This window comes from Colias philodice, chromosome 15 (genome assembly GCF_061535455.1).
Source record: "Colias philodice isolate Cphi_HAF_F1 chromosome 15, ilColPhil1 Martin Lab GWU primary, whole genome shotgun sequence".
Classification (NCBI taxonomy): Eukaryota; Metazoa; Arthropoda; class Insecta; order Lepidoptera; family Pieridae; genus Colias; species Colias philodice.
This window is the reverse complement of record NC_143100.1, coordinates 12,152,761-12,441,118: the sequence shown is the minus strand read 5'-3', so window position 1 is coordinate 12,441,118 and position 288,358 is coordinate 12,152,761. Positions and strand designations below refer to the sequence as shown.

Below are 288,358 nucleotides of genomic sequence, written 5' to 3'. Positions count from 1 at the left end.
ACATATTCAAGTCAATGGCGGTGCAGCCGTTCCGTAACGTCATTACGGAAATTGGCAGATGTTGCCGCTGGATCTCTTAACCTAGCTGCTTCGGTCCAGAGTAGATATACAGCGAAGCTATAGATATTTTTGGTAGATAATGTTGCATATAGATAATAGTGATAATTATATTATTTGTGGTTATACTAATAGGTATGGCGGGCATTTCAGGAGGGTCGTGTGACACATTCTAATCTATCGCTCGAGCGATGCGGAGTGTGATTTTCCAGAAAACCCTATAAAAAATAAAAAATAAAAGTTGAAAAGTGGGAATACAAGAGTTGACTCCACTGACTCAAATCTTCTCGTTCAGATAATGAAAAATCAGTTTCCTTGAATTTTTCAAAATTTGACAAATATTGAAAAATTCAAGGGAACTGTTGATTTTTTCATGTGTTTTTAGAATTAGGTGAATTTATCATGTTAATAATTTTCATCCTTTAAGCAGATGATGAGCAAAAAAACGAACACCTAAATAAATAGTCTTTTTCTTATTCTCAATTGTAAAGTTTGTAAAGAAAAGCTATGAATAATAATAGTTCACAAAACAAAAGTTACGTTTGCAGAAAAATCAAATCAACATTGTGCGTATTTTGTATATTTCAAGATCTTATTTATTCTTCAAAGCCTCTTTTAGAAGCGTACTTTAATCACAACGAATAAGAATTATGTTTCACTAGGGAAAAGCTATTGTTTCTTTAAAATATAAATATTTCTCATAATATTTTAGGTAACAACAAAGAAAATATTTATTCGCATTCTATTAGAAAGATGCGTTAATCCTATTTAGTTTAAAATAAAGAGGTCTTGAAAATACTAAGTACAAAATTTTATTATTCTATTAGAACAAAATCGACTCTGAAGTAAAAACGCTTAAAACATTCGTGAATTATAATTAATAATACGTGCAGATATTATATTCCTCAGCATTTTCAGCATAAGACGCAAATATCTTACATATAAATCTTCTAAATTGAAAGAACCTGCTGCCAAATTTTCGTGCTTAAATTTTACAAATTATTTTCTGTATGACCATATTTATATTTTTACTGTAGAACTAGGTAGAGTCCGCGGCTTCGCGTTGTATTATTTCATTTCCATTAGGTATCACTACAAGATGTAAAACAAAGTGCCTGTCTGTTTGCGATAAACCAAAAAACTAAGGTGCCCTTTCTTTATCTCTGTTTTCACCAACAGGTAGCTTGGTATCCGAGAAGAGTTTTAGTATATTATATTTTGTTTGGTTTTAGAAACCGCGGGCGGAAAATTATTATTAGAACAAGCTAACTACATAATATAAAGAACCATAGACCTCTTATCGGTAGACATGCAAACACTACCAATAGACGCTAGACATCTTAATATTGTATTTCTGCAGTTCCATCACAAAATGCATCGATCACTGTTTGACTCGCGATGATTGAGCGAGGTATACATCAATATACCGAGTGCAGCTAATGCACTGACCTCACGGACTTTGGTCACTGTGACGTAATACTATTATATACCTACCTACATTATTACTGTTTTGGAAAGCAATGAAAATGAATACTAATATTTTTATGCTTAAAAATGTGATGAAATTAACGTGAAGCTACAAGTCAAGGAGGAAACAGTTTAATTTTGGGATTGATAAAAGGAAAATCTGATGCTATTCGTAATTTCCATGATTTTTACTAAAACCTTTGTGATTACTCTTACTCTTATCGGTTAACACATTAGAAGCGTACACTATTTAAAAAAATACACGTAGCCATGTAAGATTTTGTTTTTATTTATTGTGTAGAAAACATACGATATAATTTACAAAATTGGCAAATCTTAATTTAATCACGTAAATGGAAAACGAGAGCACATGTTTCCGAAGTAAAACGCTCACAAAGTCGTAAAACATTCCGCTTTTATGGCACTTTATTACTTGGTATGGATACATCGCTTTACAATTCAAATTAGAGCGATTAATAACGTAATTGCTTTTAAAAACGTTGTGCTTCAGATATGAGAAGTGGAAACTTTTGAAATTCGGACGGATAAAGTAATACAGTAGAATGTGCAGGCTGCAGTAGCAGGGAGTAGATATGCATTTCGTAATTATTTCACTGATCCATGTTCTTTACGAGCTTAAAGTAATTACCATGTTATACCCAGTCATTGCTTTTGCTATTTTTCGAAGATAAACCTAAGTTTATAACAAAATAACTGCATTTTAAACGCGGATAATAAGTATGTCTGAGTCACTTTCCATCCCTGTCTATTGTCGTTAAAATTTAACAAGCCTGCATGTATGTAACAAGATGACTTCATAAAATACAATTACGTGTATGTAATTATGTATAATAAATGACCATTAAATGATTTTAATAAGCCATAAATACAGCTTATACATCGTTCTCGAGTCATTAAAAATAAAGCATACAAAGCAGATTGCCACTTAATTCATAAAATCGAAGCCACATTTCAAATAAACCGCTTTCATTTACAATAACTATAATCCATTTATAACCATAAATAAATAAATGCCTCGTTTTTAACTGGATTAACGTAATGCTTTTAACTACTGCAGTTTCCACGGATTAATGAATTTTTAATTTCATTCTATATCGTTGAATCACTTTTTATGGTTTAAACTAAGGTTTTCAGATGTTATGACTTATGACTGTAATCACTGTTGTGAAGTCATGTATCCTTATGAGGAAGATTCATTATAAAAATATCTGTTTAATTGAGCCATTTTATTTACTGACAAGAAGAATTAATTTTCTTTTAATATTAATACCTAATAGGTTCTTTATAAATGAAACACATACCATAGTAGGTTATCGACTTTTGGACCTTCGGATATCATATTATAATGTCTTAAATGCGTTCAAAACGGAACTTTTTTCAATAGAACCCTTAATGGAACATAAAATAAATTTTCCACACAGTTAGAGCTGAAATTGTAACACACGGACAGTTGAAAAAGCGAGAAAACTTTTTTAATAAATGCTCGAACACACGGAAAATTGTTGCGTTTTATTTGAAATTCTAACTCAATCGACGGTCGATTAATGTTTTCATGAGAAATTTGACATGCCGCAAGGTGGGTTTCATTTGTACCTACTTTGATTAACAAAACGTATCGGATGTTCTAATGAACGAGAGCTTATCTATAATAACGTTTAATGTAGGTAAACATTTTATTTGCAATGAAAGCCAAATAAAATGTTGGTTCAAAATTCACAAGCTTTACATGGAATAAAAATAATGTTATTATTAACTTGGAAAAATTTAACGAGAAAACACAATTACTCAAATATAAGGTAAGTACTCCATTACTCTACTAAACCAATGAGCGTACATTCCTCAACGCCCTCAAATTAAACACGAAATTACCGTCTCGGAAACACTTAACCCTAGCAGCTAGCTACTGTTTCACTGCTGAACAATTCTAGAAAAATTCCTTTGTAAGCGAAAGTCTGAATTCGTTAAAGTCCGCCACTAATTGTATTACCGAGTGCGGGCAAAAGTTTTAATTAATATCGGATTCAGTTTCCACGCCTTTTCACTTCCAGAAATATCTGCTGCCGACTTTTATCCTATAACTTTGAACGAATTAAACTTACCTGCGCGGTGTACGTGTTTTGTCTATTTTATGAACAATTTAAAACTGTGGCAGCCGTGAATGGTGGCTTTATTTTATTTTCTATATTTTTTTTGGAAGTTGTAAGTGGGTTGTGTTATATTATTCTGTATTTACATCCAATATTCAATCGTGATCGTTATTGGTATTGAAAATATTTTTATAAGAATTATTAAAAACGTATTGGGTACAATACTTTCTTCAGGAAATACCTAGACTGTTACTGCATTCGCTCGAAACACTTAAAAATAAACACAATAACAAGTTAAGTACATAAAACCACACAAAAGACTACATCTTTTATCAGTCTCCGACATTTTAAAGACCCTGGAGTAAAAAATAATAATAATGTCTTCATTCACAACGATCGCTGTCTGAGAGTTTCGCTCGTCTTTTGTTATTTAATAAGAAAGCAACTTACAGAAATCCTGCCAACACGGAAATAATAAGTATTGAAGTGGCTGTCGCTTCTTTATGTATTCCGTCACTCATTTTATAAGGAAAACATTGGATAAGGACCAACCGCGAATATTTTAATTTTCAGGCGCATGCAAACTGGACTTCTGTTTTCCGCTTAGGAGAGAAGTTATATTTGGAAAGTTATGTTTTAGTGTACACGAATTGAGACTATTCAAAACTCTAGGTAGGTAAAGAAATTTCATAAATTCCGTAAGAAGGAGGATGGTACTGGTATAATTAGAACTGAACATCCAAAATTATGAATAATGCCTGTTCCATTTAATTAACGGTACTGCCATAACCTACTTAGTACTTACCTACAAGCATAAAACACGTTTTTCTTCATTTTCTTTCTTAATAACTGCCTTATTACGTCTTACAAATGTGAAACATACCATGTACCATAATTAACAATATTCGCATAAACAGCATAAATAAAAAGCGTAAAATGAACTGCCGTGTTTTAACCGCAAAATTCGAAATTCAGCCTCATTATTTTGAACAAAACAGCCCGCTACGTGTTCGCGTGCGAAATTTACATAGTTCGTTGTAAACCACTGTGGTACATGTCTAATGCTTGAAATACCTTGTGGTTAAGTGTTGATATCACTTGATTTGTTACCTACTACCACATTTACAAGAGTATAAAGTGGCAGTAGACTTAATATTATACGAAAACTAGACTAAGATGAAAAGTAAATTTTTAAAAAATATTTTTAAACGAGCACATCCAGGCAACTTTTTCAAAAAGTTCTCAATGTAATCTAGATTCTTAAACGATTATATCCTTAAACTTGAATACGCTACTCTTTTAGCAGTCGCGTAATATCCATTACATCTTCATAACGCTCATCCACCCACATCCTTTGATGAGAAAACCTCATCCCGTTCACATTAAGCGGTAATAAACTTACAGAATACAATTCACATTAAATGGATTGTGAAATAACGAGGTTCGGGTCCCACCTGCATTGGAAATTAGGCAACTTCCCGCCATAATTCCACTGAAAAACTTATTTTGCACTTTGTTACCGCGAGTTATACCCAATCATATTCTTGGCTTTCATCCAGTTTATTTTATATTTGCGGTTATTATGAGATAAAGTATCCTGTATAAAATAATAGCGCTGAGAAATGAAATTTTCGGAAGTTATTACGTGTTGTTATTACAATGTTTGGTTGTGGGATTATGCTTGTTTATTCGTTCCGTTATTGCAACACTGTTTGCTTTAGTTTTATTTATAACTAGCCGCTCCACGCGGTTTCACCCCCGTGGCTCCTTTCCTGTTGGTCGTAGCGTGATGGTATATAGCCTATAGCCTTCCTCGATAAATGAGCTATCTAACACCGAAAGAATTTTTCAAATCGGACCAGTAGTTCCCGAGATTAGCGCGTTCAAACAAACAAACAAACAAACTCTTCAGCTTTATAATATTAGTATAGATAACAACGGGTCACCATGAAATTTGACTTTGATTGCAAAGCATTAAATTTCGTAGTTTAGGTCGTAATTAGACGGAAAAAAAAATATATGGCATGAAAAACTTTGCTTTTGTGCTTAGAAGACTGATTGAAGGAAATTTTTAAAAATCTCGGATTTTAATTTTTTATTGAAAATAAAACTATTGAAATAAAAATGTTTATTATTTTTATTAAGTTTTACTATCAAATTAGCTTACAGAGAAGTGGAAAATAACTTAAAAGTGCACACTTTTACTTTTTCTTTTATGTTCATAGCTACTTTCTCTCTATAAACCCCAAATATAGTCGCCCATCATGTTTTCATTGTATTGGCCTTGATAGCGTTGTACAAAATTCATGATGTCCTGATGGAAACGTTCTCTTTGCTCTTCGGAATAGGCTCCCATATTGTTTTTAAATTTATCCAAATGAGCATGCAGCATATGTACTTTTAATGACATCCTGCAGCCCATGGTCTTAAAATTTGTAATTGGAATTTGCCTTTCCTTCCAAACACCTTTTACAATATCTACAAGCAACATGTGGAGCCCATGGCTTATCTTGATTCCGTACAGGACAGTCAAAATATGCTTCATAGGCTTCACAGAGAACGTGAGATGTCTTTAGTTCATATTTCACGTCTCGAACTTTAATAAATTGACCACATATAAAACAAAATGCATCAGCATCGTATTTGCACTTTCGTGACGACATTTTAAGTTATTCTGGGCTTGTAAATAATACCTGATGGTTGTTTATCACTCGGGTGCCATCTAGCGGCACAGTGTAAACGTTAATATCCCACTCTCACCGCGCGGTCTTTTTAAAAATATTAAAATCAATTAAAATTTATGAAAAAATTGAAAAATTAGTATTATTATTATAACTATCACAAAAGCAAACTTTATACCGAAAAAAGGTATTTTCTTTTCGTTTTTGTGCATAACTAACTGGAAAATAATAGTATAAACTTTAGGACAAAGAACGAAAATTTTTTTGTTGAGTCGTAATTTTCGATTATAATCGTCGATATAGCTAACTTTTAAATTATAGTAAAGAACAATAAACAGGTTATGCTGTTACTCGCGTTGAACAAGTTTTCTGTTTAGAACTTAAATGTTTCTGGTATACTTTTATGGCTTATAATTTTAAGGTATTTTTATCTTCTTACCAAATCTCGTCCAAATTTGTTAAGACGTTTAGGTTCTCACGTATTTTCACCTGAAAAATTAATATACTGAGGGAAATAATGCATTAGACATTTCAGTTTAGTTTGTTAGACACTGTTAAAAGGAATATAGTATAAGATAAAAGATAACATAATATTATCATAATAATTATATAAAAATATAATTAATTAATTTAAAAAAGAATTTGATTTAAATGGAGTAGGTACTGCATTTTCATTGTTTTGTACTTTTTAGTCTTATTTCAACGCAATACGCAATTGAACTCTATAGATAATAAAAATGTTCATTATTCGATGCGAAATTAATAGTAGAATAGAAATCTATATTGAAGTGCTTGGAATGTTTTTTAATCTACAATATTGACCAATATCCTCATACATAAGCAGTATCAAGAGAAAAATATTGTTCAATACAACTGCTTTGATTTACACCAAACAGATAAAACCGCACTCAATATCGGGAGCTTCAATACAGACATAGATGGTAAAATTCACGATCCTCGTTTGCCTGTTAATAAATGCTATAGATTCCCAGACATTCCGCTTCTTAAACCCACAAGTCTACGTTACGGAGGTTTAGAACAAACGGGCATGGTTAGGGAGCCAGGTGCAAATTTGGTTAACTATTTCCTCTCAAGAGATAATTCGTCAGACGCATGAGAGTATAGTATTATAAAGCCTCGTGAACGTCAGCTGGCGCTTGGTTGGGGGGGTGAGCGGTTGTAGCCTCCCACGCACATAGGAAAAAAAATACATTCATTCATTCATTTCCTCTCAGCTAAAAATTTGTCAAATTGTAGCTAACCCAATATCTCAACGAAAAAAAATTGTCAGCTGGTTACAAATTGAGTATGGTGTATTATACGTCAAAATGGTGTATTATACGTCAGCTGGTGTCTCGAACATGAAAGTTAAATTTAAAGAAAAATTTATTTTCCGTTATTTCCTCTCAAACAAAAATTTACCTGATGATAGCTTATATGTAACTGTGGATAAATATATATGTCAGCTGGCTGTATCTTGGTGGAAAAACCGTCAGCTGATACGGGAGGCTACAACCGCTCTTCCCCCCAACCGAGCTCCAGCTGACGTTCACGAGGCTTCATAATACTATACTTTGATGCATTTTACTAATTACCGCTTGAGAGGAACTTGGTCATAAAATCTGCTGCTGGCTCCCGGACCAGCAGAACGTAAAGTTGTAACGAGCAATCAACTGCGCGTCATAAAGCGAGCGTCTAAAATCTTTTATGTACCCTCGATTCCCGCTTTAGTAATGATGATATAATGTTGAGATTATATCGCTATCTGTGTATTAAATCTTTACACACTCTGGTTATATATCTGGATATTAGTTTTCTTCTTTTATTTAAGCATTTTATGACAAAACTTCTCAATTATTTAACTAAGTGTAGAAACGATGCGAATTCGAAATAATGTGGTTGTTAAAAAGTTATTTTGAGCGCGACTAAATGTGTTCTTCGAGATGTCTTCGCGGTAATATAAAACGTCCGCGTCGATTAAAACATGACATCAATAAACAAAGTATTGAAAAAACTCCCCATTTCTCACTTTTTCCATCGAAAATTTCTAAGGTTTAGAACTTTTAAATAATATAATGTAATACATAAAATTACGCCTTGAATTCGCTTCTTAGTTTCCACATAATTAAAACACAGCAAAAGGTAAGCCCGTAAGCAACATAAAATACCTGCAAACATTAGAGGACCACATAGTTTCCTATCAGATGACCCGAGCACTTTACACAAGTTATGTGGAGCCTGTTAAGATATTATCACAATTTTCCAACTGAGTTACCATTTACTTAACATACTTGCCAAGTTGTAGAATTAGCAAGAATCTTTGTAACTAAATCTTCATATTATAATATCAATGCATCTATTTATCTCCTGGTTGTGACAAAATACAACAGGTAATACACCTACTTAGGCCGGTTACAGAGCTTCACCATCAGTGCATACCATCGGCCCTGACGATACGCATTGACCGACCGTCAGTTTGTATCATTCAGTGCTCTGCGTACCAGTAAACTGACCAGACCTGTTCAGTATAGTCAGTTTACTGGTAGTCAGTGTACCGGTCGGTACAGCACTGAACGCGTTCATTTGTTTCCATAGCGCGTCAGTCGACCGACGCTACGCACGCGCACGCGCTCGACCGACGGTCCTCGTACGCAGTGCGTAGCAAAATACGCGTGCGTATGGTCGGTCTAGCACTGTACGGTTTATGAATTTCCATACATATGACAAGCGCGACTGACGTACTGTTAGTTTGTGGTGTATTTGTGTTTAAAAAAAAAAACAAATATAGTAAAAAAAATATTTATTTTTCACAACACAACACAACTTTTATTCACAATTATTATAACACAATAATTTACTATTTAATTCACACAGTATAGAATTTAATGTATTCTATAGGATAGGGATTCGTCCCCTGCACCCCGCGCGGTTACTGGTACTGGTGCTCCTCTCAGGCTAAGCCGGTGAAACCGTAGCTTAGGTGGTTATGCGACCATTAAGAGAGAAGCCCCTAAACTAAGAAATCAACGTGTTATATACGTACAATATTGCTGATACCGCGATATAGGCCGGTGGGGTTTATAGCCCAAGTCAGCAATATTGGACAATGTAACACAATGTAACAACAATGTAACACCTCCCTCCTTTAAAACGGAACATCCTACAATAAAAGGATGTGAGTAGAAATAGTAAACAAGAAATAGTAAATAAGAGGAGGTAGGGTGTTGAAATTGAAACAAAATAATCTCGAAAGATCTAAAGTACTGAAATTGAAATTAAAGCAAAATTGAAATAGTAAATATAAAAGAAAAATAAAATTTGAATAATGATGTGGGGATGCAGAGAAGAATACGTGACACAAAAAAAATAATCAAAATTTAATCAAAATAATACAGAACAATAGTAATTTTATGATGTAGGAACTAGCATAATAATAAAAATAAAAACAACAATGTAGAATTGAAATAGCACAACATTTATATAATATAAGAATTGAAATGGCATAACATTAATTTACGATGTAGAAATTAAATCATTAATGTAAGATTTAGTAATAAAATTAAACAATTGAAATAAAACATTTTACAATTAAAACAATTTATGATTTAGAAATTAAAATAAGAATAACATTATTCTAGGATTTAGTAGTAAAAAATTGAAATAGTATAACATCAATTTACGATATAGAAATTTAATTAAGATAACATTAATCTAGGATTTAGTAGTAAAATAAAAATACATTGAAATAGTACAACATCGATTTACGATTTAGAAATTGAATTAGGATAATAATAATCTAGGGTTTAGTAGTAAAAAATAAAAATTTGAAATAGTAATAACACATCGATATTGGGTCTAGAAATAAGATTTAGAAATTAATATAAGCTAACATTTATATAAGAAATGGGAATAAAAATTAAGGCACATAAAAATAATATGAAACTGGATGTAACAAGATTTAGAATGGCAATACAATGATATTTAATTAAATTCTAAATTTCTCCTTATAGATCTAGGAGAAGAAGAGTCATCAGATACTTCATTCATTTCAAAATGTGTTGTTCTTGATCTGTGCTCTATGGCTGTTGTCGATCTTGTATGAACACGATTGAAGATTTGTACACAACAATTAGAATTTTGTCGACTTCGAGAATTACAGAAACAGCGATAAAGTTTATATGAAATGAATGAAAATACTGTTATTGATAATAAGGTAGTTATAATGCTAAAGTAATAGCCGTAACGAATGTGATACGGTTGGTTTTCTATCTTTGTTAATTCGTCGCTATTCTGATCTAATCTATGAGAAACATATTGTAAAGAATCGAGATTGATGTGAGATAACTTTATATGAGTAAGATTAGGGATGCTGTTATTGATTCTAGTTTTAGAACAGCAATCATCTTCTATAATATTGAAAGTAGGAGTTTGTATATGAATTTTAAGTTCAAATTCACTAGAAGGCGTGAATTGTAATAATTTATGAAATGCTTTACAATTTTTAGGCACTTTAAGAATACCGGATCCAACTATATCATAATCGTTAATAATATCATCACAATTCATTGTTAACTTAGAAATATTTGATTGTACATATACCCATCTATTATTACTAATTTTCTGCCATATATCTATATTACCAAGAATTAACTTATAGTCACAATTAGTGGGGAGTTCATGAATGTATTCCGTAAGGATAGACACTTCACACGTGGGGTTAGAAACACTGGACTCAATATTACTGAGTTTACACACATAAGATTTGCTCGTTATCACTTTACACTCACTTAGATTGTCAAACGCAAAGTAAGTTAACTTGTCCGTGGTTATTGCCAAGTATTTAGCGTTAGGTTTTATCATTGCAAAAGAGTGCGGGTTATTGATGTCATGAGGAGTTGGTAGAGCGTAGACATGAAATAGATTGTACTCTGTAAGTGTAACTAAAGGAATCTTAACAACAAAAATAAGCTTACTGTCGCTCATAAATGAGGAAATATCGGCAATATCAAGAAGGACGTGTATATTATTTAATGCGATAGGTACTGGAAAGTTGACATTAATTTTATTTAAGCTAGATGTTAATTCTTGAAAAAGTTGAACTGGACTTAAAATCGAAGGATGAACTACATTCAATTTGCCAAAAAGAATAGCATCAAGTAAGTTTCTAAGATTGGAATTTAAAATCATAAGGGAACTTTCGAGAGCACTAAACGTCATAGCGAGATGAGAATTGACTTGGAGTTTATTTGTATTCTCAGAAACTGATTCGAATATTTTGTTTAGCTTTTCCATATTTTCATTTAAAGTTAGTTCATTGTCATTGAGTCTGTGAATAGTTTGATTAAATGTGGAAATAGAAGAAGAGACGATATGTATATTAGATTTCATTAACGTGGCCAAGTGTCTTTGATCATCTTGGACTGCGTTAATCGCGTCAGTAAAAGCTTTTGCGTCGTCTTCGTCGAGAGTACCAAATACTTGTTTCAGTATGGGACCTCCGAAACCTAACCAAGCTGTTCTTTTAAATCTAGACTTATTAGATGAAGTGAGATGAGACAGAGAATTGAAGTTATTAAAAACATTAATATATAAACTTTCTAAAGGACTAAGGACATTTGTGCAATCAATACGCAATTGGCTAGAAGGATGATTATAACAAATAGATTTAGCAGTTTCAAGATTATGTTTAAGTGTTTCAAAACGAGGTTGCAAATAAGAAATATCAGAAAACGTTAAGATTTTGTAATAATCGTTAGAGTATTTCACGGTACCGATAGGATCAAAGAAGAGACCGGGGCTGTTGATGATAGGAGTCGTTGGATTTGACGATGATGTCATGATTCCTGGCGCGATGGCCCTGGAAGAGAATTTTCATGAGCTAGTTTAATTTCGTCAACGTGAAATCTAGTATGTTTGCGATTGATGAGAATAGTAACGTTGTTGTTGTTATGAACTTTTACGATTCTGTACGGGCCTTTCCAGATGGGAGACAGTGCTTTACGTAATCTATGATGATGTTTGATATATACCATATCCCCGACATTATAAGATACTATTCGCGAATGCTTATCATAATACTGTTTCGATCTTTCTTTACTTCTAAGAATATTTTCACGAGCTAAGTTTCGAGATATAGAAAATTTATGCTTAAGTGTTTTAATATAGTCAGGATAAGTAAAGTCAGGTGAAATGTCATAAATTGAACTTGGAATATGGGGCTTACAACCAAATAAAAGTTCGTGAGGAGTAAAGTTAGTAGATGAATGAACAGCGGAGTTATAAGATATTAGAGCGGTAGGAAGATATTTATGCCAGTCATCTTGATTTTCACTAACATATGATTTGAGATATTCTTTGAGAGTTGCATGACTCCGTTCGAGAGCACCATTAGTTTGCGGATGATACGGAGAAGAAAAGAGATGTTTAATCTTAAAAAGGGAAACAACATTTTTATAAACTTCAGCGATAAAATGGACACCTTGATCAGACAAAAGCGTCTTAGGAATACCGAAATGAGAGATAAACTGAATAAGACATTGAGATGTTTGTTCTGCCGTAGAATTCTTTATAGGATACGCCATAGAATACTTAGTTAAATCGTCTTGAAAAGTGACAATGTAGCGATAATTCTCAGGACCAGATTCTGGTAATGGACCAACGATGTCAGTCGCAATTCTCTGAAGAGGCTCATGGGAAGTAGAAGTTATTTCCATGGGAGCACGATTAGTAGCACGTAACGCTTTGTTTTGTTGACATTGAGGGCAATTTCTAACATAAGACTCGATTTCGGATCTCATATTTTTCCAGTAATATAGTTCTTTCAATTTACTATACATGCGTGCAAAACCAGAATGTCCGCCTACAGGTGAGTCATGATTGTCTTTTAGGATAGTTGGGACTTCAGTAGGGGTAGGATAGATCATAGATCATTTTGTTATGATAAATATTAATCTTAATTCCAGTTTGATTAAAAACGTAAATAATCATCTCATAAATTAATGGAAATCTTAGTTTGTCAAAAGGATTTGAGAAATCAGATATAGAAATTTCTTTTACATTAGGATGATATATAACTAATTGTTTACGTAATTCTTTTAAGACTAAAAATATATCTTTATAAGATGCAGATTCAAAATGATGGACCTTTGTAAAAAGATGAAAGTAAATCTTGTTATTAACTTTTGAAATTTTGATTTTATGCAGTTCCTTTTCTGATAGTATAAAGGACTGTTTGTCATCTAATAATTCTAAGATATTATTGCAATAAGGATTTGAGTCATCTAGATCGATTGATGTTGGATAAGCTATAACTGAACAAGTTGTCTTTAAAAGATTTTCATTATGTTTAACAACTTCGGTATCACACATTGTGGGACTAGAACGGTTTCTAATAAAGGATTCATAGGATAGGTTGGTGATAAGTCTTGTACCGTCAGTGTCGTTGATGTCGTTAATAGCGTTAATAGGAGGTCGAGATAAGGCATCAGCGTTAGAATTTACTCTACCAGGTTTGTAAATAATTTCATAATCATATTCTTCTAACTTTAATCTCCAGCGCACCAGTTTACTGCTGGGATCTTTGCAATTAAAAAGCCAGACTAATGGGCGATGGTCGGTGACAATTTTAAATTTCCGACCGTAAAGATAGGGTCTGAAGGTTTTAACACCAAAAAGAATTCCTAACAGTTCTTTCTCAGTTGTACTGTAATTACCTTCGGCTTTATTAAGTGTTCTAGAGGCATACGCGATTGGGAGATCTTTACCAATATCACCTTGAGATAAGATTGCGCCTAATGCATAATTAGAAGCATCTGTGGTGAGTATAAAATCTTTAGAAAAATCAGGATATTGGAGAATGGGAGCATTAGTCAACATGGATTTAAGGGATTCAAATGCTTGAGTTTGGGATTGAGACCAATTGAATTCAACATCTTTTCGAAGTAAGGAAGTAAGTGGCTTTGTGATTTTGGAAAAGTCTTTAATAAACTTTCGATAATAGCCTACTAGGCCGAGAAAGGATTTTATATCTTTAGGATTTTTAGGAATAGGATATGAGATAACAGCTTTTACTTTATCGGGATTAGGAGATACACCTTTATCAGTAATAGTATGACCGAGATAAGCGACTTCACGACGAAGAAATTCGCACTTATCTGGTTGCAACTTTAGATTATGTTCTCTAAGTGCTTCGAATATGAGTCGGAGTTTGTGGATATGGGAAGACAGATCGTGGCTATAAATTATGACGTCATCTAAATAAATAAAGCAGTGGAGACCTTGAAGACCAGAGAGGACTTGGTTCATTAACCTTTGAAATGTAGCAGGAGCATTTTTCAAACCAAATGGCATTCTTGTGTATTCAAAATGACCATTGGGAACTGAAAAGGCTGTTTTTGCAGCGTCACTATCACTCATACATATCTGGTGGAATCCAGATGCTAAGTCCAGGGTACTGAAATATTTGCTATGTCCTAATTGGTCAAGGATATCAGTTATATTAGGAATAGGATAGGCGTCACCGATTGTAATGTCATTGAGTTTCCTGTAATCAATTACGATGCGCCATTTCTTTTGGCCAGAAGCATCTTGCTTCTTAGGAACTACCCAGATGGGTGAAGACCAGGGAGAATTAGAAGGCCTAATGATTTTTTGATTAAGCATTTTGTTAATTTGATTATTAACTTCCTCTTTGTGGCATTCAGGGTATCTATACGTTTTTACATGAATGGGTTGAGAGCTAGTAGTTTTGATCTCATGCTTAAGAGTATTTGTGCAAGTTAAAGCATCACGTTCAAGATGGAACAGATCAGAAAACTCGGTACACAGATCAAAAAGAGCTCGAGTTTCCTCAGGATTAAGATGTGATGATCTTATTTGTTCGTGCACCCTATTTACTCTCTCTAAAGATGTTTCAGAAACCACATTCGTGTTTGAAATTTGGAATTGATCAATTAAATCACAGGGATTCAACTCAACTGAAATAGACTTAATTATAACGTCAGAGCTAGTAGTATTCGGGACAGACACATTAACGTGATTATTACTTTTAAGTGAAACTAGACAACCGGAGATGAAAATTCCATTCTGAATTTCGGTTTTTTCTACGAAACCAGTGGTTACTTTAGGATTTGTGACATTACACTCAATAATCATTTCGGATCGAGCCGGAACAGTGTATACAGGTTTGGTAAAGTGGAGAGGAATTGAATAATTATCTATCTTCAGGATATTGGTCTCATAATCGATTTTAGCATTTTTAGACTTAAGAAAATCATTGCCAATAATTCCATCAAAATTAATATCAATAGAATCAGGAATTAAATTAAAATCAGTGATAATAGAATGATCTGGGAATTTAAAATCAAATTTAATTTGACCAAGACTTTCAGTATACTCAGATTGTTTATCGATACCTTTGAATTTTATAACTTTAGGTATCAATTCTGGTTCATATTGCAAAGATGATTTTTTCAAAAGTGAAATAGCTGCACCAGAATCAACAAGAAGTACTAAAGGCTTGTCTGAGTATGAGGATTTAACATAAACATGAGGTAAGTGAATTTTACTATTATAATTAATTTCATAAATAGCTTCAAAAGATTCTGAATTGGTATTGTTCTGAGTTACTCTATTTGGAAGATTAATAGTAGAATTGCAAGTTGTCTTAACTGAATTATTAGACCGATAACCTTTCGATATAGGAGGATTAGGAAATGTAGAATAGGTAGATTTAGTACGGGACTTTTTCGTGTTAAATGATTTAGGAGTTACATTTGACTGAGGAGATTGAATTGATACACGTGATTGAGTCGACTTAGGAGATTGAATAGATACACGCGATTGAGTCGATTTTCGAGATTTAGTAGATGTAGGAGATTGAGACGATTGAGTCGATATAGGAGATTGAGACGATTGAGACGATATAGTAGATTGAGGCGATTGAGCCGATATAGGAGATTGAGACGATTGAGTCGATATAGTAGATTGAGGCGATTGAGCCGATATAGTAGATTGAGACGATTGAGTCGATATAGTAGATTGAGACGATTGAGTCGATATAGTAGATCGAGGCGATTGAGCCGATATAGTAGATTGAGACGATTGAGCCGATATAGTAGATTGAGACAATTGAGCTGATATAGGAGATTGAGACAATTGAGCCGATATAGTAGATTGAGTCGATTGAGCCGATATAATAGATTGAGACGATGTAGGAGATTGAGCCGATATAGTATAAGATAAGTCATAAGTCACGTCGGTTTGAGTCGATGATTCCGTACGACGCGGAAACGGAATCCTTCTTAGTTTAAAAACGAGTCATTGTTACTATCTTCACAAATCACATGAACTTTATGTTCAGAGTGATTTTTTCGCCGAGAATTATTATATTGGCGCTTACGACATTCCGTAATATTATGGCCTGCATGCTTACAATATCTACAAATTTGAGAATTAGAAAATGGTGCAGTAGTATTTGAGCTAGTTGATGGCTTTGCATCATGCGAAACAGTGTGAATGACGATTCGAAAGTGCTACTAAATAGTAGTCTAATTGAATAAATGAATGTTTGAGTTTGAGTTTGAGTTTGAATATTACGTTTAAATTGACGATTGAGGAAACAGGACCTTTCTGTGTGACCTAGTTTCCCACAAGAACTACATTTGGGCCTCTGTTCAATAGTCTTTGATGACTGAACGTAGTTGTACAATTTTTCTTCTTGCACCGCGAGATTTATAGCATCACCTAATGTCGTAGGGTTACGACATCGAACAATTGTGGATATATAGGATGGCAACCCTAACAAAAAGGTATGTAAAGCAAGGTCTTCCGTGCTAGCTATGCGCCCTTTTAATTCGTCCGGATTTTTAGTTGAATGCGCGATATCAGTTTGAAGACGAGTAAGGAATGTCTCCAGTCTTAAGCTATATTGCGAAACAGTTTCAGTTTGTTTTTGTTTGCAATTCTGAAGGTCTAATAAAAGGTGATCTCTGTGTTTAGTCTCACCGAAAGTGGCCTTTAAAAATAATTTTAAGTCCTGCCAACTATCAAAAATTTTCAGTGAACACGCTAATTCAGCTTTTCCCTCTAACTGTGATATAATAAAACGATATAGTATGTCTTTCTGCCTACTGGATGCAAGGCTTATTGCGCTCTCGCAATTCTTAATAAACGACGATAATTTTTGTCTATCGCCGTCGAAAGGTTTTATAAATTTAAGTAAGACATTAAGAGGAATATTTTCGGTTTCAGACATAACGGAACACTCAGACTTAGTCTCGTTTTTGGACATCTTTTACAATGATAAAATATATTATAACGTAATAAAATAAATGGCAATAAAAAGTAACGAAACACTCACAGGAATGCGGCGATGACGACACGCAGCGACATATGACACCCTATTGTGTATTGTGTCGGTGGCGCGATGTATTCGTGTTACCGGGTTTCGTAATACACCGGTATAGCTTTTGTGACTCGATGGCGAGCTATGAGGCTTGGGCTGGCTAGCTGGCTGGCTAGCTGGCTAGCTGGCTGGTTGGCTGGCTGGCTCGGTGGCTGGCTGGCTGACTCGGTGCCTGATAGGAATCAGACACAGTGGAGCAGCGACGGCAGCAGCTGGTAGCGGCGGAGGTACAGGTGCCGGGCAGTGAACCCTCGGCACAGGGAGAATCCTTCTTCAATTTGCAGCGGGCGGTACTAGTACCCTCGTGAAGGGCGTCGTAGTGAGCCCACCGTGTGAATCAGGTCGACCTTGTCAGGGTATGGGCGACCAAGGGATGAAAAATCCCCTTTACTTCTGACACCAATGTTAGTTTGTGGTGTATTTGTGTTTAAAAAAAAAAAACAAATATAGTAAAAAAAATATTTATTTTTCACAACACAACACAACTTTTATTCACAATTATTATAACACAATAATTTACTATTTAATTCACACAGTATAGAATTTAATGTATTCTATAGGATAGGGATTCGTCCCCTGCACCCCGCGCGGTTACTGGTACTGGTGCTCCTCTCAGGCTAAGCCGGTGAAACCGTAGCTTAGGTGGTTATGCGACCATTAAGAGAGAAGCCCCTAAACTAAGAAATCAACGTGTTATATACGTACAATATTGCTGATACCGCGATATAGGCCGGTGGGGTTTATAGCCCAAGTCAGCAATATTGGACAATGTAACACAATGTAACAACAATGTAACAGTACGCACTGACGGTCGGTGAAGCTCTGTAACCGGCCTTAATAACTCAGGCCCCGGAATCACAGACACAATAGAAAATCTATTGTGTCGTGGACCGATCGGGCCGTTCGGGGCTCAATGGGTTAAAGTTTCGAAGTAGGAAGACATTTGTATAAATTATTACGCAGTCCATAAAGTTAAATGCGCGATGTACGTAAACAAAACTTATAAATAGGCAATAGCAATTTAATCCTTTAAGTATTTTGTAAACTTAATTACGAATACATTTCTTACAACAACAAACAAGCTGCCCACAAGTTTTCTAATCCAATCATTAATTCTAAACCAATCTAAAACTTAATTAATTGGGTTCGTCAAAACTCTATAGCTCTCCATTGAACAGATCTCATAATAAGTATAATTGTGGAATAACAGGAACTGTTTTAAATGTAACTAATTGAATCGCAACTGATGTTGAGTAGCGTCTGAAAGCCGAAGGTAAACTTTAGTAACATTCTGTGCAGCGTTGTAGGGCCAGCACCTAATTAGTTACGTGGCTACGAAACGGATTTCTGTTTTACTTTAACTAAATTTTGAAGTGAAAACTTCTTTAGCGGCGTTGAGCACTTTTTCTGTAATGGGTATAAAATCTATGTTAGTGAACTTAGCAGATCATTTTTAGCAGATCAAAAAAAAAATTTTGAGTTCTTATCGCGTACAATTGAGTTCTACAGTTCCTGATACTTTTTAGAAATAGTTCTGGCGTTTTTACCTTAAAAAACGACATTTGAAAAAATGATCTGCCAACTTCCCGTAGCAGATCATTTTTAGCAGATCAAAAAAAAAAATGTGAGTTCTTATCGCGTGCAGTTGAGTTCTACAGTTCCTGATACTTTTTAGAAATAGTTCTGGCGTTTTTATCTTAACAAACGACATTTGAAAAAACCCGACCTGGACGTAAGACGATGCTAAGACGTAATGCTACGACGTGATGCTACGACGTGATGCTACGACGTGATGCTACGGCGTGATGCTACGCTGTGATGCTACGGCGTGATGCTACGGCGTAATGCTACAGCATGTGTTACGGCGTGATGCTACGGCGTGATGCTACGGTGTGATGCTACGGTGTGATGCTACGGCATGATGCTACGTCATGATGCTACGGCGTGATGCTACGGCGTGATGCTACGGCATGATGCTACGGCGTGATGCTACGGCATGATGCTACGGCGCGATGCTACGGCATGATGCTACGGCATGATGCTACGGCAGGATGCTACGGCATGATGCTACGGCATGATGCTACGGCATGAAGCTACGGCATGATGCTACGGCATGATACTACGGCGTGGTGCTACGGCGTGATGCTACGGCATGGTGCTACGGCGTGATGAAATATGACATAAATAAATTTTCTAGTGTTTCATTTTACGCGAGTATTTTTAAAAAGTATCAGGAACTGTAGAACTCAACTGCACGCGATAAGAACTCACATTTTTTTTTTTGATCTGCTAAAAATGATCTGCTACGGGAAGTTGGCAGATTATTTTTTCAAATGTTGTTTTTTAAGGTAAAAACGCCAGAACTATTTCTAAAAAGTATCAGGAACTGTAGAACTCAACTGCACGCGATAAGAACTCACATTTTTTTTGATCTGCTAAAAATTATCTACTACGGGAAGTTGGCAGATCATTTTTTCAAATGTCGTTTTTTAAGGTAAAAACGCCAGAACTATTTCTAAAAAGTATCAGGAACTGTAGAACTCAACTGCACGCGTTATGAACTCACATTTTTTTTTTGATCAGCTAAAAATGATCTGCTACGGGAAGTTGGCAGATCATTTTTTCAAATGTCGTTTTTTAAGGTAAAAACGCCAGAACTATTTCTAAAAAGTATCAGGAAAAAATAAAAATGATCTGCTAAGTTCACTTACATATAAAATCTTTTGAATAGAATAGAATAGAATAGAATAAGAATTTATTCGCAGTAAAAATCAAACACATAAACAAAAAAAATACACAAGAAAAATAACAGTTTACTACGAAAAGGCTATGGACTCAGCATATGGTGGAAGCAATGACTAAAAGGCCAGTGCTTTCACCGCTGTTTTTCAGCCATAGCCTGTTGTAGCCACAAATGTCACACGAGTTGATACAACAAAAATTTTGTTATTAAAATAAAAGTATACAAACTAACAGCATTTCTTATAAAACAAACATGCAATACATTAGGAAAACAGGTAAAACAATAAAAAATAAACAACAAAAAAATGGAAAATGAAAGGAATGCAGGATGTTTTATTCCGTTTCTACCGGTGGGATACATCGATACATCTTATATTAATAATAATTAATCAACCACACAATTATATCTAATAGCCAGTTCATTCATACCCGGGTGAAATAATTACTATTGAAGTATTTAAATATGTAAAAACACAGTATAAAAAAAATATATATATTATAAAAATTACCCATTCATCAACTAATTCACTGGGCACTGCTCTTTTTGTTTTATTAATAAATAGCTTTTTAGTTTAGCTTTGAATGTACCAAGACACCTTGATTCGCGTATAGGAGGAGGCAGGTCGTTCCAGCATTTACTAGCCCGATATTTAAAACTACCTCTAAATGCAGCTGTTTTATACTTAGGTATTCGAAAAACACAAGAGAAAGGCCTTGATTTGCAGAGCTTTTGGCTTCGTGACCAAGTTAATTTCTCATAGAGGTAAGGCGGTGAATGGTTATTGACAACACCATGCAAAAGACTACAAAGATGGAGCTGTCTACATGCTGACATCTTTAGTATTCCTGCTTTATTTAAGAAAGGCGTAACATGCGTGCGAGGTGGGATCTGGAAACAGTAGCGCGCACAGGCATTCTGAATCCTTTGAATGAGACGCTTACTTCTTGCCAGACAACAGCCATCATAAACAACATCGCAGTAATTAAGCTTTGATAGCACGAGTGAGTTACAAAGCTGAATACGCAACGGCTCGTTTATGTAATTTCTGATCTTATATATAATTTTTAGACGGTAGAAACAGTTACGTGCTACTTCAGCTATGTGGTCTTCAAAGTTTAGTGACGAGTCCATTAGTAAGCCGAGGTTTCTTGCTATCTGAACTTGCTCTAATTGTTCACCATTAACTTCAACCTTAAGACTCATTTCATTTATCCTATCTACCTGCTTTGGAGAACCAAGAACTAAGAATTTAGATTTAGATGGATTGAGAACAAGTTTATTTCTTTTCGACCAATCGCTTATATTAATAAGATCGTTGTTTAATTTGTCTACAACAGATAAAGAGGAAGATGGTGGAAAGCTTACATATAATTGTAAGTCATCTGCGTATATATGATACGAACAATATTTAATAGCGGCGGTAATGTCGGTACAATAAATGATGAATAAAATCGGACCCAATATAGAGCCTTGTGGCACGCCCCTTTCCACAGGTTTCAATGAAGAAAAAATATAACCGTGAGCAGCATTTACACGAACCATTTGATATCTATCCATTAAGTAACTTCTGAAAAATTTTATTGAATCTTTTTGAAACCCGTAGAAATGGAGCTTCGAGAGAAGAAGCGAAATATCGATGCAGTCAAAGGCTCTAGAAAAATCGAGGAGGGTTAATATTGTTCCCTTGCCTTCATCGCGTCCTGTGAGAATATTATCAACAACATCTAAAAGCGCTGTTGTGGTACTTTTCCTCTTTCGAAAGCCCGACTGAAAGGATGGAAGAATATTGTTTGTTTCGAGATATCGAGTAAGTTGTTCACATACTACACGCTCCACCACCTTAGAGAGACACGGTAATATGCTAATAGGTCGCAAGTCAGTTAATACAGTGGGATTACTATTTTTGGGTACTGGCTGAATGATAGAGGTTTTCCAGCGGGTTGGAAATGTACTACTGGTAAGTATTTTGTTGGTTAAAGATGTTATTACAGAGAGAGTTCTTGGTAAAGTAAGCAACAACATATCTATGGATATATCATCACATCCTCTAGCCTTTGTTTTAATGTGGAGCAGATATTTAGAAACAACTGTTTCATTCACAGTGCTAAGCTCAAACTTTGCTGGCCCATAGAGGTTATTTTCGAAAAATATTTTTTCATTAGAGTTATCAAAATTTGAACAAGGCAGTTTCAGGAAATGGTCATTAATGATTTCAGGGTCAGACAAACAATCGGGAAGGTCCAGCTCAGGTAAATTATTAGGCATTATTGACATTTTTAAACTCTTCCACATTTTTTTTGGATCGTTAATATTGTTATTTATGTTGTTATCAAAGTATGCCCTTTTTTCGTAAAATAATGCAGAATTTACCAAATGTTTCATATCTTTGTACTGGGTCTTATCAATATCCGATTTACTTATTTTATACTTATAAAATGCTTGGTCTCTAAGTTGCATCATGAGCTTGACATTATCCGTTAGCCATGGTGTAATTACATTTTTTACGCGCGAGGTTTTATATGGTGCATGATGTTCAAAAAGACCGATTATGTATTGATTAAAAGTAGAAACCATAGCGTTTATGTCGCCTAGGGCTAATATCTCTTCCCAGGGTATCAAATCTAAATGTTTATTAAATTCAACCATGTCTATTTCCTTTAAACGTCTGTATGTTACGAAACGTGGAGGCGGTTTCTCTATTTTAACATTAAATTCAGCAACAACAAATGCATGAGCGCTCAGGTCCGGAATATGGTTAATTTTTATGTCTTTTATTGTGGCGTCAGTACAAATCAAGTCCAAAGTAGTTTGCGAGGTTAAAGTAAAGTGCGTGGGGCCATCAACGTACTGATTCAAACTGGTTTGCTTTAAAAAAATGTCAAGATTCCTGTAATCTGATGTACTCCTGTTACTATAATCAATATTAAAGTCACCCAGTAATATGACAGAATCGAAATTTACAAAGGAAGCAATAGACTCGGCTAGCGCATCAAAGAAGGTTTCTGCACAAAGCCATGGAGGTCTATATGCAGTACCAATTATAATGCGACGTGAATTAATATTAAGGCTTATCCACATTTGTTCAACAACATTAGAGCGAGGATGGTCATGTTTACGCACTTTTATACCTTGCTTAATGTAGAATCCCACACCTCCACCACGTGATCGGATACTTCTTGGCCTAGGAATATGCTTAAGCATATAACCAGGTATGGAAGGCGCTCTAGCCTCCTCACCTGGGCGGAGCCACGTTTCGTTAACAGCAACAATGTCCACAGAAAAGTTCAATACAGCGGCTTCAAACTCATCATGGTGCGTCCCTAAGGACCCAGGATTGATTAAGGCCACTTTTAGACGTTTCATCTTCAGGACGAATTGATAAGCAAAAATAAATATTAAGAACAAAAATATTGAATCAATACAGACATTACGGATATATCCACACCAGTAAGGGAATAACACTAAATTACATCTATAGTAAAAATAATTGTTTGCACTATTTTTATGCATGGAAAATAAAAAAAATAAAAAAAACTCTAATATAAAAGAAATAATCACATTCAACGATAATCTTGTATATAGCATCAATCTACATAATATGGTTACCCCTGGCACTGAACCTCTTAATGCACATTCCGGACATAATATTTTTACGTTCCAATGGAGAATTAAAAAATATTTAACAAGATACAGCCATAATATTATGTCCGTTAGCAAACTTAATGCAATTACCAAACTACTAAAATGATATAATGAAAAGCAATCACAATACATAATTGACACACAGCTAGCACCAAAGCAACAAAACGAGAACATTGCATGATATACAAACATTATTCCAATCATAATCACAAAATGATTAAGTTCAGCTCCTAGTAAGGATATGCAAACATAACATAATATAAAACAAAAGTAGTAATACTCAGTATGAACGGTTAAAAAATACACATTAGAACGATTAAATTTCACTAGAGTTAGTTGTTCCCATATCAAAAACACTGTCCAGGTCAGAATATTTACGAATACAGATTGCATTTTTATTACTTTCCTGACGAATAAAGATTTTACCGCCCTTTGTCCAGGAATACTTCCAGCCTGCCTTTTTACAAGCTTCACGCGATTTATAGAACAATTGCCTGTTGAATTTCGTGAGGCGCTCATTAATAAAGAAAAATTTAGTTTCACCTGGTATTATGCCTGCGGTGGTAACTCCTCTGCGAGTTCGAGCATTTTTTAACAGATCATCTCGTATAGGGCGACGTGCTAGGCGTACAACAATAGGCCGGGGTCGGCGGGGACCGTCGCCGATCTCGCTATGTCGCGGTCGTGCTCCGGCTCTAAATGCGGTTATAACGTCGCGAGAATCAAGCTGCACGGCAATTTTTGCTGCTATCTGAGTGACCACATGATATAAATTCTCATTTTCTTGTTCCGGTATACCAGCAATCTCAATATCATCCATTAAAAGTTCCTGATCACGGGATTGTAATTTGTCCTGCAGCTCGGAAATAGTAGTTTCGAGCTTCTCATAGGACTGTGTGCCGTCTGACCTACTAACTTTACTCATGCCATCTTCCAAAACACCTACTCTGTTCTCCAGAGCGTCTAAGCGACTTTCAAAAGAAGTAAGTGAAATGGTGAGACCGCTCATCTCCTGTCGAAACTCCTGTAACTCACATCGCATAGTTTGCATTTCCCTTCTAAATAGTCTAATTTCTTGACCTACATTAATTGAAGGAGAAGTATCAACATTCGTGATAGATTCAAATGAATCATTTCCCAGAGAAGGATCATGGGGTTTTGTTTGACAGTCCGTCGTGATGTTATCTTCGGAATTTGTGGATGTGGAGGCAGGTGGGCTTAGAATTTTTTTTTTACACGGTGGGCATCTCCACGTAGCCGCAACTTGCGTGCGCGCCGTCATCCCAAGACAAGCCCGATGAAAGAAAGCATCACAAGTTGAACACTTAACGCCATCTAGCGCGGAGAGGAATTTCCCGCAAGAAGTGCATTTAACCATGATGGATAAGTTTAAAGTCAACAACAGATGGCGCTACTGTGTAGAATAATTTTATATTATCTTTTCAAATCTGTGTAGTCTGTGCCAAGAGTCTGTGACTTAAATATTATCTGTTATGTTTATTTTCGTAGGAGGAGGGTAGATACACTATAAATTGTTCAAACTTCGAAATATAGATTCTATTTTGTTATTATAATAACGTCAATAGCACGAACTTCACTTGTTTATTTCAGTACATATGTAAATTACACAGATTAGTGACACTTTCCGCAAGGTTAAACTGGATTTACTATAAGAATTTAATTTAATTGGACCCGAGCATAAAAAGTACGTATAAGTCGTATGACATTCATGACAACTTCCCCGAGGACACGGACCTGATCGAAAAAGCGTAACCAAAATATCAAACATGCTCAACGTTAATAATCAAGTTTTCACTTCTGAAGGCACTCCCGGGGTGCAACCCGTCTTTTTTATATTTAAAACTAGCTTCCGCCCGCGACTCCGTCCGCGCGGATGTCGGTCTTCGCGTGGATGGTTTATTTCTCCATTTTGAGTAACTCTGACAATAACATCTTATAAATATCTATTGGACTCAAATACGGCTAGGCCTATAATAATACCCAACGTGTGTTCGCTGTTCTACAGAACAACGTCTATGGATAAAACTGAAAAATTAAGATTATTTTTTTTCTTCGTATTTTTTCAGGATAAAAAGTATCCTATTTTACGCCCAGGATAATAATTAATAAGGTATAATTACACCAAGTTTCATCGAAATCGAACCGTTAGTTTTCACGTGATGTCTTCACATACATACAGACAGACAGACAGACAAAAATTTTTTTAATCACATATTTGGGTTTGGTATCGATCCAGTAACACCCCCTGCTATTTATTTTTTCAATATTTTCAATGTACAGAATTGACCCTTCTACAGATTTATTATATTACTAGCTAAAAAACCCGGCTTCGCCCGGGAGTTGATATGAGATGACGTGGTAGAGTCGAAATAAAAAAATAAACTATGACGTAAAAAGTAAAAAAAAAATTTATTGAAAACGTTTTCTCATTATTTACAATACTTGTTTATAAACAACATTTTTCATTTTATTGTCCGGAGTATATATACATAAATTTTTCGGATTTCCTACTCTTGAAGCAAGCTACATACCTATAGCTGACCGTGAGAGAAGCAGGATTCTTTGAGGTTAATGCCACAATATTTTAAAGATTGTCCTTGCGCTTTGTTAATTGTAAAACTAAAGGTTAATTTTATTGGAAACTACAGTCTTTTAAATTGAAATGGCAATTCCGAAGAGATCAGTGGTATTCTAGGTATAAATACTGTCTGTCCTTTGGTCTTTCCAGAAATAAGTTCAGCTTCAATGATATTATTCGATAGCTGTTTTACGATCATTCTAGTTCCATTACATAATTTTGGGGAGTTGAGATTTCTGAGTAGTATGATTGGAGTTCCAATTTTCAGACGAAGGCAGTGTAATGGCATTCCTGGTACTTGTAAAGAGTTTAGAAATTCAGTGAGGAAGTTGACACTTTCTTCAATAGATACCATCGTGTCGATCGATTTATATATTTTCTCTTCATCAGGTATTTTCTTCAGAATATTAAAATTGATATCGTCAACAATATTATTTTTAGTGGCCAAAATTGCTCTTTGAAATAACCACTCTGCATTAGTATAGTTCTGAATAATATTTGGATAAATTTTGTCAATTAGTTCGTCTTCAGTAGTGGCTATATTACAGAAATCACTGTTAAGTTCAATGAGGCCGGTCGTTTGGTCAGTAGGATATGTACCTTCGCCGATTTGTAAAAGTATTTTAGCAAATTGTGCTGTTGTTTCATCTCTTGATAATTCAACTCTCATGTTTTTTGTTAATTGCAGTATTTGGACTTGTAGCCAGAGATGTGATTTTTTCAAGCATGCATTGATATCGTCTTCTGATGTTGTCTTGGGAATAACTGGAAGTGTTTGTCGAAAATCTCCTGAGAGTATGAGTAGAGCTCCTCCCATTATTTCAGAGTTTTTTCGCAATTCTTGTAATGTTCTGTCCATGGCTTCTATAAATTTTTTATGGGCCATGGTGCATTCATCCCAGATGAAAATTTTAGCTTGGTTTAGAATTTACCACGTCCAGATTTTCCTGAAATTTTACATACCGGGAATTGTTGTTCGGCTATATTCAATGGTAGTTGTAAGGCAGAATGGGCAGATCGTCCTCCTTCCATAAGTGTGGCTGCAATGCCAGATGATGCTAGTGCCAGTGCGATGAGTTTTTTAGCACGTATTTCCGCCAGTATTAGATTTATGAGAAACGTTTTACCGGTGCCTCCTGGTGCGTCTAAGTAAATAATTCCACCAATATCGTTATTTATCCGGCTCATTATAACGTCTTAAACTTTTTTTTTATTGTCATTGAGAGTTGTGAGCATTGTATTCAAGTAGTTGATTGATGTTGTAACTTTTTTCCTTCATAATTTCGTAGTTTAGCACACTAAAAGCATTTCTTTGTGGTGCTGGCATTCCAAGTTCTACTTAGGCTTGATTATTTATTGCTAAACATTTATCTTCTAAGCGAATGAGTGTTTCATTGAAGATCTCGTCATTGAATTCTATAGTCAGTTCAGGATTAGCTTGTCGGACTTGGTACAATATATCATCACTCATACTCCTTTTGAAAGAGTCCCATAGCTGTTTTGGGTTTGATGGGTTACATGTTGTTAATATTATAGGGAAATTTCACGAAAAAAACCCACAAATAACTTATTTCTATTTCGTTTCAAAATCGAGAGTTAATTAAACACACTATTAAAAATACTCACACGTGATACTTCTAAATAAAGGCTCACAGATAACTTCTCTTATTTTCGTTTTGAAATCGCTCGTTTCGCTGTTCAAATTAAACTAACTCTGGTGAGCGACACCGGGCTCTTATATATTCAGAGAGCTAGGCTCTAGAATATTCGAGAAAATTTGAAAATATTTTCTCTCTCACACCTTCTAGAGTATTCTGGTCACTATCGTCCGCCATAATAAAAGGTTCTATAGCGGTAGCATTTGTACTAAAAGCGCGAAATTTTAAAACCTAAATTTTTTAAGGTTTTGAGAACTAATTTGGATAACTAAAATTATGTCGCTTTAACTCCAAAATATAAGTTAGCTAATGACGTACAAATACACAAAATTTAATAACTTTATTATAGCATCAAATTAAATTTAAGACTTTATTGAAATTTGCTCGCAACGCTTTTGGAAATGCAACCCAAACAATCGTTGTCCTGAATGAAGTTCAAATATTCGATAACAGATGGCGCCACTATGTAGGGTTGGAAAGTTCCTTATATCTTTAGAAACACGCCCTTAGATTAAAACGGGAACTTTCTAGCTTCTGTAGCGGTAGCGTATGTAGTAAAGGCGCAAAATTTAAAAACCTAAATTTTTTAATACTTTGAGAATTAATTTGGATAACTAAAATTATGTCGCTTTAACTCCAAAATATACGTTAAATAATGACGTATAAATACACAAAATTTAAATTTAAGATTTTATTGAAATTGGAATTTTAAATTTCGCGCCACTACTACACATGCTGCAATGGCTCACAACTATGGAGACTACACACTATGTCTATTGGAGTGTAATATAGTCTCCGAAGTTCAAATATTCGATAACAGATGGCGCCACTGCACTTAATTTCCAAGTTGAAGGGTCGGAAAGTCCCTTATATCTTTAAAAACATGCCCTTTAGATTAAAACGGGAACTTTCTTGTTCGAGGGGGGATAAAGGGCTATCACACCACATAAGTCCCTTTATCGTGTCGGGACTCCTTTTTAAGTTTTATCGGCACGCACATTTTATCGACTTAGTTTTATTATATATATAGATGTAGATATAGATACGGTTTCAAGTTTAAACGTAGCGTAGGTTACTTGTTTACAGCAGTGTAAGTAACAGTTAACAGGATACTTGAATCGCCTGTGCGTACCGTAATGGGAGAATGGCCCAACTGTTACTAACCAGTTATTCTTAAAAATTAAAATAACTATTTACTTAATCTTTTTACATAATTAATTATTAAGTTCAACATTATTGTTACAATAAAAATATAATTTGGTTAATATCCATCTATTTTCTATTACAAATTGCTACCTACAAATTTAAGTTTAAGTTTTAGCCTAGTTCTTCTGATTTATCGTATTCATCGTTATTAGCTCTATATCGCAGCTAGTAAAATAAATGACTGTGCTTTAATTTTTTTCTTCAATTATAAACAGTAAAAACAAAAATTTGGACAATTCGTGTACTATGTAAGTAAACCGCTAGTTTCCCGGCCCCACCGCGCGGCGACGACAGCGCGAGACCAGCGCTTTTTATTCGCAAGAAACTTTCCAATTTCCTTCAAGAATTCTCTAAAGTTTTTCTCTTTAAATTCTCGTGAATATAAAACGCTCTATAAAGGTTTTCTTATTCAAACTACACAGTTTCCGGCTTTCAGTTCCACTTGAAGCATTCATTTATCTTCGTATTAGTATTTAAATGGAATTTTAATTTCTATTTCTTTTTATTAACGTTGTACATTTTATTGTGATTTCCGTGTACTTACAGTGTTCGCGTGGCTTTTTATTACTACCCACATTCAATGTGACCTTTATAAAATACTACAAGATTTATTTTCCTTTCATAAATGTCGTAGTTTCTTGTACCGTTTTATCTGAATTTACAAGAACGTTCTTTAACTTTTCATTTTTGCATTTGTCGTTATGTTCGTGGTCGCATCACATTAATTGGTATATTATTTTGACATATTATTATTATACATAATTTGATCAATAAGACAATTTTATTTTAAAACGTTGGTTGCAACCGGTATTGTATCAGTGTTTAATTAATTATTTCAGTGAAGTTAGTATTTTCTAGTGTTTAATTTTGCGCGAGTATTATACATTTAGAAATTAAAGACTTTTTAACGGATTTTAAACACGATTTATTCATTATGTTATTTTCCCGACGCGACGTTTCGAACACTTTACAGCGAGCGTGGTCACGGAGAAACATCATATTTTAATTGAATTTCCGTAAATCATTGGCAATAAATTGAAGACCATCGGGTATTAAATCAACTATCAAGCACCTTCTTATTCACTGAAAATTAGCAAGCTCTTAGCATAATATACTCGTAAAGGAATCTGGTCGCCTTAGGGCGTTTGTCCACTACAAGGAATTTTACGGTCCGGCATTCCGATTTTTTACGGTCCGGTATGGCACGCCATTAATCTATATACTAGCTTGTGCACTATACGTAATTTTACTGTCCGACATTTTACTTTTCCCTATTCCGGATGGTTTTTTGTGTCTACGAGTCGCTGTAGGTATAATTGTTTTCGAATGCCCACTTGCTTGGATTTTACTGTTTTTACTGCATATGCCAATTGAAAGCAAGCTCTTGTTTTACTTTCTTTTAGTTGGCAATGAGATTTGAGAAGTCGGTATCGTTATTTTATATACATTGACCAAGCATTGACCTATAATTATTATCTAAGTAAGTGTTGGTAAGATAAAGTTCAAGTGGGAATAGCTTTAGCTCCTCGTCACCGATTAAAATAAATAAGTGAAACACGCATTTTAAATCTCTTACGGAACTTTACTTTTTATTATAACGAAGTAATATAATATTTCACCTTCTATATTGCACGCCTCATAAGCGAAGCGTTGAGGTGGGTACTACTGTCACTTCGCGCAAAACATCTGATTTTTCAAACTTAAAATGTCTTTATGTATCATACATTGCACTTGTAAGATAATACATACACACACATATTAAGAAAAAACACTATTTTTAACATTCATGATATTTTTGATGTCATTTTTGTTATTTAAACTAGTTAAAAAACAGTTTAAAAAAGTTCTGTCATGGACGTCCGTGTGTCTGTATGTGCGGAGGATTTTCTTGTTAACACGATAGCGACCGAAATACTTTACTAATCGAGTCTTTTTTTTTCTCTTACGCTTGAGTATGCTCAGGAATAGAACCCTTTCATTTTTCAGGGTCTGATTCGATGTGGTTTAATTGTTATTAAATAAACAAAAATAATAATTAATAAATAATTAATAAAAAAAAAATTATGAGGCGTGTACTTTTGGATTTTCCAAACTATTTTTTACTCGTTTCTTGTAAAATGCAAACACAATCATTTATGATAGCATTATACCGCCAAACTTCCTTGAACTGTACCGCACTGATCCGAGTAAAGACGGACAGGTGCACAAGCAATTCATCGGTTTTTTCATGCCACACCGGACCGTAAAAAATCGGAATGCCGGACAGTAAAATTCCTTGTAGTGCACAAGCGCCCTTAGGGCGTTTGTCCACTACAAGGAATTTTACGGTCCGGCATTCCGATTTTTTACGGTCCGGTATGGCACGCCATTAATCTATATACTAGCTTGTGCACTATACGTAATTTTACTGTCCGACATTTTACTTTTCCCTATTCCGGATGGTTTTTTGTGTCTACGAGTCGCTGTAGGTATAATTGTTTTCGAATGCCCACTTGCTTGGATTTTACTGTTTTTACTGCATATGCCAATTGAAAGCAAGCTCTTGTTTTACTTTCTTTTAGTTGGCAATGAGATTTGAGAAGTCGGTATTGTTATTTTATATACATTGACCAAGCATTGACCTATAATTATTATCTAAGTAAGTGTTGGTAAGTTAAAGTTCAAGTGGGAATAGCTTTAGCTCCTCGTCACCGATTAAAATAAATAAGTGAAACACGCATTTTAAATCTCTTACGGAACTTTACTTTTTATTATAACGAAGTAATATGATATTTCACCTTCTATATTTTTTACTCGTTTCTTGTAAAATGCAAAAACAATCATTTATGATAGCATTATACCGCCAAACTTCCTTGAACTGTACCGCACTGATCCGAGTAAAGACGGACAGGTGCACAAGCAATTCATCGGTTTTTTCATGCCACACCGGACCGTAAAAAATCGGAATGCCGGACGGTAAAATTCCTTGTAGTGCACAAGCGCCCTTAATATATAAAATCTCATACACAAACGTCATCACATAATCTATAACAAGTAAGGAAATGATCTGACGCGTTCATGTTGAATCGAAGTCTAATTTCCTGCAACTATGGGTACAGAGTACAGACTACAGAGTTACCGCGAGGCGCTCTCAGCTTATATCCGCTGGGTGCGTGCATCCGATTATATTTTATTGAATATGTACTTGTAGTTAGAAGAAAATATAATAGATTGTGTTTTTCATTATTTAATTTCTCTCTGGGTATAATACCTAGTATGTTTATCTATGTACATAGACGGTGACGCAATAAATTCTGTATGAATTAATAATGAATCAATATTCATTTAATATCAATCATAATAATATTAGGGTTGTTTCGACTAATAATTTTAAGCCCTCGCCAGCGGCCTGGCTCGAATCAGTTTTGCTGCAACTTGTATTGCACTTGTACCTGTTTTAGTTGTACAGTAAGTAACTATTAACTCATATTTTCGAAAAAAGCACATGCTCTAAGTATTAAGGAACTGTTTCCAAGATACATCAAATAAAATAATACTGAATTGAATAACTGAATTTAGAATTGTCGATTCCATCCAACTTGTAAAAAGTTCTGTAAAATCTGATAGAAAGAATATTCGCCGAAAGTTCTAATTTTCAAAGCAAAAACTGTGCGACCAAGGAAAAGACGTCTTGGTCACAAAGGCTTCATTACTGGTTTCTGTAATCTTCACAAGACGGAATGAAATTGCTTCCTACCTCCATCGCCTGGATGGAACTCCGCTATCTTTTAATAAACAGTTAAGCTTAAGCGTGTGAGGTGAACTAAATGTTCCTTTTATACTCGATCGATTTATACTAAATCGAAAGATAGGTTTTGGAACTGCGGTATGAACGATGTAAATCGGATTGGTCTTTCCTAAGGCACTTTCGCTATTTTTATAAAATCTGGTGCAATTTATAAGATAACATCAATTTGCAAATAATGCTTGGATATACCGACAGTAGTCATTTTATATTTAGTTAATTTTGGCATTTAAGACACTGTACAATATAATATTATGATCTTTTGATTCTAAAGAATAAAATAATGGAAATGCCAACACAAAGACAATGAAGCTATAGGTACTTAATACGACAAAAAACAGAGTTTTGGCAACATTTTAATGGTTCAGACCTTATTCAGTTAAAATTGACTTAAAGCTGGTGGACCCACAAGCCAAGCTCTTCCAGTTATTCAGTATTCACGTCAAAAAGCAAATGGCTGAGGCTATGCAACTGGTGTGTGGAGGCGTTTGTAATGGCGTCGCGAGATTAATGTCCTTTTAATTCTAAGCTAAGGTTTAGGGTTAGTGCTACGAGAATTTATACTGATCAAGTTGCTTGCAGTGATTCAAATAGTTTGCAATAATAATTAAAATTATTATGAACATTTAATAATTTTGTTGAATTTAATAAATTTCTAAGAATTAGTGGATAAAAAAGGGCAATAATTTGACGGGCATCTTATTTAATAACCAAAAACAAAATAAATTAGGTACTTACGATCAAATTCGAATTTAAAATTTCTTGTATTTTAAATCTTTCCGTTTACCTCCACTTTTCTTTTATTTCTATTGATTAATTCCGATCGAAACCTGGGTTTTTTACTTACTGGTTCTCTACGAGTAAATTGTGTACCTTCTAATCGTCTTTTTTCCACTACCATACACTGATTTTTTAGCTATAGAAGTTTAGTAGTTGGAAGTTTCTAGAATATATTCCATAAAGCCATTTTACATGTCGGTTCACAGACTTCACTAAATGCTGCTAATTTCTTGGGTCCATGTTTCCTCGTTAGCGGCGCCGCGGCGTCCCGACCATCCATCGTAGTATTAGGGCAACCATTTAGCTCATTAACCAATTTTTAACTACCCTTCGTAAGTACTTCATGCTTTTTTTCTTTGAATGATTGGATTGAATAATAATTATTAATGTGTTAATAAAAAAAAATTATAAATGTTTGCGCCCTATTTTTTCCGAAAGGAAAGGTTATGAAATAGACAATTAATAACAAAACCAATACTGGTTTAGAACCAATTGTTAATAATGTACTTCATTATAATAGGAAAAAGGCGAAAAGCTGCTGCTTACAGTATTAAATTAAATAAATAAAAATTATCAAAACATTGTTAAACGTAACTATTATCAACATCAATGCACAAACACGCAATGAAATTATTAAATCATTTAATTTTTTCCGTATACAAAACCGTAAACCCGATTGAATCATGCGGCATGCCCATGACATATCGACCGTATCGTCCAATAATTTTAAAGTAAGCATAAAAGTGCACGTCTCTGCACCAGAGCGCTTCACTAATGGAATAACCTGTCCTCATATTATAGCTACGATTCTTTATACTAAGCGATTTTTAAATTTAGAGAGAATATCTAAAAAGTAGTCATGCACTAGCTGTTCTTCTGTCCTATAGGTTCGTACCTACCTTGTAAAAGTTTGTGTTCCCAATGAGATCAATTAATAACTAATAACTTGAGTTGCTATATTTTTAAAAAAAAATTTGGAAAATCCAAAAGTGCACGCCTCATAATTTTTTTTTAATAAATATTTATTAATTATTATTTTTGTTTATTTAATAACAATTAAACCACATCGAATCAGACCCTGAAAAATGAAAGGGTTCTATTCCTGAGCATACTCAAGCGTAAGAGAAAAAAAAAGACTCGATTAGTAAAGTATTTCGGTCGCTATCGTGTTAACAAGAAAAAGGATCCGCACATACAGATACACGGACGTCCAAGACAGAACTTTTTTAAACTGTTTTTTAACTAGTTTAAATAACAAAAATGACATCAAAAATATCATGAATGTTAAAAATAGTGTTTTTACTTAATATGTGTGTGTATGTATTTATCACAAGTGCAATGTATGATATATAAAGACATTTTAAGTTTGAAAAATCAGATGTTTTGCGCGAAGTGACAGTAGTACCCACCTCAACGCTTCGCTTATGAGGCGTGCAATATTGCGAGAAAAAATTAACGGCTGGTTCGAATTTTGTATCAAACTGAGGTATCAAAGCTAAGTGCGTTCTTCACCAAACGTCACAGATAACATTATTATTATATTGCGTTATATTGACATTGTAGATACAGATAAATAAAAATCATTATCGCCGTGTAATCGCCACAAGTGTTGAAATATAAAAAAAAATGTTGTGTGGTTTTATGAAACCACGGTAAAAGTGAAACTGTTCGAACGGTTCCGAACACTGCTTTGTGTAGCGCATGTGAATGTCGCGTGACGGTCGGCTGCCGAGTAGGTATACCTACTCGGCAGCCGACCGCGATACTAGCGACATGCGCTACACCAAAGGGCGTATTCAGAAAGAAAGCTTGAAACTTATAAGCGCTTATCGGCGCTTGTCATGTTCATATATTTTCCTGCGCGGGTTACCAGCACTGACAGGAAAATATATTCAGAACATGACAAGCGCCGATAAGCGCTTATAAGTTTCAAGCTTTCTTTCTGAATACGCCCAAAGAATATACTACTCTCTACCGAGAGCTCTCTGCGCTACACAGACCAAAAAGTTTGAGACGATGTAATAAAAGTTTCACTTTAAAAAAGACGGGTTGCACTGGGGGAGTGCCGGCAGAAGTGAAAACTTGATTATTAACGTTGAGCATGTTTGATATCCATCTGTCTTACGCTTTTTCGATCCTGGTCACGTACGTCCAAAATCCCGGTATATATACCAGTATGGTATATATACCGGGATTTTTTTAATTTCCATTTTTAAGATTACAAGTCAGGATATATTTAGAAGAAAAAATGTTGTGTGGTTTTATGAAACCACGGTAAAAGTGAAACTGTTCGAACGGTTCCGAACACTGCTTTGTGTAGCGCATGTCGCGTGACACAGACACGCACGCGTACACAGACCAAAAAGTTTGAGACGATATTGTAATAAAAGTTTCACTTTAAAATTACTTATAATAATATGAATCGTTTGTCGTATCGGATATTGCAAGTAATCGTATTGACGGTTCAAGCCCGATCAAAGAGGAAACGTTTTTATGAAAAGCGAAATTGATATTGCGGTCAGCGGTGACAAGTTATAGTTTTCTACCGTTCTTTATTTTTTAATGCTTTTTGAAGGTATACCTATTTTATATGGAAGCGGATAAAAATAGGAAATATTCGGGTCGTCTTTGTTGTTGGTCGAACATTTTGAAAAACTACATCAAACTCATTTAATAATTATTATTATTACTAACAATAATTTTGTTTATAACTACGATTCCACATTTAGATATTATATTGGAACAAAGTTAACAAAGAAAGGGGGCTAGACGGAAAAAATTCTTATGAAAAGTTGTCACGACTCTTTTTGCTTGAGTTGTAAGCCGTGCGGCGTGCGCGTGGTTCTCTGTCTATCTCTCTCTAACTTAACACTTCGTTCCATCTGGATGTCCCTTGACATCGCTCAAGTTTTTATTATAATATTGTTTGATATTAGATACCTATCTGTAATAATTTCTTATATTTATGTTATTTCACCATAAAGAAAATACTATAAAGATGAAACGCATTAGAAATACACGCTCTCTAAATTTTCACAAAATATTATAAAAAATGACACTTCTAGCGGCAATCGGCATGTAACTGTGGCCAGAGGCGGCTCGTGACAAAATTTTATGGGTGTTCACTTAAAATAAAACACTGAAAATACATGGTGTAAAGCAGTACATTTATCAAAAAAATTACTTTTAAAGGAAATACATAAGTCTTTCTTTTTGGTGTGCAAAAATATCTATAACTTAAAGCGACAAGACATTCGTAAATGTATGTTGTTGTTTTCATCACAACCACACAACCACGGTGTTTTCACATAATGTTCAGATTTAAACACACGCGTATATGTTTTCGTTTTTGTCGTACATTTTTGCGTGATCAAGTTCAGGCCGTGGCGGTCCCTTAGCTTTACATTCAAGCCGAATTTGTAACGTTTTATCACACTTTTTAATGAACGCCACATTATAATTATTGTTCATTTTAACACTCACAAGTAATACTGATAACTACAGGCTATTTCAACACGTATTTTATAATTTTAATTAGAAAATTGCATGAATCGCGCGCGTGCATTGAAGTTGACTCGAGTGTTTGTTTATATTATAGAAGTGGCAACTTGCAACGTCGCAATCGCTGTCCTGCCGGGCGGTAAAAACGAACCGGCAACGTTTGCGGGTGCGGCGCTCCGAATTTTGCTACTTTTCCATAGAAAATCTTCTGTTTCACGCGCAGGGCTCTGACAAAACCCTCTCTTTCACTCCTATTGGATTTCGTATTAGGAAATGTACTAAATCTTTTTTCATTGGAGCGCAATCGTGAGCGCTCCGCTTCGCGCGTTACATAATACAGTAGGTATTATACAGGTGTATGGGATGATGGAACGATGGATATATTCATGGGTATTAACAGTAGTTTTAAAGATTACGATTGATTTTAAATAGTAATAATTAATGTTAATAATTAAATTAAGGAGTATGATTTTATTATAATTATTTATGGGAGTTCACTGCACCAGCGCTCCTTAGGGCGAGCCGCCTCTGACTGTGGCCCTGAGTGAAATGTAGATGGAATTGCTGTACATGTTTTCGGAAGCTCTCGTCACACTATAACAATAATTATTACTCAGATTTCACTTCTGGGAAGATATACGCTGGCATTAATAAAATCCGCAGCTTATTTATTGTATAATAATCTGTTTTAAAATAATCAAATAGTTCAGTATTATTACCGTCCAGATGAAAATGGATAAAAGCAAACTGTCATTGAACATGACAAAGTTGACAATTGACATCCGCAGTCGGCTGATTTTTAAATATTGTTGTTTTTAACTTTTTTATTTTCTTGAAGTGTTGTGGAAATGTTTATTGGTTTATCCTATACAATACTATTTGGTATAGAGTAACTTATATTATATAAGTTAAAGGATAAATTACCGACAAAATGCGATACAAATGTGTAAATTGTGGAGAAGGAGCCGGCGCCCTGTACAGAACCTACGGACCCTCTGTGTTAAAATTAACGAAATGCGTAAGATATCTTGCAGTATAATTTAAAACGTAGTATACTCAAACATTTATTTATTCAACAATTATACTTGAATGCCTATATTTAATTTGTTAGCTTATTTGCAACATTTAGTTTGAAGGATGTGTAATGCCATTCTATTTCAAACTCAAACATTTATTTATTCAATAGTTAAGACTTCTTATAAAAGCACTTTTTAATCGTAATAACATTTTTTACATTTACCACCGATTCGAAAAGCAGTATTTATGGAGAAGAACCAGCAATAAACTCCGTAGTTGAGTGTAATTTCAACTCTGTGTTCAATAAAGTTAATTTTAAATGAAAATGTTCTTTTATTTTCAGGTAAAATGTAATGGCATAGTGGATAAGTACATAGAATATGATCCCGTTATAGTCATGATAGATCTAGTCCTAATATCAAAAGAAGCACAAAGGCATATTATATTCAACACTGATTTTAAAGTAAGTAATTTTTTATGAATTTAGTATTTTTTTATTATTGAGTATCTTTATTTAACTTTCACATTGACATTAATTTTGCTCTGAAGTTCAAATTCTTTTCTGAAAGTCATGTTTCTAAACAATAATAACAATATTATTAATTTACCACAATTCTTATATTTCAGTGAAGTCCATTATTTCTTCTTTTATATAAAAAAAAAACTTATTATTGCTATGATTTAATCAAAGCATTTTAAATATGTTACAGGCTTATTGGAAGCTGCTCATCATATTGATGATGCTGGAGACATATGGAGTGTGGAGGAACGATAGCTTATTTAACATCATGGTCAACTCTATCTGCGACATACAGAACAATAGCACAATCAATAATTCTACGCACATGTAAGTTGGTTACTAAGTACCTTAGTACTTTCATTGAGAATAACACTTACATATTTAGTTTTATGATTATAATATATTGTATACTAATATTATCAAGCTAAAGAATTTGTTTGGAACGCTAATTTCGCGAACTACTGGTCCGATTTGAAAAAAAAAATGTGTTAGATAGCCCATTTATTGAGAAAGACTATTAGGCTATATATCATCTTACTCAGGCCTACAGGAGTGTAGCAATGCGGGTAAAAACACGGAGCACAGCTAGTATAACATAAATCCTGTTTTCTATATACCTTTTAGTTATATTAGCTTCCATTATGGGGATTGATTCCTTTGCGGACAAATGCCGCTAGAAATAGAAATTACTAGATTCTCGCCCGCGTTTTCAAAGTAATACCCGCATAGTTCCCTTTCCCGTGGGATTTCCGGGATAAGACCCATCCTATGTGTTAATCCAAGTTACCCTCTATATGTGTGCTAAATTTCATTTTAATCGGTTCAGTAGTATTCGCGTAAAAGAGTAACAAACACACACACACACACATCCTCACAACCTTTTGCATTTTTTTGCATTTATAATATTAGTAGGATATATTTTTAATATGTAACTTTACAGGAAAATATTCATTCAAACAAGCATTTAAAGATTTCATCTAGCCCTGTTGGTATCTCACATGTATGACAATTTAAGACTTTAAAAAATATGTTTACTTCAACACTATAAATGAATGACTTAGTTTGAGATTCACTACTAACAAAAACATCTTGGTTTGCCTAACAAAGCTTTTCTCTACCAAACCAAGAATTGTTTGTAAAGTACAAAATGAAAGCATAAAATGAGCATAATATGAGGCTCATTTGTTTTAGACTATGTATTTATACTAATCTTTGCATTGTTCTTTAAAATTGCAGTCTTCAATCATCATCATCAGTATTAAACCTTCAAATCTATACATTTCAGAAAACTTCCAATTAATATGACATTAAACCATGTAGAACCATTAAAAAGTGATTGTTTGGACTGGGCGCATGAAGAAAAGGATGGAGTCGACCTGTTTATATGGGAGAAGGATTTCTATATACAATTCCTGTCTACATTTGCAGGTAAGCTGATGTTAACCCGGCGTCATTGTGGTAGAAAACAGATACGCGAACGTTGAGGTGGGTCAAAATTACCCATATATTTTATAGTTGATATTTCTAAACTTTTGAAGAAAATTAGTATTCTGTGTTATTATTATAGGATAAAGGTAATCTGGTTTTGATAATATAAAATAAAAATAATAATGAACTACCTAACATCTTTGTAAATCTACATTCTGCAAATAAAGAAATTTGAATTTGAATTTGAATTTGAACCAACGTTTTATTCGCTTTAATCAACTTTGACATAAACTCATAAAAATAGGAACAAAATATAGACATCTTACGTTTTCATGTCATTATTACACTATTAACCAGTAATTTTGGCTACAAATAGCATTTTTATAAACATAAGTCTAATATATTAGAAAAAAACTTTACCAAAGCTAATTAGAATCTTCGTTGTAAATGAAATCAATACAGAAAGAAACGATGCGTTCAGGACAAATAAATTTAGGGAAAGCTTGACCAAAATGTTTTGTTTTACTATTTTTTTTTCCGGAGACTCTTATCATCTTTTGCGGGAATTGCAGGTGCCTCCTCTGATGATCCACCAATAAATTCTCTGATTCTTTTGCCCATTTGTCCTTGCTATCGATTCAATTCCCGGTGAATTTTCAAATGTTCTAAGACCAGATCAGACCTAGGTTTATCAAAAAATTACGTCTGTTATCGCTTGGTTTGTTTTTATTTATGCGACGTATTATAAACGCATTAATTCCTGTGTGTCCAACATGGCATAAAAATTGTCAGGGGCCACCTTTTGGAGTTACGACTCACATCACATGAGGCGCAAAGTTCATCAGCGACGTCCACCCCATATTTAGCTTTATTGTAAAAGGTATTGAATTTGGGTTTTCGCTTTTCTCCACTTGAAACATACTCCGCACTCTAACATGATCCTCTTCTTCAACTTCATCACCATAATAAGGTAAGTCTGAGTCAGACAAGAGTCTAAACCCGCCATGATACGTGATATTTTCTATTCTATTCGTTTATAGTACCTATTTTATAATAAGTACCTGTTGGACAAACAAAAACATTAAATTCACATAAACAAGCAAAAAAAATGTTTGCAGACACCAAGAAATCATACACAACAGTAATAATCGATAACTTAGCCATGGCGCGAAATTGTTACATCAATTGTGAGGATGGGTCATATTTACCTTTTTCGAAAATACACGCGTGTAGCTCCCAGTACACTCGACTTCGAAAGGATTTTACTTCCAAAACGTTTAATGCACATTGTTAGCTCCAGCTACTACAAAGAACAGCACAATCGTGCACGTAATTACAAAGATATTGTAAATTATAAACAAGCCGGGTCATTTTGACCCAACCTCAATGACGCCGGGTTAAATATCACAATGTGTATGAAAAATGAAAATGAAAATGAAAAATATTATATTTATTTCATACACACAATTTTCAAAGACAGAAAATGGATGAGTCCTCCTAGTAAGTTTACAAAAACCTGTGTCAGGAGGACCCAAAAATATTGTATACTTATAGTTAGAAAGAAAGAAGGAAGAACGAAGAAATAAATTTTGTTGAGCTATTTGAAACAACTACACGATGGACCACAAATAAATGTGGCTATTAAGCAAAAATTTTTATAATGGGACTTTTTTGATGATAAATGTAAATATTGACATGTATAATAATTAATAGATACTTGAACTAAACCACAGAATACATAATAGTAGCTAATCGCTACAGAACGGACACTCTCGTGCTCGTCACAAATGTGCCAACCATAAAGCGTTAACACACACATTTGCAGTCTCTACAGTGTGACTGTCACAACGATAATTTTGTATGGAGTGTCCGGGGTGTGACTAAACTATAATAATGTTTATATAATACATATAATTTTTTGTAGTGTACCTAGTGTAGTGTAATTGGCGAATGTGCTGTACTTTCCTTATTGTAATAACTTGTAAACCACATTTGAGCAAATAAAGATATTATTTTATTATTATGTCTCTCTCCATAATACACGGGTACCACCAGAAGGAAGATACCCGGTCCTTTGGAAGGCTTACGTGGGGACACAAGTCCAACACACAGAGGCCCTTTAGAGAATTTAATGTGTTGTGGGACACCAGCCGCAGCCTGCCCATGACTGCACTATAGAGATACAGCCCTGGGCAGTCCGCGGCCCTTAGATCATTAAGTAATGGATGGAGCACGCTGGCAAATGTTCTAACTAAACTTTCTGCCGATTTTGGTGCGGGGAGGGTAACTCACACTTTGAAAAACAATCACACATTCACAAAAATAATTTGTGTCTTTACAAACTCAAACTAATACAAAATTGGCAGACTAGCATGTTTTTGCACACATACATCGATTACACAGAAAAATCTCTGTACATATACGTAATAATACAATCGCTATAAAGGGATGTAACCATATCGATATTACAAAAATAATAATTTTGTTGAAATTAGAAATAACATTAATATTATATTCATAAAAAATACTACATAGGTCATTTGTAACGTTTTCATCATTATTATATATGTATACGAAAAAACAATAAAACGCCATTTTATTTGTATTTGAATATGTATTTATTCAAAACATCACATATTATATTCAATAAAATAAATATCGGTACAGAAATTTTTATTGAAGTGAATACTTCTTTAGCGGCGTTGGGTATAAAATCTTAAACTCGCGTCAGGTGACCTGATCGAAAAAGCGTAAGACGGACTTTTTTTTTTAGCCCTTATATTCCATGCGTAAGGCGGATACCATTCCAAAATATCAAACATGCTGAACGTTAATAATCATGTTTTCACTTCTGCCGGCACTCCCGGAGTGCAACCCGTCTTTTTTTGAAGTGAAAACTTCTTTAGCGGCGTTGGGTATAAAATCTTAAACTCGCGTCAGGACACGTGACCTGATCGAAAAAGCGTAAGACGGCCATCCATCTTACGCTATATATCAAACATGCTCAACGTTAATAATCAAGTTTTCACTTCTCCCGGCACTCCCGGAGTGCAACCCGTCTTTTTTTATTTCTGTACCGAGGTGTCGCTACAGATATAATAAAAATTGTAATTCGATTTTTTGTAAATCTGAAATATACGCAATATTAATACATACATATAAACAAATTACATAATAGAAAGGTTACAAGATTAACATTACAAAAAAACGGCTAAGTGCGAGTCGGACTCGCGCACGAAGGGTTCCATACGATTAAAATGTTCTGCCAGTTAAAAGTAGCCGAGCGTAAATTTTAATAAATATATACAAGATTTACAAAATAAACATTATACTCCTTTTTATGCAGTTGTGTTAAATTGTAATATAATAAAGATTAATTCTCATCTCATTTCAAATTATACTTAGAAAAATATTTTTTTATCGACGTTCAACTTAAAAGCAGTCCGTCACTTAGAAAGTCGTAAAAATTTACGACCTTTTAAGCGACGAGTTTTTAAATTCAACTCTATCACTAAGTTCATAAAGATTAAATTTGAATTTCTCTTCAAGATAGTCTCGCTACATCAGTTTATAGTCTCGTGGGGAGTGCGGTTCAATATCGCGTTCTAAATTCAACTTTATCGCTTAGTTCATAAAGATTAAATTTGTATATTTTTTCTTCAAGATAGTCTCGCTACATCGCTTTATAGTCTCGTGGGGAATGCGGTTCAATATCGCGTTTTAAATTCAACTTTATCTCTTAGTTCATAAAGATTAAATTTGTATATTTTCTTTCCATGATAGTCTCGTGAAACCGCATCAATGATCGAACACATGACTCGATTATTTGTCTTGATCATATCGCTAAACGATACATCGACGATTATTAGAAATTGCATTTAATTAGAAATGTACGTTAAAAAAATAAAAAAATATACACAAATGAAAGGTTATTCCATCTTTTTTAATATTCGACATGTTTGAATTGCTTCTGCAAGGCTTGACAGTGCAAAACGGCATTTTTAGCGGAGCACTCGCAGACGTCCTTTCGATGTTTTACGAATACGCAGAGTGTTCGTAATCGATTACGCAAGTAGTTTTTATGAAAGCATAAGATTTTTCGATTCGAATAATCTTATACCTCGGCAAAAGGGGAAACGCCTGCGTGTGTTATCCATTACTTAATGATCTAAGCCGCGGCCAATGTAGGACTATTGCAGAAAAATGGAAATGAACAAAACTGGGTTATGGAAGGGGGTGTTAGATGGACTGGTATATTGGTTCTATGGGGACTATGAACGTCTGCTTTTTCAATATTAAAAATTGAAAATAATGGCAGACGGTGACTCGCCAGTTCGGTCGATGGGCTCCCAAAAAGGTTACCGAGAATGGCAACAAGGGGGCAACATCAGCTGAACGGCTAGGGGTGTAGAGAGGTGCGGCACCGGTTTCACCATCGCGGGCCCGCGGGCCCGGAGCGGGTTTCCCCGCTATTACGCCATTAGACACTTCCACCCCCGAGCATATAGCTCTGGCGGCTCCACTCTGGACAGCCAACAAAGGCAAGCCAGAGGTGGGGGATCCTGAACCTCGTCATTGTTCACTCCGAACTGCCACTGGGACAGTCCAGAGGTGAGGACAGGGCCCTCCCCCGGGAGCGCTCGGTTCCCGCGGGGTCGCTACTCACCGACACCTCGCCACAAGGTGCCCTGCGGGTGACTGACTGCACGGTTGGGATATCTATTGTAGATATGCCATCCGGGGGCGATGGGGTCGTCACATCCCTACGCCTTTATTTTATTATTATTAATATAATAAATTTTAAATTAGTAATTAGTTAGTTTATATTTGGCTTTACTCACATGCTGCCAAAAGCTTTTTCTTTTATTGCGGTTTTTTTTTAAATTGATACCTGTGAACCACTGTTCTCGAGGAAGGCCTTTTAGTATACAATATATTAGGTTTTAGACAAAGTTCCCTGAATAAAACTTTTTAATATTATACAACTTTTACTAATTTAATTTTTTTTGTTAAATTTCAGGCATTTTTGTTTTCATAAACATCACTCATAGCGCAATGATGCTATTGAAAGGATTTTCCTTACAAAATGAAGGTGTGTATCATTTCCCAATTACGCAGACTGTATTTGAGAGTAAAATTTGAAGGTCACGTCATGGTAATGCCGTAACATCATGCAGTAAGGCAACGGTTTTGGTGTCTTTGAATCTTGCCAAAGAAGTTTCACTTCTGACACGTGTGCTCGGTTTAACTATTCCCACCACCTAATAATCTATACTAATATTATAAAGAGGAAAGGTATGTATGTATATTGTATGTATGTATGGTTTTCACGCATAAACTACTGGACTGATTTTGATGAAATTTGGCACAGACAATCTCTAGACCCTGAGAAAGAACATAGGCTACCTTTTATTGCGAAATATGTACCACGGGCGAAGCCGGGGCGGACCGCTAGTAATTGATAACTAAAGACAATATTAGATAATTATTTTATTTCCTTTTTTATTTTAGTGGACATACAATAATAATATTTGTTTTTTTAATTTCAGTGAGCATTCTACAGCTACTTAAATCATTTTCGCTAGCAAACATGAGTCTCCTCCTAACATTACCGATGTTAGTATGGGGCTCCGGGGAGACAGAGCCGAGTACGAGGCTAGTGCATTACGCACTCGTATTCCTGTATATGTTTGCCGTGTTTTATAATATGTTCAGTGGTATGTATGAGTTTTTAATACTAGTTGAATATAATTTAATACATACTTAGTTAATTAAAACTGCGATGAAGTTATGTGTATAATATTACTTACAGTTTTATATTTCATGCTGATATAAGAAAGTATATGTGACTATGAAAAGAAACAAGTTTATTGACTAACATAACTGGTTGAAAATTAATACTGCAACATATACTATACAATGTTTATTAGCGTAATGTTTTTAGTCCGTAGTTTGTTGCAAAAAATGGCTGCACTGAATTTATTAATTTGAATTGACAGGAAATAATCTGAATTCCTCTTAGATCATTAAGTAATGGATAACACTCGCAGGCGTTTCCCCTTTTGCCGAGGTATAAGATTATTCGAATCGAAAAATCTTATGCTTTCATAAAAACTACTTGCGTAATCGATTACGAACACTCTGCGTATTCGTAAAACGTCGAAAGGACGTCTGCGAGTGCTCCGCTAAAAATGCCGTTTTGCACTGTCAAGTCTTGCAGAAGCAATTCAAACATGTCGAATATTAAAAAAGATGGAATAACCTTTCATTTGTGTATATTTTTTTATTTTTTTAACGTACATTTCTAATTAAATGCAATTTCTAATAATCGTCGATGTATCGTTTAGCGATATGATCAAGACAAATAATCGAGTCATGTTTACTCGATCATTGAGGCGGCCCCACGAGACTATCATGGAAAGAAAATATACAAATTTAATCTTTATGGACTAAGAGATAAAGTTGAATTTAAAACGCGATAATGAACCGCATTCCTTACGAGACTATCTTTTAAAGAAATACAAATTTAATCTTTATGATCTAAGTTATAAAGTTGAATTTAGAACGCGATATTGAACCGCGATTGAACGAGACAACTTGGAATAAAATACAAATTTAATCTTTATGAACTTAGGGATAGAGTTGAATTTAAAAACTCGTCGCTTGAAAGGTCGTAAATTTTTACGACTTTCGTGACACAAATTATTTTTGTGAATGTGTGATTGTGTTTCATCAGTGTGAGTTACCCTCCCCGCACCAAAATCAGCAGAAAGTTTAGTTAGAACATTTGCCAGCGTACTCCATCCATTACTTAATGATCTAAGGAATTCCTATACATAGGCTACTCTATCACGCAAATAACCAATAACGACATTAGGCGTAGGTATGTTTTATCGTGATACGTACAAAGTATAAAACAAAGTCGCTTTCTCTATAGACTAAAACCTTCCTCTTGAATCACACCGTCTATTAGAAAAACCGCGTCAAAATTCGCTGCTTAGTTTTAAAAATTTTAGCATACATAGGGACAAAGGGACAGAGAAAGTGACTTTGTTACTATAATGTAGTGATTAGGTTTTAGACAAAGCGAGCGAAGCCGCGGGTGGTAAGCTAGTTTTAGTATAAAGAAAATAACTTCAACCCTCAGATGCTACTTGCTAGTAGCATTAAAATTAAGAATTCTATTGCTGTATTTATATTTTTTCAGTTCTATACGAGAGCCCAAGGCTAGTTACAATAATGGTACTGCTGGCCAGCAATTTGTTAAAGTACATGATCACGTTTCACGCCACACCATTCATAAGAAGGATGATAACTTAAAAACCTACAACTGTCTAGGAAAAAAAAATAATATTTATTTTGAACGTAAAAAGGAAACTATGTCAAGGTCCAAATGATGAACTTTTCCAAATAGAGAGTAAGACTTCAACATTAATATTATGTAAATATAGATTTAAGTGATAATTTATGAAATGATGACTGTTATTTAATATTATTTATAGAAATAAAATGTAAGTCTAATACATACAATATCAAATTTACAGATTTTTTATTAAATGCGTGTTAAATCCATGCATGTACACCGGCAAACAATAAATGATTGAGTTAATTTTATGTGGGTTCAGAAATATTAATTTAATTTAATGTTTAAAAACAAAAGATTCTAGTATTCAAAATCAGGTTCGTCTAACAAAAATGCACAAAAGTGAACGAAGTTGCGGGGTACACAGGTAAGTAACATTCTCAAGTCATTTCCAAGGCAAATAGTTTTGAAAGAAATACAGTTCAATATTTTCTAATAGATGTCTGCTTTAATTGATGTATTTGATTACATTTAACAGTACTCTAGCTACACATTCAATAAATACCACGGTACAATAGTATATTTATTGGTGGAACACAGATAATCACTACATAGTATAAAACAAAGTCGCTTTCTCTGTTCCTATGTCCCATTGTATGCTAATCTTTAAAACTAGTACGCAACGTATTGATGCGGTTTTTTTTTTGATAGAGTGGTTCTCGAGGAAGGTTTTAGTATTTATTAGGTTTTAGAGAAAGCGGGCGAAGCCGCGGGTGGAAAGCTAGTGCTCTATATGAAGTAGATTTGAGTTCATTTGTTACATAAAATAGAAATCTTTTCTCTGTCTTATATTAGTGTAGATTATATTTTAAACAAATGGTCAGCAATGGATAATAAATAAAAATGCACACAAAATATCACAGAGTATTTATTCTCAAAATATATTTATTTATTATAATTTACATATTTATATTAATCTAAATACACGAAGACAAGAAAAGCACATGAAATGAATTAAAAATATATGGAATGTTGAAGTAATTATATACTTCAATAACACAACCTGTATGCACAATGATTACACTCCAATTTGCATGATGGCAAGCTTGACGGTGTGTGGAATCCAAGAAGCTTATATTTAATACACTGGAGATTTCAGTATGAACATTAAATTGTAACAAGAAAATATGACGTTGAATGACGCCTTTATGTTTTTTATCCCTTTCACACCTAACTTAGCAAGTTGGAATCTCATATTACGGTGCATTTACCTAGCGAATGCTCATTCTACATAAGTCAAATTCTTTAAGTGTAAACAGGCGTAGAACATTCTTGCGTTGTTCTTAGTGCATTCGAAAAGATTCCATGCAATGTTCTACTATGGAACAACACTAATTAATACCAGTTTTCGTTTAGGTACACTAAAAGATCGCGAATAATGCTCTTGATCTAGCTTCCTATGCTCTTGCTCTAGCTTCTAATTCCAATTGTTTATTTTTTAATGCATATTCATTAACTGATAAACTTGATCATATAGTTTTATAGTGCACTATGGTAAATAAGTTTAATATGAAATGGACACTGAATTATTAGGTCTGCTATAAAGAAAACATTAAAGTTCCTTCATTTTTTTTCTGTTGAAAGTTTCAGTAGAAAATATCATGCAAATTGGAGTAACTTAGTTAAAAAAAAATAATGCCTAAATGTACTGCTGTGTTGTAATAAAAATATATAAAATTCACTTAGATCTCCTTTTATAGTTGTATCAGGTTGACACCCCTTTGTGCATTTATTTTTAAATTGCAAGTGAATGGATTACTTCCAAAATATAAGGAACTCATAATAGAATTTTCTAACATTGCATATAATGGAAGTTTGCCAAAAATTACAATGCATGTTTTAATAAAAATAATATCTTTATTTTAAACAATGTTTCAATATGAGATGAGGAAAACTTAGATATTTTTTTACAATTAATTATGCGAAAACATGTTGTTTTTGTATTGAAATTTATGATTAATCCTACAAAAACAATTACCTTGAAAATGAAGATCTACCTGTAATTAATATTTGTAATTTATTTTATCCGTTTAACATAATATAATGAAAGTAATAATCATAGGGAAAAAAACTTAAATGATCAACTAATTCACTTGAGCCTTAAAATATCATGCTGTATAATGTAACATAGTAATAAAAATAATCTAATGGCTAACTTCGGCTCACACTTTTTTTAATAAAAAAAAATACGTGTGGCACTCAAAGACTGCCGCGGTAAAGCTATTGCAAAGCTTCGCTTTGCTGTGCCAGTTGGAGTGGGGGGTGTTAGGTTTTTTCTTTACGGAATTTTTACATTCGGTCGCCGCGCTCAGTCTGAGATAAAAGCTATGCAATAGCTTAAAAGAAACTTAACTTGCATATAGAAGTTAATTTGTAGCAATTGTTGTTGTATTATCTTCTAGGTACAGGATATTTTTTCAAATTTCCACAGTAGGTTTAGTATCAGTTTTGAACTTTTCTTATGTTTTTCGTTTTAATTATTTACTCAATTTATTCTTTCAGGAGATGCAAATTGAATTTCAATTATTATAAAAAATTAATAATAAAATAAAAAAATAATTGTGTAATCAATAACCTTGCCTAATTGAAAATGGTAATTCCTGTACTGTCTGCAAAAATACCCTGTATATAGGTAAAATATAGAACCATAATATAAAGTATAAATAGTGTGAACCTTTACTAAGGAACAAATTTGAACTTTGAACTATAAAAAGCCAAGTTCCAAGAAACATTATTATAAGTCATACATCATTAATATGTTTACAGGGTTAGAACAATATAAAGATACATTAAAAAAGAATAACATATTATGCTTAAACATTCAGTCTTTGGCGACATTGAGCATAGACAAACAATATTATAAAATAAATTTAACAATATTGAAACTTATTCAGATTCTTCTGTTGTACCACAGAATATATAATGTTGTACCACACAATATAATAATATTATGTAGTTGTTCTTATAATGTGTGTTTTTTCGTACATTTTATTTCACTGGTTAATTTTGTGACTATAAACAAAATCAGAGAATGAGTAGCTTTTCTGATGCAAATAAAATAAGAGCGTGTATTCTGAGCACACGTGTCAGAGTTGAAACTTCTTTAGTAAGATTCAAAGATACGAAAATCGTCGCTTTTCTCCATGGCGTCATGGTATTGCCATGACGCGACCTTGAAATTTTACTCTTAACACACCTAAAGAAGTGTCATTTCCATAATGATTGAAATGGTCTGAATTGTTCTTCATTGTGACTCACATCAATGCACCAAGAAAATATCACTTACAGATATCTACAATGTTTTTCAAAACAAGATCAATAAATAAACAAATACAAACACAGCAAATAAACAAATTAATATAAAAAATAGAAAACTTTATTATTAGAAAAATATTATGTTACAATTTATGTTATTTTATCGACCCTATAAGAATGTTCACATGATTATAATTGCACATTAAAACATTCTGTATTTATGTACAATGTTTTGTACAGCAATAAACATTCATATCACATTTATTTATGAAGGCATTTAATATATTATTATAGGTATTTTATGAATGCGAGATATTTTATTATGTACAAGAATTACTTCAATTTTGTTACCCGAATAGACACATCAACATGTATTATAATGCAGTATTATAATCAGTATTATTATTAGTTTTACAAAAATTTGATAATAAAGTGAACAAATATGTTAATCAATATAATGAGTAATATTTGTGCAATCAATGACAATATTGATACAAAAAATATTGTGAGAAGATTAAAGTAATGACCTATATTAAAAATATATAAATTTCTTGACATTCCTATTTGATTGCTTCCATCATAATATTATGTTTACAAATTGGTGTTTGAGAAGCCCACAGTTGACTGTTACAATATGTCCAGAATAATACGGGCATTTCTCCGTAATATTATGTTATTTTGATATGTTATAGTCAATCCCAAAACACTAATCTCTTTGCGGAAGGACTGTTTTATCTTAGAAAGCAAAAGCCATCGGGCAATCTTTGAAATATATTTGAATTTCACCCTTTGAAGTCAGCAGCAGTTTCGGCCGTAGGCAAACACAGTATAGGCATCACACGCGCATAAGACACCTCAGCTAGACAATAACTGATGAAAATTGTTTAATAAAAGGTTGAAATATTACATTTATTTGGGGTTTGACAAAGTCATTATGCCAGACCTGAGGTTTGACCAGTCGAACCTAAGAGTGCCCGAGCTTCTGGGTTTGACTATAACAGATATTATACACAAAGTAATAACTTAATGAAGCCTAAAGAATGAAATGAGTATGAGCTTAAATAACATATAACAATAAAAAAACTTAGAAGTCAGAGAGTCAAAATACCCATTCATGATAAAATACACAAACTGAAAGTGGGTATATATTTTACAAAACAAAACAACAATATCAACAATATTATTTACATTTCTGATGTCGCCTTGTAAAACATTAGAAAAGCTAATCTTTACTAGACTAAGGACTTAATGGGGGATCATCTTGCCCTATCATAACGTCTTCATACATAACATCGTTGTTTCTTCTCAAGTCAATCTTCTGCCTTATATACTCAATTAAATTGTATTTCCTTATAACTAATACTAGACCGACGACAACAAGCGCTATAGTAAAGATGGATACAATAGCAGCAGTGACGTCGTGACTAGCAGCCGAGTCGGGGGTTGGGAACAAGCAATCTTCACCCTCCCTCACTAAGTCGTCAGGGCATACGCACTGATCGTATTTACATACTTCGTTCTTACCCGGACACGGCTCTAAACTGCTCGTATTGCAGGACAGGATGTGCTCTGTTAAAAAGAATAAAGCTCTAGAATAACACGAGCCGGACGAATTGATTCAATTAAATAATAGCCTACTTACCCGTGTTCGTGCAATGTATGAGATTTAGTAGTATCGTTGCAATTATTTCGATGACCGTTATACCCATTGTTTCTGGATAGTTTAAGCTTCGGTTATCACATCACAAATCGTTGGAAAGTATAGAAGTTTTTGGCTTATTTTGCTGCCGATGAATCCAGCCTTGATTCGGATCGCGCAAGCAAAACAAAAGTCAAATGTCAACTGTCAAACAGCAAAGCTAACGTCAACGTTTGTTGTTGTGTCATGTTCAAAGGCAAGGGCCTTGAACATCACGTCATAACGCGTGTTGTGGCGTAAATACATAGATTATTTATTTATTTTAGTTTAAATAAATAAAACAAAGTATTATTTTATTATTATTAATTTATTTTCCATGTTACAAAACAATATAAAATATAGTGTTGAACTTTATACTGTTTCACAAAAACTCCAAAAGAGGGCGTTATTTTAAATGTTGAACATTTCTTTGGTACCAACGCAAGAAATCAAAAATTCTTATTTTTTACATTAACTACATACTTTCAATTGCTTATCAATTATAATTACTTAAAATTATATTCTTCCCCTGTTCCATACGTATATTTTTCTGGTAGAGTATAATCTGCTGGATCATAACCAGAAACTTCTATGTTGTGGTCATTCGGTCCTTCTCTGTAAAGGAAAGAATAATAATAAGTAACTTTCAAATAAATAATAATTGTTAGGTAATTTTAATGATTAGTCATGGACTTATCATATCCATAAATATATTCAGTTCAAACTTTGAATATTATTAAAATGGTTAAAAATTTAAAATATATCATAGGCAAGCGTTTGCGATAATATTTTTATAAGTGGGCATTTCCAGTAATAAAATCATGTTCAAAACATCATAATAATCCTAATATTGCAAATAGGTAAGTATCATAACAAATCATACCTGAGTTCCTCGTGGTTCTTTTTTTTCTTTGGTCTTTCCTCTGCTTCGTGTTCTTCTTCGTCATTTTCTGGTTCACGATATGCATCAGCTGAAGAAAAGTTATAAGTATTATTATAAATTCAAATTTAAATTGATAGCGTCCCGCATATAATAATTATTAATTATGTATAGGTATCTACCAACAAATCTTATGTACTAGCCACTAGGTATAGGTACCTAACACTATTTCGCATACATAACGAAAATAATTCTGTGACTAAAAGAATACTGCTATATTCTCTGTAACTCTCATTAATGAAATGAATATTTTTTTATTACTACCTAGTATTATATAATATGTAATAATAATTCTCTGTATCACCTTTCCTCTCATTCTTATGACTGTGAGCGCCAGCCTGTCCCTCGTCTTCTAACCCATAGGAGTCTTGTTTTTCAAACTCGTAGTTGTCACCCGCCTTCTTATGGAACGAGTCAAAATGTTGATAGCCTTTCTTTCCACCGCCTGTCTTCTTCCGTGAGTAACCTATCTCACCATCACCTTCATTTTCGTAGGATCTGTGGTAATCTTCAGGCTATAAAAAAAGCAATATTAGGTAGAGTTTATTTTGCACGCGTAGTTATTGAAGAGAACAAATGAAAATCAATTATAGAAACAGATGTGTATTGTATTACATAGTGTCCAGCAAAATAGTGTAGGTAATATATCTTTATTAATAACATCCATCATCTGGTTTAATCTGCTATTTGATTGAATGACTAGCGTGTTCATTGAATGACAACATTCAACATAAACACTGTATGCTTACGAATATACGCTGCTCAAAAAGTACTTGACCGATTTAAAAAAAAACATTACCGTTATAAAGTTACTAACAACGGTCAATCCGGGCGAAACCGGGACAGAGGCGTATAAAAGCTCTTTATACCTAGTAATACGAATGATTCATAGTAAGTTACTTACCCCCGCAGACCGAGCTGGTCTAATGTAGGTGCCGACGGTGTGGGAATCGTCTGCCAGCATGAGGTCCTGCAGCACGGGCGACGCTACCGCCAGCTGTAGTAAACTTAGCGCTAATATCTTTAACTTCATGTTTTCTGAAAATTATTATTGTTAGTCAATTTAAATTCGAAGATTTTAATAATTATTAATTACCTACCTAGGTGTGTGTATTTCTACTTTAATTTTGAAGCGACGGAATACTTGTATGATATTTTACAGGAATAATAATTTAATGGCAATTTATTTTCATTTAATTTGCTGATCTAGGTAGGTACCTAAATGTTAAAAGCTCGGTTCCTTTGATATTACCCAATAGAGCAATGGTAAATCTAATATAATATTATAATATGTGAATATCATGATAACATTAAAAAAAACTATTCTATGTACGTATCTATAATATATTTGTAAACTTCATATTAATTATAATATTTATTTCTTTTTTTAAACTCATATAATTATGAGCTTCCTTTCACAGGAAAAGAGCGCCAAGAAGCGTCAAATTTTATTTTAATAACACAAATAGGTTATGTCTTCAATGTTCAACATCTCTGTTCATTTTAAGAATTAAAAAAAACTGATAAAAAATTCCATTACACTGTTTGTTAAATAAAGTAACCAATCTTATTACTTACAACAAAAAATTCTCTCCGACCCAACCGTCAGACTAGCTCATACAAGAAACCAACTCTTTTTATATAACAGCTGATTGCAACGATTTATCTTTCCCAATCTGAACTACAAAATAATTCATTTATGGTGTTCCAGTATTCAATGGCTATATAAAAATTAAAACTATGTTAAACTGAACCTAATATAAAAAAAATAAAATAACGCGCAAAAAATCATGATCATCGGCTAACATTAATTAATTTAGAATTCATGATAATTAAACCAGCTAGCCGCTGTGGCATAAGTTTTGCATACTTACAAGCGTAAGTCCCAGAGCCAGGTTTAACAATATTATCCTATTTTATTAATTTGAATATTGAAAAATAAATTTTCATATTTGCTAAATATGAAAATTTAGAACAATTCGGATCTTATGCTTATAAAATAACCTATCCACGATAAGAACATAATATTAATGCTCTCTAATGCTCGTAACATTTTGAACCGTGAAAAAAAATGGCGTTAGTTTTTTGCCCTAACGACAAAATAAAGCCAATGAACTGATCTAAAGGTATAATTAGATAATTAACTCATTCAAGGATCGATTTTCCAGTTACATGCACAACAGTCCGATACTTAAATAGCTTTTTATTTAATTTCAACAACGGTTGCTTCACTGCGTTGCCAAAGGTTCAGGTGAATCAATATAGGTTTCTAAATTATCTTACAAACGGTTTGAATTAAGATCTTTACAAAACTGTTTTTTATCGTTGAAATAATTGGAAGTTTAATGAAAATGTAAAACTATTTTTTAGATTTATTGTTTGTTGTTAAAATTAAATAAGGTGCATTGGGGTATTATATCTTACTTAATTTTATTCTATTAGCACTATGCACATTAGGTTTGGATGCAGGCAGTCGTAGTAGACGAAATTTTATAAGTAAAGGTACTTATCATCGTAATTTAAAACTAATAATAATCAAAAATAATAATCAAATCGTTTTGAACGATTTTGAATCAGATGAGTAATCTATTCATACTAAACTATTTAAACGTGTTGTGGTCGTAACGTAAGCTTCGGTTGGATAAATACAAAAGATTTATTTTCAACACTAGTTGAGTCATCAAGGTACCATTGCACGTATTCCTACAAAAGATAGTAGAATGAAATGTAAGTTTTTGTGTTGAAAGTTCCTTTGTTATGTTCGGTGTAGCGTAATATTTGCGGTCAACGTTATTTTAAGTTTAAATTGATTATTATTTTTTATGGGAATAGAAACCATACAACGCATTATGTAGATTAATATAATATGATAGAAAACGTATCTAATTAATATGGTTTTATTTTCTTGGTCTATGGACTGGTTTTATAATATTACTTAAAGTAAACAATTACGGACAGCTGAAATTTTTGTTACAATTGCGCGTTTAATAAATCGCCTTATAAACATCGTTAATTGCTTAGGTTAATAGAATCATAATAGAATATCGTTTATCATGAAAATCTGTGTTAATTTAACTCATCTGAAAGTTTGTTATCATGAGTAAAAGCCTGTGCCTTGATTATAGTGGACACTAAACTTTGCGCGTTTTGGATGGGAAGAAATTGATGATAATAATAACCTTCACTTCTTTATCGTAGGTTGTATACGTAGTATATTATTATTAGTCTGTGTCGTAGGATAAAAAGACGAATGAAATTACTTTAATCGAAACAAATATTGTACCTATGGGGGAGATAAAATTAAAATGCAGCTGTATTAAAATGGATTTTATTAGCAGCCGTCAACAATACATAGGTAGGAATTATTTTCGTAAGGGAAAAGCTGTGTAAACAGTGATATGATTTTTCGCTTCAGAACTCTGCACTTCACCTTTGTCTTCTTTTAATGTTTCTTTGACGCACTCTTTGATTGCGTCGGGTTGGACTTCGTAGGAAAATTCCCATTCCTTCTGGAGATTCAGGCTACTGAGAGCTTTTGTTCTGCAAAAAAATGTCACATATTGTATACCTACTTTAAACATTAATAAAACAATGACTAAATTAAATTGACACAATAAAAAATGGCCTCTATTTATACGTCTTTGTTTGTGTATCTTAAAAAAAGTAAGTAACAACTCTGATCTAAAATAAATATTTTTTTATCTTTTATCCTGCCCAAATGAAAATAAGATCTATCAATGAATACTCACATAGATTCATTAGTAACATCAAACCGGACGAGAGGAAATCCCGTGTCCCGACCTCTCTGTAGCGTATTTCTTGCTAGCATTAGTGCAATCTCCGCAGACTTAGGAGAATCTGGAGGTATCATCAGAACTACCTATTGAAAATGGTCATGATTATTTATTTGCTCTTAAAGAATCACTGTAGTGTGTAAAGCTATTATTATTTTGCATTACATTGCATTTTCAATTTATTACAATTATTGTAGCATCAAAAGCCAATTATTTTAAGTTACCTGGAGTTTGTGTATCTGAGCTATTTTATCGAGTGAGTAATGTACCTACATACAGGATTCAGTAAACGATAGATTGTAACTATCTCCATTTTATTATAACACACATACCTGCATAACAGTATGCACATTGTATTTATCATGCAGCCCTGGGGCTCGCAAGCAGTGCGCAGTGAACATCATGAGCTGCCTGGACTTGGTGCAGCGCACGCAGCGGGCCCACTTCTCCAGGAGTGTGGCGTCCCAGGGACACACGGAGGTGCTGAGGGCGAGGCCACGGATGGTGCCCCAAGTGCGTTTGGCCTCTTGCTGCTCGGCTAGCATGGAGTGACCTGGGAAATATAAGGCTTTGTTTATGGTAGAGCAAGCAAAGGTAAGTTTTAGAATTTCCGGAGTATTACATTTACTTGTCAAATATTACTAATTGAAATAATATGATGTTTCTTTTAATCAGCTTAAAGAACAAACGTTTTTGTGAAACTTTTAAACATATTGCATTCAAACTAAAAATATAGAACGACTTAAAAAATCTAACATTGTTAGATTTTTTAATTCAACAATATCATGAAATGACTACTTCACAGCTTAATTCCTCAAGTTAATTAAAAGCATCAAGAAAGCTTTAAGTTATCTATGAAAAAGGAATATTGTATTTTAAAAGTAACCTTGAGCAAGAGTCCTGGCGACGAAGTCTCCCAGAATCAAATTATGTGAGCTGTTAGGTGTTAGGTTTGGCCACGTGACCCGGGCGTGTTCCTTGACGAAGCGCAGAATGCGCGGCACGTCGGTTGGCCGTGCTCGCCGGACGCGGATCCTTTCTTCATTTTGTGGGACCTATGCGAATATAGAAGTAGTTGCTTGAATAGATATAGTTTTAAAAACGTTGTGGCTTTGTTGATTGTATATCTATACAAATATTATAAAGAGGAAAGGTTTGATTTTTTGTTTGTTTGTTTGTTTGTATGAATTGAATAGGCTCCGAAACTACTTGGCAGATTTGAAAAATTCTTTCACTGTTGGAAAACTACATCATTTCTGAGTGACATAGGCTAGGTTTTATCCCGGAAATCCCACGGGAACGGGAACTATGCGGGTTTTTTTTTGAAAACACGGGCGAAGCCGCAGGCGGAAAGCTAGTTATATAATAAGTATAGATGGTAAATTAACTTAGGCATCGTCTATTGAATCATGCGCATTATTGATATAATAAGAGAACTACTTAGAGAGTTACCTAACTTACTAATTTATGAAATAAATAATGTTGAACAATGGATTAAATGTTTTTTCACAATGTTAAAACGTGACAAAATCATAGCCCACTCGTTATGTTATATTTAACTAGCTGTGCTCCGCGGTTTCACGCGCATTGCTCCGCTCCTGTTGGTCTTAGCGTGATCCTATAGCCTTCCTCGATAAATGGGCTATCTAACACCGAAAGAATTTTTGAAATCGGACCAGTAGTTCCTGAGATTTTTGCGTTAAAACAAACAAGCAAATAAATAAATAAACAAACTCTTCAGCTTTATAATATTAGTATAGATGAGATAATAAGTCCTACCAAGTGTTTAGAAGATGAAGGTGCTTTCGGTTTATCAGCATAATTCCGATAGTTCAACACATGACAGGAGCACACAGCCGGTGACTGGACCCTCGGAGACAGCAGTCTGATTAGTTTGAATGCTATTGACATATTGGTGGAAAAAAATGATATTAATTGGAGCGATTTTCCTTCACCGGCTTATCATCTTGACGGCTGTTTATTTTTGTATAATTTTATAAAATACCGAAGTAGTACAATGGTGGCATGGTGACGGCTGGTCTGACGGTTATGTGTGTTTTAAATTGTCATTTGTATTTAGCATGAAGGTTCCATTAAAATGAGAAAAAATAATATTTATATACCTACTTGTTTATTAGTTAACATCCGGATAATAAAATATTATATTGAGTTTCTCTACTAGTTAGTTTAGTAGTAAATTCCACAAGAAGATTAAGACGCTAAGATGCAAAAGTTTCGACACATTAGTCTTTAAAATAATCCTTTAAATTCTTCTTTGTAATTATTTTTCTTTCTCAAACGCCTTGTCAGTAAAAAATATAATTTCTGTCACTATTTGAACATGTTTTGCACATAAAAACACAAATTAAAACCACCTAATCGTTCATCTAAAAATGCCGTATAAAAAGTGAATTAACTATCCAAAAAATGTTGAAATAGATTATTTACGTCGTCACAAACAAAATGAATTGCATTAAGTTGTTGGGCCGCAATGTTTTAAAACTATCGAGTATTCCGCGCCAGTCTTGCAATCTGCAGTTCAAAAGATTTAGAAAACCATCTCCTTGCGATGTCTGTCTATTTCCTCCAGAAAAGAAACCAGTTAGTATCTACATATCTACTGTTTAAAATATAAAAAAGACGAATGAGTGTTTATCAGTGACTTATAGCTGTACTCCGCGTGATGATAACCTTCTTCGATAAATGGGCTATCTAACACCGAAAGAATTTTTCAAATTGGACCAGTAGTTCCTGAGATTAGCACTTTCAAAAAACAGACAAACTCTTCAGCTTTATAATATTAGTGTGGATGAGATCATCATCATCATTGTTTTTTTCTAAAAAAATACATGTTTCCTGCTTCGGAAAGAGAGTTATGAGGGCTACTTAGTCTGATCTAAATATACTTACTAAATCTTAGTTTATCTGCTAATTGTTTCATTGCAAATAAGATAAAGATTCAGTAAATAAGCTGTAAGTTGCTGCTAATTTCACAACGATTAATGTATATTTTTTAATAACATCTATCATTTATTATCAGTGCTTCGACCTCCGCAATGTTAGCATCGAGATTGGAGGCAACAAGCACGGCAAGATCATCCGCTCGTTTCTGGAGAACCAGTACTGGCCCCGCGAGCCCAGCGTTGTTGGTCTCTGGATGTGCCACAACTCTTCCTATCTAGATGTCCTGTCTGACAAGTATGCGCATTCTGGTAAGTGGTTTAACTGTGTTGTGTATGATTTTTTTTCTCTGTTAGGAAAATTAAGCAGAATGAATTGTAGGTACAGTAATATTAGGCTCTTTATTACCGTAGTTATATATGACGTTCTACAACCACGGCGTTATGACTGATTAAAAAAAAATATATCTACGGTTAAAGTTGAACCAAAAATTTTACGAAAGATTTGTTTTATGCAATTTCAGTAACATTGATAAGCTATGATATTGAAAAGCATTAAAGAATAGATTATCAAATGTTAAAAAGGTAGAGGAAATCTTCTTATCTTCATAATATTAGTTACGTTCCTCAATTAAACTTTCCTTATCAGGTGATCGTTTCCTTGCCTGGGAGTACATTCCAAGGACAGGAGAGAACAAACTGATTGGAGTATGTGTGGCAAACAAAGTGTTTCCCTGGGCAGTTGACGAGTTAGAGGAGTGGGCACATTACACTGCCTCGAGGCCAGAACGGAACCGCATGTACTTCTGTGCGCATTGTATACGGAGCCCTAACTTGTTTAAGAAGTTTAATGTTGCGTATTTGTATGATGTGAGTGTGATTTCTTGGAAATAAAACTATAATAAGGCAAATAAATGAAGATGGGCTACATGATTAAACTATGATATTTCAATGAATCTTTTCATAAATTGCCGGCGGATGATAAATAGATAATTAACATTGAATTATGGTAAATATTTTATCGATTACTGATATCTATTTAATGATTATCAGGTTGAAGTTCTTGGTACTGCTGCGGAAGTATCAGGTCAGGGTGTGGGCACGATGCTTCTACAAAAGGTTTTAAATCAAGCAGAAGAGCTTCGGCATCCTCTTGTCCAGGTTGTGGCCGTCAGCCAGTACACGTAAGTGATATAATTTAGTAATCTTTCAGGTAAACAACTGTTACAACTATTCCGTCAAACAATCTCATTGATTTTTAGCAAGAATTATGAAAAACATTTTTAACCTATCAGGCTTTCTAGTGTTAAAATTGTTAATTTTGCATATTGCTGTAAAGTTACGCTATGATATTTTAAATTATATTTAATAGTGGGCTAATTTTACTAGATATTAAAGTCTTTGTTTGTATTTTGTAAATAAATATTTTTTTTTTATTACAGTGCAAAAATATGCGAGAAATGCGAAATGAAAATGGAATGGTCCATGGACTATTCCGAGTTCATAGACGACTCTGGCCAGCGCGTGTTTTTCCCGCGCAGTCCGCACCAAAAAGTTTCTATTTACGTGAAATACTTTGACCCGAAAATTGGCGGGAGACAGCCATGCTTACCTCCGTTCTGATTTTTTATCATGTATCTTGTAAAATTTACAAATTGATTAAACTGTATTTTAAGATTTCTATAGTCGTTTTATTTCTTTCTTTGACTATTGTTTAAAGTTTATTTCTTTATTTTACAATGATATCATAAATCATAATTATTAAAAGAATAGTTAAACATGCATAGCACATAAGGCAACCTTATCGCTTATAAGCGATCTCTTCCAGGCTTAAGTTTAAACCATTATCGAGCTGAAGTAATGTAGTGATTTAAATGCTATCTATAATTAATTATTGAAAAGCATTCTACAATGATGCATAGATAATAGATATGACAAATAAATAATACTTTATAGGAGCTTAGTGATACAATTATTATAGACCCAAATATACGGTTTTTGTTTCCTAGTAACTCTCAAATTACAACAATTACTCAATATTTTGAATGACTTGACTATTCAAGCGATTTATCTTTCCTTTCTAAATACCTAATGATACTGTGTGAAACAAAGGGTATTTCCATAGAAATCTAAATAACAAGACACTAGAAGTCGTAAGCGTGCGTGACCTTGTCGCCACTCAGGTGATTTGCACATCACCAGTGCATTCGTCACTGTTCAGTTGCTCTGGAGACGTATGAGTGTATACATGGTGTGTTTCAGCAATTCCCATTGCGGATATTCTTCCACAAGTTGTAATTATACTTATAAAGGAATAATATTTCATCGGAAAATATTTTTTTTTAGAAATAATGCCGTTTTTCCTTAAAATTATAGAATATTTACAAGTATTACGAGTGTCACCATAGTAATCGAAATAACAATGAATGACACAGTCGACCATTCTTATTATCACGTTTGTTCGTATTGGACCAAAAAGTCTCATATACTTAGGGATGTTATTCTAAAATAAACCGTAAATTCGTGCGTTAGGATACATATTCAAAAGCTTAATTTAATAGATAAGTTAGTTTTCACTAAAATCAAGCTGTCCAATAAAAGGCATAGTTTACTTGTGTGTACTGTTTAGCTTTCGGTTTGAATGTGTTGATTTTGGCGACAGCGGTTTTCATACGAATTATGACATTACAGCACTTCTATGTGTCTTGTTATTTAGATTTCTATGGGTATTTCTTTTTCAACATTGGATGAGTAAGGAATTGTTTAGCGATCAAAGCAGTATTTTTAAATGTTATTGGTATAGGCCTTTTACTTAATGTAGAAATGAAACCATAAAAATGAGGCACATATTTATTATTTACCATTTTATATTATAAAAAATACAAAACCTGTGTAATAATAATACTGGGATAGGCGAAATAATTTATACTTATAAATAACACCCTATACACTTCAAAGCAGGTTGCGTGATCTCATGGCGAAAAAGTATTAAAAATTAAAATTATTATAGTACATTTTCATATGCCTTAACTTCTCAAAGTTCAAGGAAAGATGACAATTAAAGATTTCATCAGAAGGCAATATTTATATTCTTTAGAAACTTAAACAAATAAAAGACAAAATGAAACTGTATCAATAGATCTAGTGCAAACAATAGTAGATCTATGTCTTAATATTTAAATTGCACATCGAGAACACCTTGAGGTATTTCTGTAACAAAGTGTACACAATTGCAACCTTTCTAAATAATAAATATTTTCAAAGGCAACCTCGCTGCCAGCCATACTTATTTCATTAAATATGTATTTTCTGAGCCAGGAACAATAACCTCTAATCACAATACAAATAATAACCAAAGCTTGCTTAACACCAACCGTATATCTTATCAAATGCTATGCTAATAATTATTGTGGTATATATAAGGAAGGGTGATGAAGGCTATTCTCTATTCACTACATCAAACACAACACTAAACTTAGAAAATGACGCAAAGAAGTAGATAACCTAATGATTGATTGATTTTAAAGAGATTGAAGTTGGATTAAATTTATAAGTACTTCATTTTTGGAAAAATCTCAATCAGCAAGATTCTTTTTTCAGACATCTCTTTCTTAATGTTACCTACATACCACAACAGGGAAATCACAGACACAGAAAATGTGCAGCAAAAATTTGACACAATCAAATTTATGGGCTTGAACATTTTCGCTATATGGTTACAATATTAAACCTAATCACTAGGGGCTACAGTCTAATTCTTCTTAGCATATCCCCACTGGGAGCCGCCTTCCTTCGCGCCTTTCTTGCCATGCTGCGAGTGGTGTTCGTGGTGGTCTTCGTGACCGGCTTGACCTTTGTACCCGCGGTGGTCGGCGTCTACGTGACCCTTTTTACTGTTGGAAAAAGTATAATAATTTTAGTATTTGTTTACGATTTGGAAGCTTTTAATTACATAATACACTTTGGTCTATTTTTGATGATTTAAATTTTATTGGATTTATCTCCATCTGGATTATACTAATCACTACATAGTATAAAACAAAGTCGCTTTTCCTGTCCCTATGTCCCTATGTCCCTTTGTACGCTTAAATCTTTGAAACTACGCAACGGATTTTGATGCGGTTTTTTTTAATAGATAGAGTGATTCAAGAGGAAGGTTTATATGTATAATAACATCCATTAAATAGTGGAGATGTACTGTTATTTTTGAGGTTTCTAATGTGATGTCGTAAAAAATTACATTGTTTCCGCTTATATTGCAAACGCAGGCTGAACCCTACGAGTTTTATCAAAATAATGTACTAAGTATTATACACATTGAAAAGGTCTACAGAAAAGTCCGCGATGGTATATGTCTATCTCTTATGGATAACCCACAATAACATTTTTTTGTCATTTACTTTTTACGACAAATAATAGCTAATTTTCGAAGCGATTTTCACCAATACAGCATTAATCCTTAACCAATTAAATACCTTGAATACATTGTTCATTTAATATAGATCTATATGGCACTTTACACCGTATGATAATTTTCGAAGATATTACAGATTTAAAAATTGCGGGACGTAGCGTTTGCGGCGGTACCGGCCGGCCGGCCGCTATGTTTTTATATACAACGTTCACGGGGCGGGTCGCTAGTAATAAATAATTAAAGTAGCCATAAATTAATATTAAAATATTAAAGTGCAAAGTTCGAGTCAAGAAGATTTCCATACACTTCAGTAATTAGCAAATATTAAAACTTTAATATTTTTCAACCTACAACCTATATAGAGATTAAAAGCACACACAAAACTCAAAGTATGATGATGTAAAACAAAAAAGGTTCGACATAGTAATATAATGCATTCCTTGCACGACCTTGACTACAGTCTAAACCCTCATTGCGTTCTTCCTACAGGAACAAACATTTATGTTTTCTCACCTATATCCATTCTTGCCCTTCTCCACAAAGTCATGACCAGCGTTCACGTGGTGAGCCTTCTTCTTGCCGCTCTCATTGGTGGCGTGGCGGGCGTTGAACTTGCCGTAGCGGTGGTGCTCGCCGCCCTTGTGGAAGTCGTCGTAGAACTTATGTTCCTTGTGGAACTCGTCCTTGTGGTATTTGTTGTGGAAGCCTGGGAAGTGGAACGTTGTTGGATAAATCTAAATTACACCAATTATTTCGTGTACGCTCGTATATATCTTATTGGATTAAGGTGTACGTTCGTGTCGATGTGATGCTAATTTTGAGAAAGGACATTATGAATAATTAATTTATATCCAAAGTAGATAATCATGTTCAGTCCAGTAGATAATGTTTTGCTAAATGAAAATGAGGATGATGATGAGGACGTAGGATATTGGCTTCTTGAAAATGTTGAATTTGCATCCATTCCACTCGTACGTAGGTACCCGGCTTATTCACTGATCATAAAAATCGCAATCGGCAATCGCATATTAAATAAAATTATTAGCGGTACATATCAACGTTTCATTCTTAGATAATTTACTACAAAAGTAAAAGTATTTTTTTACATTTTTCATTAATTTAAGCATCTTTAAAAAATCATCTGCAAAAGCATCTGCAAAAAAGGCTATACACGTTACGACTAGTTAAAAAACCTATTTTTATCTAATAATTATAATAAGTATGTAAAATGTTTATTTTTTTAATTACTTACTCACAAGTCACAACTCACTAGATTTTGTTCTTTCTGTAGATCTGTGTGTTCACTGTTCAACTATTTATTAAGTGTTTATAGAACAAAATGATAACTACTAATTAGCTTACACAAACTTTTGGTTAATATTTTTTCAGTATTATTTCAGTAGTTAGATTTACATGATTGAAGCTTCATCTAGTTCAATCATTCTAGAAGTTTAGAAGTTGGTATGAAGGTTCTCGAACGAGATCTCTAAATTGCAAGGAGCATTTCGTATTTTCGATCGTTTTATATGTCGTCAGCTCGCAAGTGACTGCTGTGCAATAATTGACACGTTTTGAACGCATTCTATTCTAAAAGTAATTGCATACACAATAGTTATGCAAATCTCACTCGCAATATCAATCACGAAATATTACCATTTAATAAATCTAGCACGTTACCCAGTCTAGACCGAGTTACCAAATATTGCACCGACCGCCGCTTTTTTTTTCTTCCACATTGAACTGTATTGTTCTCTTTTGTTATTTTTGCGGTCAAAGTGAAAGTGTATCACCTGTTATATAAAGTTATTTTGTTACAATTCATTGATTATTGACCTCGAGTCTAATTCGGTTAAAATTTCACGGACATGGAAGTTGTGATGTAATCGAAAATTCATTTGTAACGAAAGTTTTTTTTTTAATATTCTGGAACGCTAATTGATTACAAATTTAATGAGAACGGTTGGAGTTTGATGGAAACATTTTACACAAGTTACTCGGTCATTATACACTACAAAACTTCGAAGACATAACAAAAATAAAACAAAAGGTTTGCTTATTAGATCATAATTATTGTGCTAAGAAATATTTTTCATATTAGTTGCTTACATAACTTTCATGTTATGTCAATATTTCAGAACCGATATTTTTAATGTTTTGAAAATAAAAATCAAATTTTTAATTGATTTAACACATTTGACATTGTACATGAACAACTTCATGTAATAAAGCTTATAAAAGTTAATAATTTTAGATAATTTTTACTATTTTGCAGGATAATAAATCTGGTAACTCACCCTTTGTCTTATGTCCTTTTCTGTGTCCCTTTTTCTCGTCAAAGTGCGCTCCCCTCTGTCCGAAAGCCTCCTCCTCATGACTGCCCTTATGGCCAGCATGGTCGTGGTGCTTTCTCTTCTTTCCTGCTGCTTCCTCGTACTCCTTGCGGTGTAGCTCATCAGTCTTGTGTCCCTTACCACCTTTGTCTAGGTAGTGGTTCGATTTGGAACCTTTGGTTGACTGAAATGGAATTTGCTTCGCCTTAAGTTCTGTTATTTATAAATTATTATGTGTCGGGACATCTTTGGGTCATCTTGTATGTATGTATTTGAAAGTGATACCTCTTCATATTAGGATGATTTTTATTATTCAAAATATTATTATCGAATGCAGAATTTCGGAACGTAGCTATTTAACATTTTTATTTTATGAAAATAAAACACGTGAATTCATGAAAACATATAAAACTATTCTACGTAGTTGGAATACGCGGTAGAGAATCAAAGCAAAATTTAAATGTTATAATTATTTGTCTTTTTTTGTACCTACTAGTTTCAATAATCGTATTATTTAAGTAAAATATAAATAGAGATTAAATTAATATAAATAGAAACTTTGCCTTCTTATTAAAACTTAGTTTTCGATAGGTCCTAATAGGTCCCATAGGTAAGTAACCAATGTTAGAACTTAATAAAGGCGCGGATAAAATTTTAATTATTGTTGAATATCAGACCATTGAAACAATACGTAAACAAGTACTAGGTAGTTAATATTTGTACGCATTTCATGGTAAATTAATTTTGTAACTAGTAAAGTAGTTAACATAGTTACTTAACTTGAAAGCAACTATTAAAGGCTTTTATTACTAATTGTAATAAAAACTAAGTAACTATATATACAATTAATTTTAGAAACAAATGAGGTAATCTTGATCTGTTACACTTTCGTAGTTAACAAACGGATCTGATTTTCTTTCATACATATTAACTTACTAATATGAGAAAGTTATACTATACTATCTGTGGTATTTAGCTTTCTTTTATTTTCCCTATACTTCTACAAAAAATACTTGGAATCATATTTTCAATTATAATATTCTTACAATATTCATTATACACACTTCCACATCCATAAAATGATTACTACTTACTTTATTGAATTGAAACAATTATCAATAATTTACTTTTTAATTATTAGGTAGGTATCAAATAATTTCAATCTTGAACTTAAACTCAAAAATTTCTTAAATAATGTAAGTGCTTATTTACATTTATTATAATAAAATATGTCTTCTATCTTAAACAGGGATTATAATATCTCAATTCTTATAAACAATTAATTGCATGTGCATATTTTTGTATAATTTATCATTGTTAAAACATTCGTTAATTTAAATCCGAATCTTTCAGATTACGCGAGACGTTTAAATGTTTGAAAAAATAACTACGTTAAAAAAAACCGACTTCAAAAACGAAAAAGTAAAAATTAAGAAAGATTTGATATCATTAATTACTACATAATATTATTTAGATCTGCTATTTATTAAATAGGTTTGATGATTTATCCCGGAAAGACCACAGGAACGGGAACTATGCGGGTTTTTCTAGGAAAACGTTATATATATATATATATATATATATATATTTTTAACGAAATGTGTGGAAGAGAAAAAAAGTAGTTAAATAATTAAACTTTTTTCATTTATTTTATGCACATGATCAGTCACGTGACAATAATTTCCAAAAAAAGCTTCTATACGTCCAAAAGCTCTGACCCACAACCGTATTTTATACTACAAAATAATGCAAAATATATTGTTTTTTGATTTTGGAGTAGTTGCAATTAATAATATTACTATCTACACTATTATATTAATTGAAAAATATATGCATATTTTAAATATTTATTTGAGAAAAATAATACATAATTAATTTCGATTTCTCAACTATAGTGTCTGTATATTTTGAAACTAGATTATCGCCATTCAAGAAAAAAAAATGTTTTAAATATCAGATCAATTACGAGTTTCGCAATTTAAACTATTTTTAATTTAATATCTTAACTGGCTAAATGTCGAACTTTCTCTAGATCATATTTAAATACCGGATATTAGTTACACGAAATATCACAGTATTGCTGACAGCTAGGGCATGTAACTATCGATATAATAATTACATGCCTGTCTAGACTTGAGAAAGTAGACAGATAAACAAACACAAGTGTTAATCTCGTGACTGTTAAATGCTATAAATACATTCATCTGACGTTGCCAGGTGATTTTGTGACGTTATTGTCGGCCATTGACCATGGCACATTTAGGGACGATTTATTTTTAGGAAACTCATATTATTAAAAAGAAAATAATTTGGACGTTCTTATTTCGTTGTTTTTTTACTTGATTTTCATAAGAATTAATGTAATTTGCTATTAGATTATTATTTTATGTCTCATATTGGTTAAAACAGTAATTCTTAGACATTACTTTATCAGACTAAATTCCTTAAAATAGATAAGTACTTACTAAATTGAATATAATTTGAATAACCTTTTTTTTATATATGTATACGGATGTTTTATTATTTACTTAAAAATTAAAAATAAGCTTTGATAATAATTAGTGTACAGATTACCAATAATGTCAATAAATGATTTATCATATAACTGCATAATGCATTTCCAAATTGAGATTTATATAGTTAGACCGTACATTCTATAGTTTTTTTTATATATGAGCAGTGTTCACGTATTAGATAAATAGTTAAATTTCATTTCTATGATTATAATTAATATTAAAATATTAATAATTAGGTACCTTTCCTCCATGATCAGCGAAATGACTTCCACCCTGTGCATGTCCGAAGCCCTTTTCATAACCAAAAGCGTGAGGCTTGTGACTTTCAACATGGTGTCCAGCTGCAGGGGCCAAGTCTTCTTTCTGCTCTTGAACTATGCCTATCGACGCAGGCTGATTTGTGAATTGTACCGGATTAAAGTTAGCAGGCGCAGGAGCAAGATTCACCGGTCCTGGGACAATTTCTATGGGGTCTGGATGAACACCAAATGTCAAAGGACCCGCGTCGATTTGCGTATTCAAATGCCGGGCTACACGTGCGTTAGGGGGTAGATAGACTTTGTGATAATGTTCCGCACTCGCTGCCAACATTTCCTGGTAAGATGGCGCGGGATAAGAGCCTTCCTCGAAGGGCTCGTATACTTCATACTGATGTACGGGCTGAGCCGATCGTTTTGCTCTATTCAATTCTGTGCCATCATCGTGACAACGTTTGACGCGAACGTGTTCGTCATACGGCCCTTCGACGTGCACATCACGTTTCTCCCTATCATGATAGTCTCTGTAATCGCTGTAGTCTTGTACGTCCTCCTCTTCGACCCAGGGTTCAGCTTCACCGAAGACTTCGGTTGCCAGGGCGACGGCGACGGCGACGACCAAGAGTGCCGCGCGCATTTTTTCTCCGTGTGTACCGCCTTTCACTGTGGAATCGTCGCGGTGCTGCCGGCGACACGACTTTATACCTCGGGGTGGGTAAACACACTGTTTGCTGCGTTTGCGCAGACCGACCGCGGTAGAGGAACTACGGAGTGTAGAAAGCGTTCATAGCCACGCAAATCGGTTCCATTATTCGCGGTTTACCGAATTTAATAAACGTTGACCGTGAATCGGAAAGATTAGATGGATTTGCATAAGATAATATCATTATTAAAAGCACAAAGAACTGTTTGGCAACTGGTGTTTTGTTTAATTCACATAAATTAAATGTTGAATAACGTTTCCGTTCGAATTAATTGTCCGTATTTAAGCAAAAAGGAACCACCCAGCAAAAACGCACTTCTGAGATATCAAAGGATTTACAAAAACATTTGCAGCTCTGTTAGATGAAGTAAAATTAAAATTTATTTTATTTAAATTCATTGATAAATTACTTATTTAAGTATGTGTATATAAATTTGCTCTGAATATTCTTAAACTTTCTAGATAATTAAGAAAATGTGCATGTGGTTCCTTTTAACATTTATCAATTGATAGGTTTTCTCTTATACAAAAAGGAACCACATCCCAGGGATTTAATGATATAAATGAAACTATGTATTTATAATATCGTAATTAAAGCTTTAATTAATAAAATATATAAAATAATACTTATATAGGACGTTTATTCGACGTTATCATCAAATTGGATTTCGAAATCCACCGTGTCTAGTCCATCTATGTGGTCTTCTATTGCATCATCACTAATGAGACCGTTATAAAAACTGTGCATCTTGTGGAATGAGATGTAATATGGACTGAATATCGCTAGAAGGTGAAGAAAGCTTCTCCAGAGGCAGCGACGTATAAGGTTCTTCGTTATCTTCTGTAATCAAAAGAAAAAAGCTTTAAATCAAAATAATAAAGCCGCGTGGCTTTTATACGTAGGTAGGTATATGGCGACAGCAAAATATTATTAGTTCTTATAAAGCCGTGTCCCTACTAGACGACTAAGTATGTTGTATGTACATGCGCCATGTACAAAAAACTGGCTAAGTGCGAGTCGGACTCGCGCAACGAAGAGTTCCGTACCATTATCTATAAAAACGGCAAAAAAATCACGGCTTATTGTATGGGAGCTTCTTAAATATTTATTAAGCTATTGCATAGCTTCTATCGCGGGCCTTGAGCGCGGGGACCGAATCGAGAAATTCCGTAACGAAAAAACCTCACGCTCTCCACTCCGACGGGCTCGGAGGTGTGGCTTGAAGGCATGCTATGCAATAGCTTTACCGTGGCAGTCCCCGAGTGCCACACGTCTTTTTTTATTCTGTTTTTTTAGTATTTGTTGTTACAGCGGCATCAGAAATACATCATATGAAATTTCGACTATCTAACTGTCACGGTTCATGAGACAGAGGGATAGACAGACGGACAGCGGAGTCTTAGTAATAGGGTCTCGTTTTACCTTTTGGGTACGGAACCCTAAAAATCAAACGCAACAGTGGCAACCCTAGCAAAAAATTAAATAAACTTGTTAAAATTTTGAATTTCGCAGGCTAGGGCCTTGTTCCGGTCAAAACAGTAGCCGCGCGAGTTTTAAAATCAAACAAATAATTATATGCGCTGAATGATGTGGCTGAATGTACTGTACTGAATCTAAACGTATTTTACCAAAATAGTAGGTAGGTACCTAGATCATCGACAGTTATTTTTAAAACAGGGTTTAGACTTTAGTAGTTTCATCTCACAATGACAGATGAATCGTAACAAAATGATCTCTTAATTCGACTCGCCGCGCCTTCGTGTACATTGTCGTTAAAATACGTAAATCCACAGAGGATTCCTCTTGTACTTACTTAATGAACTATCTTCTTAAAATCACACCACAATCGGGAATGAATCAAAAGTGGATAAAGCTTACCTGCATCTCAGATTCAATAAGTACTTAAATGCATTAAATAAAACTACTTACCCGTTGTATCTTCATTATTACCTTCGGTGTTCGTCTCCAATGCTTTTCTTACCAATTGCTTGCTTATTTATTTATTACTAAACATTTTCACATTTAATTTTAAAGGTAATTAACAAAAACAATAGAACTTACTTCGCGGAGGAAAAAAACACCGTCACGTATTCGAACTACTTCGCTGAATGTCACCTATATTGACAGATGTTCGACGTTTTACTTAAAAAATTGGAGTTTTGCACTTAAGTAATGAAATACGTTGTTTAAAGATGAGAAGCATTGTAACAAGTCAAGGCATTTGGTTCCATATAGCGATGATGGGTTTCAGAATGTTTTACAATATTTATTTATGTATAATAGAACCGAATGCTTGTGGTTTTATTTTGCAATAAAAAATTACAATTAAATTATGTATTTATTTTACGCATAACCATACCACAGAAACCTGGTTCCATTTTGTGTATTAAAAATAATTGTTATTAATAGAAATATGTGTAATGTATAATGGTACCAAGTAGGTGTGGATCTGTTTTGTATAAAATGACATGATAGTAATATCGTTTATTTGTTTGAACAAAGCAGTCCCGTGGTGCTGTGGTTCGGTTTTGCTTAATATGGTATTATTCGTTGTTGCTGGTGGTTCCTTTCTGCTTTTAGTATACCTTGTTTCCAACTTAAAAATCATGTGGTTCTTGTTTGTATAAGAATTTAGACCACTTTTTAATGAGTATTCTTCAATAAAAGTAAAAAACGAAATTTGTCGAGTGGTTCCATTTTGCATAAATACGGACAATTATAATATGGTTATCTATACATATAATAAAATCGTAGGAAAGTCAAAACTGTACATTGAATATTTTTTTAAAAGAATACATAATCCATGATCTATAATCGATATAGAAGCCAAAAATATAGTTTTTAGAATTTTTGTCTGTTTGTCTGTTTGTCTGTTTGTCTGTTTGTCTGTATGTTTGTCCGAGCTAATCTCGAAAAGTACTGCATAGATTGACTTCAAATTTTGCATGAATATTACTAACAGGTCGTGTGAGGTTTTTTTAAACATATTATCATGCTATCACCTCCGGGGGAGGAGCTGTGAACCTTTACTTTTCTTACGTATTCCGTGAACTACGACAGCGTACAATCTAAAGACTCATGTTTAAATGTTGTTTTTGAGTAAGCCATGCTATTATCTAGCTTTACACTATAAAAACTACGTCATTTACGTTATTTGGGCAGAGAAACTGTTTAATGAATCTTAGTACTATAAAGACAAATTTGATTCAGCGCCATCTATGAGATTTCGTAAAAATCAAATCAATTTACATGTTAACACTACTGAACACAATGTTAAAAATTAATAATTTAAATATAATTATGTTATTTATTTATTTAACTCTTTAACCCATAATAAATCTTCCCTTCCCTATAAGGTGCGCTTATATAATTCGTGTGAATATACTACATTTTTAAAAGTGAGGGTAGATGTATATTATTTTAAGTCAAACTAGACACCATTACAGTTAATCTAATATTGATTGTGTTCATTGGTTACATTTTTAAAAATCTTCGTGTTTTAATAATTCGATCACGAGGCGGGACTCTAATACAAAAAGGTTAGTTCGTTGATAATTATTATTCCTTCATCATTTACACGTTGTTAGTAAAAATATACTTTGACTGTTAATACTTTTGTTCAGTATTTATCTGTATGATTATTGCTTGGTAATTAATATATTTTCATGTCGTATACCTAATTATAAACATAAGTGTGATGTGAAACTAGCTGGATTTATTTTTACACACTCACAGTCTTATATTTTGTGTTAATGTTAAAATAGTATTAATAGTGTAAATCATAATATTTTTTCAAAGTTAAAAATATTTCCTTTTTTCTGATGGTGTTGCCATCGAATTAAACCGCGCTGTCGTTTCGTTCACAAAAAGTCATGTTATTAGGACCGAATATGTAGCCGCCTCAACTTACGGAAACGAGAGTAACCTGCGTTGTCTGTTAGTTATTATATAGTCGAATTTAACGTTACATGGAAATTGGAATCTAAATATATGTATACCTACTTATATTAAATCTGTAGAGGTCAATTCTGCACATGAAATATATTTCCTAAATAACTATCACGAGGTGATTAGAGATCGACATCGACGTCAAAAATGTTTGTCCGTCTGTCTGTCTGTATAACCGTTATAGAAACAAAAACTACTCGACGGATTTAAACGAAACTTGGTACAATTATTTTTCATATTCGTGAGCAGAGCAGCAACTCCATTTTAAAGCTTTCGTCGCGTGTGCGTTCTTAATGCGTGTATCTTAATGGTTAAAGCTACACAGAAATCAAGTATGAAAGAAATGTTCTCCATATTATATAAAAAATATCTCCCGACATCATAAATGTCTATCTTTTATGGTTGAGCTTAGGAGTTCAAAGCTTTCTGATTATATTTGTCTACTAGCTGTCCCCGCGACTTCGTTCGCGTGGAATAGTGACTATGGGACCTATGACCATGGGCTCAGGGTGGGGCAACAATAAAAAATCATTTTTATTTTCATGCTCCCACTCCCGCGCCCACTCGCACTCCCACGCCATATGCCACGTTCAGTCCCAATCCCACGCCCACGCCCACTCCCCTTCACAATTAGTACCTACCAGATCAAAGCCAGGGTAAGCGCCCCACCCAGCCCCACCGTGGCTACGCCCATGCTGAATTACTACTTAACATACAATTATTGAGTAAATACGTACAACCATACTGTACTGTTGTACTACCATAAATAATTAAAAGAATTGTTATTAAAATTTCTTACTAAACTGAGCTAAAAAACTTACGTACCAAATTATTAAAGAAAATCAAGAAATGAAATGCCTAACCTATACCAAATAGTTACTACATATTGTAATTAAAAATTATGATTAGTATATAATATCGAAAATCAAAAAAGAAATGCCTAACTAATTCTACGTAAAATTTCTTTTAAATTATGTCATATTATTTTTTAGGAACCAGGGGGGGGGAGAGGAGCAAATTCTATTTCCTTCCTTTCTTAAACGGATGTTTTTAATAATCTATGGTGTAGCCAGTAGCCACTGATCAGCTTAATCGATACTCAGTTTTTATCAAATCCAGAAACAAATCCAAATTAGATCTTTCCTGTCTCACGCACGTAACTAAAGGCTGAAGAGAGAGAGAGCACGTAACTAAACCGTTTAGACGAAGAAAAGTGTATAGAAAAAGGAATAAATAATTTCATAAACTTCCCGACGATCTTTAAAAATAAATTATAACTTTCATTTTTTTCATTCCCACTTTTACCCCTATGTAGGTATAATAAGTGGATGAACCAATTTTGATACACTTTATCTAAGAACCAGCGTCGGAAAATATTCTGCCTAACAAAAAAAACCGCATATAATTCGGTTTACCTGTTAGCCAGCTACGGTGCCATAGACAGACACACACACACACACACAGAAATACATAGCGGTCAAACACATAACACCAGTCTTTTTGCGTCGGGGGTTAAAAATATAATACGACATAATTTAAAGGACATTTTATGTGGAAAATTTACCTATACACCAGGGTAGATAATTTTTGAAACAAAAAAAAATCGCAGTAGGATGAAACCCATTAGAAAAGGATATGATAAAAATGTAAGGAAAAATAAATTACGGTCAATCGGAGTTCGGGAAGTGGGAGGGGGGGAGCTTTTAAGAGAAAAAAATGGTTTCTCTCGATTTCTCGATAATAATAACACCTGCTAATTTTTTTCTACATATTTTAATTGTACAGACATCACTTTTCCACAATTTTATTATATGTATTGATGATGATGATTGAGATTATAACACTCTTAGTCCGTTTTAATTTTTATTCACCCGCATCAGTGCCACCTAAAAAATCTTTATATATCGAAATTCGAGCAAAGTTAAGAAAATGAGAAATAAGAGTTCTCAAGGATCGTTAGAGATAAGAGGCTTACTATTGACCGAAAACAACATGTGTTATGCCGAACCTGAAACCGCTTCACAACGAGAATTGCGGCTCACAGCTGACCGCGAACGGCATGTACTATCCTGTGAGACCGAAACCTTCACTGAGGGTATATATAACGTCTCACAGCTGATCGCAAATGGCATATTGTACTATCCCGTGAGACCGAAACCCTCACTGAGAGGGAATTACGTCTCACAGCTGATCACGATCGTCATATTTTATCTCGAGAATTCTGAAACTTTTACTCAATATGAAGACCGTTTGACAAATAATAGGGTGCACCATAATATTATTCGATCTCTCGAAGATGAACATGAGCATAAGCAATGACTAGAGTAGGGACGCGAATATTACCATTATTTGAGACAAGAACGATTAATAAGTTTGTTTAATGAAAGATTAAGAATTGAAACTATTGGTCTCTTTAAACGGACGAATAGCGAGAGGCCCGTCTTATTGCAAACAGATTTCGACATAGTCTTAATGACTTAGAGGTAAACATAGAAGATCAATCTACAAATTCGGTGGTGTGGTCCGACAAAATAATATAAAAGTGGGTTTGCTTATAACCTCACAATTGATTACAGATCATCTTCTGTATAGGTGATATTAACGTAGTATGTTCTTTTTGTAATGCTTTAAAGTGGAGTAAGGAGTCGGCTTTCGTTTGAAGATACGCCGGAACCTTTGAAATCACTACTTTTAAGTTTTAGAGGAACATGTGCAATCTAAACAGTTCTTAGACAATATTAGCTCTTATAGTATTGCGTTTTAAATGATCCTTTGGTGCTCAACAATTATTAGATGCTCCTTTCATTCTTACTTTTAAGATACAAGGTCAAGTTTATCATTTGATAGGATCCCTTTTGCCTGAAGGCCAACCTAAGTTTCTTTAAATATATTTTGTATTCGACTACGACGAATAATCGAATACAAGAAATCAATATTTCTCGAATTTAAAACTGAACTCATTTCACAATTTTAGAACATGTTAATTCATCAGGTTAATCCGTATATATGCGTTTTAAATCGACATTAGAAGCTTTTCCTCAAGATGGTGATATTAATATAAAATTGGTATAAATGCCGATAGACGGAAGTCTATCAGCACTCAGGAATTCCCTGAGCGTGTTATAACTTCCAGGCCGCAGTATTACAATTTTTCCTACAGTAGGGCGACGAATGTATTTTCGCATAGCAACGGAGGGGAACTCGTGGGGGGAAAAGTGACGCGGGCCACGTACCACAAACATGTTTAGTTTGTGGTACCGAGCGCGATAGAAAGTCATCGTGTTTTTAGTAAAGTTAAAATGTAAACTAACGTAATTTATTACTTAGGTACATATTCTATAATGGTGCGCTCGAACTGTTAATCTACATTTAATTTAGATTATTATTTTAATTACTAAGAAATGTAGAATTTAAATCACATTCATTCATGTTTTCCTCAGATATTCGATGTCTATGATTTTCGATGATTTTAAGATTTTCTTATCAGAGTATTCAATTTTAATGTAGTTAAATTTTATAAGAGACAATTAAGAACATTCAAAAATAAAGTGTCACGTATTTTTTTTAAACGACGAATGACGAAAAACGACCGAATCGTGGACGAAGTCGCGGGCAACAGCTAGTAAAATATATAACTGCAGAGTTTTGAGCTTTAATCAAAATTATTTAAGAATATCATGCTTTTAAGATTTTAAACTTAGCTTTTAAATGTTCTAAAAAATATATTTTACATATTTTATACATCTAGGTAGTTAGGTAGCAAATCTTTACGATCTCTAATATTTATAATTAAATATTCGTTCAAGTCTAAAGTGACAAATTATTCTGCAACAATCCTTGACCAGTGTTCTTTGATATCATTGTGTAATGATTACCTTCTCATTGTAATACTCTATTTTCTTTACAGGTCATTCTATTAGATATCGATAATGTTATGAAATTTGAAAATTAAAAGCTTACGTGGAATAATGTCATTTACCTATCTTATAGTCTACGAATAGTTTGTTTCTTTGAACGCGCTAATCTCAGGAACTACTGATTCGAATTGAAAAATTATTTTTATGTTAGACAGCCCATTTATCAAAAAAAGGTATAGGTAGGTACCTAACTAATCATTTAGCTAGTGGAATTTATTTTTTACGTTTTCTTATTTTACCAATAAAAGGAACATTTCTTCATATTAATTTTCACTGCACAATTTAATAGTACCTATTGTAATAGAAAAAGTTAGGTCTACCGTCAAAAGGAAGCTACTCAATTATAGGTACATCTACAATTAGCTTGATAGTTATTTATAAAACAATGGTCCAGTTAACCCCGTCTATACTAAAGCTTGTATTTATTTTATAATAGATATTATTACCTATGTACTTATAAAGTAAAATAAATAATTCTAATATATCAAAGTGTCTCACATCATAGTATGATTAATGACTCTCATTTGCTCTCATTGCTATTTAATTGTTAATAATTATTTTTGACAGATAAAATGACTCTTTACAAATTGAATTATATTTCTTTTGTCCTATAATATCACCCATGTATCAATGAACAACACTGCCATAGAAAGTGATATTATCACGATTTAGAAAGTCACATAACAGTCAGAATTTACGAGAAGCCGTGATAAAGATGTACGTCTACTCTCGATAAAATCAGCAATTAGCGAAATGTAACATTATGTAAACACTTTCATTACATTATGTACGTGCGTTTTGTAATTTAATAGATAATGCGTTTGACACGCTTTTCATGATCTTAGGCTTTTTTAAGAGGATGGTGAACTGTGATCTATATCTATCTATCTACATGTACATTGTACATATAAAAATGAAACCCGTTTTCCTTGGTCACGGCATCACGCGTGAACGGGTGGACCGATTTCGATAATTCTTTTATTATAATATTCCTTGAAGTACGAGGATGGTTCTTATCGAAAGAAAACATAAATACCCACGGGCGAAGCCGGGACGTACCGCTAGTTCAGAAATAAAAACAGTAATTTTAAACTCCATGAAGGCGAGTAAAGTATATATCTATAGGTTCAACACGTTTTAGTACCTTCACCTGTATGTTTTCATGTAATGGCTCCTTGACTCGACATCGACTAACAATAAATAGATAAAATTTGTATTGTTTATATTTTAAAATAGTTTAAAATTGTTTATATTTGTATTGTTTTTTATGTATGTGTGTTGGATTAAATGTATTTTCTTTCTTTCTTTCTTTCTAAATTTAATTCAAACTTTGTACCAGGCATCGGTGACAATACAATAAATTCATGAATTCATCATAAGCAATTAAACCATAACATCATTGCCCTGAGCACTGTTTTAACCCTTAATTACTCGCGTCCATATTGTTACACTTACGCTCGCGTGGGGTATATTTTACCCCAATTTTAAAGGTACAATAAAACATATTTTTAATGACATACTTTTATTTTTATTATTAAAATTAGAAAGAGACAACATTGTTCTAAATTATAATACTTTCTTTAAAAATGGTACCTACGTAATTATTACTTTTTAGTCAAATTGAAGGTAACTAAATACCATTTTTTCGATTTAGATTATTTTTCTATTAATTTAGTGCATTAGCAGACATCTTGTTGCCATTTCACAATATTGTAAAGTGTTTGATTATAATTTTTTACGGTTAAATTTTATAAAAAAGTGATAATCTTACAAAATCCCTAGATTGCTACGCATGACCTTGTTCACTGTTTTAATTATTTTAAATCAACAATGTAATTAAGATTTGATACAGCCTAGCTGTTATTGGCGACATCGTCTTTTTTACAATTGAGGAAATGTTAGTAATAAAAAATAATATAACATGATTGTCGTTGTTTTTGGTTGCCTAGATAAAGACATATTTTTTTCTATTTCCTAGGTCATTTGCTTCTCAATATAAGTCAATAAATTACCAACAATGCTAAAAATTGCTTATATAGGCGATTCTGTATATCCTAATTTTTTTCTAAATAAAGCGTTACGACCTCACAGCATCATAAAGTTTCGAAGGAAAGGAAAGGTAGGTACAAATTAAATATTTACCTATTTGCAAAATTATTTAAATTATTATTATAGGAAAATAAAACTCAAGAATAATAGCGTTCATTAATTTTATTCCAAATTATTTAGTACATAATATAATTCCTATGATGTCTTTTAATTTACAAAATGGTTGATGTAGCTTATATTAATTAGGTATATTTATTTGTGTAGTATTTCCAGGTATGTAGGTATTTTCTGTGGTGTGGTGGTTTTTTATGTTTTCATGGACGTATAAAAAAAGACGGATGCCGTATTACGAACAAACAACGTGAAGCCACAATAGTAAGCTAGCGATCGTGTAAAGACAATGAACACGCACACACTCTCACCATAGTAAGCTAGTCGGCCGCCATTACGTCGTGAACTACCGACCGATTAACTGCGTCACTGTTTCACAAAAAATATTTAAAATGCTGTCTTGCGTGGTTAAATGGTGTCGCAACAGTACAATTTTAAATAACAAAACACAAGGGATTACATTCCACAGGGAAGCAAGTTATTTCATTAATGTTTTAATGACAAAATTATTACGGCAAAATTTATAGAAAAAAAATACAGCCGCCATTGTCATCAGGACAGCTGTTGCCATGGCAACATGGCACACACACATGGATGTGTCGCCGCCATTACTAGGCTTCACTCAATGTTTAGGCGATATACCGTCCGCCTTTTTTTATACGTCCATGTATGTTTTCATTATAATATGTTTTATGTTAAAGGATACATAAGAACAAATAAAACTTCTCATCTTATTATGATTGCGTAAATATAAATTCACAATATTATGTTGAAGAAAATATATATTATATTAATGTTCTAGTCTGTATTTTTTTAGATCATACCGTAAAGTAATATATTCATATTATGTTTTAAATGCTGTCTGTATAAAATATGATGAATATTTTAGAATATTGTGTATTAACGAATAACCCAGTTTTTAAACCGTTCTTATTTCGTATACGGTACCTACCTACGTGTTGTTTTTAATCTTCGATTGAGTAAAATTAATAACATGTAATGTCAAGTAAAATTATTTACATTATTTGTCAATTGATAAATAATAGTCAGAATCTTAAAATTATTCAATTCAAATGTCTTTGAACTAGAAGAAAAGCTTAAATTTTCGATATTAAAAAGAACACGTTGCGATGAAAAATAGTATTTCTATCATTGAGATAATATTTTAATATGGAGACGACACCGCCTACATCACTTATGTTCCACTCAACATACGTCATGTGACGTATGTTGAGCGGTATTTTTTAATGGTTTTAAAGTGAAACGCATCAAACATGCCTTCGTGTGTGTTACGATATTGCACAAATAATACAAATAATACGGAAAAGTGCAAAGGAATAACTTTCATCGATAAGTACCTAACTAGATAATAATTTTTAAAACTTAGTTAGAGCAAAAAAATGGCGCACAGATTTTGTTCGTGGTGTCTCCTCCATACGTAGTAATATTATCTCAATGATTTCTATTGATTTTATTATAAACTTTGTAGGAGATGATACCTTATTTTAATTCTCCCATTCATGGAAGCGTATGTCATAGAGTCACGTTAATACTTTTGAAATAAAATTCAAACTCATTTATTTACAACAAAAATTAATATTTGAAATATAATTATGTATTAAGTACCATTTGTTTTTACATGTTTGTATTGCTTAGTGTGACCATTTTATTGTTATTATTAATTTCTGTCTTATCATATTATGTCATGCGTAAACGCTCCATGAATGGAAGCTTTATTTTTTTCTTTATTCCGCCATTCACGTCAATAAGTTTTAATTAAATGATCCGAAACTATGGAAAACGGGTCGGGATCTTTTATTTTCTTTTTATTTAGGGGACAACTTTTCTGTTTAGTGGTTTCTGACTTGTTGTGTGTCTGTTTGTACGCGATGGGTATTGTGTTCTTTTGGCAACTGGGTTTCACTAGCACTTCACTTGGTAATGTTCTATAGTTTTTGCTTGGTGACACGTTTGGTGACGCGTTTGGTGGCACTTCTAGTTGGCTGTGATGGAGACACGTGGACTTCACCTGGAAAGTGAACGGATATTATGTTGACGCTTTTATTCGTCCTTTAAAAAAGTTCAGGATGTCTATATTTTATTTGTAGTTGGCATTATTCAAATTATTTATTGATAATTTTTGTTAAAATTTATATTTTAATCTAATGGTAAGTTTATTTTTTGGATTTATTTGAAAGAAATTATCCCCTTAATAAAATATTAATTTAAATATTTAACATTTATGATTAGGTTCATGGCTCTCTGTAGCATAATGTTCTATTTGTTTGTGTAGTCGAAAGATTTAATATTTTTTAAGAAATTAGGTCAAAAACTATCAAATAGGCTATTTTCATTGATAGCAAGCGGGTAGAATCGGTTCAAAAATATTAATTAGCCAGTAGTATAATTATTTCTATCAATAAAAATCGATATCAGTACAAAAGTACTAACATTTTTTTTTAATTAATACCGTGTATTTAATTTGAACAACTCAACCCATAAACTTAGTATTCACGTAATAATTATATTACCTGCGTGGCTTTCGCGTACTTAGCAGCGCGCGAAGCCAGCTCCGCCCGCACGCGCAGTGCGGCGGCCGCGCGCCGCGCCCCGCCCGCCGCGCCCGCGCGCTGCCATCTGCACACACATCATATAATATTATATTATATCAAAGAGAATACAAATACTACGTAAGTAATATACATTACTGCTTTGAGCCGCTAACTACACACACACACACACATCTATACTAATATTATAAAGAGGAAAGTTTTGTATGTATTTATGGTTTTCACGCATAAACTACTGGACCGATTTTAATGAAATTTGGCACAAACACGCGATTTTATTTTGTTAATATTGAAAGAAACAATTTCTATAAATTACATTATCTACTATACATATAAAAGTCATACTTCTTAGAATTTGGTGAAAAATTTAAGTATGTTTAGGTATCTAGTAAGTACCATGAATATTTTTAAATAAAATAATTTTTAAACTGATAAAAATAAATCAAAACCTCAATACACATATATTATCAAAAAACAAAAATACAGGTAACTACTTTATCCAATTTTGATTGAAATAAATAGTTTAATATTTTGAAACATTAAATGCAACTATACAGGATGGAAAATAATCAGCACAATAAAACAAACCACCTTATAAGCAAGTGCAGCAGTCTAGCTCGCTGTCCGGCCGCCCGCAGCAGCACGCCCGCCGCCCGCAGCGCCGCACTCCCCCCGCCGCCTCCATGTGTCACACCACTCGTGTGTGCGGCGTGTGTGTGTGTAGTGTGGGAGGTGTGTGTGGTGTGTGTGCGTGATACAGCTAGTGCGCGGACGTAGTAGTCGTATGCGAGCGGCCATAGACCTGTGGAATGTGGGTATATTTGATAAAAAAAATTGCAATTAAAAAAAAAAGTACTTTTGGAATATGAGGTAAATAATATTGTTTATAACAACCACTTAATCCGAAAGTTCTCGTTAAACAGTTATTTTATTGCACAAACGAAAAAAATATTCCTACTACCACTATTTTAAGTATTAACTATTATCACTTCCAAATTATATTTTTTTGCTGTTTTGGTCCAATGTATTATACTTTCATTTGGTATAATTTTACGAATTTTCTTTTTACATATAAAATATTGTGTATCCAGTGATTTTTCGTATAAAGAAATATAAATTTGATAGATAAATTTCTTTAAACAATCCTCAGTAGGTGTATTTGATAAATTAAAAAATGGGCTATAACTCTTTGTTGTATAAAATATTGTGCATAATATTATGAGCTTCATTAATTTAAAAATTACAGCATCAATGTAACCCTACTAAAAAATATTACCTACTAATGTAAGTAATATACTTATTAGTTTCAAGTTACAAAAGCAAAATTAAACTCACCTCTCCCCTTCAACCAATTCCCATACAAATAGTAATGCTCCCAGTTCCTCGGCTCCAACTGCAGCAGCTTGTCCAACACGGCTCGTTTCTCCCGCTCCGGTACAACAAGGAACAGCTCGAGGTACGCTTGCACGAAGCGAGGCTCGAGAGTGATGCAACGCTCGAGCATTTTTAACGCGTCTGATATGCGGTTTTTCTTGCTGGAAATTATTAACCGACTTCAAAAACGGAAAAGTAATAAATAAAAAATTGGTTGTTTTTAACGCAGTTATTTTTATTAGAATGTAAAAGTTCTGAAGAGTTATAGAATAAAAATGTTTCTCCAATAAAAAATTAGAATAATAACACAGAACAGTAAAAACAAATAGAAGTGTGATGTGGGCGTCGCCCACGTGTCAATAATAAGTTAAGATCACCTAACTTGCTCCCAGTTGTGCGCAGAAAAATATTCGAGTCGGTTGTCAGCTTTCAAACCTTTTTTCCATATTTTATTCATTAATTAGGATGTTGTTCGGTTACATTAGAGTGCAAAAATGATAGCAGACGAAATAATATCAGCAATGGAGGCATTTCATACCATCGGTAAGTCTTATTTTTATTTATTTTACATATATTTTATGTTATAACTTCGCTTGTCGTAATTTGTCAAAATTTTATACAAATATCTAGTCAAAATGAACCTTAATCCATAAGAAATTAGGACTATTATAGATTGAACTGCAAACAAGACTTTCTGGAATATTATTGCAATAAACAAACGAATGTCGGTTTAGTGATGCTTGTGGCGCATATCGACAGTATCGATACTTTAGAAAAGACAAACATTATAAATATTAAATTTTATTTTATTTTTCCTTAGCTTTCATTTATCCAATTTATTTATAGATTTCCCAAAGAGGCTAATTTAAAAGAGAAATGGATAAATGCAACGTGACGAGTTAACTGGATGCCGAACAGCACTAAGCAGTCTAACAAAGGCCACCGATACATCAAACCTACGGCAGTTCCAAGATTTAAAATAATGCATATTTTCTGTTTGTATTTTGTAAATATAGATTAATACTATTCTATTCCGTTTTTTATTTAATAATCATATTATATAAAAAGACGTACTTAGTAGTAATAAACATACTCCAAAATGTGACACATTATACTATACTCATATAATAGATAGAAAAAAAAATACACAAAAAAAATTTATTTGTGAATTATCGATAACAAGGCTGACATCCCTCAGGGCAGGCATCAGATAAATATCAAGTTAATGTCATTAATGTTGAGTGACACAAATTTCAACCTTATCTCTATGTGTTGAGGTTCAAAGTTATATCTATCGAAAACTAACGCCCTCTGTTGTGGAATAGCTAAATGTTTTCGAATTTGGAATTTCTGAGCAATGAGAACCAAAACAGCTTATATACCTAGGGATGATATACCTACTAAAATAAACCGTAACATGGTGCGTTCGGGTACATATTGAAATGCTGAATTTATAACCTAAGTCAGTTTTTACTCAAATGAAGCTGTCCAATCAAAGGCATAGTTTACTTGTAGTGTACCGTATAACTATCGGTTTAAATGTGTGGGTTTGGCGACACTGGTTTTCATACTAATTATGACATTATAGCACTTCTATTTGTTTTTACTGTTCTATGAATAACTAGCGGTCCGCCCCGGCTTCGCCCGTGGTACATAATATTTACGTTTTCTCTACATAAAAACCATCCTCGTACTTCAAGGAACATAATAAAAAAAGAATTATCGAAATCGGTTCAGCCGTTCTCGAGTTATGCGCTTACCAACACATTTTGCGATTCCTTTTTATATATAAGATAATGAATTGTCACCCATGTGTATAAATAAATATTTTTAATGACTGACTGAGATGATAGTAATAAGCTTAGGAAAAAAAATATAAAAAAAAATAGAAAAACAAAATACCTACTTAGGACGAAGGAAATATTCGACACGAGGTAAAGTAATAATAAAGTCATTATTTCATTCTAAATATAATGTATCAGTTCACAGGGAGATTCTGGCCAATAAATAACACAATAATATGTGATAAGAGGTCAACCTTATTATAATTTTGCATATAAATACTGGACGATTCAACGAGCACGTATCACAGTGTTTCAAACCCGTAAAGATGTACCGCATATTTGTTTTGCTGTGTACATTCCATTTGTCACATGGCTTCTTTTTCTGTTACCAACTGCAGCTGCAAGCGGCGCAACTACAGCAAAGCGTCAATAACTTGCAGGCGCAACTGGCGAACGAACGTGCGTCCTACCAGCGGCAGGTAGCGCAAGTGCAGCAAAATGCGGCTGTTACATCACAGAACGCACAAACACAATTAAATCAGTGCCACCAACAAAAGAATCAACAGGCTGCGACACATCAGCAACAAGAACAACAACTTAAACAACAGATAACGCAACTACAAGCGAATTTGGCTGAACAACAACGGGCCGCACAAACAGGAACGCAATGCCAGCAACAGCTAGGCGCTTTACAGCAACAAGTTAACACGTTGCAAGCAAAAGAACAAGAACTTAAAAAGCAGATAGAAGAGCAGCAGCGGAAATTGCTTGATCAAGAACAAAACACAAAATTACAACATGATCAGTACCAACAGCAACTACAACAACAGATCGCGTTGCAAAAAGAGCTAGAAAATAAAATGAAAAATCAAGAACAACAGTCACAGAAAAACTGCGCAGAAGCTCAAGAAAATATCACACAAACAGAACGAGCTAAGTGTCAGCAAGAACTACAGAAACAGCTAGATTTACAAAAGCAACAAGAAAACACAATGAAACAACAAGAAGAAGAGTTACAAAAGCGAAAAGAGAGGATGCTCGAGTTGGAAAAATCTTTGTCCCCCAACAAAATGCCTCGAAGCAAAACTTTTGATCACCTCGGCTCGTTTTTGAACGAATTGGACTTTTTACAATGTAATATCGACGTTTCCACAACTGTAGCTCAAGATTCCTATAAACTTACTTACCGTCTGCCGAAAAAACTCACCGATGACGATATGGAAGTTAAAATAAATAACAGAGTGATTTACGTAAAGGGCAGTGAAGGTTCCACAGTTTTGTTTGAAAGCGTTGAATTATTGCCGGCCGGTTTAGATGTGAAATCGACCGATTGGCAGATACGGGGAGATAATATGGAAATATTTATTCCATTTAACCTGTCTGAAACTGGCAATAAAATTAAATCATGTGTTGCTGATAATCCAGCGATTACAATAGAATCTTCAGAGAGTACTCTTATCTTCAGTTATAGAAAGAAACCAGAATAATACTGAACTTATAGCATGGCAAATCATTAAAAAAAGATGGCTGATAAATCTGAATTCATATTTTATACTCTCTTTAATAAAAAGTATAAAAGCAAAAATGTGAATTATTATTTGAATATTTATTAATCTTTTACATAATCTTCCAGTATCGTTGACATTTTCATTTGATATTGACCTTAAATATATTTTTATATAAATCTAGCGGTCTGCCCTGGCTTCGCCCGTGGTACATGTTTATGTTTTCTTTTCATCAGAACCATCCTGGTACTTCAAGGAATATTATAAAAAAAGAATTATCGAAATCAGTCCACCCGTTCACACGTGATGCCGTGACCAAGAGAAATAGGGATTCATTTTCATATATAGATTATTACATTTCATTATTACCTACCCACTATATTTTTATATAAATAATGAGTAAGAACGCTAGTTGAAGCGATCAATCTATTTTCCAAATTAAGCTAAGGTTAATTGCTACTAACTGAATTTTTTTTGTGTTCAATCTCAAGATAATTATCTAAATTATTCGAAAAAATATTTGTCCTACAAAATCTATGGTTTGATCAAAGAGTCCCCTCTTTCCAATATGTATCGTTAACGAGGTCATCATAACCTAACCTAACCTAACCAGCAGATTTTTTTGTTTTCACTTAGTTAATATTTATATAATTCAACAGACATATTGTCCTACAAATTGCGTAATAAATATTTGAGACCCATCAAATCAAAATATTTTATCCTTGTTACCTCTGTAAGCTACCACAATCGAGAGTTTCGTACATGAAATTATTGGGCGTCTCATCAAAATAAAGCTACTCACGGAAAATTAGCTTGATAGTAATCACTTGCAAAAATGGGCGAAGGATCCTGGACTATAATTAGTTTTTTAAAGATGCAGTTAACATGTTGGAGTTATATTATATTGATTAATGTTCTTAAGTGTCCCTATCTCCGCTTATTAATATTATTTTGAATAGCATTATCAGAATATTAACAAAGCCATTACCGATCTCTGGAAAGTCCAATATGGAGGTCACATAATATGTATCACGATAGTGATAAAAATAACTGCGTTAAAAACAACCGACTTCAAAAACGAAAAAGTAAAAATAAAATAGATTTGATATAAGTATTAACACTGCACCGACATCAAACCTTTTTAGTAAATAGCACATCTAAATAATATGTAGTAATAATTAATAATATATTAAATTCTATTTTATTTTTTACTTTTGCGTTTTTGAAGTCGGTTGTTTTTAACGAAGTTATTTTTATTTTAATTTTATAGATATAGTGTTGTACGTTATGTTAAATATCACCTAGCCTTTAAACTGCGGAGTTTAGATATGAATTAGACCACCAATAGGAACACTATAATAGTGCTATAAGTTTGTTGAAATCAGTGTGTATAAATAAATAGTCTTGTACGCTATGTAAAATATCACTAGCCTACCCAAGACTGTGGAAATCATATTATAATAAATGAAAATATAAAATATATAATATATATTATAACTAATGAAAATAGCGCTTTAAGTTTGTCGAGTCGCTCGTTTCTTTTTCTCCTCAAGGTATAGTATGATTTTTATTATTATTTTTTTATTTTTTTTTATTTATTGCACGCCTCATAAGCGAAGCGTTGAGGTGGGTACTACTGTCACTTCGCGCAAAACATCTGATTTTTCAAACTTAAAATGTCTTTATGTATCATACATTGCACTTGTAAGATAATACATACACACACATATTAAGAAAAAACACTATTTTTAACGTTCATGATAATTATTTTTGATGTCATTTTTGTTATTTAAACTAGTTAAAAAACAGTTTAAAAAAGTTCTGTCTTGGACGTCCGTGTGTCTGTATGTGCGGATCCTTTTTCTTGTTAACACGATAGCGACCGAAATACTTTACTAATCGAGTCTTTTTTTTTCTCTTACGCTTGAGTATGCTCAGGAATAGAACCCTTTCATTTTTCAGGGTCTGATTCGATGTGGTTTAATTGTTATTAAATAAACAAAAATAATAATTAATAAATATTTATTAAAAAAAATATGAGGCGTGCACTTTTGGATTTTCCAAATTATTTCTTTAATTCAGGCAACAAATGTAGTTACAGTTAAAGGTCTTAATATAACTTAAAAAATACGGCCCATATGAACTTAAAACTACTTAAATACTAAATTAAATTGAATCATAATTTTAGATATTATATTGTATTATTTGATAATAATTAAGTTAATGCTGCATTTTATGTGGTAAAGTAGTTGGATCTATGACGTAAATTTACCTTTTTCTCGTATTTAATTTCTGAACGTTTGTGTAATTAAGCTTATCTCTATACTAAATAGCGAAGCTCATATAGACATAACATTGACGTCAATCAAAGTTCCTTTGTTACTTGTGTGTCTTTGGCCGATAAGTATTTAAGTTACACTTTTTGCATAGCGTACACTTGACATTGCAACATCCTTTGAATACAATAAACAAGCATTTAGAAATAAATATTAACTTGATAGTACTTTTATATTAATTAGTAGAAATGGTATTGGGGCTATTGGTTCAGAGTACCATCATTTCTGTGAGTACTGTGAGTGAAGCGAAATTGAACCAGCGAGGGGCTGAAAGGTTGATCCGCTGACCAGCCCACAACAACACTCAACGGCCACACCTGGTTAAGCATCCGTGTGCAGCCGGTGTCTGTTAATTTTTTGATGTAATAGTGTTTTTTCTAGCTTAAGATATATAGAATGTACAACTGAACGAAACTTGTTCCCACGTCATAGGATATCCTGTGTGACTAAGGGTTCTTAATTTCTTTGTATCATAATATTTTGGAAAATAAAATTGTTATCTATGGTGTGCGGTGTGCAGTGTACGGTCACAGAATAATAACTAGTAGCTGGCTATTAAGTGTTTGTAGTTTAGTTTAGTTTTAGTTAGTAGGTGTTTGGTGTCTAGTGTTTGGTGTGTAATATGTAGTGTTTGGTGTCTAGTGTTTGGTGTGTAATGTGTAGTGTTTGGCGTCTAGTGTTTGGTGTGTAATGTGTAGTGTTTCGTGTCTAGTGTTTGGTGTGTAATGTGTAGTGTTTCGTGTCTAGTGTTTGGTGTGTAATGTGTAGTGTTTGGCGTCTAGTATTTGGTATGTAATGTGTAGTGTTTGGTGTCTAGTGTTTGGTGTGTAATGTGTAGTGTTTCGTGTCTAGTGTTTGGTGTGTAATGTGTAGTGTTTCGTGTCTAGTGTTTGGTGTGTAATGTGTAGTGTTTCGTGTCTAGTGTTTGGTGTGTAATGTGTAGTGTTTGGTGTGCGTTGTGTGTGTGCACTCACCGGTAGAGCTTGGCGAGGTTGTAGTGCGCGTTGAGGTGCCGGCGGTTGTAGCGCAGCGCGAGCAGGAAGTGCTGCTCGGCGCGCTCGCCCGCCGCCAGCGCGCCCAGGTTGTTGTGTGCGCTCGCGTAGCTCGGCCATAGTCTGTTTTATGGGAAATTTTGTTGTTATTGCATAGCTTCTATCACGGGCCTTGAGCGCGGGGACCGAATCCAGAAATTCCGTAACGAAAAAAACCTCACCGACCCCACTCCGACGGGCTCGGAGGTGTGGCTTGAAGGCATAGCATGCAATAGCTTTACCGCGGCAGTCCCCGAGTGCCACACGTCTTTTTTTTATTGCTAACATACAGACACGCATATGCAGTGTCAAAATTTGTAGTGCCATCGAAAGGGGGATGTCATTTTTACAGATTTTTGCCGATTCAATTCGAGTATAATATGTACATCAACAGAGTCTAGGGATATTTTGACTTGCATCAAATATTTAAAAAACTATGTAGAATTTTGTCATATTGTAACGTTTTTACAAAAAATAATAAAATTTCATGTTTTTATAAGTGAAACTTTATTAGTCGAGATTGAGACTAAAATTTAAAGGTCGCGTCATAGCAATACCGTCGCGACATGGAGTGAGGCAACGATCGTGGTATGTCTGTTCTTTATTCGTGCAACTTGGTATAATAAAATTGCATATTTAGCTGAACAATCAAATATATTTTTGATATATTATTATGTCACTCACAGGAGATGGCCATCAATATCAGGCCAAAAATATCTACCAATAAAGAACTTACTTCAATGCTTCTTTATAATGTTTGATCGCGTTTTCCTGTTGCTCGATATCTTTTAAGAAGTTTGCAAAATTGTAGTGAAGTTTTGCATTATGCGGAAGAACTGCGAGATCGGCCCTGAAATTGTTAAAATAATATACTTATACATTATTATCATTATATTTTGGTTTATATTTTTTTATTAGAAGTATTTAGTCATGAACCTATGTTGAGTTATGAACCTACTCATAAAGATGTATAAAAACAGCATATAGCTAATTTATAGCAAAATATAAGATAATTCTTGTTGCTAATATTATCACGTAGGCGTTAGTTTTTCATATATTATTAGATATTAGATACCCGATTGTTAAACTTTAGACACAGATCGCTAAATATTAAGTAACCGATACATAGGTACATTCCAACAAAAAAAACCCTAACAATAACGTTCCAAACTTAAAATGTTGTCGCAATTAATTGCGCGCAATAAGGTTTAATTTAATTCGAGCGTCATTCCTTCATTTTTATACCTCAGCATTTTTCCGACCTTACCAACTCATAAGTAGTCATAAGCAATTTTATTTCAAGCTTGTTCTTCCACGTACTGACTTTAGCAGTTTAAGGAATAGATTGTATTATTCGTTTTTTTTTACTAATTTATAACTTATTGTTGTGTATTTGTGTGTGTGAAATGTGTTTGTGTCTCTCACATACCTAAGCAGTGTCTCCCGTGTGCGCCAGTCGCGGTTCCGCAGGTGCGTGCGCGCGGCGCCGCTGGCCACGAGCGCGGCCGTGCCCAGCGCCGCCAGCCGCCGCCCGCGCGCACCGCACCCCCACACTAGCTGCACGCCGTATACCGTCACTACTAGTGAGCCCACGCTGCGTAGTCAAGACAAAAGTAAGTAAAAAAAAGTAAAAAATATTTATTCAAAAATCAAGCATACAATCTCGTTGAACTTATTACAATAAGGCTGTTAACACAGTAATTACGTAGTATATACTTACATCATTTGAACCAAGATGCCCACACTAGACTCGTGGCCTGTATTGTGGGCATCAATACAAAATATAAAGAAACAAACAAAAATAGGCAAGGATGTAAATGAAATGTCGATTTATTAATGTATTAAGAATAAATTGCAATTCATGTATTATATTATTCTTAATGCTTTATTTTATGAGGTAAAACTTAAATGAACAAAAAATAAATAAATATCAAAGATAATAGAAGAGAAAAGTATACAGAGATATTATGTCCGTTGAATCTGCTGTGATTGAATGACTAGTGTGTTGAATAAATAAATATTTCAGGACAATTTTTCACACACGGCACGATCTGATCCCATAAGCTTTCGCTTGTGTTATGGAAACTAAATGGCTGATAAACATACATACATAATTTTAAATAAATTCTTATAATATAGATAATTAACATTCAGTTGAATGACTAGGCCAAACGTTTATTTAACAAGCGTTACCCAACGTCCAATTAGTTAGCAGATTGTAATGTCATCTCTCTCTGAAGTGGATATTTCGCTGTCATTTGGTTGAATCTGCTATTTGATTGAATGACTAGCGACTTGGTCCTTAAGTCATTCACTTAATTAATGTCGTCATTCAATGAACGCGCTAGTCATTTAATCAAATAGCAGATTCGACCAGATGGCTGCGACTGAAACATTATAAAAGGTGGAAATTTTCTGTGGACCCTGGAGGAAAAGTATTAACAAAAAACAGATATATAGCAAATTTTGCTGTAAAGAAATATGCCGCTATTTGGAAAAGGAAATAAAACTGCCTTTATAGATTTTCGAAAATACGCTTGCGCCACGTGAATCAAACGAACTGTACATTTTATTGTATCGATCGTAAGAGCCAATAAAATTATAAGGATGAAACAAACAAATTTAAAGCTAAAGCTATGTAGAAAGAACTATGATAATAATAAATTATACCTACATTAACAATTTTACCAATACTCAGATTTCAAAGCTTAATTTAATGAATTAATTCAATTGATTTCTCTTAGTGTTAAATTCTAATCATTTAGTGGGTAATTGCCGCACCTAGTTATAAATTATCTTAACAAAACTTGTTCCTTTCGTGACTAGAAAGTTTTCCTGGAAAGTTTGTATTGTAACCCAGTGAAAGTTACAGATAAAGACACAGTTTAAAACAGTTGTCAAAATTGCGTTCATGGAAACAATAGTACTTAGGTATTCTATCCTAATAGCATTTTGAAAGCGAAAGTTTGTGAGAATGTATGGATATTAGATATTTATGAAATTTTGTACAAATTTAGATAACCTGGATTATCATATAGCTATAGGTCGCTTATTATCCGAGTATCACGCAAGTTATGCAATGGACAAATAGTTATTATATAAATATATACTTAAATAAAAATAAAATATATATAACAAACACGTTGAACACAAAAAGTACGAGTAAAGAATATCTTAATACAAATTGTCAAAGAAAATATTTTACTTCATTCTGATCCTGTTCAAAAAGCATTTACCACAGAAAAAATATTAGTTAGGTAAGTACTTATATTATTTTTACATACTTTTTTGTATGATCAAGGTACATACCTAGGTATATAGAGCACTCGTTCGGCGACCACGAAGCCAACAGTCACCAGTAAATTGGAAGCAGGTAGGTATGGGATCACCAACAAAAGCAATCCCACCACTGCTGGCGTGTGCCGTTGTAACTGAAAAAGATAAATTCTTTGTTTTACAGGAGTATTTTTTTATTTATTTTATTTTAAGCTGTAAAATAATTATGGACTATTCATCATTGAACAAATTGCACGTGAAAAGCTTTCGTTCTTAAAATAATAATTATAGATCGTTTATGTTTCGTGAGCATGTAAATAAAACAAAACTAATTGAAATTGAATTCGTTGTAAACAAAATCAGAGTAAATTTATTTAAAGGACACTAGAATTACTTAACATACCTACATCAAATGAAATAATACACAACATTATGAAGCGTGCAATGCAACACACTCACACACGTTCTTATAAACATGCACACAAACACTTAAACAGCCCTAATTATATACACACCTAACGAACGCACACACCTGCCCGCCCACGCACACACTCACCTCCAAGTCCATAACACATCTATACGTCAAAGCAACGAGCGCCAACAGCGCGGCGCCGGTCAACAGATTCCTCGCGTCCCACAAACTGGTGACAAGCGGCACGGACCCCATCTGCCAGTCGTGGCTGAGCGTCCACGGGCAGAGGAGCAGCCACCAGTTGAATGCCGCGAGATAGCAGAACGTCATGAGTCTGGAAACAGCGGCTTTTTTTACACGCTTTTTATTAGCTTCACCTGTATGTTTGTTTGTAACCGACTTCTTTGGGCACGATTTTGACCCTTTTTAAACGGCCAGATTTCGTTCAAACTTTGTAGATTTATTGAGGACCGATGACAATACACTAATTTGATAAAGCGTGTTTTTTAGGTTTTTAAGCTATTATTTATTTAAGGACAATAGTAATAATATTGTATGTTACATAGAAACAGTTACATCACCGCCAGAGAAATACAAATATAACAGCATTATCATTATATAGTAGGTAAAGTAGTGAATATGTTCGTTCTTATTAAAATGCTAAGAATAATCCTGTTATAATTTACACGCTGTCTAAATATATTAGTTAGTTAAGAAAAAAAAATATCAGGTGTAAGTATTAGCTATCACCGCTCGTTATAATTTTTGTCCTTTCGGTTAATAGCTTCGGTCGTAACAAATTAAACGTAAATCTTATATAATACCTACCTACTATCTTCTTTTTAGCTTCGCTTATGTTCGAATGTAAATTTAAACCATTCTTCAATCTGAAGACGCTCAAAAAATTTAATTAAAATCGGTTCGGCCGTTTAGGAATTGCGATAAACACACGCACACAAGAAACACATACACTTATATAATTAGTATAGGTACATAATAATTACCTCACGCTAAAAGAAGGATGAAAAGCAGGTGGATTGTCTTGTGGTGAAAACGCTGGCAAAGATCCCTGTAAGAGAGTCAGTCTTGCTGCAGCTAAAATGATCAAAGCTGCAAGACCTCGACTGACTCTGCTGCAAACATTGTCCCCTTTCCATCGCCAACGTACCGGGGACCTGGAAAAATTACGAAGAGAATTGTTAATTTAGAACAAATAAACCACAAATACAATATAACATTTTCTGTATGTCGAAAGGAAAGTTTTTAATCTTACCAGTTACCTTGTTATTGTATGGTTAATGTAAAAAGTATGTGCTATAAGTTAATAAAATAAATCCGTGCAAAAGGAATCACAATAATGTTTTATCATTTTTTACAAATGAAAACATTTGGAATTTATATCACGTGTGCGTAACATGATTCAAAATAAGTTCTAGAATTTGATTTGTTTTTTTTTTTCTAGGTCATATGGCAGTAGGTCTAAGCAATAGGTCCATGATTTAAGAAAATTATAATAATAATATAATTTTAATAAAGATTAAAAGTAAAATTATATCAACTGATTATTGTAAAAAAATATCGAATTCAATTTAATCATCACTATTAATTAATGTTACAGATTAATTTTTAATTTAACATTTTGGCGCGCCCGCACTATTTTTAAATATAGAATGTTCACGTTCGTTTTTTTTTCAGTGCGGCCACGTGCGGCTTATATTGTGTTTTTACCTTTTCAGATATTACTATTTCGTTATTTTAAATTAAATATGTTTTGTTTTACTAGTTATAAAATAAGCAAACATTAATCATAAAAAAAAAATCATATAGGTAGGTATTTACTTTAAATTATTTCTAGTTTCTGTGATCTGTGATTATTTCGGACAGTTTAATGTTAATTTTGGCGCCGTAAATAGAATAAAGCGCGCTGCGTAAGGGCGCGTTCCCACTATGTCGTAACGACTAATTTATCGTTCAACGACTGTAGTCTCTACCTGTTCCCATTATAACGATTGTTTGTCGTCAACATTTTTTATCGTTTAGTGACTGTCGTATCTAGCTGTTCCCATTGGATCGCTCAGATCGCTCGCATCATCAGCAAGCTACAAATCTAGTCGCCTCTGCGTTCGCTTGGGTAGGGAAAAGCAAACCGAGTACAGACGCGAGGGGCGCGCGGGTGCGAGAGGGAAGGGAAAACACGTGTTCGTCTACATAGAGTTGCCGTCCACGATTTTTTTATCGTTTTACGACTGTCGTGCTTGCCGTTCCCACTGTCACGACAAAGTGTCGTCACTGCAAAAACTGTCGTAGACGACAGTAAATTGTGTCGTTCTAAATGTGAACACCTCCATTTAAACATATAAGCCACGACACTTAAAACTACACGATTATCTGTCGTCACGACCCGGTGGGAACGCGCCCTAACTATGTATTTACTATTTAGTAATCTGTGGCGCTGCGTTGATACAATATTTTGGCTTGCTGTGATAATATTATTATTATGTTCCAGATTTAGTTATAATTTAAATAAAAATTACCTACATAATAGTTGTCTTACACATAAGAAGGTTAAAAAGTAAATACCTGCTTAGAGAGTTCCAGGATCGATATAAATCGAAGGCAATGTTAAAAAGCAGTGCTGTGAGACCAGTCTCCTTCGCCAGCATGCTGAGAGCAGCCAGGACTATGCTGGACATCACTCGGTGTCTGCCTGCACAACTGAAACGTGAAATAACTTATTCAATATATTTGTTAGAAACTGGAATTAAATGTACGAATTACATATTTTTGTATGCGACCTTGATGCAGTGGTAAATGTATGTACATAATATGGTGTAAAAATTAGCCTCGATCTGGAGGAACATGCTATTAATAATTATTGTCTTAGTTCATTGTTCTCTAAAAAAATTAGATTGGTGAAGTAGTAAATAAAAATTATATTTATTGCAGATTGCAATTTAGACTAACGTGCGATGTTAACTTCTGATTTTATTTACACGCCGTTATTCGTAACATTGGACATTCGTATTTATTTATTTATTTATTCAAATTTATAATTATTATTTATAAACATTAGACTAGTTACATTATGAATATCAGCGTTTTAAATTTTAATACAGTACCGCAAACAATACTGTCCACAGAATTTATCCATGTGCCCGTTTAAAATCACCAAATCCGTCATATTGATGTACGGCCAGCATACCCGCGCTAATAATATAATCCCCTAACAATTGAACGTCCCCAGGGCCCATAATACGCGACAAACTTTCGGAGGCCTTTATCCCAAAGTCCCAAAACAAGAAGGAACTCAGTAACAACATCAAGACTTGGGAACTATTCGCACGACGTTACTTCGTTTACACTTTATAAAGATGTGAGTATGATGTGAGTGACATTATGTATCATGATTCATTACGAGAACTAATAGTTGGGAAGTCTAGATTATAGCTCTCTTATCCATATCTTATTATGGAGAAATTGTCTATTAATCGAACCAATTTTTATGTAATTTTTTCATGCATACCTAGGTAAATAGTTTAAGCATAAGTAGTTTTACTTTTACTTCACTCACTTATTGTTTCAAATTCAACCAAATAATGGTACTGTGCTTTATACAGTTCAATAGTACACAACATTCAATCCTTTTTTATAAAATTACAATATTCCTAAAAATAAATTGAAATACCTATATTAATTGCTACAACAAATACCATATCAAATTTACCGGCTTTGAAAGACAGAATGTATTCGATACATCATTACCAACGTATTGTATTACGAAACATACCATTTCAAATCTGGGATACGTAATAAGCGATATGATGCCGTGCCAAGCGATGTTATAGCTTTCATAATATTATCAAAGTCGCATTAAATCGTATCAAGCTGCGACATCGTACCGATTGTCATCACATAACATGTTCAACCTCGGTACGAATCTGCCACATTTTTCAAGTTGCCAAAATGGCTGACAGAATAAATTTGTTTAAGTACATGCATCTAGCAGGTGAAATTTATGCTGAAATAGGACACCCTTATTTATCACACCTAAAATATATCACTAGTTAACTATTCTCGGACTTTCTTCTGATTTGTTGCAAACACTGTGAATAGATTAATCTCAAGGCATTTATTGAAATAAATAAGAAAAAAACTTACCCATGATACATTAGTAAAGATGATAGAAAGAAGAAGCAGGCTAAGACATCAGCCCGACCGACCACACCAGACACCTGAAACAAAAATAAATTATGTAACATAAGTACTACATTTTTCTAATTTACCGCAAGATTTTCATAATCTGACTACTACCGTAAAGTAAAACTATTCAAAGTTAAAAATAAACAAATTAAATCTCTTGATACTTTAGTATATTTTATCAGCAAACGAGTGGGAAAGAAAACCCGAAGCTTTTAGCTTGTAACGTTGTTCGAGACTCGTAAACCTTGGTCCTTAAAGAAAATCGATCAATAAAACACATGTCAACGTCTCATTTCAAAACCCTACAAGGGCTCTCAAGTCTCAAGTATTTATACCGCAGAATCAGAACAATATTGTAATATTTATATCAAATCTATATGTCGGCGCAACGACGAAAAACGACTACCCTCAAACTACTAAATAATTATAACTAGCTAAAGTTTACTTTGATCTTTTTAAATAAGTGGTTGATTCATTAATCAACCACTAATGAAATAATTAAATTAACGAAATAATTAATCTTTGTTAAAAATGATAAAAATTCATCGTAAAAATTCGAGTGGCAACACTCAAACTAATTCTTGTGAGTCATGGTTTGCTTTAAATGCGATCGCCCGACGGCACAGAGCACATTCACTCGCCGGCCGTTGGAGCGTTCGGAGCTCTCTCTAAAATTAGTAATTTCGACGTGGATTAAAAAGGCAGTAAAAATACCCACGGGCGTTCTACTTCGAGTATGAGCGCCTGCCCTGCTGATGGTGACGTCGGAATTGCTGACGTCACTCTTTTTAAAAATAGCCTGCGGGCCCCTTTCTTCCGTCATCAGAAGTGGGATAGAATTCAAGCTCTCAATTTTTAAATGTTAACGTTTACGTAGTTTTGTAACGGCATACTGGCGTTTGTGTTTTTTCGTGCGTTGTGTAAAGTAAAAGTTTGTTACGTGGATTATTGTAACGGGAGTGTAGTTCATGGAAGGAATTGTGTGTGTTATCTGAGCTGCACCTCTCTTTGTGATAAGCATAAATCTACGAGAACCTCCGAGAAATCTACGAGAACCTCCGAGAAATCTACGAGAACCTTCGAGAATCTGCCTATATCACAAATGAGTACGTGTTGACCACATGATACGCGAACGGACTGTGTCTGTCATGTGGAGTGTTCAGTATTCTGAAAGGTCAGTGTGGCCGAGGCAGTGTGTTTTTGAAATCCCGAGATGAACTACCGTAGTGTTGTAATACGAGAAAAGACGTACGAGGACGTACGATTGTCAGTATGGCCGTGTTAGACTTAAAATCTACGAGAACCTTCGAGAAACTACGAGACCCTCCGAGAAATCTACGAGAACCTTCGAGACTTCTTCTTTGTCGATTCACTCTTGGCAGAGTGGTCGTGGTCACGTTGAGACATCCACATTGGTAGTGGAGGCGGACACAGCTTTCCGCACGATCTCCCGCCATGTCTTCCTGTTACTAGACTGTCTGGTGCAGTCTGATACACAAATTCCTATAGCAGATTTACTTGGTCAGTCCAGCGCATTAGTGACCTGCTTTTACAACGAGACATTTACAACGAGGCTGGTGCAGAGCGCGCACCGCCTGTCAGTATGGCCGTGTCGGCGCAACGACGAAAAACGACTACCCTCAAACTACTAAATAATTATAACTAGCTAAAGTTTACTTTGATCTTTTTAAATAAGTGGTTGATTCATTAATCAACCACTAATGAAATAATTAAATTAACGAAATAATTAATCTTTGTTAAAAATGATAAAAATTCATCGTAAAAATTCGAGTGGCAACACTCAAACTAATTCTTGTGAGTCATGGTTTGCTTTAAATGCGATCGCCCGACGGCACAGAGCACATTCACTCGCCGGCCGTTGGAGCGTTCGGAGCTCTCTCTAAAATTAGTAATTTCGACGTGGATTAAAAAGGCAGTAAAAATACCCACGGGCGTTCTACTTCGAGTATGAGCGCCTGCCCTGCTGATGGTGACGTCGGAATTGCTGACGTCACTCTTTTTAAAAATAGCCTGCGGACCCCTTTCTTCCGTCATATACTTTATAATATTATAAAGCTGAAGAGTTTGTTTGTTTGATTGGTTGGTTGAATACGATCATTGCATCGGATTATGTTCATATTTCGTTATTTTGTAATTAAACCTTAATTCCAAAGGACAAATAAACGACCATAAGTATCCAACTTCTGCGATATAGATTATAGACAACTAAACAAAGCACAACTCGTTTTGTGTAAACATATACAAGTATACAAGCAAGGCTCTATCTTGCGAAATTACATAGGATTGGAGGCTGCGGCGGCTCCTAACGGCGAACCGCAGGGCTTAAATATAACGTTGGCAGCCTGAAGCCTCTCTTCTGCACAATTATTTGAAATAACGTTTCTGTATCTATTGAAATGTTTCTGTCTATTAGACAACAATTTATATTTTAATCGTCTAACTACATTTTTATAGTAGCCTTCAAACGTTAAAACGTTTGATGAGATGCTGCAACTATGGCTTTCATAATTAGTCATTAAAGAACTAAAGAAAGAAAAGTAGAGAAGGATAGGAACGACTCTATCAAATTTTATGTACTAGTAATATCATAAACGTAATGTAACACATTCTATAAAAATATTTTTTGAAGAGAAACTTCTTTAGGCGCGTTCAGAGTAAAATTTCAAGGCGACGACTTCGGTACCTATCTTTGAATCTTGCCAAAGAAGTTTCACTTCTGACACGTGTGCTCGACACACACGCTCTTTTTTATGTTGTTGAAGGTCCGACGTGTCCCGGTGGTACTTTATATATAGGCAGACGAACAAAAAAGTAAGCATGGTTTAAAAAGATTAAAAACTCTTTCAGTCGTTTAACGCCTGGTAATAACAACTTTAAATTAATTCATCTATTTTCAAACCATTATGGATAATATCGTTAGAAGTTCAGCTAGTTACGGTAATTATTTCCACTAACTTTGCGTTCATCTTCTACCGATAAATTCCGATAAAATTCCCGGTATAGTTGTGTTACAGCGGTTTATTATTCCATCATTAAGTTTTTATACGTTCTAACAAGATTTACATTACACGTAGAATAATTTCTAGTTACAATATTATTATTTTAGACTTGTTGTGCTCCGCTGTTTCTTATGGAGGCGATCCCTCCTGAATTTTTACAGCTTAAAATATCAGTAATTTGTTGATGAACGGCACACAGGCGTAGAATCATAAACCCTTTTTTATTTTAATATTGCATTAAATTCAGTTTCATTTATAACTATACTTGCTAATATTTAAATGTCCCACCAATGATAAAAAAAAAAATGTGTGCGTGTACTAGTGTACACACGTAAGAAGTGAAACTTCTTTATGACCTTATTTTTCAAAAAATAATTTACTATATGCAACTTTACAGAAATACGTCGAATCACGCGTGGTAGGGATAAGTAAAAGATGGCGCGTAACGGAAAAATGTCACGCGTAACGAAAAAATATTACACTAAATTTTTTTCCAACCCCGATAAAGAAGTTTCACTTCAATAAAGAAAACACGAAATCAAAGCTGAATTGTGAAATCAAATTACTGAATCAATAAAGCAACTTACTCGGTTCGCACGAAGAATTATTGAACTTGTATGGTTGCCCTGCCTAGAAACATAATCTCAGAGCAAACGCAAAAACTTGCGATATAAAATATCAGAACATTCAATAAAACTCCGTAAATATAGGAAATTCGATCGGCGGAGAGAATAACAGAAAGATTACTTGGGAAGCGTAGAAGTTTGATCTTAAAAATATTTTGTAAGAGTACAGCACTCTTCGGATAGGATGATTTTATTAGAAAAAAGAAAGAAAGAAGTTGGACGTATTACAAAAAACATTTATCAGTGGAATGATGTTAATTTGGTTTGGTGAGTTTAAATATTTATTTAAAATGCGAAGGACGAAGTCAGGGTGGAAGCCTATGCCAACTAATAGAAAAAAGCTCCAGTCTTGCTAAAAGAGTTGAAATATTTTGGTCAAATTTAATACACATTACACACGCAACATTTAAAATATAGCATGGACGTGATCTATCCCGAACGACATGTTTTTCTAGTCCTGTGTTTTCATGTACGCCACTGTATGTTTTTACAAAAAAATAACTGATAACAGTTGTCTATTTCCCACAACACGTAGTCTGGCGTAGTTAGAATAATAGAGCAATGCAAAGAAAAATGTTTATGATATATTTTAAGCTATTGCATAGCTTCTATCGCGGGCCTTGAGCGCGGGGACCGAATCCAGAAATTCACGCAGGCACGCAGGTGTGGCTTGAAGGCATAGCATGCAATAGCTTTATCGCGGCAGTCCCCGAGTGCCACACGTCTTTTTTATTCATAAAATATCTAATTATCAAATCTTGTATATGATTTTATGAGCGCATAAACTCGCCCGAACGATACATCAATATCTGATTGGCTGTGAAGAATAATCCGTTTAATAAAACATAAAAAAGTGCTAAAATAGTTTACGATTTGTATCGTAGGTTTATCTGAGAGGGTCGTAAAGTTTTGATGGTTGGATATTATGAAATATCTGTGATGACCTCCGAGGGGCTGATAGCTACCGAAATGATGGCACCATCATCTAAATAGCAGTAAACTATAATCTGTAATAATGTCCCGGGACAAACTTCGGCTATAGATTCAGTCATCAATAATTTTGGACGGGACTAATCCGTTTAGCTATGTATAGAAAACTTTGGTAACAGCTGGCGATAGAATTTATTGAGATGGAATATAAAATATTTTAACTATATTATAATGTTTATAGTGTCTGAGTTTTTGGTGCTTTTTTCGGTATAAATATCTTTTTGTGACTTACTCTTTATTTAGTCATAGATTGTAGTCCCAAGGAGGGATCGGATTCCTTGTTAATAAGTCGCTTGCAAACAATATTTCTGAGATAGGAAGCGTGTCCGCTAGGGTAGCATATCTTACACTCAAAATGACCAAACGGTATTCCCTGAAAGTAATACAAGTATATGCACCGACGACAGCTTATCCAGATGAAGAAGTAGAATCCATGTATGAAGATATCGCTAAAGCCATTAACATTGCTAAAACATATTATACTGTGATCATGGGCGATTTTAATGCGAAAGTGGGCACAAAGAATGCAGACGAGACAAGGATTGGACTTTTTGGGACGGGAGTCAGGAACCCCAGAGGACAAATGCTTTTGGATTTTATGGAGAGAGAGGGCCTGTACCTGATGAACTCATTCTTTAAAAAACCGAAGCAACGAAAGTGGACCTGGATTAGTCCGGACGGATCTATTAAGAACGAAATTGATTTTATTCTTTCCACGAAACGACATATATTTAACAACGTCTCAGTGATTAGTAGGCTTAAAACTGGTAGCGATCATCGTTTGGTTAGAGGAACGTTAAATATCAATGTTCGGATGGAAAGATCGCAACTGGTCAGACCCACTTTTCGTCGTTTAAATCCAAGTTTCCAAAAACAAGAAAGCTTTCAGCTCGAACTTCAGAATAAATTCGAAGCGCTACAAGACCTTGATTCTGTCGACGACCTAAATGACTCCATAGTAAAAACTATATATTCAACTGGTTTGACGCATTTTAAGACCCCCCAAAAAACTAAAAACCAAAAGATCTCGGAAGTTACTCTAAAACTCATGGAAGAACGTCGCCAAATGAGGTTACAAACGTCGACGGACAAAGAACATTACTCACAGCTTAACAAGCAGATCTCCAAGTCACTGAGATATGATATTAGAAAAGCTAACACGATCCACATACAAGATACAATTGAGCGAAATAAAGGCTCCAAAGTATTTGCAAGGGATCTCCGTATCGGACATAGCCATATGACTCAGCTGAAGACCGAAAGCAATGTTCTTGTCTCGTCCAAGTCAGAGATGCTAGGAGTAATTGAAAGATATTACAGCAATCTATATGCTTCACAGATCCAGCCGCCAACGAATGAAAAAGATAAAAGAGCCAAGCTTACTCGCCATCATACCGATGATATCCCAGATGTTAGCTTGTATGAAATTAGATCAGCTCTCAAACAAATGAAAAACAACAAAGCCCCAGGGGAAGACGGTATTACAACTGAACTACTTAAAGCTGGTGGAAAACCAATACTACAAGTCCTACAAAGGTTATTCAATTCCGTTATCCTGAACGCTACCCCACCAGAGTCGTGGAGCAAAAGCGTAGTGGTTTTGTTTTTCAAGAAGGGTGATAAGACACTCCTAAAAAATTATAGACCTATCTCACTTTTGAGCCACATATACAAGCTTTTTTCCAGAATTTTGACAAATCGCATAACACGAAAATTGGATGACTCCCAGCCTCCCGAGCAAGCCGGTTTCCGCAAATCATTTAGTACCATGGATCATATCCACACGCTGCGGCAGATTATACAGAAGTACGAAGAGTATAATCTGCCGCTCTGTCTAGCATTCGTGGACTACGAGAAAGCGTTTGATTCGGTGGAAACCTGGGCTGTACTTCAGGCTCTCCAACGATGCAGAATAGATAGTAGGTATATCGAAGTACTGAGAGGATTATATAACAAGGCCAATATGACAGTCCGTCTCCAAGACCAGAACACAAAATCAATTCCTATACGGAAAGGCGTACGACAAGGAGACGTGATCTCACCCAAGCTCTTCACTGCCACCTTAGAAGACATCTTCAAACTTCTGGATTGGAAAGAATCAGGAATAAACATCAATGGGCGATATCTCTCTCATCTTCGGTTTGCAGACGATATAGTTCTCATGGCGGAATCTCTTGATGACCTGAAGAAAATGCTAGAAGACCTCCATAAAGTATCCCAACAGGTAGGCCTAAAGATGAATATGGATAAAACAAAGATTATGTTCAATGCCCACATCGAAGCTAAACCTGTCTCTCTGGGATGCTGTGAACTCGAAATTGTCAAGGAATATATATACCTGGGACAAACGATCCAGCTAGGTAAATTCAATTTCGAGAAGGAGATAAACCGCCGAATCCAACTAGGGTGGGCAGCTTACGGGAAGCTACGCACGATCTTCTCATCAAACATACCGCAATGCCTAAAAACAAAAGTATACAACCAGTGTGTGTTGCCAGTTATAACATATGGCGCAGAGACATGGTCGTTTACAAAGGGCCTGATAAATAAATTAAGAGTGACCCAACGAGCTATGGAGAGAGCAATGCTCGGAATTTCTCTGCGCGACAAGATCCGCAATACGGAAATTCGCAGACGAACGAAGGTAACTGACATTGCTCTCAGAATCTCCAAACTAAAATGGCAGTGGGCAGGCCACATAGCCCGCAGGACCGATGCTCGTTGGGGAATACAGGTCCTTGAATGGCGACCAAGAACCGGACGGCGCACTGTTGGACGCCCTCCCACAAGATGGTCGGATGATATAGTTAAGACAGCTGGGCGCAGATGGTTAAGCAAAGCCAAAGATCGGCAACTGTGGCACAGTATGGGGGAGGCCTACGTCCAACAGTGGACTTATCCGGGCTGAATGGATGGATGGATGGATGGAGATTGTAGTATAATACTATCATACACTATAATATTATTCAAGTAACGCAATTTAAATGTTAGAGTTATAAATTAAGTTTCCTAAAAGACAAGCGCAAACGATAATTAATATACCACATTAAAAACTACAGTTCTATTCAGTCTTCACGACTAGGTGTGCGTTTGAGGTAACTGAAATCTGTTTGAATTATTATTGATAACTATATTATATACATAGATATATCGATTACTCATATGTTTCTTAAACTTCCGTATTGGAAGTGGCTAACTCATCATTGGAACCGCAGTCTGACCTCACGATGATTGATGTCCCTTTTCAAGCTTTAAACGTTCCGTCTTGTCACTTTTTCGGGAACATTCCTTGAGCAGGAAAACCGTTCGTTTGACGATGTTTTTGTCTATTTCCTTTTTTCAATCGTTTGTTTTCTCGGTTTGTAACGCTGGATAGATTATGCCTGTCACGTTCTTAATGTAATGATTATTTATGGTGCTGCTAAGCTGTTTTTTAATAGTAGAGTTATAATATCGTGCGTGTTAATATAGTGTTCTATAAAGGTATTGCACATGTTTCGTATTTTTGTGTAAGTATGCAAGATTATCAAATTTAGGTGTGTTTCATCATAAGCGGAGAAAAAGGGGCAATCAAGATGGGGATGTTTGTTGAGTTGTAGGAATACACAAGAATACAGATAGATAATCATAGATTTTATGGTCTGAAATAGAAAAAAACGAAGGATTGGATTTTGATACTGCAGGAAATAACTTTTTCACTTAATTAGGATTCTACCTACTGCTCTCGAATGGCGCTGGTAATCAATAAACGCAAAGGTTAATTATTCTACGTTGATAAAAGAATTTCACGCATGTAAAACAAACGACAATCAACTATTGCAAAATACTTGTAGTATCTTCGTGTCTACCGCCGTCAAGTTTTCTTGGCAGATGTCACTGCATGAACAAAGAAATATTGCTCTAGTAACGTTACAATAACGTAAATCTACGTCTACCGCTCAATCCTCAAAAATCATTGTTATTGAAGTGAAACTTCTTTATCGGGGGTGGACAAAAATTTTGTGAGACATTTTTTGCGTTACGCCGCGCGCGTTACATTTTTTGCGTTACGCCGCGCGCGTTACATTTTTGCGTTACGCCGTACTCGTGACATTTTTTTTCTTATCCCTACCACGCGTGATTCGACGTATACTTTCTCCAGCGGAGTAGGGATATCGTATCGTTTTAACGTACGTCCTACCACTTTACTTGACCGTTTTTCTATTGCACTCGTATTTATTTCCAACGCTCTATGGTGACGTGATAATATTATATTAAAGTGATCAGCACAATCAAAGTGTTTATTTTAATTATTCTAATTCCAGTGAATTTAAAAAAAAGTAAGTAATTACATATCTTTTTCTAATACTTAGGTGTAATTATGGTATTTATTTTTCTAAGTTATTTAAAATTAACCTCACTTTTTGATTGTATTTTTCAATTTTTTCAATTTTATTATAATATGTATAGATAATATGTATAGATACACTAGCACGTGGGTGGAATTATGTATAAATTTTTTCTAATACTTGAATGTTATTGTGGTACATATTTATTTTTCTAATTCTAAAATATTTACAGTTATTCTCAGTTTATGATTGAATTTTTTAAAACACCAACACGTGGGCGTGATCATGTTATTTATTTTTCAAGTTATTTAAGCTTAACCTCTGTCTTAATATGTATATATTATGTACTATGTGCGTCATTAATTTCTGACTGTTTCGAGATTTGATGCAAAATAAAACAGTGTGTAAATAAAATTAAACAATTGAGTAAAAGTATAATTTCATAGATAACACGTTGAGAAGTTCCCTGTATAAATATATATACATATCTTGTATAAATACATACATAATATGCCTATAGATCTTTACTCAATTGTTTTATTTTATTGATTTTTTACAAATTTTATTTACACACTATTTTATTTTGCACCAAATTTCGAAACAGTCAGAAATTAATGACGCACAATATATTATATTATATACCTACGTTTTAATATAGAATATTTTTTATTTTACAACCTTTACAACTTGATCATTAGGAATTTATTACCTCTATTGTTCGATCAAAAATAAGTTACCGACTTTAAGAAAGTGCCGACAATGTAAGTACACAATTGTTTCTTATAAAATATTTTAGGAGTATACGATAATAAATCTATGACTCACGTAAACACGTGTTTGCTTGATTGGTGTCAGGTGTTCAATTATAATTTTATGAATTCAAAATTTATAAGAATAAACCTCAAACTCTCTGTCCAATCAAAATCCGCCTAAGTCGAAATCCTTTATAAGCTGAAAACGGCAGTGGCCGGCGTAAATATTCAAATAGGTAGCGAGGAGCGAAGCGACGAGCATCTTAGGTTAACTTTTGAATTACCGCACGAGCCGAGCGAGCGAAGCGAGCGAGTTGCAGCAGCGGCCGGTGTAAATATTTAAATAGGTAGCGAGGAGCGAAGCGACGAGCATCTTAGGTTAACTTTTGAACTACCGCACGAGCCAAGCGAGCGAAGCGAGCGAGTCGCGGCAGTGGCCGGCGTAAATATTCAAATAGATAGCGAGGAACGAAGCGACGAGCATCTTAGGTTAACTTTTGAACTACCGCACGAGCCGAGCGAGCGAAGCGAGCGAGTTGCAGCAGCAGCCGGTGTAAATATGTAAATAGGTAGCGAGGAGCGAAGCGACGAGCATCTTAGGTTAAACTCAAACTCAAAACTCAAACAAACTCAAACATTTATTTATTCAATTAGACTTCTTCCAGAAGCACTTTTGAATCGTCATTACATTCTTTAAATTTACCACCGATTCGGAAAGCAGTATCTATGGAGAAGAACCGGCAAGAAACTCCATAGTTGCTCTTTTAAAGTCATGTCCATATACAATATAATTTTACATTACATGTTACTTACATCTAACTACATAATATTATATATTATCATAATATGCCAAAGAACTGTCCTGTTATTCTTACGCGACAACCCTCCATGGATTTTCATCTTCCATATATTCCTTAATGCTGTAGTAGGCTCTCTGAACTAATACATTTTTTAAATAAGTTTTAAATTTAACACTACTAAACTCTTTAATACTATGAGGAATTCTATTGTAAAAAGTAAAAACGTATACCTTGGCCCATAAATGAATTTTTAACTTTAGCTAACCTATAAAATGGCATTTCAATTTTATTTCTATTCCTTGTGCCATAACAGTGTCTATCTCCTACTTTTGTGTGTAAGTTAACTTTTGAACTACCGCACGAGCCGAGCGAGCGAAGCGAGCGAGTTGCAGCAGCGGCCGGTGTAAATATTTAAGTAGGTAGCGACGAGCGTGTGACTAACGTATTTCTTTAATATTGTATATAGTAAATTATTTTTTGAAAAATAAGGACATAAAGAAGTTTCACTTCTTACGTGTGTACTCTAGTACACGCACACATTTTTTTTCTACATATGCCATTTATTCATCATTAATTGTGTTGAAAATTAAATAAACATTTCAAATAATAAAAATGCCTGTTTGAAATAATTCTCCAATTACCTTGCTTCATCCAGCGGTTTTTCTCGCACACTACACACACGAAATATCTTTAAGCCTATCACTTGTCAATTAAATCAATTCAGACATATTTATCTTTTATTCCCACTTATAGAAGCTATTAGTAAAATTAGCACTACCGATAATTCAGTAAGTATACTGTAAATCACAAACAAAATTACGTTCAAACTGACGCTATATAAAGAAAACGCGATAAAAGTCTGTACAATGGACAATCAAGCTACAGAGCTATACAATAGCACTTGTAGAACACTTCACAGAGACTTTAGCTCTAAGTTCGTTGGAGTTAGCGGATCTCTACTGAATTTTACAAGATATTTTTGATATAACTGCAATGGACTGGACGAAATAATATGTAATACGCTCTACTTGGTATGGATAAGTATTCATTTCGCGAAATACGAGATGTTAAATTAGATTAGGTACCTACTGTGATGACTGATGAATATATTATTTAAGTCTGAGTTTCTTACATGAATTTTATGCACCTATTTTTGACATGAAATTGATTTGTAATTCATGGTTCCGTATCAATGTGGTATCAACGATTTAGTAATTTTTAATCTTAGCAAAAACATATTATTATTATGTCCCTCTTTTAGTGGTAGAAAGGAATCAACCAATTTTTGTGGTTTATTCTACCACAAAGATTCATTCATAGATTTCTTCTAATATATTATTCTCTCCAAATATTTATAAAAATATAAAAAAAGAAATTCAAATCTTTGTCACCGTTATCGAATCTAAAGAACAATCATGAATGTTGATAAAATGTATTCAATTCAAATATGAACACAAATACCTACAAAGAAATTTTCAGCATTCAAATTACGATCTCGGCAGCAATTGCATACACGATGCACAATGTTGCAAACATTAGCACAAATGCCGCCTTTATTCCTTTACTAAAACGGTTCAATGACGCAGAATATTCTGCAATATCTAGCTTTATTCCAACAGCACATATTCTCTGCAGCTGGGAACAAACTAGCAGTTCCTAACTCGGGAATCAATTTCCTATGATTTCGTTAGGAACAAAAACCAAAATAGTCTTGCTAATAAATCTTTAGATTTTCTTGAAGTTCTGCTCAGGGCCAAAAAACTTCTACAATTTGTAACTGAATCAGAAAAAATTACACATGACATGGTAAATATAAAACAGCAACTATAGAATTTCTTGCCGGCTCTCTTCTGTAGAAACTGCTTTCCGAACCTTAGGTAAATGGAAAAACGTTATTCTAGAAGTTCTCAATTGAATAAATAATAAATGAGTCTGATTTTTGCGTTTATTAAAAGTACTAATAAGTCTAATAGAGACGGATTACCAAAATGAACCTAAAGCATATCAAACAGTTCTCGAACTAAATGAGCGAGTATTCCAGGCTTGAGGAATGTACCACGAATGCAGACCGAAACAATGCGCGGAACATGCTGGAACATTATACGAGTTTAGGAAGAATTCCGAGCATTCGCTTTGCTGAACTGACTACGTGGCATTTGCCTTTCGTGCGTTGAGGTTGATACCTTCGTGTGGGCTGGTAAAAGAAATTTATATACTTTTATGAATGTAGGTAATCGTCGATGTGTGAAACGCATGCAAAAGTGTGGAATGAGAAGGTCGAATTTTGCCCAAGAATTAATAATAACATATGTATTTTAATAATTTTCGAATATCAGCGCTCTAAATTCGTGCAAACTGCTTGTCAAAATACGTACTTTTACAAGCCTACCTTTCTAGAAGACATAAAAATACAAAACACCATTCTTCCATATTACTGCCAATACAGTATTTTACCTTCCTTACCTACAATAAAAGTTTGTAACCTTATTTACCGTAAGAAAAAAACAAGCGCTTACCTACGTGACTCAGTGGAAGTAGAACAGTACAACGAATTACGTACAGACAGCAACGTAAGTCAATCAACAAAATATAAGACAAAAAATCACATAAAATTGAAAGACTGAAATGGTTGTAAAATATTGACGTAGTAATAACTTGATATTTAATTAAAATTTAAATTGCTTTATAAATGAGGATTTTAAGGAATAGAAATAAAACTTAGCTTAACATCTACCTTCTAATAAATTAGAAGATACACGAACATACTCTAATAATATAGAATTTACATGTTTAATTATTAGATTTACATACATAATATTATAAGTTGAGTGACTTTTTTGCTGACCGTATAGGAAATAATATCATTATACGTAAGCTCAATAAATAGTACATTAGTAAGTGCTAAATGCTAGGCGCTGTTATCAACACAATTTATCACCCGGATTTACTCGTAAATTCACAAAAACCACCGTTAAACATAATGTGAAAATTGTTTATTTTATAAGGTTTATTTGTTTAATTATGCTGTAATTTCATTTTTGATATTTTTACCACCGGAATGGTTAGATAGACAGATATAATATTATGTATTAGTCATATCTATATTAATTAGTAACTAGGGATAAAAAGGGAAATCCCATTATTAAATTGGATAGGGTACCCTACCATAATTATTTTGAGTTTACTTTTTCTACTCGATACGGTCTACATTTTTACATCGTTATATAGTAAGTGTAATACTAATGTTTTATGTAGGTATACAACGTATGTATAATAAACTATACATAAGACTGAAGATGAATAAGATTTAATACAAATCTGGATCGCATTTTATTAGACATTAAATAAAATCGCAAAAAGAAAGCGTGTTACGATAATATTAAAAAAACCCGTCATCCCGGACTCAAACATTCCATAAAGTTGAATATAATGAACGACAACACAGGCCAATGAAGGGTTTATATAGCGGAATAGCACACAAACACAACTTTTTAGCCGTAAAATTTAATATTGTTTGATTTTCCAAATATTGCCAAGAAGAAACGGAAACTCGGGCCAAATAGGGACGCTAAAGTTACTCGTGATTAGGCAAATTTTATTTGCCTGCGAATCAGAAAGACAAACCCTGGTGGCGTTGTAAGGGGTTTTGTTTAATTTTCATAAGTATGTAGTGTATAAGGTATACACATGCACGTTTAGATATAGGTCGAATACCTTAATACATTGTCTTTTTCTGTAAGAGTAGAAACGTCCTAAGTCGATTTTGGCATGAGCCGGCCGCTATTACAGTACGATTCAAACTTAATGGCGGCTCGGAACATCGTACGATCCGAAGCGAAGAAAACAATTTTAGATATCAGCGGGACGTTAAGGGACGGATACCTACGCGCATATGCATGCGTAACTAACTTCCGAACCGCCATTAAGTTTGAATCGAACTGTACCCCGCGCTTTCCATACAGTTACTTAATTCATTTAATTTTATTTATTCAGTTATTCGTTAAAAAGGATTTGTTTTAAAAAAAATTACTCTTAAGATATTATTAGTTAATGTTTAATGTGTATGTGACGTTAGTTAACAGAGTTTAAGTGCATTAGTTAAATATCAATTAAGATCAAATTGACGAACGTTTCTGAGCGAGGCGGTAAATATGTTAATCTTGCACGTAAACATAATATTATACTAATCTCCACTAAAACGTAATCGAATCGTACTAAAACATATTCGTGTTCTGTTTCTAGTTGAATTTAAATAATAATAATAATAATAATACGGGCATTTCTCCGCAACTCGACGTCAAGCGCCTATTTTGCGTGAGAGAGGGAGGTGGGGGAAACCAGCTAAAATTGAAACCACCCGAGCTCCTCCATGAAGCCAAGCAGCTTGTGAGGGCTGCCAAAGGCTTCGGGGAGGGACCCGGGAGACCCCAGGTGTCTTGCCCTGTACTCCGCAACCCCCTTACATTCCATGATGACGTGGGCTGCCGTTTCCTCGGTCTCCATGCATGCTCTGCATAGCGGACTGTCTGTGATCCCTAGATTGAAGAGATGTTTGTTAAAGGGGCCGTGCCCTGTGAGGGTCCCTGTTATTACGCGTAGTTGCACTCTACGTAGGTTGAGAAGCCGACGTGCAAGTCTCGAGTCAATGTCCGGTAGGGCTTCTCTGGCTTGCTTGCAATCAGATCTGCATGACCATTCCGCTCTCTGAGCAGTGCTAGTGAGCTGGGTAATCATCATCCGGGTCCAGCTAGCAGGTAGCGGTATAATGGGAAAAGGTCCCATGACCGGTGTTTCAGATGCCCTTCTGGCTAGTATATCAGCAGCATCGTTTCCACGTGAGCTACTGTGTCCTTTTATCCATTGTAATACTAGGGAATTTCCCAGGTCACATACCTTAGTGAGGGCTAAGTGACACTCAAGGGTCAACCCTGAAGTGAATTCATGGCTTTTGATTGCCATGAGTGCTGCTTTACTATCCGATAAGATCCGAATCGAATAGTTTGTTACATTTCTTTTAATTATGGCCGAAGCTGCAAGTAGAAGTCCTAGGCATTCAGCCTGAAAGACTGTATTATGGGGTCCCAAGGGGTGCGAGATGTTAATGTTTAGGTCCTCAGAGAAGACCCCAGCACCCGTGCCATTTCCAGTCTTAGACCCGTCCGTGAAGATTAGTAGGTCTTCAACGCTGTTGTGTTCTGACGTGTATTCACGTAGCTGTATCTTATATTTCTTGTCAAAGATGAATTGTTTTGGGATCTTATCACTTATGGCAAGGAGTGAGGACTCCTTCTCAGCTGCCATAGTTAAGATCTTACTGTGTGCTGTAGGCACCATTCTCCATAGGTTTTGTGTCTTTAACCTTACAGCTGTCGCTAGAGCTTCTTGTCTTACAAAAAGATGTAGGGGTGGCAGGTCGAGCATTGCCTCAATCGCAGCAGTCGGTGTTGTGCTCATGCGTCAGTGATTGCCAGACAGGCGAGTCTTTGAAATCTCTGCAGTTTGCTTATAGCCGCCGATTGTTGTGTCTTTGGCCACCAAACCACAGAGCCGTAAGTTAGCATTGGTCTTATGACAGTTTTGTAGAGCCACATTGTGACTTTCGGGGAGAGCCCCCATCTATTACCAATCATTTTGTGGCACTGCCAGAAAGAAATGCTTGTTTTTTCGATCTTATTCTCAAGGTGTTTGTTCCAGTTGAGTTTATCGTCTAAGGTAATCCCGAGGTACTTAACCTCTTTCGATAACTGAAGTACGGAGCCAAATAGCTTTGGTAGCTGGTAGCTTCCTAGAAGGCGTCGGTTAGTGAATAGAACAAGTTCCGTCTTGCGCGGGTTCACTGAAAGGTCATATTTGTTGCACCAGCGCTCAACTATTGATAGAGCTCTCTGTGTAATTTCACAGACAACACTCGTGAACTTACCAGAGATAAGTATTACTAGGTCATCTGCATATCCAATGGTATGGAATTTGTTTTTGTTTAGTGTGCTGATCAAGTCGTTCACAACTAGGTTCCACAGGAGCGGTGAGAGAACTCCCCCTTGTGGGCAGCCTCTGGTGACCAGCACTTTCTTTGTTTTATCCTTGCTAAGTTGTATCTCTCTACTGCCTAGCATGTTTATAATCCATGAGACTACTGTGGGGTTAACCTCATGCTGTGATAGGGCATTTTGTATACTTGAGTAGTGTGTCTTATCGAAAGCTCCCTCAATGTCTACGAAAGTGCCCAAGCACATTGATTTTTCTTGTAGGGCTTCTTCTATTTTGGACACTACACAGTGTAAGGCCGAATCGGTAGATTTACCGTGGCTGTAAGCATGTTGGTTCCGATGTAATGGAATACGCACGAGGGCAGTATCCCTAATGTGTCTGTCACAGAGCCGTTCTAATGTTTTGAGTAAAAAGGATGTGAGGCTGATAGGTCTGTGGGCCTTCGCATCCGTGTAGTCTGTTTTCCCTGGTTTAGGAATGAAAATAACATCAACAGTCCTCCAGCTGGTCGGTATATAGCCGTGAGCGAGGCTGGATGTCAGAATGGCAGATAGGTGAGACGTGAGTATCGGCCCCCCCCATTGTAGTAAAGCCGGGTATATACCATCTGGACCAGGTGCCTTGTATGCTTGAAAGCTGTCGATTGCCCATTGTACTTTTTCCTTACTGACTATGAGCTCAGCAGTACTCCAGTTGAATTTTCTAATATCTATGTGTATATTACCAACAAAGTTATCTAGAACATATTCTATTTTTTAGAAATAAGTTTTCTTTTTTTTTTGTTTCTGTATCTTTTATATCGCGTAATAATCCAACCAGTTTACATAGAGCCTAATAATTTTACAAATAATTAATTCTAGATATTATACTTACTAAATTTATGTTTTTCTTAGTCTATACGAGTAATGTAAAACTGGATATGTACTTGTTATATTATGTGAGTATACATAATATTATTATACAAACCTAAAAATTCATACCACAATAATTAAGATAAAATCTGTGAACTATAAATAGTACAAGCTATACGCTAAGCTATTAAGCAGGGTTTCTTTCAGCGCACAAACGCGCCCATTTTCTGATTTATACGCGGAGTTAAACAATGATAGCAGAACTCAAACTAGGCGATAAACAATGGAACGGTTTTGAGAAATTTAATGGCTGCTTTCATCTCGCGAAAGCGCTAATTGTGCCCACATCGTGACCCGAATTTTCATGAATTAGACGAACTTAAGTTCACTTAGTTGGCCAACTTTCAACTTATTCAAGTTAGTTAAGTATAGTGAGACTCTAGTCTTGGAAACGGATCTTATACTTTATGCAAAGATTGATATAGTTACATAGTAGGATGTTGTGGCAGTTTACTTTGTACAGTGTTAATTTTAGATATTGTTGTATTATTGGCAACATGACTTGAGTTCAATCTCCAGCAGAGAAAATTTATCAAATTTGTCGATTTCTATTATATACAAAAATAGGCTGCTAGGTTCACGTACTTGTTCGTAAACAGAAACGACAATTGAAATTATCCTATAAACGATATGCGTAAAAAGTAACTATCTAGCTAACTAGATCAATAGTTACGTCCCAAATAACATTCGACGTCTAGTAAAAACGCATGCATCTCTACCCGATAAAAATTCACGGCCCATCAAGATCAGGCAAAATAAAAGGCTATAGGAAGGCACCAGCGCTGATCTAATAAAAGCCTCCAACACTACGTCACGATGAATATTCATATCTTTTTATTACGGTTCTTCCATTTAAGGGTCGATTGAAGGATTAAGAGCTCCGAGCGGTGCTTTGTAAATAGCATCGATTGTGAGGAAAAATACAGTATATCGGCTGAAAGCTTTTGAGAGACAGCCCTGAGTAGGTATTAGGGTTTACACGGAACGGAGAACGCTTTTAATAATGTATTTTTGAATTATTTTATATCGATAGCGAAATAATTATATTATAACATATTATTAGAATGATATAATAATATAGGATCTTCACAGTAAATTTCTTAATGACGGCATGTTATAGTTTGGACAATGTAAACAGCATTAAAAGGCATAATGTTCACAGCACACAGCGAAGTAATAAAGTGGGGTAGTGCTCATAAAAAATCCATCCATCGCGGTCCGCAAGCAACAAGTACCATTCTACACTACAATGCTTCTTGAAGTGGCCCTTCAGATCTTTATTTTAGTAAAGGAATAAATTTATTTATAAAGTTTTTAGAATCTGAAATATCAGAAAGTGGTCTCAAAATAAAATAAAGGGCTATTTTTATAATAAACATTCGAAATTGCTTTGTAATATGAAATAATGATACATGTGGAAGCAACGTATTAAATTACGTGCGAGGCACGAGGCAAGGAAAAGGTAAATACACCGATACCTATAGATATTATACCTACTTGTTAATTATGATCATTTTCAGATGATACTAAATACATCTACATGTACATAATTAAGTACATACAAAGATTGTTATAATAAAGCACTGGTTTCGGTGTTGAGTTCGGTGACACATCGCTCGTACATTAGCGTCACACGTCAACGTCACACTGAATTAAGTCCGCTGTATTACGCATATAACTGCGTCACGGCTTGAGGGCTCCGTTTGTGTAAATATCTATGTAATATTATTATATCATATATTATTGGACTGAAATAATGTTTGCGGCAGATGAGCCGAAATGATCATTTACAGTAATAAAGTTTATAAAATCTTTCACATGCTAGTCCCAAGAGGTATGTAACATTCATAAAATCATTCAGAAGTCATGAAAGTTTGTAGTTTTCGTATTCTATTGTAAAAGAGCTAATACGTGTACTAAATAGGTACATCCTTTATACCACCTAATCAATTTTTAACTAACATGAATTTTATTGCTATGTGCGACTCCATGGGACGGCTGGCTTCCTGAAGAATGACTAGAAAAGATGTCTTACAGCATTGGGAAACTACATTATTTCTAAGTTATCTACATAGGAAAAAATAGGTGTGCCTTTACTAGTGTACACACGTAAGAAGTGAAACTTCTTTATGACCTTATTTTTCAAAAAATAATTTACTATATGCAATTTTACAGAAATACGTCGAATCAAGATGGCGCGTAACGGAAAAATGTCACGCGTAACGATAAAATGTTACACTAAATTTTTTTCCAACCCCGATAAAGAACTTTCATTGTCTCAGACCAAACCCGGGCGAGCGTATAGTTAATTATAATCAATTTTTTACACGTGTAGCGTGACAAAGTTATCTGAAAGAATTTCAATTATTATAAAGCCGATGTTTTAGTATTCAGAATATAATACGCCTCTGAGATACTGTCGGTTATAGCTTATTGTAAAGCTTTTTCCTAATTTGTTTTAATGTCCGTTGTATTAAGCATTTATAATTATTAGTTATAGTTTTGTTTGAAGTAATTTAAAAATAGATTTATTATTATATTTTGTTAATCATCTCAATTGAGGAAATAAGAATGAAAATTGTATACCTATCCATTAATTTATTATTTGCTTACATTTAGAAATAAAATAAATTTTGGTTAGTCTGTATGTAAATAAAATAAATTATGTACCTATCTATGTATTTTAAAAGCATTATTTCAAAGGTCTTCTTGTTACACATTTAAAACTTAGCTGACTTTAATTTAAAAGAATAAAAATAATAAAGCAGACTTGAATGAACGTTTGAAAATTACGTTGAGGTTTTATAAACACGTTCTTTTATCCCATTTCTTTAAATAACTTTCATTTTAACGTTCGGGTCTCAATTTAAAAACTTGTATTTTTATTTACCTTTACTTTAATAGAACATACAAATGGTTTACAACGTGAATACTAGTTAAAAATTACAGTAAATTAAACTTTAATCTAAATTATTTAATACCATGTTTCCAGCGAGCCATAATACAATATAATAAGTATATAAATACTTCGTGGGGTATATAGCGAGGTCGCAATTGCCATAAGCTAGCTTTTCATTAAAGCTAGGTGAAGATTACGGCCAACAAAAGCAAACAGGGGACATCTTAAATTACATTAACGTTAGGGTACAAAGGGAGGCAATTAGCCAAGTTGTGAACTTGAAAGAAATCCTCTTAGAGGGACCGCATTGTTAGGTATGAACGTTCTATCTCATATCTGAATTACTCGCCTTTTGAATTACACAAGTTTGCAAATGGATTTTAACGTGCAGGTTTTAATGGTGTATCTACATTTGGGTATTTCGTTCGAAAATATACATTTTAATAACGAGGAAAATTGCTCTTAATGGAGCGACTATCGAGTTTCTTGTGCGTATTAATTATTATTTGCGGTAGATGTGATTTCGGAATTGAAATTGAAAATAAATAAGTGACATTTATAAATAAATGTGAGTTATTAATTTTTTTAGTATAATATGTGTGTAGATATTAAAATACAAATCTTACAATTTTTTTTAGTGCAACAAACTTGTAGCGTTAGCGTTGTAAACTTAATTGATTGATTACGTCTTAACAACTATTATAAAACTCGATAATATTTCCTACATTTTTAAATACATTAATAACTTGAGGTCCGCCCCGGCTTCGCCCGTGGTACATATTTTGCAATAAAAGGTAGCCTATGTCCTTTCTCGGGTATCAAAATATCTCCATACCAAATTTCATGCAAATTGGTTCAGTAGTTTAGGCGTGATTGAGTAACAGACAGACAGAATTACTTTCGCATTTATAATATTAGTATGGATTGTCAGTTACCATCGTGGATTTAGTATTACATAATATAACTAAACTTCTAAAGTTAAACAGTTTTCAAAGTATATTTACTGAAAGAAAATTACGCCACTTTAAATAAACAACTCTAATAAAGCTTGTTTAAATAAGTGTTTATCTTTGCTAAGTGGAACGAACCTACACCCACGAAATTCCCTTTCAAGTTAAGCACATGCAAAGGCTTTATGAAATTCCCTTTATAATTCGCGTAAACATACCTATGCAGCCTGCAGGAAAGCCATTGATCAGCTGGCTATTATTCGCTTCCGTTTGATGTGAGCTTTGATTTTATAGAATGTAATTCTGGTTTTAAAATAAATATCCGTAATAAAGGATTGTGGAAATATTTTGCTGGATATATTTTGCTTTTTGTGTGTGTGTGTGTGTGTGTGTAGTAGTAGTAGTAGTAGTAGTAATTGTTCGTAGAGGTGACGCCGTAGAGTTATTGTTTTAATTAGTTTATAGAGAACAGTTATAATTTTGTATTTTCATAGGAGTAATTTTAAATTATATTTTCGATGAATGATGAATACTATTAATAATATTAAGATGATGAGGATCCTTTTGTAACACTTACACTAAACAACATTTGATGGTAGGTATAAAATTTAGTAGAGTTAGATTTAGTGTGGAATGAGGATTTGCACAAATGCCGGGTAGTTTACTAGTGGGCTGGATTTATCTACTACCTATAATTGCGTCATTATTTCATTGAAACAAAACGTTGCTAAATTAAAACAAGGAAGTTGTACACTATATTCGTAAATCGATTTAAAATGTATTCTCAATCAAGAAAAGAAAAATGGACATCAGCTGTTAGCTGTAGCTTCCTTACTTCTTCAATGCAAAATGACCGACATAAAAGCTGGTGGGTATATTCATTTATTAATTTCAGGCAACAATGTAGTTACAGTAAAAAGATCTATAATATATAACGTGGATTCATCCCGCGAGAGACAGTGCAGTACACAATATACAGACACACAGGTACACACCAGAGTACATAGAGTACAAATGTATTTCCTGACCCGGGAATCCTCCGCTAAAAGCACTATAAATAAATATTTCAACTCGCTGCTACAGAGAGCCATGCCCTGTCTTTATTAATGTATAATGCACTCTATTTCCGCAAGTGGAAATTTAAGTGTTAGATTAATCAATTTATGGTAAGTTACAATTATTATCCCTACTAATATAATAAATGCGAAAGTAACTCTATCTGTCTGTCTGTTAAAACTCTCAAGCGATTTTGATGAAATTTGGCACAGACAATCTTTAGACCCTGAGAAACATAGTAGTACCTTTTATCAAAACACCACGCAGGCGAGGCCGCGGCCGAAAGCTAGTATTCTATAAAATTTTATAACTTTCTCAATATAACATCAGGGGACGATCTTTCAAGGAGATCATTTAGTCATTTTTAAATAAGAACAAGAAAATAGAGAGATACATAGACATAGGTTATAATAAAAGGTTTAACATTCTTAATTTAGACATATAGATAGTTATTTTCAATGTGTTATTTGCAGAAAATTGGATATCACTGCTCTATTAAAGCAAACGGGGTTCACAAGTTTATAATAAATATTATATTCCAAGAATAGGGAATCGACTTTCAATAAAGCCAACTAGGTACGTTGCTATTAGTGTTCTATAAATAAATAAAATAAATAAATAAAATTGTTTTATTTCAGGAAATATCCCTTCCCATATGCAAGTTACAAATTACAATGTGTGGTGCAAGTTCATTCATCACATCACGCCAGGGACAAACCCATAAAGCCAAGAAAAAACCACAGATGATGCTCCAACCGTCTAAAACTTCCCTTCCCTTATTTTACCTTGTACAATTCTATCACAATAGAATATAAGGAATAGAATATAAGGTATGTAGTAGTTTAACGATTGAAAAACAATTGTGTAAATATTTATAAACTTTTTAATGCAAAAACTAAAGTATTATTGAGAAACATACGAACCAAATACCGTACTTTTGTAGATTTCAGGTAATGAAGGAAACAGGCGATTTTCTGTTTTTCCGTTTTGTTCGCATTTTTTTACAAATTTAAGATTTTTTTATTCATTTTTATTGTTGTCTCTATGAACATCTTCACACCATACTCTAATTTAGACACCATAAAAACTGCCAACAGGACACAATTTATTGTCTTTGCATTGAGCCTTACTAAGACGTAATAAATTCTCCACTAGACTGATATTGCAATCACACCCAGCAGCATCTATAGAGTAGTCTGTAGAGGATAGAGGATGGCTTCAAGGCGGAACGAAAGCCATAAATCTCGGCGCTTCGTCGCAGATCCTATCAGTTTAATTCACTTGGGCCAATTAACCGGCGACCCACGCAGTTTGTGGCTTCATATTTTGATCTTTGGATCCCTCGTTTCAGAAGTAGCTAACATAGGAATAATTAGTGCAAGGTGTTTTGGCAAATGTGTGGCGTGATGTGAGACTTTATATTAAACTAGTGGTCCGCCCCGGCTTCGCCCGTGGTACATATTTCGCAATAAAAGGTAGCCTATGTCCTTTCTCAGGTATCAAAATATCTACATACCAAATTTCATGCAAATTGGTTCAGTAGTTTAGGCGTGATTGAGTAACAGACAGACAGACAGACAGAGTTACTTTCGCATTTATAATATTAGTATGGATAAGCAGAAAAATAGCAAGTTATGATTAAATGTATCGAGTTTCCATGAAAACGTTTTGTGTTGAAATATTTTAAATGATCTAACTATTTTTTTTTTAACTCGTTGTGAAAGTTGATAATATCATTGCGAACAAAACTAATTCATGATGTTTTCACTATATCAAAAATTATGAAAGAAAAACAAATTGTATACTCTGCATTACAGCTGTTATAAAACGAAAGAATAAAATCATAATTTGCATATCATTATAGTGTGGTTAAATCTGTTTGTTTATTACAACCATTTCGATTCCCTTATCTTCCACGCAAACAACAAAAATTAACAATTCATTAAATCCAACAGAATCTATGAACCAAAATGAACTAGCCGTTTACAAAGCGACCCAAATCATTTACTTTGCCGCTGAATAAATATAAATATTGGTTTTCTTTTCACAGCAAATACTGTAAAAGGAACGAACAATGAAGCCTTCTGGAATATTCTACCGCTCGTTGTGATCCGTTAGGGGTCCTATTTATGTAAAGATAACCAACGAAACGTTTAAATTGATATTATTTTTGCCTGATGTGGAAGCCAAATATTGTAATATATTGAGTGAAAAAATGTAAGAAAAATATCTATACAAAGTAGCAGAAACAAATATGCCTTAACATTTTCGCATCCCGCATTCCAAATTACCAGTCAGAATTACAGCAAAAAGTGGCTCGTCACAAGAGCATAATCTTTGCGAAACGCAATCCACCGTCAAAATACTTCCTCCAGGGCGGGGCCAGCATTTATCCAGCGGTTAACAAACTGCTCGTTAAGAGGACTGAGTTATGAGACAGGTAGCCGTGTTAACGAGTGTTTCCCGCCTGATAAATAACCACTGATAGCGCGTAATGTCGCTTTTGTTAATGCTTACAAGCTGATAATATTTAATTATTGTACCACTATTTTATGGTGGCTGGCGCGGTGCCAAGATTGTATAGATTTCAAGTTTCGAGGTATGGTAGTGGTGAAGAGGACTTGGATAGTTTTGAATTTAAGTGTTGTGTCTTGGATAAACAACAAATCGTGAATAGAATATTTATGTTTTCCCCTTTAAATCTCTTACTTTTTCTCGAAAGAGATTTGATTACACAATAATTGAAGATATAGAAATGTGATCCATATATGAACGCGAAGGGAAAGGTATCATCAGAATGGTTTTGAAAATGCTGTTATAATTTTTATAAACATTTATATTAACATAATAATGTGACCATCAAATTTCTAAAACTGTGGAATATTACCTACGGTAGGTACCTGTTCTGATTCTGCAAGTTAACTAACGCAAGCCTGTAATGCAACATTTATCCTTACCTACTAAATATATTCATATGACCACGCGACATCTAAAAAGAATATACAGACCAGAATCTAAATTAAATTGTTATATGTAAAAAATATCAACCTATATTTAAAAAGAAGATTTTGAAAATGTTATTTAATATTTTAATCAGAGAAGTCCCAGCTTTTTTACAAATAATAAACATAGGTAATATTTGCAAAAAACTGAAAAAAAAATCATCGCTGGTTTCGCGAAAACAGAATAACCGCGTGTAAACTGTAAATACGCTTTTCCAGCGTAATATAAAACAATATAAATTTCATAAATTACTCAGAAGTCTGAACGTTTTGCAGCAAAATGTCACTGCATTAATTAATGAATACTTGTTCATTACTTGGGAAATATAATAGTTCCAGCAGGAATATCGTTAGAAATATTTCCACTAGAGATTTTAGAAATTACACATTATTATGTCAAAATGACGTAATTTAGGTCACAGTTAGTGATGCTCACCGTGTTATGTTAAAGTTGGAATGTTAAATTATATTTTACTAGATTTTCTCGGTGATCAGATAATTTTGTTGGAAATTTTCTAGAAACTTCTTTCCAAACGTAGATGTTATGTGATGATAAGGGTTTGAATAATGAAAAAGCAAAATAATATGAAATAAATTTTTAGATAAACAAAGAACGTCTACAATTTCAATTTAGAGATACTTTTATATAATACTAGCGGTCCGCCCCGGCTTCGCCCGTGGTACATATTTACGTTTTCTCTACATAAGAACCATCCTCGTACTTCAAGGAATATAATAAAAAAAGAATTATCGAAATCGGTTCAGCCGTTCTCGAGTTATGCGCTTACCAACACATTTTGCGATTCATTTTTATATATAAGAAGACTAGCGGTCCGCCCCGGCTTCGCCCGTGGTACATATTTACGTTTTCTCTACATAAAAACCATCCTCGTACTTCAAGGAATATAATAAAAAAAGAATTATCGAAATCGGTTCAGCCGTTCTCGAGTTATGCGCTTACCAACACATTTTGCGATTCATTTTTATATATAAGATTATGTATTTCGATAACAATCAACAAATTTACATAAAATATAAAAATATAATTAATTCGTTATTGATATTGTACCAACAATTTAACGTAAAATTTGCTGAGCGACCCTTTTAATATACAATTTATATTACGAAAATTCCAGCCAAATTTGTTTTACACCGTAATCAAGTATCTAATTAAAATTTATCAAATACAACTACCGCTGTAATGAAACCGGCACAAAAGATTAAATTAACCGAAATTCATTAGTTTGTTTAGTAACGAAAATGAGATATTACTTATTCATTTGTGGGGAAGTAATTATTAGCAATCCAAAAACCTTTGAACAATTCTACGCGCTGTGATTGGTCGAGCGACGCGCGGCTTGGCTCTCAGCCAATCAGATCATCGAACGGTGACGTTTTAATTATGTGTAACTGAATTTTGAATGAGACCGTTATTCAAGTTGTTCTTGTTAAATGAGGGTATTTTACAGTTTTATAACTAAACAGAAACGTCGCAGGTAAAGCTAAGCTCAGTTTACATTATTCAATATTCTAGTCCAAAATATTATACTCTTCTGTACTTAACTGGAAAAATGTAAACCAGTCTTAATGTTCAATAATTAAATAACGGAAAATCCCAGCGCCAAAGGTTAATATTATCTTCCATTTGCTCAATCTTCAAAGAAATAATGCAAACGATGTTTCCTTTATCGAGATTTTTCCTTAGGCTCGTAAGTAAATTACCGGCTGCTGTGGGCACCTTCGATTAAGCGTTCTGAAATTTAATTGGAAGCCGTGTGTGTAGCCGGCATGTCGATTGTAAACGATTTGTGTTTTATTTTTTCGTAGCAATTTAAAAAATAATTTGTTTTTGTTTAGAGATCTTTGTGATCGTGAAATAAGGCAATATGCAGGCAATCAAACGATTTGATTTAAATTTGGTTAGATGGGTTAAATTGTACCAATGCATGTAGGTTTTGTTTGAATTAAAATATTTACCATACTAATAATGCTTGTAAAGTAAAAGAAAGTCCATATTTTCTACGAGTTTCTAGAATTTTCACATTTTTTATCACATTTCTCCGTACGTTGTTTCGGCAAACTGTGTACAAATATCAACTCTGTGTTGAAAGTAGTGTGTAGTTTGTTAGCTGTCCTAGACGTTATGTTGCGTTTGCTCTATTCCATTCTGTTGGTTCAAAAAACATGAGTTTTGGAAAGGTTTGATGCCATACATTCGGACGCTATTTAAAGTGAAAAATTTAAAGACGACCTATGTAAACTACTCCTTATTTCATCTATATAAAAGTGTTGAGACATGTGAAGTGAGAGAAATTTACAGTTAAAGATAGTAACGCAAAAATGTCACGCGTACGGCGTAACGCAAAAATGTTACACTAAATTTTTGTCCAATCCCGATAAAGAAGTTTCACTTCAACAATAAAAATAATTAAAAACAGTAAACATCATATCCTAGATAAAACAAATTTTGCTAGTAAATTGTAACATTGACCGTTCTAGAGAAGGACGCAGTGGGCCAGTAAAAAATAAACGGGGAAAAGTTTCATATAATTTATTTCCAAGAAGTGCTTGTCAACTCTTCCCTGCAAATTAGACTGCGCATAATGAGTTGTAGAAAAGAAACGAAGGTATAACTTAGGAAAGTACTGACCTGGGATGGAGATTGCTAGTTTATTATTCTATTTCTGATTTTGCTGTCTGCATCTCAGGTAAGTGTACATTGGCATAAAAAGTGTAAGGACAAAACTTATCAAACACAAATCCTTTTTAATCGCGTCATATAAGACAATTAAAACTACATATTCATATTTAGAAGATCCTATATTAAACTTTAATTTCCTTTAATCCAATTTCCAAAAATAAAATGTAATCTTAAAGTTATTGACGTTTATATCACAAAAAAAGTATCAGTTTAAAGTCTTAATCTAAAAATAAATGTAGCTTTATGGGTGATATTATGTGTAAAATTATAACACATACACACGCATCATTACAACTATTAAAAATATATATTACGAACTATTATAAATATATATTACGAACTATTAAAAAAAAAAACAGTTTCAAATATATTTCCCATCAGATATGTAAAGCTTGCTAACAGTTTAGGATGTAAATAAGCAGACTTGTAATAGGTGAGATATTTTCTAAAACCAAGGAAAGATAAGCGGGAAATATGCTAAGTAAGATAAGTAGGTACCTAGGTATCTTAAATCTGAGCTTGTCCTTGCCCCCGTTACGTCGACTCACTTTGTCTAGGACCTAATGCGAAATAATACGATTCATATATTTCAGGGAAAAGTATGTTTTGTACAGGCTAGAGGTTTTTAAAGGTCTGATATCGATCGTCCGTTTGTGTTTTTATAATGATTTCGATGTATAATCAATTTATACTTTTTAATTTATTTAAATCTATCCATAATTAACAAGAGCTACATTTCCTTCTCTTCCTGATTTAGTTTGAGTTGACTGTTTATTTACATTTACCGGGAAATTTTAGTGGTATTGTTCACTCAACGTAGTTTCAAAACTTTCAAACTTAAATATTTATTTATACAAGTATAGTTAATAGTTATACTTGTTTCCGAAGCTCTTCCTATCACATTATAAATAATTACCAGATTCAGGCAGATTCTTCTCCCTTCTTACCATCATTAAACTTCCTTATACATTCTTCACAAAACCCATCAAACTTTCTATTTGTTTTCTATTACATGAAATTCTTAAACGTCAGAATGATATGTAATACAAAAATAAATTGCATTGTATAAATATGTATAAAGGAGAGGCTTAAGCTAAGTTATGGCGCTGCTGCGTCATATTTCAAGCGTGATACTCTCGACGGGGAATAAAATCATATTACCATTTCTCAGAAATAAATTACAAGTACATAATTCCCTAAATATCACATTATGTTTATACAAATATAAGATTATCCTATTTATGTCCTTCTACTATGTTAATTAATAAACTCAATTCGATATTTGGTGTTGGGATTACCATTATTTTGCATGATCCGTGAAATTTGGAGTGCTTAATGTCAATCTTATCTAATAAATAAGGTTAGATTACCTTATTTATTAGATAAGATTGACTAGCTATAGTAGGTAGATTATACAAACTTGTTCACACACATAGATGCTATCATTACATTGTATTAAATCTCATATAAAGCCCTCCATTCGCACTGTAATAAAATTTAAGTCTCTTTAGTTATTTGCCGGATATTTCACATCAGTTTCACGTTGAAGCATTTTTAACGCTTATAGACAATCTATCTTCTGTGACTAATATTTAATTTGCCGCGATATTGCAGTGTGATCGCAGATAGCACCACGACTGAAGCGGATTGCTTATACGAGAATATTAAAACTCATAATAGAACAAAAAGGCGAACGTCCCATTTCTGCGGTTCATTTAATACCAATAGTTTTCACAACGCAACGCTTTTTTAATTTCCACAAGTGCACACAACGGAACAAGACGTCCCATTTATTCACGTAAAATCCGAAGCGCCCCAGATTTTAACGCGGCGACGTGAATCCTTCTTAAATATTTTAAATGTTCGGCAAAAGTTGTTGGAATCTCGGCGAGAATTATTTAACAGTTCCCTTCAAGTTTCACACACGGGGGTAATTAGGAATAATACTTCGCACGATGCGAACGTAGCGTTATGAAATTGATGAGGGAACCAGGAGCTCGCTTCTTATTTATTACGGCGCGAAATTTAAGTGGATTCGTATGTAGCGTAGCTTGTTTTAATTTTGAGTAATCATTGTACGTTCAAGTCTTTGGTAATATTAAATGCGGGTAAGTTGCGAGAACTCATTAGAAACGTTATGATATATTGGCAGACAGTGGAATCTGTTTAGCGCCAACATTGCGACTAATAAAATACAATATGATAGCATATAGGCGGAGTCTTCGTTGAGTTTTTGTTTCTACTTTTTGGCCGAGTGTTCGATTGATCCCATAAAAAACTATATCATGACTTGTTTGTTTCTTGGGTCCGATGCGTTTACGAATTTGTCTAATTACGTTACTTGCGCTTACAATAGCTAGCTATTTAGCCTTTGTTAAACTAAGACTACGTATGAAAATTCTTAAAACAATAGCCAATTTCTTTAAGCCAATACCTAATTTCCAAGGTCTATTCTCATTAATATTATAGCGCAGTTTGAATATTATTGGTTCGATTATAATCAGGGCGCGAACATTTTCATCAAGATCCACATCCCCTGGGGAACCAATTAAGATGGCATCTGTTCGCTTATTAACCAGATATTCGGAACGTCTAGTTTCGGCTGCATAATTTGAGTTCTGAACATGGCTCTATTAACTGTTGCGTTTTTGTATATCAAGATATAATTAATTATACTGTTGCTTTTTCTTAGGTATTCAGGATATAAGTAAATCTCGGAGGTAGTAGGTAATTCAAGCGAAGAGTGAACCGGTACCTACTAGGGAAGCGCGTACCATCTTAGACCGCATCTTAGCTTTCCATCAGGCGAGATTGTGGTCAAGCTCTTCCCTATCCAGAATAAAAAAAAAGATTGGTTATTTAGGTAGGTAGTCAAAATACATTCAGCGTTTTGTGCTGTATTGCATGCCAAGGAAATAAAGGTACATACACACATACCTACATATATTTACATACACTTGAAAAACATAACCTTATATCATAACATTATAACATATCTTTCGCAGTAGTTCAAAAACTACCTTAAAGCAAAAAGAATAAGTAAAAACCTATGGTAAAAACATTCAATCAGAGTCTGATAAGTACATTCTAATCATCAAGCTATCATATAAACTTTTTACGACTTGTTAAACATTTATCTGTACAGAGATAAAGTAATCCAGCGAGGGTCGTGTCCCAGAGCAGATAGGCCTAATTTATGCTAACACGACCTGATTCGCACTGCTTTTAGTATCGATTTCTTTTCAAAGCTATCGGCTTGTCTGCTTCTATTTATATAATACGTTTGCTATTTGCATGAATTAAATTCAAATTGAAGTTGGATATAGTATTTTGGCGGAAATGAGGTGAATGATTGGCATATAACTTGGAATTGCATTCATTATAATTGCAGATATAGAAGGATTTATTAAGGATGTTCATGGGACAGTATTTATTAGGCGTATCTACACAGAGCGAGATGCCTCGCGAGGATGCTCGCTCTATATGGTATGGTCTGTTTATTTGAGTTTGAATTAATTATCACATTAAAAAAACGTCTTTTTACATACCTAAATTGTTAATATATAAATCACATCATAAATTACTAAAAAATCTTATAAATTATTAACATTTTTGATAATTCTTAAAATACTATACCCTAATACGTCATAATATCGAATTCATTTATTATCCCCAAGTCTCTATTTTCTTTACTTAACACGAATCTCGAAACCTCATAAATTATAATCGATCAAACCGGAGACTACAGAGCTTGCCAAAGATATGTACAATAATATTATAACTCCAGTAACTGAATCTCAACTGAAAGCGTAAACAACTCGTTAAAGTTAAATGCAGTTTAAGAATTGTATCGTGAATAATATTCATGCAGCCGACAGTAACGAGGAGGTCAATAAATATGTAAAATCTTACAATGTTTAGCAAAATGTGTCACTTAAAGATGGAAAACACGCCTTTGTCCGGTCTGAACTTCACTATTCATGTTGATCCTTCTGCTTGTGATAGTCGGTAATTGGGATCATTTGTTATTTTCTAACGGGCTAAAGGCGTGACAGTGCTGAATATAGGATGCATTGTGGTTGTTTGTTCAAAGTTGAATAGGAAATAAGGGCCATGTTTTTTAGCCTTTCAAGTAAAGTAGTAGGTATTAATTTATCAAGTATTGGGCTGAAGTTTATGATTTGATGAGAAGTCATAAATAAATTAATAATACTTACTTTAAAAACATATCTATTGGATAGGTAAATAACATGTTTTTTAATGTTAAAGTCAATATACACAGGTGCTATTATTTTTACGTATAGCAAAATTAAAAGATAAAAAAGGTATTAAGGTTAATTGTAAGTAAGGTTGATTGTATTGTAAAATTGTATTCTATTTACAATACAATCGAATTTAGAAAATATCTCATGAAATGCGCGGAAATACCCCGAATATCTCAAACCTGTATCGTTCTCAAAACATAATTCAAAAGCACACGGACAAAACACAGACGTGAGGATAAATAAAATAATTCAACGCAAAAACAGCTTCCTTCCCGAATACATTTACATTAGCGTGACAGGAATGTCATACTCATCGCAATTTAAATATGGGGATAAGGCAGCGTCCAGAGAGACGGAGGGGCGGGCTACGTATTATATTGTTTTTCTTAAATAAATTCTTAAATAATTTTATTTCATGTGTTATAACAAGTTACAAACTGACATTTAGAAACATAAATTTAAAAAATTCTGTATAAAAACTACACAATTAATATGTGTAAGTATGTATAAATAAGGTAAATCAATTTAATGTCAGTACCTTGCCCTACTGGGTAGAGACAGGGCGGGCGGATATTTATTATTTTATGTATTTGATAAAGTTATTATAAATTGTTTTTAAATGTACTCTCATATATTAATAAAATCATGATAACTTATCTAATAATTATCTTTCTATTGTCTTTTCACAATATGTATTGTTATTTTACTGACGGGGATCGAGACTAAGGTTGAATTTGCTAGAAAACGAAGAGAAAGGAATGTCAAAGCTACGTGAGGCGGGATTTATCTTACACGATACAGCCAACTGAAGTTATTATAGGTACTATGGAATAAAATATTGTTGGGAAACGCTTTATGCTATTCTTACTGCACTACTAATATTGGACTTGAGCAATATATTTATAAAGGTATGTAAACTAAAGCCGTATTTGAAAGTATGATTTTAACCGTGTTTATAAAAGAGGGAGTTTCTACGTTACACAGCGTCTTTTAGGTTTAAATAGTTATCTAAGAAACAAAAAAGAGATGGACAATTGAATTTTCTGTTATTTACAATCAAGGGCGGAATTTCGCTTATCTTTTGCTAGCCCTTAATTGATAGAGGCATTTTAAAATATCAATGTTTTGTGTTTTTTTAGTTTCATCGCAAATACTACTGCAGATTGAAAGTTTCTCTACAATTTTATATGGTACTACACTTTCTCAAGCAAATTTATTTGAAGACAAAGAAACGATACAAGTTTCATCTTTATTATACTGATCAACGATGATAGAATATCTTTTTCCCAAAGTTCAACGTTCCAATAATGTAATACATGTTATACAACACTTAAGGCATAATTTCCTTTTCGATGCAGTATCTTTGAAGCCTGAGCATTAAACTCAAAATGCGGTACACGCTTCCTTTTATCTTTTATTACTAACAAACTATGCATTGAATTATTCATAAAGCAAGATGCGGCTAATGACGGTATTATTTATTTACTCTCAGCGTCATCATCTCAGTTTTGCACATCTTTTGAATCTTTTCTGTTTATATGGTTTGGACTGAGTGCAGCCATTTAGTTCCTCTGCCTTTTAAAGTTCGTTTTAGTCTTTTCTCAGTTCTAAGTTTTATGCTGAATGCTGAGCTGAGATTCAGTGGGTTATGTGAAGAATTTGACCTTTGCTATTCGTTTGGAAAATATTCAGTTTTATAAAGTTGGTCATGTTAATTTAGAACTATTGTAAAATATTATATCTATACCCATAATATTATAAAGAGGAAAGGTTTGTATTTATGTATGTATGTATGTATGTAGGTATGGTTTTCACGCATAAACTACTGGACCGATTTCTTTCACCATTAGAAAGCTGCATCTTCACTGAGCAACATAGGCTATATTGCATTTAAAAAAAAATTAGAGATCCTTACCAAAAATGCAATAATGCAACTCAAGAAAAATTCTGTCATCGCGTGCGCTGCGGAATCTATTCCTTGAAGTACGGGGATGGTTCTTATGAAAAAAAAAACGTAAACATGTAGGTACCACGGGCGAAGACGGGGCGGACCACAAGTTTAAATTAATAATAATGTAGTTTCTTTGTAGAATTTTGTTATTCGGTTCGGACTCTGTTCGGCTTTGAATACTGAAACCACTGATTGAAAGAGAAATAATTATTTATCGTAGGGAAATACAATAATGTTATATTTGAACACATTTTTCACGGAAATCACATCAAATTTTACTAAGTATAGTATATATCTGTGATTATTATTATTATATAATGATTTTTTTGGCAGACTGCCTTTTTTCATCAGAAAAATTCTCGGAATAGTTCAATCATATTAGTTTTAGTTTCAGCAGATGATATACTTAGGTACGAATTTTTAATAAAACAAATAGGTGATATCTATTGTAATAAAAAGAGTTTGTTTGTTTGAACGCGCTAATCTCAGGAACCATCCGGTCCGATTTAAAAAATTCTTATATGATATATTATTATATAGCTTATAGCAATAATATTAGCATTAGGAGCAATGCGAGTGAAACCGCGGAGCACAGCTAGTGTTGAATAATTTTCTCTAGCATCTCTACTCCCGTTAAATATTATTATTTACATACCGCTTCAGTATGTATAGGATGGACAGCGAACAGCAAGCCCGCGAGCGCCGCGAAGGGTGGCTTCAGGCGTGCCACCACGACGCCCGCGCGTGCCACAAGCGCGCAGCACGCGGCGTGGAGTGACACGTTGACCGCGTGCCACCACCACGCTGTCAGCCCGCAGAGCGTGTAGTTTAACCTGAGGAATAAGTATAAATTAAAGTTTGGCGTAACTCCTTTATCGTGTTGATTTTTTGCATACCTATTTATTACAAGTCATGAATTCTAACTTCTCAACTTGAGCTAGCTGATTAAGGAAGTAAAAAGGAGGTTTTAGTTGATTTTTTGTTAACAAACGATATTTTCTGTTCGTTTATTGATTTAGTTTTAAGTCAAAGCGAAATAGAATTAACAAGAAAAATATCTTCACTATATATTATTTTTGATCGCTTATCTTCATTATTTTGGGTCGGTCTTTCTAAATTACTTACATAACATACATTCATACAAATATTCATAATATAATTGGATATACGGTCCTCAAATAACTTAAATAAAATATAAGATTTTATACTTACAATTTTCTACTGGAGTTCCGAAAAATTTAATAAGACAAGCGATAGATAGATGCATTCCGCATCTGCTTCACTTTACGATATCCTTAACAGATAAACGGAATAACTTCATTCAAGCATTTTATTAAAATTTTCGTGAACTTTTCGTGAAAGATCAAAAATGAAACCTCTTGAATTATATAAATGGTTTCTCTGTATAAGTTACATAAAACGAGTGACTTTGAGTGACAATAGATTTCCAAGTACAAGATAAACATTTAAGTAAGCGCACGACATAAAATCAGGTGCTACAAACGTTAGAGGAATCATTTCCCTGGCTGACAAAGCTGCATTTAAAGCCAACGCGGCTCGCACGCCACAATTCATTCTCCCGCTATAAATAACCGCGATAAGTATACTTTTACGTCGACACTCAAGGCATTCCGTCCGCGCCCCACATACCGCCGCTTAAAGGCTCCGTCTTACCATTGTCTCATGTTATAGTTCTGCGGTTGCAACGAAATGAGAATTTTTGAGATGGAATTCCCCGCAATTGTCCTAAATCCCGCGCAAAATGTTTCCGACCTCCTTCAAAAGAATACACTCGACCCATATTTACTTTTAATTATTTTGAAAGCATTTAAGTAAATTTTATGAATTGTTAAAAATATTTTGACGTGCGAGCGCTCGTGGTTGAATTTTATCGCAAATGAGAATCTTTTAGATATCTCATATTTTTATAGTAAACGTTGCTTGCTTGACGACTGCGGCTGTGTAGTGTGCTTTTGAAACGAATTTTGTTTATTATTTTTGTGTGAACATTTCTCATTAATTGCACACCTGTAAAGATGCAACTGCATTTCGAAACTCACTCACATTTGTCACTCTTTATTCCAAAGTATGTCATCTAGACTTAATGATATAACCTAAAAAATTCTGACATAGATACTACACTATACATAAATCGAGAATTTACGCTGAACATGAGCTCATTTCTCAGCCTAACCGTATTTTAATTTAATCTCCATAGGTTGTTTTGGAGTGAGATTATACAACAAAATTGGGAAGTGCGGTTGGCTGTTACTCAATCAACCGAGAACGAAGCTCCCTTATCTTGACGTATTAACTTGTTATCTTCCACACTGGGAATTTATAAGCAGAATTACCTCCATCACATGTGATGTGGTTTTGATTACCTTTTATCTTCAAATAAATTGTATAGTTGGATTATTCTATTATGAAATCGAGGGATGGGGTGTGTATGATGAAATGGTATCTAATGACCATTGCAAAGGTTTATAAATACTTGTCTTAAGAGTCGTGCTATAATTATGTCGATGAAATTATATTATGAGGTATAAGCAGCTCTAGCTTATTTTTAAGCTAAAGCTAGAGCTAGAGTATCTAGCCAAGAATTGTAATTATTGTTCATATAGTTTTGTATTAAATTTTAATATTATATTATTACATGTTTTTGGGGTATTGTTACAAAAATAAGTACAATTACTTAAAATAGAGAAACAAAAACCCATGACATTTTCATTCTTCTTCATCTTTTGGCATAAAACAACAACATGAACTCTATACACCCTACATAAATAGCGGCACTGGGTAACAAATTGAAAGGATTTCTATTTCGAATGGGAGTAAGAATTTTGTATCAATCAAAAAAGGAAAGGTTTTGTGCGGGGCGAAGCGTTTTATTTGGGACATAAAATCACGAACAGATGCTAGCGCGAAGCGACTATATCGCCCGCTCGACGTTCCGTGCACAATGTATGTGTGATGTTTCGGGGTTTATAACTAGAAGCAATTGTTTGTGCAAGTTGGACGCATTGCTAATGTGACTTTGATTGCTATTAGAGTGGAAATGGAGTGCTGTGTAGTATGAGAAACATATTTAGGAATGAAAGTATTCTTTTACGTTATTATTTTTCAAATTGACTGAAGATAAACTCAATTACTTAGAACAGATGCCAGCTAAAAGTAAACTGTAGAGTGCAGCTTATTAAAAAAAACTATCTAACAATCAAAGTAATAGAGAGTTCCATCTATTAGACATAAACAACAACGAACAATCAACTTCATCAATTATAATATCATCTTAAACGGTTGAAATTAATTAGCATAACGTTCAAAATAATGAATATAAAACAACATTTACAACGGCACATGTTCGTTACATCTGTCTCGAGTGAAACGATAAGCTTTCCCGCAAGCTTTGAAATACATCTGTATGTGAAGGGGTGTAATCAAAGACATGGATTTAAAATGTCATTCATTTATATACATTTCAGAAAATTTAGGTTCTAATTAAAAATATAAAAGAAAAAGTAAAATTTGTAAGTAAGTACCTACTTACTCTTAAATTGGGTGCGATAGAGCGATTTATTACGAAAATAGCAATCTAGGTATTTTTTTTCTAAATGTAGGTTTTGTTTACTACTGAGAACTATATATACAGCGATTTCAATGCCAATTATCTAAAAAAAAAGTAATTTAGTAACTATGCAATAAAATTCATATATAAAGTTGCAGCCAACAGCAAGCTATCGACAGAGATAACTTTAAACAAAACCGGCACAGAGACGTTATCACTGAAGAATTATCTTGAGTTACATTTTTTTTTTCATTCACAAATATGGACACACATACATACATAATGTGTGACTGTTTATAATGCTGCTCTACAATGTTATTAAGTTATGAAAATGTATATTATTGCCATTAACAAAGGCAATTTGTAATATGTCTATGAAGAAAGAGTCCCCTTAAAATATTCTCAGCAAAAAGAAGCAACTTAAACGAGTATACACTACGTGTAAAATGCCCTAGTCATACAAGGTCAGCTTCAAATAAAGACTGTAAGGTAAACAGAACATTACGTATTCAGGCACAACATCAGTATGATCCTTTGAGCTCACGACACAAGTTCCACAAAACATGGTATACGTCACGTGGTATATAAAATATTGTTACGTCTATTGAGATAAGATACTTGGATTAACAGCCTCCTTTTATTATTCGTGTTACAGTCTTTTGAATATGTCGTGACATAAACTTGAATGCAAATCAATTTTAGATAGTGTAAATTATCTAAATATATTCAAGGAATGCTTATTATTATTAATGGATGAGGTCACAAAGAAAGGCATGTCTTCTGATTTGTGACTGAATTGGAAGGAGAATTTCTTCACTTCCTGAGTTGGGTTTTAGTTGGTAGTTTTACCTGAGACCCTTTTACGATGGGCCATCGGTGATACAGGACGAAATTAACATATCTTCGAAACTCCGGGACTAGATGAAATATTTCAATTAATAATACGTTTTAAAGCATGGTGCGAACTTAAATTCATGTAATGAGATTGCATAAAACGAAAAACTTATGATAAATTACATCCTAATAAATATTTGTGTTTATAGAGAAACTGGAAAAAATGCATGTGATCAGTCATTCTCGTTTTATCAAATAAAATATAATCTATAGATTGCTTTACAAAAATCAAAAGGTAACTTTAAACTGGTTCACACTTAACAAATTGAATATAACAAAGGCTATAACAAAAAATAAGAAATGTTACAATTCTCAAGACGGCCATTATCTATATAACAAAAAGGCTAGATACAAACATTCATTAGCAAAAAGCTTTTCAGATACTTCTATACAAAAATTTTGCAAGAGAAACTGTATTTCAACATCCATATTTTAAAGTTAAGCGACTCTCGACGAGCCGCTAACTTGATATTATGAAGAATTTATGTTTTCTTTCAATTACAATCATAACTCAGTATTGTGAATATAATTATTATGGAAACGACCTCGATTGTGGGGCTTTGTGGAAAATTTGGGACGTAATTAGGTGTAAAGGAAAATAGGTAGGAATTAGAACAAACAAACCAGAATGGTATAACATTCTAATAAGTGACAGTGATCTGTAAATTGATTCAGTAGATATGCTAATGTTAATAATTGCAAAACTGTAACGTATATTAGATTAACTAAAAATCATTATGACTTTAAAACTATACAACGTCCACTCAAGTATGAGGGCAATACATAAAATTGAATTCCAATTTAAAAATATTTTTTTCAAAGCTGAGCACGAACTAAGAGATTAACAGTGTCTATCTAATCTGTCTTCTCCATTCACTGATCTATTGATCCATTATACAACTTGTTAAACGTAAAAGCTTTCACATTTATAAAGAAAAATCTACAAAACACATAAACGTATATCCTGAAATAATACAAACGATCGCTCCGAAAATACGTTGAAAAATCCAAAGGCTAAACTTTTCATATTGAATAAAAATAACAAAGTTAAGTTACTCTTTCATTCGGATGTAAATCGATACCTTGGCGATTGAATTTCAAGTTTGAGGTAAAAATGGTTTAAATAAAAATGGAGAACTTCTGCAATAATAATATTTATTCTGGAGGAAAAAACTCAGAAGAAATAAGTGGAGGCAACGATACGTTTCGAGGGGAAGGTGGAATAGTAACAAATTTCAGCTAACAAAACAGGGGTGAATGAATTTTGGTATGAATGCAGATAATAAAATTTTATTAGACGGGAGAATCCTTGAATTTTTCTGGGAATGGCGCGTCGGATATGGAATATCATATTGTCGGAGGAGCATCGTTAGTTATAATAGAGGTTTATTACGCAGTTTTTCCGACTGCTTGAGTTCATTTATATTAAAATATGTTATATGAAAGATGTATGAAATGTTTTTAACACTGAATGCAATAAACTATCGTCTTATTGAAGCCAATTTTTGAAAGTTTTTAACATGGATTCAATCTCCAAAGGAGACTAAAATGAGAGGCTTCTAAAGAAAATGTGTTAGTGGAGATGCATTTTTTTCTTATACATTAGAAATAGTTACAGTGATACTACATATTATAAATAAATGATAAGCGCGAAAATTTATATGATTGAAAACTGGTCTGGTTTACCACATTAAATATATCTGGGCAATAAGCGCGTGAAGCCGCTGGCTAAAGCTATCTGTTTGTAAGGGATTCAAACTGCCCATCACAACTATTACCCACGCAACACAAAACAAATTGACTCTTAAACACCCAACTATAAGGGTCAATTTGATAGACACCAGGTGTATCCCAAAGTGTAATATAAACAAAAACTGCATCCCGGAACGGCACATTTCTAGACGTTAGTTGCGGAACTTAATTTAAACAAGTTAAATGAGGAAGGAAGTTTTAATTACATCCCACGATGGGGTTATAAAGATCGATGATCTGTGCAATGTGCTCACTCATTTTGTGTGAAGTTTGGACGATTTAGTCAATATAATTATAATGGAGAAGCTACTTTTATTGTTCCTTTTTGAGTAGTCTTAAATATTGTATCGCGTGTTTTTACTTATAGTAAATGATATAGTAAATGATGTATCTGTTGACTAAGTTATAGACTAAGCCAAATAACAATAAAATGAAACATAACATTAAGTTTTTTAGAAGATAATATAAATTAAAAGTTATGAATCCATAAAAACGTACTAACATATTTATAACATATACAGTAAATTAACTCAAATAGATGCTTTCAATAAACTGACGAATCTATAAAAATCCTATCATAAGCAAACACAAATATATTATTTTAGACTTCGCGTAAATAGCCAATATAACACGAATAACAGAAGTAAATCGCAAATTGTTACAAAGCACAGACAAAAACAGCTATTTGTTGGTCCATAGAGCCGTTTAGAAGTTTCACCCCTTGAGCTTCTAGTATTCCACTTTAATTGATCTCGCAAGAAACCTTTTATTTTTCACTTGAGAATAATGGCGGGGAATAATGTGTTTTCTTTTGCGAATCTTTTGTTTGCGATTTTGGAATGTTTAAATCGAGTTACGTTTTTATAATTTGTTTACGATTCTGTTAATAAGCTATTGGTGTTTCTTAGTTTATTATATTTAAACCATTTATTGTAGGTATTTAACTATTTAACATTACAATGAATAAATATAGTTGTATAGATGCGAGATAAGTCAGAGTAAGGAGGTAGCTTGTTTTCTTATATTAGCGAAGTTAATATTGCTTGTAAGTTTAAAGTATCATTTAATAAACGAAGTAAAAGTAGAGACAAAACTAAAAATTATAAAAAAGTAATAGTTAGTAATTATTGTAAGTTTATCAAATATCACTCTATGACTGAAATGAGCTGCTGAACCGTAGAGCAGCTACGAGTATGTTCGTAGATGTTTCGTAGCTATATAATATGTATGTTTCTCTACGGTAGCATCCGTCAATATTTTAGGTGAGTCATTTGCTTTCCATATTTTTAAATCCAATCACCTGTGCGTATTAACAAAATCGACTTTTAGCACCTATATCAAAAATGCAATTTTTCTATACAAATATTATAAAGAGGAAAGGTTTGATTTTTTGTTTGTTTGTTTGTTTGTATGAATTGAATAGGCTCCGAAACTACTTGGCAGATTTGAAAAATTCTTTCACTGTTGGAAAGCTACATCATTTCTGAGTGACATAGGCTAGGTTTTATCCCGGAAATCCCACGGGAACGGGAACTATGCGGGTTTTTTTTTGAAAACGCGGGCGAAGCCGCAGGCGGAAAGCTAGTATATTATATTTATTTTTATATTATTTCATTTTCAAGTCAATGTTCCTATATCGCTTTCCGCTCTCGTTCCTATGCAAGGTTATTTATTAATGACTGTTAAAAAGTACACATCCATAATATATAAGGAGCTGTTTGTTCCGATACCTACCACATAATTCTTAAAGGATAATGGGATAAGCTAATTTGTATAGAAATCTAACCTAATTTAAAATGAATGACGCACCCTCCGACTCGGAGTAGGGTCAAAACGAGTTCAGCAAATAATGAATAATTAAAGTTTAATCTTCCCACCAGCTTTTTAAACTTATAATTAATACTAGCGGCTTGCTCTTGCTTTTCTTTGGATAAGCATGTAACCAGTATAAGCTGATCCATAAGGTGGATTGTACCACATAAGAATTAGGGACCAAGCTATTATTTTCCATCATTACCAATTAATGTAAGGTATAAAGGGAATCAAAGGGCTATACAATTCTTCTATTAACTGAATACATTTCTTCTTTTTCGCGAAATTTTACTACAAGTAGGAAAATTATGTGTTTGATATTTTGCGACTGCAGGCTTTCATGAAAATTTGACGAATTTAACGGACACAAAATGGAATTAATTATTTATATTATTTATCCTGACGTTAAAATCCTTACTATAAAGTATTTGGGTCCCCGTTAAGATAATATTATATAAAGAGTTTTCGAAACGTCGGGATAAACGATAAAATTAACATATTATATACGTTTTATATTACTTGTAACAAAACTCGAACCGAAGCAAACATAAAACATTTGAAGTATCCCACATTATTATAACAAGGTTGTTCCTAAGAGGCAATTAAAGTTTTGCTCCAGACAGGGTTTTATTATAGTTGCATATTAATTACAATCATTATGAGTTGAGGCAACTGTACAATACAATTATGTTAGTTGGAATATATTGTTACATGGTGGAATATGAGCTTTACAATGTATATGGCACTTTTAAATTTTGTTGGTCTATATATATAAAAAAGCGTGTTAAAATGAAACCCGTTTTCCTTGGTAACGGCATCACGCGCGAACGGCTGGACCGATTTCGATAATTCTTTTTTTCCTTGAAGGACGAGGATGGTTCTTATGAAGAGAAAACGAAAACATGTACCACGGGCGAAGCCGGGGCGGGCCACTAGTGCATAATAAATTCGGAGCAAATAACATCATTGATTTTAGTTTTTCCTTGTGTTTGATTGTATTCATTGATTGAATAGCTTTTGATACTTTTGATTATCTTTTACCCTACTATTGAAATATTTTTAAGCTTCTATTTACAGTGATTGGAAAAGGATTAATGTTATATCTTTGAAACTTCTTTGAAACTATACCAATAAAAAAAAAAAAAAAAACTTCGATGAATAATTTTATTTATCAACACTTTCTAGACCACTTCATTATACAAAAAAGTATAGCTACTTAAACAATAAACTTTATTTCGCCTACGCGTAAAAAGAAAAAGTTAAAAATCTGCTGATTTTCAGCGACACCAAAAAAAAAACATTTGTACAATCTCACTCTAATAAACAATCCTACGAACAACTAAATTCCAAACAAAAGAATAAAAAACGTAGTTCCTAAATGTTTCCAGTCTTTACAGCAATGTTAGTGAAAGATAATTTGGCCCTTTAATATGAATGCAAGTGTAAAATAAAATACCTCCCTTTACAAATCAGCCACCATTGTTTTTACAAATTACACGCGCCGCGGGTTTATTATAAAGGAAAAATAATACAACAGTATAATAGAGAGAGCTATTTCGTTTATGCTTAATGAATAAAAGGAAATTTTTCCGTACAAAACCGTTTCATTTGTGTCGGCGGAATAATTATGTATTGAGTTTAATTCGGCGGGTTTTGATTTGTCCTTTGTTAATTTTTATATTTGCGTTGAATGGAACTTGAAATTGGATTAAGTATGACTTTTTATTAAGGTTTTATGAAATAACGTAATCTCGACCTGGATTAAGACTTGAGTTTGAAACAAGAAAGTTTAGAAGTGAAATTAAATCTTAAAGATTTCATTGAAGGTCTAAAGCCACATTATTGTTTTCCGAAATTATACATATAACATTGAAATAATAATAAAGACTACCGTCTTCAATTTCGTTTTACCAAAATAAATATGTAGCTCCAAATGTTCATTTGTAACATAATACACAACAAAACAACAACGCATAAACGCCTTAAATCCTCGCAGAAAGATTCATAAAATTAGCAGCGAAAATATTGCGACATAACCTAAAAATCGTTGCAATAACATGGGTAAAATTAGCCCATTATACCTCAGCATTTAGCAAAGGTAAGACAACACACGCATTAATGGCTGGGGTCTAATTTAATCTGAGGTCTGGGTCATGAAAATTAATGCCTCTCGCAAATACTCATTTAACCCAATAAAGGCGGGAAGATTATTTTCTCAACAATTACTTCTCTACATGGTCGTTTAATATTGTTTTTCTTGTACAGCTTTCCTCATAAAGCGTGGGTTGCACCTTTATGGTAGAGTCTCATTTTACCCTTTGTTTACGTAACGTATATTTTAAAGGCAATGTTTAAATTATTTTACTAACTTCAGGTTTCTTTATTGCATTCTATAAAATAGCAATTATTGTTTTTTTATGTAGAGATTCAACAGTTCTTTTATGAAAATTGGCCATAATCCGCCAATAATAACTAATAACATAATCAACATGAGGTTTTGTGAATGTGTAATAAAACATAACCGCAAAGGGACTTTATTAGCGTAGCAAAAGATGTCATAAATCTTATATAATAGAGCGATCCAACAGTAAAATGGAACACATCAAGTTAATTGTTCGCGACGTAGAAACGCATGACTGACAGACAGACGGCAAGATTAATTTATGCACTGACATAGATAAAATAAATATTATAAACACAAATGTAAAAGGACTAAACTATAGTAATTCTTTATTATTTGTTGCATTATGAGTTGATTTGAATGTTATCTGTTTTCTATTTCTATTTGTGTATTTTTAGGTAATAAGGCGTATCACAACGTATTCCCCTAAACATTAATTCTTTTCTATAATTTATAAACCAATAAAGGTCATCGACGTCTAGAATCCTAACTGTTTCTTCGTCAGTTTATCCAAAAGAGTTTTCCGTTACATGTTTTGTATGTTCTCAAGAATCTGGAAGAATTTACTAGCTATTAATATGAAATGTGTCACAGCGTATGAAGTTTAAAACTCAATCGATTAAATTTTATAAAGTAACATTATATCCACGAAAAATTCGATTAAGATATCAAATCTAAAACGAGTAAACATTGCAGGCGAGATGTCATTTTCTGATAGCAAGATATTAGTTCTCTCGTACTTATATTAAACAATTTCCTCTTTGAAAAGTCGTTTGATATACGACTTTATTATGCTGCTTCTAACGTTATGCTTCTACAAGTATATTACGTACCTACTTATTTTAGGTGATTTAGTTACGAGATAGTTTAATGAGCTTTGTCCTGAATTATATATGCTTTGATATACCTATAGGCAGAGTTATTTAAATATCTGCGATCTCTTTTAAATTTGTCGCACTTTTATGATAACTTCGACGTCAATCTGCCTTTTAACGATAGAGTACCTATTTTTTTTCTTAGTAGCTGTTCTAGATCGACACTACAACACCTTTCAGGGATTATATTGTTTCTCTGGTTTTATTACTAGATTCTATACTTTTTTGAGTGCTACATATCTACACTAATATTATAAAGAGGAAAACTTTGTTTGTTTGTTAGATTGTAATGCTCATAAACTACTGGACCGATTTTAAAAATTCTTTCACCATTCGAAAGCTACATTATCCACGAGTAATATAGGCTATTATATCATCATGCTAAGACCAACAGGAGCGGAATAATGCGGGTGAAACCGCGCGGCACAGCTAGTAAACAATAAAGATATTGAAACGACTTTGAAATTTATATTACTTGAATCTCACATTAAATATGCTGAACTATAACTAGTACCCGTATATTAACCTTATTAATAAATGCATTATCTGTCTGTACATTGATAAATGCACTACATTAAAATGCATCGGATTCAGCGCTTAACGATGTTAAGTGAAGTCTGATGTTCACATTAAGTCTTCAAGTGGGTCAGTGGATTGGAAGACAATGCTTAGAAGTGATAAATGACAGTATTAAGGGGAACTGAACTTGCTCAAAGATAAGATGTATATAATGTTTGATAGCACTCGATTTAACAGACTCTTCTATATCGATAGGGAAAATAATTGAAATTCTGCAGTTCAATTATGACACAAGTTGAATCATACTAATATTATAAATGCGAAAGTTGGTGAGTATCATACATACTGGATATCATACTTTGGATGTTTGTTACTCTGTCACGCAAAAACTGCTGAACCGATTTTCTAGAGTTTGCAAAGCTAGGCAAGTAATAAACATGTTTATTTTTTAAAATATTGGCTTATGAAAATTGCCCCAGGCATTGCAAAAACTGTCCATTACATAATTTTTTTCCAGTGATGGGGATTTTGAAAAGAAATGGTACACGTTCACGGACGCCCATGAAATTCTTTTATTTGAGGATAATTTTGTTAAACAATACATAAAAATAAATATTATTACAGACTGAAAAATTGAAATCATTTACTTTAAGTATCTCTACCAGTCAAAATTGTGATTCAAAAGTCAATCTTTAATAAAGTACTGTGTATGTGAAAGGAAAGATCACATACATAATATACCACAAAGCCCCGTTTTTGGACAGTAATAAACTGTATCCCATATAACCCGAACATATTATATTCTCAGATAAATCATCCGTTTTCGAACCACGTACACACGTAATAACGATCGGAGCGTAATGGCCGATATAAAATTAATTGTCCCATTGTTTTTGCAAGCTTTCTCGTTAATGCCTTTTATAAGGTTTGTTTTGGAAGAATCTATTTTATTGTGCTTAGACAAATTTCGACATAGCGACGGAAATAATATGTAACATAATTATGAAAAAAAAACTAAACAGTCTTCAAAGTGTCAGAAGTAAACCAAATTTTGAGAAGCACTAGCTTTTAAATAAAAATGTTACTGATTTTTAATCCAATCAAGCTCTGAAATAACAAACATAAAAAAACACCCAAGCATTAATTTTATTTAATAAACATGGGTCATTTTAATTTAGTCTAGGTTTAACAGGAGATTATTTACGAGAACAAGCTTAACTACATGCACTCTTTAATTAAATCGCTCTTATAGTCCAATAAGATGGATGTAGCGAGCGGAGTCGGGTCTAATCAATAGCTACACGCTCTGTGAGGCACGATGCTCCAACACCGACAACTTCCTGGCTCTATTGAAGCTTAAAAAGCAAAAATAATATTTTTCCCGTATCTACTCGTACATCGAAAACATTTCAGATTTCTGGTTGAGAAATTTGTATATTTCTGTTTAAACTCACATCAGGAACCCTCACTCTTTTTAAAAAATACAAAATAATAGTAAATAAACTGGAAAATGACTGGAGATTTAGGTCGGCCAAAGTATGGATTCATTTTAAAGCTTTCTTTGATACACTTCCCTTTGATATTGACATAGATCAGAAAATCGTAGAACAATACTTAAAATATAACTTTCTTATCTTATCATAACATCTCACTATTAGTCACACATATACAGTTTTATAAAATACTTGAAGATTTAAGATAAATCTAACGACACACCTGAAATCTATCAAGTCATTTTCCCAACGGAGCGAACACACACTAAGTGTATTTAGCAAGTCTTGCTAACCTAATTCCCTTCTACCGCAATTGGGTAAAAAGTCTAAGTTTTAAGACCCTATTAGATCGCAATGACTCCACGTAAAGAGCGCATTTTCCACAATCCACGGTTTGAACGAATATTTTACTAATGTACGGCAATTTTCTGGTGACCCCTTTACATTCACTCGACCTGAATTGAGATGCACTGAACTATTACTCAGATTTTATATCACTTATCTATGGAAATATATTTTTATTTGCATTTATAAATCGTGCTGACGTTCATGGTTGAATAGAACATGAGTAGATGTATTATGTATTAAGATTTATTTATTAAATGCTCAGGAACATTTTCAGAAATAATTAATGCATTAGGCTTTTTTTAATAAGATCTTTAACAGTGTGATAGCCACATTTTTTACAAATATAACTAACGCAGTAAGTGAAACATACTTATTATCACGACGGATAGTACAATATTGAGATATTTTGTAAACATTAAACTTAACGTATACGAAATTCATTCATTGCTAATAACAGAATGACATTACCTTTTCATTTACCATCATTTGTTATAGCAAGAATATAATAAGATATATATACACGATGGACTGAAATATTAGACACAAGAGCTGCTACCTTCTATTCCAGTAACTATCCCATACAAACACTAATGCCATAGCAGCGCAATGCAGTAATCAGTAACACGCCAAGCGATTTCTTCCATGCCCTTATGACGTCATTAATTATGCGTCAAATTATGTCCAATTATGGCACAGAATAACGCCGCGTACAAATCCAAAACATAATTATTTTTAATTACATCTTTCGGCAATGTGTGAATTACGATGTTGCGCTCTGATTTTGTTGGTTGTATGTTGGTAAAATTATAATAGAAAAATGAAGTTATTATTTTTTATAATGAAGTACAAGTCAGACCCATAGCTGATGTTTGTGGTGTTTATCATTTTTTTTATTAGTTTTAACTTTTAATGAAGGTCAAGATAGCATGAGGTGATTCTATATAAAATTAGCCCAAAATAAGACAAGTAGTGTGAAAATACAATCGATGATCAATTTATCACTTGTGTCATATTAATAAACTAGCTTCCGCCCACGACTTTGTACGTGCATTCCCGTTTTTCCCCGTTCCCGCAAGAATTTCGGGAAATCCTTTCTTAGCGGATGCCTACGTCCTAACATCTACCTGCATGCCAAATTTCAGCCCGATACGTCCAGTGGTTTGGGCTGTGCGTTGATAGATCACTATATCAGTCACCTTTGAGTTTTATATATATAGATAGAATGTTAGTTATACATTTAATTGAAAATTGAATGTTAGTTTTTTTTAATGGAATATAAGTAAAAATAATGAATCTTTTCCTTCTATCGCTATCAAAGAAGATTAAAAGAATACATCACGACCGGCATTCCCAAGCGCTAATCACACAGTTTGTAAGCAAGCTTATTTATTAACGTCCACACTAAACGCCGGGTAAATAGCATTTCTCGTTCACACGAGATCTTAGCGCTTAATCTGTGAAAGTGCTCTAAATTTGAGGTGAACGCTACAAAGATGTAAGGATTGAAAAAGGTCTGAATTCAAAGAGAAACTATGGACAGGGTTACGCTTTGAAAAGGGTCGAGAGGATATATGCGTCGGATTAAAAGATTATTTTTATACAAGATTAAATAGTAAATGCTTCGAATTTAACGGTGTAGTTTTTTTGATCTTTGACAAAGGTTGAACAAGTGGGGATGGGAGAATGGAGGTCCTTGACCAGCCTGTAGCGTGGAGAGGGCGCCTGATAGGTCCTATTGTATTACCCGACTACGATGAAGAGTAGTTTCAAGATGTTTTTTCTTGCATATTGTTTAGTTTGAAACTCTCTATAACTATAATGGGTGTTGCACTTTTGCATTTTTAACAAAATTAAAAAAGATGCTCAACTATATTTAACTTAAATTCCAATAATACTACTGGATCTTACGTGAACGGTGCTGATTTGTACTTGAAAGGGTTCCTCTTATACCGACATGTTTAAGGGTGTTTCCCTTAAGGCATCACGAAGGGAACATGTCAAATGAATGTCAATTACACCATCACCCAACATACACTAATGAAAACTTGAACATTGTATAATGTATATGTCGCCGTCATCTGGCTAAATCTGCTGTTTGGTTGAATGGCCGAAGGTTTGTAACATAGCCCGTAGAACAGAGCGGATATAACGCTCGGTATATTGTTGAATGATTAGCACGTTTATTGAATAACAACTGTTGCTGAGAATTTACTTTTACAATTATTCGTCGTTCAGTGAACACGCTAGTCAAATAGCAGATTCAACCAAATGACTGCGACATTTACTCTAGGTAATTATAGTGTGTAGAATAAAGTTTAATTGCGCAACGTAAGGGTCCGTATGTCGCCTTGAAAGTTGTAGTAAATTCATGGAATAATATCTAATCGATTAGACCCTATTCACTCGATATGGAATCAGCGGTTGCGGTCGGAGCAAACTTACCCAAAAGTTTTCAACTTATTCCGTGTTACGGCCTAAAAAGATCTGCGGTTTTATGGTGTGGCCATGAAACTTGATAGTAGATTTAGATATCGCCCTTTTTTATAATAATACTATTTATTCTGCTCATTCCTACTTTTGTTATTTGAAACGACATCTTAAATATAAATCGGTTGAAAAAAATATAGCTAGGGTAAGGAGAAGGACGCAGGTTCGAATCTCGCATCATAGTCGATGTTTTTCCATGTTTTTCAATTTAAAATATAGGTACATAAATCGAATGTAATGTTATACAGTAATAACTAATAAATAAATAAACTGTCCAATGTGTCTAATAAATAAACTGTCCAATTTTTTAGCTCTTGCATTCTAATCAAATAAAAATTTTATAATGGTAATTTTTTTAACAACTGTAAATGAAAATTTCCGAATATGTTCAGGTTTCGCCTATTTAGTGGCCCAATTAAATCTCTTTGAGAGTGGAAACTATTTATTTTTCATTGATCAACTCAATATCACGCACTAGGAGGTTTTATCGATTTGGGTTTTAATATAAAACCCAATTCTATTGTGAAGTTATACGGTGGAGTTTAAAATAGAAATAGTTATATTTATAATCACTGTGTAAGTAAAATATATCACAACTGATAATATTTAAAGGTATTTAAAACAGAATAATTAATTACTGCTGGTGCGTCAATGTGTTTTATTTTCAACATTTTCCTTTGAAAAGTAACTAAGTCTTTACTTAGAAACAAGGATGCGACTCAAAATAAGATATAAGTGAAAATATACAAACGTTTATCATTATATTTTGTTATTTAGGATATAACTAAGGCTATATTGAATTTATTAAAAAAAAAACTATTTGAAAATCGAAATATCAACACACATCACTCACACCACTCGTGACGTCATTGTCTTTTTACGAGTGTTAACAGTATTCAAGGCATCCATCAGGTGTCCCATCAATCTCGGCGGCTACAGGAAAATGCAATCAAATGCACGTAGCATAGAAATCAATTTCGCGTGCACATATTTCACTTGATTGCGCGCACTGTTGTTGACTGTTGTGCAATTTTTGATGCAGCCTGTCGTCATCAATCAACGTCTCGACGAAATAGAGCCAATAAATTGTAACACACTGTTCCTTGTATTAAGCTATGCAACAGTATGCTTTTCAAAATGCATTTTTAGTGGAGTAAATATGTAGACATTAGGGTGAAGTATATTAAATTTTGTGTTCTTCTAATACGAGTTATATTATGTGAATTTTGAGAATAAAACTCATTCTCACTAAATAGCTATTGAAAAACCAATCAACTTGCATGATACAATGTAATACGTTTCTTTAAAATAAATTTCAAGGACGAACCTGGGAAAGCTTCCATTTAACGCTCATGTTTTAATTGCACAATGAAAATAAAATACCTACTCTAAATCCCAAACATTAACATCTCGGGTAACAGAATCCATTAAAGGCTCTTAAATGTCTAAAGCATAGAAATTAGAAAATAAAGGCCCATACATGATTGACACAGATCGGAGGCCGCGGGCAAAAGGTTGATTAATTCGTTTAATTAAAACGAGACGTGTGCCTATACCGGGGAAATTAAATTTTTTCCCCGGAAAGGGAATGGCTGCCGATCTAATTAACGATCCCGGGAAGGGTTACGCGATTGAGGTATCAAATTTTTCGTTGGATTATTGGAGACGTGAAAAATGCTTTCCATTAATGGGAACGGCGCGGTGTAGTGTTTTTTCGATTGGGTTCGATACACGTTTTAGATTATTTTGATGAATTACTTTTTTGTAGTGTGAGTGAGTGTCAATGTTATGAAGGTATTTATTTGAAAATGTACAAGAAAGCCTTTCAACTGTGAAATTTTCATTTTAAAAACACAAATTTATAAGAAATAGTGTTGAGTATGTACATTGTACAGCTATGTTTTCATATGAAAACATCGCCATATTGTTATAAAGATAGGTAGCACAAATGTGGATATGATATTAAAGTATACTTATACTATTATAAGAAACAATATACAGTATGCTTCTGAAATACTATTCAAGATTTTAAAAGTATGCCAAACTTTCACTCGAAGCCTCTAAGATTTAAAGTCATTACCAAACATCTAAATAAACACGTTCAAACGTATATTACTAGTTAAATTGCAATCTCATATAACGAAATATGATAGGAAGGTGTTCGAGTAGAATAACTTAAGTTATGGATGTGTAACTTAGTATTCACTTGAAGCAGATATGTTCGCAAACTTAGGGTCCTGAATTTTAGATAATATGACAGACTTAGGTCTCAGATAGATAATAGAACTAGAAATTTGAACTCCATTACGTAATTCGTACTCAGATAACATACTACTGTATGAATTCGGAAGTACTAAGTATAAGGTATACATAATATTATAATATGATAGAATGTATCTCGAACCGATTATGAATACCACTAAAATGATTTGCAAACTTAGAATTTATAGGCAATACTTTTTATTTTGTCTTTATTTGTCTAGATATTGATAAATTGTTGTGTACACAACATTGAATTAAATAATTAATATTTGCTTACATAAATCAAAGCTATGAGAAGCACAGTACGTCGTATTTAATATAAAAAATGTGCAACGTCACGGTAAATCGTTATTATTTCGTATCAGAATTCGTAATTAATTGGCAGCCGCTAGCAATGCTCTTTTATCGATAGCCCGATAAAAATTTGATACTCAAATTGCTTTCATCGAAGAGTCATTAATTAGACCAGCCGACCCGTGCTGGGGGAAAAATTATTTCCATAATTCCTTTGAATCCCGATTTTTATTATAACAGTATGTAGGAACGCTTAATGAGTGTTTTTTTACACAATTAATGTGAAACATGACGTTGTTTTTTGATACAATATTCGCTGCACTCTTTTAAAATATAAAAACGTAAAATAAGTTCCCACACATTTTATTTAACTTGATATTACATTAATTACATTCTGTTGTCTGTTAAAGTGATTCTAAAACGAATGTATAGTTTGAAATTAAACCTTTTTTTCAGAATTTTGAGTTGTTTCGATTCGTGAACTTTGCTCGGGCGATGTTTAATACTAATTTATTTATTTTACAACATCTCTCTTGGATCTGTCAATATTTTTAAATAACTCCATTTTATCTATATATCCCTGTCCAAGACCGAAATCGATTCAGCCATTTTAAAAACCTAACAGGATACATACAAATAAAACAAAGGAAAATCCACTTTGTTCATTTATTTCATCATATTATCCAGTGATTTTCAAAACATATTATGACCCAAAAGGGACGTTTTAATCTTTCACAATAAGCCGAGGAATTTCCGGATTATTCTGTCCCTTGTTACCTTCCGTTTCTAGTCACCCGTGTGATGTTGTTTATATGAGGATCAACTTTATATTATAATATTATATTATGTGAAATTAAATATTATGTAGTAGGTACTTTTCGGTTGTTAGAAGGATTCATTTGGTATGATTAATTGATTTTATTTGGCTAGAAGGGTGGAGAACGACGAAAAATTTAAATGTATTGTAATTATTTTTCCGATTAGTAATGGAGAATTAATTTGTATATAATTACACAATTATTACTTAACAGTTATCTTTTTTATTAAGGATTGGTTTCAATAAAATCATTAAAACGCTGACTCTAAGATTATTTTTAAGATCATACATATTACTAAAACCAGAAATAAGTTTTAACGAAATTGTCATCGAAACCTTTGGATGAAAAATTCAAACGTGCCAAGTTCAGAGGTTTAAGAATCGAGTTCAAATTCTTTTGAATACGTAATTTTTCCACTCAAATCATTCCTTAATAATTCACTTTAGAATAATTTCAAAGGAACATTTCGTAGAGCCTTAGGTCTTAGTTGAAAACAACATTTAATCTCGAGATTAGATAATGCGCAAAAGAAATATTTTAAAGTACACCGAAATAAATAATCTTAACAGCCAGATAGGCTGAATTTATGATGTTTACTAATAGTTTAATTGTTTCTTTTTCTTTTGCTCTTTGTTTTTCTTTTTGTAGATGAATTCATGAATTAAGGTTAGTATTTTCTTGTCTTGATGAACCTAAGAACAATTAATTTAATTTCTAAAAATCTAAATCTAAATCTAAAAATCTTTTTACACGCCGATTGTTGTGATGACGATGAGAATGATGATAAGTAATTTGTCTACTTTACCTCGTCCCAATAGTAACCTCACTTATAACACTGTGTGAATAACAATTGCGAATCAAAGATTTGACGCAAAATTATGTAACACATGCTCGTAATATATTTCAATGGTTCTCGCAGTACGTATATCAAATTCTGCATTAAACATGTCATTTATAATGCCGTTGCAATTTGTCGACATTTCGCTGATTTAAATTACGCAGTTGGCAAACAAAACGTCATGTAAAATAACCCAAAACCGCGAAGCGTGGTTAGAAGATCAATATTAATGCAGTTAGTAACCAGCTAATGAATAATTGTTCTGACAATAAATTAATACTGAATTTAGTGGTTTTAAAATTATCTTTTCATAATATAATATTGACATAGAAATGGATGTTTATTCCTAATATTTTGACAGAATCTGTTATCAATACAGATATACGATATGCTATTGTGCCACAACTGAATAAACAGTTAGAATTGAAAGTTCTGTTTGTTTTATTTGAAAAACGTAAAAATTTGTCGTTAAATAATTGTTATATTTACGAAATAGTTAAGTACTTGGTATTTGTTAATACCAAATATTTCAAAACACTGCAAATCAAATAATGTTTTTTTAGAAATTAGTTTTAAATACGTTTAACCTTTAGGTAGAATGTTAATTAGTATTCTACCACGCGTTTACAATGTCGGTTTATTCCCATTCTAGTTCTGGGGAAAATCAAACAAGAATGTAGGCAAAGAATGCAAGCAAAGTTGCGTGAATTGGGACAAATAGTTCCGTAATGTGTAATCAGTCCTAAATTCATTTCAGAGCTTACTTTGAATAAAAGAACCACAATTAGTTAAGAATTTTGGTAAGATTTATCTTACAAGCACGATGCGATCGCGGGCCTTGAGCGCGGGGACCGAATCCAGAAATTCCGTAACGAAAAAAAACCTCACGCTCCCCACTCCGACGGGCACGGAGGTGTGGCTTGAAGGCACGCTATGCAATAGCAGCAGTCCCGGAGTGCCACACGTCTTTTTTATACACATAATAGGTAGATAGGACAATAGCATAATGTATATTTCGGTTGTAGGACGTAAAAGGAGTGAAGTAGACCCCTAATTTCTATGCATTATAACGATTCTGAAGCGCTTCTGAAGATATAATCTTGTTAAATAAATAAATTTTTAAGTTTTGAGTAAAAGAGTGTAACAAGCACATAATAATCTACTTTGTTTTATTATACAAAGTTCAGGAGATCGTTTTCTACTACCATATAAAATAAATGTGAATATCGTATCTGTTTACGATTTATAATTTTGTGTAAAATATATTACTCGGACTCTACTTTATCTAAGAATAGACAATAGACATCTTACTGAAACTGGTAAGACTAGAAAATTTAATCGTAAAATGAATACGATTCTCAGAAAATAAATATCAAAACAAGTAAATAGAGAACAGCTGTCCGATATTACGCGGAATAAATAATTAGCCGTTTTCTGAATACTAAGAAATTAACACAATTATAAGAATAGCACGCCGTCCATCTTTGTGTAGATGTAAGGATGAGTAAAGAAATTTTACAGCCCCATGTATTGGTATAATTACAATCTATAGTACATTGGTTAATATTAACTACTAGCTGTGCCCCGCGATTTTACCCGCATTGCTCCGCTCCTGTTGGTCTTAGCGTGATGATATATATATATATATATAGGCTTCATCCTTCCTCGATAAATAGACTATCTATCACCGAAATAATTTTTCAAATCGGACCAGTAGTTCCAGAGATTAGCGTGTTCAAACAAGCAAACTCTTTAGCTTTATATCTCGTATAGGTAGATATCTCGTAACTAATAGCATATAGATACAGATTTAATTCTTAATGGAAACGTTTAAGAAAATATCCCATAAATATATACTATACTTTCATAGAACCAAATAATTTTTATTCAAGTTATAAATATTAAGAGGAATAGGGAAGGAATAGAGAAAGTTATTTTAGGCTATTTCATTATCTTATACGCTATCTTTCTTTATAGAAATGCCATTATGTCTTCTTCCTTAATTTATTATCTATCACATAGAATAAATCACTGTATACGATGGATTCTCCAACTTAAATTAATTTTCTTCTGTACTCTTAATTTCAAGTTTTCGTATAATCAACTTTCTTATTTATATAATGGAAGCACTGAGCACATCACAGTAAAGGCAACTTATCGTTTTACGCAATTCTTACTTCTAAAGCATAGAGCACAAGTCTCAATTTCATATAAGATATACTTAAAGCAAAATACTACATTATAAGAAATCGCTTACAAAAACACGTGATATTCCGTCTGAAACTAAAACGCGGAGCAAAGTCGAAAAAGAAACATTGACATAATATCATTATTGGTTACAAAATGAACCTCAACGTACTGAAAATAAATGGCATTTCGTTCTATTCAGACGTTGTGTTATAACGTACAAAAATATATTCAAATCTACGTATCACACGACCCATTTCGCTTAAACGCAAAAATCCGACTTATTTTCTTTCAATACAATTTTGGACCTTATCGCGATGATAAAAGAGCTTTATTGGTATGTTGTTAAGTCGTTGATATTGTAAAAATGGTACCAAAGAATCGGATAGTTGTACAAAAAGTGACAACGCACTGATATTTTCTTGATTCCTTTATGATAGAACACGTCAGTCGAGTGTGCTTGCCGCGTGGTTTCCTGGTACGGTGTGACAAAGAATTGGATATCTGTTTGACATGTTTTTGTAAGGAACAAACGATCTTGATGTTTACGCAGACATGATGAACAGATAGAAATAAAAATGTTTATTGAACAAATACCATTGAAAATAACGGATTAAAAGCCTCTCATTTTATTATTTAGACTACAAGGGACAACAGGGAATAAATTTATTAACTTATCGATATTAAAAACATCTAAAGATAGTAATAAAGTGTACCTAGAGTTGATATGCATTTAAAAATTTATTTCACTGATCGATATTCTTTATAAGTAAGTGTACCCTCTGTCTGTCTAATAAAACAGTTTTTAGATGTAAGAACGTGAAATAAAATAGTAAATACGGAATTGTGCTAAACTGTAGAGTACAAGAAATAACAAAAAAGAATGCAGTGTAAGTATAGTGGTCTATCTATTCGCATAAGATGGTCGATATCTGAGAAAGGAGTATTTTTCTTTATCTTTAACTATGTAAAATAACAAATAATATATTTCAATAAAAACAAAACATTAATAAAACTGCTGTTATCAATTACTCGCTGAAACGCAAAAACTTTCAGTCGTTTTATATTCCCGTACACCAATAATCATACATCACGCCGTCTTTAAAAGAAACAGAAAAAATGAAAATCTAATTTACGATTGACTATTACGAAAAACATTTCAGTGAAGCAAATTCGCTAACCGAATCCTCTTAGATGAGACCATAAAACATAAAGAAAGTGTTATTTATCGTCTGAAACTCTAATCCACTGCCGCCATCTATCACTGGAGGCTATTCCCTAAGCTATTATCGCCGAAAATGACGTCGTCTTTGTTTAACACCAAGAAAACAAGTTCTGATTTGTGAGGGTTCACGACAATGCCGCCGAAACAAAAATACACGCGCCGTAATACGTTTAAGGGCTGTAGCCACCCGCCGGCAACGGTCGGGTTATATCGACCCAGAAAGTTAGGAAAGCTAATATTTGCAGCTCGTTCCGTTTGTGTATTCTAACGTTTAGTTTGTTGTAATGAGTTAGTTTATTTTAGTTAGCGTGAAAGGTGTATTTAAAATAATATTAAAAATTAAAACGTTGATATATTGGTTAAAAAGCTCGCGTTAATTGCGTGAGGTTGTTCAACTTTTGTACGGGTTAATCTATGATTAACTTTGAGTTCACGTTCTCTAAATTATTTAACTAATGAGTTGTGAAGGTATTAAAATTTTAATGAGCCATTACGATTACCTGTAGAAATAGATTGGTATTTTGATTAAAGCAAAGTTTTTTTTCAAAATAGGAGGTATTAATTTTAAAATATTTTAAATTAATTTATAGTTACGCAATTAATAAAACTTTTAACCAATTAAATATGGAATTTATTAATTTAGTTAGGCACCCCTTTAATTTCTAGTTGTACGGTAACTTACATACCCGTAACATGTATATTTCGATTTCGGTAGTTCATTATCTTGCGGTGGTTGGAGACAACGCATTTGAAATTATAATTAAATTAATTAAAGGTTAGCAATATTTCATTCCTTAAATTATCTTGAGGATATTATGGCTTTGAAGTGGTGGCGTGAGGTTCTGATTATGTCAATGAGCTAGTACATTTAAATAATACTGAGTTTGTGTTACATACAATAACATGATTATTTTTATAGTATAGTAGTCTTAAGGACGGATTTATCTTTGTGTCAATATCTTAAAAATGAAATATTGAAATTTGCATAAAATAAACAGATCACTAGTCACTGATATCCAGCGTTGTAAAAAGTTCCTTGTGCAACACATGCTGGGATCATTTTCACAATATTGTATGATATATATTTCATCATTATTAAGTGCTAATTAATATTTCTAAGTATTTCTAAGTCTAATAGTATCTAATTTATTAATTTTAATACTCGTACCTGAAGGTCAGCGTAGTCAGCGGCCGATACGACTTGTGGCTATGCACATCCGACATCGGCGTACCCCAGAAGTCATCCTTAAATATCCGCAGCACGGAATTCGCGCCATTAACATCTCCATTAGACACGATCGCCGGGATGTCGTCATGCACGAAGTCCCCATTCAGACTGTTTGAATACGTCAACGCGCCAACTGATGCGACAAGCGCGTAGATCGTCCATTCACTCTCGCATAAACTCTTCCATGACTTCGAGGTGGATTCCTCCCGCACGGATGGCAAGGGGCGACGACGCATGTTTACATCTCTGTTTGGTCTTTACGAGGAATTTATTCACTTCGTTTGAGAGTAGAGGTTATGGAATTGTTAAAACGATTTAAAGAAAGTTTTATGATTATTGGCATTAGAGATAATAATTAGAAAGTTATAGTACAGAAGTTCTGTTTATGATACACGATAGAGACTACGTTAGTATAATATGTTAGTTAAAATATTCTATGATTTATTACGAACGTACATTAGTTCCGGATCAAAAATTAGCTTTGTAATACTCGTTTTTCTAGCATGTCCATTATGGGAACCTCATTCAGCAGTTCACAATGTAGCGCGTATAGTTTGTACGACGGTCCGTTTATCACGGTTGATGGATCGCCCCCATATAAATCAACATAGTGGGTCAGTCCACAGCTAATGTCATATTCATGAGGCCCTAAGCTCGGCTCGGAGAAAGATTTCCCTTTGTAGATGGTTTCGGCTTTTCTGCTTCCGCATCAGATATCGAAAGTACCTGAAACAATGGAATGGTTTGTGTTAAATAGAGCATTTTACAAATGGTTACGACTATTAAGTCACAATATTCCTGTATTATATTGTCATTATTATTTAATAGTAGTGTTATTAATTCTTAGATCTTATAAAAATCTTTTGGTGTAAAATGATGGAACATAATATAAGTTAATGCTTTCTTATAAAAAAAAACCTTTAAACACATTATAACGCATTAATCAGGAAAATGTTAATCTAACTAACTTAAACGTTTCAATAATTTATTCTGCGATGTAGATATGACTTGGATAAGTAACTTGGAGTAATAAAGAACCAAATTTCTGATTATCTTAAACTTTTCTACTACATTTTCTTACATCGTGAATAGAGGCATATCTCATCCTACAAGACGTTTCAAATGTAGGTTTTCTTAACGTAGATAATTCCAATTCCCTGTCGACAACGACAGTGGAAAGCTCACATCTCCAGCCTCGTTTGTAATGCTAATGTTATGCCAAGCTAATCCTCTCAACTACTTCGCGAATTAAGAACTTGCCTTCATAAAGCCGAGCCGATTCTGACAAAGGTACTTTCGGTTTAATTAATTTTGATTGTAAATTAGTACGTTAAAATGTCAAGTGCGGGGGTGGTTAGAGGAGGTTATTAAATTTTTAATAATGACTAAGGCGTATTTTTGGCCGTATTTGTTAAAAGTATTAAGTACTAGCTTTCCGCCTGCGGCTTCGCCCGCGTTTTCAAAAAAAAACCCGCATAGTTCCCGTTCCCGTGGGATTTCCGGGATAAAACCTAGCCTATGTCACTCAGAAATGATGTAGCTTTCCAACAGTGAAAGAATTTTTCAAATCTGCCAAGTAGTTTCGGAGCCTATTCAATTCATACAAACAAACAAACAAACAAAAAATCAAACCTTTCCTCTTTATAATATTTGTATAGAAAAATAAAACAGTTTGAAATGTTAAAATATTTTTATTGTATTATATTAGAAATCGTTTTATCACATATATTATTTATACGCATAATTTCTAATTCAATTAACACAAAGTAAAGTAAATTTTTTTAAATAGCGTACCTTTAACACTTTTTACTCTATAGTCAGTAGCCAACACATACCAAGTAATCCTTATTTTAAATAACCAGGTATTTTCGAAGCTTACAAAACTTTGTTATAGTTTTAAATCATACTGAAAGCCGTGTCAGAATTTAATTCAATTTTTCCAACCATTTTTATCAGGATATTATTGCTTATTAAGACCAGGAAGCCTGTAAGTGCATTGGATCACGAGGAAACCGGAGGAATGTCGCGCACGCTTGTAAACTGTTATAATATAATATAAGCTGATTTAGGTAACACTGGTTTAACCCAGCAAAAATGGTACGCATTTGATGTGTTACTGTTTTGATGAAGTATTACGTATACGTTTGAATGCATTTGTAGCAAGACGACGACGACGACGACTAGACAAGTAAATCCTAGCAAAACATTTCACGTAAAATTTTGCCAAGATAAGGGGTTTGCACTCTGAAATAGTTATTAGACCTCGTGTAGAGCCAAACATCAAACTCTACACCATAATTATATCAAATCAGATACCTACTATCATTCCCATATATATATATTTAAATATCCCAGAAAAGCACCTTGACAATAACACTTATCTAACTGGAACGAATCCGAAAACTCTTAAACAATTTGTTTCTCTTGAATTACGGGAACAAGCGTCCTCCATTCATCTTGTTAGAGATTCCAACTCGATGGATAATGTCACATTATGTGACTTGTGTGTAATCACGTCGATATTTGTCACGTCGTGTCATGTTCAGTTGTTGTAATACTATTAAAATATGTAAGTGGATACGGCAAATTAATGTGGTTGTCGGGAGTAATCTATTTTCGTATAAACTGCTAACGTTGTACTGTAGTACTCGTAAAGTTGTTTTGTGATAGTTTCCTAAAGAATTAAATTGTGTAACAATTATTGAGAGATACATACCTTGAAATGTACTTATTAGTTTTTAAGCTATTGCATAGCTTCTATCGCGGGCCTTGAGCGCGGGGACCGAATCTAGAAATTCCGTAACGAAAAAACCTCACGCTCCCCACTCCAACGGACACGGAGGTGTGGCTTGAAGGCATGCTATGCAATAGCTTTACCGCGGCAGTCCCCGAGTGCCACACGTCTTTTTTTATTTATGCATGTTTATTTATACAATATTTTAATAGAAATACATTATATTTATTTATCTCAATATAATTAGAAATCAAATTTAAGACTACTCAATTTAGTATCGCATTAGACACTGTATCTAGGATACGCCCTCGTTTACATAGGATTAAATATAAATGGATAGATTTATGTGGGTGCCCTATACTAACCTTTATCTTTGAACCCTTAGAATATAACGGCGAGTTTATTTTAAAGCTTTAAATGGTAACTTTAAAAGTGATTTTATAATACTAATCGTTATTCAAATAAAAATAATACTGTTCTATATATTAAAGATACGAGAATTATAAGTTAAATATTGTATTAATTATTAAGTATTCTTTTTCATTTATTAAAGAGAATTCCCTCCCGTGGCTTACGCAGCGAGTCATTTTGTTTCGTATTTTAAAATATTATAACATTAAGTAACAAGAAAGTTCGTAATAATTTCAAGCCAATGGGAAAACTTTGCCCATCTCTGTTATGATGTATTTCTATTTGATTATCTTTATTTATATGTCATATTGTTACTTTTCTATAAAACAACAATATTTTGTTGATACTTTAGTTACCACTCTCGTGATTTTCGTACAAAAGTGAATTTTGAAATAAACTAAATGATAAATTTCTATTCACAACTGGTACATATTATATTTACTCAGGTCTTCAGACCAGTCCTAAATTTAATTTGTCTATTATAAACCACAAATTTAACGAGTCTAAACAACTTTAAAATCTATTCTAGTAGGTTTTAAGGTTCATTTAAACACCACAACAGGACATAAACATCCTACGCGCGTAGACCGGACAACCTACGATATGTCTACGACGAGTCTTATCCTTACATATTATTATTTCGTTTTCTCTACACTATTTTGGGCATTCCCGTATAGTATATATTTAGTTTATCTATTTTGAATCTTGTTTTTATTATAAAGTCTATTTCTAAAAATATTATTCTCCTGGTCCTTTATATTATATAATATTTTTTTACAAGCTACGTGCGTAGACTGTCTACGCCAGGTGAACCGTAGCTCTAGTGTTATATTTCAAGACTACGCATCGTAGACTAAGCTATTGATATTATTATTGTCGAGCCAATTTAATAGGCAACATTTGACGTCTATCAATTTTATCTTCGAAGGGAGGTAACCTGCTTAAAAACATCGATTAAAGTGAATTAATCGATATTTGAAACATTTGTCAATCGAATTTATTAATTTATGATGATTTTTATTGACAAGTAATCAATGCATTCGATTCTAGATGTCAGATTTCGATTTTTAGAGTAACATCTCTGGTATTTAAAAAGAAAAAAGGTTTGAATGGTTTATCAGTAAAATGAAATCTTAAAATTACTTGTGTCGGTTATTATTATTATAAATATGTAATAGTAATTGAAAAAAGTTAAGCAAATGTGCAGATCTAACAAAACGAAATATCATGTTATTCTATGTCGTCGTTACTAGGTTACGTTGTTGATTTTTGTTGAACTGTCAAATGTTGCCTATTAAAATGGCTCTACTATAGCATCACATATCACACATCATTTGTAGTTTTTTTTGGTATAAAAATATAGAAATGTTAATGACTAGTTATAAGATGTAGAACTAAAAGAAAACACTATATCTTTAATAGTAATCAACAATCTAGCGAGTTAACAAAATAAATAGTAAAATATGTAGTCAACAAATAAAGGAGCTATATATAACATCCTGAAACGCAAACTATAACCATTGTATATTTTCCTAAAACCAAAGAGTTTATGATATAATCGATATTAAATCGCAAATTACAAATCGAAACAAAGTATAAGACAAAATCGTTAATTAACATGTCAGGTACGCAATTACAGACTCGATACAGACGCAATGCAATTCAAACACAATAAGGCACTTATCGAAATGATTCCCATGTATATGTGTTAATGAATATAGGAATAAGTTCAGTTATTCAATTCTATTCAAATTCACGGTAGCGGGAATCTTTTCATCGCTTTGACAGATTAAATTTCAAATAAAGCCGCTCGATGTTCAAAAAACGAGGGATATTTTTTGACAACTCTTTGCCTATATTCAAATAGTGTTTGCGTGATGGTAACAAGATATAATCCCACTTTCTATTTCATATTATACGTGTTTGTATATGTAGAAAGTTTTAGATGATATTGTTAAATATATAAAGGTTTGAAACAATATGGCAGGATTATTTATAGTTCCTACATCTGTTTTAATATTATTTTCAGATATCGGTGATTAGAGACCTTCTGAGAACGAATTGGAATTGATGACTTGTATCTTGGTATTTAATATTATAAATATCTATATATGATTGTTGGAGATGATATTATATATCTATACTAATATTATAAAGCTGAAGAGTTTGTTTGAACGCGCTAATCTCAGGAACTGGTCCGATTTGAAAAATTCTTTTGGTGTTAGATAGCCCATAATATCCGACCAGCAAGAAACTCGATCTCGCCGCAAAATGCTACTTGTGCATGGAGTTACTGAGGAGAGAAAAGAAGATACTGCTGCACTGGTCGCTAAAGTGCTCGCTGACCAGCTTCAAAAACCTGAGGTTGTACCCGAAAGCTTTAGTCGCTGTCATCGTTTGGGTCGTGGCAATACCGATAAGCCCCGGCCTATTTTAGTCAAATTTAAAAGTCTGCCAATGAGGGATCATGTTTGGTTCTCTAAAACTTGCTTCAAGAACACGGGTATTACCATCTCTGAGTATCTCACAAAGGCCAGGCATGACACTTTTATGGCTGCACGCAAGAAGTTTGGTATTCCAAGGTGTTGGACGCTTGAGGGGAGTATTATCATCCGGACCTCTGATGGAGTTCGCCACAGAGTTGTTTCATCCGAGGACCTTGATCTTATCGCTTGTGATAGCACTGAGCTATCTGCTGCAACATCCAACAACACTAAAGATATCAAGGGGACAACCGGCTCTCGAACGAGGCGTCCTAAAAAGTAAAAGTAAATTTCAAATCTATGAGGTTATACCACCCATTAGGTACTTATTATATTTCTTTTAATTTCATTCTTGCTTCTTTTGTTCACGATCTGTTTATTTCATTCACTTCAAAATTATTTTATCTGTGGTATTTTACCTCTTAGCTTTTTACCCTCTAATAAATATGTAATTACTTTTGTTTACTTTTGTATCTTTCATAATCCAAACTAACTTGTCAAATGTCAATTGTCATTTCAATGTTGTGATTGTGAGCTGTCACCTGTCAGATATAGACAAGATGTTAGTAGTTGTCAACTCAATTATTGTTGCCATTTGTGAATTATTATTATTTTATTTTTTTTACGTTCCATTATGTTTTGTGTGATTTATGTATTACTTTCTAATGCTGCTGGCGGGTATAGGAAAATTTAATATTTATATTTTTTTTTTCTTGTATATATATATTTTTTTTTCTCTTTATTCAAATTTACGTTTATATTTTTCTCTTTCTGTACATATATTTATCTATCTTTTATTTCTTTATTATACTTAAATATAATTTACAAATATTGCTCTATTAAATGACACAGATTGCAGTGACTCCTACCATACTTTATCCAGCTCAAATAACAGCTTCAATGATAGTTTCCATAGCACAGAGTATTTACCACTCGACAAAACGCTTGCTTCCACTTTTTCCAATGTTCCTAACAACCTTAATCTTATCCATATAAATGCGCAAAGTATTCCGGCCCACTTCAACGATTTGCTTGCATCTTTTTCCAATGCTCCCATCCATGCCCTTCTTATTTCTGAAACATGGCTCAAACCCTGCCTTTCTTCCGTAACCTATTCCCTTCCTGGTTTTAATTTGATACGTAACGACCGCACCGGCCGTGGAGGGGGTGGAGTTGCTATTTACTTACGCAACGACATACCGTTTTCTATCGTCAGCACTTCTCCTCAGCCACCGCCAGATGATGCGGCCGAGTATATCCTATTAGAATTAAATATTTCGAATAAAAAAATCCTTTTAGGTGTTTTCTATGTTCCCTCTCTCCTTGTCAATTATTTCCATAACTTTGAAACTATCCTTGAAAACCTACGACCTCTTTATGAACACGTACTGATTATGGGTGATTTCAATACTTGTCTCTTGAAAAATGATGCCCGTAGTCATAAACTTTCCTCTGTTGTTTCCTCTTGTGATTTAAACATACTTCCTCTTAATCCTACCCACTCTGCTCCTGGCTGTAATCCTTCTTTCCTAGATTTAATTATTGTTTCTTCCACTAGCCATGTTTCGAAACACGGGCAATGTTCCGCCGACGCCTTTTCCTTTCATGACCTAATCTTCCTGTCATACCTCCTACGTCCTCCTAAAAAGAAGCACAAGGTTCTGCTGCAGCGTAATTTTCGTGATATGAACTTAGAACGTCTATGTGAAGATGCACAAAAAATAGATTGGTCTCCCGTTTTCTCTGCCGACACAGTGACAACTAAAGTTGATGTCTTCAACACTATTATTGTAAAATTGTACGACGTCCATGCACCCATTAGAGCTATTAGAATGAAACATGCTCCGGCTCCTTGGCTTACTGATGAGCTGAAATCGCTAGTTCACAAGAAGAATTTGGCTAAATCAAGGTTCAAGCAGAACAACTCAGACTTCAACTGGGAGAAATATAAAGTTCTTCGTAATCGCTGCAATACGATGTGTAGAGATGCGCAACGACGCCACTTCCATAAATCTGTTGAGAACGGCAACACAAGTAGTACCTGGAAATTTCTTAAATCCCTTGGAGTTGGCAAATCTAATACTAATATTCCTCTCAATACCAACCTAAACCAATTAAATAAACACTTTACTTCTTCGGTTGCTCCTTTAGATAGCAATACTAAGTTCGATACTATTAACTTTCTTTCATCTTTGCCGACCCCTAGTTTTCCTCCGTTCAATTTCACATCGTTCACTGACAGTGATATTAAAAAGAACATATTGTCCATTGCTTCGAATGCTCTGGGCTGTGATGGCATTGGCCGTACTATGATCCTACCTATCCTTGACATAGTCACTCCTATCATATCACATATCCTCAATTTCTCTATTTCAACCGCTAGCTTCCCCGATAGTTGGAAGGACGCTCATGTAGTTCCTCTCCCGAAAAAGATTAACCCTTCCAGCTTTTCCGATTATCGTCCCATTTCAATCCTGCCCTTCCTTTCAAAAATCCTCGAGAAACTAGTACAGCAACAGCTGTGCCTTTTTCTAACGAAAAACTCCTTATTAGATCCTTTACAATCCGGTTTCAGAGCCGGTCATAGTACGGTCACTGCGCTTGTCAAGGTTACAGATGATATTCGTCTGGCAATGGATAATAAACAGCTAACAATTCTTACTCTTATAGACTTTTCCAATGCTTTCAACACCGTTGATTTCGATATATTGTTGGCATTGCTGAGTTCTCTTAATATATCTCCTGCAGTGATCGACTGGTTTCGTAGCTATCTACATGGTCGCCGGCAGTGTATTCGTGTTGATAATAATTTTTCAACTTGGTGCGATATCACTGCTGGTGTACCTCAAGGCGGCGTGTTGTCACCACTCCTTTTTAGCGTATTTATTAATTCAATAACTTGTAAATTATCTTCTCTCTACCATCTATATGCAGACGATTTACAAATTTACACCCATGCAAGTCTTGAGCATCTTGAACAAGCTGTTGAGTGTATCAATAATGATCTGCGTGCTATTGTGACATGGGCTCATCAGTATGGACTCAAAATTAACCCAACGAAAACGCAAGTAATAGTAATAGGCAGTCCTCACTTCATATCTAGGGTTTCTTTTGAAGACCTGCCTGCAATTACTATCGATGGTGTTGATGTTGACTACAGTCCAACGGTTAAAAATCTCGGCATATGGTTTGACCAAACTCTATCGTGGACAGAACACGTACAACAGGTAAGCCGTAAGATCTTTGGGGTTGGTTCGATGTTAAGACGACTGCGCAATTTTCTACCAAAACCCACGAAAATTTTGCTCGCGCAGTCTTTGCTTCTTTCTATCCTTGACTATTCTGATGCAAGCTATTTAGACCTTACTGAGGAGCACCTTAACAAATTGGAACGTCTTCAAAATTTTGCAATTAGATTTATCTTTGGTTTACGTAAATTCGACCATATCTCCGATTTCCGCTCACAGCTCAGATGGCTTCCTATCCGTCTTCGCCGGAATATGCATATCCTTTCCTTATTATACTCCATCCTTTTTGATCCTAGAACTCCTTCCTACTTGAAAAAAAGATTTGTGTTTATGGGGTCTTCTCATGAACTCAATCTCCGTTCCTCCGACAATCTTACGCTTTGTATGCCTGTTCACACTTCCAAATTCTACGATTGCTCTTTTACCGTACAAGCCGTAAGATTGTGGAACTCTCTCCCGACAACGATCAGGCAAGCCCAATCTTTATATAGTTTTAAAACTCTTGTTAAGAACTACTATCTATCTCTCTAATGCTGTTTGTCTATGTTCTTTGCTGATTTAGTTATCTATTTATGTAAATTTATTTTCCTCTCTTCTAATATTTGTATTCCTATACTGCTCATTTCTCATTTGTTTTTGTATAATATTATTTGATTCTTAAGTATATGTAATCTATGTATAATTACAGTTTCTTGTATAATGTACGTATTTATGCACTATCTACCTTTTTACTGATTTATTTTTCCTATACCCCAAGGTTGCCTGGAAGAAATCGCTTTTAAGCGATAAGGCCGCCAAATTGTACATTTATTTTAAGTTAAATATCGTTTTTTGTAAATTTTGTTTTTGTGTGCATTGTACAATAAAGTGTTTTCTATTCTATTCTATTCTATTCCCATTTATCAAGGAAGGCTATATATCATTACGCTAATACCAATAGGAGCGGAGCCACGCGGGTGAAACCGCGAAGCGCAGCTAGTTACAAATAAAATTGGGAATATCTACTCTTCTACATTGCTTTCTATGAAAAAGATAAGAAGAAAAAAGCTTTGAAAGTTCTAAATACAAACGCACATAAATCTTACACAAAAGAAACCAACATATTTACGAAACAGATAAAATGTTCTGCTATATTTTTCCGCGCAAAGCCGGGTAATTGTTAACATCGCCACATCGCGGGTGTGTCTTGCGGTTCGTAATTCGATTAAACTTTCACGCTGTGAGAGCTCATTAACTTTTGTTTCGCCTCAAGCCACGCGAACACCCATTATTCATTAATATTTTCAACTTTGTTCGGTATTTTCGGTTTAGTCAATTAATGTAAGTTTATGGTGTAAATATAAAACATTGGTTATTTGAAATTAGCTCGCTAAAGGGTTTAATCAGGCGTTTCTATAATGTGTACTGTTGTATAAATTATATACGTACCCTTAGTATTAGAAAACGTACTAATACTAGCTTTACTATAATAATATCTATATTATTATACATATAATAAATCTGTAGAAGGGTCAATTCTGTACATTGAAAATATTGAAAAAATAAATAGTAGGGGGTGTTACTGGATTGATACCAAAACCAAATATGTGATTAAAAAAAAATTTGTCTGTCTGTCTGTCTGTATGTTCAGGAATCACGTAAAAATTAACGGTTCGAATTCGATGAAACTTGGTATAATTATTATACCTTATTATCCTGGGCATAAAATGGGATACTTTTTATCCTGGAAAAATACGTAGAAAAAAAATAAATCTTAATTTTTCTTAATTTTTCCGCGCGGACGGAGTCGCGGGCGGAAGCTAGTGTTAAATACAACTTTAACTAATATTCAATTATGAGCACCACTTAACTTATTTACCTACAACTAATAATTCTAACTAGAGAAAACGCGTTGTAACGAAATATGGGTTTTATGTGATTTCAGAATATGCGAAAGTTTTTTATTTAACTATAGATTAAAACCAAAAAGCGCATTGAAAATGAACACTGTATACATTAAAAATAATACCGCAGAAAGGTGATAACGCTAATGATTAAAATTGAAAATTAAAAAAGTACATACAATATTAATCTTCACAAATTGAAACATGTTACATGATATAGTCGGCTTAATTACTCTATTGAATACATAACTGTGACAAATTTATTGCGCCGAAATTTCCGATCGTGGCCATTTTATGAACGCCATTTATTGGATGCGCTATTTGTAATGTGTGTGAATGTTTGTGGTTACATCAATGCTATTGTTTAGATTCAAGCGGTATTGAACAAATGCTAATATTTGTTACAAGGTAAATATTGGTTAGTAATGACTAGGAGATATTTCGAGCGCTATTAAACTTATTAAAAAGTTGTGGATTGCACTTTGGGGTCAAGTTATTCCATCTTAGGACTGTCGGCGATACGCTATTATTGATAACAAGTGTCTGATGGATTTTTTTAAATTCAATTTCATTAAAATTGACTATTGAATACTAACTACTAATATTTATACTACCTACTTAATATTTGCAATATGAAATTCTTAATTTAAATATTGGGTGTGATTGATTCACTAGTTTCAATAAGATAATATTACCATGATTTACAAAGTACATGGTCACCCCATGAAGCGTATTCAACAACGGTGGAAGTAAAGGGAAGATTAAATTAAAAACGCTTCACAGTTAATGAATATTGATCCCATTTTAATTTACGCTGCCGTCCATTTTAAAAACACGTTTGACCTTCAACTGTCGCTCCAGAAACATCCACCGAATTTTAAACAAAGGCAAAGCTGGAAGTGTTTGTAAAAGTCTTCATGTCTAAGGGAATAAATTATCCCGGGCCGATTTGTTTGTGCGCTGTATCGAGAACAGAGCCGTTGTTTCGGCTAAGTCAATCAGCTTTATTGGTAGCCCTAAATTTGACTTTGGTGACGAAATATTTTGATCGGACGGAAATAGAAAACAATTTTGAGCTTAGTTTGTAATGGAGAGATTTTAATATTTAATTAAATGTACTTGCCGCTGTGGCATTGTTTTGAAAAGTATTATGATTTTTAAGGAAACAGTACTCAATCCGGATGAGTACTGTTTCCTTAAAAATTGGGTCATTAAATACCGTACGAGTTCATTACGACTGATTACAGATTGTGAAAGATCAATGTTTGTAGACACATATCATGTCTGTACCCAATTTTTCTCAATTTGGAAATCCACATATTTGTCAATTTTATGAAGCGGCGTAGATTTTTTCCTCTTGTAAAATTATTTTTTATGTAATTCGGCGAAGGAGCACATATTCAAAGGCGTAGGGCCTATCTATTTGAAAGAGCAAAAAAAGTATTTATTTTATTAACGCACACTACTATTATATATAATACTAGCTTCCGCCCACGACTTTGTACGTGCATTCCCGTTTTTCCCCGTTCCCGCAAGAATTTCGGGAAATCCTTTCTTAGCGGATGCCTACGTCCTAACATCTACCTGCATGCCAAATTTCAGCCCGATACGTCTAGTGGTTTGGGCTGTGCGTTGATAGATCACTATATCAGTCACCTTTGAGTTTTATATATTCTATAATTATGTATCTTTCTAATAGAGACTTTCCCTTGCCTAAAATAAATTTAGTTTTGGCAAATTGTCCACTTGGCAACACCCCAGATCTCCATAACTCAACCATTATCCAACTATCGCCCAATCTATCAAAGTACCTGTACCGGCCAGTAATGTACATTTGTAGGACAAGATAATTCGACAGTGACAAAGCAGCAGTGGATATAGAAAAACTATCCGTTGCCGTGGATCGATCGATGCTCTGATGATTGATGAAGTGAGAGCTAACCCGAATGTTGCTGATTATTTTTGTTCATAATTAATGTTTGCTTCAGTTATTTGATTACTAGTCCCATACGTTTAGTTATTTGATGAGTGTAATCCTTCTGTCATACGTTGGTGGATTATAAGAATAATAAGAATATTGTTATAGTTGTTGGCAAATTATAGCAATATTCTTTACCTGATTAAAATACACGATGCCTACTTAAACACAATTTTATTCGTTTGCTGACCCTTATTTGTTTGTTAGCACAATTTTTAACACTTTTACAGGAAATAAATAGAAAGATACACGAAAAATAATACGCAACATTTAGACAGTGTTATCCTTTTGATATAAACCATGTAATTTCGTTATTACATCGCAGAGTCAACACGAAACTCGCAAAAAGACAACAGACAAACGAATTAAAACGAAACAATAAAATTAAACACTGGCGTTCAACAATGAACATTCAGCAAAATCAGCAGTCACGACAAATAGACGTATAAAAGTTTGGAAACTTTGATGAATCAGCTCCTAACTGCTTTCAAGCGCTGCAAGCGTCCAAGAGCTCCATTTAAAATGCTAATCCGCTGGATCCCATTCCAGATTACGACGCTCAGTTCCTTCCCAGTTAACAACATTCGCTTCAATACCGACAATGGACTGCGCCTTGAATAAATAACCGCTTGAAGTAACAGAAGGTGTTTTTGAATATTACCATCCCGCCTTGGCTCGTGAATAAATAAATAAACACCTCCGGGATGCAGAACTATTGTTTGTGCTTATGTAACGCTGTTCGGATGTAGGTATCAATGACGTTTCGAAGCTATCAATATTTTAGTACAAAAATGTAGGACGCTATTTTCGTCTTGCGGAAATGGGTCTTTCTTGTGGATTGTTTTCGAAGTGATATGGGGATTTATTTTTACATTAGAGTTCATTTAAAATTGAAGCTACGATGGAGTGTAGATGGTTTTCTAAAATAAAATTTGCTTTCTATAAGGAAAACTTAATATAAGAGTTGTTCATATATGTGTAGATTCCCTTTATACTGTACTAAATACGACTCAAGTTTTTCCTCTTCAACATGTAAGGTTTATGTACGCATGGAGTGCGCAGATGTATTTTCTCTCTTCATAATTCATGTGATGTAGAGATAGTGTATTAAAATTAGAAAGAAATTAGAGAACATAGGTAGCTGTTTAACAAGTTTGAATTTCAAGACTTAGCCACCACGTAAATTAATAATTGTCGAACCCTGTTACGTAGGACTTTCTTCTTTGATTCGTGTTTTTATTTTTTGAAATAATTTGAATTATGTTGAAAGTCTAGTAATCATTAAGGCTATTAGTGCTAAACATATTGAAACATCATTTTTCAATGCTACATCGTCTAGAAGCCGTTAATTATATTCAACCAAAGAATCAAGTCTCACAAAATATCCCAAAAAGAAAACATTATAATTTTGCAGTTGACTAAAACTGATGCTGGTAATAAATAATGACGTCACCTAACACATTCTTTAAGAAACCAGACAAGCATAAAATAACGTATCAAAGTGGAGGATCAAGCACCCAAATTGATTATATCCTAGCTGACCGTTCTAGGCTACATATTTTTAGAGACTGCAAGGTGATACTAGGGGAGCCTCTTACATCACAACACCGTCTGCTAGTCGTCGATATTATAATGCCAAAGACCACTAAAGTCTTTATGCAATATACACCTAAAATCCGATGGCATAAGCTATATCTAGTGGAAGGAGATAGATTCATAAGAGAAATGGTAGACTATGTAGACAAAGAACTGGAAAATGACACTCGAACAGCTGATATAATGTGGAGCAGCTTCCAAAATCATTGTTTGCAGAAAGCCTCAGAAATATTTGGAATCTCAAAGGGTCCTCTCAAGAATAACAAGCAAGCGCGGTGGTGGAAAGAAGAAGTAGAAGAAAAAGTCAAGACGAAAAAGAAATTATTCAAGATCTGGCAATTAAGTAGAAGTGAAGAGGATCGTAGTAATTATTGCAATGCGAAGAAAGCAGCTAAACGAGAAGTTGCCTGCGCAAGAGCTCATCATGATGAAGAATTCTACGAAAGATTAGAAAGAGCTAAAGACGACAGGGAACTTTTTAGAATAGCTAGACAGAGAAGAGCTAACAATATGGATATTCGTAACTCGAGGTACATCAAAAACAAGGATGATCAGCTACTGACCTCAAACGCTCATATTAACGCAAGATGGCAGGAATACTACTCGGAACTACTTAATCAGACGTATCCATACGAAGAACCACCACACTTACCAGCTGTTGAGGGACCAATACAGGAAATTAGCCTAGACGAAGTTAAAACATCTATTAGGAAAATGTCTAACAACAAAGCAGTGGGGCCTGATGAAGTACCCGCTGACCTATGGAAAAAGTTGGGTGAGAAGGGAGCTCTTTTCCTCACACAACTTTTTAATAGAATCCTACGTGATGGAATTCCTACTGAATGGAGGAAAAGCTTTCTAGTCCCGTTCTTCAAAAACAAAGGTGACTTAAGACGGTGTGAAAACTATCGTGCCATAAAACTCATGTCACATACACTTAAGATATGGGAGAGAGTCATCAACAATCGTCTAATGCAGTTGGTTAATATAACCGAAAACCAATGTGGCTTCACGAAGCAGAAATCAACTACTGATGCCCTACACTGTGTGAGAATTTTATTGGAGAAGCATAGAGAAATGAAGAAAGACATCCATCTTGCATTTATAGATTTAGAAAAGGCCTTTGACCGAGTACCACGACATTTGATCTGGGAGTCCCTGCGGTCACAGAATGTTCCAGAGTATTATATCAATGCGGTTGCTAATATGTACCATAAGGTAACTACTAAGGTAAGAAGTCCGGCAGGGTTGAGCAAGGAATTTGAGGTGGCAGTGGGTGTCCACCAAGGTTCGGCGTTGAGTCCGCTACTTTTCAATCTCATCATACATTATCTGACTGCAAACTTGCAAAGAGAACCTCCCTGGGATTTGTTGTATGCAGACGATATTGTACTGATTAGAGATAGTGCTGAAGATCTCGAAGAAGCACTGGAGAATTGGAGACGCGCCTTAGAGACCGCAGGTTTGAAGATCAATCGTCAAAAGACGGAATATATGCAGTGCCGATATGGCTCAAATAACCAAGATCGCACTATTAACATTCAAAATCACCCGCTCAATACTGTCGACCATTTTAAATACCTAGGCTCTGTTATATCTAACAATGGTACCATTGACGCAGACGTGACCAACCGCATCAACACTGGCTGGATGAAGTGGAGGGAACTGTCCGGCGTACTCTGTGACAACAGGATGCCAGTGCGTGTGAAAGGGAAGGCATATAAAACAGCGATCCGCCCAGCTCTCATTTATGGTAGTGAATGCTGGCCCATAAAACAGGCCCATGCGACAAAAATACACGCAGCGGAAATGAGAATGCTCAGATGGGCTGGAGGTGTTACCCTTGCCGACAAAGTGAGAAACACTCATATCCGTGGAAGCTTCAAGATTAGACCAATTGAAGAGAAGCTGTCGGAAAGACGTCTCCAATGGTTTGGCCACGTGATGAGAAGACCTGAAGAGCACATGACCAAGCGAGTCTTGGCCATAAATTCTGGACCGAAAAAGCGCGGTAGACCTCTACAAACTTGGATGTCTGTTATCAACAAAGACCTGAAGAAAGCTCAAGTAAATGATTCGACGACCCGGAATCGATGTCTCTGGCGAAGAATGACGAGGAGAGCCGACCCCAAATGAACTGGGATAAGGCTAGGCACAGTAGTAGTAGTCACCTAAACGACTATTAACGAAAGTAAATTGCGAGGCCTCTGCTAAGACGCTCGTTAGAGGCGTGATAAATATCTAAATGTGGACACTTTTATAAAATTGTATCGAGGTATATTCTACAGCTCTTTTAAAAGTTTATTAACCTTTGACATAATTTGACAACGGTTTTGAGGTTGGCTTAATATAGGCTGGAGTTGTAATTCCGAAGGTTGAGTTGTCATAAACATTACCTACTAGCGGTCCGCCCCGGCTTCGCCCGTGGTACATATTTACGTTTTCTCTACATAAAAACCATATTCGTACTTCAAGGAATATAATAAAAAAATAATTATCGAAATTGGTTCAGCCGTTCTCGAGTTATGCGCTTACCAACACATTTTGCGATTCATTTTTATATATAAGATAGGTACATTTATTATCCAGAGGGGTCGATGCATTAAATTTGAATGAAATTAAAACTGTGTGTCATGGAAATAGAGGAGAAATTTAAAGAGACTTTCTTCTTTCATAAAATTTTCGTTAGGTAAACTATTTTTTGTCGTAACAGGATTTCCAGCAATAAAACGTTATAAACGCAAGTAAAGTCGCGTTTGTCAACTAGTGTTCTTAATAAATATGGAGCTAGAAATAATACCCTGGCATTTTAATATTTTATCTGATAGAAATCCTACAGTCCGTAGAATATAATTTATCTGTATTGTGATCTAATGAAAGAGGTTATTCGTTCACGATTCTTATTTTCTTCCTTTGGGAATAAAGAATTTGGGAATAAGGAATAAAGAATGTTATTTATATACTGTACATGTAAGTTCTGGAAAGAAAGAAATAAATTTATTATTATTCATTACAAAGGTACTTATTCTAAATCGAATGAAATTCAGCCAGCGTCTAGTGCCTACTAGCTGCGGCGCCCGCCTTCACTCGCATAGTATAGAAAACTAGACTACTTGTTAATTCATTTATCTATCTTTGTGAGATTCATCAAGATCCAATTAGCATCTCGGTGATCAATATCATGAGATTAAATATGAACAAGTACCTATTAGATATAAATAAATGGTATCAAACACCCATTACCATGAATTTTCGCGTAGTAGGGGCTTTAAAGAACGCACAAGCGAAAAGCTTAATATGGGATCAGATCGTGCCGTGTGTGAAAATGTCCTGAAATATTTATTTATTTACTAAATAAATTTTAACATAGAAAGCTAGATCCTCGGAAGAGGTTACTTTATTAAAATGAAGTCAGTGAAGTTCAGTCGATGCCGCGCGTGGAAAGCTAAGTATAAATAATGAAAGGTCGACTTTACCTCTATCACAGAATACATAATAGTAGCTAAACGCTACAGAGCGGACACTCTCCGCCTCCCGCCAAAATTAAACACTTACCTCACCCCGCACGATCAGGCTATAAATGGTCCGCATTTTTCTGCAAGGACGATACGCAACGAAGATTGACAACATTAATCAAATTGACTTAAAGTATTTTGGATTTGTGATTATCGTTTTTAGTAGAAAATGGTTAGATATTGTGCTGTTTACGGATGTATTTCATCAGAAAAACGCGAATTTTTTTTACGCTAGTCACAAATATGCCAACCATAAAGCATTAACACACACATTTGCAGTCTCTACAGTGTGACTGTCAAAACGATAATTTTGTATGGAGTGTCCGGGGTGTGCCTCTATTTAACTTCTTACTTCGCTACGCTTCCAAAAATTTTCAAGTATATATACTTGAAAATTTTTATAAATAAAATATAAATAATTAATTAAAATATAAATATATTTATTTCCCTTACAAGAATGAATTGCTTCACCTTATTTGCAAACAGAGATAAGATCAATACACAATTTACAACTTGATGAAGTCTTGACAACCGTCGACGAGATTAATATAATTTCACCATTCACAATTCTTATCAGTTTCAAGACAAATTGATTCTAATTAACCAGTAAACGCGATTTTGATCTTTATCATCTAAGATTAAGAGGTCATTTTCGTATCCGGAAAGATAGAAATCCTTGAATAATTAATACAAATGATTCATTCCGCTTTCCTTCCATCATTTAGATAACGTCGTAATAAATGTTAACATTTCAATTGGGCTTTGATTAGCTCCGAGATTTACTGCTGAGATTGAGTAACTTTTGTTACTGTATCTCTTCAATTTTGTATTATGGAAGATTCAAAAGTGATTTATTAAATAGAGAGACGAATTTGTAATTCCCTACTAGGGCATTATTAATCTTAAGTGTTGATGACGTAATTAGAAATAAGTGTATAATAATAATAATAATAACCCCCCCACGGGACCACCTTGTCGTGGTGGGGGGGCTTACGGGAAGGCATGATCATTTAATTGATAGTCACTGCCAACTTGACTATACCCTGTGAAAAAAAAAAAACAGGTGAGACTCAAAATAGCCACAACATCTCGGCATTACCCTTCTCAACCAACGGTCCCAACTACCCATTTAACATTTGAGATTTTTGAATTTAATATGGAGACTAGATTATCTAAAAGAAAACGTATAGGGTCGCTGCCCGGGGGCGATCGCCGGGGCACACCTGGAGCTGACGCTGGGTGTTTCAGCATGCGAACCGTCAGCGGTGAGGAGCTGAGCAGGCGGGCTTCTACCGATAAAAATACTACAGCCGAACACTACGACGAAAATGACGCACCGACTGACAGAACGAATACCCCAGAAGAACCATATAGCCCAAGCACAATATCATACACACCTTCCGCATCGTCGTCACCATCTACTACTAGTTTAAATCCGTGTTCCCCCACACCGACTTTGGATGTTGCGCGGGAGGCTAACGCCTTCTTACCTGCGTCCACCAAAGCTGGAAAACCAAGAGTGCGCATGCGATGGAGCAAAGATGTAAACATATTTATCATGCGCACTTACTACTATATAACTAAATTAGAAACAGATTTTACTATATATAGGAAACAACTTCATGAACTTTTCACACAAGAATACCCAGAAATAAACGTGTCAGAGCAAAGAATTTCTGATCAAAGGAGAACTATAGTAAGAAATAAACTACTGGACCAAGAGACGCTGAACCGATTAAAAGAAGAAGTACAAGACAAACTACAAACAGAAATTCAAAACACAGAAACTAATGAACCGATATATACCCCGACGGACAATATGATATTATCTACTTACTCGCTATCTCAATCACCCACACAATCTTCACATATATTTATACAAACAGAAAGCACAACACTTACATTAGAAAACGACACCGTAATTCGAACAGATAACAATAATATGACAGAAAATGAACTCGTTCAAGATTTATACGACAAATTTAGAGAAGTACAAATGCAATATTCTGAAATAGACCCAACAGTAAGACCAAAACTGCCTAAACTAAGATATAGTCCTCAACTTGATCAACTTGTAAAAATATTTAACAGCCAGATACTGGGACAGTTCATTAATGATGAGTTACAATTAAAAGATATCCATACAATTATATATTGCACAGCTCTAGTAATATCACAGAAACTAAACTATAAAATTATCAATAACCGCCAGGACCCCAAATCAAAAAATTATAGGAAACCTCCCTGGGAAATAAGACTAGAAAAGGATATTGAAAAGTTAAGAGCAGATTGTGGCCGCCTTACACAATATATAAATAATAATAGGTCTAAAAAATTAGTTAAAAAAGTAGAAGCTATATTTAAAACAAGACTCACACATACCAGACATGAAAACAATAATAAAAAACCAGAAGAATTCTTAGATACTCTTAAACAAAAGCTAGCACTTAAAGTTCATAGATTAAAAAGATATAAAAAAGCACAACAGAGAAAGAATGACAATAAGATGTTTGCAACAAATGAAAAACAATTTTATAGAAACTTGCAGAAGCCGATAACAGGTATACACAGAGAAGACAATCAAAATATACCCACAGTACAACAGTTAGAAGATTTTTGGGCGGGTATTTGGGAGCAGCAAGTGGAACATAATGACAAAGCTGATTGGATAACTGAAGAAACAGAAAAGTGGAGTTCAATAGAAGAAATGGAGTTTGTCGAAATTACTGAATCCGAAATTAGAAACATAACAGCTAGATTACACAATTGGAAGTCACCTGGTGTAGATAGAATTCATAATTACTGGTATAAAAAACTTATCGTCTTGCACAAATCATTAGCTAAAAATTTAAGTGATATTATAAAAGGACATCAGAATATACCCGAATTTATTGCAACTGGAATAACATATATGCTCCCGAAAACAGACTATTCCCCGTTACCTTCTCAGTACAGACCTATCACCTGTTTACCAACAATTTATAAAATATTGACATCAGCTATTACAGTAAAAATTAATTCGCATATCGAACGCTACAACATTATAGCAGAAGAGCAGAAGGGCTGTAGGCGGGGTCACATGGGATGTAAGGAACAGCTTATTATAGATTCTACAATACATAAACATGCAACCACAAAAAATAGAAACTTACACTGTACATATATCGATTATAAAAAAGCTTTTGACAGTATTCCGCACACCTGGTTAATACAAATACTAAAAATATATAAAGTAAACTCAAAACTGGTAGATTTCTTACAGAATATAATGACACAATGGAAGACCACACTTCATCTCAGCACACATCACATTAATATTTCCACTAGAGAAATATTTATTAGAAAAGGTATATACCAAGGTGATTCCTTGAGTCCCATGTGGTTCTGCCTAGCTTTAAATCCGTTATCACATCTACTACAAAGTTCTAAAGCTGGTTATTACTTCAAACGAAACGTAGAAGAAACTGTTATATCGCACCTTATATACATGGACGACATTAAACTTTATGCAAAATCCGACAGAGATATGAAAAAGCTTGTAGATATTACGGCTCGATTTAGTAAAGATATTAAAATGGAATTCGGTTTAGATAAGTGTAAGACATTACATATAATAAAAGGTAAAGTCCGCCCTGGAGACTATGAAATTGAAAACGGAGAAACAATAGCAGCAATTGAACCCACTGACCTCTATAAATATTTAGGATATAAGCAATTAAAAGGACTAGACCACTCAACTATTAAAAAGACTTTAATTACAGAATATAAAAAGAGATTAAATTTACTTTGTAAAACACAACTTTCAGGCAAGGCTTTAATAAAATCCATTAACACGTACGCAATACCGATATTGACATATTCATTTGGAATAATTAAGTGGAGTAAAACTAATATAGAAACAATAGAACGTAATACGCGAACGATACTTACAAAATATAACAACTTACATCCTAAATCTGCAATAGAAAGGCTTACTATCAAAAGAGAATATGGAGGCAGGGGCTTAATAGATATTCGACATCTCTGGAAGAAACAAATATCCAAACTAAAAATATTTTTCCAATCTAAATCCCGCACCAGTAGCATACACCAGACCATTCTCCAACACGATCATAAATACACACCACTTAACTTAATTGAAAACACAGATATACCAAATATAGATGCAGATCCTACTAAAGGAAAAATCGAAGATTGGCGAAAAAAAGTCTTACATGGACGACACCCTCATGACCTGGCACAACCACACATAGATACAATAGCATCAAATAAATGGCTTAAAATAGGCAATCTTTTCCCGGAAACCGAAGGATTCATGATAGCAATTCAGGACCAGATAATCAACACAAGAAATTACCGAAAATATATCATCAAAGACCCTACAATAGCAAATGATAAATGCCGCAAATGCAACACTCAATCAGAAACCATACAGCACATTACGGGAGCATGCACAACACTAACACAAACAGACTACACTCACAGACATAATCAGGTAAGCAATATCATTCATCAAAAACTTGCAATCAAATACAAACTCATACACAACACAAACACACCATACTACAAATACACACCAGAAACTGTCCTAGAAAACGATCATTATAAACTATATTACGACCGCGCCATACTTACAGATAGGACAATTCATTTTAACAGACCGGATATAACTTTACAAGACAAAAGAAATAAAACAACTTACCTCATCGATATAGCAGTTCCAAATACGCATAATATACAAAAAACAATATCTGAAAAAATTAATAAATATAATGATCTAAAAGAAGAAGTTGTACGAATTTGGAGACAAGATAAAGTATACATTGTACCAATAGTTCTTTCTACTACCGGTGTTATTCCCAAACATTTAAAACAAAGTCTAAAACAAATTCATCTAGAAGAAACCGTATTTATTCTACTACAAAAAGCAGTAATACTTAACACATGCAGAATAGTAAGAAGATTCCTCCAAATAGAAGAAAATGACAATACTTGACAGACAGACACATACATAAATTACAAATGCTGCATTTACTTGGTTTCCGCCCGTAAATGTGGCTGCTACCAGCATTTATGCTGAGATATAAATACGCATATAAAAAATAATAATAATAATAAATTCTTTATTTCAGAACAATTTAGTCCCATAATTTACATGAATACAATTTTAATACAATTTTAATACAATAAAAAAATAAAGCCATTACTTAATTATCTCATAATAATTGAGATCCAAGTTTTATACAAACTACTAGTTATATTTCTGTCAGCCAGACTGCGTACAATTTTATTTCTACACTTGTCAACTCTGGACATAAATGTAGCAATCCTGTGTCTCTGGATGGCATTCAAGGAGTTTACTCTAAAGTTGGTATACATCTCCGAAGCGCTGCAAAATTTGTCGAGCCCCATCAAATATCGGAAGATGTTATTGTGCTCTACTCGAATGCCATCGTATGCTTTTTTGGTGTAATTAGTCCAAAGTTGACAAGTATAGAGGGACTGACAGAAAGTCTTAAATAAATGAACTTTAACGGAATTGGATGCCCTACGAAATTTCCGGATGATCATATTGCCGACGACACAGAGGGCACGTCGTTGTCGCTCAATATCGGCATCATCTTTTCTTTTGGATGTAACAATGTGGCCAAGATACTTAAAGCTATCTACTATTTTAATAGGGTGACCGTTAATGCAGATTGGCGGAATGTTATCCGGTCCCTTACCCGATCTGAATATCAACATTTCTGTTTTCTTTACATTATACTGTAGACTATGCGAAAGAGCATATCTTTCACATATGCCAACAAGTTTTCGTAGCCCTTTGATTGAGGGGCTGAGTAGGACCATATCATCAGCATAACTCAAATTATTGACATATCTGCCATCTAGTTTAAGTCCAACTTCAGTCCTACTCAGCTCCACAATCAAATCATTAATATATAAGTTAAACAGATCGGGAGAGGTTACTCCACCCTGTCTAACACCACACGGGAGAATATAGCTGTCGGACAGAGTACTGCCCCACCTAACGCTGTTCGTCTGATTATCATACCAATATGTAAAAAGACCAACAACGTCGGAAGAAACATCACTGCTGCGAACTTTTTTCCATAATATATCATGGTTCAAGGTATCAAAGGCACGACTTAAGTCTAAAAAACATGCATATACACTAGTATTCTGATTATTATAACAGTTAACAATTTCTTTTAATGTATATATAGCCATATCAGTTCCCAATTCAGGTCTAAAACCGAATTGGGCATCGTCAATATTAATATATGGTGACAATTTGGAGTGCAAAATTTTTTCAAGTATCCTGGCCACAATTGTTGCCAGCGAGATAGGTCGATAATTAGCCACGCTCGAGATACTACCGGTTTTATTCTTAGGGACAGGGATAACTATAGTTTTAATTAAATCCTTAGGTAAATAGCAATGTTTGAGACAGAGAGTATAAAATTGAGCCAGAACAGGGTAGATGTTTTTACCAGCATATAAAACGTGTTCTATACTAAGAGCATCATGACCCGGTGACTTTCCGCGCTTCATATTTTTAATCACCTGAGAAACGTCCTTAGATGTTATGATATTATTACTTTGCTTATGTTTCTCAGTTGATTGTACGGTCTCAGCTGAAGTTGATACATACACATTACCATTGACATCTGCATTAGCTATAGGGTTCGTATTAAACTGTGCCTTGAAAAGATTAGCTATAGCTTTAGAATCTTGTTGTCCATCTACGCAAGCAGGTAAAACGTTTTTGTAATCCATTTTCTTAGTTTCCTTCCAAAATTCAATAAAATTTCCGGTATAATGATTTTGAGCTAAAATATCTAACTTTATTTTGTCTTGATTTTTTTGAACATATTTTAATGCAGTCTTAAATTCTTTACGTGCCGAGAACATAGCATCGAAATAGTATCCCGAACGCGGCTTACCGTAGGACACCCATTCCAGGAAAGTTTGCCTAGCGAGTAGATGAAAATGTTTAATGTGTGAATTCCAACCAACTATTTTATATTTACATTTTTTCCTATTATTAAAACTTCTTTCAGCTGATGATTGCATAATCGAAATAATATCACAGTAAAATTGATCCAATAATTTAAAATGATTGTTGTTTATACAATTGCTATCACAGTCTTTACATATAGAATTAAATTCATTATCATATTTATTTTGTATATTAGTAAATTTTAGTTCACACATTTTTGTATAAATAGCAATATGCTCTTCATCTCGTATACCCCACATATATTTAACATTATGGTTGACATAATTATCACATTTCTTAGGTGTTATCACATTTAAATTACAATTTAGGACTAGAGGTAAATGATCTGACCAATAGGAGTCATATTTAATATATATTTTAGTGACTAGAATTTCGGCAGCCGCCGTTACAAGACAGTGATCGAGCCATCTACACGACCCGTGAGAGTCACTTATGTATGTATATGTGGCTGCCGGAAGCCTGTCTATATCTAAACACTGCAAGTCCTGTTCACTACAATAATTTGACATTTCTCTGCCGAATCGTGAGTCAGGATGTGCATTATAATCCCCACATATAAATGCACATTCGGTGTCAGAGGCCTCAATTACTGTAGTAATCAGTGCCAAACATTCAGTAAACATTGGTAGATTTTCTTCACTGTCTGTTGGCATATAGACAGAAAACACCAAAAAAGATCTATCGCCCCTACCTAGACGCACAGCCATGACTCGATCACTGTCACACGGTATAACTTCAACCTCAGAAAATAGATTCGTACGCCATATGACAGCAATACCCCCATATGGCCTACCACGCAGAAGTGTGGATGTGTCTACAGAAGACTTGGCTGAGCCTCCAAAATCTTTATGTATTTCATTCACGAAACCTAAGTCATATGGCATCAGCCAAGTCTCCTGCAGCGCAATAACATCCGCATCGTTACATAGGTTCCTAATTTCCTGCACGGAACGCTTAACTGATTTACAATTGTACGAAATTATAGTTATATTTTTATCCCAACAATCCATTACAAAGGTTTGCTAACAGTCGGTTGTTTAAATTTACGAAAAACTAAACCTTGCGGCCAGAATTCATTATTTAGAAAAGTGTTTAGTTTTGTCGACAGGATAGATATTTTAAATGAGTTAAAATTCGTCTCCCTACTTTGCTTCAACAGTTGCACGTATAGTAAATTATATCATTATAATAATACCTAAAGTCTATCAATCATATTAATATCTACAGTATAAACTAACAAAGTATAGAAAATTCACAAAACCATCATAAACGAATGATTGTTAACGCGTGCTGGACGCTAAATTTATTTTTACCTCAAAATGACAGCACTAGAGAGTTGAAATCAGATAACATAGATGTTATCAATGTAACCGAACACTAACGTATTTAGGCAATCACGGCGGGTCGTGGTATCTACTTATCTGAGACATTTACACAAATGCGAAAATCTTGTCCCTCCGAGAGCGTAAACAAAACTTTTTATTGGCGGAACGTATGCGTTGGGGTTTCGGGTGATCTTTGTTTTAACCGACAGCGAAATAGAGTGCTTTATTTCAATGTTTATTGTGATGTTTAATGTGAAAATCGTTATTCGAAGCTACTATTGTCATACCAAGTCCAATAAAGCAGGCTGTAAAGATATCTATTATATAGAATCTATTTTCATTTATAACTCTACTAGCTTTCCGCCCGCGGCTTCGCCCGCGTTTTCAAAGAAAAACCCGTTCCCGTAGGATTTCCGGGATAAAACCTATCCTATGTCCTTTCTCGGGTATCAAAATATCTATATACCAAATTTCATGCAAATTGGTTCAGTAGTTAAGGCGTGATTGAGTAACAGACAGACAGACAGAGTTACTTTCGCATTTATAATATTAAGTATGGATATCCATGAACTTTTGAAGCACTTAAAGTTAACTTGATTTCGACACTAGGAAATATTGTTTTCTAAACATCAAAGAACAGTTTCCCTTTCCAACTGAACCGTTTCAACTTCCGACCCTAAAGTGATGGAATTAATATTTAAAATTATTAAAGTTAGATTTTTTAAGTTCTTTTAAAACAATTAACTAATATACTTATTATAAACTAGTGGTCCGCCCCGGCTTCGCTCGTGGTACATATTTAGTATCCTATGTCCTTCTCCTGGCTCTAAACTCCTCTAACCTCCCTGCCAATTTTCAGCTAAATCGGTTCAGCCATTCTTGAGTTATAAGTGGAGTAACTAACACGACTTTCTTTTATATAGATTAACACCTTTACAAACCGACTTACTGACAAAAACGGGGGTAATTGAAGACCTTGGTATAATATTTATAACAATGATCATAATACATATTATAATCATTGTTCAACCTTAAAAAGTCGGAGACACATCTTCGGACACATCTGTAGATGCCTGGGCTTTGGATTTGCTTACCATCAGACGGTCTACATGTTCGTATGCCTACTCTCCTATAAAAAAAAAATTTAAAAGGTTGTGTGAAAAAGCATTCATAGTTTATATTTTTCTATTTTCTCAAAAAGCCTGACTCTACATTTCCAAGATTTTTAATAAACATTAGTTCTAATGGTCAATCTAATTTCGCAAAATACACGCTTCTCAAATTTTTGTTCGAATGTTGTTTCTGCGAAACCGGGTCAGTCTACGTGACAGCTTAATATGGGCTCAGCTGATAGCTAACGAGCGTTAAGGCAAACATTTCTAGCCATGTTTGTTAAAGATTTATTTTACTTTCAATGTCTTGTAACATTTTATATTTTCAATTTAATACTTTAACCACAGACTAATAATAATATACTACGTATCTTTAATGTGTTAAAATATTGTATAGGTACTAGCTTTAAAACGCTGTATGAGGTACATGAAAGCAATTATACCATAATATTATGTAATTAACTCTATTCCATAATATTTAAAACAATTATTGTAACAAAACAATAAAAAATAGGTATACGTGATCACAATGAAAAATAGGTATTGTAGCGGTATTTGAATAATTATAAAATACAAAATTTTATAATTCTATATTTTTTACAGCAAAAAATACAAACCAAAGCAATCTTAATCTGTAGATACTTACATAAAAGCTGTTTTAGGGGCGGGTCACTGGGGAAAACATATGAAATGAAATAAGAATTTCATGCTGCGGACGACACTCATATTCATCATCATCAGCTGTTTATGGGTCCACTGGGAGGACCCGGAAGGGTTAAGACTTGAACTCATCATTTTAAGTACACGTTATATTATTTAAGGTGACTACGATGTATCATTTTTACGGGGAGACTGGTATTTTATGGCGACAATTTGTATTTGTCAGTGTATTTGTCAATTTGTATTTGAGGCTGAAACAATTGTTTGTTTAATGATATTTTTTAAATACTTGTATCGAATCTAAGCCCTGTGACATTTAAATCGGCTAACCACGTACCTGCAGCAGGGGCAATTTTGAAATTGGACCCTTAATTGGTCCCTTAATTGTGATGTATAGGCAAGCAGGGGCAATTAAGAGAACAACTGAAATTGCACCGACGACGGCCGACCAACCGGGATTGTTCCAATATTGCCCCTGTTGCAGGTGAGTAGCCGGCCTTAGTGTACACTCTATAAATATTGTACTACATAGGCCAATCGATTTATACATAACTAGCGGTCCTCCCCGGCTTCGCCCGTGGTACATATTTCGCAATAAAAAGTGGCCTATGTCCTTTCTCGGGTATCAAAATATCTCTAAGTATACCAAATTTCATGCAAATTGGTTCAGTAGTTAAGGCGTGATTGAGTAACAGACAGACAGACAGAGTTACTTTCGCATTTATAATATTAGTATGGATGTGCTATTTATTAAATAGGTTTGAAGTTGGTGCCGAACATTAAGCACTTAGTATTAAGCCCGTGCACCGAAATCAAACCTTTTTAATAAATAGCACATATAAATAATATGTAGTAAATAATAATGTCAAATCTTTTTTATTTCTTACTTTTCCGTTTTTGAAGTCGGTTGTTTTTAACGCAGTTATTTTTATTAGTAAATATTAAGCTTTCCGTGCGATTAGAGCTTTTTACGAAAATTAAGCTCTCCGTGTGATTAGACCTTCTTGTGAAAATTAAGCTCTCCGTGCGATAAGAGCCTTTAATGAAAATTAAGCTCTGCGTGCGATTAGAGATTTTTGTGAAAATTAAGCTCTCCGTGCGATTACAGCTTTTTGTGCAAAATTAAGCTTTCCGTTCGATTAGAGCTTTTTGTGAAAATTAAGCTCTCCATGCGATTAGAGCTTTTTGTGAAAATAAAGCTCTCCGTGTGATTAGAGCTTTTGTGAAAATTAAACTCTCCGTGCGATTAAAGCTTTTTATGAAAATTAAGCTCTCCGTGCGATTAAGAGCTTTTTTGTGAAAATTTAGCTTTCCGTGCGAATAGAGCTTTTTGTGAAAATTAAGCTCTCCATGCGATTAGAGCTTTTTGTGAAAATTAAGCTCACCGTGCGATTAGAGCTTTTTGTGAAAATTAAGCTTTCCGTGCGATTAGTTTTTTGTGAAAATTAAGCTCTCCGTGCGATTAGAGCTTTTTTGTGAAAATTTAGCTTTCCATGCGAATAGAGCTTTTTGTGAAAATTAAGCTCTCCGTGCGATGAGAGCTTTTTGTGAAAATTAAGCTCTCCATGCGATTAGAGCTTTTTGTGAAAATTAAGCTCTCCGTGCGATAAGTTTTTTGTGAAAATTAAGCTCTGCGTGCGATTAGAGCTTTTTTGTGAAAATTAAGCTTTCCGTGCGAATAGAGCTTTTTGTGAAAATTAAGCTCTCCGTGCGATTAGAGCTTTTTGTGAAAATTAAGCTCCCCATGCGATTAGAGCTTTTTTGTGAAAATTTGGCTCTCCGTACGATTAGAGCTTTTTGTGAAAATTAAGCTCTCCACGCGTTTAGAGCTTTTTGTGAAAATTAAGCTTTCCGTGCGATTAGAGCTTTTTATGAAAATTAAGCTTTTCGTGCGATTAGTTTTTTGTGAAAATTAAGCTCTCCGTGCGATGAGAGCTTTTTGTGAAAATTAAGCTCTCCGTGCGATGAGTTTTTGTGAAAATTAAGCTCTCCGTGAGATTAGAGCTTTTTGTGAAAATTAAGCTCTCCATGCGATTAGAGCTTTTTGTGAAAATTAAGCTCTCCATGCGATTAGAGCTTTTTGTGAAAATTAAGCTCTCCGTGCGATTAGAGCTTTTTGTGAAAATTAAGCTTTCCATGCGATTAGAGCTTAATGAGAAAAATTAAGCTCTCCGTGCGATGAGATTTTTGTGAAAATAAAGCTCCGTGCGATTAGAGTTTTTTGTGAAAATTAAGCTTTCCGTGTGAATAGAGCTTTTTGTGAAAATTAAGCTTTCCGTGCGATATAAGCTTTTTGTGAAAATTAATCTCTCCATGCGATTAGAGCTTTTTGTGAAAATTAAGCTCTCCGTGCGATTAGAGCTTTTCGTGAAAATTAAGCTCCGTGCGATTAGAGCCTTTAATGAAAATTAAGCTCTCCATGCGATAAGTTTTTAGTGAATATTAAGCTTTCCGTGCGATTAGAGCTTTTTATGAAAATTAAGCTCTCCGTGTGATTAGAGCTTCTTGTGAAAATTAAGCTCTCTTTGTAATTAGAGCTTCTTGTGAAAATTAAGCTTTCCGTGTGATTAGAGCTTTTTGTGAAAATTAAGCTCTCCATGCGATTAGAGCTTTTGTGTGAAAATTAAGCTTTCCGTGCGAATAGAGCTTTTTGTGAATATTAAGCTTTCCGTGCGATTAGAGCTTTTTATGAAAATTAAGCTCTCCATGCGATTAGAGCTTTTTTGTGAAAATTAAGCTCTCCGTGCGATTAGAGCTTTTTGTGAAAATTAAGCTTTCCGTGCTATTAGAGCTTTTTGCGAAAATTAAGCTCTCCGTGCGATTAGAGCTGAAATTTTGTATACGAATGTAAATTTGATAGCGATGAAATATTATCATGACATGAAGCTGATTTGATGATGGAATCGGAAGGTGGCCATAGGAACTCAGTAATATATTGACTCAACTTTATCGAGTTTGGGCTCGTTTGATTCGTGTTGAAAAATACACTAAAAAGTATTAAATAAAAATAACTGCGTTAAAAACAACCGACTTCAAAAACGGAAAAGTAAGAAATAAAAAAGATTTGATATTATAACTACTACATAATATTATTGTACATATTTCGCAATAAAAAGTGGCCTATGTCCTTTCTCGGGTATCAAAATATCTCTATACCAAATTTCATGCAAATTGGTTCAGTAGTTAAGGCGTGATTGAGTAACAGACAGACAGACAGAGTTACTTTCGCAATTATAATATTAGTAAGGATTATTAACGTAAAGAAGCATTGCATTGATCATAAGTAAGATAGAGCATTGTTGCACGGTCAAAACATCAGAGGCAATTTTAAAGATGACCAACCCTTTTTTATTGTTCAGCATCAGAAACTACAAAGAAACAACATATAAATAAACAGTTAAGCACAGCAGTTTTGCAATATAAAAATCACCGAAGCGTTTAACTTAAAAAAGTTTTCATAAAAGTTTCGAGTTTCAAAATATTCACTGCGTGTTTACAAACATTTTCGCCAGCATCACTCATAGTTCGAGTTTCAATAATTGTTGACAATTACTATGGTTAGGGAGCCAGGTGCAAATTTGGTTAACTATTTCCTCTCAAGAGATAATTCGTCAGACGCATGAGAGTATAGTATTATAAAGCCTCGTGAACGTCAGCTGGCGCTCGGTTGGGGGGGTGAGCGGTTGTAGCCTCCCACGCACATAGGAAAAAAAATACATTCATTCATTCATTTCCTCTCAGCTAAAAATTTGTCAAATTGTAGCTAACCCAATATCTCAACGAAAAAAAATAGTCAGCTGGTTACAACATGGTGTATTATACGTCAGCTGGTGTCTCGAACATGAAAGTTAAATTTAAAGAAAAATTTATTTTCCGTTATTTCCTCTCAAACAAAAATTTACCTGATGATAGCTTATATGTAACTGTGGATAAATATATATGTCAGCTGGCTGTATCTTGGTGGAAAAACCGTCAGCTGATACGGGAGGCTACAACCGCTCTTCCCCCCAACCGAGCTCCAGCTGACGTTCACGAGGCTTCATAATACTATACTTTGATGCATTTTACTAATTACCGCTTGAGAGGAACTTGGTCATAAAATCTGCTGCTGGCTCCCGGACCACTACAACGATATATCAATTTGAAATGCATCGCTGAAACTACGAGTGGTGGAGAGGCTGGTGTTTTTCAGGATGTCAACAAATAGTCGCGTTTGGAACCACTGTATCAGAAAGTCATAGTGATGGTGTATGGTGCTTATTATGAGCGATGAGTTTTTGCGTATACAATTTGCCATTTAAAAAGAAATGTTTTAATTGTTTCATGTGTTGAGTCATAGAGCATCATTTTGTAAATAAAATATAAATAAATAATGATAATCGTTTATTTCTACCTACAACACAGTTCTAATATAAAAATTTTACATTTTATTACTATACTATATTGTTATTAATATACTACCTATATTATGAAAATATTAAACTTAAAAATTAAAATACTAGATTTTTTCTTAATGCGCCCCTTAAACACAAAATAGTTACGATAGTATAATATTAAACAAAAGTATAAATAACCAAGGTACTACGAGATTAAGAGGGTATCTATATATTTTAAAACATTGACACAGAGAATTGATTCTACACAATCTAGTAAATCAAAACAACGCTATCCGCTCACAACGTGGACCGCTAAACCATTCGTCCGAATAGCAGATATGGGGAAGTTAGAATTGCAAAACTACACCGAACGAAGCGCCTCGCTTCGTTCAGACGTCAATGATACTCAGTTTTACTTCTCTATTCCTAGATCGATTGCTATGCAGAACTTGTCCTGGATACTCGTGTAATTTGAAAACTTCTATCTTTTGTGGAAAAGCTTATCTGTTCATAAATATTTTACACTTCATTTGCTTCAGTACTAAATACGCTTTATTGAGATGAATTCATGAAATTATTTTATAGTCCCCTGTCTTTGATAAGTGTACAATGTTTTAATTAAATTTGTATGTTTAAAGTGGCGCAAAATCGAGTCTAAAGAAATCGGTGATATACTTATCTATACAATAGCTGATAACATTCCTATAAGTCAGTGCACCTTTAAACAGTGGCATTTGCAAGTTGAATAGCATCGCAAACACTTCGATGTTCCAAATATATTCTAGCTCTTAAACCCCCAAATGTTCCTATAAAGTGTTTACAGTTTCACACAATTGCTTAGACAACATCTTGTATTTATATAAAACCACAGGCTTTGGGAAATCTTCACTACATACTACATAGTATAACACCTTGGCCACGGACACCGGCGGCGCGACCGACGCGGACGGCGCGACGGGCGGCGCGGCGATTCGCGCGGCGCGGTAAGCACGCCACGGGCAGTTGCGTTCGCCGCCGCGACCAGTGTAGACGAGGAGACGAGATAGCTTTATCAAAGTTAGCTCGACGTTGTTTGGAGAGTAGCAGCTTTTTTGCTCAAGATTTAATGTTTGGAAGATATAGTGGAGTACACGAATTAAATAGAAATCGTGTTACAGACGGAGAATTCCACCAAAAATATGAAAAATATAGGCATGATGAAAAATTATGTTGCGGGTGGCTAGACTTCCAAATAGCTGGTCTAGCTAGAATTTCTGCAATAAAAGCTTCCGTCTCCATTTTCGCGAAAAAAAAAACAAACTATTTTAAATTAAGTTCGCTCCGGGAGTAGTCGCCGCGTCTGCCGCTCGAATCCGTGGCCTGCGCCGTAATAACTCATACATTTGTTTCGATCGCTAGTCGTGCCGCGCGATTCGCTCGGGGAAATTCGCCGGTCGTCTCGCTGGTCGCCGCTGCGCGTGGCATGCCCAGTACATTTCCATACATTTGATTCATTCGCAAGACGCGCCGCCAGTCGCGCCGCGCGAATTTTCGCTATAGCGAATTGTCCGTGGCCAGCACGTGAAGCAGTCTCTGTAGTTGTCTATCCGTCTCTTTGTATGCTTAAAACATAAAACTACGCAACGGATTTTGATATGGTTTTTTGAGAAAAAACTCAATTTATTCCTACAAATAAAAAATAAATATTTTTTTCCAAATGAAACTAACAACACACAGTTTTTATAATAGGTAATAGTTTGTATAACAAAAGGCAACGCTCAAATCCACGCAAGTATTGTCTATAAAATACCTGTGTTTAATTGTTTGAGAAAGTAAAAACCAATTAATCCACAATTAAATCAACGTCCAAACGGTATTAAGCAACAAGTTTTCGGAACGGACAATATAATCCGAAGATTTATTACGACTTCCTTTGAGATCTGATCTTGGCTTTAATCAATAAATATAATTGCTCCGAACATTCGAGACTATGTCTATCACACAGAGATTGCGAGTCTTAAAAGATAATACAAATTCCTTGTTTATTAGTGTACTTTTGAAGCATTCCAATTTTGTTTCAGTGGAGGATAATTAACAACGAAATTGCTGAAAAGAAACTCATGCCCTCCGGTGGAGCTAATGTTCGAATATTTGTAACGAAATAACAATAAAAAGCGTGCAATTTTGAAGCGAAAACAAGTTATTTTTCGCCCGATGCGAAGGACTTTGAAATACAATAGTCAAGTATTTTGTCGTATGAAAATAACAACATGTTTATCGCATGTTCATGATTTGCAAATCGTTAGTGAACGAAATCTGAATCAGAAAGTACCTACTTTACAGATAGAGCACATACTACATACACTCGAGTGCAAAAAAATCGCACACCTCTACATTTTAAGTTCAACCTCAATGATGGGGTCTGCGATTGTTTTGCACCCGAGTGTAGTTTCTCGAAACTTCTCGGTCCTAAATAATTTCATTTGTATTTGAATTTTAATCCAAAACATCTTGCCATTGTTTGTTTTTAAAGCATTCATTAATAAATACAAAATATAAACTAAAGAAACAATTCCAATCGAAACAACACGATCGAATCAACAATGAAAACATCTTACGAAATAGGCCACTAAATAGACTCAATAAAATTTGAAGGCACGGAATAGCACCAATAAATACAATTACTTACGTTAAAGGTACAACTATTAGCACTTAATACAGCTATTAGCAGCGTCTGGCACTAACAGTGTTCTCGAATGTTCTAAATGACGCAATTGAGATATCGTATCGATGTCGCAGGCAAATTGTATTATTTCGCCGTTTACAAAAGCTCGGCATTTTGTAATATGTCGAGAATTCGTAATCAGAAATTTTTCGTTTGGATAAGGGGGTGGGTTAGGTTAGGTTCGTGTTTTTAAAACTACACAGAAATAGGAGCCTCACGAAGTGGGGCTCCGTCGGCTCGCGACCGTCTTTTTGTAGAATTTTGGAAAAAGTAAATCCTCAGCATATTACAAAATGCCGACCATTTGTAAACGGCGAGATTATACAATTTGCCTGCGACATCTACATCGGCTTCGAATACGGCTTATTCAGCCCACGTTTACCCAATTTGGGATATTAATTCGACGGAAATAAAATTTATTCTCTAATTATTAAGAAACTTTCAGAGGATATGGTATTCTAAAGGTATAAAGCTTTAGAGTCAATATTTACCAATACGATCATGTCTCTCTCTTTCTCAATATATACTCTTATATTTTTATCTTGGATATGTTTTTCTTTCACTGGAACATAGACTTACATTAATATTAGTTCTGAGTTTGTTTCTATTTGAGACTGGAATTTGCTTCAAATTTTATAAAAAGTACCTACATTTGAGGAGTTTAAATTATCTACAAAAACATTAAATTCATTTTGCATGAAGACATCAAACAGTATTACATTCATCTATATATTATTGTATTCTCCTTAACATCTCTTTAAACATATTATCACACAAAGATTAACAAAACACGTCAAAATAAATATCACACGTAGCCCAAACATAACTTAAACAGCTGGTGAGTAAAATGCTATGTTATTTAATAAAATAATAATTTATTTGAAGACTGAAAATTTAGAAGTAGAAAACAGCGAAAGCCGCTTAGTATGTAAATTTTATTTCACTATGAAGTCCATTAGAAGCTTTATGCTCAATGAATAATTAATTGCTATTAAAATCTTTTAATCAAGACGTACTTTTGAAGTGCATACTTTTATTGAGGCTTTGCAAGTGAAAGAGGAAACTTGATGATTGATTGAAGATTTAATTAATTTTATGACTTGCGGAAAGATCGTATCGAAAGTTTTAAATTTTGTGTGAAAATAATATAGTATTCAATATTTCGATACTCAATGACTTGTTAAATCGCTAATGGGGTGTTAAAATACATACGTATATAAGAGACATTATAACTTATAGACCGGACTCTCAGTGGAGTTTCGTTTGCAAAAATAGCGGACCTAAATCTGACTTCTGATATATATTGTATAGATCCCAGACATCCTATAGACAGATGTTGCCAACCAGTTTTGTGGTCCCCCTCTCCCAACCACGGTAATTAAATATGGCATACAAAGAAAAAAATAAAAATTTCCAAAACATGCCGTGTGGGGTATCAAATGAAAGAGCTTATTGAGTAGATCACGAATATATAGCATACTATAACATTTCTTACACTATCTCTAAGATTTTTTAGAAAATTTACGAGAATGCTCCATTTTTGAGTTAACTTTAAACCACTATAGATTGAAAACTCATGAATATATTTTTTAAATTATTATTTTAAATAATTAACAATAGTCCATTGTTTACGATTCAATAGTTCGTACAGTGAAATAGTTGCATGGGGGAGTGGGGGGAGCATTCAAAGATGGCGAGTATATTTTCAAGTTTATGCCAGAAATAAAGGCCTAATACAAAAATATCGGTGTCAGGGCTTAGAATAATTATCTCTGCACTGTCGTTGTGTTTGACAGAATGAAAAATATGGCAGAACATTCTTGAATCAGCCTCTGTGTGATTAGATTTCAAATCGGTAACTTCAGTGAAAGTTGCGCCTTGCAATTTAAAACATTTTGTGGGGTCATCAAATCCACCACATACTAACTATTGAACTATTGAATCGTAAACGACGGACTATTGTTAATTATTTAAAATAATAATTTAAAAAATATATTCATGAGTTTTCAATCTATAGTGGTTTAAAGTTAACTCAAAAATGGAGCATTTTCGTAAATTTTCTAAAAAATCTTAGAGAAAGTGTAAGAAATGTTATAGTATGCTATATATTCGTGATCTACTCAATAAGCTCTTTCATTTGATACCCCACAAGGCATGTTTTGGAAATTTTTATTTTTTTCTTTGTATGCCATATTTAATTACCGGGGTGGGGGGAGGGGGACCACAAAACTGGTTGGCAACATCTGTCTATAGGATGTCTGGGATCTATACAATATATATCAGAAGTCAGATTTAGATCCGCTATTTTTGCAAACGAACATCTCCTTGGAGCCTGCTCTATTATATAAATTCAGATTTTTAATAAATTTTCATTGTTTTCTATAACGGATTGCCAAGCAAATTGAAAAGTGTAAACTCATTCATTGTATTCAAAAAACAATTAGCGAAACACATCCTGGAAGACCACACGCTCAAACTTTGAATGCAATGAATGAGTAGGTACCTAACCTAACTTAACTAATGTAAATAACCTACTCTAAATATTTAACTAACGAATGTTATTTTTTATACATACCTATGTTTAAAATTAAGTTTCTCATGTAAGTGACTTATTGTCTTAATGGGAATAAATGTCTTTAAACCTTTTTGTTTTAATCGTGCATGCTTCTGTATTCCTGTTTATTGAAAAATAGTAGTAAATAAATTTTTTGTAAGATTTTAATGTTGGAAGATTGTTTAGTTCTAGGGTGTGTTTTAGCAATTATCTACAACTATATTTGTGATTTTCTTACATTAAAAGTATTGATTTAAAGCACTAGAAGGTATTCAACGCTGAATCGAACCAACCTCGACCTCCTTGTTAAGAATGTTGAATATTAGTTGATATTCATATATTGTTTTGTTGAATATAAATTAATATTTTGCGTAACATTGTCATGAAAGACCCTCTACTGCCTACGTAATTCTAAGAAAGGATATAAAAAGGTCTATTATTTATCATATAATACTCATAAAGTTCGATTACTATGCCGCGCGAGTACACCGCTACTGAAAAATTTCCACGAAGCCGGAATAATGGGCATATTATTCTAATATTGCTTCTCAAAGGCACGGACAACCTTTAATTTTCTAAGCTGTATTTATGAGCAACCTTACTCTTAATAACTCTCTCCTGTGGGAGCACCCTCTTAACGTATCTTTAATAAAACATTACGTTACGTTTGAGGCCTGTTTTTATTTGGTGATGTCTTTGATTCAATGTTTTTGGTGGGAAGATATTAATTTTACATTTTGTGATTGACCATAAGATCTATATCAGTTGTTATTTTATAACTATGTATTTTTTAGTTCTAATATTAATAAACATAGACACAAAGTTATGTTAGTATGACAATTTCAAATTGTTTAAAGGTAATGTGAAGGTTAAAGATCACAAAATATTGGCTTCTACTTTTGCCGATTGCTGAAGAAAAGAAAACGTAGAGCGAACTTATTTCATAAAATATTCAACTTGATCATTTTTCTACCTCATCTTGTTATTTGAGAAACATGTAAGAATAAAGCTTATGTCTAGTTTGACTCCATTTATATGAATTTAAGAAGCATATTATATTTTATAATAGCTGTGCAGCTGTAAACTCTCGAAGATTGACCTTACCTCCTCGCTCTATTAATTCAGAAACCTTTGTGAGTTCATGCACAACACTTTTCTGAAGATTATCATAAGATCAAATGCATAGTTTACGATTCTATGTATGTCTAACAAAACAAAGGACATACAGAAACGTTAAATTTTACATAAGTAGGTATTTAGTAGGTATTATATTATATAGATGACGACTATGTGATACTTCATCGATTTTATTGTAACCTTATTTTTATTACTAGCGGTCCGCCCCGGCTTCGCCCGTGGTACATATTTCGCAATAAAAGGTAGCCTATGTTCTTTCTCAGGGTCTAAAGATGATCTGTGCCAAATTTCATCAAAATCGGTCCAGTAGTTTATGCGTGCAAAACCATACCTACATACATACATACATGCAAACCTTTCCTCTTTATAATATTAGTATAGATATATTCTTTTATCATCTAGTATTAAATCTCTTTATCAATTCACTTAAAAGCTTCTTTGTGAAATAAAGATTGGATTTCGAGATATTATCCAGAACACGTGGCTAACTAAAATAAATATTTTATGTATTAGAAGGCTCTTCATTTAAATATAATTTTGAAACCGTACGTTCCAAACATAATTCCAAGAAAGGTCGTCTTACATCATTACCAGGAAACATTTTTCATCGTCTTCACAGTAAAGGTGTGTGCATAACAACGTGGTTATATGAGAGATAGCGATAGCGAGATAAATTAATATGTGTATTAAAATACTTATCAAATACAAAGGTAAAGAAGTGTGTTGTTCGTCACGTTATGGCAAATTTAATAGGGTCGAGTAGTAAACAACTAGAAAAAATACTATTATTTTTATATTAAAAAGCTCTATCATGAAATAAAATAATGAAAGCGTTGTATTAATTTTTATTTAATGTATACAATTTGAAGAATAAGAAAATTATTGCAACAATTAAAGAAATAGACAACTCTATAGCCGATAACATAAGTAACGAATTGTCTCCTAACAAAGCATAAGTTTACTCTTTTACTTTGATAATTTTAACTATCGCTTCCGCGCCCGCTCCGCTTATCGCTCACAACGCTACACAGACGCAGCCTTAATACCCTCTTCCTCTGATAGTGAGTTATTGATCCCAGGGGCAAATATAAGATTCTATTAGATTATATAACTAGCTGCAGCACGTGATTTCTCTTCTATTAAAGACAGTTATTTTTACATAGCTTTCTTTCAAATCTTCGCCCTGGTCAAATTGCATAAATATACCTATTAAATAACAAAATTTGATAAGTATTTCAAAAAGTGTATTACTATACATACTAATGACGTTCAGCAATTGCCACTGAGGGATTTAAAAATAACTCAGTATACCAACTGTTTGGAAATTACAAATTCTGATAATAATTTTTACTTGATGCTTCTATACGGTAGATTTTTACTTTTAAAAAGGTTGTAATAACTTCAAGATTTATGTTGCATGAGATTTATATTACACAACCAATTCCTAATGCTTGGACAGATCTGAATCATATAGTTCTACTCCACGTGGCACAATTATTCTTCGTCTAAAATTTCATAAGCATTCCAATATTTCACAAACAAGAACATAACACATTTATTGACGTATCCATGTAACTACAACACTATAACACTACAGCACTAATCCACGAAGCGTATAATATGTGACAAGCCACTAAACATCGGGAACTCGCAAAGTTTCCCAACAAATGGCGTGTGAACATCGCCCAAATGATGACGTATGAATGCCCTTGCTCAGATATTTGGTTATCGTATGAAACTGGAATGGATTTTATCATTTTCCCATGGGAAAATTGTAGGAAGAATTTATTAGAAGGTTGGTTTTATATGAAACTAGCTGTGCTCCGCAGTTTCACCATCTTCCTCGATAAATGGGCTATCTAACACCGAAAAAATTTTTCAAATCGGACCAGTAGTTCCTGCTATTAGCACGTTCAAACAAACAAAAAACAAACTCTTCAGCTTTATAATATTATAAGTATAGATTAGCCTGCGGTGTACAAGTTTGTCTGCGGTTACATCCGCGGAAAACCGGGGTAAGACCAAGTATTTCATCATAAGTTCAAATTAAAAAATTTATTTATTTTTCACCAATTTTTACAAACTTTCATATAATATGTAAATCACTGCTTAACCCACTAGGAAAACCTGTGCGAGGTCAACCAGTGAAAAGTATTTCTGATACATTCGCTACATCACTGCCAAGTATAATCAAAATCCGTTCAATGGTTTTTACGTAAAAGTGTGACAAACATACATCCTCATAAACCTTTGCATATTAGTACGATGGGATTAATATACAATGTGGGTGGAAGATTATATCTTACGAAATGATATATAAGAAATACTTTCTCGATAGTTCCGAGAATAATAACCTTCAATTCTATTAATAATTAATTTATCCTTTTTACCCTAATTAAATTTAGATCGAGTTTCCTGCAATCGTATTCTTATTTCTACTTTAATAACACATAAAGAAAAGTCTTATAAAATCGGTGAAATATCTGATCCATTTTATAAGAACAGCCCGTATCTTATTGCATTCATCATCACTACATAGTATAAAACAAAGTCGCTTTCCCTGTCCCTATGTCCCTATGTCCCTATGTCCCTTTGTACGCTTCAATCTTTGAAACTACGCAACGGATTTTGATACGGTTTTTTTTAATAGATAGAGTGATTCAAGAGGAAGGTTTATATGTATAATAACATCCATTAAATAGTGGAGAAGTACTGTTATTTTTGAGGTTTCTAATGTGATGTCGTAAAAAATTACATTGTTTCCGCTTATATTGCAAACGCAGGCTGAACCCTACGAGTTTTATCAAAATAATGTACTAAGTATTATACACATTGAAAAGGTCTACAGAAAAGTCCGCGATGGTATATGTCTATCTCTTATGGATAACCCACAATAACATTTTTTTGTCATTTACTTTTTACGACAAATAATAGCTAATTTTCGAAGCGATTTTCACCAATACAGCATTGATCCTTAACCAATTAAATACCTTGAATACATTGTTCATTTAATATAGATCTATATGGCACTTTACACCGTGTGATTTAAGTGAATATTTTCGAAGATATTACAGATTTAAAAATTGCGGGACGTAGCGTTTGCGGCGGTACCGGCCGGCCGGCCGCTATGTTTTTATATACAACGTTCACAGTTTTTCTGTAGTGTATTTAGTATCAGCATTGCACCCGTGCGAAGCCGGGGCGGGTCGCTAGTCTAATATATAAAATTCTCGTGTCACAATTTTCGTTGCCATACTCCTCCGAAACGGCTGGACCGATTCTCATGAAATTTTCTGTGCCTGTCGGGTAAGTCTGAGAATCGGCCAACATCTATTTTTCATATGTAAGTACCACGGGTGAAGCCGGGGTGGACCGCTAGTATCTATATAATTTTAATCTTCACTTACAAAACATATATAAGCAGCCATACTTAAAAATAAAACCATCTTTATCTCTCTCTTGCGTTTATACTTTATGGTGGAATACATGTACAACATGAAGACAACTTACTGGCATTAAGAAAAAGAAAAACAACACTTTATTTAATCAAACAAATAACTGCAAATATTTTGGGCAGAAATTCTCTGAAATATTCAGTACAACGGAAAAAATATGCTGATAAAGTTTTGTTCTCTCCGATTACTTCAAGGAAAATGTGGAATAGACATTTTTTGAGGAAACATATTATAGCCATCGAGAAGTGAGAAAATTGTGTTTATGAAAATATTTTTGTTATGTGAAACTATTATTATTCTACAAAAAGGTGAATATTCGAAGATGGCCAATAATAATATTGATCGCAAGTAATGCAAATACTTTCATGTAACTGTAAAGTTTATCTTTGGCTATTTTCCTAACACCTAAAGTGCTAAAGGGAAAGTTATCCTGTGTATTTCTGTACATATTCCAATGAATGACACACACATACATCGTTATAATAAAATGTAACTATACAATTAGATAATAAATTAAGATAAAAAACTTAAAAGTCGGACTCTACAACACTTCGGTGTTATTCTTGAAATCCACAAAATAACCTACAATACACACAATACTCAGCCGAGTTAATAAACATAAAGGCCGCCTCACACCACACGCCAATCGGCCGGCTCCAAACAAATGTCCATACATAGTTGATGGATGTAGGCTGGTGTGGAGCCGCCATGATTGATGCTATGTTTCGGGTTACTGAGTGCGCCTTCCGCTTATTGGGCGGGTATGGATGGGCTCAGCTTCATTGTACTTGCAATTTGGATAGTTTGAGAGCCAGTGTAAGAAAATAATGGTGGATTTATAACGCAATTTATTCATTGACTTTCTAATTTTCAAGCACACAATATTATGGTAACGATGTTGATAACGTCTGGGTAACTTTTGTCTTAATAAATTAAAGACTTAACTCATGTGATCTACGTATTAAACAAATTTAAATTATTTTGTTTAATTTGTTTAATAAATCGTGTTTTAAAACTATTGTTTTTATTTTTAAAGATATGTCAAACAGTATTTTATGAGATAAGAGACAACAGAGCAGACGCGAGACCGGTAAGCGATCAGCGTCGTCGTTTTATCTTTTACAATTGCATTACTGGTTTTTAAAGTACCTACCGTAGTATCAGCCCTTTTCAACACAAATACATTCTACAAATACTTCCGCATCTCTCAATCTATAAACATGATGCGATACATATATCTCTCTATAAGCAGATAAATGTTATTAATAAACATAATATTAATCCGGGTAAGACCCCTTATATCACGAGTAACAATAAGCCACGTTGACAGCTTGGCGGAATACCTTATAATTAATATCAGCTCGAATAACTCATTAGTATATTTGATTGAGTTTATTGTACTAGCGGCATACCCTTACTTCGATCGGGTTTCGCTTTTCAAACTCATTACCTTCGTTTATTTATAATATTAGGATCCTTTCCTTACATAATATGTCAGGAGGAAAGATATATTCACAAATCTGTATTGTAATAGGAAATCAATTTATGCATATGTATATTATGCGTAGAAATAAAACTATGCAAGGAGGATACGACATAGAATAATCTAGAAAAGAGCGTATATGCCTTAAAATACTTATTAGTTATGGGCGATGTTGACCACTTAACATTAGCTGGCCTACATGCTCCTTTGCTTGCTCTACCATTTAAAACACGTACAAGACGACACACTGCATATTTAAACTATAGATAGATATTATATAGGATCGTTTTTATATCAATGCAAAATAAAACTTTTCAGTTCACTAGTTTCACTTATTTAATAATGACATAATAATTACGAAACGAAATGGATCATCATTAAATTATATCAATGTATTTATTTTTAGCATCTATGAAGTGGTTTGTTCTTGTTTTACAGATAAGAGAAATGGTGAAAAAACCAATGAAATTTAAAAATAACTTGACTTTCTTTTAAAATAAATGACTTTGTACAGTTTGAAATAAAAGTTAATTTAAATGTTAAAAAATATGCAATTTTAAAGGACATTGTACGACAGAAACATGTTTATCCTTACTTGAACAAAATTACATCGTACTTCTCTGAGTTTATATGTAAATTTAAATCCTACGTTGATTAAAATCTAGATTTGAATTAAAGAAGCTTTGAAATGTAAGCAGTAAGCACTGTTGTTTCTACAGAGAAATGTATGTTTTATCTACTTAAATATAAAGCTACTACTTCTCTACTAGTAGATATAATTGCTTCTATCATCTATGTATATAAACACGGCACCACGTGTGAACGGCTGAACCGATTTCAATAATTTTTTTTATTATATTCCTTGAAGTACGAGGATGGTTCTTATGTAGAGAAAACGTAAATATGTACCACGGGAGAAGCCGGGCCGGACCGCTATTTAATAAATAATTATTATAAAACGAATATGGAAAAAGATTTTTTCAATTATTTACCACGAGCAAACTAAGCTGTCATAATAAATTAAACGCTCTACTCCTCATAGGAGGCCCGTGTCCCAGCAGTGGGAACGTGTATGGACTGATGATGATGATGATGATGATAAACACTCTAAAATTAAATTTCTAAATATACAATAGGTACGTAAAGCCAGAGAAAGCTTCAAAATATACCTTTACCTCACAATATAGAAGGGAAGGTAACAAAGCCGAGGGCGCAGCGTCCTTCACTATTATAACTTATCAAGTGCTACTGTCTGAGGCATTCATAATATAAAGCGATATGTGGACAAAGCCTTTGTCACTTTATGATCCAATATTATGGGAAATTTATTTTGAAAATTACTATTTTAAATGAAAGTGTAGGTACTAGATAGATTGGACGGCTTCTTGATACATTGTTGTAGAAGGTCTTAGGTAAAAAATAAATTCATTTAACAAATAATGAACGCGAAGAAAAAATTATCATTAAAATATTATGTAGATGTGAAGTGTATAGGTAGGTACATAACTGCATAGAGCATGGAACTTCTCTCTCTTCTCTTAACTTAATTAACTTAATCAAGGTATCTAAACTGTACTTTTAAGATGTGAAAAAGGATTGAAAAATTGGCCAAGTTGTTAATAACAGTATGTATTTTAAAATATTCCTTCAGCTTAACACGATACATACCGGTCAAATGTGGCTACTTGACCACATTTTTTTACTTTTTCTTAGCTAACTTATTTATATTAAACTTTTATTAACATTTTATGATTTGTTCATGTCATGAATGATTTCATCATTCACTTTTACTAGGTATTTCTTTAAAATATATTGAATCTGACATTATTTACAAATAAACGTAATACGGGTCAAGTTGACACTGATGTGGTATCTTGACCTTGCACATCAGTTTTCATAGGTAGATGCTTAACATTCTTGTTTTAGGCTAAATTGCAATTACTTTTTAATTCTTCGACTTTTTAAATATTGCAGCCCGAAGCTTTACAATAAACTGTTAGGCTCTGGCTACCTGGTCAAGTTGCCACGGGATTTGTAATGATTTCATACAAAGCATTACATGTCGGATAGGGTTGTCACAAACAAGACACAAATTTTAATGAACTATTTATTTATTAAACTAAGTTTAATACATATGTATATGTATATTACTTAATACTTATAGGTATTTATTAATAGGTAAGGAAACATTTATTTTTCATTAGAAATATGCTAAATCGTTGTCATCAAAGAGAGTATAAGTATCTGGATTGTCCGAAATTTGCAGCAAATTTATTGATTTTACTATGCAAAACTCGAAACAGATAAAAAAAGGAAAAAATGCAGTCACGTTATTTTTTGTGTCAACCCTAGGCGTAGGTCAAGTTGCCACGCAGCGGTCAATGGCAACTTGACCTAACCTGAGGCATCAATGCCCAAGCAAATATTTCGACAGATGAGCCTAAAGTTGGATAGTTCCCACTGTAAAATCAATCTCTAGGGTTTATTACACAACATATCAAAACTGTACTCACCTGAGATGTGCAGTTTAAGCTCTACAAACATAATAATACTGACACCGGCAAAAGATCCTTAGTCACAGTCACACTTCGATACGTTATATTGCGAGAACCAACAGCGTTACCGCTTTAAAATTAAAATATGTTGCCAATTAATATTTTAAAAACCTACCAACATCGATACGTTAGGTCAATTTGCTTTCAATTCTACAAAATTTGATATTTTGTTGTTAAACGGAAGGTGTGGTCAAGTTGCCAAGTAAAGGTCAAGTAGCCACATTTGACGGTACGTTTTTATTACAATCTTCTATTACACTAACTTCTCTATTTCATGTAACATCACTTATCATACGATTATATTCACAACAAGGCCAGCACAAAAACAATCCCGAACTTTATAAAATACGTAAAGACGTAAATATTTCAGCGTAACTCATTAAACAAGCGAACTTGGAAGTTTTATCAAAGGAATAAACCATGAACGGGGATTTCCCTTATACTTGATGTTAAACGGCCATAAACCAGTGCCTGGGTTGCTATAAACCGTATGACATTTATATTATGACATGTGTAGTGTGTACGCTTTTATTTTGAGGGAAAACGTACCATTTGAATAATCGGTACTTATTTTGTGGGACTTAATATAGGTACTTATGTTGTTTTGAAGATAATTAAATTAATACTATACTTAATGATTGCTTTGTAAGTTTTTTTTTATATAGGCAAATTGTAATGTAAGATTACATTAGAAAAATCAAACGCAGCTGTTTATAAGGTCAAAAAAAGAAATGGTTTTTTGTTTTTCAAGTTTTACTGGTAGGTAACATTTCAGCTCATAGTAATTGATTTTCAAACATGTTTTGAGCATTAGCTGCTTCCTTTTATTAATGACTAGCCGTTTGTCGCTTCGCCCGGATCCGAGATAAAAACAATAAATAGAACCTGTGTAACTGCGTAAAAGCTTAACATTGTGATGAACAAAAATAAACAAAAAATAATCGATTTTTCCTTTTTATAATGTAAATTTAGAAGCAGGTAATAAAGAGAAATATATTCTATCGAAAACATAGGTATTATAAATGTGTAAAGAAATTAAAGGTATCAATTAATTATAGTAATAGGTAGGCATTTCACATTCGCTTTATTTATCGAGTTTAGTTTTAATCAGGGAATCAGCCTCTATGCTAGAGCTAGTGTATCTGTGGCAAAGTGAAACTTTTAGGCGCGTTGAGAGTAAAATTTTAAGGTCGCGTTATGGCAATACCATCACGTCATGGAGTGGGCGACGGTTGATCTTTGAATCTTACCAAAGAAGTTTCACATCTGAGACGTGTGCTCGACAGTTACGCCCTTTTTTATATCTTACTGAAATTTAACCAAGAAGCTCTCATTTAAACGCTCATGTTTCATCCACTGTATCAACCCGTCGAAAAAAAGTACCAAAAATCCATTATAAGCACAATTACGTAGCAAACAAACTGTGACGTCAGCAAATTCATGGCTCCACGTTTATTACCGCCCGCATTCCCTCACAGAAATATGTCTTGCAATCCCGTGTTTGCTTGAAGAATTTAATTATGTTGCTGTGCGGTTCCCTGTATTGAAATATTGTATGGAATAAGTCACGTTTTTGGTAAAGAACGATATATGAGAGCGTTCGGAAACTAGGCAAAACTTAAACTAAGTGATGTACTAAACTTTAGCTGGAAGTACTTGGTCAAACTTAGAATGTATAGATTCTACAATGGGTTTGGACGTGATTTAATTATCTGGTACAATGCTAGGTTGAATAGATTGTGTTTTGAATGCATTATATGATAAAACCGGATTTCATATTTTTAAGTGTTAGAATTTTACAGGGCTCTCTCTATCTAAGAAAAAATATCACGTGCTTTGAATTTTTTTCAATTGGTTCCAATGTTTTAATTTTAGTAACTAGTTAGGTGTTTGTTTCTTATATTTGTTAGCTTTATAACTACAATTTCAATAAATATTTAATTCAAATAGGTTACGTCTCTATTAATAGGAATATGTAAAAAAGTTTAATTTAATTACAATCATTCACACTCACGTATGCACTTACGCACGCACATAACCAACACAAACGCTTGCACTCCACACACACACACACAACCTTAGCACATATAAATGAAAGAGCATCAAATCCATTTCCCCTTGTCAATAACAAAGCACAGTTGAAGTGAACAACAAACCGAATCGCACTACCAAGTTAGCGGGTAATTGGTTCTGAGATGATATTCATGTTTCTGTTTACAGGCTATTAAGGTTAGGACTTGACTTGTTGCTTGAGAGTTCTGTAGTTTGGAAAATTCGGCGGCCATCTTGTTGTGCATAATATTAATAAAATGGTCGGCAAATTTTCTATTATAAGCCATTTACATCTATACTTATTCGGAGAAATAAAACTCAATCAGCCTAAATTCGTAGTTACTAACACATCTTCAATAACATTTTTATAGCGATACTAGATTTCCGCCCGCGGCTTCGCCCGCGTTTTCAAAGGAAAACCCGCATAGTTCCCGTTCCCGTGGGATTTCCGGGATAAAACCTATCCTATGTGTTATTCTGATGTATAAGCTATATTGTGGTAAAGTTTCATTCAAATCCATTCAGTAGTTTTTACGTGAAAGAGTAACAAACATCCATACATCCATACTTACAAACTTTCGCCTTTATAATATATATATTAAGATAATATATTATTATAAAATATAAACCCAAAAATATATTTACTAGCGTTAATTGACTCAAAAACATACTATAATGTGTATATTTGCTTAATAACGCATGTGTAAGCCGCGGGTGTTTTCTCCGGGGCAGGTAGCTTAGCATTTTGTTACATAAAGAAGTCTGACGCTGTAATTAACTTCCACCTCTAGTAACCAATATAAATAGCACTACCTTTATAAATAGTATAAGGTAATCCACACGAAACCGCTTTACATTTTCACATATTTTAAACTGTTAAAGTTTCTAATTTAGCAATAAAAGAAACCATAATATACACGACTAGCTTTGCCTCGCAGTTATACCCGCATTGCTCCGCTCCTGTTAGTCTTAGTGTGATGATATTATATAGCCTATAGCCTTCCTCGAAAAATGGGGTATCTAACACTGAAATAATTTTTCAAATCGGACCATAGTTCCTGAGATTAGCGCGTTCATACAAACTCTTCAGCTTTATAATATTAGTATAGATTTGTTTATACTTTCAACGCTCAATCATATAAGGGTATAATATCTTCAAGTAGATAAATTCTTAATTTGCGTATAATACACTAATTATAAAGAAATACATGAGCATTTTAACAAGAACACAATACGCTAAGAGTAAAACAATGTTTATATAAATAATTAAGAGGAATGTACACAGGCTTGTTATAATGTTAATGCCAAACTTGAACGAAAATTTGTTTATACACTTGTAATTAAGAGAAATGAGTCTGTTTAGGACTCTAATTGATAAATATTATCTTTCCCGCTTATTTATTGGGTTAATTGGACTTTTACTTTTTGCACTATACCCATAGCGTACATTTTGCATTTGCTGCTTTTGTTTACTGGACAATGGACATCACAAAAATTATGTCAATAATATCATTCGATCGTAATATATATAGATCGTAATATCTGCATTATATTATCTTCATAAGATATGAAAATTATGAATTTAAAGTTTTACACTTCGAGTATTTAAACAAAAACTTATTTTTAATAATAATTTATTGGTAATCCAGTTTCTTTAACATCATCACCAACATTTTGTATTATTATTGTTTGTGTATATAGTCCCAACGGTAGAAAAACACGTCTTATGTTTTGTATGCAATAAAGATTACAAATAAATAAAAACACCAAACTTTCTAAACATCTAATATTTCTAATATATATTATAAAGGCGAAAGTTTGTAAGGATGTATGGATGTATGGATGTTTGTTACTCTTTCACGTAAAAACTACTGAACCGATTACAATGTTTAGCACACATATAGAGGGTAACTTGGATTAACACATAGGATAGTTTTTATCCCGGAAATCCCACGGGAACGGGAACTATGCGGGTTTTCCTTTGCAAATGCGAGCGAAGTCGCGGGCGGAAATCTAGTTTGAAATATTTCTCTGAAACGGGGTTCCTAAATCTTTGATCATGGAATCCTATTACTCGTAGGGTCTCTATGAATAAAATATGGTCTCTCGAGTGCTCATGTTAAGCTTTCCTTGTGTTTGTTGATTCAAATAGTAGTATTTTAAAACAATGACAAAAATATTTGCTGTAACAAAACAAGTTAGATATGTGTATGTATATCTGTAACATCCAAACGAATGAATTGATTTAGCTGCGGTTGTTTAATTGGATACTCTTACAAGGTAGATTTATTTGCCGGATATATTTTGAAATAAAAAATATATGAAAAATAAATATATGAATTTAAAATATGTATTGAGCTTTTATTAGAAAAAACTTCTATCTGTGTTAATTTTCTTTCAATTAACAGAATTTGATACTTCAAATAAAGGATTAATTATATTACTTTATAATATTTTCTGTCACATTGACCATGAAATATGTTTCAAGAAACAAATTCAAATGAACAACTCATTAAGTACCTAAAATTCAATACATTTCATTCAATTTAATCGCAAATCACAACAGCGTTAAAATAAAAATCCATTGTACAATATTTAACTCCATATTTATCCATATATTAATAAACGCCTTTATTAATTTTAATGCATTTTCACTAAATTTCACTCTACACTTCATTTGCTTTCATAATCATAATATTTTTATCACAAGCGCAAAACGCATTATTTCAAAAAAACGTTTTTTATAACGAAATTCCGTTTTATATTCGCATTTCATAATTATTTTATTATGGCGTATTTCAGGTTTGAGGACCATTGAAATATTTACGAGAGTTATGTTAATGCAATGCTCTTATAATTATATTATAGGTTTTTTATGCAAGAATTTAAGTGCAGGGTGTCTATGGAAGTCATCTTTTATAATAATAACCCGCGGCTTCACTTGCTGTTTCCAGGTATAAGTACTTTATCACTTCTCAAGACTCCCAAATATCTTCTCCATTACTGAAGGTTTACCATATACCGAATATAATTAAGAACAAGCAATTATTTATAATATTTCTATTAATATAATAGATATTAATGTATAAACACAACAAACCCTCCGAAATACGAGATATTTCTACACTGCTAATAAGTTTAGGTATTTTATTTAAATAATGTTGTAATTAATTGAAATAATATTGAGAATTATTTTAGTGTTGGGTAATTTATAATTCATATCAAGTAATAGAAGTCATAATAATTATGGCGTATGGTGTATTAACAAAAAAGAGACGTTAAAAATACAGTTAAAAGGAAGCAAACAGCATAATTCCGGATGAATTAATAGCCATATAAAAAATTAACAATAAATTTTATTTATGCCCGTTTCCGCGATTTCCCTGTTACATAATAAAAGCGCCTACAGAAGCGTGTGTCACTGTAAACGTTTTAATGAAACACAAACAAAATAACTCATGCGCAAATTAAACGCGTGGACTGTTCACGAAACAAATTACGCTACTGCCACTTACTGAAATGTGTGTTTATATGAAATGTCTGCTTTACGACGCCCTCTTTAATTTATTGGAGTATCTTTATATTTATTTACTGGTTATTTTATATTTTACAACAGAAAGCGTAAATTTATCGTGATAATTTTTTGATTGCTTTCTCTTATTTAAATTTATAAATGGTATTTTACTTATCTTTCGTGTATACCTAGGTCTCTTCTTAATGAGCTCTCAAATGCTGTTACTGCAGAATACTTAAATCTGTTATGAAATTTTCGTATTTTAATTAAATTGTTACGATATTAATTGATTTAATAATATTGCTACAAATTATTATAGCTGTCTTTTATACAGGGTGTCCCAAAAAGTAGTGATGAACGGAAGCTGGGAGGTAGAGGACCTAGAGAGCTATCCGAATCACCCCCATGTATGTTATGCGATTTTTCGTATTTTCGGAGTTATGACATTTTTTTCAATTTTTCATCTATCGCTGAGTACGATGAGATTTTTATTTATGGTGACGTGACTTATTGCGCTAGATGCTTGATTTTTTTTGTGTGGTAAGCTGAAAGATAGGCCAATTCAGTATGGTAACATTTACTATCGTTAGATCTTCGAATGGAATTAAAAAAGAATTAAATGCCAAGAAAGATAAAATTACCCAGTATGTTCACAACTTCAAGGGCCCATAAAAAAATAAAATCACATAAAAAAAGTTTTCCATTTGGCTTTTAAAAACTCGCTCTATCTATCAGGTAGCTACCCTAAAAATTTCATTTTATTATTCAGAAGGCTTCAATCGAAAAATTGAAATCTAAATGTGGTAAGTGCAAAAATTTTATTAACATGATGATCATTAAAACCAAATTAAAACCCATAAATAGGTGTTTAATTACCAGAAATTTTTAAAATAACCCCGCTGTTGCTCAATGCAAGTGCGACATCACCGTAAAAAGTTGTCTTTTAAATGTCTGAATGCCCTTTTATCATTTTTAATGGTTTCTTCTGCTACTATGAATTTCCGGGTTATTTCGTCCAAATTGTAGCATTCTCTCAAGTAGCCGAGGTCTTTTTAGTATCCTCATTGAAACAAATCAATGGGGTTTAGGTCGAGGGACCGTGCAGGCCAGGCTTTAAGGCAGGCGTCACCAGCGCATGCGCAGGCTGCAACGACCAATCCATCTTTCAGGGTATCTTTGCCCTTTAGCCTGGCCTCGACGGTCCCCGGACATAAACCCTATTGATTTTTTTCCGTGGGGATACTACAAAGACGAGAGACTGCCACAATTTGAACGAAATAACCTGGAAATTCATAGTAGCAGAAGAAACCATTAAAAATGATAAAAGGGCATTCAGACATTTAAAAGACAACTTTTTACGGTGATGTCGCACTTGCACTGAGCAATAGCGGGGTCATTTTAAAAATTTCTTGTAATTAAACACCTTGTTATTGGTTTTAATTTGTTTTTATTAATCATCATGTTAATTCAATTTTTGCACTTACCTCATTTAGATTTCAATTTTTCGATTGAAGCCTTCTGAATAATAAAATGAAATTTTCAGGGTAGCTACCTGATAGATAGAGCAAGTTTTTAAAAGCCAAATGGAAAACTTTTTTTATGTGATTTTATTTTTTTACGGGCCCTTGAAGTGGAGAACATACTGGGTAATTTTATCTTTCTTGGCATTTTAATTCTTTTTTTTATTCCATTCAAAGATCTAACGATAGTAAATGTTACCATACTGAATTGGCCTATCTTTCAGCTTAGCACACAAAAAAAATCAAGCACCTTCCGCAATAATTGACGTCACCATGAGTGAAAATATCACCGTACTCGGCGATAGGTGAAAAATTGAAAAAAACGTCATAACTCCGAAAATACGAAAAATCGCATAACATACATGGGGGTGATTCGGATAGCCCTTTAGGTCCTCTACCTCCCAGCTTCCGTTCATCACTACTTTTTGGGACACCCTGTATATAGATATAATTAGTACTTGGTCTCATTTTATGTTCCGTCCTCTCCGTTACTATTACATTCTGTACAATAATTTTAGAGATATACGTGAGATTTGAGATGTTTTAGTATAAAACTTTCTACATAAGGATAAAGTTCATTACAAATTGTACCTAAATGTTGTTATACAGAGCTTAATTTCCTTTTACCGTTATTTGTTTGTAAAATAACATAACTCGATAAATACGAGAGACCTTCAAGTAAATGTCCAGCAAGTAATCCCGCCGGTAACATACGCTAATCGGATCACCCCAGTTCACTCGCCCTCATTGACCTACAAAGGTCAAGATTCACAAAGACGTTTGATGATATTTACGTAAAAGTCGTCTTTTCATTATCCAACCTTTTTATACGACCATTAAATATTATTTTGAAGAAATCGCTTTGAAAATGGATAGAGATAGTATTGTAATGATGAAAATCTATAAGCTTGTGTCATACGGGACAAAAATAAATGCTATCTCGATTACATTTTTTCTGATTAAATAGTACTTTATTCCCTTTGCAAAAGCAGTTTTAGTGCTGTGTAATTTGTTACTTGAGTACAATTTAATTATTAAAAACATATTAATGACATTTTGATTGACGTAGAACTGGATTATCTTGTTGAAAATTTTTCACAGAAATCAATTTAAGTATTATTTTTACGCTCCATCCTGAAATATAAACGGCTAAAATACAAAACATAAGATAGCCGAAAACAACCATTCGAAAAACAAACGTGATTTCATATGTCTCCACTAACGGTACCGTTAAGGGCCCTCACGCACAAGACATCCCAAAAAGGTCCAACAAAGTTGCACAGATTACTCGATAACGCCACCCCAAGGCGTGCTTCGCGGACAATCACTCCTCAAACATTGTAATCGGATTGGTCCCGCATTAAACGTTTAAATGCTTAAATTATTTGAATGTTCCGGTCGTTTAGTGTTTCGCCCGTATTTCCTGTTGCAATACAACTCGTTGCGTTCAATTGATTTTTTTTAATGGTCTGTGGGTTTTGTTTTTACGAATGAAGCAAATTACAAAAACATGTATTGATAAAGAATGAAAACCAATTATAAACACGACGTGATGTCACCAAGTAACGTCAAAGAATTGAAACTTTGAAATGTTTGAAATTACATATTTTATATAATAACTAGATTTCTGCCCGCGGCTTCGCCCGCGCAGTCAAAGAAACACCCGCATACCCGTTCCCATGGGATTTCCGGGATTGCGTCATTTTCCCGGGTTAAAAAGTAGCCTATGTCCTTTCTCGGGTATCAAAATATCTCCATACCAAATTTCATGAAAATTGGTTCAGTAGTTTAGGCGTGATTGAGTAACAGACAGACAGACAGAGTTTCTTTCGCATTTATAATATTAGTATGGATTATAATATAATTTATTATACAAGGTTAACAACATAAAATCTAATTTACAATCTTAAAGTAAAACCTACATGTATCGTAATTTAATTTCAATGTTTTTAGAAGCAAAACAAGTTATTTAAGGTCCTTGTAAATAAAAAGGTTACCAATCAGAGCAAATATTTGATTTCGTTGACGTGAAACAAAATAGAGTGCTCTTGGAGTGGATTTACGATGCCGTAAATACAACATTAAATTTAGTTTCGCAAATTGTTTTAAGCTTTTAATTTTTTGTAAAACGAATTAAGGGTAGATAAAAATTACTTGTAAGGTTTCTTTTTTTGTATTTTATCTTGGCTCTACATTACTTAGTTCGTATTATTTTTGTCCTGTAACAATATTCTTTTCAATTTCTAATTTATATTTAGTTTCAAATGTATGTGAGTATTTATGTTCAGAATATGTAAGTAAAGTTAATTTAGTCCAATAGTGTAGTTATCCTTCTTTTTTAAATGATTAAACCAATTACAAAATCTCTCGTTCTTTTCTAGAACAGTAAAAGGTAATTGAAATTGATTAGGACTTACAAAAATACTTCCTAGTATCTAAGTGCTTACCACAAAGTTCAAAATAGAACTTTTAGCTCAAACTGCAACGCGTCACAAGTGCGGTAAAAGAACAGCTTTATACTGCATTCTTATTAGTTTTATTATTATCAAAGTATTTATTAAGTATTTATCCATACTAGCTGTGCTCCGCGGTTTCTTTATATATTTTTATATATAGTCTATAGCTTTCCTCGATAAATGTTTAAATTGTAATTTGCTCATTTATAATCATAGATAGGGCTTTTTACGGTAAGCCAATTTTAAGTTCTGTCCAGTAGTTTTAGAACTTTTACAACACAAACAAATAATCAAATATTCTTTATTTATAATATAAGTAGATTTTTATATCCCCGCAGCGACGAACTCAAGCGGACCTACATCATGTCATCTTCAAAATTTTATCCACGATTCTCATCCCAAAATTAAAGTACAACCTTTGGAGAACCAAAGGATAATTTTTATTCATCAAAATGTATTCAACAGTTTTGATCTAAATATTGGATAAGCCGATCCGCATTCATAGTTTCCGATGTAAATATAACTTTAATAACAACATTGAAGTATCTTCAATCTTATCTAAATCCATTCATTTATTCTTAACTAGCTTCCGCCCGCGGCTTCGCCCGCGTGGTGTTTTGATAAAAGGTAGCCTATGTTCTTTAAATTTTGTTTCGTGCTTCAAATTTCATCAAAATCGGTTGAGAGGTCGGTTGATGCGGGAAAGCGTAACAGACAGACAGACAGACAGAGTTACTTTCGCATTTATAATATTAGTAAGGACTAGCTGTGCCCGCGACTTCGTCCGCGTGGAATAGTGACTGCATAGTAGGTGACTACTTAACTTTTATTGAATAAACACGTACTACCATAAATAATTAAAAGAACTGTTAGTAAAATTTATTACTAAACAGCTAAAAAATAAAAAATAAATGCCTAGTTAATTTTCTACGTAAAATTTATTTTAAATTATGTCATATTATTTTTAGGCACCAGGAGGGAAGGGAGCAAATTTATTTTTCTTCCTTCCTTGTATGGATGTTTTTGACAATATATCATGCAGCAACTGAGCGCCGAGACAAACTTCAAAACGCAAAGGAATAGAATCCGCTATCGATACTAATTGACATAAGCGTATGATGTTTTGCTAAGGATTTGTTCACCCTACCAACGACGACGACGACCACGAACAAAATTTTCATCCAGTCGCAATTTAGCGGATTCTATTCCTTTGCGTTTTGACGTTTGTCTCAGCGCTCAGATCTTTCCTGTCTCACGCCTGTAGTAACTAAACCGTTTAGACCGTGCAATAAAAATTAAATTAAAAAAAAACCAACGCAACGAAGAAAAGTGCATAGAAAAAGGAATAAATAATTTTACAAACTTCCCGAAGATCTTTAAAAATAAATACCATTTTAAATATTTATAAAAATAAAAATGTTGTGTGGTTTTATGAAACCACGGTAAAAGTGAAACTTAGGCACAAAATTATCGTATTTGTACGATAATAATTATCGTACGGTTCCGAACACTGCTTTATACCTACTCGGCAGCCGACCGTCACGCGACATGCGCTACACAGACCAAAAAGTTTGAGACGATGTAATAAAAGTTTCACTTTAAAAAAAAAAAGTCATCGGGGCTGCCATACCATCATTATCATATCATATACAATTATATTTTTTTTATAATGGTACTTAATTTTAAAGATCGTCGGGAAGTTTGTAAAATTATTATTTATTCCTTTTCCTTCGTTGCGTTGGGTTTTTCTTTTTAATTTTTAAATTTTTAACTTCGGTTTCTTATTTTCATGTGATATTTTCAAGTGAGTTTTTGACCTCTACCTCCATATTACATTCCTACATCATATTGATATCTATAAGTTTGTTGCTCCTTGACATCTTTTAAGTTGGGCCGTAACCGTGCACAAATTGTAATGGATCACAGTGGCAAAAGAAGTGGTATCTTTAGGAAAAAAAAATTGCCAAGAGCCAGGCCTATGTGGCTTTGAGTAGAGTTCAAAATTTCCAGGGTGTGGCTATCCTCCCGCTCCCATATCCCCCTCTTCTTTCACAGACTTTCAACCCTTCTCTTTCCACACCTAGTAAATGGCAGAACCGATTTTGATGTAAACCATATTATCTAATTATACCTATATGTATTATGTACACGTCATATCCTGTCGTTTGATGCTCCATTTGGTTTATTTATCTAACCACTGTCACCCCTAAATGTAATAAACGGATGAACCGATTTCGATAAAACACGTTGCTCTTTTATATTTTGATATGCCGCTTGAGTATATTATTTGATCACATTCGATTATTGTTCATTCCCACTTTTACCGCTGTAATCTAATAAATGGATAAACTGAATTGGATAAAAATATAACTAATATTTTTTCCCACATTCCCACTTTTACCTCTATATACCTAGGTATAATAAATGGATGAACCGATTTTGATACACTTTATCTAAGAACCAGCGTCGGAAAATATGCTGCCTAACACGCATCTAATTCGAATTACCTGTTAGCGAGCTACAGTGGCACAAACAGACACACATAGCGGTCAAACACTTATCACCCATCTTTTTGCGTCGGGGGTTAAAAATATAATACGACATAATTTAAAGGACATTTTATGTATAAAATTTACCTAGAAGTAAGCATAATTCTAATTTGACCCCTTCCCCCCCTACTACCTCAGCTTACCCCCCCACCCTTGGGGACTTTCAATATGATCACCTGGACATTTATAAGGAAAAACTGTAGCGTATAACAGATAACTTACGTTTTATCGTACACTGTATAGTGTACAATAGAATGCCTTAGCAAATGTTCGCCGAGAATATTTAAATGGTCATAACTTTTTTATTTACGAACCGATTAACATGAAATAAACACTAAATGTTAAATGAAGATTACCACAATATATTAATAAATAATAATAAATCGCATCTAAATCGGATAAGCCGTTTCTGAGATTAGCGTGCACAAACATACAGACAAACAGACAAAAAAATTTATAACTACAGTTTTGGGTTTGGGATCGATTTAATAATAACCCCTGCTATTTTTTTTACATATGTATTTTTATTGTACAGACATCACTTTTCTAGAATTTTATTATATGTATTGATTGACCACGCGCAAGGTTACTAATTTCCACTACATCCTCACGCAAATCGTCAATTTTTATGAATATTGAATCTGTAAATAAAAAAAAATCAAAAGATAAGTACCTAATTTTATTAAAAAGCTACTAACAAATAAAGTTTTATCAAGAACTAAAGTGACCTTCTTTGGGCGTATAATATAGTCTTGTAAAAGTTATACATAAAAATAAAATTTCATCATTTTCTTATTTTGTCATAACTTTAACTAATTAAAAACATGAGTCTAACTATATAAAAGCTACAACTTACCTTTTGTGGGAACGCAAGAAGGCGAAAATTAAAAAAAAGCCGAAGATTTTTAAAAATGTAACCAATGAACACAATCACTGTTATCTACTATTACCCAAAGAGAATACAAATACTGCGTCTATTACCTATATAACTGTAATGGTGTCTTGTTTGACATCAAATAATAAACATCTACCCTCACTTATAAAAATTTAGTATATTCACATGAAATATAAGCGCACCTGAAATGGACTCTGGGAAGATATGAATTATTTATTTAACTTTAAAAAAAAAACAACCTCACCAACATCATAATTCATAATATTTAAATTATGAATTTCCAAGGAGCGTTAATATTATGTAAATTGATTTAATTTTAATGAAATCTCATAGATGGCGCTGTTTTAAATTTGTCTTTATACTACTAAGATTCATTATACTGTTTCTCTGCCAAAATTACTTAAATGATGTAGTTTTTATAGTGTAAAGGTAGACAATAGCATGGCTTACTCAAAAACAACATTTAAACATGAGTCTTTATATTGTACGCTGTCGTAGTACAGAGAATACGTAAGAAGAATAAAGGTTCACAGCTCCTCCCCCGCAGGTGATAGCATGATAATATGTATATAACAGCCTGACCCGACCTGTTAGTAATATTCATGCAAAATTTGAAGTAAATCCGTGCAGTACTTTCTGAGATTAGCCTGGACAAACATACAGACAAACAGACAAACAGACAAACCGACAAACAGACAAACAGACAAAAATTCTAAAAACTATGTTTTTGGCTTCTGTATCGATTATAGATCATGGATTATGTATTCTTTTAAAAAAATATTCAATGTACAGTTTTGACTTTCCTACGATTTTATTATATGTATAGATAATATTATAATTTCGAATGTTTGTTTGTCTTACTTTCATGTCACAACGGTAGCTCCGTTTATTACGTCAATTTATGATAAGATGGGAGTAGACTTAGAGCATCATTATTATATCATTATATACAGAGGCTCCCCGGGGTGGAATATCTCAGTGCTTAAGGAGTTTCTTTTAGATACGCGGGCGATGCCGCGGACCCTAAGCTAGTTTTTCTTTAGTTATAAAATAATAGCAGTATTAAAGTCAAAGCCTAAAATTTGTAGAGTTCTTATGCAAGACAATCGACATTTGTCAACCAATATTAAACATATTACCGATTCACTACAGCTTCCTAATCACATATCGATCTGCTTAGTTATAAATTTAGCTCAATTTCCGGCAACAATCAGCTCCAAACACAAACCCCACTTGGGGATAGATAGACACATGTTAGCTTGACGGAGAATTGATGGCAGGGCGTTTAGTATTTATCCTTTGATTGTTTTCTTTTTGTTTTTTAATTGGTAATTGTTTGAGGTGTTAGAATGTGATATATTTGTTAATAAAATTATCAATTTAGTGTTTAGAGAACGTTGTAAAAAATAAAGTATGTCTTAAAAAATATTGGTGTAATATTTTAAGGTACTCTTGGTAGAGTTGAGATTAAAAAATCCCAAATTTCTAAGAATAAAAGAATAGTTATCAATAGTTAGTTCAATAAAAGAAGTATTATTTAAATCAGTAATTTCAGAAATTTAACAAATAATAATGCAAAATGGTATTTTAAAATTAATCCAATTTAATTGCTCTAGAATAATATAAATAAGCCTTCGCAAAATACTTTCGTTTATTTTCAACTTAGAAACTCTTATTTAATATTTATGAACCAAAACAACTATGTAAAAAATAATACCCATTAAAATAATCAGGTACACTAACTAAAAAGCTACAAAACTCACCTTGCCGCTAGACAACACGAGTCACAAAAATACGCACACGTTTTCCGAACGCCGCGAGACGGGGCGACAAAAGCGCCCTCTCCCCACGAAGGTCGGGGACCTACTGCAGAATATCCTGATTTTCATCCCGCATCAGAGAAGTCTGTACTACGCATGCGCAACAGCTAAATGGGATTGTCAGCTGACGGCTGCCACTTAAGGTCACTGTGTCAGTATCAAGTGATAAGAAAAGAGATCGCTTTTGTAATATTAAAGTTTATCCATTTTGAAATAAATCGATATGAAACATTGAAGGCAGGAAATTTATTTGCAACATCAGTCCCGGTGATACGTCTGGCTTCCTTTACCTTGTAAATTTGGTTTCACTTGCGCAAGGAAGACGTACAAAATTAACAATTTTAAAATTTACAGTATTTACTTCCTCTGGTTCCAATTTTATAATGTTTGGAAGTACATCGTCTATTTCAATTAGGAAGACGGAATTTAATAAATATCCCACTTCACTTCAGAGAAACGACTTTCCAATGTTATTTATCACATATTATTACCAAAAATATAATTACTGCACATTTAAGATTCCTAACTTATTTGCAATTTGTAACCGAGCTGCAAAGTTAATATAATTTGTCTGAAAAAAATAGACGAACGAAATAAACTAAATATGCTTCATCGACCCCATACCCACAAGGGAACGCAGGATATTGATTGTAGTTAGCCGTGTATTTAACAAGAATTTTGTTTATCTGATACGCTCTCTAAATTAGATAGAAAAAGCTTTTATTAAACGTAGAGGAAGTGCTACGAATAATACAGTAACGTAGCACTATGCTACGCTCGTAGAGCATTATGGCATAAATTTAATAACGTATTAAGTTCAGTCTACAATGTGACATTAAATGTGTTTATGTACAAAACGCATTTAAATATTAAACTAAGTATAACATTTTAGGTAATCAAATTTTATTACTCAAATCTGATTTGAACATTTTTACTTTAAACATGATTTGTTCTTTTTCTGCTGTGCTATAATTTTATAAGATTACAACAGCTTTGAACTATGTATATTTAATAACTTCATTTTTTGAAACAAATACATCTATACATAACATAAAGTACATTTTTGCCTGGTATTTGCCTTTCTAAAATAACAAAACATCCCAACCACAGAACAAGCCAGCTAATGAAACGCACAACGAACGAGATATTTGAAAAAATAAAATTAAACAATTAACTTTTGCAATAAACCGTTACGACCGGAGCGGTCAGCTAACGTGCTAATGAAAATACTGCGATATTAAACTCAAAGACGACCACGATAGTTGACATTTGGCTTAATGAAAAATTTCATAACAGTCCCGGATTGCGAACAACACTTGTGGGCGGCAATTTGGACCGGTTAGACGCATCTGCGGCGACCAACGTGACGCGTTTGACGGGACACGTCCGGGAAAATGACCACTTGAATTTGAAGTGGACGCGCTGTTTATCATGAGGAATTTGTATTTCGCTTGTGTAATGTAATGATAAATTAGGCTCTATCTGTGACAAATATTGTAAAGGTTTAGTAAAAAGAAACAAAAAGGGAGAGCACTTTTGTACTTTTAAAGATTGGAACGTATGTATCTATGAAAAATGTAAAATATTAAAATATTCATCATAAGGTTTTTTATTTGATTGCTAATTCACTTTGATTTTTTATTAATTTACGACCGAAATTCCAAATTGACGTTCCCGCAACTTGGGAAAAGCCGTCAAAGTTTTAAAAAGCGAAGAAAACAATATTATTAGAATTCCCGCGCGGGCCGAAGCCATGGCAACCCTCCTCAAATATTGTAGAATTTATAATTTTGTGGATTTGGAGCCAGAATATACCGTACACTCTGAGCCGGTTAAATTTTATTTATTTATTAGTTTTGCATGTACAGCACTGTTTTAATTACATGTGGGCTTTGAGCCAATCCGAGCTTAATTTCCTTCCTTATAATATTTTACTTTCAAAGTAAATAACGAGACCGCGACTCTAAATTTGGTTAGTGAGGAAGTTTTGTTAGAGTAACTGTTTGCTCGGTACACAGCTCGCGGTGGATTTTAAACGTTTAATTATTTCGAGGAAAGGAAACGAAGCTATTGACGTAGAAGTTGGTGACCGGGACTATACAAGAAGTTATAAATTGGATTCATCATTTGATTAATTTATTGTCTAAATTGAAATTCATAATGGCCTGAAAAAAATTATCCGTTGATTGACTTACACGACTCTACATTATTATATTACTACAATGTGCTAAAATTATGCACAGATATATATAATTTAGCCCTCACATAGATATCGTTACAAAATAATATAAAGATACCATTACTCGTTTAATTACCATTATCCACACTAACAAAAGTACGTATATTTACAGTACACACGTCGTATCAAATAGAAATGCCCCATTTAGCGCTATACTCCAAAACTCCACAACTTAGCTCGATCAATAGAACTGCATCATGATCCGACCAGTTGTTTCTAATAACCCCAATGGCCGGCTGGATACAAATTACAAATAAAAAAGCCCCAAACAAAGCCGGCCGGAGGTAACAGAAGTCGAATGAAATGGAAAAATTTTGCACCCCTATTGTTATTTTAGTCTTCCATTGCACACTCTGCTACGTTTCTGGAACGTATTTCGCAGTTTTGTGAATATTTTTTTTTATAATATTTATTGAGAGCAAACTGGAATGTAACAGGCATGGATGGAATGGGAACGATTTGCAATTGGTTGTGTTATTAGTTAATTGATGTGCTGTTAAAATAATGTACATACTTTAAAGTAATGGTTAAGTAGGTAAAGAGAAAAATTTGTTACATTTTAGGGGATGGATTTTAATGTTGCATGTTATAGTACCGAAATGCAAAAGAGTACCTACAGAAAAAGTGATACAATAAATAATTAATATTACTTTTGTCAATATTTAAAATACAAGTAAGTAATGGAAATAAACATAATATAGCAAAACTTATTTTTTATAGAATGTGCATAAACTGAAAACACCCGCAATTTCAACCGTGTCTTCTAATTGTTATTTAAAAATCCCATTACTACACAATAGGTCTTGAAGAAATGAGCTAGCGGGATTCACGCCTATTACTGTAATAGAACTAGAACTTATACTTCTATTCTAGTACTATAGTACTACTACAATAGCGCGTCTGCGTCCGACACGCTTTAGCTTTCCTTTGTACTGATTTAACATTTCCACACATTTATTTGTTCACAGCTTCTTTATTACTTGAATCCATTTGTTATCGTACTTTTTATCACTTTATTTTTATTAGAATGCTTGCTGAGTAATGAAAATCGCGTGGATAGATAGTCTCACTATTTTGAATTTTAATTTCATATGAAAAGAGTTTTTTACGGGATTTAAAGTGATATACTCAACATCACTCTTACCACGAAATTGTTATTTTACCTACATGCTGTTTATAATTTGTTGTTATGTGTGAATATAACGTTAGAGCATAAGATATAAAAATAAAAGTATTTGTGTATGCATGCTTGTACCCTCTAGCGACCACAATTAACCAAAGTAACATTCGGAACGAAATAAGCTAGCTTTGTTGATGATGAAACGATATTATGGTAAAAATTTACCATAAATCTCAGTATAGTCATATTATGTCTCATGATGAGAAACTACCAAGACTAACAAAAAATCACTGCAAAAATTAAGAAAAAAGTATAAAACAAAGTCGCTTTCTCTATCTCTATGTCCTAATGTATACTTAAATCTTTAAAATTATGCAACGGATTTTGATGCGAATAAAAAGTTAAAACATATAACTGTATTACACAGATATCGAATATAAACAACGCTCAAGAACGATCATTAAAATCCTGCAACAATAATTAGACATGCACGTGCCTCCTGCAAGTCGTTAGACCTAACGGGCTCCACGAGGACCTGGAGGGCCCTACAGTGCCCTAGAGTGGCACCCTGCGGTGCCCCTCTAATTGGTCCTTTGTGATGAGTGCTTGTGGAACCTTTTTACCTGCCTTTTATGTGAAATCGAACATTTGTTCAGGTGTGTTGCAAAGTTATTTTGAAATTAATACACATAAAAAAATAATGAAAAATCTTGAGCAATCAAATTATTCAAAAGTATGTTAGAATTAGTAGTAGTATTGTAGTATAGTAGGTAACAATTTGTTATTAAACCAAGTCCCTCAACGGTTACTCCATCTCAAAAAGTTTCATAGTCATAAAATCCATAATAAAAAAATCATTTTAATACTATTGAGACGTTGCAAAGTACCAAATTTTCTACTGCGTTAAAACTTTTGTATATAAATTTCCATTTTTTTTGTTGATACATACAACGAGGTACTTTATAACGTTTACAAATGAAAGCAAATGAAACCAAGTGATGCCCAAACTAAACAGAACAATCAAGGCAACGCAAATCAGAGCAAACTATATCATTAACACTCCAGTTAGATATATAAAGTGCTTACATGCGAAAATCAGACGAATTTACATAGTAATTGCAGATGCAAATGAAGATACAAAGGCAGTCTGGTGTTCTCCGCAGATGGTAGATTCTGACAAATAGCTCTGCATTGGATTGTTGAATTAATATACTTTAGAATTGTGGCCTTTTGACTTGTGATAGCTGAGGTGAAGTTCTGTGGTAATATGGTTGTGATATTTCTAAAATGTTAAGGATTATTTCTATAGTAAGAATATTTGGGCTATTTTAAAGGATAAAGATTTGAATGGTCACATTTTTTAAATCCATACTAATATTATAAATGCGAAAGTAACTCTGTCTGTCTGTCTGTTACTCAATCACGCCTAAACTACTGAACCAATTTTCATGAAATTTGGTATGGAGATATTTTGATACCCGAGAAAGGACATAGGCTACTTTTTATCCCGGGAAAATGACGCAATCCCGGAAATCCCACGGGAACGGGAACTATGCGGGTTTTTCTTTGACTGCGCGGGCGAAGCCGCGGGCGGAAACCTAGTATAATATAAATGTTATATGAATATAGGGGCCGACTTACTTTCACAAATATTGTTACATGGTCGTAATAACATAAAACGAGTAAATATATAACTGATAATATTCAAAAGCTCATCCAAAAATAACATAAGTGTATCTTATGCTAACTCTTCAAGCCGAAGAGCCTTCCCCTACACACAAAATTAATCACGCTACGTACTTATTTCAGTTACGGGACAAGTAAAAATACCAAATTTCCCACTCACCCAAATGCTGCCATGACAAAATTAAAAAATAATCCTTAACAACGCGACGTTCTCTTTAAGCGAGATATTAAATATTTTTATAACGATAGAATGCCGTAACTTTTGATAGAAAAAGTTGCTCCTCAGCCGTAAACACAATTACGTTGATATTTTTACCCGATTTGCTGGAAACTTTTTAAATTTCCCCCACCCCTGAACAGGTAACCCCGATCCTGTTATTAATCAAAAACTCAATTAAATGGACGACTCTTTTCTTATTTTGGGGATAAAGAAAGAACAATACAATTAGAATAAACGGCGAAAAATATTTTTTCGTGCAAATAACAGTCCGCTTTGTGTTTCGACTTGCGCCTATAAATTGAATTTGTTATTGGTTTTCGTTTGATTGTTGCGGTCTGGGTGTATGTTGTCTTTGATTCGCAATAAATCGGTAAGATATGGAATTCATATTGAACGGTTGTATAATAGGTACAGAAATAAAACACAATCTCATTTCATACTTTTTATTAAAATATGTAATATTACTGAAAAACCGTTTTGCTTGAAAAATTTTTTGCAGTTGCTTCAAAACTCAAAACTCAAACATTTATTCAATTAGTTTTCTTAAGTGCTCCTAGCACTTTTGAATCGTCGTAGCCTTCGTAGCATAGGTATTTTGAACATTTACCATATTTTAAGCTATTGCATAGCTTCTATCGCGGGCCTTGAGCGCGGAGACTGAATCCAGAAATTATGTAACGAAAATAACCTCACGCTCCCCACTCCGACGGGCACGGAGGTGTGGCTTGAAGGCATAGCATGCAATAGCTTTACCGCGGCAGTCCCCGAGTGCCACACGTCTTTTTTTTATTTTAATTTTTATTGTTACTATTTATTAGAAAATTGTTTAATTTTGAATTTATAACGTTTATAGACAAAAGCATCACTCCGATGGTGAATTCAGAGCTATCTACAGAACAAATCTATTTTTAATACTATCGTTCAAATACAACGCGCCAAATCCAGGGCCAAATCTACCTCTATACACAGTTTACGTTCGACAGCTGCCATTCCCTTCAGCAGCGCACACCTGATATATTGGCTGACACATGTCAGAATTGACAGATTTGACATGTGTCAGCTAATTTAATGGTTGGCATGTGTGTGCTTTTCCAACGGATTATTATTTTAGGTTTAATATTGATTAAATTGAATTAGGAAATTTCAATTGTCGATTTTCACTAAAGCTACCTATATACGACGATTATAAAATCCGGAATTATTATATTGGGTTTGAATTATTACCTTATGACTTATTAGGCAAAAAGCCCTACATTTGTAAATTTGTATTCAAGTTATACCCTCAGAAGATAGACATTTACTAAGGGATTTTTTTAAGCTTAAAAGTTGTACCTACAATCTATAGGCAATAGTGTCCGACCGAACTTTCGGTTTCGGTTTCGGTTTCGGCCGAGTTTCGGCCAAAAATCAAGTTTCGGCCGCAGTTTCGGTTTCGGCCAAAATCGGCCGAAACTTTTGCCGAAACCGAAACTTATTTCGCAAGTTCAGTGAACGTAGTTCACACACGTTCACGCTCGCCTAACTTCGTTTTCCTCGGCAACGCTTTGACGGACGCTGTCAAAGCGTTGGTTGACCCACGCTGGTGGAAACAATTTTTGATTATCTATGTTGAGATTGGAACTGGGTGTAATAGTAATTAATAATTATTATTTTTATATAAGAGGTACCTAAAAGAGATTATTCTTCTAAGTACAAATACCAATCCAAAGTATTAAAGACTCTATTAATAAAGAAAAAGATCTCAAAATACCAATACTTAGTATTTAAAGTAACAGTTACAATTACTGATTTGATTTAGATGACTGATTTTACTGAGAACTTAATTTGAAAAAATAATAAAAATTATAACGCGTTTCAGAAACGAATCTTCAATGGCGGCCAAAGCTGACACTGACATATGGTAGGGTATTTTATTAATTATTTCAAATTGTTTATTGACAAACTTTTTTGTTATGGTATTTGTGTATTTATATGAATTATCATATTTACGTATACAGAATGCAACAAAATCCCCATAATACTTGTAATGAGCCCATAAAACTGAGCAACTTTTCCCAAAGAAAATATTTTGTCAAATTCCAAAAAAAACATTATTTAAGTACTATCGCAAATACATAATTATTGTCATTGTTAATTTATGATAAAAACTATTATAGGGAAAATCAAATACATTTTAGTGATTTTACTTTTCCCAATTTTTTTTGCATGCCGTACGGCCGTGTGTAAGCAAGAGGGAATGATAAGCGCCGCCATTTAAGATTCGTTTCTTTAATGACATGCGTTATAATTATTATAAAATTGTTATCTACACTAATATTATAAAGAGGAAAACTTTGTTTGTTTGTTTGTTTGATTGTAATGAATAGGCTCATAAACTACTGGACCGATTTTGATTAAATTTGGCACAGATAATCTTTAGACCCTGAGAAAGAACATAGGCTACCTTTTATTGCGAAATATGTACCACGGGCGAAGCCGGGGCGGACCGTTAGTTATTAATATTTTAAAAATATTATTTTTCTATCTTATATTAAATAAATGATTACAACAAATTTAATATACTGTGTTTTCATTTTATGCCCTAATTAAGGCAAAATAATAGGTAAAATCCCCCAAAGTTCAGTATTTTTAGAAATTTCATACTTGACCACGTGAGTTTCGGTTTCGGTTTCGGTTTCGGCCGAAACTGAAGCCACGGCCGAACATTCGGTTTCGGTTTCGGTTTCGGCCTGGAAACCAGTTTCGGTCGGACACTAATAGGCAAGGATTCTTTTCACCCTGTATTGTGGTTTAGTTGGATCGAACTTTAAATATTAACTATATTATCTTTCTTATATATAAAAATGAATCGCAAAATGTGTTGGTAAGCGCATAACTCGAGAACGGCTGAACCGATTTCGATAATTCTTTTTTTATTATATTCCTTGAAGTACGAGGATGGTTCTTATATAGAGAAAACGTAAACATGTACCACGGGCGAAGCCGGGGCGGACCGCTAGTCTTATATATAAAAATAAATCGCAAAATGTGTTGGTAAGCGCATAACTCGAGAACGGCTGAACCGATTTCAATAATTCTTTTTTTATTATATTCCTGGAAGTACGAGGATGGTTCTTATGTAGAGAAAACGTAAACATGTACCACGGACGAAGCCGGGGCGGACCGCTAGTTATTAATAAGATTTAGTGTGTATGTAGTTTATGACGCTTATAATAATGGTTTTGAATAGATGCATAATTTCGTCTAGATAAGCATAAGCAGAGTGGCGCAGTGGAAGCGTGCTGGGCCCATAACCCAGAGGTCCGTGGATCGAAACCATGCTCTGCTATCATCGTTTATTTTTAATCCTTTGTATTTTCCTACACTAACTAAGAAGCATATTAATTATTTTAAGAATTCCAAATGTAATATCTTCATCTTTATACGTGTGTTGGTATACAAAAATTTTCGTTTTTGGTAATTTCTATTACCTCCCGCTTCCCTACCGCTCACAATTTTTAAAACAATTTGTCCCAAAAAATACAAATATATTTTATAACAGTCATTTCGGTTCACCACACGTGTGCCAAATTTGGCAGACGTTTCATGTATTACGAAAATAAAGTTTAGAGTCAAAACATTGTTTCCTTTGTATCAAACATAGATTGCTATAGATTCTATATCTCCCCCTCGTCCAGACTCTGATTGCACACAAATAGAGCTACATAATGAAAGCAATTTCCTTATTTGAGCTTAAATCGACAATATGGAATCCTAAAACGGCCAACAAGGCCTGCACTGGTCATACGTTCATTATAAAACACATTCTAGCCCCTATTGCACAGATAATAGAGGATAATTTAGAGTGAATAAATATAGCTGTTACAGACCAATGTTGCGGTTTGTGTAGGGGCACTAACATTCAGATTACAATGGGATTGGGGACCGCTTAAGGAACATATGAATTAAAATGTAATATACGTATTAGTTCAGTATAAATTTACTATTTGGGTATAGCAGTTATTTATTAGGGTATTGCACGCCTCATAAGCGAAGCGTTGAGGTGGGTACTACTGTCACTTCGCGCAAAACATCTGATTTTTCAAACTTAAAATGTCTTTATGTATCATACATTGCACTTGTAAGATAATACATACACACACATATTAAGAAAAAACACTATTTTTAACGTTCATGATATTTTTGATGTCATTTTTGTTATTTAAACTAGTTAAAAAACAGTTTAAAAAAGTTCTGTCTTGGACGTCCGTGTGTCTGTATGTGCGGATCCTTTTTCTTGTTAACACGATAGCGACCGAAATACTTTACTAATCGAGTCTTTTTTTTTCTCTTACGCTTGAGTATGCTCAGGAACAGAACCCTTTCATTTTTCAGGGTCTGATTCGATGTGGTTTAATTGTTATTAAATAAACAAAAATAATAATTAATAAATATTTATTAAAAAAAAATTATGAGGCGTGCACTTTTGGATTTTCCAAATTATTTTAAAGTATTTTCGGTTTTGTTTTATTTAATTTCATTTAATAACATGTACGAAAGGTATTTTATATTGATATTAAAGTAATTACATAAATAATCGTTTTTAATGAAGTAAATTTTATGACATTGTTTGGTTCAAGTGGGGGTATGTAGTTGTCACGATTAAATTTTTTGCGAACTACCGTCGAAATATCTTCAAACTAAGTACATTTTTGAGATTATCCCTGTGTACTATGTGAAGCATGACGTTTAATATACATGCGTGTTACTGAGAGAAAGACCCTATAATCTATGCTAACAAAAATAGTAGAAAACCGTAAACATTTTCCTCTAAAATTCACAAGCCTCAATAATTTCGTTACTTAACAGAAGAACCCTGAAAAATGACATAACCAATAAATGAATTGGCAACCCTTCCAAACGGATGGTCACCACAAACAGACAGGATATCCACAAAAGCACAAAGCCAGTCTAGATACATGTATTAAGGGTTAAATTAAAAATTCCAGTACCGATAGAATTTCATCCAATCAAGTTTAAAGGCCTTTTGGAGGAAATGAAGCAATAAAGTCCGATGTATTTTTTGTTTTCTAGTAGGAATTTATTAATTGATTCGTATGGTTTTTTCGGATTTAATTTTCGTGTATTCAATGTTATTTGAGTTGTATTTAAAAAAAGGTTGTTAAAAACGTTATTTTTATTATTGAGATTTGATAAAAAAACCAATTTGATATATTTTCATGAGATACGATACGGGCCAAATTTAATAGCAGTGTTTGTTTATCCTATCAACCAACTACACAAAATAATTTTCCCAAACTTGTGGTATTAGTTGCAATATTACTCGAGCTTCATACAAATTTTGCATGTAAGGCTTTTAAAAATCTTTATATTATTTTATTTATGTTTTCTCAGACAAATTGTACAAACAAACACCACTTAAGTCTGTACCGATTAAACTGCAGAGGCAATATCCTAAGCCGACCGTAATCCACCACGCTGCCCAAACTTCGATTTGGTAGATGTCACACGTCGTTCAGCTTTTTGGTTCTACAATACACCAGTTTCAAAAGACATTTCTTCAATTACTTTGGGAACTTTTTACTACCTAAAAAACTAGTGACCAACTTAATATTATACAGATTAACCTTCCTCTTGAATCACTCTATTTAAAAAAAAGCCGCATCAAAGTTTTTAGTTTTAAAAATCTAAAAGGGATAGCGGTAAGCTACTTTTTTATACTATGTCTTTACATGTATACAGGGTGTCCTACTGTTGGTATACTAAGCTCAAAGGAGGTTATAGTTTTGCATACGCTGAGTACGTAAAAAATACTAATAAAATTCCAGACACAGTTTTATTTTCAAATAGATGTATTCTTAAAACTCATTGTGTACACCCATAACAAGCAACCCGCCCAACTTTGCCACCAGCACGTGAGCTATCGTTTAAGATTATGTTTTCATAGACAAAATGCTCACATTAGAGAAGCGGTTTATGCCGGCTGCGCGAAGCTAGAGAAGAAAGCATGAATTTTCAGGAAAAATTTAGCAAAATATTGGTAATGTAATTTTATGTTATTTGTAATTTTGTTGTTTAAGTATTTTTTACGTGATCAAGGTATGCAAAACTACAAGTCCCTTCGCGCTTAGTATACCAACCGTGGGACAACCTGTACAATGTGTGTATGTGTGTAAATAATTGATTTCTTTTTATCATTGTTAAGTCTTGAGCGTTATCCACTTGGCTTTAGTATTACATTATTTATTACATCAATACATTGACTTATCTAATTACGGCCGCGCTTATGTCGCATGTGCGGCTTAACGACCAATCACTATAGATTATATCGTTAATTACAAGGTAACAATGTGATCGCTTCCACAATGGATCAGATTATCCGCTTTTTAACCAACTTCGATAAATAAGGTTATAGGCTTTGAAATGTACCTACACATACGTATGTGTATGTATGCTCCTGGAAGTTTTCATAATATTACATAACAGTCTTAAAAAGTTTAAAATATCTATCTTTGATAAAATTTATTATCTTTAAGGATTTATAAAGACAGCGCCACATGAGTAAGTAGTTAAGGATTTCTATAGAGATGTACGATTCAAAGAATAGGAGAAGAATTCAATACATAAGGTATGCCTGCTCGAGTATTAACAATATCAACAAATTCAATATAACACGTTCGAAATTCACTATTCCCAAAACAAATGACAACATTAATAACCCGCCAACAGATACACGCAACACGATACCCATTACAGAATAGTCATAACAATTTTCAAAGTCACTACATCAAGCTAAATAAATAAGCGGTGAAATTCCGCGCTTGACGCAGAGCGCAGCGGCGAGGTAAAATTTCACAATTAGGACACAAAGGAATAATACAGATACTGTGTCCTGGAAATAGAAATTCAAGCGTCATTTTGTTGAATTCACGAGCTGTTTCGGAATTCCGGCGTGGATGCGGAAAAATCCCCCACATTTACGCTTCACGCTGGCGCTCCGGTGTTGCGCTATTGTCACCTCTGTGGGTGTTAATAGCTCTAGATAATTATCTTCTGCATAGGCTCATCTATACTTATACCTTGGAAATATGAGAGGTAAAAATTTAATCTTAAGTTTGTTGTGGTGTAAACTTCAAAGTATTGATCCGCTCATAAATTAAAATAATGAATTCTGTCTACACTAATAGAAAGCTGTATTCTTCAGGAGTAACACAGGCTAATTTCTATTGTCATTATTAATAGTCAATTTAACTACGAAAAAAATTTTTCAATAAATAAAACTATCCTTCTGTTCTAATGTTTGAACAGTAATTTTATAAATTGCAGTTTACCAATATAGCCTTTTTAATTTGCGACGCGATAGTAATCATCAGTTTTTAATTGGAGGAAATTTTAGCTCCAAGTTAAATTTTTTCGGTAAATATATTTCCATAATATTTACCTCGATCTAAATTTACGAACTAGAAAAATCCCTGTGAAAAATAATTTTTCCAGTAACAATTTTAAAATTCGTAACAGATTGCGAAAAATTTTCCAACTAAGTTCACGATAATTGTCTCTTTAGTTTCACATTGTTCTTTTTGTTGAAAAATTGCGTTTAAAAAGGGAACTCCTATATTTTATTATCTCGATTCTAGATAGTGGAAAATAATGTTTGAACTTACTTTTTATTATTTATTCAATTGGTAATTTGAATTATATTTATTAATAGAAAATTTACCCAATATGTAATAAAACATAATATTATCTAGGTACTGTAGTATGTACCTTTTATTTTCAAATTAGTTTATCAATACTGGCCGGTTGGATTGGTTGGTAGCATTGGTAGTGACCCTGCCTTCCAAGCCACTGGTCGTGGGTTCGATTCCCACCCGGGGATTAACACCTAGACACAGAGCAAACATATTTGTGTTATGAACATAGATGTTTGCTCTGTGTTAATCTATAATATAAAAATGAATCCCAAAATGTGTTGGTAAGCGCATACCTTGAGAACGGCTGAACCGATTTCGATAATTCTTTTTTAATTATATTCCTTGAAGTAAGAGGATGGTTCTTATGTAGAGAAAACGTTAATATGTACCACGGGCGAAGCCGGGGCGGACCGAATTATTATTTACTTAAAATTATATATGTATGTTTATTGTTTATCACCCACCTGGTTCACATAACACAAGCGAAAGCTTAGTAAAAATATTTATTTATTTAATAAAAAAAATCCAGCAAAAGCGTTACAGAATTACTCTTACAACAACATATACATACACAGTATATAGGATCGAACACACACTAACATTTTACAGTCAGCAGCGCGCACGTTCATTAAATTTCGCGAATTTAAAATTGCTTTAAGTCGGTGCAAAGTTTTTATTAGAGTTTCGAGTTGGCAACTAATCTACATGCGTAATGGTGGCGTTGGACTGTGAACTAACTTCAACTTACTTCTTGTTTGACATGCGGCGTACATGTTACGAATAGTTTTGAGTCTGGTAATTTATTTATAACACTAATTTGCACTTTTCATATTAGTGCAGGTGATTTGAATGCTGAAGTAATTCAGTTGGTTGTTAGATTTGAGAATGTACAAGTCCCACTTGATTGTGTGGAATGTTAGGATTAGTTTTTCTGTGTAATGTGGGTTTAAATAAACTATTATTTAACTATTATTCAAAAATTGGCGAGTATATAAACTATTATATACTCGCCAATTTTCAAGGGGAATACATGCATTTTAACTGCTACTAAATAAGGATACGATACAATAATAATAGATCATCACTTTTGACCAAATATTCAGTCATCTGTATCTTATTTTAGAATATTTCGTAGGCAGAATGTGATTTGCTTACAACCAATTATAGCCAAACACTACTATATGTATAACCTTTCATTGAAATTTGGCTTTTAGCTAAAATCCGCTCACTATAAGCCAAGCGATAAAATTATAATCAGACCTCAAAGTTGTATCTCCTTTAATATTTATTAGATTAGACCAGATCATTGTCAGATCCTTAGCCCTAAACAAGGGCTATTCACAACCTTTGGGCTGTACGCTAGTGATACGCCTGACGTACCAGGCTTGCATACTAATTGAGGAGCAACCAATCGCCATTCTATACATCAAGGGAATATTGTTGGCTTGCTATTTTGTATTGACTGGAGATGAATAAGGTACGTATAAACAGTCTTATTAAGTAGATTTACTATTGTCTTGTGTTTGTTTGACGTGAGTATTATAAAGCTTAATTACTGCGATGTTGTTTATGATGGCTGTTGTCTGGCAAGAAGTAAGCGTCTCATTCAAAGGATTCAGAATGCCTGTGCGCGCTACTGTTTCCAGATCCCACCTCGCACGCATGTTACGCCTTTCTTAAATAAAGCAGGAATACTAAAGATGTCAGCATGTAGACAGCTCCATCTTTGTAGTCTTTTGCATGGTGTAGTCAATAACCATTCACCGCCTTACCTCTATGAGAAATTAACTTGGTCACGAAGCCAAGAGCTCTGCAAATCAAGGCCTTTCTCTTGTGTTTTTCGAATACCTAAGTATAAAACAGCTGCATTTAGAGGTAGTTTTAAATATCGGGCTAGTAAATGCTGGAACGACCTGCCTCCTCCTATACGCGAATCAAGGTGTCTTGGTACTTTCAAAGCTAAACTAAAAAGCTATTTATTAATAAAACAAAAAGAGCAGTGCCCAGTGAATTAGTTGATGAATGGGTAATTTATATATATATATATATATATATATATATATATTTTTTATATTGTGTTTTTACATATTTAATTACTTCAATAGTAATTATTTCACCCGGGTATGAATGAACTGGCTATTATAGATATAATTGTGTGGTTGATTAATTATTATTAATATAAGATGTATCGATGTATCCCACCGGTAAAAACGGAATAAAACATTATCCTGCATTCCTTTCATTTTCCATTTTTTTGTTGTTTATTTTTTATTGTTTTACCTGTTTTCCTAATGTATTGCATGTTTGTTTTATAAGAAATGCTGTTAGTTTGTATACTTTTATTTTAATAACAAAATTTTTGTTGTATAAACTCGTGTGACATTTGTGGCTACAACAGGCTATGGCTGAAAAACAGCGGTGAAAGCACTGGCCTTTTAGTCATTGCTTCCACCATATGCTGAGTCCATAGCCTTTTCGTAGTAAACTGTTATTTTTTCTTGTGTATTTTTTTTGTTTATGTGTTTGATTTTTACTGCGAATAAATTCTTATTCTATTCTATTCTATTCTATTTAGAAATTAAAGATTTTAACGGATTTTTAACGCTATTTATTCAATATGTTGTCTCCGCGTGACCGCGCTTGCTGCAAAGTGTGCGAAACGTCGGGATAATTATTATATAATGAATAAATCGCATTTAAAATCCGATAGATTTGTCGCGTTTGAGTTTTTTTAGAGTTTGAGTTTTTTGAAAAAAAGAAGCTATGCCAAAAAGCTTGTATTATAATTTCTACAAAACGAAGTTAAATTATGTTTAAACAGAAAATAATTAACCAATGAATGACCCTCACTTTGATGATAAAGAGCATATTGAGTTGGATGTATTGAATAACTTTAAGGATCAAGGGCTCAAGGGCGATAGTTTCTAAAAACAAACCCCGAACTCCGGAAACCAAATTGCGGACAATAAAATTACGTATTCAATGATAAATCCAATTAATAGAAGCCTTAACTAACCCTTGGGTGTTTAACGGCAGTTCAGCCACTTTCAGTTAATGAATATAAGCACCGCCGCGGGATCACGCCTGTCTGTTACAACAATTACAAGCCGGTATTAATAAGGTGTGTTCATGTGTGCTTTTCGGTACATGTGTCAAGTTTACGTGGAACTGATTCATGTGTTGTGTGAGGGTTTATTTTAGTGGGTGTTTTGTGTATTTGAGAGGAAATTTTCTTAAGATATGATGGACGATTCTAAAACATGTTTTAATTGAAATGGAAAAGATTTCCAATACGTTTCATAAAATAGTATAATTTATGAGATGAATTTTTAGTATCCTCCCTATTCTCTTCTGATAGTTCGTAAGTAGAACTATCCAGTATCCACCCTGGTATGCAACAACCTCTATATTTGCTACGTTTTAAACATTTGGACTTATTTAGAACAGTCACGTATAAAATCGATCAATGTAGCACATCTCCAAACCTCATGATACTTTACCAAACTTTACCTACTATGAGTTTATACAACATCTGCCTGTCAAAACAAGATCACTCGCTCAAAGATATTTAGCACATTAATAAATGCAGTGCTGATAAAAAGCTTAACGAATGACCAACGTTGTTGTCAGTGTGGGTTAATCTCATGAATATTCCGGTAACCACTGCGTCGTGCTGTGATGAGTACTGCGACTGGCGGAAATGATACTTTAAAGTAAACTAGCTTATTAACTAGCTGTTACCGTGGATTCACCCGCGTGAATCACTAAGGTAAGGTAACATAAACCTCTATCTTGCGTCTTAATTATCTCTACACACAAACAACACGAAAAAACCGACATGAAAGAAAGACAAATACACTTTCCCATTGATAATATCTTTGGAATACGTAAAGATCTTTCAGTTGTGTAAGTGACAAATAAAATATTATCATACTGAAATTAAGTATATGCATCGCTCATAACCAGTCTAAACACACTGTAAAATGTTATTATAATCTCGTTTCAATTTAAACGCAACAGGGAATCTGACTGACACAGGAATAATATAAATATTATTTTCCAAATAAAGATATTCAAATATCAAACCATTACAATCCCCGCACCATCAAACTTAATTTATACGATACCTCTCTTAGGGCCTCGTTCACCATCTCCAAGTAAAGCGTTGATTAGTTACTTCTTGATTAACGTTAATCAGCAAGTAAAGGTTACGAGTATCTTTTGTCAATTTCACAAACGAAAAATAAGCTCCGAGTAACAACTTACTGGTTAGATGAGTAACGGAACAAATCGTACGTCTAATTCGTTCAATATTACGTCAATGTCACTCGTCAAACGTCATTGCACTATTGCAGCTGTCATTTATGCATTGTTAATTTGTTAATTGTTGTGGATTGTCTGTAGGGTCGGAAATACGCGTGTGATTTTAATTTGTTAAATTATTATATTAAGTACTTACCTATTTAATTATTATGGATAGAGTTAAAAGAGATAGAAGTGCAAACTTTTCTTTGAGGGATGGGAGGGATTAATATGATTTGATAGGTTATCTATAAGTAAAATCACTTCTATAATTAAAAAATACCACTCACCTTTGCGATGTAGGCATTATTTTATGTTTTATAAAGTTATGCACTTGGTTAACTGCATATTTCGATAGACGAAATCTAGCAAAAAAATCAGTTTCATCGAGGTCCGTAAAATAATCAACACGGAATTTAAATACACGAATCCTTGCTATTCGTTGTGTCGAATAATATTCTAATTCATCCAACTGATGATCAATTAAATCAAATAAATCCATTTTTATTCGTTTATTTCAAAAAAATCGTTGGTGATATGCAAGAAATGACAACAGACAATACTTAACCGTCGAGTAAAACACGCTAATTGGCAGAAGACGTGGCAAGTAAGTTACGGGTCAGTTAATCTTATGATTAGTGCTACTCGGACGTCGTGAAACTCGCACTTGAAGTTACGGGTCACTTTAACTGGCGATTAGCCTACTCGACACTTTACTTGAGGGTGGTGAAACAGGCCCTTATGGTAATTGATATTATTTTACGTATTTCTCTCGATATATCACTCGAATTAATATGATTGCTACTACAGCTATCGAAACCGAAATAATTTACAAAATAGAAGCGTATATAAGTTGTATTTCATCAAATTAAATTTGCGGTTTCGGATTATTTGTTTAATTAAAATGGCTTTGGTTTGCCTTCGTATATTAAATGAAGGATTATTAAATTTATTAATACTAGCATCGTCCGGTGGTCGGGATTCGACCGCTTCGTTCTATTGACCCACCCCTTCATTGCATGTAACTATAAAATATATTTGACAAAATATCTGCAGTATATAAACGACAGTAAAATATTATGTGCCATGGCGTACATGGAAAAAGCACTTTTAGTGTTCCCTTCAGAATCGCAGCCTATCATAATAAACACAACCAAGTGCTTGTTGTCTTGCTGCTATGGTTATTTTTTTTACTTTTAATGTAAGATAAAGTGACACACAGTAGGTACTATTACATTCACATTAAACAATAAATAAAAAAGATTTTAACATTATTTTATTGGGAGCAAACACTTTTAATGCATAAAATACCTACACGTTTTCCAGAAAAAATACATTTCACTTCATTCTCTACTACTACTATAAGTAAAGTGTAGTTTCACGATAGAAAAAGATATCTCAAGGAGTAAATATACGCTAACAAGATTAACATGAAATTTGTAAGTGAAAACAGCACGAGACAAACGTTAAGAGAGCACCATAAACAAAACACAAGAACTTGGGTAACTTTTAAAAACAAATTCGCGTTCACGTGATATTTATGGTTGTTTAAAAGTTAGTTCTCTGGCAACATTACAGCTAATACGTTACTTTATGTCGTCACTTAAATATTTTGGACGTTTTCCGTATAAATATAGACAATCTGACAGAACTGTGGGGTGCTTTAGAATAATCTTTATTACTGTAGGCTTGCTGTAGGTATATTGCAATCCAATATTGTAATATGATTCGCGCCTGTGTTATAAAAATCTTTTTAACAACTTGTATAAGCCTACTCAAATAATATTCTTGAACACTATTATTTTTTTTATGCAAAACTGTTCAGGCATTTGACCGTGATCTCGCCTGATGTTAAGCGCAGATTCCTTCATTGAATAAATCCAAAACAAATTATAATCCATCCATCCAATCCATGATTAGATTGCAACTAGAGAGAAAATATGCCGTATGCCTGTAACAAATATAACGTACACATACATACTTATACTACAGAATTCGTATCACATTTAAAGATTTATTTGCACTGTTTGCAGCATAGCCCAGGTTCAGCCTCGATCGCCCAACAAATTCGCCACTCCGAAACCTACACTGATGTAACACAATCAGAGTCCCACAACTAATTTCGTGATAACAGAAACAAACGTTATTACGCCATTCCGAGCTAGCAACGTTCACTCCATTACACAGTAGTCGGATCCCATTTACATAATTCATTTTCTGAACCACTGGCTCTTGTTCTTCGTATTATGTCGCGGAATCCCGTTGACTGTAATAATGCTGTTTACACGTTTAAGGCAAGCTTTTCTGTTATATTACGAGGATAGAGAGCCTTGCTGTTTTAGACTGAATGGTAATAAGGATCTGTTATATAAAATCACTACATAGTATAAAACAAAATCGCTTTCTCTATCCCTATGTCCCTATAAATCTTTAAAACTAAGCAACGGATATTGATGCAGCGGTTTTTTTATAGATAGAGTGATTCAAGAAGAAGGTTTTAGTACCTATATAATTTATTACGTTTTATACAAAGCGGGTGAAGCCGCGGGTGGAAAGCTAGTATAGAATAATATAATTTAGACAGAGAAATACAACGCCTAATCATGCCTATGTAAACTTGGAAATGTGCTCTGATCATGAAAATCTTTTTAGCTATATTTCCTATATTTCTTAGATTGGTTTGTAGTTAGGCTATGGCTACTAATATATGGTGCACTTATAAAGGTTATATTTCATCAACTGTATATTGATACATAAAACTTTGGAGAGTAAATTTGCAAAAGTACCTATAGTTTTAAAGTAAGTCTTCAACTAGTGTGGAGAAACGATTCTTGGCTATATTACACACTCCACGTGTTCACTTTGAATGCAATTGTTAACCTGTACAAGATTCACGTTTTGGCAATAATTCTGCAACAATAAATAGTTTATTAAGATGTTCATACATATAGTACTACAGTATATAATCCTGTTGTTGTTCGGGTTATAATGGATGTCGTAGCTTGTAGAAATATACAAAACAGTTTTCTAAAAAGGTGAAATTTAATATTATTCTCTAATAAATTAACTGAATCGTGAAATGTATGCAGTGCTTCTGGGAAATGGTGCTATGATACTCAGTTACTTGTAGGAATGATAATAGTCAGCTATCTCCTATTGAAACTTTAAATCAGTTCAGTTTTTATAGAAATAAGCGTATCAAAATAAAAATAAAAATATGAAATAATTAATAGAAATATGAATTAAAATATTACTTGATTTGTCTCACACATTGACGAGAAATTAACAGCTATACTTTCTATAAGTTTCTATAGGTTTACTTGCTACGATATCAAACATACCTTACACTTGGTCTTAGGTCCACAGAGTACCTGCTTAGGTCGAAAAGTACTTTACGGCCAACTTCATATTATTAAAGTATCCAAATATTTCATATTCATTATAAAAATATAATGAATAAAATTCCGCAAATAGATCTAAAAGAAATGTAGAATTATTTGGAAAATTCAATACGTAAACCTTCTTAAGCTTCTTATAATTCGGGTAGATATTAACAGAATGGTGTAACAGACATTCGTAACACAACAATATTCTCTCAAATAAAACCTTATAACAGTTGTGATTCGTATAATTTCACTAAATATCTCGCGAATGGATATTAAATGGTATCTAAGCGCATTTCCATCGCCCTTTCGATAATCGACGATGCTCACTAATTTTCAACCATTTGCTTTTACGACGTCATTACTACGAGTTATCAAATATAGGATTTGTTTTGCCGTTACGAGATAATATTTGAACATTTCTCAACGCCTACTTAGATGTTCGGTGTATTTTATTGCAGACGTTAAATGTAATGTTTTTCACAATTAGGTGTTAAATATTTTGCTATTTGATCTTTGCTTGTATCTTTTTATATCATACTAGCTTCCGTCCGCAGCTTCACCCGCGTGGTGTTTTGATAAAAGGTAGCCTATGTTCTTTCTCAGGGTCTAAAGATTGTCTGTGCCAAATTTCATCAAAATCGGTTGAGAGGTTTAAGCGGGAAAGCGTAACAGACAGACAGACAGAGTTACTTTCGCATTTATAATATTAGTAGGGATTAAAATAAAAGCTAGCTTTGCAACGTTGCTTGCATATCTGGATAAATTACTGTAGGTGTGTGGAATAATTGATGCCCTGCCTACCTGCATACTATGTTTTTATACTTACACCAAGACTTTCTTAGTTTGATACCCGATGGAAACAAAAATATTATTTTGTCTAGCGGCTAGGCAAAATACGGCAAGCAACTATTTGTTGCTAGAGCCAGGCCTTAAGAAAAATATAAGGTAATATCTAAATAATTAAATAATAATCGAAATAATTATTGTGATGCTCTTAGTTTTAAATTTTCTTTATTACGTTGTAGCATCGTTCTCCTCCTATACTCAATCACTTAAAACTATTTTTTTCCTAATTAGTGCTGATTCAATGTAAGGACATGTATGTACTAAACCATGATGTTTAAAAATTTTCAAGCGTGAAAGCTATTTAAAATTGAAACTAACAAAATGAATTCTGATTTATAGCACTGTTGTAAGTTTATCTACCCGTACCAGGTATATTAATAGGCTAATAATGGTAATGTTTAAACAAATTTGAATACCCGCTGTGTACATCTCACAGCTGAAATACTGTTGAACAAACATACATGCAATACAAACATCGATTTATGTGACAATTAAAATCGCTTCAGTGTGCACAAAACAGTTTACTTTCAAGAAAATTGTTTACAATGAGCCAAGGACGTTTGACATATTATATTCTTATTGATGTTTTGTTATTATATATGTTTTGTTTTTTTCATAAAGTATTTTTTTAAATGAAAAAAGTAAATCAAACCATTATAGTTCTTATCGTTATAGTTATCGTCAACATATTTGAAGGTATGTTTTCATGATTTTTCCTTTCAGATGAAATTGTTATGCTTGTTACAGTTTTCTCTTGTTTAAATAGGGAAAAAAATAATCACAAGTAATTGAAAATATTATGTGAACGTATTTGTGTGCTCTATCATGGCTCTATCTTTTCAATCTCACATACATTTAAATCAGTGCAAAAACCGGGACAAATCGTTATTATATAATTATAATTTACATAAATTGACGAAGATAGTTTCACAAAAGGATTTAACAGGAAGCCCTGAGTTTGACGAATAATAGAGCCCATATCTATAGATTAAAATTATCTACATAACGGTAAACGATGGAAATTTCTAGAACAAAAGATAATAGATGTAGATGTAGAAGATAATGAATGTATTAAAAGGCTTAATTTCCGCCAATACAGCGCTTGTAGCGCTGCGTTGATTTGTGTAATTGAAACTCCTTCCAATGATACTAATTGGACGATATTGGGCTGTAAACGCGAGCGCTCAGCGATTGCTGTTTTGGGGTATGGTACAAGTCATAGAAAATAATGGGTGATGTTTTTTTTTTATTTCAGTTCTATACATGTAACTAGAGGATATATTTTTTAGGTATATAGAATAAAAATGCTTATAAACGCAGTTTCGCAGTAAAAAAATGACGTTCAAATCCTGCTTTATAATCTAATTATGCATTACTAGATTTCCGCCCGCGGTTTCGCCCGCGTTTGCAAAGGAAAACCCGCATAGTTCCCGTTCCCGTGGGATTTCTGGGATAAAAACTATCCTATGTGTTAATCCAAGTTACCCTCTATATGTGTGCTAAATTTCATTGTAATCGGTTCAGTAGTTTTTACGTGAAAGAGTAACAAACATCCATACATCCATACATCCATACATCCTTACAAACTTTCGCCTTTATAATATATATTAGATATTAGATATTAGATGTTTAACTTTAAAACAAAAGTTGTACATTGACATACTCTTTATTTGAAGTACCGTGGGTAATGGTGGGTAACATAATTCATTCAATAATACTGATGTAACTCTAGCATTACAATATTTACCTAATGGGATTACATTTATATATTTTATTCTAAATATCCAAATTATATATTAATCAGTTATGAGTTTATATATACCTTAGCTAAGGCAAGGGACACACAAAGTGCTACACCGGCTGTTCCTTACGTGATCTTCCCTTTTTATCTCGATCCATGTTTTTCCGGTTTTCCTTATACCGATATCATCATTCATATTATTATTATTTTATATTCATAGATTTTATCCCGGATTATCAGTGTCCATTGATGTTGTAGAAAAATAATAAAAGATGAATAGACTAAGTAAACATACGCAAAACTTTTCCTTCTAAATACAATTGATAAAAACACTCAATTAAAAGTTTTACTTATTACATACATATCGTACATAATATTACTCTATTAAACCATGCTAGTCATACAATATTTTCCTAAAGAAGATAAATAACAGTATCGCAACACCCCGCGGTGGTACAAGCGATGAAAAAATATGTTTACATTTATTCTGGGAACTCTGCCATTTTCCGGGATAAAAATTGACCTAACCATACAATAGTATTATCGCAATATGAACTATAACTGCGCTTTTATATTATACAGATAAGTAAAACTTATATTGCGTAATCAAGTAACTATCATCCATTTCAAACATTTCATTTAGATTACGAATGTACATACTTCTATACTAATATTATAAAGAGGAAAGGTTTGTAATTATGTACATACATAATTACAAACCTTTCCTCTTTATAATGAAAACCATACATACATACATATGTATGTATGGTTTTCACGCATAAACTACTGGACCGATTTCACAAATTCTTTCACCATTAGAAAGCTGCATCTTCACTGAGCTCACACAACATAGGCTATATTGCATTTTCAAAAAAATTTGAGATCCTTACCAAAAATGCAATAATGTAACCCAAGGTGTAAAAAATTCCTTAATAAAAATTCTGTCATCGCGTGCGCTGCAGAATCTATTCCTTGAAGTACGTGGATGGCGGACGGCTAGTATTAGATATATAAAATAAAATACTCATACATCGTGTTGTAAAAGTACTTAGTTTCACTTATAAAGTCGATATAATATAAACACTACTGTCATATTAAACTGAACCAAGTCAAGTATTAATAACATTTAATTATAATCAATTCCAAATCTTCCACACTCCTTCAAACTGTCAAAACGTCTATAATTCTGCCAAACCATAGACGTGCTTAAATTATTCACATAAACCCAATGTAACATAATATGCCAACCCGCGACATACACTGGGTCTGACCCGTGACCAGGTCCGTGGGGAAATCACACCTCGTAATTACACTGTATTTGGGAATGAAAGGATGAGTGCTTGGAGATTTTGTTCAACGAATCGGAACTGGGGTATTTAGAGATGCAGTAATGGCAGTGTGCATAAATGAAACAAGCAATACGACAAAATTATTAATGATAACTTGAAATATTTTAATAACAATCAGGAGCGTATGATAATATATTATAATGCTCCACCTAAAAATATTGGACGCAAAAAGATTTAGGAGAGAGCTACTAGTGAAGTGTTGGTCATTTTGCTTTCTAGTAACAGACAAAGGGAATATTTTCATTTCCATCCTGCATTAAAAGTACTCTTGCTATTTTTATTTATTAATGTGATGCTAATTTTGGCGCATAGAGCGCCAATTTTTTTTTTCCTTGCAAATGCAAGTGTGAATAATTCACTTAGGATAGTGATCCTAAGTAAATTATTCACAGAGGAAAAATGCAAAGAAAAAAATTAAGTGTAATTTAATCATAAATACATAGAGAATCATTACATGTACGTTATGTTAACTGAACACTACCATTAAAGTCACATTAAAGAAAGATAAATACAAACAATTACGTAGTTGAAGTAGGAACATATTATTTTAACTATTCGTGCCGGGCTTTTAATTTTTCAAAATACTATTTTAAATTGTATTTGATTTTAAATTTAAATTCAAATTCAAATCTCTTTATTTGCAGAATGTATATTTACAATGATGTTAGGTAGGTACATATTACATAGACCCTTAAACAATAAACATTCTGGCTCGTAATTGAGCATGCAAATATCTTATAAATTACAATAAACAATTTTATATTACACACTAGATCCCATTAAAATTATATATATTAAAATTATAGCAGCTATTATAAATTTTTACAAACAACAAGTAATACATTAGATTACCAAAATCTAACCGGCTACGAGAATTTCTTTTATCACTTATTTTGCTTGATACTTCAACGTACTCTCTATTTTCTTTTCTACGCCTAGTTCCTTCGACTTCCGGCAACTCTAAAAGCCATCATAACCAGAAGGCAGAACACTACATAGCAAAGGTCGTTACCCCCATATCGAAACAGGCGGTGTATCGGCAAACAATCTAAGTCGGAACCTTGCAAGATATCGCGCGTGCTGCCGAAACGCTCCTAATATCTGTAATAACTACGATCCAATAAGTGCCTGGGTCACGGTTTGGTGCGTGTCCCAAGTTAAAGGCGATCGCGGATTGGATTTATGAAAAATATATGAAAGTATATACGCTATTAGTAAGTATGTGATGACACTGATTGAAGCATTTAATAAAGAAATGTTTATGATGTCGCTGGTGTTTTTTAAGCTATTACATAGCTTCTATCGCGGGCCTTGAGCGCGGGGACCGAATCCAGAAATTCCGTAACGAAAAACCTCACGCTCCCCACTCCGACGGGCACGGAGGTGTGGCTTGAAGGCATGCTATGCAATAGCTTCACCGCGACAGTCCCCGAGTGCCACACGTCTTTTTATTGTTTTGCATTTCCTATAAGTCTTTCAGGCATAAACTAAAAGAAAATTGTTTAGCTATTTCTTAGGATAAGATATAACAATTTACATAAATTCATAGTTCTGTGACTACTGCATTTTATGCATAAAAAGATCGCTATAAACCAACACATAATTATGATCAATAAAAAGTTATAATATTATATCCAGAATTGTAACGGTATAATAGAATGTGCAATAAGCATAATTAACTGCATACAAACTTTAGATTTGACACTAACCTTATAAGATTCATCTCATAACTTGCTTCCAATGCATTAGCTCGCATAAATCATTGACGAAAAGCGTTCTCACTAATTGTACATGGCATGGTGACGTCACTAGTCGTGTACAGTGTACATGTTACATCTAACATGGCTACGTAATTAGGATAGTCTGTACTTCCGCTAATAATACAGTAACGATGTATTGGAATCCAGTAATAAGTATTAAATATTGGAGTTGTTATTATAATATTATATAGTTAAGAGCAAGTATTTGTGGCTAGCTTGTAACGATAGCTCGTAGCAATGTGGAAGTGTCCACTATTTTTCTGAAAATATTGTGTGTTAATTGTTTTTTGAAACACTGTAGATATTTTTTTTTAATATAAGAAACCGCAGAATATCACGTCAGTTTTCAAATGAGCCAAATTGCTATACGAATTTCAAGGCTTTTACAGCTTACTGAATATGCTTACCATACGAAACTCCTTGAACTTTTTTTCACTGTATCTTATCAAAGATGATAATAGATCTAGTGAGAAGATCTAGTGATTAAACTTGAACTAATTCCAATATCTACATTTTGCCAATATGCTATCCTCGATCCCACTATTACCTGTTTAAAATAGGGACAAGTTTATGCTCATAGATCCCATAAAGTCACCTCACCCCGTCTATCCCATCTGATGAACGATTTACAACCGTCCTCGCCTTTCCACTTTGTTCTATTTCCCTCGAGGATGCAACTTATTATTTTGAAAAAATATTCCCTTTGTCTGAAAAAGAAACGAGACAAATTGCACCTGTATTTCTTGTATTGTACGACAATAATTTTAATAAAGAGTTGCTTTTGAATAACGTGAATTCAAAATATTAAAGCGATGCAAAGGAAGGTGATCTCGATCTTGATAAAAATTGTCCAAATCCGTGCAGTGGTTCGATTGTGAAATTATATAAAAAAATTGAATAAAATATGAACATGAGTTTCATGTCATTTCAGTTAAATGTAACTAGACTTAAAAAAACACGAGTTTATCTCAGACTAAAAGACTCTGTAAGTTTCTATTTACTATTATAGTAGGTAATAGCAGTAATGATTTTCAAATAGTCAATTATTTAATTTATTATTACAACTATAACTCAGAACACGATGTTTCGCTGACTATCGTATACTACTAAATCAATAGCCATAAATGGTTAGATTTACTAATGTACAATTTTACGACACGAACATATAATTACAATATATACCAGCTATAAAACCATCCACTATACAACCATAAAGTCAGCAGTAAATAATTCAGTATGCATAAAATTTATTGCTTCTCATACAGTATAGTACCTAATTACTGTCACTTTGATAAATCATCTCTAAGTATAATGATCCGGGACATTTAGTTGAGATCGGGAGCAATCGTTGATATCGCGTAGTTCTTGTATTATAATGAGTTCTAGATTGCTGGAGCAGGCCCAGTTTCATGGGGCCAAGAGGCTTGTGTATCCGAGACATAGGTATCATTTAGTTTTTAATGAGATATGACTAAAACAGTTTCTTTTTTTGTTAATGAGAAAGGTTGTACTACAAATTTTATCTATATTTATTTTTATTGCGTATAACGTTCAAGTAAAACTATCGTTTTACTTGACGTTATACGCAAATATGATATGATGATGAAATATGATAATATTTCAAAGAGTACTTTCAAATGTGTTGTATTCAGATAATCGTATACAAATTCTTTGACATTAAAATATTGAAACACGGTACAGCAGACAGCTAGTTGTTTCTATATTATCCAATTGTTCAAAATAGTGAAACCGATACCTATTATAAATGTAAATCTTTGTATAGACTAATGTTATTGAAAGGTTCAGTTTCATGAAAAAAAATTAAAGGTTACTTCTTATGTTACGCCTATTATATTGTACTACATGCATTTTCCGTTCCTCACACCTTTTATTTAAACACAAAAACCCTTATTCGTATCCTTCATCGTCCCACGCCTATAACAAAAAAAAATCAATCAAATAATATAAATAGATTTTGATTACTGTATTTTTTTTTGTATTTATAAATATTATGCCATGTACTTATATTATCTCTACTATCCCTAATATATTATTAATTTTATATTATAAATGCGAAAGTAATTACTGTATGTCCATTGTCCGTCTCTTCTTCACGTCTAAACCACTTAACCAATTTGGAGGACATTTGGAACAGGGATAGTTTGAAATCTAAGAAAGGACATAGGCTAGATTATATCCCAGAAGTGTACTATGTATTCAATTGTGTTTTTCTGAGAATAAATGATTAATTGATTGATTGATTGCTTCTAGAAACTTCTGGGTCCTAACCCACATCCTCATATTCTGCTGTTCAACTGCCGTGGTATGGGAGACTGTCACTCGGTACCTCAGCAACCCGACCTACATGGTCCAAATGACCGCTATCAAGAACTGGGTGACCTTCCCCACGGTGGTCGTGTGCCCTGAAATTAGTTACCCGGAAGAGAAAATACAGGAGTTTCTTGGTAAAATGTAAGTATTTAATCATTTGTATATAAAACCATACATTTGTCAACTCTTGCTTAGCTTGATGCAAGATAAAAATTGTAGCTGATTTTACTCAAGTTTAAGTTAGCTATGCTCTATGCAGTTCCAGTAGGTATTGAGATTGCAAGCTTATTAACAAAATCAACACTTGATTACAAACTAGATTTACCCTAACTACCTAGTCCTAACTACCTAACCATTTGTGCCGATTTGGATGAAATTTGGTATAAACATAGTTTGAGACTTGAGAAAGGCCATGGGATAGTTATTTTTTCCGGAAAACTCTTTCTCACGCTAGCGAGGCCGTGGGTGGAAAGCTAGGTATGCACAGTGTCCTGTGTCTAGATGTGATTTGATAAAAAAAGCTTAACAACGTAGTCTTTAATTGCACTCTTTAGTATTAATAGTTACGAAAGCAATATTAATAATTTAACACAAATATAATATGACTTTTATTATAATTCACTACCACTGAAATTATTTTCACACATTAGTTAGGTTTATCTATATCTTCGTATAAGCTCGGTAAAGCGAAGTCCATAAACACAAGGCTGTTAAAAAGAAAAGAGAAATCCAACGGTTAATGGCTAATGCACACGTTAGCGTAAACCACGCGAGTTGGAAGGAATTTCTTTAAGGTTTTGTATTTTAATTTAAAGAATTTTTTCTTAACTTTTAATTTGAGAATACTTTTTATCTTGAAGCTTGCATTTAAGTAGGTATATAATAGGGTTGTTGAGGATTCCTCTTCCGCTTCCTCATAATGCGGAAGTTCCGCAATATTTTGGGTTCCTCTACCGTTACCGCATCCTCAAAAATGAAAATAAAAAAATCCTCTTCCGCTATCGCTTCCTCAAAATTTAGAGGAAGTTTATGAGGATGCTGATCCGATCGGGCGGCGAATTTACAAAGCCTATTTAAACTATGTATTTGAGTTACGAGTCGGACTCTACTAACAAACAAGAGTAGAATCTTACCGCCATATTTATATCTGCGACTAACACTTATCTCTAAACATAATAATATAACATTTTCTCTCATACTCAGAAGAAACATATTTTACCAAAGAATGTGTGTCAAAAGTCATTTTAAATTAAAAAACAAACAAGTTGTTTAAGCTTACATAATATCTACCAATTAGTTTTTTTTTTGTGGAAATCGCCTAATGTCGCTTCTGGCATTGAGATAGATTAGGTTTTTTCGAGTAATATGCATAAACAAAAGCTCATCTGAGTCCGCCTCGTGACTCAAATAGTATAGTACTTAGTTATTGTGCAGGTCCACACTGCGAGCCTATAATAGCGACAATAGGCTTTGTAAATTCGCGATCGGGCGAGCTAACCTCCCCCTAACCTTAAAACATCAATATGTACAGACAGGAGAATGGCTTTTGTTTTAATTTTTAATTTTAAAAGGTTTTGTTTTTTAATTTTGATTATAATTTCCTATCATCCTCATCCTCATCCGCTTCCTCTTCCGCTTCCTCATCCGCATCCTCTTCCTCAAAAAAATATCCTCTTCCTCATCCGCATCCCCTAAATTTGTGTGTGAAAATTCCTCTTCCTCCTCCTCTTCCTCATAATCACTTCCTCAACAACCCTAGTATATAATGTATTTTATTGTTTCATGATTCATCAATTTATTCATGTGTAAAAGATAAAAATTAAATGTATTTACTATTAATTGTAAGTAAATATTTATCAAGCAAATGTAATTGTTACTTTAAAAAAGAAGCGAAGTAATGGCACTTTAATTTGCTTAATAATAACAACTGATGCGTCGATATTTGTACATTTCTCAAACAAGAAGTGTAGTTTTATTCATTAAAGTGTATTGCACCTTCTATATTTATATAATAAAACAGCATAATATAATGTTACTGTTTTTTATCATTTTTAACATCCAAAAAATAAGATCTAAAATAAAATTGAAATATTTGAAATACCGATATTTGAATACGTGAATTTCAAATGCTGCATAACCATGACTAAGCTTCTCTCTGTTATTTTGAAAATGTAATAATAAAAATAAATTTGATCTCAATGCACGTGATCCAAATAATCATATGAATCGAATCAATCAGTAGAAGCCAGACAAACTTCAAACAGAAAACCAATACAAAGGGAAAAATGCAAATGAAATGAAATAACTCGAATCTACATTATTATATGCATGATTAAAAAATAAATTACTCGCTTTGAATATACAACTGCTAAAATGTAGTATTCAAAACAATCATACAATTAGACTACTTAATACTTAAAAACATAAGTAATAAATCGTGTATTGCACTTCTCGTGTTAATAAGTATGCAAGTTTTTCCACATTGAAATTATAACTCGACAGAACGAAAAACTTTATTAAATCTAAACTACATAATTGCTTGAATTTCAGTAGGTAACTTGAACAGGTTTAGGAGTAGATTTTTTCACTACCTATACCTAACAATTTAATTCAACCTGTTGATAAACTTTTTGACTGAATTTGATATTTTAATTTTAAAGCATTCAAATGCTTTTACTATTGTTTAAAAATTTACAACTTTTGACTTTTAATTTCTTGATAATATGTGATAATATATCTTCAGATTGGTCATATTTATTTATTTATTTCATAGAAAATATCCTCCCGCCGTAAATGCCACTTACATTGAAGGCATCATATTGCAACTGGGAGCCATCTACTCTCGAGATGTCACCTTTGAGCTGGAAGACCTGGAGAACATCCAGAAGCTGCTGGAATACAATGATCTGGATGTGGAAACAGCTGGAATGATGCTCACTTCGACGTGCGAGGAAATTCTGATCAAGTATGTATATTTTGATGGCTGTAGACATCGTGGTATCAAGTTAGGTAGTGTAGACGTACTTTTGAAGAAGGGGAATAGTACCTACAAGAATGATAATTTGAGGTCATGTTGGCGTTTTAATTATCATCCTCAATTCTTTGGTATACGTTTAGTAAAGTCAGAGAGTTCGTAGAATAAAATTTATATTATTTCATACTATCTCAAGACTATAAGTATTTTTCTTAAGCCATATTTCACGCTGGCTAAGCTGCCACAATCTCTTGCAAAAACAATACAAATACAATTTATAAAATACTAGCTTTCCGCCCGCGGCTTCGCCCGCGTTTTCAAAGAAAAACCCGCACAGTTCCCGTTCCCGTGGGATTTCCATCCTGTGTGTTAATCCAAGTTACCCTCTATATGTGTGCTAAATTTCATTGTAATCGGTTCGGTATTTGCGTGAAATAGTAACAAACACACACACACATCCATCCTCACAAACTTTCGCATTTATAATATTAGTAAGAAAGAAGATAAAATAAGATATTTTACACTAAATTTCATACAGAATTAATTAAAACATTCTTAACACTGTACAGATGTAAGTGGCATGGGAAAAATATACCCTGTTTATCATTATTTCGAATGGAGATGACGAGCTATGGATTTTGCTGCGTGTTTAATGGCAGATCTTTAAAGAGGTAGGCTTTAAGTAATAAGTTTTTATTTAAATTAAATTAAACATGCTTATTTCAGTTACATTATCATATCACACTGTAGAAGAAGAATATCAATGAAAAATGGTTCAAATACATTAATATAAAACGAAAAACTTAATTCTCTGAATGAATAAGACATACAAGAAACATTATTTTTGATGTTACATATAATAGTTACATATAAGAAATATTATTGATGTTTATCTTATTTATAAGCACATATTTAAAAATAATAATGGTAAAACTAGGTTATGGCGATCCAAAAGTGCTTCTAGAAGAAGTCTAATGAAATAAATGTTTGAGTTTGAATTTAATTAAAAAGTTCACAAGTAAAAGCATGAAACCGTACGTAATTTACAATTTTGTATAATTTTCTTTAATTTACGTACATTGTAGAAATCGTATGTGCGAAGTCACGCACGATTAGTTCTGATAACTAGCACGGAAGTTATTGTAAATGCTGTGTTAATGTAACAAATTATTACTAGAAACTGTTTATGCTAATGTCTCTGCGTATTATTTAATTACTCTATGTACTCGAATGATTCATACAAGATACAATAATTCGAAATTAAAAAAACTCCGTTAATAAGATTTTAATGCACTAAATTTATTTATTTCCGTACTGTACATACTACATGCAATGAAATGTAATCAATAATGCATTAAACAGTGTAGCATATTTTACATAAACAACGACAATTTGTAGACGACCTGTCAAATTATTCTAAACAAAAGAAAAGCCTATTGGCTATTTTACAAAACATTTTAATAACTCAGTAACATAAAATTAACTTTTATCAATATGTTCACGATACCAAAACTATACCAACAGAACTAATTCTCTCACTGTCGCAGAGAAATGAAGAATCCCGGCTATAATAAGAAACGGCCGGTTCAGAAGCTCCACGTGAGTCAAGTGGGACCCAACCGAGGATTGATTGTGGCCATTTCACAAAACGACACGCGCCCTCCCGTTAACACTGACCTCTATTATAAGTGGGTAAGATATTATTTGCAGAGGAAACGCTGTGACCAAATTATTTGGTATTTTTGTGTTTGAGTGTACAATAAACGCATGGAAATAAGAAATGCTATATTATCTTGATGAAGTTGGGCACTAATATCTTTCTTGAAATACTTTTTAATCATTCTCTCTAATATTATTTTTGTGATTACTAATTACAAGGTTACCAAATACCTACCTTTTCCTTATCAAGTACCTTTTATTAATTTTTAAATCACTCTATGTATGTATTTTACTACCATTTCAATTAATACTCACATATTATTATGCCTTTCATGATTTATAAGGTAAAAATTTTTACATTTATTACTTGCTACATTTATCTATATTTCACGCCAATTCAGCTGACTGAAACTAGCTTCATACCACCTAAAATCTATAACAAAAAAAATATGCCGGCCGAATTGAAAACCTCCTCCTTTTTTTTGAAGTCGGTTAAAAATTCCCCAGATAAGTCTAAAGAACAACGGCCACTACTACGTAGAGATGCTGTCCAACGGCACGCCCGTCCCGATCGGCAGCGAGGTATGGGCGGGCTACTCTACCAAGGGCATCCACATCGCTGACGAGGTGAAGGACCTTAGCCACAGCTTGCGACGGTGTCGGATGACTGATGAGCCTTTGAAGTACTTCCCTGAATACCATAGGTGAATCTGAAAATTAGAAGAATATTATAATTTTGATTTTAACTATAACATTCAACGTCATTTTCATCGACCCATATTTAATTTTGTCTGCAGGGGCACTGCCGAGTATGTATTACAATGTTTTATTGAACTTTTCGATTCTACAACATATTTTTAACACTGACCCATCATTGCCTTGTAAATAGAATTGTCTGATAACTGTAAAAATCTATGAAACGTTTGCATTCTAGTATCAACTCGAATCCGACTGTATCATGACATAATTAGTATTATTGATCATGGTTTCATAGTATAAGATTTGTGTATTACAGGACGTATTGTCTCATGGAATGCGAGATGGCGCGCATCATGGAGCGCTGCAACTGCACACAGGTGCAGCATCCCGTGCTGCCAGGTGTACGGCAGTGCGGTGCTAGGGACGTGCGCTGTGTTAGATCGTCTGTTGGTACGTTGTTTTTTTTTATAATAGACTAGATTTCCGCCCGCAGCTTATCCTGCGTTATTAAAGAAAAACCCGCATAGTTCCCGTTCCTGCTCCGGGATAAAAAGAATCAGGTATGTCTTATTCTGGGTCTTCAGCTTCAGTAGTGTTTGTGCGAAAGACTAACAAACATCCATCCATACAAATTTTCGTATTTATAGTATTAGTAGGATCGTGCTACCGAGCAAGTGGGCCAATTATGCCCACCACTACTCATGGGCGACCACATCAGACATTCGCAAGGCTTTGTGCAATTGTTACCGGTTTTTTAATTAATTCCTAATACGATAATTTGTTGTGTGTTTTACTTACAGTGCCTTTTGGAGCTGGGGTATGTGACTGCCCAATGACTTGTGACAGGGATATACAAATCAGCATGCCATTTGCATTCAAGATTTATCCAGATACACCTGTAATTGACTCATTCTAGTAAGTATTTATATACTAGGTACTAGCCTTCCGCTCGAAGATTCGTCCGCTTTGTCTAACACTTAATAAATTTATAACTAAAACCTTCTTCGAAAACTACTCGATATACATATTAAAAAAAACTTCATAATCCATTGTGCATGATAGTCATACTTACTATATTTATCGAGATTTAGAGTAACTTGATATGGGTATAATGGATATCTATCTATCTATAGATTATTCATCTGAATAATCAAAATCTTCCGTCAAAAGTCCCATGCATAAACATTAAACATACAGACCATACAGTAGGGCCAAAATTATAAAGAGCTACGTACTAAAAGTCTGAGCCTACTCTTTTTGAAAATTATTCAACATTCTTTGAAATGAATTTCTTATTTTTCGTCCAATTTAGTCAAGTGTAGTCCAAAAATTTACACAAAGTCATCATCAAAACATCTAGTGACCTACCGTAAATAAAAATAACTCCAATAATTCCCCAACAAATACATTTTATTGGATTCAGCGAAGGCTTGGATTTAACGAGGATAAGCATTGTCCGAGTGTACCTGCAGAACTTTAACAAGATGATATTCTCGCGGCGCTCTTATTTCACACGCTTCAACTTGGTTGGTGAGTGATTTCTAAAGTCTTTGGAAAATATATAATTAAAGTAAAAAAAAATAGTTTATGGCTTTTCATTTCACATAAAATTAGGTAATGCAGTACACTACAGTTGGTAATAAGGTTTTACAAAGGAAGGAAGGAAACCAGCGCTGTTTTTTCAGAATAATTATAAGTTAAATTACATCCTATAGTAATTTTCAGAAGTGTTCAGCTATAGCTACTGTTTTCTATGCTGTAGAAAAACTAAGCTAATGATATTATTACTGTATTATAAAAATGTATTTGAATTAATAATCTATATCTATAAGTTGAAATGTCAGCGCGCTGCATTTTTTACATGACTCTACATACTGAGAAATAAAATCTAAATCGTATCATTTTACTCACCGTACTATTATAATATATAATATATTAATATTATGTTACAGCGCAACTCGGAGGAGTCTTCAACATGTTCTTCGGCTGCAGCATGTTAACGGTTCTGGAGATTCTGATGCTGTTGTGGCATGCTGCGAACACGGCGCTTCGGAATCAAGCTTTACGCTAAATCGTGTGTTACAATAATATGAAATAAACAATGAACAAGAATCTATTTACTCATTTATACCCCTTATTAATTAAGATAGAAAGCCTCTCATGTAATTTAAATATTAGATATAATAATCGGTTTAGTAATTATCAGGTATTAGAATTAATACTTTCTGTATTGGGAAATGGTAGGTATACACCTACTCCTAATTTGATTGTGTGTACTATTTGAATAAAAATGTCAAATTAATATAAAAAAATAAACCTCCCTTTAATTTATTTTTGCATAAGTTTTAGTTCAATTTGCACCAAAAAAGCTTTTTAAAAAATGCTAGCCCCAAGTCCAGTCCAATATACGTTGAAATCCGCATTACAATGATAGTATTGCTATAGATATTGGCAGAGCGTGATTTAGCGAAAATGTAATTCGTTTTGTACGTGCCTGTGATCATTCGGAGATTGATCTCACTTCTGATGTGGATCGTTTTTGCTGATAAATGTCTTTTTGGATTGTATTTATAAGTTAAAAGTACATTATGTAGATAGTAAGGAAAATATTGAATTATTAGTGGCCTCGATGACTTCTAGATATATACAAAAAAAAATGTGAAAGAAAGAGAAGAAATACAAGTTGAAACTCCTGCCAATCTTAATAATATCTTATTGCAAATTATCCAGGGTACATAACATAATTTTTGAGCTAATGTGTTCAAGTGGAATTTAGTATCCGATAAAAATCTACCAAAAAATGGTCAAAACTATGAAAAGAAAAACCTTCTAAAATCAATTCGAATTAAAACAGATTCTACATCTATTCTACGTCGAATCGCTTACTTTTTTTAAGTCTGCCAGACGATCAAATGAAACATTTTTAATTATTCAATGCAATGTTAAATATTATTGCTTTCAACACTTTTGTGCAATGTTTACACCGAGCAACCAATTAATAAATTGCGTATTCAAAAGAGATACTTTTAAAGGGTGGAAATCTAGTTGATAATATAGAAACAAATTGAAAAACAGAGACAATAACATTCACACATTAACCGAATCTATCGAACAAAAACGGACCTACGAAACCCTTCATAATTGGCGGCATAATCGCCAAACATTCTAATACAATAACACCTTAGAAATAACACATTCAAACTCGTACCTTCTTGCTGAAGTCGATTGAAAAGTACAAAATGAATACAAAACAAACGTTCCAACACGGAATGCCATGTTTTTATTAACTTGCTATAAAAATTGATCACAAAAAGTCGGTCAACGGCACAATAACTGGGAACTCCCATGAGCCCTAAACTCAAACTGAGCGTAACGCAAATATTTTATTTCAATAAGGAAAACATGGCGAGGTGAAAGCCAATGTAGCTGGATTTATGCGTTTGTTCGTGTGTGCTTTGAAAATAACACGGTTCTGTTTTTGTTCATTATTTTTGTTATATTTTTAACCTTCCTTCTGATGATGCTTATCACTCAATGTTAATTATTTTCAACTGATTCCAAAAAAGGAGGTTCTCAATTCTGTATTTTTTTGGTTTCGATTTGATAAAATGAATGGATTTTGATGATTATTTTTTTTATTTGAAAGCTAGCCCTCCGGTTGGTCCCACGGCAGTTTATTTTTTGTAAAAAAATATATATTAATTATTTTTAGGCCTCCTTCTATATAAAAACTAAAATCTTAAAATTTAAAAAAGACATCAACATTTTTACGTTGCTGTAAGTGTAAACACTTAGTCTGGACAGGTAACACACAACAGGTAACACAGCAAAAGCACAAAAACCCTAAGAAGTCCCGCAATTTTAAAATAAAAAATTAAGAAACACATCAAAATGTCGGACAATCTACGTTCTTGCTAAAAATAAGTCGTCCATTAGGCTACACCATTCCACTAGTTGGAATGTTTTCACACATGCAGCCAAGTAATTCAATTTGGAATCTTAACAGCACTTAACTTTTATTTAATGAACACATTTCATTTGTATGTGGCTACGGTTATTTAAAATAATAAAATATTTTGCTTATTTTTACTATATTATACCCTATTATTCTTTGTGACATTGTAATAAGGAGTAAAAAATGTCCACCTGAAATATCTCAATTTTAAAATAAAATAAATAAATAGAATTTGCTTACATAATATCACTACATAGTATAAAACAAAGTCGCTTTCTCTGTCCCTATGTCCCTATGTCCATTTGTATGCTTAAATCTTTAAAACTACGCAACAGATTTTGATGTGGTCTTTTTTAATAAATAGAGTGATTCAAGAGGAAGGTTTTAGTATATAATTTACTAGCGTCCCGCCCCGGCTTCGCCCGTGGTACCTACATGTTTTATAGCCTATGTTGCTAAGTGAAGATGCAGCTTTCTAATGGTGAAAGAATTTTTGAAATCGGTCCAGTAGTTTATGCGTGAAAACCATACATACATACATAATTACAAACCTTTCCTCTTTATAATATTAGCATAGATTAGGTTTTAGACAAAGCGGGCGAAGCCTCGAGCGGTAAGTTAGTTATTAAAATATCCTTTACTTTTATCACTCACACACACACACACTCACTCCTGTGGCGCTGAAACCCCGAAGTGGGTCTTGGCCTCCGAGACGAGAACTCTCCACCTTCCCCGGTCCTGAGCGGTCTCTTGCCAATTGTCATTGGCTTGGAGCTTACTCAGGTCCCTCTCCACTTGATCGCGCCAGCGATACTTGGGTCGACCAACTGGCCGTCGGCCCGACGGACGACCCAAGTATGCTCTCTTCAGACCTCGCTCCTCACCCATTCGCTCTACATGCCCGAGCCAACGCAGGCGTCGTGATTTTATTTCCCCAGCTTTACTTTTATAAATTCAGCTATTTAAAAAATAAAATTCTGAAGTATTATTATAATCTAAAATTGTCAGTAAACAAAAAAATAATAATAAAGAAGCTTGGGTATTATCACATTTTAAGTAACAATAGTACCTAAAACCTAATATTACAAAGTGATAAAAATGTGCAGTAATTTCTATCCTGAATCCGTTTTGATATATAGCTAATTTGCATCTTATTAACATTTAAAATTTGTCGAAAATACGCTAAATCGAGTGTATCGACGCGGATGTACAACAATAATTCATAAATGCATACTTAAAAACTATAATTATACACACATCAATCAATAATAATTTCAATAATTATATAATGTTCAAGCATTATGATAATAGTTCAAATATACGTACAATAATATAATGATGATTACCAAAAATGTATCGTAGTTTAGCAAATCACGTGAGTTAAATATTTAAAACTATTAACGATTTCAAAAAAGCTGTTTATTGTTTATTTAATTTATTTTTGATCATCACATTTTTAAGAGCGTGTACATTGGCAGGCTCTTGATATTTTGATTATTGAAAGAAATCCCATGGCGAAAGGTTACCCAAGAGATTAAGATGGTATTTATTCTAAGTATCCAGCTTCTTTCTTAAACAATTATTTTTGAAAATCTTTTAAATTGTTGCTTAAAAAAAATCTATACGAATCACATCCGAATATTCTGATTAGGTTCCATGAAATAGAAACTTCCTGTATTTATTTTATTATAATATTATACATTCCTGTATTTATATATTAATATACAGTGTCAAAAGATTTATGGCGATTGTGACGACATAAAAACTACCAATATGCCTTGATGTAATAAATCGAAATAAATCAACTTCTAATCATTCATTTCTACTCGCCCCAATATACCCTTCGTCACTTCTCTCGTATATTTATAGAATATCTGACCTTTCCCGTGCTTCGAATGTTAATGAGACGGGTTTTATTATTGACAGACATACAGAACTTTGTTTATATTTACAGTATTTTGTGTAAAGTTAAAAATAAATAGATAAAAATGGTAGCAGCAAACAGTTTCTTACTTTAGCTATTCCCCAGGGAGAGTCAGATCAAGAAAAGACTTTCCTTGACTAAAAAGGTATACAGATATATTTTTTATTTCATTTTGAAACTTTGAAAAGATATTACAGTTTTATTTATATTTAATTAAAACCTTTCATAATTTTAAAACTCTTTTTATTGAGTCTGATTCCTTGACGAAAATATTTTTCATTAAAAGGCATACATGTATAATTTGTTCAACTGTTAAAAACAACTTGCATACACATGAATATTTTTCAAACAAAACCTGCAATAAACAATACCTATGAGTAATCAACATTTGCTCTTGAATAAATCAATATTAATTATTATTGTGCGGCGTATACAAATATGTATTTTTTTTAATAATTTTTCATTCTACTTTCTTCCTTGCTTATTTTTGTTTTCAATTTAAATAAAATATGAATAGAAAAGAAAAAGTCTCTCCTTCCAAGCGATACGGCACGACATTCTTCATTCAAAACGCAAGGGACTGGAACATGCTTCCTGAATCTGTGTTCCCCGACGAGTACAATATGGAGGTCTTCAAGAGGAAATTGAACAAGTACCTTGTCAGGAAGCACGCTCTTTCTTAGGTCACATGACATATCTTAGTTTACCATAAGGCGATATCGTTGTTAAGCGCTTCCCTATCGTACTATAAAAAAGAGCGTGTGTGCCGAGCACACGTGTCAGAAGTGAAATTTCGTTGGCAAGATTTAAAGATATCGCCATATTCCACAACGAAACGGTATTGCCATGACTCGACCTTGAAATGGTACTCTCAACGCGCCTAAAGAAGTTTCACTTCAAAAATCAATCAGAGAAACAGATCTGACCCATATCACAAATGGACACATCATCACAAGGTAACTGGAGAGAGTCAGGCGCATTAGCTAATTGCATAGCTCACGCAAGGAAACAATGATTACTGTTTATCCGTATGTACTTACGCCTGTAGCGAGTTTCATCAGTTGTTCAGATTATTACTTAAATTATATTTTCATGCGATACAGGGTGCGTTCATTGGATTGTGTAAAAAGAGAGTTCGTGTCTGTAAGTTTGAATATACAAATTGATTTTAAATTTTAGGGTCAAGATTATTGGACCTCGCTTCTTCCTGTTTATTTACTTAAAAGTATACAATATACATAGGTTAAAAAATTTGTTCTCCAAATTGATAATTAATTTTCTTAACTTTTCTAATTTATATAAAACTAGAGGTCCGCCCCGGCTTCGCCCGTGGTACATATTTCGCAATAAAAGGTAGCCTATGTCCTTTTTCGGGTATCAAAATATCTCCATACCAAACATGCAAATTGGTTCAGTAGTTAAGGCGTGATTGAGTAACAGACAGACAGACAGAGTTACTTTCGCATTTATAATATTATAGTATGGATTAAGATCTTACTATTATTATCATTACCATTACAATGTTTTATTAATTTCAACATCATGCATCTATTTAGGCGCGGGTCAAACACAAGCGGCGCGGGCGCGGGCGTGCCATAAGCGCACCTCTTGAATCTGTTTTGCACCACGTCCTTCTTATACATTTTGTATGAAAGAATTTTGGAAAGGCGACGAGGCGGCACGCCACGGTTGCGCCGCGGGCGTACCGCAGGCGTACCGCAGGCGCGCTTCCCCCATCGCATCCAAATAGAGGTCAATTCACGGTCATACACAATCAAAAACAAATCGGGTGGTAGGAGACGGTAGCCTGTCAGTCAAAAATGTGTTCTCTCTGTGTGGAATTATATAGAGCTGCTATTACATACCCTTCTTCGTTTTGTTTTTAAAGGTGAATTGAATTAATCGATGAAATGATTTACACAGGTGATGGCAGTAGGGAAAGTGAAAATGAAGAAGAGCATAATGAAAGTTCCCATGTATTTACAATGTCAGAAATAAAGATAATCCTGATTTTGATTGTGTTTTTTATTTATTTGTAATTGTTATAATATTGTGGAATGATCAGTACTGTAAATACTTTTGAACTGAGATTTTAATGATAAGATTTATATGGTTTAAATGTAAACCTGTGTTTGAAAACCATATTTTATCTATACTAATATTATAAAGAGGAAAGGTTTGTATGTATGTATGTATGTATGTATGTATGTATGTATGTATGTATGTATGGTTTTCACGCATAAACTAGGTACTGGACCGATTTTGATGAAATTTGGCACAGATAATCTTTAGACCCTGAGAAAGAACATAGGCTACCTTTTATTGCGAAATATGTACCACGGGCGAAGCCGGGGCGGACCGCTAGTACAATATAAATTTTGTGTTATTTTAACCTTCTTTTCTTCCATCATTACACCAGTACTACTTTAAAATTACTTTAAAAGTACTATAAAATTTTCCAAGTAAATTCCAACATTTCCAACAAAGATATATTTGCAATCGTGGGGTTATCCTCGCTATTTACTTACAAGGAATTATCAAAACAAAATCGTTACTTTCAAATTAATGTTAATCTCTTTTAGCACAAAAAACATAATTTTACTAAATTATGCATGAAGAAAATGCATTTAACCACTCTATATAAATATCATTTTCGGACGCCAACAGCGCGCCCGATGCGCGCCGCGCCGCTTGTATATGTCCCGCGCCTTAGAGATTAATATTATTGAATACTAGCTTCCGCCCGCGACTCCGTCCGCGCGGATGTCGGTCTTCACGTGGATGGTTGATTTCTCCATTTTGAGTAACTCTGACAATGACATCTTATAAATATCTATTGGACCCTTAGATATAAGCTTCTTGATTGGACCCAAATACGGCTAGGCCTATAATAATACGCAACGTGTGTTCGCGGTTCTACAGAACAACGTCTATGGATAAAACTGAAAAATTACGATTAATTTTTTTTCTAAATATTTTTCCAGGATAAAAAGTATCCTATTTTACGCCCAGGATAATAAGGTATAATTATACCAAGTTTCATCGAAATCGAACCGTTAGTTTTCACGTGATGTCTTCACATACAGACAGACAGACAGACAGACAAAAATTTTTTAAATCACATATTTGGGTTTGGTATCGATCCAGTAACACTGCTATTTATTTTTTCAAATTTTTTCAATGTACAGAATTGACCCTTCTACAGATTTATTATATGTATCGATTTTTTTTTGGTCGAAAAGCGTCTACCCATATTACGTTCACATATTATTATTCAGAAGTACACAAATAATTAATTTGTAACACTTATATTTTTTATCAGCCTGTAGATAAAGAGGCTATAATTCAATATTGTAAATCGATTCCTACATGATATTCATCCTCGATAATCATTATTACGTTTCCGCTGAAACATTGGTCTGAAGCAAAACATTTGCTTAGTAGATATTAATTCCGTCAAGATGGCGCACTGCTATGTGACGAACATAATTTGGTGTAAGTTATTATAGGCTTAGTGATCATATTTACTTAGTTAGAGGCAAAAATAAATATACTAGACGATATTGCGTAAAAACAAGATTGCTTCAAGACAATTCAAAATATTTCGTACAATTGGTTATTTTTTTAGCCTCATTTTTCTGTAAACACTTCCCTTGCTTCGTTTATTTATCTTTGCACTGCATTTTCGTAATACATAATTCGTGGACAAATAAATAAAATTATGAATAATTATCATTTACAATAAATACTCTTTTCCAGGTATTTGCATAATAATTTCAATCCAAGTACCACATTCACTGAGCACCAGGTTTCCTCGACAATCTTGCATATGTAACAAGATTTATCAACCAATATGTGGCTCGGATAATCAAACCTATGGTAACGAGTGCCTTCTAAAGTGTGCTAATGATGAAAGCAAAGAAGGAAACCCCATCATCGGTGCTTACCCTGGAGAATGTAAGGAAGAAGATTCGTGCGCTTGTTCCGAAGACTCCAAACCAGTGTGTGGATCTGACAAGACTACATACAGCAACGAATGTTTTCTTAAATGTGCTAGTGATAAGAAGAAAAATGAAGAGGCTCCAATAACTATGGAGTATGAAGGAGAATGTAAGAAAGAAGAGGATCCGTGCGTTTGTACAAAAATTTATTTACCAGTTTGTGGTTCGGATAATACTACCTACAATAATGAGTGTCTGCTGAAATGTACAAGCAATGAAAACGTTAAGAATGGTAAATCTGATATAACCTTAGCCTATCAAGGACAGTGTAAGGAAAAAGAAGAGGATTCATGCGTATGTCCTTTCATTTATCAAAGAGTGTGTGGCTCTGATAAGACGACGTATAACAATAAATGTCTCCTCAAATGTGTTAGTAATAAAAATATTAAAAATGGAAAACCTCCCATTACAATAGATTACGATGGGCCGTGTAAAGAACAAAATAAAGATAACGATCAAGATTCCTGTATTTGCTCTTTCATCAACCAACCTGTGTGCGGTTCGGACAAGGTCACATACAACAATGAATGCCTGCTAAAATGTGCAAATGATGTGAATATTAAAAATGAACAGCCTCCTATTACTACAGCTTATGAAGGGCAGTGTAAAGAAAAAGAAGAAAACCAAGATTCCTGCATATGTCCATTCATTTACCAACCACTCTGTGGTTCAGATATGGTAACATACAGTAACGAGTGTCTGTTAAAATGTGCGAGTAATATAAATATTAAAAATGGAAAATCTCCTATTTCTATGTCATATGAAGGAAAATGTAACTCGATTGATGCTGATCCAGCTAAACAGAAAAATGAATCGTGTGTGTGTCCAATGATTTACGAACCGGTGTGTGGCACAAATCAGAAAACATATACAAATGAGTGTTTCCTGCGATGTGATAGCTATAACAATACCAAATTCGACAAGCTTCCAATCTTCGTAGATTATGAAGGAAAATGTAAAGATCAAAGACCATGTGATTGCGCGAAAATATATCAACCAGTTTGTGGCATTGATGGCGTGACCTATGGAAACGAATGTGAATTAAACTGCAAGAATTTCGAATTGGAACAATATGGTCGAAGACCTGTAACAATTGTTAATCAAGGAAGATGTCCAGAAAGTTGTATTTGCGTTAACATTTACGAGCCAATATGTGGCACTGACGGTAACACTTACCCTAATAAGTGTGAGCTATCATGCAAAAATAAAAAAATGGAAAACAAAGATTCGTATATCAAAATTGCATATCCTGGAATATGCAATAAGGCGTGTAACTGTACATCTGAAAAAGGAGAAGTGTGTGGGAGTGATGGACAAACTTACGGAAACGTTTGCGAATTAAACTGCGAAAATGAAAAGTTGGAAGAAGTTGGCCTTTCTCCTATTACAATGTACAAAAAAGGAGCTTGCCAGTATACATGTGATTGTCCCTACGTAGTACAGCCCATATGTGGCAGCAATCAGAAATCATATAAGAACCATTGCATCCTAGACTGTGTAAATAAAAATGTTATACGTCCCTATGAACGCGTACAAACGTATCCCGGATATGAATATAATAATAATGAAATTAAAAATTATAATGGATATAACATACCAAATAACTATGGAAATTATTATGATTATAACTATGGATATGATTACAACACGATCAGTCCAAATTATTTCAATCCTTATGACAATTATGCATACGGAGGCTATCCACAGAATAGATACAAACGAAATTTGAACGATGAAAGTTATAAATATTCAGAAAATAATGCCGACAGTAATTATAGAAGTGAAGAGCGTAGAAAATACGAACAAGGGGAAAATTACGAAAACAATAACAATCAGCAGGGTAACTATAAATCAGGAGAGAATCTTCCAATTACAGTCCAGTATGTCGGATTCTGTCGAGACTGCTACTGTTTCGAGGTTTATAATCCAGTTTGTGGAAGCGACGGTAGGACTTACGAAAACGAATGCGAACTCAATTGTAAAAATAATAAGTTAAAAACGCTAGGTGAAAAGCTCATATACGTGGTGTATCCAGGCAAGTGTGGTTTCTGCTACTGCCCTGATGTATACATCCCCGTGTGTGGAAGTGATGGTAAAACTTACACAAACACTTGCGTATTGGAATGCGAGAATAAAACTCCAGGAAATAAAAGAGTAGCCATAAAGTATTTAGGAGCATGCCATGAACATTAAATCAAAAATTTTAAGGTGATATTACGTAATTAAAATGTAGATACTGTAGTCTGATATGATAAGTATTTCAAAATGTGCTTACCATTTATTTATTTTGTAAAAAGCTTGGTAAGTACATTTGTGTATACCAATTTGTAGCTTAGAAAATTAGGACTGCTGGAAATCTGAGTCATGATTTTACTGCAGCGAGTTCTAAGTAACTATTTGCCAAATTTTGATTAAGTATAATATTAAAATTACAAATATTTTTTTTAAGCTGATTTAATGTTTACGTAAGTTAAGTTGCTCAAATAAATATTAAAACATTTACCTATGTGTAGTTTTATTTTTGCTTTGTTTATATTCAGTTCATTTATGTATAGGTTAATTTAATATTTTTTATGTCCATTTCACGATAACTGATAATACAATATAAATGATAAACAAGTTAACGCCGGTCCATTCTAAAAAGCCACTCTTTATTCAGTTTAGTGATACCAAAATTTATCCTAACTAATACATTCGTCTATGTGACGAAATCATCAGTTTGTGTTGTCTCGTGGTGCATAATAATATCAATTTAACTGACCAAAATATGTGTTGGTATAAACGTTACATTCAAATACTTTTACTTGTTGTTGTTGTGCTTGTTTTTGTATGTTCTAATACTGAACAACATTGAATTCGAGTTTTCGTTTACACTAAGAGATCGCGAAAGAATGCTCTTGATCTAGCTCTAGCTCTGTGTTCGTTTGTTCTACATGCATTGTTATATGAGCCCAAATATTTTCTGACTTATCATCAATTGTTAAAAAAAAAAGACAGGTTGCACTCCGGGAGTGCCGGCAGAAGTGAAAACTTGATTATTAACGTTGAGTTCTCTCCATCCGTCTTACCATAATATTGTAATACTGTGGTCTTACGCTTTTTCGATCAGGTCACGTGTCCTGACGCGAGTTTAAGATTTTATACCCATTACAGAAAAAGTGCTCAACGCCGCTAAAAAAGTTTTCACTTCAAAAACCTAAGATAGATAGAAAGTGAAGAAATATGAACTCAATGTATAAATATAATAGGTTACATATAACAAATGTTAGATTCACAAACTTATTCAAGTGTCCTTCATAATAATTGTCGAATCCATATTAACTCTTATACTTAAAAATTATAAATGAAATTTAAACAGTTGCTATAATTCGATTGTAGGTATTAAAAGCAAATGAAATTTATCATCTTTATTCTGTTTAAATATAAAAAGGATAGGTCGAACAAAAACGTTTTAATAGTGATATTTTATTTAGTCTGCTATTTCAATTCATGTTACCGTTCAACTTCTTATCTTTCCTCCAGCCTCTTCTTTATCTATGTATTTATTTAACCACCAGTGAAATAACATAAGCGATCCATAACATAGCAAACATTAAGGAATTTCACGACGTTTTAAATATATCATTTAAGGAATTAGACTAGAGTAGATAATTTTTGAAACAAAAAAAAATCGCAGTCGGATGAAACCCATTAGAAAAGGAGGGGAATATGATAAAAATGTAAGGAAAAATAAATTACGGTCAATCCGAGTTCGGGAAGCGGGAGGGGGGAGCTTTAAAGAGAAAAAAATGGTTTCTCTCGATTTCCGACAAAACTACAAGTCCTATAGAAAAAAGTTCAATGGCAAAGTTGTAGGTAATTAAAAGTTCTACAATTTTTGTATTCACAATTTTTTCACATAACCTAAAAATTTAGGTGAAAAATTCAAAAAACCAAGTTTTTGGTCTTTTATTTCTATCTACTTCAAAATTTATTTTTTTTCTACGAAATTTGGTGGAAACTTACTTTATTATGTCCCAAATACACTGTAATTTATTTGATTGAAAATATTTATTTTTTCGCCTTATTTTGAATTAATACCAAAAAAACAACCTAATTTTCAATCGAAAAGTCACCCGTCAAAATATCAGCTTTTTTCAAAAACTTGGGGTGCCTTTTATTCATTGAAATCTCTACTTTCATATGGTGTAAAAAAAATAAACACCACCATAGTAAATGTTCTCAAGAAATGCATACAAACAGTCTGAAAATTAGCTTTTACTAAATCAGGCACACTTCTCGAACTACCTGAAATGTTTTTATCGACATCATTTTGCTTTTGAATATGCTGTAAAATATTAAACTTAGAACAGATAATTATTTTTCTTTTGAAATATTACCGAAAAGCCGATACAAGAGAAGATATAGAGTTCAAGAAGTGTGCCTGATTTAGTAAAAGCTAATTTTATGACTGTTTGTATGCATTTCCTGAGAACATTTACTATGGTGGTGTTTATTTTTTTTTACACCATATGAAAGTAGAGATTTCAATGAATAAAAGGCACCCCAAGTTTTTGAAAAAAGCTGATATTTTGACGGGTGACTTTTCGATTGAAAATTAGGTTGTTTTTTTGGTATTAATTCAAAATAAGGCGAAAAAATAAATATTTTCATTCAAATAAATTACAGTGTATTTGGGACATAATAAAGTAAGTTTCCACCAAATTTCGTAGAAAAAAAATAAATTTTGAAGTAGATAGAAATAAAAGACCAAAAACTTGGTTTTTTGAATTTTTCACCTAAATTTTTAGGTTATGTGAAAAAATTGTGAATACAAAAATTGTAGAACTTTTAATTACCTACAACTTTGCCATTGAACTTTTTTCTATAGGACTTGTAGTTTTGTCGGAAATCGAGAGAAACCATTTTTTTCTCTTTAAAGCTCCCCCCTCCCGCTTCCCGAACTCGGATTGACCGTAATTTATTTTTCCTTACATTTTTATCATATTCCCCTCCTTTTCTAATGGGTTTCATCCGACTGCGATTTTTTTTATCTTTTCATTATTTTCAAAGGCTTCTACCCCAGTCTAAATATAATTATCATTATCTGAGGCCATTATAAGCATTTCTATAATGAGACATATTCTAGACTACTATTAAATGACATCCTTTAGTACAAAAGGATGCAATTTATTGGTTTGATAAGTCCAAATTTTGCGAACAAACGTGCACACGTTACAAGACTCTATATATATACAATATACATATTATGTTATTACGCTTCGCATTTGCCATATTATGATTAGAATACCATTGAATAAACAATTGTCAGGCCACATATATATATATACGACTTTATTAATTTTATTTAGCAAGCGCATATTCATTTTCATGGCGAGTAGTACTGCCATAAAATGAAGAACCATCTTTGTAAGTTTTACATATTTTTTGTTAATAAAAATTACCTATAATTTATATAGTATAATTAGTATTAGCTTTTAGTAGTATCTAACTATTTATATACGTTTATCTCAATAGCGCAGACGTTTCAAGGTTATATAAAATTACTATTTTGTATCGAAAATTGACCGGAAGGAAGTTAGCGCGGAAAGTTTTTTTTTTTCTATTTATTAATATCTCAAAAAATTGCTCCTTAAATGCTCCATCAGAATCAGTAATTGCTCCACTTCTATAATTATTAGTTTATTTATAATTAATTTAAAAAAAATCCAAATACTGAAAACTTGATTTCACTATAGAATGAAAAATATTCACTTTTTATAAAAAAAAATCCAAAAAAATTGCTCCCAATTTGCTTTATTAATTACAAAAAAAAAATTATTTAAATTTGATAATTTTTACAATAATTAATTGAAAAACTATGTTTGCATAGTAAACTGTACGGCGCTGTGACGTCATCATTTGTCGTTGCGACGAATAAGGGCCATATGGTTAGGGAGCCAGCAGCAGATTTTATGACCAAGTTCCTCTCAAGCGGTAATTTGTAAAATGCATCAAAGTATAGTATTATGAAGCCTCGTGAACGTCAGCTGGAGCTCGGTTGGGGGGATGAGCGGCTGTAGCCTCCCACGCACGTAGGAAAAAAAAATATATTAAGTCATTTCCTCTCAGCTAAAAATTTGTCAAATTGTAGCTAACCCAATATCTCAACGAAAAAAAATAATCAGCTGGTTACAACGTGGTGTATTGTACGTCAGCTGGTGTCTCGAACATGAAAAAAGAACAATTATTTTCCGTGATTTCCTCTCAAACAAAAATTTACCTGATGATAGCTTATATGTAACTGTGGATAAATATATAAGTCAGCTGGCTGTATCTTGGTGGAAAAACCGTCAGCTGATACTTTGAAAGTTATTACATAGGAGTTAGACAGAAGCATCTATTGCCAATTTATATGCATCAGCTGACTAGGTTTTCCTCAACTTATTGCTAGCTGATTTTTTTTATTTATCGCATCAGTATATTAACAATCAGCTCACAAATTTTCATCTGAGAGGAAATGACGTATCTTTAATTATTCGACATTGCGCTTCAATATAAGAGTTAAGTTGAAATAAACATTCAGTATCAATATTTTTGAAACGAATAAGTATGTAAGCAAATAATTTTATATATTTAAATAATTAAATAATCAATTAGCAATAAATGAACTAGTTACTCGATAAATAATATTTATTATATAAACTTGATAAAAAATGATAATGAGAACAATATGATTTATTCGTTTTCGCTCTGGCTTGAGTCACTTTCCTCTCTTTCCGATTCATTATCAGAGTCGTTATATACCAACGATGTAAGTTTTGCAGGACGTCAACATAAAGTCAGATTGAAATAATTTCTCGTAAATGTTAATAAATGTTAAATGAAGAGTTTGTTTGCCATATGTACGGATTTAATCGTCTAAAAAAGATCAATGATTAACGTAGTTATTTTTATTTAATACTTTTTAGTGTATTTTTCAACACGAATCCAACGAGCCCAAACTCGATACCTAAAGTTGAGTCAATATATTACCGAGTTCCTATGGCCACCTTCCGATTCCATCATCAAATCAGCTCTATATCATGATAATGTTTCATCGCTATCCAATTTACATACGTATACAAAATTTCTGCTCAATCGGTTACCAGGAAGTGAATCAACTTTACTTGCTTCATTTCAATTAAGTCATCGAGATTAGACAAAAATGCTCATAAAATAAAAACTACTGGGCCTATCCGAATAAATCCGAATCCGAATTTTTATGGGACCAATTCGACACCATTCCGCATCAAACAAAAAAAAAAGAATCACGTCAATCGTTTCAGAAACCTCGGAGTAATCGGTGAACATACATAAAAAAAACATACCGGCCGAAATGATAACCTCCTCCTTTTTTTTGAAGTCGGTTAAAAAATCAGCTAGCAATAAGTTGAGGAAAACCTAGTCAGCTGATGCATATAAATTGGCAATAGATGCTTCTGTCTAACTCCTATGTAATAACTTTCAAAGTATCAGCTGACGGTTTTTCCACCAAGATACAGCCAGCTGACTTATATATTTATCCACAGTTACATATAAGCTATCATCAGGTAAATTTTTGTTTGAGAGGAAATCACGGAAAATAATTGTTCTTTTTTCATGTTCGAGACACCAGCTGACGTATAATACACCACGTTGTAACCAGCTGATTATTTTTTTTCGTTGAGATATTGGGTTAGCTACAATTTGACAAATTTTTAGCTGAGAGGAAATGAATGAATGTATTTTTTTTTCCTACGTGCGTGGGAGGCTACAACCGCTCACCCCCCCAGCCGAGCGCCAGCTGACGTTCACGAGGCTTTATAATACTATACTCTGATGCTTCTGACGAATTATCTCTTGAGAGGAAATAATGAACCCAATTTGCACCTGGCTCCCTAACTAATATTTACATCTATCAGCACTGCAGCGATATCTATAGACCTTAATGTTTATGTTTTCTTATTTATATTATTTACTAGATTTCCGCCCGCGGCTTCGCCCGCGTTTTCAAAGGAAAACCCGCATAGTTCCCGTTCCCGTGGGATTGCCGGGATAAAACCTATCTTATGTGTTAATCCAAGTTACCCTCTATATGTGTGCTAAATTTCATTGTAATCGGTTCAGTAGTATTTGCGTGAAAGAGTAACAAACACACACACATCCTCACAAACTTTAGCATTTATAATATTAGTAGGATGGTATTATAAGAAAGGTTATTAATTATCATGCAATTATATGGTTCTGATGATAAGAATAATAACAAATAATTATGATTCTGTGAATAATTTTTGTTTTATTGAGACTTCAAGTTAGGATTGCAGGTTCGAATGATAATAATTTTTGTATACTCTTATGTTCTTGGAGCATCCTTCATGCTCCATCATGGAGCATTTAAGGAGCAATTTTTGACGTGACAACGTCTTATAATTCGTTGGAGCCGGCTGCACGCACGAAAAAACATGACTCATGCGGCGTTACCTCGCTCTGAGGCGTTCCATGTAATAATTGAAGTGCAAGCGAGAGCGCGGAACGAGCGACAAAGAAGCACAATCGGACGTTGTCACGTTCAACTATCGTCAGTAAACCGACTTTACAGACGACCAATTTTTTGAAATATTAATTATATATTAATTATTTAAATATTATAATATATAATATTAATTATTTAATAATTATATTAATTAAAAAAAAAAAGTTTTTCGAGCTAACTTCCTTCCGGTCGAAAATTGTTTCCTTCTTAAACACATTTTATTTTTTTATTTTTTTTTTACATAATCATTGATTAAGAATCATTATTGAATAACTTCTTAAGAGCCAACAAAACGAATGAGAGAATTCAAAATTAGGTTTTCCTATTATCTATTGCTGTCGCGCTATGCCTCAAGCCTCCCCCGTAGAGCGCGACAGGGACAACTGCAGCTCGGGCCGAAAATACCTATAATAATTACGCAAATTCTTCGATCCGTAGTCCCCTGTTTCCTCCTCCAATACTGGACCGATTTAATTACTTTTTTCATAATTTAGTACAGAAAAGTGTAGGCTATGTTTCTACGTTTTGCTTTTTTTATATTATAACTAGCTTATCACCCGCGGCTTCGCCCGCTTTCTCTAAAACCTAATAAATGATATATTAAAACCTTCCTCTTGAATCTCTCTATCTATTAAAAAAAACCGCATCAAAATCCGTTGCGTAGTTTTAAAGATTTAAGCATACAAAGGGACATAGGGAAATAGGGACAGAGAAAGCGACTTTGTTTTATACTATGTAGTGATGTTTAAAAATTAGTTTTATGGAAGACGGAACATAACGGAAAATCTGTCCTCTTTCTTACGTTTTGAAAGATTCATATCTTTTTTAATAATTAAGATGTGACAAAAAGGAAAACGTAGGAACATGGCTAAAGTTACCATAGATTAATAGTAAAAAATATATTGCTCTAGTGGCACAATTCAGGGAGAAAACAAGGGACTACGTTTGTATGGAAAAACGGCTCTTTTGTTTGCTCTTAATATTTTGAAGTGTTTCGATCATTTTTATGGGACATAACTTAACTATTATGTTATCGTGGTGTGTTTTAATGGTTACTAAAATAATAAACTAGCTAAAGAACTTGATTTTTAATTTTATCTCAGTATTATGAGTCATATTTTATTTACAATCAGTAATTAATATTTATTGTTTTTCAGGTATATTCACTATAATTATTATAGTCCAAACATCACAATGTTACACAAAGAAACCACAAAATTCTTGTACATGCACACGAGAATATCAACCAGTATGTGGATCAAATAATGTAACCTACAGCAACGAATGTGGACTCGAATGTGAAAATACACAAAACGGAAACAAACAAATCACAGTCGCGTATGATGGGCCATGCCGCAAACATTGTTCTTGTCCAGAAGATGATTATATTCCGGTGTGTGGCAGCGATTTTCTAACATATTTCAGTGAGTGTCATTTGGAATGCGAAAATAAACAGCGAAAAGAATCGAGGTATCCCCTTTTTGTAGTGAAATACGACGAGTGTGATGACGAATTGTTACATTGTTATTACATTGTGTTACATTGTCGAATATTGCTGACTTGGGCTATAAACCCCACCGGCCTATATCGCGGTATCAGCAATATTGTACGTATATAACACGTTGATTTCTTAGTTTTGGGGCTTCTCTCTTAATGGTCGCATAACCACCTAAGCTACGGTTTCACCGGCTTAGCCTGAGAGGAGCACCAGTACCAGTAACCGCGCGGGGTGCAGGGGACGAATCCCTATCCTATAGAATACATTAAATTCTATACTGTGTGAATTAAATAGTAAATTATTGTGTATAATAATTGCGAATAAAAGTTGTGTTGTGTTGTGAAAAATAAATATTTTTTTTACTATATTTGTGTTTTTTTTTTTTAAACACAAATACACCACAAACTAACATTGGTGTCAGAAGTAAAGGGGATTTTTCATCCCTTGGTCGCCCATACCCTGACAAGGTCGACCTGATTCACACGGTGGGCCCACTACGACGCCCTTCACGAGGGTACTAGTACCGCCCGCTGCAAATTGAAGAAGGATTCTCCCTGTGCCGAGGGTTCACTGCCCGGCACCTGTACCTCCGCCGCTACCAGCTGCTGCCGTCGCTGCCAGGACTCCACTGTGTCTGATTCACTATCAGGCACCGAGTCAGCCAGCCAGCCACCGAGCCAGCCAGCCAACCAGCCAGCTAGCCAGCTAGCCAGCCAGCTAGCCAGCCCAAGCCTCATAGCTCGCCATCGAGTCACAAAAGCTATACCGGTGTATTACGAAACCCGGTAACACGAATACATCGCGCCACCGACAATAGGGTGTCATATGTCGCTGCGTGTCGTCATCGCCGCATTCCTGTGAGTGTTTCGTTACTTTTTATTGCCATTTATTTTATTACGTTATAATATATTTTATCATTGTAAAAGATGTCCAAAAACGAGACTAAGTCTGAGTGTTCCGTTATGTCTGAAACCGAAAATATTCCTCTTAATGTCTTACTTAAATTTATAAAACCTTTCGACGGCGATAGACAAAAATTATCGTCGTTTATTAAGAATTGCGAGAGCGCAATAAACCTTGCATCCAGTAGGCAGAAAGACATACTATATCGTTTTATTATATCACAGTTAGAGGGAAAAGCTGAATTAGCGTGTTCACTGAAAATTTTTGATAGTTGGCAGGACTTAAAATTATTTTTAAAGGCCACTTTCGGTGAGACTAAACACAGAGATCACCTTTTGTTAGACCTTCAGAATTGTAAACAAAAACAAACTGAAACTGTTTCGCAATATAGCTTAAGACTGGAGACATTCCTTACTCGTCTTCAAACCGATATCGCGCATTCAACAAAAAATCCGGACGAATTAAAAGGGCGCATAGCTAGCACGGAAGACCTTGCTTTACATACCTTTTTGTTAGGGTTGCCGTCCTATATATCCACAATTGTTCGATGTCGTAACCCTACGACATTATGTGATGCTATTAATCTCGCGGTGCAAGAAGAAAAATTGTACAACTACGTTCAGTCATCAAAGACTATTGAACAGAGGCCCAAATGTAGTTCCTGTGGGAAATTAGGTCACACAGAAAGGTCCTGTTTCCTCAATCGTCAATTCAAACGTAATATTCACACTGTTTCGCATGATGCAAAGCCATCAACTAGCTCAAATACTACTGCACCATTTTCTAATTCTCAAATTTGTAGATATTGTAAGCATGCAGGCCATAATATTACGGAATGTCGTAAGCGCCAATATAATAATTCTCGGCGACAAAATCACTCTGAACATAAAGTTCATGAGATTTGTGAAGATAGTAACAATGACTCGTTTTTAAACTAAGAAGGATTCCGTTTCCGCGTCGTACGGAATCATCGACTCAAACCGACGTGACTTATGACTTATCTTATACTAAATCTTATTTTACGGCTCAATCTCCCATATCGGCTCAATCTCCTACATCGTCTCAATCTACTATATCGTCTCAATCGACTCAATCTACTATATCGGCTCAATGGTCTCAATCTCCTATATCAGCTCAATTGTCTCAATCTACTATATCGGCTCAATCGTCTCAATCTACTATATCGACTCAATCGTCTCAATCTACTATATCGACTCAATCGTCTCAATCTACTATATCGGCTCAATCGCCTCAATCTACTATATCGACTCAATCGTCTCAATCTCCTATATCGGCTCAATCGCCTCAATCTACTATATTGAATCAATCGTCTCAATCTCCTATATCGACTCAATCGTCTCAATCTCCTACATCTACTAAATCTCGAAAATCGACTCAATCGCGTGTATCTATTCAATCTCGTAAGTTGACTCAATCACGTGTATCAATTCAATCTCCTCAGTCAAATGTAACTCCTAAATCATTTAACACGAAAAAGTCCCGTACTAAATCTACCTATTCTACATTTCCTAATCCTCCTATATCGAAAGGTTATCGGTCTAATAATTCAGTTAAGACAACTTGCAATTCTACTATTAATCTTCCAAATAGAGTAACTCAGAACAATACCAATTCAGAATCTTTTGAAGCTATTTATGAAATTAATTATAATAGTAAAATTCACTTACCTCATGTTTATGTTAAATCCTCATACTCAGACAAGCCTTTAGTACTTCTTGTTGATTCTGGTGCAGCTATTTCACTTTTGAAAAAATCATCTTTGCAATATGAACCAGAATTGATACCTAAAGTTATAAAATTCAAAGGTATCGATAAACAATCTGAGTATACTGAAAGTCTTGGTCAAATTAAATTTGATTTTAAATTCCCAGATCATTCTATTATCACTGATTTTAATTTAATTCCTGATTCTATTGATATTAATTTTGATGGAATTATTGGCAATGATTTTCTTAAGTCTAAAAATGCTAAGATCGATTATGAGACCAATATCCTGAAGATAAATAATTATTCAATTCCTCTCCACCTTACCAAACCTGTATACACTGTTCCGGCTCGATCCGAAATGATTATTGAGTGTAATGTCACAAATCCTAAAGTAACCACTGGTTTCGTAGAAAAAACCGAAATTCAGAATGGAATTTTCATCTCCGGTTGTCTAGTTTCACTTAAAAGTAATAATCACGTTAATGTGTCTGTCCTGAATACTACTAGCTCTGACGTTATAATTAAGTCTATTTCAGTTGAGTTGAATCCCTGTGATTTAATTGATCAATTCCAAATTTCAAACACGAATGTGGTTTCTGAAACATCTTTAGAGAGAGTAAATAGGGTGCACGAACAAATAAGATCATCACATCTTAATCCTGAGGAAACTCGAGCTCTTTTTGATCTGTGTACCGAGTTTTCTGATCTGTTCCATCTTGAAGGTGATGCTTTAACTTGTACAAATACTCTTAAGCATGAGATCAAAACTACTAGCTCTCAACCCATTCATGTAAAAACATATAGATACCCTGAATGCCACAAAGAGGAAGTCAATAATCAAATTAACAAAATGCTAAATCAAAAAATCATTAGGCCTTCTAATTCTCCCTGGTCTTCACCCATCTGGGTAGTTCCTAAGAAGCAAGATGCTTCTGGCCAAAAGAAATGGCGCATCGTAATTGATTACAGGAAACTCAATGACATTACAATCGGTGACGCCTATCCTATTCCTAATATAACTGATATCCTTGACCAATTAGGACATAGCAAATATTTCAGTACCCTGGATTTAGCATCTGGATTCCACCAGATATGTATGAGTGATAGCGACGCTGCAAAAACAGCCTTTTCAGTTCCCAATGGTCACTTTGAATACACAAGAATGCCATTTGGTTTGAAAAATGCTCCCGCTACATTCCAAAGGTTAATGAACCAAGTCCTCTCTGGTCTTCAAGGTCTCCACTGCTTTATTTATTTAGATGACGTCATAATTTATAGCCACGATCTGTCTTCCCATATCCACAAACTCCGACTCATATTCGAAGCACTTAGAGAACATAATCTAAAGTTGCAACCAGATAAGTGCGAATTTCTTCGTCGTGAAGTCGCTTATCTCGGTCATACTATTACTGATAAAGGTGTATCTCCTAATCCCGATAAAATAAAAGCTGTTATCTCATATCCTATTCCTAAAAGTCCTAAAGATATAAAATCCTTTCTCGGCCTAGTAGGCTATTATCGAAAGTTTATTAAAGACTTTTCCAAAATCACAAAGCCACTTACTTCTTTACTTCGAAAAGATGTTGAATTCAATTGGTCTCAATCCCAAACTCAAGCATTTGAATCCCTTAAATCCATGTTGACTAATGCTCCCATTCTCCAATATCCTGATTTTTCTAAAGATTTTATACTCACCACAGATGCTTCTAATTATGCATTAGGCGCAATCTTATCTCAAGGTGATATTGGTAAAGATCTCCCAATCGCGTATGCCTCTAGAACACTTAATAAAGCCGAAGGTAATTACAGTACAACTGAGAAAGAACTGTTAGGAATTCTTTTTGGTGTTAAAACCTTCAGACCCTATCTTTACGGTCGGAAATTTAAAATTGTCACCGACCATCGCCCATTAGTCTGGCTTTTTAATTGCAAAGATCCCAGCAGTAAACTGGTGCGCTGGAGATTAAAGTTAGAAGAATATGATTATGAAATTATTTACAAACCTGGTAGAGTAAATTCTAACTCCGATGCCTTATCTCGACCTCCTATTAACGCTATTAACGACATCAACGACACTGACGGTACAAGACTTATCACCAACCTATCCTATGAATCCTTTATTAGAAACCGTTCTAGTCCCACAATGTGTGATACCGAAGTTGTTGAACATAATGAAAATCTTTTAAAGACAACTTGTTCAGTTATAGCTTATCCAACATCAATCGATCTAGATGACTCAAATCCTTATTGCAATAATATCTTAGAATTATTAGATGACAAACAGTCCTTTATACTATCAGAAAAGGAACTGCATAAAATCAAAATTTCAAAAGTTAATAACAAGATTTACTTTCATCTTTTTACAAAGGTCCATCATTTTGAATCTGCATCTTATAAAGATATACTTTTAGTCTTAAAAGAATTACGTAAACAATTAGTTATATATCATCCTAATGTAAAAGAAATTTCTATATCTGATTTCTCAAATCCTTTTGACAAACTAAGATTTCCATTAATTTATGAGATGATTATTTACGTTTTTAATCAAACTGGAATTAAGATTAATATTTATCATAACAAAATGATCTATCCTACCCCTACTGAAGTCCCAACTATCCTAAAAGACAATCATGACTCACCTGTAGGCGGACATTCTGGTTTTGCACGCATGTATAGTAAATTGAAAGAACTATATTACTGGAAAAATATGAGATCCGAAATCGAGTCTTATGTTAGAAATTGCCCTCAATGTCAACAAAACAAAGCGTTACGTGCTACTAATCGTGCTCCCATGGAAATAACTTCTACTTCCCATGAGCCTCTTCAGAGAATTGCGACTGACATCGTTGGTCCATTACCAGAATCTGGTCCTGAGAATTATCGCTACATTGTCACTTTTCAAGACGATTTAACTAAGTATTCTATGGCGTATCCTATAAAGAATTCTACGGCAGAACAAACATCTCAATGTCTTATTCAGTTTATCTCTCATTTCGGTATTCCTAAGACGCTTTTGTCTGATCAAGGTGTCCATTTTATCGCTGAAGTTTATAGAAATGTTGTTTCCCTTTTTAAGATTAAACATCTCTTTTCTTCTCCGTATCATCCGCAAACTAATGGTGCTCTTGAACGGAGTCATGCAACTCTCAAAGAATATCTCAAATCATATGTTAGTGAAAATCAAGATGACTGGCATAAATATCTTCCTACCGCTCTAATATCTTATAACTCCGCTGTTCATTCATCTACTAACTTTACTCCTCACGAACTTTTATTTGGTTGTAAGCCCCATATTCCAAGTTCAATTTATGACATTTCACCTGACTTTACTTATCCTGACTATATTAAAACACTTAAGCATAAATTTTCTATATCTCGAAACTTAGCTCGTGAAAATATTCTTAGAAGTAAAGAAAGATCGAAACAGTATTATGATAAGCATTCGCGAGTAGTATCTTATAATGTCGGGGATATGGTATATATCAAACATCATCATAGATTACGTAAAGCACTGTCTCCCATCTGGAAAGGCCCGTACAGAATCGTAAAAGTTCATAACAACAACAACGTTACTATTCTCATCAATCGCAAACATACTAGATTTCACGTTGACGAAATTAAACTAGCTCATGAAAATTCTCTTCCAGGGCCATCGCGCCAGGAATCATGACATCATCGTCAAATCCAACGACTCCTATCATCAACAGCCCCGGTCTCTTCTTTGATCCTATCGGTACCGTGAAATACTCTAACGATTATTACAAAATCTTAACGTTTTCTGATATTTCTTATTTGCAACCTCGTTTTGAAACACTTAAACATAATCTTGAAACTGCTAAATCTATTTGTTATAATCATCCTTCTAGCCAATTGCGTATTGATTGCACAAATGTCCTTAGTCCTTTAGAAAGTTTATACATTAATGTTTTTAATAACTTCAATTCTCTGTCTCATCTCACTTCATCTAATAAGTCTAGATTTAAAAGAACAGCTTGGTTAGGTTTCGGAGGTCCCACACTGAAACAAGTATTTGGTACTCTCGACGAAGACGACGCAAAAGCTTTTACTGACGCGATTAACGCAGTCCAAGATGATCAAAGACACTTGGCCACGTTAATGAAATCTAATATACATATCGTCTCTTCTACTATTTCCACATTTAATCAAACTATTCACAGACTCAATGACAATGAACTAACTTTAAATGAAAATATGGAAAAGCTAAACAAAATATTCGAATCAGTTTCTGAGAATACAAATAAACTCCAAGCCAATTCTCATCTCGCTATGACGTTTAGTGCTCTCGAAAGTTCCCTTATGATTTTAAATTCCAATCTTAGAAACTTACTTGATGCTATTCTTTTTGGCAAATTGAATGTAGTTCATCCTTCGATTTTAAGTCCAGTTCAACTTTTTCAAGAATTAACATCTAGCTTAAATAAAATTAATGTCAACTTTCCAGTACCTATCGCATTAAATAATATACACGTCCTTCTTGATATTGCCGACATTTCCTCATTTATGAGCGACAGTAAGCTTATTTTTGTTGTTAAGATTCCTTTAGTTACACTTACAGAGTACAATCTATTTCATGTCTACGCTCTACCAACTCCTCATGACATCAATAACCCACACTCTTTTGCAATGATAAAACCTAACGCTAAATACTTGGCAATAACCACGGACAAGTTAACTTACTTTGCGTTTGACAATCTAAGTGAGTGTAAAGTGATAACGAGCAAATCTTATGTGTGTAAACTCAGTAATATTGAGTCCAGTGTTTCTAACCCCACGTGTGAAGTGTCTATCCTTACGGAATACATTCATGAACTCCCCACTAATTGTGACTATAAGTTAATTCTTGGTAATATAGATATATGGCAGAAAATTAGTAATAATAGATGGGTATATGTACAATCAAATATTTCTAAATTAACAATGAATTGTGATGATATTATTAACGATTATGATATAGTTGGATCCGGTATTCTTAAAGTGCCTAAAAATTGTAAAGCATTTCATAAATTATTACAATTCACGCCTTCTAGTGAATTTGAACTTAAAATTCATATACAAACTCCTACTTTTAATATTATAGAAGATGATTGCTGTTCCAAAACTAGAATCAATAACAGCATCCCTCATCTTACTCATATAAAGTTATCTCACATCAATCTCGATTCTTTACAATATGTTTCTCATAGATTAGATCAGAATAGCGACGAATTAACAAAGATAGAAAACCAACCGTATCACATTCGTTACGGCTATTACTTTAGCATTATAACTACCTTATTATCAATAACAGTATTTTCATTCATTTCATATAAACTTTATCGCTGTTTCTGTAATTCTCGAAGTCGACAAAATTCTAATTGTTGTGTACAAATCTTCAATCGTGTTCATACAAGATCGACAACAGCCATAGAGCACAGATCAAGAACAACACATTTTGAAATGAATGAAGTATCTGATGACTCTTCTTCTCCTAGATCTATAAGGAGAAATTTAGAATTTAATTAAATATCATTGTATTGCCATTCTAAATCTTGTTACATCCAGTTTCATATTATTTTTATGTGCCTTAATTTTTATTCCTATTTCTTATATAAATGTTAGCTTATATTAATTTCTAAATCTTATTTCTAGACCCAATATCGATGTGTTATTACTATTTCAAATTTTTTATTTTATTTTACTACTAAACCCTAGATTATTATTATCCTAATTCAATTTCTAAATCGTAAATCGATGTTGTACTATTTCAATGTATTTTTATTTTACTACTAAATCCTAGATTAATGTTATCTTAATTAAATTTCTATATCGTAAATTTATGTTATACTATTTCAATTTTTTACTACTAAATCCTAGAATAATGTTATTCTTATTTCTAAATCATAAATTGTTTTAATTGTAAAATGTTTTATTTCAATTGTTTAATTTTATTACTAAATCTTACATTAATGATTTAATGTGTACATCGTAAATTAACGTTATGCCATTTCAATTCTTATATTATATAAATGTTGTGCTATTTCAATTCTACATTTTTGTTTTTATTTTTATTATTATGCTAGTTCCTACATCATAAAATTACTATTGTTCTGTATTATTTTTATTAAATTTTGATTATTTTTTTTGTGTCACGTATTCTTCTCTGCATCCCCACATCATTATTCAAATTTTATTTTTCTTTTATATTTACTATTTCAATTTTGCTTTAATTTCAATTTCAGTACTTTAGATCTTTCGAGATTATTTTGTTTCAATTTCAATACCCTACCTCCTCTTATTTACTATTTCTTGTTTACTATTTCTACTCACATCCTTTTATTGTAGGATGTTCCGTTTTAAAGGAGGGAGGTGTTACATTGTTATTACATTGTGTTACATTGTCGAATATTGCTGACTTGGGCTATAAACCCCACCGGCCTATATCGCGGTATCAGCAATATTGTACGTATATAACACGTTGATTTCTTAGTTTTGGGGCTTCTCTCTTAATGGTCGCATAACCACCTAAGCTACGGTTTCACCGGCTTAGCCTGAGAGGAGCACCAGTACCAGTAACCGCGCGGGGTGCAGGGGACGAATCCCTATCCTATAGAATACATTAAATTCTATACTGTGTGAATTAAATAGTAAATTATTGTGTATAATAATTGCGAATAAAAGTTGTGTTGTGTTGTGAAAAATAAATATTTTTTTTACTATATTTGTGTTTTTTTTTTTAAACACAAATACACCACAAACTAACAGAATGTAACTGTCCACAAAATTATAGCCCAGTGGTAGGTGACGATGGGAAAACATACAGCAATCAATGTGCTCTCGATTGTGAACTTGAAAGAAGAAGGAAAGCTTCCACCCCCGTAAAGTGTATTTGTTCTGATAAGTATAATCCAATATGTGGAAGTGATGGAGTAACTTATGACAATGTCTGCAAGTTTGGCTGTCAAAACAGAGGATTGCAGAGGAAGGGCAAAGAGCCAATAACAAAAGCAAATGATGGTAAATGTGAAGAACTTTGTTTGTGTACTTCGGATTATCGACCAGTTTGTGGATCAAATAATGAAACCTACGGCAACAAATGTGAACTTGATTGTGAAAATAAACAGAATATAAAGAAAATCTCAGTAGCGTATGACGGTCCATGCTATGAACAATGTAATTGTAAAAATGTAATATATAAACCGATATGTGGAAATGATGGGAAGACATATGATAATGCGTGTACATTTGACTGTAAAAACAAAGAGCTAAAACAAAACGGTAAGGATCCTATTGAAAAGTTTAGCGACGGTGAATGTTCTGAAGGTTGCCTTTGCCCTTTCAATTATAACCCTATATGTGGTAGTGATGGAAAAACTTACAGTAATCAATGTGCTCTTGATTGCAAAAATAAAGAAAATAAAAAGAAAAATAATCCAATAGTTAATAAAGTAAGTGATGGTAAATGTAGTGAACCTTGTGTTTGTACACTCAACTACCAGCCCGTATGCGGAGACGATGGAAACACTTATGGCAACGAATGTGCTTTGGATTGCAAAAACAAGGATCGCAAACGTAGAGGTTTACAACTAATCAAAAAAATAAGAGATGGCGAATGTACAGATGGATGTGATTGTCTTGCTGTATTTCAGGAAGTATGTGGCAGCGATGGACAAACATATTCAAACGAATGCAAATTATCATGCGAAAGTCAACGTCTAGAACGAATTGGGCTGTCCCCTCTCACAGTGGCGGATAATAATGCCTGCAATAATTCATGCAACTGCTACACATCGGTTATCCCCGTGTGCGGTTCAGACAACAAATCTTATAAAAATCCTTGTATATTAGAATGCGCCAGTCGCTCGAAACAATTCTCTATCACAGTACAGCACACGGGAGCTTGTCGCAAATGTGACTGTTCAAAGAATGGTTATGAACCTGTATGTGGCAGCGATGGGAACACCTACGACAATGAATGCAAATTCAATTGCGAAAAGGACAGAGTACAAAAACTAGGAACGAAACTCTCTATAATTAATAAAGGCGATTGTGGTGGATGCGTTTGTTCTAAGATATATGAACCGATATGTGGCAGCGACGGAAATACATATGGAAATGAGTGTGTGTTTAATTGTGAAAATAGAATCCGAAAAAAAGACAAAAGGTCTCTACTGGAAATCAGTAGTAGAGGCCAATGTGGTTTCTTCAACTACTACAACTGCAAGGCTTGTCCGCTGCTGTACCGCCCTGTTTGTGGTGACGATGGCAACACCTACTGGAATGTATGCTACTTACTCTGCAGGAGCATGGCCAACGCTATGAAAGCTCTTCCTGCGATTAACCTCTGCAAAAATGGACCTTGTTAGAACAACGTTTAACTTGTTACATTAATTTAATCGAAGTTTAAAATTATTATGTATTTCGGTCGATGTTGTTAAAATTAATAGTAATTAACATGTAATGACTTTATTTGATCACGATCGGTGTTAAAATGGAATGCATATTCGTTGTTTTTGCACGAAAATTGTAACCTTAAGATCGGAATTTCTAATAATTAATTACATTGTTAGACTTTACAAATAAACTATGATACGAACATGTTTTTTTTTTCTTTTTAACTACGAATGAAGGTTGCTAATATACATATTATGTATAATGTTTTTGTTTACATGTTATGTTTTTATATGACGTTAAGTAATAAAAACTTATTTAGTTATAAAACTCATTATAAATTCCGGAACAAGTTTTATAATAAGTGACATATCACACTAGCGGATTGCGAGCGGTTTCAAAGCGGAGCGGGTGCGCAACGAATACGTTGCGGTTGCGCAGCGAATTCGTTGCGGACGCGTGGCAGATGCGCAACGTTTACGTCGCAGTCATGTACACTCATTAACAAAATGGAATCCGTGCTGGTTGTTACTTATAACTTGTGATAGTATAATAATTATGAGATCATTATTTTTTACGAGTTTCATAACATGTTAATGTTTAGGGTATTGTTTTATCTATTAAATCTTGGTCGAAATGCAATCAGATAACTTAATTGCTCATTAAGAAAGTTCATTAGTGAAATAAATGTTAAAGCTCCTTAACTAAAACAGGGCTATCTTATTATTAGATAAATAGCAGTGAATAGAAAATTTTATCAAGCAACCAGCAACTCACTATCACTTTGCTCATAATTAGGTTCACAAAATCTCTTTATAACATACGTTGCTATGGGAGAGATTATACTGGTCAGTCGTTACATACTTTTGGAATGTATGGTACATTCTAAAAGTCCTAGTAATTCAATTTTATAGCACCTTTTTTTAACAACTCCAGTTGTTATTACATCTTTAGTTAACTGTTAAGTAAGTGCATTTCCACAGTACGGTTAAAAAATTGAGTGCTACAGAAACGATGGAAATATTGAATGGAAGTTAGGCAAGGCGGAAGGGCTGGCTTTTGTGCGAGAGTATACAAAATGACGCGTCCGCAACGAATTCGCTGCGCAACCGCGGCGTGTTCGTTGCGCGCCCGCAACGTATTCGTTGCGCACCCGCTCCGCTTTGAAACCGCTCGCAATCCGCTAGTGTGATATGGCACTAAACTAGCGGTCCGCCCCGGCTTCGCCCGTGGTACATATTTACGTTTTCTCTACATAAAAACCATCCTCGTACTTCAAGGAATATAATAAAAAAAGAATTATCGAAATCGGTTCAGCCGTTCTCGAGTTATGCGCTTACCAACACATTTTGCGATTCATTTTTATATATAAGAAGATAATTTATTACATACATACATTCTTTCTTATTCATCTATTAATTATTTCAAATAATTCCTTAAAAATCACATAAAACATTGGATTCTTCCCAAAAAACAAATTAGTTTTCATAATTATCAAACAAAAATTGGGCTTCGCTAAAAATCCAATAGCCAACAAACGATGCCCTACAAACTATTTTCTAACAAACTATTTTTTAAACCCTTTGAGAGTCATTCCAGTCGGCCGCAGGAAAAAAATGCAATGCAGGGAATAGGGCACTAGAGGAAATTACTTCACAATTGGCCCAACCGTAAAACCCATATAATATGAAAAAGTGAAAAACCTTTAAATAAAAAAACGCCTGTCAATTTTTTTAGGCAATATCGCCTGTTGTTAATAGAGTTGCAATGTAAAAGGGGCAAAATTTTATTTCACATTTCAGATTCATATTTTATTTCATATTATCATTTATTTGAATATCCATATTTTTAATTCGAATTATAGTTACGTTATCTCTTTGATACAAAGGATTACTTAACAAACAAAAATTATAATAATGACTTGGGTACATGCATAGTATGATCTCATATATTCGTTTAGTTACGTTTCTGAACACTTGTACAAACTTCAAGAAATAAAAAAATACGAATAAGCAATTCTTTGTCACCAATTTCAAAGAATGCTCGTATATCAATATTCAAAATATCATTAAAGTGTTCACTGTTCACATTCGATAAAATAAAATTGGGCTAATTATAATAAAAGAAAGTGAAAAACTTGTTCATAAATTCGCGAATATGAGCACTGACAAGGTTATCGACACTATAATGGTAATTTTGAAAAATAATTACGTTATTTACATTTATAGGTACATTATGTTATTGTCTGTCTGTTTGAACAATATTTAACAAAACTATTTTTACAATTATATTTTTTTAAACTTACATTAACATTTTACGGGTTTGTGGGATATTTGAACATTTTATTTTTTTACTTTTATTTAACCCGGCAGTTTTTCCTTTATCTAAACTCGCTTTTACACTTAATATTTTAATACATGTAGATCTCTATTATTATGTATGCTTGTTTCATAATATACAGGGATGGCCCTGTTAGTGTTAGGAAATAGGTATATCAATTATTAAACCTTAAACTAAAATACTTTGCAAACGATTCAATATGAATAACATATTGTATAACGTTAGTATCATTATAACATAATTACTATCGATGACATTATTACAGCTCATTAAAAACAATTGTCTGCGATAGTAATGTATAAAATAACTTGACGATGAAATAAAAATATATAACAAGTGATCAAGCGGGAAAATGAGAGAAAAAAGCTGTAAGTGATTAGGTTGATTTTATAATATTTCTTTTAAAAATATGCAGTGAATCACTACATTTAGTCGATTTTCATTTTATGATTTTCAGATGTATTAGTCTTGCTGATACAGAGTGCATTGATTGCTGCTAATTCATACGTTCAACAATATGTTGTTGAAGCTCAACCAATATGCCCATGCGAATATAAATACAACCCAGTCTGCGGCTCTGACGGCATCACGTACATGAACGATTGTGTCCTCCAATGTGCCAGCAATCAAAATCCATCCATAAACAAAATAGAAGACGGTGAATGCGAGTCTTGCATCTGTCAGAATGTTAACTTACCGGTATGTTCTCTGGGAGGTCTGACGTTTCCCAACGAATGTGAGCTAGCCTGTGAAAACAAAAAGCGTATAAATGCCAAACAACCAATCATATATCTTGCGTACAGAGCCGCTTGTGTTGGACCTTCAACTGGATGCACAGAACTAGCTTCTCCAGTTTGCGGGACAGATGATATTTTGTATAGAAGCAAATGTGTCCTTGATGTCACTAGTAGCTACCTCATTAACCAAGGTAATCAACCCATTGAAGTTAAAAATAATGGCGCTTGTTTAGATGGATGTCTTTGTCCGCAAGATACCCAACCAGTTTGCGGCAGTAATGGTTGTATCTACAACAATCCGTGTTATGTCGCTTGCCAGAACAGAAGGAACTCTTGTTCCAAGTATCCTTTCATAGATATCGCCGACGATAGCGTGTGTTATTCGTGTCACTGCGAACCAGAACAAAACCCTGTTTGTGGTACAGATGGTAGGACCTATGACAATCCATGTGAGCTTAACTGTGAAGCTAAGAGGCCAGGAAGTTCGCATCTAAGTGACATATCACACTAGCGGATTGCGAGCGGTTTCAAAGCGGAGCGGGTGCGCAACGAATACGTTGCGGTTGCGCAGCGAATTCGTTGCGGACGCGTGGCAGATGCGCAACGTTTACGTCGCAGTCATGTACACTCATTAACAAAATGGAATCCGTGCTGGTTGTTACTTATAACTTGTGATAGTATAATAATTATGAGATCATTATTTTTTACGAGTTTCATAACATGTTAATGTTTAGGGTATTGTTTTATCTATTAAATCTTGGTCGAAATGCAATCAGATAACTTAATTGCTCATTAAGAAAGTTCATT

At 33.7% G+C, this 288,358-nt stretch overlaps 12 protein-coding genes, 1 long non-coding RNA gene and 1 other non-coding gene across 14 annotated transcripts; 8 read left to right on the top strand and 6 right to left on the bottom strand.

Annotated features, from left to right (window-relative positions):
* Positions 1 to 16,652: 16,652 nt before the first annotated feature.
* On the bottom strand, positions 16,653 to 17,675 carry LOC149482567 (uncharacterized). Its single transcript, XM_089704089.1, has 2 exons — positions 16,910 to 17,675; positions 16,653 to 16,750 (listed from the first exon to the last, which is right to left on the bottom strand). The coding sequence occupies exons 1-2, from the start codon at positions 17,601 to 17,603 to the stop codon at positions 16,653 to 16,655; spliced, it is 792 nt and encodes a 263-aa protein (XP_089560215.1). The 5' UTR covers positions 17,604 to 17,675.
* A 20,731-nt stretch (positions 17,676 to 38,406) lies between these two features.
* Positions 38,407 to 48,490, top strand: Arv1 (ACAT-related protein required for viability 1). Its single transcript, XM_089704354.1, has 7 exons — positions 38,407 to 38,648; positions 38,991 to 39,110; positions 39,358 to 39,494; positions 40,453 to 40,595; positions 45,616 to 45,687; positions 46,145 to 46,312; positions 47,803 to 48,490. Exons 1-7 carry the CDS (start codon positions 38,562 to 38,564, stop codon positions 47,913 to 47,915), a joined length of 840 nt encoding a protein of 279 aa, XP_089560480.1. The 5' UTR covers positions 38,407 to 38,561; the 3' UTR covers positions 47,916 to 48,490.
* Positions 48,491 to 51,882: 3,392 nt separating this feature from the next.
* Positions 51,883 to 53,063, bottom strand: LOC149482565 (uncharacterized). The gene is made up of 2 exons (XM_089704069.1): positions 52,856 to 53,063; positions 51,883 to 52,782 (listed from the first exon to the last, which is right to left on the bottom strand). The coding sequence occupies exons 1-2, from the start codon at positions 52,920 to 52,922 to the stop codon at positions 52,451 to 52,453; spliced, it is 399 nt and encodes a 132-aa protein (XP_089560195.1). The 5' UTR covers positions 52,923 to 53,063; the 3' UTR covers positions 51,883 to 52,450.
* A 169-nt stretch (positions 53,064 to 53,232) lies between these two features.
* Positions 53,233 to 55,504, bottom strand: LOC149482564 (uncharacterized). Its single transcript, XM_089704486.1, has 5 exons — positions 55,410 to 55,504; positions 54,736 to 54,869; positions 54,136 to 54,346; positions 53,775 to 53,862; positions 53,233 to 53,506 (listed from the first exon to the last, which is right to left on the bottom strand). The coding sequence occupies exons 2-5, from the start codon at positions 54,862 to 54,864 to the stop codon at positions 53,398 to 53,400; spliced, it is 537 nt and encodes a 178-aa protein (XP_089560612.1). The 5' UTR covers positions 54,865 to 54,869; positions 55,410 to 55,504; the 3' UTR covers positions 53,233 to 53,397.
* Positions 55,505 to 57,095: 1,591 nt separating this feature from the next.
* LOC149482563 (uncharacterized) lies at positions 57,096 to 59,536 on the bottom strand. Its single transcript, XM_089704451.1, has 5 exons — positions 59,405 to 59,536; positions 58,512 to 58,680; positions 57,958 to 58,178; positions 57,581 to 57,711; positions 57,096 to 57,371 (listed from the first exon to the last, which is right to left on the bottom strand). The coding sequence occupies exons 1-5, from the start codon at positions 59,534 to 59,536 to the stop codon at positions 57,194 to 57,196; spliced, it is 831 nt and encodes a 276-aa protein (XP_089560577.1). The 3' UTR covers positions 57,096 to 57,193.
* Positions 59,537 to 60,088: 552 nt separating this feature from the next.
* Positions 60,089 to 62,148, top strand: LOC149482562 (uncharacterized). The gene is made up of 5 exons (XM_089704088.1): positions 60,089 to 60,226; positions 60,666 to 60,837; positions 61,175 to 61,395; positions 61,579 to 61,709; positions 61,968 to 62,148. The coding sequence occupies exons 1-5, from the start codon at positions 60,089 to 60,091 to the stop codon at positions 62,146 to 62,148; spliced, it is 843 nt and encodes a 280-aa protein (XP_089560214.1).
* Positions 62,149 to 63,361: 1,213 nt separating this feature from the next.
* Positions 63,362 to 70,785, bottom strand: LOC149482561 (uncharacterized). The gene is made up of 4 exons (XM_089704256.1): positions 70,026 to 70,785; positions 67,234 to 67,453; positions 65,453 to 65,645; positions 63,362 to 64,418 (listed from the first exon to the last, which is right to left on the bottom strand). The coding sequence occupies exons 1-4, from the start codon at positions 70,677 to 70,679 to the stop codon at positions 64,277 to 64,279; spliced, it is 1,209 nt and encodes a 402-aa protein (XP_089560382.1). The 5' UTR covers positions 70,680 to 70,785; the 3' UTR covers positions 63,362 to 64,276.
* Positions 70,786 to 82,235: 11,450 nt separating this feature from the next.
* Positions 82,236 to 219,566, bottom strand: LOC149482557 (protein O-mannosyl-transferase TMTC1-like). Its single transcript, XM_089704327.1, has 15 exons — positions 219,482 to 219,566; positions 158,440 to 159,225; positions 134,154 to 134,331; positions 99,218 to 99,291; positions 97,640 to 97,774; positions 96,064 to 96,234; positions 95,204 to 95,393; positions 94,681 to 94,802; positions 92,801 to 92,965; positions 92,108 to 92,221; positions 91,315 to 91,455; positions 84,677 to 84,876; positions 83,933 to 84,143; positions 83,303 to 83,408; positions 82,236 to 82,800 (listed from the first exon to the last, which is right to left on the bottom strand). The coding sequence occupies exons 2-15, from the start codon at positions 158,733 to 158,735 to the stop codon at positions 82,534 to 82,536; spliced, it is 2,370 nt and encodes a 789-aa protein (XP_089560453.1). The 5' UTR covers positions 158,736 to 159,225; positions 219,482 to 219,566; the 3' UTR covers positions 82,236 to 82,533.
* On the top strand, positions 86,784 to 88,039 carry LOC149482560 (uncharacterized). The gene has a single exon (XM_089704111.1). The coding sequence runs from the start codon at positions 86,826 to 86,828 to the stop codon at positions 87,984 to 87,986; it is 1,161 nt and encodes a 386-aa protein (XP_089560237.1). The 5' UTR covers positions 86,784 to 86,825; the 3' UTR covers positions 87,987 to 88,039.
* LOC149482559 (uncharacterized) lies at positions 154,688 to 161,413 on the top strand. Its single transcript, XR_016316735.1, has 2 exons — positions 154,688 to 154,806; positions 161,371 to 161,413. It is a non-coding gene; the product is annotated as an uncharacterized LOC149482559 (long non-coding RNA).
* LOC149482558 (protein unc-13 homolog C-like) lies at positions 163,911 to 164,600 on the top strand. The gene has a single exon (XM_089704229.1). The coding sequence runs from the start codon at positions 163,916 to 163,918 to the stop codon at positions 164,408 to 164,410; it is 495 nt and encodes a 164-aa protein (XP_089560355.1). The 5' UTR covers positions 163,911 to 163,915; the 3' UTR covers positions 164,411 to 164,600.
* Positions 219,567 to 228,059: 8,493 nt separating the features above from the next.
* Positions 228,060 to 228,131, top strand: TRNAM-CAU (transfer RNA methionine (anticodon CAU)). The gene has a single exon. It is a non-coding gene; the product is annotated as a tRNA-Met (tRNA).
* A 19,125-nt stretch (positions 228,132 to 247,256) lies between these two features.
* LOC149482555 (sodium channel protein Nach-like) lies at positions 247,257 to 255,615 on the top strand. Its single transcript, XM_089704122.1, has 10 exons — positions 247,257 to 247,324; positions 248,153 to 248,353; positions 250,986 to 251,177; positions 251,756 to 251,857; positions 252,734 to 252,878; positions 253,353 to 253,549; positions 253,861 to 253,994; positions 254,345 to 254,459; positions 254,968 to 255,074; positions 255,497 to 255,615. The coding sequence occupies exons 1-10, from the start codon at positions 247,257 to 247,259 to the stop codon at positions 255,613 to 255,615; spliced, it is 1,380 nt and encodes a 459-aa protein (XP_089560248.1).
* A 7,269-nt stretch (positions 255,616 to 262,884) lies between these two features.
* On the top strand, positions 262,885 to 288,062 carry LOC149482554 (uncharacterized). Its single transcript, XM_089704121.1, has 5 exons — positions 262,885 to 262,918; positions 263,183 to 265,603; positions 273,115 to 273,549; positions 282,849 to 284,444; positions 287,272 to 288,062. The coding sequence occupies exons 1-5, from the start codon at positions 262,885 to 262,887 to the stop codon at positions 288,060 to 288,062; spliced, it is 5,277 nt and encodes a 1,758-aa protein (XP_089560247.1).
* The last annotated feature ends 296 nt before the right edge of the window (positions 288,063 to 288,358 follow it).

Coding starts and splice junctions, on each gene's coding strand:
- LOC149482567 (XM_089704089.1), bottom strand. CDS start 17,603: ATGTCCAAAAACGAGACTAAGTCTGAGTGTTCCGTTATGTCTGAAACC. Junction 16,751..16,909: donor CCTCAATCGTCAATTTAAAC/GTAATATTCAAA, acceptor TCAAATTTGTAG/ATATTGTAAGCATGCAGGCC.
- Arv1 (XM_089704354.1), top strand. CDS start 38,562: ATGCGATACAAATGTGTAAATTGTGGAGAAGGAGCCGGCGCCCTGTAC. Junction 38,649..38,990: donor TGTTAAAATTAACGAAATGC/GTAAGATATCTT, acceptor TTTTATTTTCAG/GTAAAATGTAATGGCATAGT. Junction 40,596..45,615: donor ATTCCTGTCTACATTTGCAG/GTAAGCTGATGT, acceptor GTTAAATTTCAG/GCATTTTTGTTTTCATAAAC.
- LOC149482565 (XM_089704069.1), bottom strand. CDS start 52,922: ATGGGTATAACGGTCATCGAAATAATTGCAACGATACTACTAAATCTC. Junction 52,783..52,855: donor CATACATTGCACGAACACGG/GTAAGTAGGCTA, acceptor TCTTTTTAACAG/AGCACATCCTGTCCTGCAAT.
- LOC149482564 (XM_089704486.1), bottom strand. CDS start 54,864: ATGAAGTTAAAGATATTAGCGCTAAGTTTACTACAGCTGGCGGTAGCG. Junction 54,347..54,735: donor GACCAGCTCGGTCTGCGGGG/GTAAGTAACTTA, acceptor CTTTTTTTATAG/CCTGAAGATTACCACAGATC. Junction 53,863..54,135: donor TCATAAGAATGAGAGGAAAG/GTGATACAGAGA, acceptor ACTTTTCTTCAG/CTGATGCATATCGTGAACCA.
- LOC149482563 (XM_089704451.1), bottom strand. CDS start 59,536: ATGTCAATAGCATTCAAACTAATCAGACTGCTGTCTCCGAGGGTCCAG. Junction 58,681..59,404: donor CTTCATCTTCTAAACACTTG/GTAGGACTTATT, acceptor ATATTCGCATAG/GTCCCACAAAATGAAGAAAG. Junction 58,179..58,511: donor CGCCAGGACTCTTGCTCAAG/GTTACTTTTAAA, acceptor TATATTTCCCAG/GTCACTCCATGCTAGCCGAG.
- LOC149482562 (XM_089704088.1), top strand. CDS start 60,089: ATGAATTGCATTAAGTTGTTGGGCCGCAATGTTTTAAAACTATCGAGT. Junction 60,227..60,665: donor TTCCTCCAGAAAAGAAACCA/GTTAGTATCTAC, acceptor ATTTATTATCAG/TGCTTCGACCTCCGCAATGT. Junction 61,710..61,967: donor GTGGCCGTCAGCCAGTACAC/GTAAGTGATATA, acceptor TTTTTATTACAG/TGCAAAAATATGCGAGAAAT.
- LOC149482561 (XM_089704256.1), bottom strand. CDS start 70,679: ATGCGCGCGGCACTCTTGGTCGTCGCCGTCGCCGTCGCCCTGGCAACC. Junction 67,454..70,025: donor TCGCTGATCATGGAGGAAAG/GTACCTAATTAT, acceptor ATTCCATTTCAG/TCAACCAAAGGTTCCAAATC. Junction 64,419..65,452: donor AAGGGCAAGAATGGATATAG/GTGAGAAAACAT, acceptor TTTTTCCAACAG/TAAAAAGGGTCACGTAGACG.
- LOC149482560 (XM_089704111.1), top strand. CDS start 86,826: ATGTACCGCATATTTGTTTTGCTGTGTACATTCCATTTGTCACATGGC.
- LOC149482557 (XM_089704327.1), bottom strand. CDS start 158,735: ATGCGTCGTCGCCCCTTGCCATCCGTGCGGGAGGAATCCACCTCGAAG. Junction 91,456..92,107: donor CATTATAAAGAAGCATTGAA/GTAAGTTCTTTA, acceptor CCCATAAAACAG/ACTATGGCCGAGCTACGCGA. Junction 84,144..84,676: donor GAATTGGTTGAAGGGGAGAG/GTGAGTTTAATT, acceptor CACATTCCACAG/GTCTATGGCCGCTCGCATAC.
- LOC149482558 (XM_089704229.1), top strand. CDS start 163,916: ATGCTACTTGTGCATGGAGTTACTGAGGAGAGAAAAGAAGATACTGCT.
- LOC149482555 (XM_089704122.1), top strand. CDS start 247,257: ATGAGTTCTAGATTGCTGGAGCAGGCCCAGTTTCATGGGGCCAAGAGG. Junction 251,858..252,733: donor AATGGCAGATCTTTAAAGAG/GTAGGCTTTAAG, acceptor TCACTGTCGCAG/AGAAATGAAGAATCCCGGCT. Junction 253,550..253,860: donor TACTTCCCTGAATACCATAG/GTGAATCTGAAA, acceptor TGTGTATTACAG/GACGTATTGTCTCATGGAAT.
- LOC149482554 (XM_089704121.1), top strand. CDS start 262,885: ATGGCGCACTGCTATGTGACGAACATAATTTGGT. Junction 265,604..273,114: donor CATAAAGTATTTAGGAGCAT/GCCATGAACATT, acceptor ATTGTTTTTCAG/GTATATTCACTATAATTATT. Junction 273,550..282,848: donor CCCCACCGGCCTATATCGCG/GTATCAGCAATA, acceptor ACAAACTAACAG/AATGTAACTGTCCACAAAAT.